Source organism: Coturnix japonica, chromosome 2, assembly GCF_001577835.2.
Source record: "Coturnix japonica isolate 7356 chromosome 2, Coturnix japonica 2.1, whole genome shotgun sequence".
In the NCBI taxonomy this organism is placed as follows: domain Eukaryota; kingdom Metazoa; phylum Chordata; class Aves; order Galliformes; family Phasianidae; genus Coturnix; species Coturnix japonica.
In genome coordinates, this window is record NC_029517.1 from 81405510 (window position 1) to 81693867 (window position 288358).

Consider the following 288358-nt stretch of genomic DNA (forward strand, 5'->3'; position numbering starts at 1 on the left):
TGTCAGAAAAAGTGTTTCAGTAAAATCTATTCACTTCTGTATAAACTCTTGAGTTGAGCTGGAGGTGAGCTTCAAGCCTCTAAACTGCACAGCAGAGTCTATATTGTTTTCATTCTACCCTACTGTACTCTGCTCTATGCCTTGTTTATAAAACACAAAGCTGAAAGTAGGCTGATTTTCAAGATTGACTTTTACTTTATTTTACCCCAATTGTATTCTATTATTTCTGTTTACCATGATTCCTGGAGTAGAAATTCACATTTTAAAGACAGATATGAACTTTAAATACCATACAAAAGCTGAGCTAAAAGTTCATGATTCAAAAGTCACCTTTGACTCACCTGTTACACAGTTATTAGGATGGAAAAGCCAAGTATTTATTGGCATTAACTTGCCTTCTCTATATATTCTTGGGAAGAGTGTAACCATGAGGTCATGGATGTCAGTACATTCAAATTTCTGTGGAGGAGATGTGTCAGTAATAAACTGAAGTTTATTGCTCCTTGCTGACATTTAGAAGGAAGCGAACATCTGTCCCTATTCATCTGAGACACTGCTATTCCATCTCAGAATTTGTGCTGCATTGTTTTCCCCCGTTTTCTCTTCCAGTTCTTAAATTGCTCCCAAACAGCCTTTAGAACATAGACATTCAAAAACAGGGAATTAATTTTGAAATGATAGTTTCAAAAATTCTTTAGTTTTAAAAAAACTATTCTAAATACTCTACTTCAAAATTAAAACAGTTCCTTGTTTCACTTTACTTGATTTGTGACAATTGCTCTATGGGATCCTTCCTAATATAGGCTGCCAAAGTGACTTGTAAATACACGACTGTGCTTTATCTAAAACAGAGAGGATCAATACCTGGTTTCTCTTGAAGTAATCAGAGTACTTTGATGAGCACTTGTAACAGAGCACAACAGAGCAAACACTGCAGACTCAGGGGAGTGCAGCAGGCACCCAGGCCATAGGCAGTGCACCTACAGGAGTCATTTCAGTGGACCCTTCAAGCAGCTGCTTAAGATGGGTACCTGACAGATGTGAAGTAACAGAGGAAGATTAGAAAACGATAAGTTCTGCAAAATCAACTTTGTGTCCTTGTGCAGGAAATACAAGCTAGAAAATATACCTCAGTCATATGGAAAACACTGAGGTTACCCATGTTAAAGGAGATAGCAGTGGAAAGAAGTCACTTGGAAAGCAAGACTGCTGCAGCAGCAGCTGCGTACTGCTGGTAGAGCAACCAAAGGGCTGCAGGCTGCTTTGCACGAGGTCAGTTCAGGGCACAGATGCTGGGAAGAAGAACAGAACCCCAGGGGACCTTGGACAGTGCATCTTCTCTTTGGGCAAAGAGAGAAAACTGGCACATAGGAGCACATTAACCAAGAGAGAAAGAATGAGCCTCAGAAAGAGCTCTGGTGTCAGCTGCAGCCTGGCCTTGTCTTGCTGTCACCCCTGGCTTATGCTCGAGAGAAGCAAAATCCAATTTGCTCGCATTGCTGAAGAGCCTGGAGGTAGCCGCAAGTACAAATCTGTGAGAAAAAATAATAGCTATTGTGCAGATATAGTGTCACCAAACATGTAAACTATGTGAATCTGATTGCTCTTGGAATACTGAAAACTTGTTATATGGATACCTATGTAAGCAGAGCATTATGGCTTCCAATAAAAAGGCACAACTATTCTTCTATGGCTATGCAAGGGCCTTGTGCAGTTGCAGCAGGTAAGAACAGGCTTGACTCTACAGCCAAAATCTGCTAGAGTCTTCACTGTTTCTTTTACAGCAGACTGTGATCATATAAACTGTAAGGCAGGAACAGAAAGCCTTAAGGCAGAGTCAATGGTCTTCATTAAAATTATTATTACAATTACAAACAGATTCTGAATGCTTTATAAGACATGTTTCCTGCCAAAGGCATCCTAGTTTGTATCAGGAATAGTGCAGCCAGAAGGAGCAGGGAGGTGATCATCCCTATGTACTCAGCACTGCTGAGGCCACCCCTCAGTACTGTGTTCAGTTTTGGGCCCCTCACTGCAAGAGAGACATTGAGGCCCTGGAGTGTGTCCAGAGAAGGACAGTGACATTGTAAAGGGTCTGGAGCACAAGTCTTATGAGGAGTGGTTGAGAGCACTGTGATTGTTCAGTCTGGAGAAGAGAAGGCTGAGGGGAGACTGTATCTCTCTCTACAAAGACCTGTAAGGAGACTGTCATGAAATGGGAGTCAGCCCCTGGGTAACAGCAATAAGATGAGAGGGAGTGGCCTTAAGTTGCACCACAGAAGGCTCACATTGGATATTTGGAAAGCTTCTTACAAAAAGCAGTGATGCAGTGGCACAGGCTGTGTAGGGAGGTGGGGGTCACTGTCCCTCCAGGTGTTCAGGAACCGTGTGGATGTGGCACTGAGGGATGTGAACAGTGGGCATGGTGGGGATGGGTTGGTGATCTGACTGGATGATCTTAGAGGTCTTTTCAACCTTAGTGATTCTATGATTCCAGTTAATTAAAATTAATTTCAGTTGTGAAGATATTTAGAAGGTTGGTTTTTGTGGTTTTTTTTTTTTTTCAGAGGATATTTTGCTGCTTATCACCTCACTGCATTTATGACTTCATCTGTGTTGGAATTTAAGAAAAAGACATTGAAATATAGAGTTCATTATGAAAAAGTAAAAACAGAAAAGTACACGGTTGCCTTAGATCTTAACTAAAGCTCTCGCAGATGCCAGGTGTCAGGCTGCTGTTGGCAAATTTCATCATTTCCTTCTTCCAGTTCTCATCATTGTTCTGATAGAAGAGAAACTGTTTTTATTTTCAGGTAATTAGTGAGACTTTTTATTGCAGTAGATGGAGGCAGCTTACACTTGATTTTGTTTGAGCCAGACATTTCTTCTTTATTGATTCTAGTAACTACTCAAGTTGGTGCTTATTGATTCAGGCATAGCTGTACGGCATTTTAGTTTGTTCTGGGACGGGAATTTGCTTAGATTATTAGACTGATTCTGTTTTTCATTGTTCTGAGGTAGGGATGTTATTACTCAGAGTTTATTTGAAGTTCTCTGTAAATCTTGCCAAGGTTGTCTTCCTTTTCATTGTCTCACAAAGCTTGCTGGGTGCAATAGGAGCAGTATGAAAGAGAGTTCGGCTGGAAGATTTCCTGCCATTCAGAGGGCACATAGAAATAAGAACAAAACAGATCCAAGTTATGTATCACTAATCTTCAGTACTTCAGACAAGTACCTATCTTTTTATGCTTAGAAACCCCACTGATGGAAACTCCACCACCTTTTGCAGAAACTGTTTTAGTACTCAGCCATTATTTCCAGTCAGAAAGCTGATTGCTATCATCTCACATTTCCAGTGGTGCGATATGTGTGCTCTGTTCTGCAATGTGAACATGGAAAACAGTTTTTTCTCCTCTTGAATTCACTTTTGAGTATCTGAAGACTCATAGTTCATGTCAGAGTTCAGAGGCAGAGGTGTCCACCTGACAGAGGGATCCGAGGAAAGGAGACAGATCCAAAGCACAAAGACAGCCTGTGCTTGTCTTTCTGGAAGGTAAACTGCAACACCTTTATAGCAGGAAGGCACTTGGATAAAAACAGGTCATTTTTATGAAATTCAGAGGATCATATAAGCTATCCTGAAGAAGCTCTGAAATTAGATACAAGGGAAGAGTGTGGGTTCTTTCTGTAGGTGTCCCACTGCTCCTTTCACTCCTGTGTCACTGGCCCCAATGTGGAACAAGGGAAGCTGTGGCCTTTCCTCTGACATTATTTTTTACATAGTACACTGTGCACCTGTGAAAACCAGCACACAACCCAGGCAGTTTCAAGCCTAGCATTTGTTGAGCATATGCAGCAAAGAAGGTTGCAGGAGTCAGTGTGAGTAAAAAAAAACAACACTCTTTTCCTGTTACAGAGTATATGTGTCTGTTAAACCAATCTAATGCATCTTTCTCCATACTGGATAAATTGTGCAATATTTTGAAAGCCCAGTAGAATCATAGAATCACCAATGTCGGAAAAGACTTAAAGATCATCCAGTCCATCCATTCAGTACTATGAAAAGATTTTATTAACAGCAGTAGCACTCTTCCATGAAAATCTGAGTCCCTCTTATCTCAGATACTCCTGAAGAAAATTATTCCAGTGCTGTCTCATGAGGTAAGTTGTGTCCAGGTATGCTTTAATAGATCACACTGTCAGGTCCATGGATTGTATAATATGTGTAACTTCTGTGAATCCCTTTATACGTGTACAGCAAGAGTTAACTGTTAGATTCTAAGATTGAAATCTGCCATTAATCAGAAAGATTTCAGGTAGATTTGTGTTCTACTTGAATCAGATGTTACATATAGTCTTCTGCAACAGAGTCAGAAGCTTGACCTCATCACCAAACAGTTTAGTCTTATTTCTGTTCATCTGCAAAGGTGATGCAGACTGAATAGACGTTGTAATGCTTGTGATCCACCAACTTTGTCTGCCTTCTGGAAAACGCCATGTACTTTCTTGTACTCTGATTTAGTGAACAGTGTGGCCAATAGAAAACTAAATAATACTGACATTTGAAAATTAAAATGCTTTTTTTTTTTTTCTTTTCCCTTTTCCTTGTGTTTTTAGAAGTGAATTTTCATGATGTCTGTCAAGGAAAGATTTTAAAAAAAATCATTTTAAAATCCAGCCCCAAATTCTTTTATGTTCATTTGCAGTATATCAGACATCAAGTGAAAATCCCCATCCACACTCCAGGTAAATGGCATTGTCAGATGAGAGTGAGTATGGCAGTCCCAGTGTACCAGAGAATTTTGCCTGAATACTCACAGATACTAAAAGTTACTTAGTGGAAATAGTAACTTCAGTTGTTCAATTTGGATCATTAAGAAAGATATGATGGGATATATATTATACAATTAACCAGTAGTAGTTCTCGTTTTCCAGATCCCAAAAGAATTCGATGAAAAGGAAAGAAAACGACAACTAAAAAGCAGATTTTTAGAATGTTTTAGTACAGAAAATAAAGGACTATGATCTAGATGAAAGAATAGTAGGCTACATACAGCCTCAAGCTCTAATAAATTTATTGTGTCTTAATTATTATTAAGGAAAAAAAAAAACAAACCCTAATGAGTTAGCAGTATGTACTTTGTGGTTTTGGTGAGGATATGGCTGAAGCTATGTTTTTCTTAGGTAACCACCAGAGGGAGCCTGGTGAATCTGTACCGAGAAAAAACGAAACCTGAGTAGAAAACATGTAGAAAAAAAGAAAAAAAAAGTTAATTAATTTTTCTCTTTTATTTTTATTTTTGCTTTCCTCCTATACTTGAAAGGAGCTTAAAAGCAGGAGGGGGACTGAAATTTTATATGAGTAGATAGTGATAGAATAAGGTGGAATGGCTTTAAACTAAAAGAAGGGAGATTTAGATTGGATATTAGGAGGAAATTCTTTACTCAGAGGGTGGTGAGGCGCTGCCGCAGCTGCCCAGAGAAACTGTGGTGCCCCATCCCTGGAGGCACTCAAGGCCAGGTTGGATGGGGCCTTGGGCAGCTGAGTTGCTGGAGGGCAGCCCTGCCCATGGCCAAGCTGTCCTGTTACTCTGTGATTCTATGATTTTCCTGTACAAGAAGCTTAAGAATTTTCTGCACAAGCTGATGTTTCCACTGATTCTTGCAATAAATTCTGAATGTTTGACCAGTGACCTGAGTGAAATTCTGCAAAATGGCAATGAATATCAAATGATGCACCTTCTTTTATTTAAACCACAAACATAGACTTTTCTTTGATCGATGGTGCATTGCATAAACAGTAGCTAAAGTGCTTCCTCTTAAATACTGGTGACTCATAAGGGCTATCCTTAATTTAATATAGACAGCAAATGAAAGGACTTCATTCTGAAAACTCAAACATGTTTTCTTTGTTTGGTTCTGGTAATACCTCTCATAACAGAATGAAACTATAACTAGTGAAACTAAGGTAACATAAGCACATTAATAGTTTTCTGGTTTACCGGATGTCCAGTGTCTGTGTCAACTAATGTACAGAATGAAATAGCAGCCAGAAGTTTTACTTCAGTCCTGTTTAATAATTTCAGCAGTTATCTAAATTGCAGAATAAAAAATTGAGTCAGTAAATTTTTGACAGCTTTGTTGTCACTACTTTGAAGAGAAGGTTTGAAATACAAAAAGATCTGAAGTAATCTGAACACCAGTATCACTTTGTGGTGGAACTGTATCTGTGCTAACACAGATGAAGAGCAACAGGTGAGGAAACAGTGCTGTAGGAAAACAGTCTAGGAGTCACAGTGGTTAGTGTGCCAGACCATGAAAAACCAATGTGATATAATTATGGAAAAGCAAATAGATATTGGAATGAATGAATAAATCTATCTTTTGAAAATCTTTGCTAAAATAAGTTACTTTGTGCTTTATGAACTAATGAAAATACAGTGATAGAAAAGTTCATTACTGAAAGACTTCTAGCTTATAAGTGTCTTCTTCAAATACACATATAAGGAAAATGAGAATTCTTCCACCTACTTACTGCATTGGCACTAATTACAGAATTTATATGGAATACTATGTCCGTCTGGAGTACTGCATCCAGCCCTGGGGCCCCCAACACAACAAAGACATGGAATTCTTAGAATAGCTCCTTCAAAGGGCCACTAAGATGATCAGAGGACTGGAGCGCCTCTCCTATGAAGAAAGCTTGAAGGAACTGGGCTTGTTTAGTTTGGGAAAGGCTCAGAGGAGACCTCATTGTGGCCTTCCTGTACTTGAAGGGAGGGGATAAACAGGAGAAGGAGCAGTTGTCAACATGGGTGGATAGTGATAGGACAAGGGGGAATGGTTACAAACTAAGAGAGGAGAGGTTTAGGTTAGATATTAGAACAAAGTCTTTCACACAGAGAGTGGTGACGCACTGGAACAGGTTGCCCAAGGAGGTTGTGGATGCCCCATCCCTGGAGAAATTCAAGGCCAGACTGGATGCAGCTCTAGGCAGTCTGGTCTGGTGACTGGCGACCCTGCACACCAGGGGGGGTGAAACTCGATGATCTTTGTGGTCCTTTTCAACCCAGGCAATTCTATGCTTCATTCCATGATTCTATGAATTCATACAAAAAAAAAAAGTTTGCTTCAATCCCTTAGGATAGCAGTCAATATAGCATGAGTTAATATTTTAATTGCATATGAGTTCGTTATATAAAATGAGTATTTAAGATAATTACTATAGAAATTTGAATACAATCCTACTTAACATCAGGTGAAGTACTACTTTAATTGTGGTTGTAACCAAGCCAGTGAAAATATCCCAGAAGTTTCAATGATTTATGAGTGTATGTGCCAACATTTTGACACCAACTCAATAGATGGATTTTGTAAAACTCATAATGATTGCATGGTACAAGGAATATGAATGTGGTTTATCAAAACTTCCTCTCAGAGCTGAACATTGATTTTTATTCAATACCACATTTTCAGTTCCCAACACCAGACTGAATGTTTATACCTTGTCCAATGAAAAGCACAGTAAAGGTACAACATTCCGTTCCATGTGCAATTGTTTCCCTCAAGCAGTCTCTCCGAGTGGCAGTATGTATGGAATGAACAGTAATGCATTGAACCAACCCTTCAATACTGCAGAAAAGAAATAGAACGTCAGTTTGTGAAACCTTATGTTCTCTGCATTATGGTATAGTCTCTCTGATTCAGAAATTGTTCCACGATGTGACAAAATCCATGAGATAAGAAGTGAATAAAAGTTTCTCTATGGTTAGATCTCCTTCACTGTTGGTAAGAAATAGGGGAAAATAGTAAGAATTCTCTTTTTTTGTCTTATACGTTGTAAGTCACAAAAGAAAACTGTTATGCCTGGAAAAAGGCTTAAAGCTGAAAGACTGACTCTGAGTGATGTAGACTCAGTTCTTCCCACGGCAGTATTTTTTTGTGCAATACTGAAAAACTGATCAGAATCTGTGTTTTTCTCCCTTGCCATTAGTAAATTCCCAGTTAGTTCTTCAGATGCTCATATACACTGCTCACCTCAGAGTATATGAGACAGACAAGTACTGCTCAGGGACAAATACCCCATGTAGGAAATGGTCAATATAATTTTTTTTTCTTCTAGACCCAATGGCAACAGGTAAAATGAACTGCATTTCAGTTCCCTGCTTGTGTTGTTGCGTTATTGCTTCTCTCCAAACCAGCATGTATCTTCATTTCCCACAAAGTGAAAAGGAACTGATTAATAACAAGAACAGTAGCCCTGTGCTCCAATCTGAAATTACAGTATCATTCAAACATGCAGCTGTTTGATCTTTCTAAGCAATTCCTCTTTTGATCAATTCTAAAAACTCTTCTGGGTTTTATTTGTTCTAAAAAGGCAACATCTTCCAATTGTTAAATTCCTACCATTTTGACAAGTGTCTGTGATCAAGCAATATCTAATTACTCCTCATGCATAAAAGTAATGCAAATATTCAATTGCTACTCGGATAGTCATGAAGCAAATGCCAAAATGTGTAGAAAGTTATATAGATTCTACAGATAGGAGCATCGTGGGACATCTCACTGATTTCAATAGAACCAACAGAATAGCTAATTGTGTGCTAAAATGTTATAGAAATGCCAAATCCTTGGAAGATATTTTGATACAGTATTCACAGGTGTAAAGCTACATAGCCATGCAAGAAGGTTTTAATTTTCTTTTGTCCTTATTTGTCCATCTAACTTACCAGAAATAGCATGGTATGTAAAAAAAAAATAAAATCCCTTCAATCAGAACACTTTTATCACTAACAACAGTCAAACCTCAGGAAGTAGAGCTCTTGCCCACTCAGGAAGAATCATAAAAGAGCACTTGTTGCCTCTTATGATTGGAATAGCAAAAGCATTATGGCCCACTTCACAGATGAAGACTGGGCTGAGTTCAGTTCTTACAGAAGTGAGCATTTGTCTGTACTGCATTTAATGTTACAACCTGCCAGAAACAAAAGTGATAATAAGAATAATAAAAAATAATAGAATATAGAAGCAGGAGGGATCATATGGCATTTCAATGACTGCAACTGTGCACTCAATGTCTTTCAACACAGGGAAACTTAAGGGTCACTTGAAATATTTACTGCAGTACGAATTCCATCAATCAGGCAGTCTTGTAATAAAAATTAAAATCCTCCATCATAGACATGAACTGTCAGTAGAATTATTTTCATTTAAATTTAACTTACAGACCAAAATGTATCTAGAATACACCAGTAAGGAATGAAATTGGCTCCCAAATCCAGTGTCATGGAAAACAAGCAGAATTACATTTAATGGAACAACCTTCAATTCAGCAGTTGCCTTCGACATGTTTCGTAAAATCTACACAGGAGGTATTGCCTAAATAAATAAACCCTCAGTACAGCAAAAGAGAAAATTAATTTGATTCTGCAGTACTGAAGTCAAAGGGAGTATTTTCCAATAAGGTGCTTGGAAAGTGAATCAAGTGTCAAACTGTTGTCATTTGGTTTATCACAGTTTCCGTATTTTCTGCAAATGAAGTCAAAATTATACTAGACAAGGCTGATGTTTTGCAGGGCTGTTTAAGCTGATATATATTTGTAGTGACTGATCCTAATACTGCCATCCTTTATGATCAAACTCAGGACATACTGATTAAGAAAGACCTAGTGTAATGAGATGTCATTTCATCAGAAATCTCTAATTTTAGGGTAATATTCCTGAAAGTATCTGTCTCTATAGGGCTTGGTTTCAAAAGTGACGTGAAATTTAGGGAAAAAGAACCAAGAAGTCTAAAAGGATAAGAGAAGCTGCTTAAAAATATTGATCCGATAATGATGCTAAATACTTTGGTGCAAGAAAAGGGTATATGAGCAAATAGAATTAAAATCTGTAACAGCAGCAGATAAAGTCAGACTGCAAATTGGAATGCTAAAGGCTTAAGTAGCTCTAACAGCAGGCATAGCAACCTCTGTATTTTGGGTTCTTCACATTAAAAACCATCATGATCAAGATCAGGAAGACATAGATCTCTTTCTATTTGAAGAACCCACCTGTTTCCACATCAGTAACAGGCTGAGATATACTAGCTGTCCATTGGAATCTAAACTATGTACACTGTGCCTATGCACTGTGTACGTAGCTGTTCATGCCAAAGAGTGAGCACCAGCTCTAGACCACAGGTCAGTTCACCAAACATCTGTTATTTCAAGAGCAGCACCTTTATGCTTACATTCGCCTTTCACATTGTGTACCTCATTGAGTCTGTAGACATGTAAAGCACAGAAGTACATAGAATACTGGACATACAATATTGTAGTTGATGCAAAACTTGACAGTATCTCACATATTTTTAGGCAGGGCTGTGAACCTCCATATCTAATACTAGAACATGCTGTCCAGGGCCCCATCCAACCAGGCCTTGTACACCTCCAGGGGCATGTGGACACATCCTCTCTGGGCAGCCTGTTCCATCACCTCACCACTCTTGGTAAAGAATTTCCCTCTGATATCCAACATAAGGTTGGGGCCAGTACAAAAATATTTCAAGCATAAAATGTCATTGCTTGATTAATTATTGTTTATCAGTCTAGAGAAGGTCTGATATCTTCACATAAATTCAATAGCAACCACTGAAATACTGTTAAGTGTATTTCTGAAGCTCTAGCCATTGCCTTCTTTCCATGCTGGCCATAGTGTTGAACTCTATTTCTCTTTGAGATATGTTATTTGTTAAGTTTCCCTCTCACACACCAAAAAAGAAATACTTTCAGTGTGCTAGACATCGAACTCATTAGCTTGAGCAGAATTATCAATACAGATAACACAAAGTGTCAAAATATCTGCAAAACAAGATCCATATTTATTTCAAAGTCTAGTGTGTAGTCTATGTAGTCTAGTGAATAACAACTAGGAACTAAGCAATTGGAAGGGTGCTCCAGTGAGTTTCACTGAAATAGGAAACTTGTTAAAGAATTGTGTCCAAAGAAAAATCCCTGCAGCAGATCAGTGTCATAAGTCCAAATACCTTTGGGTAAGCTTACTCTCCCTACATCTACAGTCCCAAACCTGCCACAGATATGAGCCTGCATAAATTAGGCACTGGAGACTTATTCACAGCAATTCTTGCCTAAGTTCTTACCAAGGGCAGTAGTGAAGGATGTGAAAATCACTTAAATTAAAGCTTTCTGCAAAGAAACCCGGGGGTTCACTTAGAGCATGGCTGCATTATAGATTTAATTTAAGGCTACTGATCTGTTGATTTGTAAATGACCTGCTGGTTTTGACAGACAGGTTCCCATTGTACCGTGCTAAGTGGCACCACAACATAGCTACCATCCAGTTCTTCCCCGAAGGCAGGATAAAAACCATGGAGCAGTAGTCAGTCTGGTGCACAGGTGAAGCGATTTGTTTAGTCTGAGCCTCAGTTTATTGCCTTAGGTTAAACAGAGGTACATTTTGTACTAAGTAGAATACCTGCAGCAGTTTTTGTTTCTGAGAATAAGTATGAAGTCATTAGCCTTGGCCTGTGTGTCCTTCCAGAATGGATCTGCTTGAGGTAATGTGTGTGACACTCAGGATCTGCCCCTGTATCTCCTTCACTGACAGTAATGAAGAATAGTAAAAGTTTGAAAAACAAAGAAACATTTGCACCAATAGTTTGTAACTTGCATTCTTATTCAGCTGCTGAAGCTATTATTTGGTATGTGAAAAATTATTAGTTATCTTCTCTCATTCTTGTCTTCCAGAACAAAAGCATGTTCATAAGGCTAATCTTGGAGATTTAGTGTTGTTTAGTAGAAAATTCGTAAGAAAAACAGATTTGAGCAGTGCTTGCCTGAGCAAGCCTATTAATCATTCCTGCTGAAAGATTCCCCGCTTAAGATTCTGTATTAAAGAAATATATCTCAGTGGGAAATAATGAATTTGAGCTTCTTGCATTGTTAGATTCACTTAATGAGTTATTAAAAGTCAGGGCTGGTCGTATCAAACTTTATTAATTGCAGAAAATAGGTATGTAGTGATAAACCCAGACACTACTTACTGTAAATTCATAATGGCTTACAACAAGCTTTGTTCTTCACAGAAAATTAATAATTAGCAGCAGCTGTGAGTCTTTTTATTTTAAAATGCCAAATAGTTTCCTTCTTCATATGCGTAATACAATTGCTGTAAAGATGATTCTCTGAGAAACAATGAGCAGAAATGGAAGTGATTGAAATTATTATATTTGTCAGTTATCTGAAGTAATTCAAGTCTGGAAAGTACCTCCAGGTCAAATGCACTGCGGGCAATCACTGCAGAAAGATAACGTATGTTCCTCTTTCAGTATCAAGGAGCAGCAGCAACTTCATCATTATTAGTGAAGTATGGCTTCTTCAAAAATATCCATTTTATTCATTTCCTTTCCCCAGAGCCCTGGTTCTTAGCAAATGTTGACTGAAAGCAACAACAACAACCAATACTTTCACTGAACTAAGGATCTAAATACAACGCACAAAGTCTGTTCTTTGGTTCTATACCTAAACTTTGAAATGTCAGGTTTTATGTAGTTAATTTTCTTATTAGCATCTTAGGAATGTAGAGCTCTGTGTGTGTGTAAGTGCAGTCACGTGCTTAGGCTGCAGTCCAGGAAATAGAAATGTATCAGATCACATTAATCAAAATGACAGAAAAATGTTAATACATTTAAGACTCTAGGCAGTAAAGAAACAAAACAAAACAAGCAAACAAACAAAAAACAACCAATGCGTGTAAAAATAAACTTTCAAAAATAAATCAGAGGCATCAACAACTACAGAGGTTTGGCTGCTTTGCCAAGACTCACACCCAGAATTCAATCTCTGAGTACAAATTTTAGTCAGTGGCCATTTTACCTCACAGCTACAAATCTTATGTAATTTTCCTACTAATTAATCAAGTAACTTTGCATTTTTGTGGCTTTTGTTTTAGGAATTCAAGAAACACTGAACCAAAATTTGAGAAGGTGAGGCATACAGTCTGGTATTTGCAAGTTTATGTTATTATCACAATTCCTGATATCAAGTTGGCTGTCATTTAATAATCTGAATACCAATAATGGACTTCTATATCTAGAGAAAAGCTTAATCAGCAGCATAAGATTCCATTCTTTGTGTACATAACATCATTGCACGCTGCAACAATTCTTACAGGTAAAATGGGTTAGAAAAGCAAATATTTTCAAGACACATTTAAAGGAGCTTCTCATTAATTTATACTAATGAGGATATTCTGATAAATATGTTTATATGTTCAAGGCTACATTCTGTCACTCATTCAGTTCATTTTACGTAGTAAGTTAGTTCAACTTGAGGCCACTCCTTTCATCCTATGACTTAGATAAGTTTAAGTGGTCACTCTACTAAATACCAGGGGAAAGTAGACTACAGCAAATGATGGCATGTACCATACTGAGAAGTTAAAACGTAGTTAAAATAAATTAAACATCATGTATGTGAAAGATGATATGCAAGTTGTAATGACAGTGTGTTACATCAGGAGATTCCAGTCTACTTTCCTGCTCTGTGTGTTTATCTCATGCAATGTGATGTCTGAAAATTAAAATAGTCATCTTTGATATGAGCCATTTTAATGATTTGCCAACTGAATTTATATCTGGAGGGTAACTACCAGGTAGCAAAATGAAATAATGATTCATTGTTATAACTACAAGAACTGTCCTAAGACACCAATATTTATACTATTATATTTGTCTTTTCAGATTTTCATTCAGTCATACTAAAACTATACTAAAATATGTGAAAGATATTAAGAAATCTCTAGTAACATTGTTGGAGCACCTCAAAACCAGGTAAAACTTCCTCCCAGAGAATCTGATATTTTAACTGATAAAAACACTTTTGGTTTATATATAACATTTTCATTTTCATTTTCTAATGGATACTAGATTACATTCAGTTACAGTCTCCTGAGTTTCAAGTGCATATACTGATGTTTGCTTTATTCACTTTGGCTACACTGGACCATATCCCTCAGAAGACCCATGTGTGACCTGGGTTGCCCTTCTCAGAGGAGAATCTCTTAGCAAAGATAGCTCAAGAACAGCTGGGGGAATGTTCATTCTGGATGATGTGCAATTGTGCAGGACTCGGGAGTCTTTCTGGTAAAAAAGAGACAGACTTTAGACTCTCTCTCTTCTGAGACTCTGTCTTCAGACCCTGCATAGATCTGTTAGTAATGCTATACTAAGCTGAGCCCTAGGCATAGAGTCCTAGCATTGAAAACAGTTGATATCAGCTGGATTCTTATCAGAAATAAGCAAATGAAACCATTTATTTCTGACAGTGTGTCCATGAGGAAGCTTTTTACATTAAAAAGTTAAAAAAAAAAAAAAAGTAGGTCTCACATGGAGAGCTCCATTGATGCAAGAAGAATTTCAGGCAAGGCAGTGGCACAGGCTGTGCAGGGGGATGGTAGAGTCACCATCCCTGGAGGTGTTAAAGAAACACTGATAGTTGAACTATATGATTTTTGTGGTCTTTTCCAACCTTAATTATTCCGTAACTCTATGATTCCAAGGCCTTTCTCTGTTTTCTGTGTTTTTGATCTCAGGATGAATGTTCTGTTGGTGATAAAATGACTACCCACAAAAGTAAGTATGAATCTTGTTCCAAAGTTTCAAACATGTTGTATTTGAAAGAAGCTTTACAATTAAATTTCATTTTTACCTCTGAATTGTTCTAATAAATTCAATAAATCTAATAAATGTTTTTCTCCAGGAAAAAATATAAATTTACCTAAATGGTCTTCCCTGTTTTGCTTTTTTCCTTTTGAACTTGAATCTGACTCTAATTGTAAATTGTGCAGATGGTCAGGCACTGGAATGGGCTGCCCAGAGATGTGGTGAAGTCACCGACCCTGCAGGTGTTCAAGAAATTTTAGACGCTGTACTGAAGGACATGGTTTAGTGAGAACTATTGGTAATAGGTGGGTGCTTGGACTGGATGATCTTGCAGGTCTTTTCCAAACTTGCTGATTCTATAGTTCTGTGGTTCTATAAGTTGCTGGTACTTCCTTGGTAAGAGAAACTTCAGGTAGTCTTTGTTTTATTGTCAGAAGTACAAACCTGCAATTTTAGTGTAGATATAACTTCATAACTTCAAGTTCTGTTTTATCCTGGATTACTTCATGTATCTCCTTTTTTAACAGTTTTAGCAATTTTATTCTGAAGATGCACTGCATAGCTTAGCATAGCAATACTTCGTGTATCTTCGTGTACGAGGCATAATCATAATTTTTTTGATGTTAAAAATAAAAAGGATAATCTATAAAACAAAGGAAATATTTATAATTTATTGGAGCTACTTATTTTTTAAAGAGAAGTTCTCCTGTGATTTCCTCAAGCAGAAAGTAAAATTAAGACTGCTTCCATCTGTCCCAACCTCCATCTCGCAGAACTGAAAGCTGTTGAAAAGTCTGCACGTCTCCCTTGATTACAATTGCTGGCAGTAGAATGAAAACACTTCATTAAGTAGTATTAAGTATTTTGAATTTTGTTTCAGCAGAATATTTCAGTGTGTGTAAACACTGCCCTGTGTATTCCCGACACTGCATTTAGTGTGATAAGAGCTGACCCTGAGTGATCACTACCTGAGGGCTGAGAGTGCTCAGTAGCAATCTGCAGAAGTCACTGACTTTCCTGCTACCTTCCATCACCTTTCAGTGATCTTTCACCTACCTGAGTGAAAAGTTGGACCACAGCTGGTATTTTGATGACATTCTTCCTCACTGCATGGCTTTCTCTTTCCATAAATAAATTGCCTCTGGGTTTTTTGTTTGTTTTTGACAGTATTTTTAATGAATATGAAGTGGCAGTTATGGCAGCAAAATACCAATTTCATCTTGTTCTCATCTTCACAATTATTTTACTCACTCTGTCTTGTTTATTGACTCACAATAATTGCATTATTAATATGCTTACGCTGTTCTCTTGTACTGCTTAGTAGGTAAACTTCTCTCTTCAAACAAGGTTAATCTTAAAATCAACATATTCCCCTCAGACTGAGAAAGAGGAATTACTTATTTGAAATTCAAGTACAAGATGCATTCTAACCCAGCTAGTCTTTTATGGTAGCTTCATAAAAGTGTGCTACTAGGGAGTCAATTCCTCAGAGAAGCTGCAGGAGCAGGACATGTTCTCAGCTTTCTCCCCAGTTGCAAGGCAACTTATTTGTTCTGCTGATTTTTTTTATTTAAACTCAACTATGGTAATGTATGCAGAGGTTGTGGGTTGGTTTATGTTTGTTTGTTGGTGGTTTTGGTTTTTACTATTATTTATTTATTTTGAGGTGGGTTGTGGAGGGAGAGCTTATAGAATCACAGTATCATAGAATAGGGTTGGAAAAGACCACTAAGAGCTTCAAATACAACTGTCAACCCAACCCCGCCACGCCCACTAACCATATTACTTCATGCCACATTCACATGGTTCTTGAACATCTCCTGGGATGCTGATTCTACCACCTCCCTGAGAAAACAGAGTTATAGGGTTCAGTTGCAGTGTTCAGTCTGCTGTATTTAAAAAGATCACTGTGAGCCCTCTCCCTAACCTCCACTCCCAGTGGAAAAGACACGGTGTGGCAGAAGGGCCACCACTTTAACTACCTGTTAAGCTATTGCTATTGAAGATGCACTCATTATTTTAGATGTTTTCTCATCTGGGTAATATAAGACACCATAAATGACTCTTTTTGCCTGTAATTTTCAAGTTTTGACACTTCATACAACGATTCATTTTCTGGAATGTCTTTGTGGATCTCATATATTTATTTTGTCTAGGAGGATGAGAGTTAAAAATACATACATAGCTGATGTCTCTTCTTACCACAGTTTTTTAGAATTCTTCTAGTGAAGAGACACGATAAAGGCTTTTTTTTTTTTTTTTTTTTTTTAATTCATAGGAGATAAGGTCACAATCTTTATAGTTACCTGAACAAAAAAAGTATTGCTAGTGAATTTCTTCTTTATTAATTATGCATGCAATCTAAATCTCCACGGTGTTATGAAAAGCTTTTGTATGATTCAGTTTAGAAAGGACACTGGAACAACTCTCATCCTCTATTCTGACTGAAAAATGTGTTTGATAAAATATACAGACCCAATTTATTTTGAGATGTATCTGGCCTAATATTCTAACAACTCCCAGTGGTGTTCTATTGTTATACACAGGAGCAGAACAAAGATATTTTTCTGTATTTGACAGTGCAGCATTTAGTCTCTCTGGGTCTTGGGACAGTAAAAGTAAAAAGAAACTATTTTTAAAGTTAGCATAAATTCTTACCCATAAAATTGGATTTGGGACCTTTCGTTAACTGATAGTGCAAACATTTGTCATATGTGGAGAGAAGTTATCTCCCACATAACTAGTGAAAGGACAAGAAGTAATAACCGTATGCTGCACAATGGGAAGTTCTGATTAGATGTTAGGAAAAAGTTTCCAGAAAGAGCAGTGAGGCGAAGGCCCAGGCTGCCCAGGGAGGTAGTGGAGTCATTATCACGGAGGCATTCAAGGAATGTGACACTGAGGGACAAAGTTTAATGTTACGGGGCAGTGGTTGGACTAAATGGTCTTAGTGGCTCTTTCCAACCTGAACGATTCTATGATTTTAAGTGCAAAGGAGAAATATGCTAAAAAGTAGACTAGAAATGGTGTCTCTTCATAGGCAGACATAGCCTAGCTTCTAGAGACAGAGGTGCAGATGTTATCAATTTTCCTGGTGAATATTTCTAAAAGCTGAGGTATTCCTAGCAGGGAGTAGAGAACTGGGAAAATCCTATCAGGAACAGTAATGATTTTCTCTTATAAGGCATGAGAATTGAATGTCCTGGATGAAAGAGACAGAGTCTTTCCTCATTTTGAAATGAGCTTGTTTGCTGGAGTTTAGGGAAATAATTAATTACTGACAATATTTAACTGGCAGAATTACTCCAAAGGAGCTTAGTTCAAGCTGCAATTGTCACATTTAGAAACTTGTACTGTTGTATGTCCTGCTTTTGAATTATTCATTCATCAAGCCTTAGAAACAAAAGTTTTAATGAGGCAGATAAGTATACAATTGTAAGGTGAAAATAATACAAAGATGGTAATAATACAAGAAGGATGGTGATAAATATCTAAAAGATTATCTATAGGAAAACCTCACCAGTATAGAAGCCTTCAGTCTGGCTGAAAAACACTGAGGCAATCTCCACAGAGGAGCAACCTCAAAGAGATGCTGTATTAGTGGTGGTCAGCCCTTAAATGAAACCTAGAACAGGTGGAGTCAGGCTCCACCCCTTCTAGGAGCACAGCTGAATTATCCTCATATGTGTTCCCACAGCTGATCCAGCACTTGCCTCAGCTGATTAATCAGAGGTTCAGGCTGTGATTACCAGTTTCCCATATAACAATGTATGTTTTTCCCCATATATACTGACAAAAATAAGTTATTAGCATTGAAGAACCTAATTTTTTCAAATTTTATGAACATTTATCATGAAATGTCCACCTCCTTTTCTATTTACTCTTCAGCCATTAATTTTGAATGTATCTTGTTACAAATGTATTTTTCTGCAATTTGATCCATTTGGGGTTAACTCTAGTTTACATCCCAAAATGCCCAGTCATATGCCTGCTTTATTTTCTCTTGAAATACATCTGTCTCAAATGTCTTGCTGCAGGTCAGTAGGAACAGTTATGAACCTGACTGATGGATAAGTAGGTTCCTTGTATATCTGAAGATACTGCCTAAGGTAGCCTGTTTCTAAAAGACTTTGTAATGAAAGTACCATGCTGTACTTCCTCCTGCTGTTTCTTCTATGTCACTTTGAATCTCAAGTCACATTCCATCTATGTGAGATTCTTCAAACATCCTTTGACTGTGTCAAGACAGCTGTTTCTTTCCAGAAAAGTATTTATGTTGTGTTTCAGCTGTAAACAGTTTGCTGTGTCGCTGTCAAAGATGGATGAGATCTCCACTGCTTGCTTTCTTCTACCCACAGCCATATTTCAGGGGTTGGTGAAATATAAATGAAGATAAAAAAGTAATTACACAGAAAAGTTGCAAGTTTGTAGAAGAGTTAGTGATGCCACAGACAAAACCAATTAGTGCTTCTTAGCAAATCACTGTATTCAAATTGCTTGGAAGAAAGTTTGAGGTAGAAACTGTGGAAATTCATTCTACAAATCAATTCTATGAAATTTATTAAAGCATTATACATTTTCCAGCCAACAATTTTGTTTTTATTTCTGTAAAATGAAAATGAAATATGTAAGAATTATGCCATTCACTGCTTTGAGACTACGTGATTACCAGTGTTGGGTAGATTGTGCTGTGCAGTGCTTTTGGAAAATGCCGATGGAAAAATAGATAATGCAACCTCCTGCATAACTATCCATGAGAGGACCTTTGGCACAACCCATGCCTTCGTGGTTTGCTGATGACTGCCCTTGCAGATGTGTGGGTATCACAGCCAGCACTCTACCAGTTGTCCTTAATGCACTGAAGGTAGGGACAAATGAATAGTACTTTCAGAGACACAAGAAAGATTGAAAGAATTGCTCAAGGTCTCTCACTCTTGTACCAAAACTTATCCATGGACTCATTGCTACTTAATGCCAGTTTACCCGATTCTGAATATTTTTTTCCCTTCTCTGTATTCTCCATCTTTAGTCCAAGACTGCAAAGTAATCTCTAAATGATATCCCTGATACATTTTTCATCACTTCTTGTGGTGCGTTCCACCAACTGCAGACCACATCATCAAGAAAATAATGCCCCAGCATGTTTAACAGAGTTCATATAGCAGCTATTTCTCTGGGAGCATTGGCTGCAGTTTGCCTATAATGGTTGTAATTTTTTAATAGCAAAACTATTTGAGAAAACTTTACAATATGTAATTAAAATTTTCACTTGATTGCAGCAACATGTGAGTTGAAGAGTGCTTGTGATGCAAAGCATGCAGTGATTACACTGTCGTCTACAAATAACTCAAGAAAATAAATTAACTTTAGTAGAGGAAACGGCTTTACAAGGAAAAGCACTGTTCTCTTTCAAAACTGGAATAATCTCATAATTTACAACCCTTATTATAATCTCATTTATATCTTGGAATGTATACAATAACTTGATTTGTCACCACAGTCTTTTCCATCTTTGTCTTGTTTTTCCTTAGTTCATTGAATATAACATTTGGAAACAGCCAGGGGGTTTGTTCAAAGCCTGATGTATGCACTCGTTCAAAGTGCCTGTAACAAAGTGCCATGGTGTCCCTATAGGTATTACAGCAAAATAAATAGCTTCAGAGACAAGGACATCCAAGAATATATATTAGGGGACATTTAAAGAAAATGCCATGAAAAGTAGGAAAATAAAATGGAAACCATTCTTCTCATTGACAGCTTTTAAAAGAAATGTTCTAATATAAATGTTTTCACACAAACAGACTACAAATGTTTTTTGTGTTCATACATTTGTCCGCTTTTGAGTGGAATGTATCTTTCCTTTAAGAACAATATTTTTTACTTTAAGAAGAGTAACTAATGATAGAAATGTACTCTTAGAATTAAAGCATCAGCTGGTGCATTGGCTACAGAATCATAAGCTGGTCACATGCTATGTATCAGCTAGGGACTTCAAAACTCCTGTGCCACTTGTACCTAATTATTCTGCTTTCTCAGGTGAAATCACATGGATAGCTCAAGTTTGTTGAATAAAATAATAAAAAACATCATTTTTTTCCTTTTCCTTTCAAAGAAGAATAATATTGTTAAAGGAATATTGTGGAGTCTAAATGGCCTTCATATATAGCATTCGTATACAGACATTCATTAATATATCCTTTTTCTTCCTTTTTTTCTTTGTTTCATTTCTTTTTTTCAAAGGATTGTTGGTATTAAAAGTAGTCAAAACAGAACCTTTATTTCATGAATGGTTTTCACAGTCTCAATTCCTCTGTAGACAGAAACAAAGCCAAAAATATTTTTCTTGCAGAAAGCATAACATACTCTCAGCTCCATAGTTTAGCTAAAATTAATGAATTAAATTTTAAAAATTAACCTTACACTTACAGCATACTGCCCTTATTAAAGTATTTTATACTATTCCATATTACTTACTGCTACTTCAAACAACTTCATAAAATTTATATCATGTTCTGTGGTTCTATGACGCCATAAGTTAATGTAAAAATGAAATGAAATCTGTTTTGATACAATTTCTCAAGTTTTCCAAAGCAAATACACTTTCATTTGATGAAGTTCTGTTTGTAATTTTTTTGTTGTTATTTGTGGGAGTTTTTGCCCCTACTGCTATTACATTTTGTGGAAAAAGACCCAAATTAAATGCAACCAAGAATTTCTTTAAGACACCCTGGTGACCAGTGTGATGACTGTGCATAATCTTCAGTGGAGACTGAAGATCTGGCCGGGGCTCTCACAACTCCTGCTTGGGTGAGTGTGTGGTGTAGCTCTTCATATACAGAGCACAGCAGGGTCCTGGAAGTCTGATTGATGCAGACACTTACCCCTCTTACTAGCCAAGTGCACAGTAAGAGCTATCATTTATAATGGCAAACTTTACTTTTTCCTCCTGGGCATCTTTTTCTAAAGAGTATTTCTATTTGTCTTCTGTTTATCTGGCACCATGATGCAAAGAATACCAAAGGTTGCTATTGGAGTTTAACCCATTTCCAAGCAAAGATGCCAACAGTTTTCCATCATACTGAGCTTTGTTTGAAGGAAACCAATTGTATTCACACTTTCTGTAAGCACAAAGATTAATATCTATTTTGAGAGTATGTCATCATAATGAACAATATGTTCTCTGTTTAATGTGTCTCTACTGCCTGGAACAGAAGATAAAACACAAAGTGGAGGGGAAACTCTATTAAAAGTAACATGATGATAGCCCACATAATTTTATTCAGGTTCTCATATATGTCATGTTTTACAAAAATCATTTAAGGTATAAGGAGGATTATTTTGCCTTTGTTTAAAATAAGCTATAACATTAGAGAGTAAGGCTTTTATATGGCTCCACAGCGTCATAGAAGGAAGGTTGTTCAAGCCCCAGGACTGTGTCACATGATGAAGGAAGCTTCCGTAATGGTCTCTTCCAACTGAAAAGATTCCCTGATTCTGTGGTAATGATTATCTCTCCACAGCTCCCTGATGGGAGCTCAGGGAAGCAGAAGGAGGTGCCAGGCTCTTCTCCCTGGTCACCAATGGCAGGATGCACAAAGCTGCACCATTAGAGGTTCAGACTGGACATGAGGTAAAAGTTATTCTCTTCCACTAGAGTATTTGATGTAAATATCATTTTCAGCCTCTCTGAAGAAGAGTTATAAATTTCTTTCTATACCAATTACACTTAGGAAGGTAAAGAAATAAGTAAAGGCTGATGCCTGCATCCAGTTCCCATATGCTTTGTAATTACATACAGACATCCTTACAAGCTTTATCACCATCATTCACAGTGCACAAGAGCAAAAGGCAGGAAGCTTTCTGTTGGCTATGATATAATGAAGAAATGAAACCAAATGTTAGGGAGACAATCCAATTTCCACATCACAGCAGTACAGATCAGCCAATACACTTACTTGTCTAGCAACTACAAGGAACAATGAGAAGTACTCCAGATGGGGCCTCACAGGAGCTGAGTAGAGGGGGACAATCACCTCCCACTCCCTGCTGGCCACCCCTTTTTTAATGCAGCCCAGAACACAGTTGGCCTTCTGGACTGCAAGCCCACACTGCTGGATCATGTCCAGCTTCTCATCCACCAAAATCCCAGAGGAAAGGTAACAGGTCCAGCATTCCTACATGTATATTTTCAGTGGATTGTGGTCATTACTGTTAGAAGAATAATGGTTGATTTTAACTAGCTTATATGGTGTCCTTCTGTAAGTGGGAGACTGGAATTCAGCAAGCTGACTTCTTAATAGCCAATTGCAGAATGAAAGAAAAAGAAGGATAGAATGAAACACCTCAACATGCGATGAATATAAGCTATCCTCCATTTTTTAATTTTTCTGAAGATTAAAAAAATGTGCCTAGAGGCCAGGATTTGCCTGATTTCCTGTTGACTTTCTATAGATGGGCACTTTACTCTTCTTGTCCTACTCTCTCCCTCAACTGTCTGCCTCTTAGCCATTAGGACATACCAAGAGAGGCAATGTCACAGATACATAACATGCTTATGTGCTGACCTAGTATTAGCATCTTTTACCAAAACTGTCAGGCATCATAAGAGGCTAGTTTTTTACAAATAGTATGCACTATTGCTAATAAGCAGTTATTCTCCATTCAAGTATCTGTCTCAAGCACAGAAATTTGGAGGAGAGAATTCTCAGCCCAGATGGTTCAGCTACTTCTGAGAAGAAGAAAATGCATGCCACATATCCAAATTAAAAATAAATCTGATCACCCTTTCAGAATGGTGCCATATTTATATCCGTTCAGGAGATGCAAGGAAGATCTTTGGCTGCTACAAAGCTTTCTGAACTTTACTGACTTCCCACGGGAACCAGTATAAGCAAAAGATAGGAGAGACTTACACTAAGCATAAAAATATTCTCATTTCTCACCAGAAGAGTTTACCTGAATCCATTCTGCATGTACATTTGGTGCATGGCACGAAGGGTCTTTTCTGGCTGTGGAATTCACTTGTTTCATCTGCTTGCAATAGAAATAAATAATAAAATAAAATGTGGATCAGCCTACTTCCCCTGGGTTGATGGAAAAGTTCTTGGTCTCTTGGTTTACATTTCTACTATGCAATATTATTTTGTACTGTAAAGCTAGTAACTTGATGTTAGTATGAGACTCTCCCTGTGTACAGGAAGGAAGGCAGCATGACATCTCTTCACTAACACTGTCCCTAACAAAGTATGAATGAGTCCAAAGTGTTCAAAAAGTATTCTGTTAACAAAGAGGAGTTAGTAAATGAAGCAATTAATGAAGTTTTAAAGGTTTCATATGCTTCGTTATCTGAAATTGTATCCTCTTCATAGACTGACACTGGAAGAATCTAAATAGAGCAAATCAGCAGGAATTTTGGATGTCTGCTTAGTTTAATTCTCTTTCTGCTTCCTGAGTATCCAGAGAGTAATCATGAAGAAGCCTTGGTAAATCCTCTTTTCGCTGCGTGGCTGTACATCATGAGTGACTGCTCTTACACCCTCACAGCACGTATTATTTTATTACCTAGCTGAGTGGATTTTGCTATTAGAGATGCAAGAAAACACTTATCCGCACTGGTAAAGCTGAGAGACAGAAGGAACATTTTTAGTTGATTCAGTTACTTAGAGAAAACTACAATACAGCCATAGCCTTCAGATGGTATTCAGTTACCAGACTCATCTGTGCCTCTCAAACAGAAGGTGCAAAAATAGTGGCTTAACAAATCAGGATGATTTATCAGGGCAAATGTGGAAGTTATAGTTGAAATGCATAAATACAGTGCAGACAGCTTATGTACGTACAGAGACTTGGTTGCCTATCTCACACTCACACAGAAGGCACCCATGTTGCAACAAGGGCTAGTCAGGAAGAGACACACCTTTGGACAAGTGGTATCCCTTTTAAAATGTAAATATTATGCAGTACAGTCTTTAGATCTGCATAATGTCACTAGAACCATTTGCAGATCTTCACTTTCCCCTAATCTTATTACTTTCCAGACAGCCATAAACTGATGCTTCAAAATGCAACACACTTAACCACAGCCAAAAAGGTTTCCACCCACCAAATAAAATTCTTCTGCTGTAGAAACGGTCCTGTGACAACAGCAAGAATAACCTAGAGTTTGTGGCCTTGTCATAAAGAGTGGAGAGAAGTCACTCACAGTTCTTGTTAACTTTTGAAAGTTTCACTTCTCTACTGTGACCTTTTAGATACCAGCATGTTTTTTCCCCCTTAAATCATCAGTGGTTGTATCACTTGACTGCAACCTCTACAGCATTATTATTCCCTCTGTAGACAATTAAAAAGCCAGATCACAAGGGAAAGATATCCACACCTCTACTGTAATAAGTCTCTACCACTTTTAAATCAGTTGCTTGGCTTTAGATGCTGGACAGGTAAGATTTCATCCTGACATTTTAGAATATTCGAGCTTGCAGTGTTTTAGTAAATGCAAAGTAGTTGCAAATGTGCTGGGATGGCCTGCTGAAATATCCATAGATGCAATGATGGCTGTTGAGTGTAACTTTTTGCAAACCACATTGTTTCTGGAAATTTAAATAAGAACAGATTCTGTTTTTAGATTAATTCGGTTCATTTAACCATTATAATTTTATTAAGTGCATATTGGTTTAATTGAAACTAGGAAGAAAATGTTGTTATATTAAATGTTTACTCATTGAAATAAAGCTTTTAGAAGCACTTATAGATAGGATTTAACTGGTTTTACTGGTAGAATTTATGCTGGAGGCTGAATCTTACACAGAGGTAAAAACAAGTAAAAACAATAGCTCTTCCAGCATTAATCTTGAAAAGTCTTTTTTAAGTCAATTGTCTTTAAGTCAATTGATACAGAGACAGATGTGCATTTAGGTGTGAATCTCCATCCAAAACAAGAAAATAATTAGACTAAAACTTCAAAATTATTCAACAAAAGCCTTTAAAAGTAGGCATGTTGAACATTTTTAGCAAATTAAAGGAAAACTGAATTAGAATAAAACTGCTGTGTGATGAAAGCCAGTTTTAGTGACAGTAGTTCAAATACGCTGAAGCCTGGTAGCACAGCAGCAGCCGCCATCCTGTGTAGTATAAAGAAATGCTTGTTCTGTTACTTTAGTGATAGGGCTGGAGGGAATGGCCTTTAGCTGGTTCAGGTTGGATAACAGGAAGAATTTTCTCTTCATAAGTGTGGTGATGCAGTGGCACAGGCTACACAGGGAGGTGGGGGAATTACTGTCCCTGGAGGTGTTCAGAACTGTGTGGATGTGTCACTGACAAATGTAGTCAGTGGGTGTGGTGGGGGTTGGCTGATGGTTGAGCTAGATGGTCTTAGAGGTCTTTTCCAACCTGAATGATTCAGTGATTTCAGTCCTTATAAAACATGGGAACTGCTCATTCAACATTCCCTTGTGTCTAAAATCAGTGCTGTTTAGGCCACTCGTTTTCAAAGTTCCAGGGAAAAGAGCTTTTTCCTCACATAAAAGCAAAGAGGATTTCAGAACACTAAGGTTTTTGTCTTACATCTTGTAAATGAAGGATCTTTATCTACATTCAGCAAGTAACAAATATGGGAAGCAAAACTATCTCCTTATTCCTTTGATTGTCTCTTTAAACCAATGGATCAGTGAGGATATACTTTTCCAGTCAGAAGTAGCTGCTAAAACTTCAGAACATAAGATAAAAATATGAGATAGATAGATAAAAACAGTAAAAATGTCATCCAATTCTGTGTATTCTATGATTCTCTGATATGTTCCTTTTCTTCCAATTCAAATGAAGTTTATCTATCTTCTATGGTTGTAGTGGGAGAAGAAAGTGTTGATTCATTTGAAATACAATTATGAAATATACCAGGCCTGGATGCTTGATTACATCCAATCTTATTCTGTATATTCAGAAATAAATCATGGGTAGGCAGGTCTTCTGCCTAATTCCAGAAGATGTCAGGTGCAAATAATAAATGTGAGATAGTACAGTGCTGCTTGTAAAATGTGAATGTACTGCTCTGAGGTAACATCGTTTGACCTCCATGTTAGATAACTATTCAACAATTTTTGACAGAAGTAAAAATTCAGACTGTGAGCAAAAAGGCCTTTGCTTCTTCACTTGTATGCGAAAGCGAATTGTATTTGTCTGATTTCATATTGTTTTATAATTAAAAATCCTGAAAATTTTGCAAATTTTGTGCTATAGACTGATTGCATCATTAATACAACTCAAACTGTAACTGCCATATGGTTTGTAAAAACCGTTTTGTAGCCACTGTCCCACATGTGCATGACTGCAATTGCAGTAATCTCATCTCCCATTTCAGTACTATAAACAGCTTTGTGGAATAGGACACTTTTTTTTTTCCATAATCACACATCAGTGCAAACTGCAATTCTTACTCAGAACATCTGAGAGCCCACCAACACACAGGCAAAGTAGTTACAGTGCGGGTCACAGTTTCATCCCACATCAGAGCTGAAAGTTTTTATCTAAATTTAATACAGGTCACAGTGTAAGAGGAGGCAGTCCTTTCCCAAACTGTGCAGCTGAACAGCGATGTCTACACCTTGCATACTAATAGAGCTTAATTTTATGCTTCTTTGCTATCAAAACCCCTGAGTGGATGACATTCTTGCATCTGTTGCTGGAATCTCTCTGGTTACCTTATTCCTTATCTTGTTGACAGATCCTTCTGACACAACCTCAGATCTTTGTAAATGTCAAATCCCCCAAAACAAATTGTTATGAGGATAGAATCAAGCTTTTAAAGAACTTCTTAGCAGAAGAACTTTTTGCTTAAACCAGGCATGTCCAACCCAGGGGCCACGTGGCCCAGCACAGTCCATCCTGTTGCCACCCCCTGCCTCATGCCACTATGGCACTGTCTCTGCCTCACTGAGCATCTATTGCACAGCAACAACCAAACATCGGTGTGCTATTAATGCTGTCTGGGCTGAAACCAGGACACAGGGAGGGCAGCGCTGTGCCCTGCTGACTCAAGTGATGGCAAGTAATTGCATGCATTTTGATACACTGACTAAACACTGTTCTGTGTACAGTGACAAATAGGCAGCCTTGCTTTCTGATTTGATAAAGGAATGTGACAAGAACTTCCAAGACTGCTGAAAAAAATCATCAGTATTTTTCTTTAGTGGAGATTCTATTCTCCTCTGATATAAATAAATAGCCTGCACATTTTCAAATGGAACATATAGAGTTACAAGCAGATATTTAACTCAAAATTCTGATTTTTACCAGACTTTTATAGACTTATCTTACCAGAGAAATATAACCCTCATTTCACAACCACACTTTATTCGTGTCATCACTTTTGGCAGTACTCAAATTTGTGAACAATTGTTTTCAAGGGTGAAGCACAGGAAGAACAAAATGGCATCAAAAATCTCTGAATAATACTCTGAGAACTCACTGAGTATTGCAACCACTTCCACTGAACCAGGGTGATACATTACTTACATGAAAACAAGATGAGCTATCCTCCTAATTCTATGTTTTATGGCTTTATTTTTAAAAATGTTTTTATAAAAACATAAAGAATAAAATATTTTTTAAACTTATATATATTAAAAATATCATATATTTTCCATGCAGCCCAAGACAGTTCCTTTGCACTGAATGTGGCCCAGGCAGGCTAACAGGCTAGACACTTAAGGCGTAAATGTAAGTGGTGCACAAAAAACTTGATTAAATCTTAATGCAGTAAAACCAAGTGTGAAAATAAGTTGCATGTGCGTATCACCAAGCTTATAAAATCTCCATTAGAAAAATGAAAAAAGCAATTTTAAGTTCATCCTCTTTTCCGCTGTGGTAGCACACATGTAAATTAGAACTGTCATTGAAATACCAAAATGGAAATGGAAAAGCACTGCCACTTGTCCTCTTAAGTCTATCTACAAGAGTTATTATAGTTTCTCATTTTTAGAAATGCACAACATTCAAATTGCCATCTCACTTTCCTTATTTTTGTAACAGGTTTTTATCAGAGACTTGAGATAGACCAGATGTGCTGAGAGTGAAATAGGGAAAATATAGAGGTTTCTTGTTAATGTTCATAAATAAAGCTGAGAAAGGTTCTAGGAGGGTAGCCTTCAATCCTGTTCTCTCAGAATAATACCATACTGCAGAAAGCATTGTGCTTTTCTGTGGGGTGACAGAAGAAGCAGTAGCAACCTCTGTTTGTGCAAGAAATTGTTACCTCTGGCCATGCGAAAATCTTGTAGTTATCACTGTCAGTCCTGCAATCTTGCCTGCTTTTCTTGTGGGCATACAGTGTGCTGGTTACGTGGGATGATAGTTTATATAACCACACTATATTTGTTCAGGGAAGCGTAGTCTCACTAAGTGAGACTGTGAAACCCTATGGGCTAAATTGAATCCTTCTGTTCTCAGCTCCGTAAGTACAAGCTAATACAAGGAGACCTGTGCTTTATACATTCAAAATGTGACACTGGAGACGTAGACATTTCAGACTGTGTATCTAAATTAATAAAAATTTATGTATTTAAATTCTGGCTGTATGCTTCATGCTGTGAAAAATAATTACAGATTCGTATCTGTCCTTGTATCATATAAGAGTTTGAGAAGCATCCTTTACAAGCGTGCTGCATTTACAAGCAGTATTAATATTCATGAGAAGATAAACAATTCTGGTTTTAGAACAGCGTAGGTTAGATATGATAAATAAGACATAGTAGGCATTACCTGCACACTGAATGGTTAAAACCAGCCAAAATACTGAATAGCTTTCTATTTCTAGAACACTGGCCAGTCTATTTGCTGATGAAAGCATGGGTTCTAATGAAAGATACCACTGTTATGTACTTTGAGAGTGGTAGTCCTCATTCTTATATTCCTTAATTTGATACTGACTTAACAACTTTCTGATCTTTGGGTAGATCTGATCTTTGGGTAGAATCTTTTGGAGATTTTGCAAGCATCAAGGAATCCTGAAGTTCTTGTAACATGGTAAACGACAATTAAGATAGTGATCACATTTCCTTACTTGGCAGTCTTAAAATAAAGACTTCTTTCTTATCATCTAATAATACTTTAGAAGAATTCTAGCTTTCACCACATAGTATGTTCTCAAAGGTGCAATGATTTCACTAATGAGAGCAAAAAGAGAATAAGGAGGAAAAAATACTTTGGGGAAAAAAAAGACACACTGTACTCACATTTAGAAGAATGGCTTTTATTGTTAAACTGCTAAATTTGTGTCAAATTCAGTACTAAAGTATTGCACGAACTGCTGGACAATTAATTACATATCTGAAATAAAAATCAAATGCAGTATTTAAGGTAAAATCAGTAGAAGGCATGAAAAAAATGTATTACAAACGCTATTTGTAATAACAAGATCCAACATGTTCCAGCTTGCATTCAGAAATGACTGCATGTATTGTTCTCAGGGCTGAACTGTTATCTGAATTCTGACACAGATCTGTAATATTTATTTCAAAATAGCTCACACCCTAAGAATTCAGTAGCGTCTTCTTTCTTCAGTTTTGTCAAGTTTCCAAGCCATTTCCTACTGTAAATTTCAATACTGCACTTCCCCTTTCAGATGTGACAACAATAGCTGCTGTGAGCTACACATAGATCAAAACCAAGAAGTTTGTGATTGACAACCTGGTAACGTTGTAAACGCTTGTCATCAGTCTGTAGACAAAGCCCCTCAATTCTGTGTTGTAATAGTTCATAAAAGCAGATTCATTCAATGCAAAGAGAAAAGGAAAAAGCTGTAGAGTTGCATGAATATTCAGTTACTAGAAACTGATTAAAGCTAATAAATAATTACTTATCTTTATATAAATTTGTGTCATATTTTAAAGGTCATCATCTAACATGTAATTAAACTGTCCTGTAAGACTAATGTGCAGCAGATTTCCATGTTTTGCACAGTTTGTAGCTGAATGCATGCCATCTGCATGGCAGTGGCAAGCTGCCATGGAGATGTCAGATTCCCTGGTCTTAAAATGGCATGACGAGGACGGCACATGTGCATCAGTGCAAAATTGAGAGAATTCAGGAAGAACAGAGTTCAGTAATCATTTTACAGAACACTAGTTTTCTTTGTTTTACAAAAGGACAGAGTTGATAAGAGAAAGGGTTAAACCTTAAGAGAAAGGTGTCAGTGGGTGTTGGCTGGAAGGCCAAGCCCAGATAAGGCACACTAGCAGTAGATGGCAGAGATGCTTATTTAGGGTGGTGGCACAGAGTGGTAGGAGAACAGAGATGCATAGCAAGGCAGAAGCTACAGCTGCTAATGGAACATAGCTGCCTGGGAGAGCACCTACTGCCGCCCTGAGGTGCAACTCAGACGCAAAACAATTGTTAAAGATTATTGTAGCAAAACGGTTTTGTCTTTTAGGGCATTAGCGGTGACCTGTTTTCTCTGATTAGCCTTCATAAATCAGGCCTAAACTAGCTGTTGGATAAAAGACTGATGTTTGTCTGGATTCTTCTGCCCAGAAGCTTCTCCTTTTTGCTGCTTTTCTGTTAGTTTCCTGCTTTGGGTGAATGAGTGACATTATGGATAATGAATGTGCTTACTGAAACTTCTGTTAGCCATTAAGTCATAATAAACATTCGTCCTCTGTGTCGGTGGAAGAAGCTGGTTTTCATTATGGGATCAGAAGGAAAGATCAATGTATTAATTACTGTATTAGAAAACGACAGCCAGGATCTCTGGATCTGTTTTCAGGCTGTACTATAGCTGTTGTATCTTACACAATTGTTTTTCAAGATATAGTCAGAATTTGTTCCATTATAAGACTGTTCACACTCCCAATTTGAATTAATTTCTATTAAGTTCCACACTAATAGCTGATATTCATCCTTAGAAATGCTGACATATTCATCACTGTAGATCACTGCCATGACTCCTGTAACGTCAGTGCAAAATCAAAAGTGAAAGTGAGATGGAATTATTTTCTGTATTCTTGTAGTAGGATTTACCAAAACACTGAAAAATGGAAATATTCCATTTATAGTGACTGCCTTTGTTAAGGAAAGTCTTGTCATCTTTATTTTGTGGCCCCCTACACTTGATGCATACACTGATGAAGAAATTTCACAGCTCTTGGCTCTTGGACTACAGTATTTGCCTTCTTATTACTAATCTTTAAAGCATTAAAAACTCATATGCATGAGCATGCATGCTTCTTGAACTGTGAAGCTTTCTCAGAGAAAATCCTTGTGCATACCACTGACTTCTTTCTGTTTGCTTGTTGGTATCATTTCTTTCTTTCCTTTCTATTTCCCTTCTAGTTCATAAGATCCTTCGGGCATAGTCATTATAATTTTTCATGCATTCACTTTGTTCTTTTTCTCTAGAATGTATTTGGTTCTCTTTAAATGTATTTTGAATGGTAATCTCAAGACAAGGATTCTTTATCGGCTTTACCTGTAGTTTTAAACTGCTGGTAAAATACTCATTTAACTGCTTTTAAGACTGCTTCCCTACAGGATTTTTCTTCACCTTGGAGAGTAACTTCTTAGGTTCTGAAATCATTGACAGTTTTTCACTGCTGTCCAGATGCTGCTAAAACTCAGTCTCATATTCAATGGTTCTCATTAGAAACTAAATCATTTCTTTTATCCATTAATTTAAATGTTCTTTGGCAAGAGCTGCTTATTCCACAGTCATTAATATTCTACTCTCATATTGCTCATCTCTGAGTGACTGCAACTAGCACTAAGTATTCCAAGAGGCGTGTAATTAATGAGAACCAGAAGTGTGTTTGGTTAACTAAAAAAACATTAGAGAATGAATTAAATGTCCTCTGCTGAGTAATATTATTTTATCTAAGGAAAGGAAAGCTGATGTACCTGGATGTTGTTCATTTAATTATATGCATTCAAAAGGGATTTTGCTTTTCTTATTAGTGGCAGGAAGTGCAGAACATTTTGTGCTATAGTGTCTCACTTGGGATCTTTCCTTCACCTGCTGTCTATTACAGTTAGAGTTTTCTCTCTCCATCCTTCTCCTTCAATATTTCTGTGTATCTGAAGCAAACGGGGTGTAAAAAAATGGCAAGGAAGAAACCTAGAGGTCTAAATTGTTGTGGATACATTTCAGATGAGGAAAACTGAGTTTCAAACTGACCTATTTTCTGTATTTAAATTGAGCTGAGTCTTAGAAAATGCATCCCCTTCCTTCCATTCAGCAATAGCAGCTCAAGTCATCCTGAAAGTTCTTCAGTAGACTATTTATTTCCTCCCTGCTGGTTTCCAGGCATCTTAGGGGTCAAGATCATCAGGGGCTCCCCATAGCGTCCACCAAGACAGGGCCTAGCGGGCAGAGGCCATCTCACTGCTGCAGCCAGGGCACAGAGACAGCCCCAACATCAGACATTGGGCATCTCACTGAGAAAGGGTCAAGGCTGGGTCTGGATGTGGGCCTGTAGTAGGGCCTGGCTGTGTGAATCTGGAGCCCAGCCCTATGGTGGCCTTGCTGGGGCAGGGTCTGGTTTCCCCAGAACTGATATAGGGGTCTGGGCTATGAGGGAACCCTGGGAATGGACAAAGACAACCAGGGCTGCTCATGCCTCGTGACACTGCAGTTAGAAAAAAATTGATGTTTTCAGCTTCTTTCCCACAAAGAGAAAAATACTATGTGTATAAACATGACCAGGAAACTACTTAAATTACTGAAGATATTCAACTACAAATAACCTCACTGAGGAAATGGGTGTACACACTTCCATGCAAAAGTTGCAGTGTGTTAACATTAAGGCATGTAGCGGAATGGTACCATCTCTTTCCTCATTGCAGAAGAGCCCATTGAGGTGAAAGCACTCATGGCTGCTTCCAGTGCTTGGTTGCACACCAGTTGCCCTATAATATAGGTTACAACAGAAAAGACGCTGTAGTCTGAGTGAGCATTCTTCATCTCTTCCTCTTTCATATTCCATCATATGCATTCCTGCATTGCTTTTAGTTCAATTAACAAGTTAATTCAATGGATTTCCAATATTTTACTGTTAGCTGTGATCCTAAATGTGGAGAAGGCTGAACCAAACTTAGTGTACAGCTCTGCTGCTATGAAACAAAAAACAAGAAACTGTTTCCTTCTGTTTTGCCTATCATTCAAAAATGGGGAAATCTCCATATTTAACTGTCACTTAGACTTCGTATTTATCTATATTCCCCATTCTGTATTTATCACCATTCATGGGGATTAAAACTACACAGGATAGTTTTTTAGACTTAAATAATTAGAATTAATAAGACATCAGAGCAGATCCTGAATCCTGGTGCAATCACCACATGCTTCAAAATTACTTGCTGATAAAACTTCAGACTGTAGAATCTCAGAGTGCCATTTTTTTCCCCTGAATCTTACCCAGAAAGGCTGGATATAGCTTTGTCAACCTGCCACAGTTATATACCACTGGACACAGTAATAGTAGTAAGTTGACCAAAGAAACGAAAAAGAATAAATGGATTGTACATATTCACCCACTTATTATTAGCCTGCAATCCGTTTATTTTTTCCTGTTGATCTCTTTTGAAGTCTAGAACAAGGTATTTTGCACCAGATAGCAAACAGTATATGTTTTATGTTGAATGAAAATAAACTCCTTTTTACTCTCTTCTCTATTTCTCTCCCCTCCTCCTACTTCCCCTCTACTCTCCTACCTTCCCTTTCTTCTCCCCTTCTCTTCTTTCCCTTTGCTTTCCTTAAGAAAAATGAAAATTGTAATATATCTTGTCTGTCATTTATTTTTACCTTTCAGTCACACTCTTGTTAAAACAGTATTAGACACTGAAGACAAAAAATCTGTAACATCTTCTAATAACTGTTCTCAATTAGGATACTAGAGCTCTTCATATAATAAGCATTCTGAAATGAAATACTTCATATTTTCCAGTTCAGAAATGGGAAAGAATGAACTTAGCCATTCTATTATTGATGTCAGCTCTCTAACTTGGACTCCTTCATCCTCATAAACAAGCAAGCCACGCACCAAAACACAGTTGCTTGGTTTTGACTGCTTTATTCTGAAATGTATCTATTCTCTGCTCCCATTGCGTAACACCCAAAATTTGGCTGGGAATGTTTTTTTAAACCATGTTGGATTTCATTATCTTTGTTCATACAAAGTACTTAACAATATGTGTCTTATTCTAAGTGCTACATAGGGATTTCTACCTAAGAATTGGGTCCATCAAACAGTTTCAGTTGGCATACGGGAAATCTAGCAATTGTCTGGATTAATTTTTCTGTATTTGTGAAAAGCCACTCATGTTCCCTGCCCACATGGGTCCGTGCATATTTTTCATTACCTCTTAGCTACTGTGTGCTATGGTATCTTCCTCCTGATTTGAGCCCTCAGCCAGTAGTTAAGTATTATGTAGCTCGTGATGCTTTCTCTTTGCCACTGACCATGTGCTTCAGGGAAAATTTGCTTATAAAGAGTCATCTGATTCATTATTTTTTCCATTTATAAGTTCATTTCTGCACAGAATGCTACAGTTTTTCATGATCTGGGGATAATATCAGCAAGCTCAAGGGAAAAAATGAAAAAAGGAGAAGTAGTTTAATAAAACAGAAAAGATGAGCATGGGTTGATTCATTGTTATAATTTTGCCCCCAAATGTATTTTGCGTAACACTTTGATTTGTGTAATTTGGTTGAACTTAACTGCAAATTTCAGATGTGTGCCCAAACTACTTCAAAAATACATGTGACGTGTTAGTTTTAGTGAGTTGTGAGTTAGCCACAGTGGCAGAAAATTTCCAGTTGTCTCTTAACTTGTCTTGTTCACTGGCTATTTTTCATCTTGCACAACAGTTATTACTGTGGTTTTTTACTCTGCCATTATAACAGGCAAATATAATCTTGTCAACTTCTTGCAAGCAACAGTAATCTAAAAATATAATAACTGACACATACTTGGTGACTAAACACTATCTTAATGATTATTTCATTTTTACAAATGATAGAGAATACAGAAGGAAAAGTTTCTTGCTGCACATACAGCTTTGTTAGCAAAGAGGTTGCAGCCTATTTATATTTAGCTAGTAGACAGTGCTTTCCTTGAGTAAAATTTCTTTTACTTTTATGCATATTTTTGAACAAGGTGCATTGTAAAGAGTAAAATCAAAACCATGCTGGAAAGATGTAATCCAGAATTTCATTTCAAAAGTGAAAGTGGTAGATTTTCTCTGAAATAAAGCTAGCAATGTTGAAAAACTGCATAGGATGCATAGGATGGGAAAATGGTGGTTTTGAGATGGAGCTGAAGTAATAGTTGATACCAGGATGGTGATGATGCTGTCTTCTAAACAATCATTGGGGTTTTCTTTGGCATGAGTTATCTACCTGAATCACAATACCTGGAAGAATTAAGCTCCTTAGAGTGTAAGTGGCTTAATGCAAATTTTAATTTCCTATTGTTGCTGCTGTGTAATCCAATGTATATGCATGAGCCTTCCCACTAATGAAAAATGTTTTGGTCAGTGGCTAGGTTTGGTAATTGCCTCTGTGCTAGGGCTCTGACAAGGCCTAGAGAGTCCACTCTTTTATTACATGAAAGATCTTACATCTAATATATTCATTATCTCAAAAGTGAGTGATTTTATGAGCATTTCCCTTCAGTGTCCTAGACTACTTGAGGTACTTATCCCAAACACTTGTGATGGAAAGCCTCAACCAGAGACTTCTTCATAAGATCTCAATATAAAAATGGAGAAATACAGGGAAAAACAATTGTTGCCATTTCATTTTGTGATTGCTGACAAAAAACACTGCCAACAGTTACACAACTCTATTGCTAACTTTTTGTCTTGTTCTGAAAAGAGAACAAAATTTACTCTGGACTTGGGAGAGGGTAAAGAGTTTCATAATCCGTAAAATGTTTTGTGCATCAGAACAGCCGATGGGCATGTCAGGTGCTAATAGTTTTGCATGAACTCTGTGATGGGCATCATACTGCTTTCTTTCTGAATGTCTTTTTTGGAGCAAAAATTGACTGAGGAAGTGCTAGCAATAAAGCAAGTGTCTGCCTGCTATTTGATTGCTTTCCTTGTAGTTGAATCATCAAAAGAACCCTGTTCTTAGTTTCTGTAATGGAAAAACTATTTTGAAAAAGAATAATAGAAAAAAAAAAAAGCTATCCTTCTGAAAGCTTTAAATAATTCTAAAATAAATTATTTTCTAAACCAAAACATTCCTTCATTCTCTTGAGTCTCCCAAATCATCTGCATTTATTGCTCAGTTACAGCATATTTATCTTCTTTTAAAGGCGGGAGAAGTAAAGGATAGCATTTGGTCTTTTTCACTGACAGGACTGCTTTTAGAGGAGCAGAAGGTAAATTACACTTTTCTTATATAAAAAAAAAAACAACTCCAGAATATGTCAAATGACAAGAAAGTCTTTCATCACTTGCCCCAGGAAAGTGTAAGATAGACTATTTTTATCTCTTTTCAGACTAGTTCAATCTGAAGCCTGCCATCATAGCTGAAAAGTTAATTTTCAGTTTCAGTGGAAGCTGGACGTCGAATTGGGCCTTAGAAGCTGAGGACTTAACTCACAGATAGCCTTGAAGTGGAATGACTGCAACAGTTTCTGCAGAAAAAGGCAGGTGGCAGTGCTATATTAGGTAGTTTTCTAATCGTGTAGACAGGCAGACAATCTCCTAGACCTATTAGTTCAACACCTCTTGAACAGATCATGCACTTATGAGAGACTCTTGATAAGACAGATCCGTGCACAAAAGCAATTTCACCTATCCTCACACCTCATAAAGTGAAGAAAAATTGCAATTAATGGCACTGTTTTCAATGGGAGTGTTTGTGGGATAAGTACTCCTCACCACATTAAGAAGTTGAAAGATCCAACCGTAAAGTTGTTTTTTTTTCCAAGTGCAGGCATGAAATAAAGGTGCACTGTGTCAGTAATTCTCACTAGTACTGGATAAAGTAGAAGTACTTATTTTCTTTTTGATCTAAAATTTAATGTGTGGAGGGAGAGAGAGAGAGAGATTGACCACACAGAAATAATTTTCTTCCCAGTGTAGTACTTTGTGAAATTAGAAAGTGTTATTCTGTTAATGGTGAAAGGCTTCATTAATAGACAGTGCTGAGTGAGAGACATGTACAGTGTATATAAGTGTTTGTTTGTGCTTGATATACTTCATTTTAAGCTAGTATTTCACTTAAACAGCAGCCTTCTGACAGAGGTTACTACAAAAATCCTTAATAAAAAGTTTTCCAGTTCATAGCTACTACCATCATCTTGAATCAGATCCCTGACAGCAGGCTGGATGCTGTACATGAAAGAAAATTCAGTTCCTCTCCCTGAAGAGCTTAATGACTGACTTAGCTCCCATCAAAACCAATGAAGATTTGCTCATTAACTTAAGAGAACAGGCCTGATTACATCGGTCCCAGTTCTGACTTCAAGATCACAGTCACATATTGCTTTGAGTAGGCAGTTTCAGTGAATCTAAGCCCAAGATGACATTCAGCAAGCTTCTTTGCAAGTGGAATACCTACTAAAAGCACTTTTTTCTCCACTCAAAAAGATGCTTTCAAATGAAAAGAGTAGAATGGTTTTGGTGCCATGCACTGCATATAGCACATGCAGAGCAAGATACAAGATGAGGTAGAAAAGATTCTGCTCAGCTTGTTCAGCCATCAGGAGCAACAGGCCTGATCCTGAAAGGGGTCCTTTAATTTTTTGCAGTTCAGTTTCAATGGAACAAAACCAGAAATTTATCCTAGAAATCTATTGCTGCTTATGTTCATTGATTTATTTAAAGGCGTGCGTATGATTTTCTAACAAGTGATTTAGGTAAATTCTCTCCCTTTCTGTAGGAAAAACAAAAACTTAGGGCCATAAACTAAATATGTTTGCTCACTGTTAAAACATTGGTAGTTTTTTGTTATTTTTTTTTTCTTTCCATCTGTCTGAAAAGTAAATCGTATTGGAGCCCTTTGTTTGTGCCAAACCAGCAGGAGGTAGGCATTTTCATTAAACATGTAGGAGCACAGAATTCTTCAAAGATTTTCATGAACTACAATCCCACAGCACGTGAAACTGATGCAGTCAAAAGAAAGTAATAAAAATAATCTCTAATAAAAGTGTGCTAGCTGTAATAGCGTTTCTTAATGTCAGGATGAACCCAAGGTAGCTTTGTATTAAATGCTTTTTCCAACATGAAAGTAAAAGCTGGTTATTACTACAAAGACTTTATTAGACAAGACAGCAGATGGACACAAGCAGATGGGAAGGAGTATAAAGAGACAGGTCACAAATACTGTCCATCAGCTTGCCTGGCAGTTGTCTCAGTACACCAAGAGCTTAACTATAGTCGTGCTTTGGGTGGGTGTGATTATTTAGGTGGGTGTGATTATTTAGGGCATGACTGGGTATTTTTGGGGGTCTGTTTTATCTTTTTTTAATTTTTTTGTTTGTTTTAAATGTAAGCATTATTGCAGCTGAAGGTATTAAAGCAACTTGAAGCAGGATAATGAAATAACTCTGTAGATACTGACAGGGAAAATGAAGGGCACAGATAATCCCACAGTGTCATTGCTACTTTCCTCTCTAAGGATTTGTGTCACTTTTATACACTCAATAAGCAAATAAATGACTTCAAATCATCCTGTTTCCTATTATACTCCTTCCTTAATTGTGGTATCAGAGAACTTTAATTGCATGAAACTTTGGTGGAGGTGGTGGGATGTGTGTCACCTATAAACCCAAATGTTTTAATGCCAAGAAGCATCCCATCTAAGGGTCTTGTAGCATTAAATACATGCCTGATTTAACGTGGATTGATAGGTTACTACTGCCAGCAAAATCATACTTTCCCATAATAATCTTTCTACAGTAGAACACTTTAACATTCTTTTTTTTTTTTTTTTTTTTTTTTTTTTTTTGTAATATGCCCTTTCTGCAAACATCAGTTTCTGATAATGTGAGATGCTGACATTTGATGCAATAATTATGCACCAGCTTCATTACTAATAAAAAAAGAAAAACAAAAAAACAACTATCTTCTGCTGTTCTGGATAGGTTGGTAGCTCCGGTACATGCTAATTTATGATAATACCTTCACAGAAGTTCACTTTGAACGAAGTCTAAAACTGAACAGTAAATCATAGCTATTTCCAAGTGTACTGAATAAAGTGTATTTTTGCTTGCTTACCTTAAAACAACTATTTCAAAATTCTTTTAGCTGACTCTTCTTATTTCATGAAATAATTTGAATCTTGATATTGTGTATGTATATACAGTTCTGAGTACTTTCTGATTTTATTCAGGTTTTCACAAAGTTGATAAAAAATTGTAGGAGAGGAATACTGCCTAACTTCACACTTTTACCAAAACTGAAATATAATGCAACATTAAACAATGGTTTATGAAATGTGAAGGAAATACTACACAAACTAGTAGTCGATACATATGGTATTAACTCATTAAGGATGACTCAAACAGAGCTCTTTTCAGAAAAAGATTTCCTTGGCCTAAGGCTGAACTGCAGAGAAGGGTGGTCTGAAAAAAAAGCTCTTACACGGATATTTTCACAGGGATAGTTTTAGCCATTGGCAGTTGTCCAGCTGAGGTTCATTTTTCCAATGATTTACATCTATCACTGTATAATTACAACCGTTAGCTATAAATATTGGCCTCTGGGTTTTATTGATTCAGAAAGACTTGGCTGAATAATCTGGGTTGAAGCTTTAAGATTTGACTGCATTTATGGAATTGTAAAATATGTCATTGTTTATTTACATATTCACGGCAGTTCTAAGCTCCGTGACTCGTTGAATTTGGCCATTCCCTAATGGAGGCGCTGATGCCACTTTAAAATAAGCTATCACAATGATAACTTGATCAGTTTGATTGCCATTTTTTATGTTTCTTCTTAGAAATTCAATGTTGCACAGACAAGTAACTCAGAAATATTCCTGTTTTCCATTCTAAATGGTTATTTTTCCCTTGAAATGTCAAGTTTCCAGTTTATATCATCTGTCTTGGTGATGAACAGATCTCAGTCTTTCTAAAGCTGTGTAAGCTGTACAACAATGGAGTAAACTTTGCAGTTTCTTCATTTGAGAAAAAGGGCATTCTTCCAAAACACTGAACACTGCATGCTTCATCACACTAACCAAAGACAGCACACAGTCACCGATTTATGAATTATTTAAAGCTTGTTCTGCCTCTTCAACACTGTTGTTACCCATCTCTTTATGGGCAATCCTTGCCTGTAATTAGCATGCTAACATCCTACTGTCTTAAGTTTCATTTCCATACAAAACCCAACATCCTTACTTCATCTATAAGCAGAAGTGGAACAGAGGTACCATATCTATACACAGTCTTTTTCTTCCAGTGTTTAGCCTTTCCCTAATATTGATTTCCAGATTTACAAAAACAAACCTTCAAATATCATTTCTATTCAGAAAAATAATAATAAAAATGGCAAGAAAGATTATGTTCTGCTTATCAGTTCTCTCAACCAGCATTACTACAACTCCTCCTCTAGACTTCTATATGACATTTAACAAAAAGATTTCTTCCCAATATATAGTATTTAATCCTATGCCAGCTTTTTGGAACACTATATGCTGTCTCAATAAGTAAGTAACATCAGTTGTGGTCTGGTGCCATTCTTACCTCAATAAGCACTATTACTCCTGATTTGTCCTCATAGGGATATTCTAAGCTACCATTGTCACATACTGAAATACAGCTCAAAAAAGAGTTACAAAACTGATTTGAGGTCTCAAATGTACTTTTTACTGTGAAAGATACAGAGGTCAGTCTACTTGAAGGTTAGGAAGAGATCTGATCTTAACTTCCAGAGAAGGGCAGCAAATCTGTGAAGGGCCTGAAGCACAAGTCTTATGGGGAACAATTGAGGGAGCTGGTATTGTTCAGTCTGGAGAAGAGGAGGTTCAGGGGAGACTTAAATTGATCTCTACAATCACCTGAGAGGAGGTTGTATTGAGGTAGAGTCAGCCTCTCATGAACAGAGATACTGTTAAAAATTGTGATACTGACACCTTTAAAGATACTACTGACATCTGTGCTTTCTGGACCTGCTGGTGATGCAACACCCTATAAGGGTGTCATATCCTCCTTTCTTAAAAGCAGGTGGAAATGGCTTCCTTTTCTTGTTCACCCTGATTGTGAAGATGTAGACTTTGAGGGAGGGAACATAGCACACTGCCGAAGCCAACTAAAGTCAGTAGCAGAACAAAGTTAGGCACACTTCATTAACATGTATTATTTAACAAGTGCAGTTGACAGAATTCCTTATTTACATTGTGCTAGCTGCTTAATCTGTTCAGACTGAAAGAAGAGATAAGAGTAGTTAACACTTGCAACATATGAAAAAGGAAAGTAGTTCCCTGTGAAGAAAAAGAAGGCAGTGCAAGCAGATATGTGTCCTGTAATCATGCATTTAGCATGGGTTTATACTGAAAACTGCTTTCTGTTTTGAAATCCCTCTAGATGATGCACTAGAAAATTAGGAAAATGGAATGCTTTTCCATCTTGCGAAACTGAAGCCCAGCTGCAACTTGTCATTGTTTTTGTACTACGAGAAGAGACAGTAGAAACTGAAAGGCCTCAGCTCAACTATTAGAATTTTTTGCTGTTTTTTCCTATGCTGATTCAGCAGCAGCTGTATTCAGGCATTCTGGAGTACATTTTATTTCTGAGACTGGTTGACTTCCTCCCGTTGGAAATGCTCTGAATAGCAATAAAGCAGCACTTTGTAGATGTCTGCCCACACAGTGACTACAGCCTTTTCTCTCTTTAGCAGTAGGAGAAAGCGTAATGATGGCTATCATGTTTCAGATTTATAGAGTATGTATTACTTAGCATGAAACCAATCTGAGCACACGTTACATTTTTTCTGGAAATAATTATATTCCATCTGCATTCTGTGTTTAAGATTCCAAATGCACTGAATTCAGAAACTGGGTGATCCAAAATCACACAAAGCACACATAAGTATTGTGGATTTTCGGTTCCAGAATCACACAGTTTGCAGAAAAAAAGGTATATTGTCATTCTATACCATATACTTGAATGTATCTTCCATCTCCCTTATAAAAACTAATTAGCAGATTTCAAATGCCAGAATCTTACAGTTACCTGAAAAATCCTTTGAAAGTCATTACATTGCGGGCACCAGGCAATTGCTGGTAATTACTTTAAATACATTTTTATATTCTACATCCAATTACTCTCATGGGAATCTTTCACCTGGGGAGTTGCAAATCTTCTTTTTTTAAACTGAGCAAAACACATTCTTCCCTTTTTTATTTCTTTCCATTAGGAAAAGGGTGAAGGACTCCCAGTTGGACATCCTTGCATATAGCATTTCCAAATTCAGTGAGATGAGAGGCTTTCAGAAGGCTTGCTTTCAGAAAAAAATGCTTCTCTCTCTGAATGGCTTCCATCAGACTTGCGTTACAAATGAACAGGCACTTCAGCACACTGCAGCTTGATCTGTAAGAATGGATCATGGAAGAGGACGCATCCGCTTGCTCGTCTAGAAATACGTATGCTGAAATAGAGGAAGCATTCTGTGGGCTCTCACAGAGAAGTTCCAGTTCTGAAGAACAAGCTATATAAAAGCAAAGGTATAAGAAGTGGGAAAGGAAAATGAGCAGCATGTCAATGGAGGCAGAGTACTGTATACATCCTCTAAAAGTCAGCATTCTGCTTTTAGTACATGTGGTTTCAGAAAAACAGGATACACATCAATAATACAGATGTACGTGTGTGCGTGCTTACAAGTACTTAGTGAGAACACAGGCACATTAATTTGTAGAAGAGAAGAGGAATTTACACACAGGCTTGCTTTCTATTCATTTGTTTGCAAATTAACTGCACACATCAGGCATATATTCTCTGAATTATGTGCCGGCGAACAACAGAAACATGGTAACATGCTTTATAGCACTTGAACACATCAGGTATTTCTGACTGACTTTTCCAGTAGCTGGAATGTTTGTGCTAGAACAAACAAAAGAGTAAAAATGGCTTTTATCATATAAACAGAGTTTGTTAGACCAAGACTGCAGCAGCGTATGCAATCTGTTTGAAATATCCTGTCAGATGATCAGTTTTACGGAAAATGGGATTATCAGAGGCAACAATTAGATGAAGACAAAGAACTACAATATATAGAAAATGATTTTGAAAGTCTGCCTTGCTTCCAAAGCTGTCTGATATGCAGCCTTTTGATCCTTTTCAGAAAACAAACTATTGGTGATGTCATAAAAATAAAGTTCATCTCTTGAAAAACACTTCGTAACTTGAAGATAAAATATTTAGGTAAACATTTCTGAACAAAAACTCATGTATGATCATTATTAGGTTATTTCTGCTCTACAGTGCAATACCATAGATCTGCAAATAACTGTATTTCTGTGAATGATTACTTTTTTTTTTTTTTTAATTTTTCTTCTCATTCAGGCAATGATATAACATGTTATTTACAAGGACTGTCAGTATCTATTACATTATCGTCTGTTCACTGCTGTCTTCATCCACTAGGGAATCAAAATTTATCAGGAGGAAGATTTTCATTCCAATGCATATGGAAGGCCACCTGCCTTATCCATGAGCAGTAAAAAACTATGAGTTTTGACAAGAGTTCTGAAGAGGGATTATCTACTTGCGCATCCACTGCAGGACATTTCATCGATTCTCAAAATTAGCTTAGAAAATAAAAAGGAATCTTTTTTTAGACTCACTGGCTTCAGAAACTTTGGCTTTTCCATTGGCCCTTCCATGGGTATTTGTTAAAGAAGGACATATTCTGATTTTTTTTTCTGCCTATTTGATACAGATCTTTTATTGTTTGGCCACCACAGCCTACAGAAATTCTTAGCAACCAAGTCCAATTTTGGGATTTGTTAATGACTAAATCATAGTTCCCAGTCCGTGATAGAACTCTGCTTCTGAATATAATAGTGTCCTGTTTGAGATTACTCAAGTAAGCAGTTACAGAGCTGACATTCTAATACTGAAATTTGCTTGCAAAAATCTCATTCTCATTCTGCTTATAGAAGTATTTTTAGATGACCCAGGTTGGAAGGGACCTCAAGGATCATGTAGTTCCAAAATTAGTTTTTAGCATTGTGTTACTATTTTCAAATTATCAAATACAAAGCAGATTTATGAAATACTGAGACCTTGTAGGTCTTTATAACTAATATTCAATTATAAGACTTAAATGAAAGAGTTACCATCCAGAGTTCACTGAAGGTTCATTCATGAAAAATTTTACATGAGATCATAATTGGATCTAGATTATGTTTCCTTCATACTTAACGTTCGGTGTGGAGAATCTTGCATTGGCAGTCAGCATTGTCTCACTGATGGCTGGTTCCTCTTTACAGCATTTTACCATTTGCTATTTTCAGTTTTTGAATAGCCATTCTTCATCTTAATTAAATAACATTCTATTAATTTTAATTAAATCATTCTTTGATTTTATCCAATAGTGATCTGGTTACCCATTATCAGGCTTTCATACTTGAACTATAGTTTCCCTGCAAAGTCTAATATGTTGGACAACCAGGTCAATTGTTCCACACTGATAGTAATAAATGGCCAGTTCTAGTACAAAAACATAAATAAACATTATGCAAATTCTGCTTTCATTCCATTCCCTCTTCTTAATTTGCAGAAAGGAAACTTGACTCAAGCAGTTTTTACCAGACCAATCTCTATGGGATTTCACTAACAAAAAGATTAATTTCCCTGTCTCGCTAATCTTTACAACTTTCATTTTTCCAGGTAGAGCTCTCATCAGCGGCTGAGGAAAGAACGGAGGTGAAATAGTATGGGGGAATATCTTAAAAAAAAAAAAAAAAAAAAAAAAAAAAAAAAAGTGATATTTCTCTCTTCTTCATTCAATAGGAAGTAAACAGAATTTCTTCTGTTGATGGTACCGGCTTTGTGGGCCTGCCTGGACATATATAGGTATTGCTGCTGAATATACATACATACATGCTTCCTTCATGAACTTTTCAGGAGCTGGCACTTGTTAGTAGCAAAATCATAAGGGAAAGAACAGGATGTCTAAATTTGTAGCTACAAATGCTGCCCAATTACTCTAGTGTTCTTGCAGAAGTTTAACCTTGATGAGTACGTATACATTTACCTATATCCCACAAATTCCAAGAGAAACAAAGGAATCTGCAATCTGAAAAGTGCTGCGGTATTCAATATACTAAGAGAGCTGGTACAAGCATTCCATATCACAGCTGTAAAAAGGCAAGGACTTAAAAAAACCACAGATTTCCACATGCAATATGATAACCCACCACATTCTGCAACTGTGGCCCTCCACCCACCTTTAGGCCTCAATTAAGTAAATGTGTGTAAGTGTGTGTAGGCTCTTTGCTATTACTTTATAATTTGTTGTCTTATGGTACTGTCAAATGAGAGTTTGGACTTAATTTTACATTCCAGTTTTATATAACTAAGGGCAGAGGTGTTTATCTGAGGACTGAAATTCAGCGTTGCCTTTCAAAGTTGGTAATTGTTTGTTTAAAATTGTGCCAAACGTGAAGAGTTATTCTTGAAAACTATGCATAAATCCTAATTATTCAACTCCTTTAACATGCTCCTCAAATTTCCATGACAAGAAACTGGTATTTTTCACAAGTGAAGGACTGTGGGGAAAGAGAGCAGCTCAAAGTAGTGTTGCCTGTCCTTCAAATATGAAATTTCCGGACTTTTGAGCATGCGTACTGCTGATATTCCACCTATTCCTTTCTTCTGCAATCCTTCCTTACACCTGTGATTATATCTTTTAATCTCATATCTCAATGTTTTAAGAGTTTAGCAGTCAGTATGGTAGCCTACATATTTATAGTAATAAAGGCTCAGTTCCCTCCATACGGTGAAAATATTTATCCAAATGACTGCTCATCTGTAAGAGCCTACAGTTTATAAAGTGGCCAAAAATATTGTCTAAAACCTCCTCCATCTTCATAGATGAGCAGCAAGCCAAAAAAAGATTTACATACTGAGGAATTAGTGGGTAGTTGACATAATAACTCTCCATCTGCCAAGGCTTAAACATGATGCACTTGACAGGTGCAACAGATAAATAGAGAAAGCACAATAAACCTCACAAAGACTTGATGAAAATAAATAAATAAATAAATAAATAATATAGGGAAACCCTATATGTAAATTTACTTCCTATTTCTGCAGAAGAAATCTGTAATATGAAAAAAATATATGTATTTAACACTTGCACAGGACAGAAACAAACACAACTTGTCCAAGACTCTCATCGATGTGAACTTCCCTTCCAAATTCAGATGAAATTAAAAGGGCAGTTCCTCTTTCTTCTGGGATACTGAGCACCATGAGGGTTCGTGCTTTCAGACTTCTCCCCACAGAGGTAGCCTAATTTTGACTGTGACACCAAGCCTTGGGCCAGGTGGGTGAGTGAGGGGCGGTGAGGCCTGGTGAGACAGAAAGTTATGCCAACAGCCTCTGCCTGACCAGGCACAGCACAGGGTTACATTTGCTGGCACAGGACTTTGACTTTTCTCCATGAGGCCAGCTGCCACGAGTGACGGGCACCCAACGCTGCCAGACCGCAGAAAGCAGCAAGCGGGCAGGCGGCCGCTTTTTGCCTCCCTATAGCCTGAGGCAGGAGCTCCCACACCCCAGGGGGAGGTCGGAGCTCTAGGGGCAAGTCCGTGCCTCCCGATCTCGCTCCCTTTCCCCGAGTTGAGCAGCAGGACGCCCCGTCTTCCTGCTGGGCTGAACGGGCGCTTGAGCCCCGGCTCCTCCCGGCGGAGCGGGGCACGGCTGTTCCCCCTCCCGCTGCCTCTTCCTGGTCGGAGACTGCCGTGCGCGGCGGGGAGCGGCGCTGCAGCCACCGGGACGCACCTCCGGCACAGGTAGCGGGGCCACGGCCGGAGCACCGCGCTGCTCGAAGGAAGGAGGGAGGGCACGGGGTAAGGAGGCGGCGAGACAGCGACCCGCAGGCACGACCCCGGAGCGCCGGCAGCGAGCGGGAGGAGCTGATTCGGACGGAGGAAAGGAGACGCGCGCAGCGGAGCGGAGCGCGGATCACCTCTCTCGGCCGCCAACCTCATCCCTGCCACCAGGAGAGAGGGGCTGCCTGCCCTCTCGCCCGCACCCCGGCTGCCGCCGCCCCCGGCGGATGCAGCGCGCAGCCCCTGGAGCGCCTGAAGCCAGAAGGAGACGCCGGTGCGTTGCCGTTTACTGCTTCGTTTGGGTTTATTATTGCTTTTCCTTCCGGCGGGGAGTTGCGGGAGGTGGTGCGTTGCGGGGAGCGGAGCGAGCGGCTCCCCCGGGGCGGAGTGAGCAGCGTTGTGATTTGCTCTTCATCACGAGCCGGAGCCCCTCGGAGCACAAGTGTTGCGGGCGGCGCCGCGGGACACGCGGGGTGTAGCTCAGCGCAGGTGGTTCCGACACAGCAGGTGGCTCCGGGCTGCCCACGGGACAGGTACGCGGGGCTGGCCGTCGGGCAGGACGCGGGGCTGCTCCCCAGGCGGGTACCGTGCATTACACAACCACCCGAAAAGGGGGGACGCGTCCCGGCCGGCAGCTGGAGGCCCTCGCTCGGCCCCGTGGGCTTCCGGTTTCACATCGCGGCCGTGCCCAGAGTTTTGCAGCTTAACAGCGAACTTCTGCTTTTTCACGTTAACCCCTGAGAGGCGAGATGCGCGGCAGGCGCCGGCGGTGGGCTGAGGAGCGGGGCAGGCGCTGGCCGTGGGGCTGCTGCTTATATCTCTCTCCCTTCTGTCCCGGTGTCTTTTAAATGATCATTTATATATATGTATTTAAGCTGCCGTACCCTCGGTGTGCTGGGGCCGAGCGATTTCTAGGTAGGGTTAGGCAGTGTTTACAGTAAGTGTTATCAGCTTGTTTGTGGTGCTACCGGCTGCTGGGTTACCAGACTGCGGTTTCGGGGTGTTTTTTTGCCTTTTAGTGTGTTCGTGGGGACTTGTGGAAAATCGCTCCGTGGTTTATCCTGGAAGGAATGTAAACGCTTGTCTTTGTAGTTTGGAATAGGTTATTCGTGGCCGTATTTCTTACCAGCATCACATTGATCCCTCAGAGCACCTAGGGCTGCATTCGGAATGCAGCTGGTTTTTGTAAAAGAACGAGGAGGCAGTGAAAGGGTTCTGATGAAATTACAACACCTGAAAACGCTCGGAGCATTCTTGTTGAGGAACCGAAATTTTCCCCCTTCTTGTTTGGGCCAGAACTGGGTCTCAGGTGGGTGGGACTAACAATGTGTATATCACACTTTTTGTTGTGTCTGGTAGTTGTTCTCAAAATGCTGATGTTGCAAAGTATAAGGCCTTGTCTGTAAAATCATAGAATGATTCAGGTTGGAAAAGACCTCTAAGATCATCCAGTCCAACCATCAGCCACCCCCACCATGCCCTCTGACCACATCCTTCAGTGCCACATCCACACGGTGCTTTAACACCTCCAGGGACGGTAATTCCACCACCTCCCTGGGCAGCTTCTGGCACTGCCTCACCGCCCTTTCTGAGAAGAGATTTTTCCTAGTACCCAACCTTACTTGATAAACTCCCCTGGCACAACTGGAGCCTTGCTAGTTCCCAGTCAGGTAGACTTAAACTGTAAATTGTGAGGTGATTGTATCTAAACTGTTGGCTGGAGGGATGACAAAGTGCTCGCTGTCATTCAAGGTAAATAATAACAGAGCAGGAGAGCTGTCTTAAGGTTTGCGTTAATGATTTGTTGATTACTGCTGGCAGCTGAACAGGAAACAGACTTTGATGGTCTTGGAGCAGTCGATTGTGACTATCAAAGCTCTCAAGCACTGTGGTTTTTTTTTACATTGGCTCTGCCTATATGCATTGTGAATTATTAAAAACGCCCCAGCAGGATATACCACAGCCTCTTCTGGAGCAGGCAAAAGCAGATGCCAGATGAAGGCTCACAGGGATCTCTAACCAGGCATGTGTGGTTCAGAGAGTCCCTCAGGTGAGGAGATATTGTTTTTGTGTTGGACAAACCTTTGTCTTTCTGTGGTAGGCTTGAACCTATTTAAGCTTCTAGTAAGACAAAAGGAAGGTACCTGAGGAAGTAAGCAGTGTTACAAATGTTATTTATTAACCTGTCGTTGTACAACATCTAGATTTCTGGTAAGCAGAGGCCTTCCGTCGTCTTGGAAGACAAGCCTGTCAGAAGTACGATACCAAGATATCCTTCTCATACTGAGAAGAATAGTGTCTGCTTTCCAGGCATGGCAGCAACCAGGGCTTATCACTGATCACCTCACAAATTAATAGCAGAACTAGGACATGCTTCCACTGCTTTCCAGCTTCCACTGCTTTCCAGCTCTGAGAGTTTGAGAAGATGAGTGTTAGAGGTACATTTGATTAGAAATGAGCTTACATAGAATAGTAGTGGTAGGATCAGGCAGAAGAGCAGCTTGGCCTTGGGGAATGCCAGTGAGCTCTGTGAGCATTGCTGGGAGAAGCACAGAATGTGGAAAATTGATGCTCGAGTCTCAGTATTGCTGCATATGCACAAATTTCCCATTTGTTCTTTTTTTTGTGTTGTTTTTATTCAGTACTCCATATAAATTATTCATAAGGTTGAAATAGCCACCTCAGTTATTTATTCCATCAAATAGAACATATCATTATAGTTTAGGCTCTAATTTTTCTGCTACATGATTGTTATGACTAAAGAAACACTTTCATTATAAACTGTTGAGAGAATACAGATTAAACTGAAACCCACATCTTGTACTTACTTGCAGCATAAATAGCAAAAGTTGTAAATGTTCAAATGGTACACTGCCCATTTTCTGTTAACTTCTTCCCTGCCAGAAAGCAGTGATGTGAAGTAGATGGTTGCTTGTATATCAGAACACTGAGCAATTTGATTCCAGTTTTTACTTACCAGAACTAAATTGAGTTAGTCTTGATGAATACAAGCAGTTTAAGTATTCAGCAAAACATACTTAGAATTTATGTGGGAGAAACCTAGTGTTCCTTGCCATAGGCACTGACAGTCTGTGTTTGGCAAGGGAGGAGTCTAGAACGTTTGCAATTCAAGACTCCGATCCTGCATAGAGGTTTAAAGTGTAAAGTCTATCACAGATTAAAGGGTAGCACAGTTTAACTGGTGAGGTGCCCAGATGCGTAGTGATGTTACCTACGCACTGCTGGCAGCAGTAGGGCAAGAATGTCTAGATGCAGTTTTGATGCAGCCAGTTGATACCACTGTATGAAACAAGAGTTTCCATCCTTTCTTTAAAGTAATCTGATGAAGGCAGCAAGTGTAAAAGCTGATTTGGTACTCTAGAATTGGTAGGTGCTGCCAAAAAAACCCAACAAAACAAAAATCCAGTGGGACACTGTCATTTTTGAAGAAGACTGGATTTATTTATTTATTTATTTATTTTAAATATATAAAGTAGAGGTAACAACCAGTGGAAGAAGGATCAGAAAAATGATATGTTCTCTGAGTGCTTCACTGCTCAAATATTGGGAGTTTCAGACAGATAACACTGGAATCTGGTACTGTATTTATTACTTCTATTAATAGCCATTTTCGGGGGCACTCAGCCTTCTGCATAAACTGTTTAATTTGGTTCTAATTAGATACTGAGTGTAAAATAAACAAGTTAGTCTCTGAGAGACTAATTCAGTTGCTCCTGATGCCCGAGGCAGTCACTGGCTTCAGTGGAGATTACATTATAACTGTATTACCGTACCCTTTGGTCATGGTTCTGGGTCTTCTTGCGCTAATTGCTCCACAGGAAGATTGTTCCTTCCCTGAGGATCAAGCAAATGCTGCATTTGAACTAAGTAAGCCCAATATAGGGATCCTTATCAGGCAGTAAATTAAAATGGCAGAATAGAAATCTAGTTCTCCAGGGATTTCGCCCACCCAAGAATTTAGACAAAATGTTCTTAGTTATGCTAAGCACTGTAGGATTAGCTGTGGTAGAAGGGGATTGCACGAAACTTTACTGACATCCCTCCCCCAGTGAGGCAACAATAGTGTCTGATCTTCCATACTTAGTGACTCTAAATAAAGGGTCTGTCACACTGTTTTAGTTGTTTGTTTGTTTGTTCTTTAACTTAGTTATCTCATACACATCATTCCTTTTTTCTGTTTATTTTTCTAGTTATTTTCACATATTAGAACACACAGAACAATTTCTCTGTCCAACTGTCTAATCACCATTCAAATACCAAGCATAATCCCTGTTGAGCCCATGTGTGGGCTTTTGCGTAGTGAACAATTCTCATGTCTGTTACATAGATAATGCATAGCAATTTCATTAGCTTTTCTGAAGAACAAATTGTGCTCATGTTTTCTTGCTCTCCCAGCTGTTTTCAGGGTTGTGTTCTGTTTGTTCTTTTTTTCACTTGAATTCCAGAAAACGGCAGTGACGCTCATCTTCACTAACTACACCCCATCTTCTTTGAGGGGTTTGCAGTTGATTGTAATGAGTTTAACTTTCCTTTAGGAATCAGTATAAAACCTTCTGCTGTTTGCTTTAAAAGATTCGTTTTCTATTGAGAACAATTATTTGTGGCTAAAGTATATCTAAGTAACTTATGTGCAAGCAGTTCCAGACCGTAATATTTGGATTTAAACATTCTGTGTTTCTCACTTTTAGAAAATAAAGAATAAGATGTATGCTTCTTGAAATGCTCATTTATAAATAATAAGATAAATTTTTGGTTAATAAAGTGGATACATTTTTTTTGAGTCTTCTTGCATCAGTTGAAGTGAGATCCCAGCTCTGCTGCTTGGAATAGCTATAAATCTTGGACAAGTCCCAGGAAAGCCCACACAAAGGGCAAGTGAGAGAAAAACAAGAAATAATGTGGAAATTTCCAGCTATTTTTTTTTTCTTCTGTTTTGAAATGATTTTGAAATAACTCCGTAGTGAAGTTAGTTTTCTATGTCTTTATTTCACCATTGATTTTTTTTCCCCCCTCTAAATTGTAGTGTAGTCTTCCAAAGGGGAGAAGTGAGTAAAGTAATAGATCTGAAAAGGCTGCTCAAATCAGTCTTTCCCTCTCTGAAGTACACTAGGTCTGCACTGAAGGAGCAGTAGTGGTTCTTCTGTTTTCTCAACTGTCTCCAATCATTGTATCTGCTGTAATAAGTTTGCTTTGTGCATTGGAAAGAAAGACTTATTCTTTTAAAGTTTGTTCCAACATTTGCAAAAATTCTTAGTGTATTATTTTAATTCTTAATATGTCATTTCTTAAACATTTTGCGGAAGCGTAAACATCTGGAAGCGTCGAACTTCAATCTTTTCTGCTACAGATTGGAAATATTAACAGCTGAGAGAATTTAGCATCAAGCTATTGTTTTGAAAGTGAGAGGGAAAACAAAGCACATATACAGCAACAGATATTCCTAAAATTGATTTGGGGTTGTAGTATATATGTAATATCTTTACCTAGTGCATTATCTTCAGCTTCTGCTTAGTGTTGAAATCTTTGGGTCACGTGTGAAGATGTTTTTGTTCTTAGTCTTCTTGTTTAGAAGTCAAAATTCAGGTAGCGTAATGCAGCTGGACTTTATATATATATAAATATATATATATATATATATATATATATATATATATATATAGCTGTCTTTGGAATTCAGTAACTTGAAAAAAAAAAGTCTTGGCAGTGGGAAAGATCAGTATTAATAGACACACATAAAGCTCTTATGTTCTTTTAAGTTCTGCCTACGTATTGTTTGTAGTCTTTCTACTTGGTCTTAATGGTTCCTTTTAATCCTTTCTGGAAGTATTTCTTCAAGAATAAAGGATGGGGAACGTTGACAAAAATACAAATATGTTCTTGGCACTTGGCTACATTTCTCAGTTTGTTTTCTTGATCATAGTTCTATGGATAGAGACAAGATCATGAAAAATGATGCTTATTTGCAGCAGACTATGTTAGATTAAGGAATTGGGTATTGCAACAGCAGCCCACCAGCTTACTTGAAAATATGTGCGTTCCAAAGATTTAAAAAGCCCTGAAAAACATGTGTTACATAGTGGATGGTAACCAGACGACTTTTTTCAGTTCTAAATTGGACCATGAAATTTGGGGCTTTTTCAGATTAGAAGGCATTGCTTTATATCCAGAGGTCTTTCGGAGGACACTGTGTAGTTGCTCCTGTTGTTTAGGGATCTACTGTCAGCTCTTTCTGGAAACATTGTTGCCCATGTGCAGTCTGGCGGTAGGAAGCAGCATGGAGGTAAGTTCGTCTTGGGACATAAAATGTTTTACTGGTAAAAGCATTGCAGTAAAATCATAGTTTCCAGTGTAACAACTTCAGTCTGAAGTTGTCCTGTGCCTTCTCCTGAGTATTTTCATGCATAGTTTTCTTTGCTAGATAAGATTTCCTGCACTGATGTAAGGTGGAGTCTTATTTCCATCTTCCTATGATATTTTGAAGTAATTTATGTTCATACTGCTATCACCATGACCATCTGTAGGAAAGTTGACATCCATAACAGCAATTGCTCTTACCTAGCCAGATTCAGATTATTAAATATTGTCTTGGCCTATATTGGCACCTGATATTCCAGACACATCACTGAAGTATAGATTTAGATTGGCTAATACTGATTTAGTAGTAGAGGTGATCTTTGTCCTCAGATTGTCTTCATCACCCATCTATCAATATCACCTTCATCTTGTCTGCTACAACTGACCAATGCCATTCATTCCTCAGCCTTCACATAGCCTGGGTTAGTGTCATGCAGTCTGTATAAATGTATATTTTTTTAATGCTGCAATTATGTAGATCCCAGTGACAGCCACTGTTGTACTCCAGCCTCAAAATCTGCACGTGAAGATGAGTGTCATCCATATACCTCTAACTCATTTACATTTTCTTCTGACTAGTATATTTAGAGTTTTGGTTGGCTTTCCATGGCACCCACTCCCAGAAAGTGCTCCTGGAGTTTGTGACAAATTCCCTGCGTGACCTAGACTTAGCCAATCTAAGAAGAGACTCATCAGCTTCTGGGATCACAGTTAAGTCCACAGCATGAAAGGCAGTCCAAAAGATGCTGAATTATTTGGAAGAAGTCTTTTGAATATTATAGGTACATGAAACACTCTACAAATGAGATAAAATGGTAATATTGAAAATGGGCAGAATTTCTTCAAATTTCTGAAGTCAGCATTGGTGTGAACTGTCCTTCTATTTTTCTGAAAGCAAAAAGAAAACAGTGATGTTTTATTTGTGATTATTTCCTGGCTTGCAATATTTGTTGGAGTAGTTAGAACAGACTTGGAGGGGAACACAGTTATCATTTACTTTGGCTCTTGTTGTGCCTTTTACTCTTGGACTCTCTCCCCGATGGTAGGAATTAAGTGTATCAAGGGTCTTCTCAGTAGACAAAGTGTGTAATCTGTAAAAAACTTTAACTCTCTGGCCTGGTTTTTGTCATCTTTTTCTTGTGCTATTACTTTGCCTTGACTTGTTTCTGGAGAAGAGGTAAGTATAAGATTCTACATGGCTTTCATAGTCTGAATCAGCACTATTTACCTGGAGGGCAAGCAATAATTTGGCTTTGTTTTGTTCTTCAGAAAATCTTTCTTGTCCAATTGAAAAAAGCCTGTAATAGGATCACGTGGGAACATTGTTGTATTTACTGGTTTTTTGTTGTTGTTGTTGTTGTTTTTGTTTTTTTTTTTTTTTCTTTTTTTTTTTTTTAAGGGTATTTTAATAGGTGCTTTTCAACTGAATGCAGTATTGTTGATATAGAAAAGTTTGTCTAAAATCTTGGCTGACTGCTAGAGTGGATGTGTGGATTGTGAAATGTTCTTTTCTTCTTGTCTTGTGGTTAAAAAAAACCCAATAACTTTATATGTGGAAATATTATAACTCTATTTATTTTTTTTTTTAATTCTAACTACTGAATGCAACAACCTTCTTTAGTATGGTGAGAAATCAGGTTCTAAATAAAGGCTGTAGCCACGAGTAATAATTCTGTGTACCCCTGGAAAGCATGCAGAGAGTTGAGAAATACTCTTCATTACTTGTAATTGGCCTTTTATTGTTAGCAGCTTGTAAATTTCATCTCTTTGTGAGTAATATTTTGTCCTACTAATAAGCTTTAGTAAGAGGGCTGATGTGCGCCTCTCGCAAATAGCATACAGCAAAATGCAGCAACAACAGAAGTATGCTCCTTGCCTTAATGCAGTTACCTGGTGCCATGCTGAGTATCAGCATATTCAGAGTTCTTAACTGCGTTTTTCACTGTGCCATAAAGGACTTTTGTAGCTGCCTTGAAGCATACACTTTACCTATAGTCTCTTCCTCATAATTAGCTTTTGATTTCGGCTTTTCTTTTATTTTTTCCTTTTTTTTTCCTTTTATAACTACAGAGCTGCCGAATGAGTTGTTGGGTTAATTGTGACTGAAGCTGTTCAGTTTTCCTGTCACAGTGAACCTAGGAGCATTACAGAGGTTTTGAAGGACGTATTCCAGTTAAATGAATACATGAATGGGCAGTTTTTGTGATTTGTGTAAGTGGATAAAACTCAGAACAGTGAACGTTTTTGAATTACACTGCTTGTATGTGGATTGTTTGTGCTGTTTCTATTGTGGATGCTTGAAGTTTCTCTGTCTACTTGGATGTGTTGTGCTTAAATGTGCATGCTGTGTATAGAATGTTTACATAATTCTAGCATTGGTTCATAGGACAGTTCAGTTTAGAAGAGACCTCATGCTAGCTTGGGCATGGAAAACTCCAAGGACAGAGATTCCACTGTGTTTCAGGGCCATCTCTTCCAATGCTTGATCATTCTCACAGTGACTTTTTTTCCCCCTCATTTCATCTGATAAATACATAGTAAATATCTACCTGTCTATAGCTTACACTGTCCTCCATCTATGCACCTCAGTGAAAATCTGGGCTCTACCTTCTCAATAATCTACTCCTGGATATTAGAAAGTTGTTATTAAGTGCTTCAAAACCTTCTCCAAGCTGAAAAATCCCAGTGGCTTCAGTCTTTCCTCTTAGGGCATATCCTTATGGTTTTTCACTGACCTTGCTTCAGTTGGCTGATGCCTCACATTGGGCCTTTGGAAGCAGACACACTGCTCCAGGTACAAGAGTAGTGGATGCTGTGTGAAGCCCCCATTGCTGCCAGGTGGGCTGCTCACTCATGTCCCACCTCTGTCTTCCAGGATTCCTAGATCCTTTTTGACAGAGCTGCTCAGCAGCAAGTCAGTTTTCAGCCAGTGCTTTCAAGAGGTTTCTGTCAGCCCCTTGCTCAAGCCTAAGCCATTCTGAAAGGCAGTCCTGTCCTTCAGTGGCACACCAAAGTACATGTTTTCTGCATACCTGTTAAGGATGTGTTATTTATCTTCTGCTGGGTTGCTGCTAAATGTATTAAAAGATGGGTGAGAGTGCCCTACCCGTTTGTAACCAGATTATGGGTAGAATGTGAACCATCATTGAGTACTAGTTCAGCCTAATGATAGAGACGGTATTTTTTTTAACACCTAGTCATCAGTCCATCTAGACTGCAATCTAGATCAGCTTAGATACTAAGATGCTGAGACAGATGGTGTTGGCAGTCTTGCTGAAAGCAAGCTCTCGTACACAAATCCTGTGATTTAATCATAGAGAGAAATTATAGTAGTCAGGCATGATATAATTTTGCTAGATCTATGCTCACTATTCCGAGTCACTCACTTCTTCTTAGGCCTAGAAATGGCATTTAGGTGGGCTTACGTCTAGACATAACACAGGGAGAACCTGAGAGACTAACTACCAGTGAAAATGTTCTGGTCTGTGATGCTTTCTTTCCCAGTGACCCTTCAGAACTGGTAACCTGTGCACAATCCGTTTCCTGCACTCCTTTTCTGGATGCCCGGTTGTTGTCCAGCTGTAGGTACTGAGTCACAGGATGGGCACCTGAATCTTGGGAAAGTGGTGATGAATCCACTGGGACTTCATGTGGCCTGGGGAAACACGCTTGTTAGGAACAGGATGTTGCTGCTAGAGTAGTTCTTATTGCTTGTGTGTGCAAGAAAGGGGGGTGGCAGCCAGAGTGACGGTATAATAATTTTATTAGTTTGAACTCTTATAGTCAGAGGGCTTTGACTTGGACTCTCTTTGGTATTGGTTTAATTTCATAATCTTACCATTAGGCTGATAATAACAAGAAACACATATGCATATGTCAATGAGAGCACCTGTGGAAGTCCTTATTTGTGTTCGAATTGGCATTTAAAGTTTCACCAGTCCTGGTGATTTTTTTTTTCTTCTACTCACCACTTTGATATTCTCTTACTACTCATATATTGTTGGATGGTCTTTGGAAAACAGCAACCAATCTCACATGTATAAAGACTTTATTTGAGTCTAGTAGGAAATGAACAAATTTATCCTGATGGTTTGGTACTCCATAAGTTCACAATAACTTACTGGGGAACTCAGTATTCTTCAGATCTTATCATTGGCACCACGTGAACCGTTCTGGCCTTTGCGCTGGTGAACAGTGGTTACTCTGTGTAGTAACCACTTGGACTCACCATGTATCAAAATAGTTTCATCATATGATGATGGTTGCCTCTAGTTTTGTGCTGTGTGGAGTTAAGCGCTATGTTTTGTATATTCATTTTTATTAACTGTGTTATCATTTAGGATCTGAAAAACCTCTTGGGAGTAAGGTTATAAATGTGCTTAATGAAACTGTTTCTGCAGAGCCAGCAGCTGAACTGAATGTAACAGTAGTTATGTTTTATAATTAGAAATGTTGTAGTAACAATACTATCAGCAATAAATTCATCAGAAATACAGCTTTCCTAATATGCTTTGAATGGCATGTATAATTATCTCAATTTTAATGCTTCTAACAGTGCTTAGTTTCAGTAAGACTTTAATACTTTAGAAAAAAAAACCATAGCAGATTGCAAGTAATCTCAAGTATTTAAACTCTATTTTAAATGTTTTCAAAAATCTCAGTGTAATAATTTATTATATTATACAATGAAGATTTGTAAACTGAAAACGTGTATATGGGAGGGAAAAAAAAAAGGCAGACGCTAAGTAGTACCTGAGGAGTTGATTTTAGAAATTTGTGCATTTATGGAACTTATGCTTTAGGAATTTGTTTATTGGACTTCAATAGTTTGTGAAGTGAAAAATCACATTTTTCTGTCCTGCTTAGTAAATGAATAAAGGATTAACATGTAGATAAAACCTTGGTGCAGTATTACATTTGAAGATGGCCAAACGATTAAAGGTATTTCACAATCAGCCAATTCTCTACTTTAACCTGGGAAGAATAAACAGAGCTTTGGCAAGAGAGCAATTAAGTAATTACATAATCACACATGCATTACAGCAAAGACTACTGGTGCACATAAGCATGAAAGCTGGTTTTGCAGTGTATTCCTGGTGCAAAATTACATTGTAGTCTTCTGTGGGTTTACTTGCATGAGATCAGAACACTCAGCTGAGTACTGCCAAATGATTTAATGGTAAGTCTGATCTCATGTATCTCACTGATGTACTGCATATATGCAAGAAAGCATTATGACAGTATTTGTTTTCACACTGGTTTTAAATGCATAACAGAGAGCTTATTCTGTATATGTCTTTTTGTGGTATTGAATCATCTTGTGACAATTTCTTTTATTGATTGAGAGAGGCACTTGAGCATCTTGGCTCAATTCCAGTGTATAATTGCATTCTGTATATAAAATTTTCTCTTGTAGTGTCAGTTGAGTCAGTTGGCTGTCATTTATTCTTTTAGACACTTTAGGTATTCTCAATGTTTTAAAGATTTCTGCAGTTCAGAGAATCATAGAATGGCTTGGATTGGAAGGGACCTCAAGGATCATCCTGTTCTAAGCCCTCTCCCACAGACAAGGCTTCCAGCCACTAGGTCAAGTGCTAGTCCAGATTGCCCAGGGTCTCATCCAACCTGGCCTTATTCTTAATTGTTTATTGCTGGGAACCCTCTGCTTGAAAGATATTTGAACAGATTTTTATCTTTATTGTAACTGAAATTGCCACTAATTTTTACAGGGATGATCTATGGTCTGACACAGAAACCTAAATTTAAATAGTCTAATATCACCCAAGTTCCTGTAAGCTATCATTAAGTAAAATTAAAAAATACACTCACATTGTCATACTTCAGCCTCTGTTGTAAAGGATAAGACTCTTGCAGTACCGTGCATACAAACTAAGGTCAGGCATGCATGGTGGGAGGGGAAGCACGGTGAAGCTCTCTCAGTTGTGCAGAATGGTGTGTCCTCAGCACAGGGAGAGCAAACACTGAGCAAGCTGCTGGCATGGCAGGAGTGTTAGGACTTTAAATGAGTAAGATAATAATTGATACCAAAATGACTGGGTGCCCTTGTTTCTGCTGAGGTGTGAGTGTGTGATATTGTTCTTCTGCCAGGCCACATGCATCCCAGTGCTACTTAGTGTAAAGTGGCTGCCTCCATCATTAGCTGCCTGTACTTCATTGCCCTGTGGCACCTGAGAGAATGTGCATGAAATGATCTGCAGCACTCCTCCACTGCAGCAGATAGCACTATAGTTCTTATGGACTATTCATATGAATTAGCTGGCAAAGTAGGGGGAAGCTCACATCCGTTACTAACTGAATTTGAGGGTGAATTAAAGTGAACTCTGATGCCTCCGAACAGAGGAAATGTTCGCGTGTGGCTTTGTTTAAAAACAAACACACAATTTCTATCATAACTGGTTTCTGTTTGCTTTCTACTTTGCAGTCTTTGTATGTTTTTCATGTTAAGCAGAGCTGTTAGTGTATGTTTTCAAACACCCTTAGCAGATGCTAAGAAGCCTGTGGTTTGGGAGTGGGGCAGTGCTGTGGTTTGGGTTTTTTTTCTGTTTGAGTGAATATGGCATGCTTCAAGGTAAAAAGTGGGGAAACATTTTTTCTTTCTTTGCTATATCATAGCAATATTTTGGTTTTGATGTTGGCATTAAATTTTGCAGGTGTTTAAACATCACACTTAGAACGGATTTATTAATAAACACTTCCACATAGCAATGTATTAAGCTCATTGGATGTACCAAAAGAAGATTGTTACAACTGTAACATTAACATTATAATGACAGGTTTGACCATCCGGAATTATTCTAAGTTTTAGAATAGCACATGTTAAATATTTGGGACCGTGGCTGGACAGTGCTGGCATAAAAAAGGGACTGGTTCTGTTCAGGAGGGAAAGCTCCAGCTGCAACATTCTCGTTAACCATAAGCACTGATTTAGAATTGCCAAATTTCCGGTTGAAGAAGAAGAAAGTTACAAAACAGCTAAACCTCGGTGTAATGTTGCTTGCAAACTGACCTCTTACGGATTTCAATGAGAGCCGTTTTAAGCAAGAAGCTATGTTTGATAAAAGACCCATTGTTTTCACTGATAAATAATTCATGAAGTGACAGGGCTTCTTGATTCAAATATCATATGGTTTGTACTTAAGAAAGTAACTTGAATTATTGACTTCCCTTTAAGCGTTACAAGCTGTTGTTTCTTGAGAGTGCTGTAGGTGAACTAAGGTCTGATAGGAGCGGGTTAGGGAGAGTTACTGTTTGAGGTAGGAAAGAAGGAATATATCCCAATGAGCTCTTCGATATCTGTTTTCTGAAAGTCTTTCTTCAGTCTTCTACAAAGGCAGAGGCACCCTTATTAGTTGGATCAACTGTATGATGTTGCAAGCTTGTGATGGCTGTTGTTGGAGGCTTTGTGAGGGTCAGCTGTCAGAAGGTGAACAGATTCAGTCAGAAGCTGATGCTGGCCCTCCCCTGCCCTGTCATGCCCCTTGTGTGCTGTCAAGAGATGGACATCCTCAGGCAGAAGGATACCCTGTATCTGCTCAGTCTGCTTTCTGGCTATGCCAGGACCCTGACATTCACGCAGTCTCTGAAATAGTGATCACACTCTTGTCTTTGTTCTGGAAGGCAGTAAGGTTTTCTGTTCTCCCCTGGTTCTTCCTGACCTTTGCTCTCTTCCTGTTTAGAAGCACTCTGACATTCATCTTAGGTTTATACCTGGACAGAATATATTTTCTTTTCTTCCAACACTGTCTTTTAACCTTGCTTTTCTTAAATTTGACATGTCATGGGTTTTTGTCTTATCCCTGTATAATAAGCTCCAATTGCTTTCATCATCCTGGCATCTCTTCTAGTAAGAAATTCACACTGCTACATGGGGCTGAGCAGCTGTGCACCTTGCATTCAGCTGCAGTTGTGCATGTGGGTTGTGTGGTGACATCAGTTCTTCCCTGCCTTAACTGGGAATATCCCCTCATGACTCAATGTAGGTCTTTTTTTTTTTCCCTGTGAGATCACGTTGGTGACTCACGGTTGTCCTGTGATCACCTCATAGACTGATCTTTCCACTTGGTACCTTCTAAAATGATGGCTGGTTTCCCACATCCTGTGTGAGTATGCTAATCACAAGCTCATAATTTAATGCTGGAGCCGTTTATAAAGGCAGGCCGGGGATGGTACTGTGGTTGCTGTTCTGCCTTGTGATAAGCCTGAGCCTAATGGTTAGCACAATGCACACTAAGAAAGTCTACTGAAATAAGACTGTGTGTGGCAGAATACCTTGTTGTATTTTGATGGGGTCTCAGTGCAAAATGCTGTGATGCTGCTTCACCATGTCATCGTGGCTGTCAGAACTTGAAGTACTCAAGGAGCTTTTAAAACAGGAGAGGAGACATTGGTTGTGATTGCAGTCCCTGAATGATGCAGTAGCTGAAAAGGGCCTCATGAATTACAGCTCTGGATTTAAGTTTCTAATGTGTGCTGAGCTGTAAATCATTTTTCTTGCTGTCTTTCCTCTCTGTGTTCTATATCTATGATATGGTGGAAAGTTTTGCCTTCTCATGTGTTTTTTGCCCTTAAGTTGCCAGACCTTTAGGGAAGGAATGTTCATTCTGTCCGTCTTTTTGTGCAGTTTGGCATCATAAGACTCGGTTTCATAGCTGTGAACCCTGTCATAAGCTTAATGATTATAATTGAAACATTTTCTTCATTATTCTAGAAATATTCAGTTAACAATAAAAATAGAATACTTTATGTCTGCATATCTTACAACACATCTTGTTCAAGGATGATGTGATATTGTGATGGGTGCTGTGAATACCTTTTAAGAGTACTTAGCTTTTAATCGTATAGAGGATTTGAGGTTGCATTTTGGTAATCATCTTTGAAAATGAATACACTGCTGCTTATTTTATTAAAACATGAATTTCTTACTCTGTTATTTTGGCACACTGCAAGATTTACTTATTTATTGTAGCCTGAATAAAATATGTATTTTGTGTAAATGCTGAACTGAGTCATAGAATCATAAAAGTTGAAGAAAGTAGTGTTTGGCCTGGCACATTTCTTTGTCTTGCTTTTAAGATGAAGCAGTCTGATTTCCTTTTTAATGAATGAAGGGGAAACAATTGTCTTGTGTGTGTTTTGTATATTGCTGTGTTTACGTAGAATTATATTTTCCTGGATCTATTTTTCTCTTCAGTATTAATTCAGTAATTGTTATTTCTATACTCTTTGTACATAGCCTGTACAAGAGCTGAGAGTACTACATTTAGTACATGAAATTTAAGATTGAAATGAAGCATCTGAGTGTGATGCAAAACAAAATTCTTAAAGCATATTTGTTGAGGTACACATACAGTACTGCTATCAGGGTAATGTACAGGCCTAAGCATTTTCTCATGCAGATTTCAGTGACAGGCTTGCTGCTGTTACTCATAAATAATTTGAAGTTCCAGGTGCAACAACTCACAGCTGAGTGACTGTAACCTGCTGAGCCTCTGACCTCAAGTGAATAAAGGCCAAAGTACCCAGCGTAAAATTCCATTTGGAAAGGAGACAAATCTGTTTATTTCTCAGGTATATCATTGTCCTTAGCAGAAGGTCTTTTTGCTTTTTCAGTTCAGAGGAGAAAGCAAGCCACTGTATCACTGGCAGACAAAATCCAAAACTGAAGTCAGCCTCGACCAGGCTCTGAGCAACCTGATCTAGCTGTAGATCATGGAACAGTTTGGGTTGAAAGATGTCCCTGTTCATTGCAGGGGAGTTGGACTAGGTGACCTTTAAAGGTCCATTCTAACTCAAATGATTCCATGATTCTATGAGAATCTCCAAACAGTGTCATAGTATCTGTGTTGCCACAAGTAGAAAAATTGCTTCTCTGTAGCCCTGTAAGCCACTTTGCTCCTGGAATTAGTTTATTGCTTTAGAGGCAGAGCAGTTTGCAGTTACCTGCTGAAGCTTTGTGAGTGTCACTTGCAGCTTGTAAGTGGCTTTGTGCTGGACAGTCTCATTTGTGTGTGTGTTAATGAACTGTGGATGATAGTGACCTGTTGGGAGGCTGTCACAAGATCCTTAAATCTTAAGCACAGATTAAAAAGTTGGGGTCTAAATTTCCATGAAATTACTTCAAATTAAATAAAAAATAATTACTTTCAAAGCATAGTTTCATGTGTGAATGCTCAAGCAGTCAGGCTAGGAAAAGAGAAGACAACAAGAAGAGAGAAACTTAAGACATAAACAGTGAGGAACCTAAGTGTATTTGTTAAGGATGCATGCTTTCATGTCTGGAAAACCACACTCAGTTTTGTGCCTCCTTGGCAGTATGTTTATGGGAAGGCGTTGCAGCAGTAGGCTGAGCCAAGAGGGAGTCAACTAGGAGTAGGGTGAAAAGTCAGAGCCTTTCGTAATGTCTATATTTATGCCAAATGTAATAGAGGAGCATTTACAGGAAACCCAACTCTAGGTCGGGGATGTTTACAGTATGGAGAGAGATTATATATGAAGACAGAACAGAGAAAGGTGGGGCAGAGTCTTTCTTTTTTTTTTTCTTTTTTTTTTCTTTTTTTTTTCTGTTGTTATTTAAATGAGAAAGAGTGGTTCATTGTTTTCTGACAGTAATGTTAACGGTGTCTGGAGAGGATGAATCATCTTCTTGTCCTGTCAGTCACTTGAATATGAGAAGATAAGAACCAGCGTGTAGTGCCTTGGTGCCTTTGATCCGTGAGCATTCAGAGCTGCAGGTGTGCATTTTGACATCAGTCTCTGTGGTGTGTTAATGCAACACTGATCATCAAAGTGGCTGTGTTGCTGGGGAGCCTTGGTGACCTGACTTGCTTATAAAGAAAAAATATACCACTCACCGTTGGGAAAGGACTTCTTGTTTTTCTAAGTAAACACGCAGAAAAATGTGAGTCTTCAAATGTATCTTGGTTTGATTTTCATGGTATCTCTATTTTTATGTGCAAACAGGTGCTAGATCTTCTCTAGTTGCAGAGTACTGTAAGCTCAAAACTTGAACGTCTCCAAGTAACAAATAACAATTCTTGCTGTATGACTTCTTGATTGCTCCTTGCTTTTTCTATCAGTGTTACTAGGAAGATCATCACAGTGGCCTGAAATTATTGAGTGAAACTGAATTCCGTTTTTCTTGTTTTCCTGGCTACCTTTATGTTATGTTTCTTTGCTCACTAATTTCTCTCGCTTTGAATTCTTCAGCATTTAGAACAGGTGTGTCCTTTAGTTGCTGATTCACTGAGGCCAAGAGGTTAAGTCCACTGCTGCTGAAGTATGCTCTTGAGGGGAACATCTTGAGTGATGTATACCGCTAAGGGACTGCAGAAGTACAGGCAGTGAAATGTGCTTATTGTCTGTACTGTGTACAGAATGAGTGAGATTATGGCGTCTGTTCTTTCTTACACTCTCTATTTTACTGTGCTGTTTTGTGCTTTGTTTGTTTGTTTGTTTGTTTTTTCTCTCATTATTTATTAAGCTCAGTGATTCTGAGCGTTCTCAGAGGGCTGTAACAAGTTCATACTTGCTCCTCAGTTTTGTATGTCATGCATACCTAACAGATCCTGCAGCATGGGGCAAAATGTTAGGTTTTCTTTGTTGTTATTGTTTCATTTTTCAGTGAGCTACCCAAGGGGATGAAAAGTGAAGATGTAGTGGTGAAGCCAATATGTAACAAATGAAATGAGGTTGTTAGCGTTAATGAATGAAATATGAATAGGTGTATCAGTCCTAATTGCATGGCGGAGCTACGTTTCCTTTTTTGTATCAGACTCAAGGAATGTGTATATTATGCATATATGTGGTCCTCTCTGTTCTCTTGGCTGGCACTAGCTGAAGAAAGGAAGAGAAATGAGAGGAAATAAGTAAACATAACAAATGAAAGGCAAGATTATTTTCTTATAGGATAGAGAGAAAATTGTTATCAAAGCAGTCACAAAAGGTAAAATAATAAAAAGAAATATACATACATTTCAATTATTTTGGTGTGTTTTGTGATGGTATACAAAGTGTATGTAAACTCCTGAGATACTGTGTGAGCATGGGGGAGCACTTTCTTAGATCAGCAGTGTTTCAGAACTCAACCCATCTCTTAGAGAGCTGCTGTTTTAATTCTAAGGTTCTCACCAAGGAGCACATGTTTATCTATAAGTATGAAAATTCCTGTAATGTTTTGATAGGCCCAGAAGGCCAGGATTCTGCTATGCAAGGTTCTGTATGAACATAGTTTAAAATGCACACGTTGGTATTTGCTGCTGGTAACTTCTCTGATCTGTGTATTATGAATGCCACTAAAATCTTGGGCTTGATCATTCACGATGGATAAATGTATGTAGAATAATGTGCATTTCCCTCAGGAAGGGTTCCTCACAGACATTACCATGGCGGAAGTCAAAAGTGAAACAAGGTTTGGTCTAGCAGGGATTGCACACTTTCATGTTTAATGAAAAATTAAATAATGATGACGCTTGAAAGGGATATGAAGCACTATGTTTCATAAAGTAATTTAACACTTGAATTTCAAGAGGGTGGAAATTCTAGGAAGCAGTTTGTCCCTGAGGTGAATTACTTTTATGACGGGGTTGCTGGCATCTGTCTCTGGCTGTGACTGCTGATGCAATTAGCTACAGGTCGGTCACCTGAGACTGCCAGTGGTTTTCTTTCTTGGTACATCCTAGATCCTAGTCCTAAATTACCGCACTGAGGGAATATTGAAGAAGCAGTTTAGGTTTGCCTAGTATCTCAATCTATTTCGAGACAAGGGCTGAAGGGCTTCTTTCTAAAGACGTATGTCACACTGAGAGCCTTAAAACTGCTGCAGCATTTCCAGCAAGCTGCTTGGCAGTGCTGGGCAGTACATCAGCTGCATACACGGGCCTGACACTGGAAAACAAATGTTTTGCATGTCACTTCTGCCTGAGTTCATAACCAAGTGTCTGCATTAGAGGGCTAACAAAATGAGGCAGAATTCACTCACTACTTCAAGGTAATTGAACTGTTTTATTTTGTCTAATATGATTTGGATGTAGTAGGAAAAAAAAAAAGAAAGGAATATTCATTAACTTAGCAAGAAGTTTGAAGTAGATTTCTGATATAGTTTTATATTCCCTGATGACTCTTCCCATATGCAAGTAAGCACTTGGGAAACGTATCTAGCAGTGCAGCTCTGCACCATTACTCACCAACATCAGTCTGCGGTGAATACGTATTCCTCGACAAGGTAGTGCAAGGTAATAATTATGATTGGGTACTTGTAAATATGTAAGTACTTGCATACCTCCATTATTCTAAGTAGTTCTGTTGAGTCATACTTAAGTGTGTGGGAAGAGGTAGGACTGAACCCTTACTTTACATAACTAAGTTACTCTTCAAAGATAATATTTAACAATCCATTTTCAGCGTCCTGTGATTTGCATTAGGTAGTATATGTGTTTCAAAAATAAATCACCATTAATATTCAATAGAGCTGCAGTTGTATTGAATAAGCATTGGCTTATACCCTTGTGTAATTCCTGAATTGGTATCACTTTTCAGTTGTTATGATCAGCTAGCTCCCGTGCTGAAGTGTATTGATCTTATTTAGAGTATGGAAAGGTGATGGTGAGAAAGACTCCTTTAGAGTCTGACAATTAGAAGGAGTGGACTTTTCTCAGTCTCCTGTCAGTGTGTGAGTGTACGCAGCCAAAACAGCATAACCTGCAAAAATCTGGTACCAGTGTGTTTCTTGGTGTATTCAGAAAGTTTCAAGGAACACATTTCTGACTTTCAGCGAAAATTCTGAATCACAATTTAAACCTCTCTATAGGACACTGCATGTGTCTGGAAAGATGATTAGAACCCTCTTTTTTTAAACTAAAAACATTTATTTCGCAAATAGCAAGGAGGGGTTTCTCCCTTTGGGTGAGGTAGTGACATTTCTGGTGTTGGTAGCTGGAATACAGCTTCCTATTGTGGAGAAAGCAGAAAGGAAGGCTTGGCCATCAGGTTACCTGCTAGCCTGGCTCCCTGAGGTAGGTGACTTGATGGGAAAAAGCAGTTGAGTTGATTTCCTCAGGAGGAACCCCTGGGCTCTTTCCTAGACTTACTGGAAGTGGCCTGGATAGCTGGGGTAATTCCTGCATCAGTCCGTATCAGTTTGGCCAATGCTGGGTTTTGGCAACAGAGCCAATCCAGCTAGTTCCTGGACTGGGTAGATCTGTGGCACTTTGCAGTGCCTCTCCTCAGCTTCCTGGGCAGTTGCTGCTGCACTCAGATCCCTTCCAGTCTGCACTGGTGGAGTCTCCTTGTGCTCTGTGACTTATGGTCATGTGCCAAATCTTTCATCTCACAGGAATTATGAAACTCAACGGGTTTCACCAGGAGGGTGGGAGGGTTCATGCCACTGTGGTCATGAGCTTGATCTTGTGCTCAGGCCTATTTTGGAAACTCACTGTAATGTCTGATTCATGTTTGATTCAATGAGGATTCCTGCATTTTTATAATAGTTCTGTTTTCACGTTGTTTTGGGAGCTTCGTGACTGTTCCTGTGATGGTTTATCAGTGCTAAAGCATGTAAGGACTCCTTTGCAAACAAGGCTGTGGATGCATTAATGCTTGTTAATAACTGCTGCTTTGCTGTGTGCAGATCTGCTTAGTCTGTCAACCTGACTGTTATGAAAGTGACTAAAAGAAAATACAAATCTTTTACCACCTCAGATTCTTTGAATACTTGGCTGCAAGTTCCTACAAGGATTGCACAGTGAGTAATCCCATTGAAGTCAGTGACTCAACTCATTGCATAAAGATCAGCACACACAGAAACTGTGCAGCGGGGCTTCCTCGGAACAGCAAGAATCAAATAATTGCTATTTGTCTTAACGGCAGCCTGCGCTTGCATTCTGAAGTGAAAATGACCTGTGTTCTCAGGTTTTAATCAAGTAAGCTAGACTTCTGCTCAAGTGTAAAATGAAAAATCAGGTTTTCCTGTCACTGTAAATTATTCTGATGTTTCCCAGCTTGTGTCTACGGGTGCAGTCCTCTGATCATTGCAGATCTGTGTTGTGTTCCCTCAAAATTCACATTTTTGCTACCTAAGCAGGTATCTACAGAACAATTTGCACTGCACATTTCCACTTCATATTCACATCAGAGTGAATTTTTTTAGTCTTTTTCCCTGAAGGATTAATTACAGATTTCTCCATTTATTAGGTAGCGTGAAGAATTCTTTTACTTTTAAGGCATTTTTTCCGAACAGGCTGTTGGCTTTTGTCTCCTTGGCTAGGAATTAGCTTTATCCTTACATAAGGAATTTGAATCAGTTCCTGTAGAGAAACCTGATGCTGAGAAAAGAGATAGGTGTACATTCAGTTCCTACTCCTGAAGACTGAATAGCATTTTGTGTTTCCTTTTCTCCAAGCCTATTTTTTGGTTTTGCATTTAATTCCCTTTAGTGTGCAATATTTAGCATCTTTCTGAAGGATTTATTCAGACTGGAATTGGGAGTGCACTGGCAAACAGCTTGCCTTTGGTGTTTCACTTCATATGCTTGTCACTTTGCTGTTTTTTCCACCTTGTTTACTTTGTTTGTGCAGACACTTGAGAATAAACTTTTCTTATCATTTGCAGGTTGTGGTAGCATGAAATTTTTGTTATTCTTTCCACTGGCCAGCAAATTATTTTAAACATTTATCTGATTTAGGTTTACACCGTGGTATATCAGTGGTTCATCAGTGTGGTTCAACAGTGCCTGGTGTCATTTTTTACCTTGGCAGCTTGGGACTGGGGCTCTGCTGTTGTCTGTTTCTTCTGAAATCAGAGAACGTTTTGAATTGAAAGGGGCATTAGATATCTCATTCAGTTCCCAACCACCCCCTTAGAGGCCTTACCAGGGCCTCATCCAGTTTGGCCTTGAACACCTCCGGAGATGGGGCATCCACAGCTTCTCTGGGCAACCTGTGCCAACACCTAACCAATCTCTCTGTGATCCTTCCCCCTGAATTCTAACCTAAATCTCTCCTCTTTCAGTTTAAAGCCATTCCCCCCTGCCCCATCACTATCATCTCATATAAAAAGCCAGCCCCCCTTCTGCTTATAAGCTCTCTTTAAGTACTGTAAGACCACACTGAGGTCTTCCTAGAGCCTTCCAGTCTCCAGAGGAAGTATAAAGAGTGTATGGCATTCTGTTTATTGCGTAGTAATAAATATTATGACTAGTGCCATTAAGCTGAACTGCATAAGTGAAAGTTCATTATTCTGAGGGGGAAATGCTTGTTTGAAACTTCTTTTGCATGTTGTTTTAAGTTTCAGTGCTTAAATGATACCTTGCACTGCATTAAACTGTCTGAAGGAAGCAGCTGTGCAAGATACTCTAAATAAACACATGCCTCTATGGGAAGAAATATGTAGTGTAACCACAGGTGTTAAACTAAAAGCTGAAATTCAAGTGTTGTGGTTTAACCTGCATAAGCCGTGTTAGAGCTGAGATACAACGTGGTGAGCCAGAAAATTTGAAGAGGGGCTGCCATTACTTTATGTTCTTACCATGAGAGTCAATACTATAAAGAACATATCCATTCCTACCTCTACAGCAAATTGTTAGCAGTTCAGTATGGTGGTTTTTTGTGGTGTTGTTGTTGGCAATTGCTGCTTATGTAATGGCGAATGTGAATTGTAAAGAAATTACCTGATCTCTTATGAAGATTTTCAGTTAGAGATCAATTGATAACAGCTTGGCTTCTGCCTAAATGCTAGTAGTCCTGGCTTATGTGTGAATCAAATGCTTCCTTTTTCCTCCTTTGTGTCTTTTTAGAACAGGGAAAGCTTCCTATTATTGCTGTTTATTTTATGAGAGCTGTTTTTTTTTTTTTTTTATCAGATGAAAAAATGGATTTGTATTTCATCATGATTCAAAAATCTGTTTTGTTTTTATTCTGTTTCAGAATTTGAAGTTCTGGTGATCCACCATGGGGAACCATGTAGGAAAACGAGAGCATAGCACTGACAAGTCAGCTAAGGTAAGAGCAGAAAAAAGAAGCAAGACCACCTCAGAAATGTAGAATTGTAGAACCACAGAATCACTGAAGTTGAAAAGGACCTTCAAAGGTCACTTAAGTCTATCTAACTGCGCTGCAATAAACAGGGGTACCTACAGCTGCAGCAGGTTGCTCAGTGCCTAATTCAGCCTGATCTTGAGTGCCTCCAGGGGATGGGCATCCACCACCTCTCTGGGCAACCTGTGCCAGGGCTTCAGTATGTTATGATTTATGCTATGAAATGAAGATTTCATACGTTAATGTGTTTACCAGATCACTTTCACCATTACAGTTTTGTTACTGTCATTGTAAATAATGACTACGTTTTTTAAAGAGGGTCCTATGAAATATAGCCAAACCAGGTTTTGCTACAGAGGATTTAATGAGAGATGCCATGTTTTTATTTGCTTCAGATCCATAGCTTATAAAGCACTTCTCAATGAATGTGGTGGAAATGGATATATTCAGCCTTAGAAGCAGGAAATTGCAGAAATTTTTAAAGAATGAATGAGGTGATTAATGTTTTGCTCGTTGACAGCTTTCCATTCTGGGAGCCATTTGCTTTAACCATGAGAAGGAAACTGTATAGAAACATGTAAAATAAGGGAATTCTAATGGAAAAGGGTTGTCAGTCATACAAAAGTATGTACAGCTTTAAAAATCTCCACCAGTAGAATGATGGGGATCATCAGAATGTTCATTAAAGTTAGCATTTGCTTTCTAGGTCTCTGCTGGCACTGTGTATTTTACGTGTTGTGTGGTATTCTGTTTGTCTTGTGATATCTTATTTGTTTTTCTGCATTGTGCAGGAGGAGAACATGTCTTAAAAAAAGATGCATTAAAAAGTTGCTTCTTGTTCCTAGCTATTGCTAAATTTTCTTCACCCGTTCCCACCCAAAAATAACAGTTCATACTCTGTGTGTAAAGTAATTGCTCTTTGCATTGGACAGATGATGTAAACAGATAGATCTGCAGGTATTTCTCATTGCTGTGGTACAGATAAGCAGCTATGCCTAAATGGTGTATGCAGACTAGAATTCATAGACCTGCTAGTTCTCTGACATCTTTTACATAAGCACACTGGAGGGATTACAGCAGGAAGAGAGGACAACTGGTGACATACGTTTATGTTTCATATTTATACAGTATTTTACAAAATGGTTTCGGTTTCAGTACAAATATTATGACTCCCAAGTTGTGCTCTTCTTCTTAATGTTTTTTGTCACTTCCCCTCTAGAAAATAGCCTTGTGCAGTTCCAGCAATGTCACATGGACCTAACATATGTATTTAACCAAATATTTTGATTCTTTCTAACCAAGTTTGCAGGTGTGGCAGGTATGCATCCTAGTTCATGGCACACAGCTGCTCATCACACTTTATGTGCCTCTGCTTGGCTCTTTGAGCACAAAAGTCAGAAAACTCTGGCAAGGCACTTTTTACACTTTGAGGTCGTATTTCTTACACATCTTCTTTTTCCTTATGAGGCCATGGAGAGTAGTTGATCATGGATAGCTGAAATGAAAATTACATTTATTTACCAGAAATGTTTTGAATGGAAACTTAATTCTGTCATTTTGTGTAGATTAATTCTGTAGATTCTGCCCATCTCTCATCCTTTCAGAGTTCAAAAATAAAACAGCCCTCTAAAAATTAAAATGGGTAATGCCTGATCAAGATCTCCCTTTACTCAGGGAAGACAGCAATAATGTTGCAAGACATGATAAAACCATATATTTTAAATCAGTAAATACATGGCTGAGCTGCTACTATGTATTCTATGTAGCCAGTCAATTTTGATTCAGTTTGTAAAGGCAATAGTATAGTTCCTACCAACAATAACAACTGTTAGTACCATACTTTTTCTTTTTTTGTTTTTTGTTTTTGTTTTTTTCCTTTTAAGCTGAAGTCTCTCTTTCATCTTTGTTCAATACAGCTGTAAATTAGAACTGTTTTCCCACCAGTCTTGTGGTATCACATGGGAGGCAATTGCTGGAGGCTTGTAGAGGCCGCAGTGGAAACACTGATCTGCCTCTCTCTGCTCCTAGCAGCAGAAGAACTTCAATGCAGAAGGCTAACAGCTCATGAAAGCCATTGTAAAATTCATTGCTTGTAACTTTAGGCTGTTTTCATGTCCCAAAATGTAGTGCCAAAGAGTATCATCTTAGGCAGCTGATTTGAATCCATGATAATGAGATTTGCTGCACAAATGCTTTTCTGGTTCCTCAACAGCTAGTCCAGTTCGCTACATGGCTATTTAATGTATAGTGACATTAAAGACATTGCTACTAAACTGTAACTCTTGGTTGTACATTACATGTCCTACAGCACAGCAATTGCTGTGGTTTTGTTGTCCTGCTGTTGTTTGCTTGAGTTGGCATCAAGCTTTGTTTTACTTTCAGTAAATGTAGGCATTTGATGACAGAAAGTGGAAAATCAGAAGGCAGTTATTTCATCAAATGAAACTCTGATGTTCTCAAATAGGGAAATCTGCAAAACATGACAAGATGGCTTCCCCTGCTGTGATTATCTTTTCAAAGTACTGTTACCCACTTGAATTATAAAAATGCCAGGCTATCAGGATACATCCATATCCTGAAGAGAAATGTGAAATTAATTGAATGCTTTGAAAATAGGTATATTTTATCTAAATAACAAGAAAAAATACCTTTTATTCAAATCAATAATAATTCACTTTATTTCAGTCAGATTTTTGCTTTGTATTTCACAGACCTGCATTTTTTTATATTTTAAGTATTGCATTAGAACAGTTCTCTGCCACTGCTTATTTTGTCTTTTTCACTTAGAGAATTCTGTTAAGCTCATATATGACCATCCTTAAATATCTGAACCTTTTTGGTACCCATCAGAACTGACTCTTACCTTCAGTGCTGATTGTTTAGGCCCATGGGAAGAAGTTTTTTGGTCACTGTCAACAACAGGTACCCTAATGAGAAAGATGACAGAGCATGATTTCTCTGTACTGTGTGTCACATAGTACAGTGGACAGCTGGAAAGTAAGCTTGTTAGGATGTAGTGCTCAGGGATATGATTTAGCAGAGGGTTGTTAGAGTTAAGGCACTATGGTTAGGCTGTGGTTGGGCTTGATGATCTTTGAGGTCTTTTCCAACCTGGGTAATTCTGTGATTCTATGAAGGACTAAAAGATACTGCCCTGCCATGTAAATAGATTGCTCAAGATTGTGTACACCTGGAACATTACTGGAAATGCTGGATCATTTACCTGTTCCATGTCCCTGAAGTTCTGTGAATAACACTGAGGAACCAAAACCAGTTGCTGTCTGTGATGTCCAGCCCTGGGGAACTTTGGGAAAATTAGCTGCAGTATACTGATTTTTCACAGACTGAAACTGAAAATAGATGTAGTGATGATAATGCGCTCAGCCTACAGCTAATACTTTGTTCAACCCACATAAGCTATCTGCTAACAGTGGCCAAGTCTTTCTGTGTAGCAAGTATAGACTACCATGTTACTTTGATTCTGTACTCTGTTTTGAAGAGATCCATTTGATAATTGTAACAACTAACTAGTTCTCAGTGTTTAAGTCAAACTCAGCACAAGGAGTCCAAGCTAAATTGTTACATTTATGTAGAGCATGTATCTGTAAATCATATTGTTTCTACTCTGATTCTGAACAGATTCTGCCTCCTCTTCCTACTGCTGCTTGTCTTGCTAACATTCAGAGATCTTGTACCCTCTGCAGCCTTACTCCTCGTAACGTTGACATAAAGTTTTCTGTCTCTCTCATAAGAGACAAGTGAGGTTCTAAATCAGGCTGGCTCAGAACAGTATATGTTTCACCTCATAGACACTGTACAGTCAGCAAACAAAAAGGTTTTCACACTGAGCTACACTTATGCCTTACCTCAGATTGCTAAGAATGTTTGAAGACCTACACTATACATCTGTGTATATACTTGTGTTTTGGTTTGGTTTTTGTTGGGTTGTTGTTATTGTTGTTGGATTTTTTCTTAAGTATTTGCTTTGTTTTTTACACCAGGTGCTTCCTCTTGGTACGCATGATAAAGTACCAGGAAAGAAGAAGGGAAAAAAAAAAAAAAAAAAAAGCCGCAGATGAAGTAATCTGTTTTGTTAATTGAACTTGTTATTTTTATAAGATAAAGATTTATTTTTGAATACATGTGGCTGAAAGATACTTGATATACAGATTATGTAAGTGATGAAGCTTGGGATATGCTTTTCCTTTTTAAAGCGGAAATCATCTATTATATTGGATTATAATATGTTTAAATAAAATATTATTAGCATACAAAAAAGAAAGAAGAAAAAAATGCTTATTCCCTTTACATTTTCTTCTAACAAAGTTGTACAGGACTAATCTATTCTTATTTTCCTGATTTATTTATTACTTCTCTCAGTTTTACCTTTGTAAAACAAAGAGAACAGGAGCTCTAGAGGTATATTCCTCTTTGTAATTTGATGTATGGATTCAAATACTCCCTCCCAAGTCAATGTATTTCTGAAGGTAAAGGAAGAATAAAGTGAGAGTGAGAAAAGTAAGTGTTTTCACCAACCAGTTTTACAGGTTGCCTGTTGTAAAAATTCTCTTGAACCACCAGCATCTGGTCAAACCAGTGTCTGATATAAGGAAAGACTGCTTTAAGAAAAGGCAGTCCCCTTCTATGGAGTGAAGGACGGTTCTGTAAAGCTGGGTTAAGCAATACCAGTTCAATTTGACGGATGTCTGCTTTCTTCAGATTCTATCATCAACTGAGATTTGGCCCTGAGCAAATTCCTTTATGCTGGCTTTATCCTCCTGTTTCATTTCCTAACCTTCATACTCACTAACTAGACTGCTTGCTGGGATGGATGCTGTGCCATTCTGTATTAGTAGCAGTACTTTGAGACTTTGAGCGAGGCCTTCAGGCACTGATGTGCTTCAGACAGTGAGATGATATCACAGAGGTACAGAGAGGATGGTGCTGTTTGAGGCATCTGAGAATGCCAGGCTATGACATCTTTCATCAAACATTAACCTGAAGACGATCGCTCAGTAATGTTTTGATGCCCATTCAATGTTTAAACTGGCAAGTAGCTCTACTATAGAGGGAATTTAGGTGTTCAAATTGAAGTCATGTGTTTAAATACATATGTTGCTCCAAAAGTAATGCCTACTATGCGTTTCCATACAACACATACAAGAAGTACACTGTTTGATAGAGCAAATTCTCAGCCACAAAATACTGTTCTTCATCATAGTCACCACCATTAGCTATGTGTTTTTGGGAGCAACAAGCAAGAGTCTGTATGCCATACAGACATAGCAAATGTAAGTAAAGAACAAGTTCTGGTCAGTGCCACAGCAACTATTAAATGTATTGAAGGATTTGAATGAATTGTGACATTTGAAAAATTCCCCTAGATCTGCATTACAAAGAAATAGTGAGTAAATATGTTGGTATGGTTTATATCAAGTATACTGTAAGCATGTTTTTCTGTTGTGAGCACAACTGCTAAGTACTAATGTTTCTTGATTTAAGTCTGGAGCTGTTTGAACTTGCATGGGTGTAAAAGGAAGAGGTATTGTCACTGTGGTTTTGGCTGGGGAGGAGGAAGGGTCGTAGGCTTTATTCTCCAGCCCAGCCTACAGAACTGACTAGCAGAAGATGGAAGACCTTTTAAAAATCTTGTGTGTCATATGCCAAGCTGCTGTGGTATAGTTTCCTACAGTTTCCTTCATGTCTGTTTCTTGCTAACCTTGATACAGAACTACATAAATGTCTTGTCAGATGAGTGAAAGAATAGCACCACTTAAATTAGCAAGGAGCTGGAAGGACAGGGGTGCAATGCCCTCCTGTTCTTTGTGACCTCCCTGTGAGCTGGGCTGGCTGCTGAACTGGCTTCTGTGGTTAGAGTCAGCCCTTAATGCAGCCTGAGAAAGAAGGTGGTGTTCGTTGCTCTTGCAACTTCACACCAGAAAAAATGAAGATGAACTTGTTTTTAATCTTGAGAAAGCCTGAAGTGTGTTTATACTTTCAGGTGGTTTGTAGATCAGTGTGCTATTGTGTGGCAAAAAGTTTGATCACCTTTTCTGAAACTGGATGAGATAGGTCAAAGAAACAAATCAGCATTTCCAGTAGTTATATAAGATTATACATTATATGTGTATATATATATGTAGTGCAGTAATGTATTACCTTCAAATACAGTTATGTCTGTAACACTGTAACATCAGGTAGAGTGAGGAGCATTTTCCTGCTAGAGCAGAGTTGCTGAGCTTCATCAGTGGAGCCAAACCACAGCAGAATTTCCCATCTCTGTGACCGGCACATAGAGTCATAGAGTGGCTTGGGTTGAAAAGGACCACAATGACCATCTATTTTCAACCCCCCTGCTGTGTGCAGGGTTGCCCACCAGACCAGGCTGCCCAGAGCCACATATCTAACCTAAACCTCCCTCATCTCAGTTTAAAACCATTCCCCCTTGTCCTATCACTATTCACTCTCATAAACAATCATTAAATATCTTCCTTGTGGTGCTTTTTGAAGTATTAAACCCCACTAAAAGTGTTTTCTGAAATCTGTCTTCATCTTATTCCCCTAATGAAACTCTTCTCTGATGTTTCTGGACATCAGCTGGAAAGAAGCATGTTGGAGCCATGTTTATCTGGCTTCTGTGTTTCACCTGGGCTTGTATTTCTGATAGTGTAATTGACTGTGAAGTTGAGTCAGTGAAACTTGTCAGTAGATACAGTTTTACACCATGCATCAGTACAAAGTCAAAACAGAAGCACTGCTAAAATCTGATGCTAAATATTCTGCCATGAGAAAAGAGGAACTCTGCATTGCTAAGGGAGGTGCCTTTACTTGTAAAATCAGCAGAAATGGACATCAGAAGGAAGGGGATACAAGGTGTTTTTTACAAAGTGTCACTTTAACAGTGCCTTCTCTTTTCACTTCAGAAGCTGTAGATGAATGACAGAAAGCAATTTCTAATGCAATTGTGGTTGCTCATACACCGAATAAATATAACTTGTCTGCAGCTGCAGTTCAAAAACTTATTTTCCACTTTGAGTGAAGATCTCTTGGAATGTTTTTTGGTTTTAGATTACTTTCCTATGCCCTCAGCTCTAAGATGACAGAAATAGCTTAGTAGTATTTGTTGGAGGAAAAAGTATTGTGCAAGAGGAAATTGAAAAAGCACTAAGCAAAGTAATACGGCTTCGTTCTTGATTGGTGTGATAAGGTTAACTTGAAAAACAATCTGATCTTTCAGTGCAGCGTCCCGTGGATGTGGCCATAACAATTTTGCACGAACCAAAAGCCACATGGTACGTACCATTTACATTGGATAAGTAGGGGGACTGCTGAACACCTGTTTTGATCAAGACAGTAAAGGAAATTACGTGGCTTTTTTTTTCCCCCGCAGTACCACAGGGTGACATTCAGGCTGGTGTTACCAAACTCCCCTGTAAATAGAATCATAGAATATGTTGTGCTGAATATAGTGAGGTGTAGAAGCACTCAGCTTGCTTGTGAACTCCATGCAGCTCAAAAGATGCAGAAAAGAACCCAGAGCAAGAAACTGTACTAAGTCTATCACCAATGGGGCTTAAACAAGATACTTATTAGCAAAAAAAAAAGAAGAAGAAGAATGAAAAAAAAAATGACGCAATTTTTGGGTCCTAAGTAAATACCATTTTGTGTAAGAGCTTCATGGCTGGATTCACTGACTGGTAGTGCTGAGGTTTTTACATGAGTCATGGAAATCCCAACGTACTGGCAACGTCTTGGTTAGAAGATACCATCTGTGTCTGTTACTTTGAAATCTGAGAGATTTATGGTTTTGTGGTCATAACTGACTTACTAAATGTCTAGCACATTTTCCTAGTCCTTCACCTCCTTCTTCCTTCCTCTTCTCTCTTCTCCATCCTCATACTCCTGACACCCATTTTTTCTTTTAGCATGCTATTTCCTGCTAGCATCTCCATCACTGACACAGATTCATGTTTTGATTTCCTGTGTCATTAAAAATAGTAATTAATCATTAACAGAGCAGTAACACAGCTAGAAACAGTGGGGAAAAAAAAAAACAAACCAACAGCCAACAGACAGTCAGCCTTATTGGGAAGGTGGGAACACCATGGAAGGGAAAATTTGCACCTCTAGAATAATACCTGTACACTTGAAAAGTCATTTTCCAGCCAAAAAAACAGTGAATCTATTAATGTATTTTCGAATATATTTACTTTGCAGCCACTTGGGGATATAGGCAGCCTCTTCATTGCCATAGCTTGAAGAGGTGAGATGAGCAGGCTTACTCCAAGGGAGTTTTCTTTCTGTTCTGATCTTCCTCATGAACTACAGACTACATTCTCTCTTAATGTTGAGCCAGAGCTTTCTTCTGCAGAAGAAAGTTGCCTTATGGTTCACAGTGAGAAACCCTGTATAAATGCTTTCTTTTTCCTTTTTCTCATCCATCTGAAATCCCATTTGTTTTTATGAGACTTGGCAGATGAAGGATGGTGAATACGGAACTGAATCAGAACCTCAACTTAGGGACTATAAGGAATGAGGAATGTTAATATCTCATAAAACTTGTTTCAATATTTGCTACTGCTATGTTTGTTAAATATTTAGCAATATATTTAGTATCTTAAATATGTAATGATAGAATATATCAGTGTATCTTAGTATTCATTTAAAGGCTTCAGAGCTCACAATAGGTGAGGCTCACTATGTAAAATAACAGTTGTTTTGTTTTGTGTTTACTGCTATGCATAAAACTCAGCATGTTTAGGAGGATTGATGTTATTTCTGGAGCTTAGTCACATGGGATGAGATTCTAGGTCAAAAGCTGTGCATAATGAAGACTAAAACTCAGGGTTTTTTTATGCTGAAAGAAATAATTTGCCTTGTGCAGCAGGTAGGTTATTTGCTGGTAGGAAGAGACCCTCTTAGCTGTAGTGCTAAGCTACAGCTTCTTTCAAAAGCAAATATGCCATCAGAAAATGTATATAAATGTATTTTAGTTGACGTAGATCTGAATCAGAGTAATCTATTTTATTCAGATGTGATTTAAATGAAGCTACTTTGATTTCTAGGTACTGAAAACATGGAATTGTAACATTTAGCTTTAGGATTCTTGCAGATTCAATATTTTAAGAACATGTAATTCTTCATATTTCCTTCAGATAATTTCTTATGAATGAGGGTACTGGTAACTAGAGAAAACAGGTGAAATATTTATTTACAATTAAGCTTTAACACTTTTTCATCTTCTTTTAGCCTTAATGCATTTTGTTATACTGGCCTGCAGCCCTCCTGGAAGGAGAGGGAACATAACTCCATTCTGCAATTTCTTCAGTGCACTTCTCTGTCTGTTAAAACCTTCTTTTCTCCGGCATTTTTTCCTGTTACTTATTATTATTTCTTGATTATTCTATTATAATATGTTATATGGGCCTTACAAAGATAGATAAAATATCTTAAACTGAAAGTTTTACAGAGCTTGAGGGAAAGGACGCTAGAGGTCCCTACCAGTGGATGCCCTGAGAGTTTCAGGAGCTCTGTGCTCTAATGCCCTCCCAAGAGATTGTGTAGGCATCCTGGCAGTCATGTTCAACAGCAAGAGCTTGACCAGCCATGGAAACAAGTGCTATCACTGTCTTTGAGGAGGGATGCTCAGTTTTTTCAAGCATCAAATGCTACTCTGGGATTGTGCAGAGAGAGTAATAGTAGAATGCAGTTAATTTGTAATAATGCTGCAGCTCTTGAGTCACCAGATTGTGGCAGAATAATAGATTTGTGGTAACTTGGAAGCTTACAGTGCTTAAAACGTTCTTCAAAACAATTACATTTTGCGTAGTCGGTTACTTTACAATTCAGTCTTGCTGTATATTGTAACTAGAGACATTCTGAATATGGAGCCCACGAGGGAGATGGCTGCACCAGGAGCAGGGTTTGGCTTCAGTCCCAGCTTCTGAGCACTGGTCTCAGCAGTAGACAAGTTGTTCTGGTTTTGCCCTGATCAGCTTGCTTGAATCAATTATGTTACAGACTATGGGCTGATGGAGCAGGTGCGGAGCTGCTTTCTTCCGTGCAGAGAGCCAGATGGCCAGCTAATTGCCCCAATCACCCAATGAGACTTGGCCAAGTCTCCTGTGCAGATCTCAATTCAGCTGGTGTGCTGCCAAACTGGGTCTTAGGGCTTTAAGAAAATCATGTCTGCAGGAACATCTTGGAGTGTCTGGAGCTCACGTAGTCAGTCTTCAGTTGGGTTAATTTCAGATCTCGAAATGATTCCTAGCGGTTCCTAGCTGTTGGGTTTTATTGAGGTTTGACTGCAGCAGAAAAATTTCTAAGTAGCAACCCATGTTTCGAAGCACTGATTCTTCAGGATTTTGCCATGAGAATTTGTATTGAGTTACCTGTTACAGCAGAAAAATTGCATGGGGGAGAACCAGTGAGGACAATATTTGCTTTGGCTATGGTTTCTCGAATTCCTTTTGAGGATCTATTAAAAATCCTAAGGCTTTTAATTCTTTGGATGAAATAGGAAATGTTCGTTTGCTGTAGCTGAGAGAATACGTCAGACTTCTTGTAATGGGTTATAAGCTTGCTAACAGAAATGTAAGTGACAAGTATTTGCTTATCAGAATGCTTCTGCTGTATGTAATACTGAAATTATACGTGTAACCTCTCTGTGTGAATATATTTGTGAAATGCAATATGTGTAACTTAATCAAACGCTTGTAAGTCAAGACAATTTAAAAAAGAAAAAAACATTTTAGAAGGATGAAACTTTTGGGAGCTAGAGACAAGGGATTGGGCAAAGCAGACTAGTGGTGTGTTCTCCTGCAGTGATGTGGAACTGAATAAAAACGATTCCTAGATATTTCCAGCAGACTTTCTGAAAAGGCTGTCTGTTGATCCAAAGGGATTCTACAGTCTGGTAGCGGTAGTTTGGATGCTCTTGTCAGCAAATTCACAAGCAGACTGCATATGGCTCAAAGATATAAGTTAGTACAAAGTAGCTATTAATGTCTTTGGATTTAGAGTTGATGAATTTTTGTCTCTTTTTTTTTCTTTTTTTATTTTATTTTGCTTTTGGTAGCGTTTTGTTTTGACTGTGGATTTTATACTACCAGTCCTAGCTGGAAGATATATAGCCAGTAGATTATACTACCTCTAGGGGAGAAGGTCAAGAGCTTTGTGTAGACTCTGTTTGGCTTGTGTCTGAAATTTGCAATGCACAGTTGATGAGCAATACCGTAAAAATCTGCCTGAGGTCTACCTTCTTTGAAGTTGTCTGTGTCCCTATTTTGTGGTGACATACCAGAAAGGGTATGGCAGTGGAAGTACCTCTCTGCTTATGTACAGGTTTTCTCTCTCCCTTTAAATTCCCTACCCAGAGAAGCAGCTGAACATAGCCAGTGAGAGTGTTATTTACAGTTCCCTGCATGACTTTTTTGGTTCTGGCTCTCCTGTAGAATTGAGGCATAAATTTTAGCCTTCTCAACACACATGCAGTCATGTAAAATTCTATTTATGTGCTGGGAGTTACTAAGTAACAGTTGCTGAGGGAAATGCAGTCTTTTAACTTCATGACGTCTGTGCACTTGAAACAGCCAGCCAAATAGTGCATTAACATAGATTTTGCACATTAATGTAATGTGATTTGCTGTGGGCTATGTGCAAGCAAAACCTTTGGAAAAACCAGCAGCAATGTGGTTTGTAGAGCTGGAGTCTGTCTGCAGCCTGGTCTTATGAATAAGAAGTGAAACTCAGTTTTCCCCTTTTTCCTCCTTCTTTCTGTGAAACACAGTACTTGCAGATCCTGGTATACACGCATGTTTATATCTTTATTCGCCTGTAGATACAGCTATAAAGGTTTAATCTGTATGTTTTGCATTTGTATCTTTCTTCAAGTGTAGAAAGGTTGAATAGAAAGCAATTTAAAAGCATATTGTGACTCAGCCATAGGCTGGCTGTTGATAATACAAGGAGAAGTTTACCTTGAGCCATGTCTCCTCTAGTAACTGTGTTTACCTCTCATATTGCACAGGTGTTATCAGAGCTTTTGTTTTTTTTTCTCTGAATTTATTTTCAAGGAACTTTACTTCAAGAAGTCACGTGTCTAGGCTGGTAGATAAGCTGAATCTTATCTCCTGAATTTCAACTAAAGTGAGCAATCTTTGCATTAAACCAAGTCCAGTATAACTTATATTAGGGCTTGAGCTGGAGACCTTGGTATAATGATGAAAATGCCTTGATGGTCTGTCATTAATTCCTACAGCTTTTGAGTAATTTCTCTGCTATAAAGCTATTTCTTGTCCTTTTATGTGTACATAAATAATGATTACAGTGTAAAGATAACATGAGCTGTATGTTTTTCTAATTGTATGTTACGTAGAACTTCATTTCAGGGAAATTTTTTTATTAATTATATCTTTTGAATTGTAAGGGAGCTTTAAAGATCATCTAGTCTAATTCCCCTGCAGTGAACAGGGACACCTACACCTACAGCTCAGAGCCCTGTCCAGCCTGACCTTGGATGTCACCAGGGATGGGGCATCTACCACCTCTCTGGGCAACCTGTGCCTGTGCTTCAGTACCCTTATCATAAAAGCTTCTTCCTTTTGTCCAATCTAAATTTCCCCTCATTTAGTTTGAAACCATTTTCCCTTGTTATGTTGCTACAGACCCTGGTAAAAAGCCTGTCCCCTTCCTTATTATAGCCCCTAATAGATACTGAAAGGCTGCTCTCAGGCCTATGTCTCTCTTGTACTGAGGACACCACATCTGACCACAGTACTCCAGGTGAGACCTCACCAGCCCAGATTAGAAGGGCAGGATCACCTCCCTCCGCCTGCTGGCCACACTTCTTTTGATGTAGCCTAGGTTACGGTTGGCTTTCAGGGCTGTGAGGGTACATTGCCAGTTCATGTTCAGCTTGCCATCCACCAGTGCCTCCAGTTCTTTTTTGGCAGTGCTGTGCTCTATCCTTATATCCCCCAGCTTGTAGTGGGTGGATAGTGGGGGTTGCTATGACCCAAGTGCAAGACTCTGTACTTTATTGAACCTCATGAAGTTCACCTGGGCCCATCGCTCCAGTCTGTCTAGATCATATTGTTAGTGTACATAAAAGGTATGTAAGAGTAAATATAGGTAGCTATTGCCACAGTCCTTTTATGAAGTAATGTAAATATCAGTAGGGAAAAGTCATTAAACGAACACGGTTTTTTTCGTATCATTGTAGCTGAATGCAAGTATGGTATGTGCTAATCACTGGGAACTGTGTTATAGCTCAGGTATGACAGCATGTTGTCCCAGGTAAATAACATTTATCACTCCTGTGTGAATTGTATAGTAACTTGCAGACTTTGAAAAATGCACTTTACTTGTTCTCTCATGATAATTGATTGGTTTTTGGGTTTTTTTTGTTTTCCTTTCTATGGATGACTTCTCAAAAAAACTCAGCCAGACAAAAAATCACAACCAAATAAAGAAAACCCCTCGTATCATCATTGCTTTAGAAGCTCTGTACATTGATTGATTGATTTTTATTTTTTTTAATTTATTTTTTCTGTGTGCCTGACATAATAATACCCTTTTTGTTGTTTTTGATGTGTTATAATTCTTAAGTACTGTTTGCATTTTGTTTGTCTGTGATTGCGACAGTGCAACATCTCAGCTCTTTTGTAATCTCTCATCCAGTCTTCCCGTTTTGGTTTTGAGGCCACGAATCTTTCCCTCTGGGGAGAAATCAGCCCTGAGTTCTTGATTGCTCAGTCAGGCTGCTGCTTTTCAGTACCTCTGTGAGCAGCCATGACTGTTCAAATGGTTTTAAACTTGTTTGTTATCCACACACAGCTTTTCTCCTTGAGAGGCTGTCATCTCTGGTGACAATATTGGCTCCAAGCAAAGTATCTTTAAAATCTGTGAAAGTAGAAAAGCAGAACAAGGAAAACAGCTCTAAGTAGACATTTGTTCTTCCATTCCCATCTCTTTTTCACTATATGGGGACTGACATGGGTCTTTTCTTTCAAATTACCAAGTTAAGGAAAACGGGTTAAATTTTCTTGCTAAGGCTTCCTTACTTTGCCATGTACTTTGGGAACTGTTCTTCAGTTTCAAGCATCTGTAATACAGTAATTTACAGTCATGTAACTTAAACTGGTGCAAAACATAAACATGGCCTTCACGGCTACATTCTGGCCATCAGGCTCCCAGCTTGTACTGGTGAATGAGGTTTACGTTTACTGAACTTCATGAGAGTCTTGCTTGCCTGCTTCTGTACGTTATCAAGGTCTCTCTGAGTAGCAGTTCTAGCCTTCAGTATGCTGAAAGACTGCCTTGCCATTTTCATCATCTGGGTCTCTATTAAAGACACTGTGTGGTATTGGCTGTAGCACTGATCCCTGAGAGATACAGCTGCTGACTGTTGGCCAGTTGGAATTGGTGCTTTTGATTGCAGTCCTCTGAGCTCAGTGGTGCAACCAGTTATCCACCTCTGGCATTCCACCCACCTGAACTTTATCTTTCATTTGACTGTACGAGTAAAGCAGCAGACTGTGGGAGGCTGTGGTGCATACGATATGTCTGGGTCTGTGAAGGAATAAATGTTATCATGGGAGGCAGCCTAGTAGATCAGACCCTGTGTGCACATGGCATAACCAAATAGGCCATTGCACCCACCTTCTTTATTTTAAAGCTTTTGCTTTACCAGTGCACTGGTTCCCTTTCACTGCAGATGCAAGTGTTCTGCTGAGGATATAATGAATATAAATGACTGATAGAGTACAATAAAGCACTATGCTTAGGGCTCAATGGCAACACAAAAAAAGTGGAGATGAGTTGCTTTTTATATACACAGTCCTCTTTCTTTCAAGACAAATCCTTATAACGGAGAGAAGAGGCATAAAGCTTAATTTGTAGCTGGATTGTGATCTTTTACTTACTTGAAATATTTCTGCTGGAGAGATTAGACACTGGTTATAACTTCACAAAAGATCTGAAAAATAGGCACTGAAGAAGAAATGGAAGCTGAGAGAGCAAGTGTTTCTACCTAGAGCTTGAGACAGACCCAGACAGAGAATAGAAGTGCCTGCTGGTAATGCTGCTTTCTTCCCCCAGGGAGTCTGTGATTTGCACAGATGATCAGTAGAAATGCTGCAAGTGTAATACTTACTCAAAGCACAAACAAAATAGTAAACTTGTTCTTTTGTCATATAGCTCTTGAATTTCCACATGGAGTAGACTTATCTTTGTGCCCATCTAACTCCACCGTGATACTTTTCTTCTGAAGGTGCATGGAAATTTTAGTAGAACCAAATTAATGACTCTCTTTCCGATGAACTGAATCATCATCTTAAAATCTAGTTTCTGTTTGCTTTTTGGCTCACTAAGTGAAAAGGTGGCTGCTTGTAGGTGTGGCTGTATTACTGGTATTACCGTTTCTCCCATCTTATGTGAATGTGAGCCTTTCATTGTCATCACTTCTGGGATTTCTGTACCTTGGTAGTATATTGATGGACTTCTATTTTTACAGTCAGTTGGAAAATTCTGTTACTCAGTCCTTCTCAGGTATGATGTCTGTGTTTGACTCTACAGTACTGCCTCTGTGAACTGTTCTATTTTAGGGAAGGAGTTTATTTTAGCTTTTTGGTCTTTTTATAAAATGCTTATGAAGAATAGGATTGTGAGTAGCACAGTTGGTGTGTTTCTAATTCAGTGATTAGACTGTATGTTCATGCTTGTCAAGATGTATAGAAACAGCTTTTCAGAACACTTATATTATGGACCATGTATTAAATCTGCAGGCAAACCTCCCCTGTTTCCAGGTGAGTAGCAGTGTGTATTTGCTGATGAATCAAGTGTCACCTGTTACTGAAGAAGTACTAAGCGTGAAATTTGGCTGAGTCATTTCCTTGGGCTCTTCAAGCTTTGTTTCACCACTGGCTTGTTGGAGTAAGCAAGAGTATTTGAAGTGACTGTTACTGAGAGTTAGGAATGTGCTGAATGCTTGATATGAAGGGGAAAATGCAACATTTTACCTGTACTTGGTGCATAACAAATCACCAAGGTGTGGTAGAAACTAGCGACATGACTTTACTGAAGTTTGGATGAACATTAGTAAGATTATGCATGTAAGTATTCATATTTGTATATCTGGACTGTATTGGGGTGTAAGTGGGCTCCAGGGGAGGTCCTCAGTATCTGAAGGTAACAATGAAACTGATACAGCAGATTACTCAGTGGCCAGATGTCCAGAACTTACTGAGTTCTGGATCTCACACATACCCTGTAAGATGTCCAAAATGCTGGTGAGATCAGGTGCTCTGGCTCAGTTTAATGTATGCACTCATTAAAGACTATTGATATTGTTTCTGAATGAAACAATGCATCCTGTTAACTTGTGTCTTGCTTCTTGCTTTAGAGGACCTTTATACACAAACTGTGCAGCAAGTAATGAAATTGGCCTGTGCCCTTTCATTAATCTCTGTCATTCTTCTTGTTCTGTTTTCTTGCTGTTGCTAGAGTGGGTTCAGTGTAATTAAAATGTCAGTTTAAAAACTAATTGAAAAGATGCCTGAAAATAAGCGATTAAAATGTCACCTACTTGGGCACCTTTCTCTAAACATTTGTTTGTGGGTTGTTTTTTTTTTTTCCCCTATTAAATTTTGCCTCTGAGAATTCAGAGATGTTAAGTTCAGTTATTGGAGATGCAATTCGTTATTTCAGCTTGTTAACTTGGAGCACATATTACAGTGGCCCATTTTTCTTCCAATCATATTGGTGCAATTGTAACTGCACAGTTGTTTTTGTGACAGTGCCTGTGTTGCTTAGGAGCATGGAAGAAAGCATCGTTAGCTTATTTTGATTTCAGAAAGAAAAATCTTGGAATTAGAAGGAAAATCATTGGAAGAAGTTACCTGTTTTTACACAAATCATTTACGTAATGCCATTTATACTGAGGTGGTTGGCAAATTTTGCTATGAAGGCAATCCGCTTTGTGGAAAAAATGAGCAGGCTTTAATGGTGAGTACAGCAGAGCTGCTTGCTGTTGGCATCTCAGGACTTGTAATTCTCATGGTAAGTTGCTCATAAAGAAGCCATGACAGAAGGAAATACCAATTTCTCTGTTATGTCAGGCTTCCTGAGGAAAAAGGGATCTGTGTGTGTCCTACCTGGCAACTCTCTGAAGGCTCTGAAAGAACCTGTAGGACTCCCAAAGAATGAGCTTCCTTGCTTTCCTCTCTGAGAATAATAATAGTGCACCATGATCCTAGTACATATGAACACTGTGAAAGGGAAATGATCATAGCAGTAAAAGGGGCTGCCCCCTTTCCTACAGAGTTGAATTTGACCAAAGCAGTGGCTGGTGGCCACAAGTTTCTGTTTGTTTTAGAGCCATCTCATGGAGTTTCTTCAAGCAGTTGGGGTGGATTAAATTCTCCTGAGTTGTGTCACACTGTTTTAGTGTTAATGAGGTGTGCTGTTTTATTTATTGTATATTTTATGTTAGTCTATCAAGTTCTGTTCTGACAGTTTATGAATGATTGGCAGATAGGTTTAACTGATTTCTGAAACATTCTTCCCTTGGATTTTCCATTTTGTGGTTAATAAGATAACCAGGGAATGTGAAAATGAAATCCTTGTTTTGCTTCTCTTAAAGTGCCTTAGAAAAAGATGTAAATTGATTGTAATCAGCCTTCTAAAATTGCTTTGTTTTTTAACCACGTTCAGAAAGTTAGGAAAGTGTGTATTTCAGTGTTTGTTCATTGGTGATAGGACAATTTTTCCTGCTCATGGAGAAAATACTTTATATTTTCCTCTGTTATATTTAATTATCACTGACTGCTATGATTTAACATTTAGTCAACCTGAGACTTTCGGTGGCCTGCTGCTAGGAAGGCCTGCCAGGTTAGGGCCCTTCATGGAACTGAGGGTGATCCCTGGTCCCTGGGTGGTGCTGTAGCATTCTGAAAAGGTAGTTACTCCTGCCAAATAATGTTCACTGTCAAAATTCAACATTCAGTTTAAGTATTATGTTGCCTCCTGTTAATTGTTTCATACAAAAGTTGAAGTTGGTAGAAGCTGATAGACAAAGTCTCTTTCTTCAAATGGGAAATTTTGTGTTTTAAAACATAGTGATAGAGGAATGTGGTTGAGTCTGTATTCACTGGGTTTCTTTGAAGAAGTGAGAAACCTTTTATGCTACGAAGGAATAAAAACGTTCTACAGGAACCATTATTGATGAAACATTTTTTAAAAATTAATTAATTTATTTTTTAATTGAGTTGCAGCTTTCTGATTTAATTTGAAGGGGGAAGAGAACAGACAAACCAGACCGACTACCTGAAAACATTGCTCTCCTCCTTCTTCTTTGGCCTTGCCTGATCATGATCCAGTGTTGATTTAAGCTTCAGTTTTGGAGCCCTTACAAAGCCATATACTTTTGAAGTGAACAGACCATGTGTACATTTGTATAAGTTTCCTTAAGTAGGAGTTGAACTGTTTGCTACAGTTATACATCTACTTTGTGCCTTTATCAGTTTCCTTCTACTACAAAGCCTTCCCGTGGTGCCAGCTGTATTTCACTATGCATAAATGAAAAAACTATTTACACATGGAAATGGGCAATCGTGTCTTAATTGTTCTGTGATCACAACCCCCATAGAACACGACATTTGAAAATAATATCTTTTATCTGGTGTCTGCATTTATTTGCCCTGCTTGCAGGACCCATGTGGGAGCACTGTTAAATAACAGTCAGCTTCTTTCAGTATTTGCATTTGATGTATAGGACTATTTAAATCAAATAAGGGAAAGGAAGAACTTGCATCATTCAGTTATACAGTCCAGCCTTTTCTATTTTAGCAGGATGGATGGGGCCACAGGAAAGCCTCATGGTCTTTACTTGGTGCCTTATTTGTGGCAGAGACGGGATTGTCAAGTGATGTAAAGCACTGAGATTGCTCTTGCTTCCGAGTCATTGTATTAGGAAAAAATCACATAGCACATACCTCAAGGTATACATTGTCCTATGTATTTTTTACCCTGATGTACTAGTGCATCATAAAATGATTTAAAATTACAGTGCATTAAGAATAATGTATTACATGAATACAATGAATTAAAATTCCCCTAGTGAAATGACAGCCTGACTGAAATCTGGTCTGGTGCTGGGGAGCTGAGCAGAACTCAGCTGTTGTCAGGAGCAGCTTTTCTTCTGTGTGTGTCTAGTCGGCTCAGCTATGCTTCAGCTCTTTGTAGCTCACAATTGCATGTGTTCTGTTTTGCTTTTGGAAGCCCGCGGAGTTAACAATTTACACTGACAAGCTAAACCTTCCATATTTCCTCATAACAATGGTAATGCTGGTTTCATAGTCGAAATGTCAGTTGCGTAGCCTTGTTGTTTGTTTGCTTTTTGTCAAAAATGCCTGTCCGCTGTCAGTTGAAGGGCTGCAAAAGTAAGAAGGTTTTCACAGCTGAAGGCCAGGAAAGAGGTTTGTTACTAAGGACATGGCAGACTGATCTATTTCTGTTAGTCTTGTAACCTTCTTAGGCTTGACATTTCTACGCTGCATATGTCAAGGATGCTCCATGGGAACTTACATTTCTAGACAGGTTTTGTTCTTTTGAGTACTTTAAGTCCATGTAATACATTTCCCCAACAAAGAGGAAGAAAATTTGATTTAGCTGATTTGATTTTCAATGCCTTTGCTGCTCGATGCTGCTGTTCAGAGATGCACACACAAGTGCTGTGCAGCGATCCTTGCAGCAATGCCTTGAAGTGAGTTTGTACCACTGTGGAATGCTGTGCTGTGCAATGCTCTGCACGGTGAGCTGCCATCTGCTTTACCTTGCTTCTCTCTTCCTATGGATAAAAGAGGCAAACCTTCCAGAGCCAGGCCTCTTTGTAGACCTTGACTATGGAGTAAGAACTGAGGATCTCAAATAGCTTGTGCGGTGATAAGTGTTATGCAAGACTACTACCAAACTCAAACCCACGATACAAGAAGTTTGGTGTACAAGGCTGAAAGCTAATTTTTGTCTGAAAAACAAAATACTCTTAATACTTTGGCCCTGACTAGTGAATTTAGTTTGCACTTTTCTGATGGACACGGCTTTGCTTATTTTTCTTCAAGTATTGTGCCTTGTTCTGTCACTAGTTGCTAGTTTTTGCATCTCTGTTCTACTTTTAGCATGCATAGTGTTCAGACACTTAAGTGTCTTTTGTCTTCTGATGTATCAGGTATTTGTAATCATTTTAAAAATATTTATATATATATGAAGTTGAAGTATGATATATATATGATATATATATATATGAAGTTGAAGATGGTTTCACTAGCAGGAGGAAATAGAGTTGTTTTTGTGCACTTTTTCTTTATTATTGCTCTTCAGAAAGACCTCTTGTGGTGGCATTTGAAAATTACTAGGCCTCTGTATTTCAGTGCTGCCCTGGTTCAATGTACTTATGAAAGAAAGATTCTGAGAGATTTCAGATTGTAGCATTAACACTGCATTTCTAACTTAAATCATATTGTTGTATTGAAAAAAGAGGGAGTGAAATATTTGTGTTTCTTCATCATGGGGGTAAAAGTAATGCTTGAAGGAGCTAAAATTAGCAAAGATAATGTCTGCATAGATTAAAGGGGATGAGTGGCCTGGGAAAACAACAGTGTTGATGACTGTTACTGTTCTTCAGACTACCTTGGAAATCTGCTTAAACACCTTTGGTGAAAGAGATTTGCTTTTGTGCTCGGAGTCCAGAGTTCCACCTTATCTCATCAAGGGTTGTTACAGCTCCTATGATTCATTAGATTAAATGTCCATGAGATATTGTTCACTGTGGCACTTGAAGAAGAATGCTTGGGTTTGGAGTGAGGAACATACGTTCTTTAATTACATTAGTGTCAGGTCAAGTGCTCTGGAGGTTATCAAAAGCCAGTGTATTTCCAAGAACAATATTGGAGCCTTATAGTGATCTTCACAGCTTAGTATTGGCTGTGCTAGTGGGCTTATTGTACAACTGATGTGCCTTGCCATGTCTGATAAGGGTGAGATTGGGAGGGGAAATAGCGATTCACTCTTCTGTCTGTACTTGTCCTCATTGCCTATGATTCACATTCAGGTTTCCTGTGTATGGTTTCAGCATTAGTGTTGCATAGAGCGAAAGACATGTGACAGGATTCTTGCTTCACATTGAAAATATTGATCTGAAGCATATTTTTATGTCTTGTCTTAACTTGTTTTTCCTCTGCCCCATTGGATACAAGAGTCTGTTTGCTATTGCAGAGAGGCTACTAAGATGATGTAGGACTTTGAAGGGAACATGTATGAGGAACAGCTTAGGTCCCTCTGTTGGCTCAGCCCAGAGGGAACTGCATGGAGCTGTGCCAGGGGAAGGGCAGCTGGGGGTGAGGGACAGAGTCTGCACCAGAGGTCGGTGGGCATGGAACAGGCTGCACAGGGCACTGGGCACAGCACTGAGCTGCTGGAGTTCCAGGAGCGTTTGGACATCATTCTCAGACATAGGGCTTGAATTTTGGGTGTTCCTGGGTGCAGCCAAGTGTTGGACTCTGATCCTTGTGTCCCTTCTGACTGGGGATATTCCATGATTTTCGCATCTTCTTTCCAAATGCAACTATCCTGTGTCAGTGGATTGAACACAGGAAATGTAAGCAGTTATTGTCTCCCTCTGGCAAGTCTAAACCTCCCTTTTCAGCATTAAAGAATACATTATGTACTATAAAGGCAAATTAGCAGCATATCATGGATCTGTAAATTGTCTTTATCTCTTGTATTCTGTTTCATGCTGGAAAGATTTATGTCAGTTAGAAAATGTAAGAACTCTGGAAAAGGATCCTTTTCTCAAAATGAAGCAGAATTGCACTGGAAGCAAAATGTTTTGTATATTAACCGAGTTCGTGAAAACTTGTCTGTAAACAAAAGTAGTTTTCAAATGTCCTTCACAAATAGAAGCACAAAGCAAATTATTGTGGAAATGGTAATGGGGAATTTAGTGAGTCTTTGAGTTGGAATTTAGTAGTAGTTATTGCAACAGCTTGGTATCTAGTTTTAAAATGGACTGGATGCATCCCTTCAAAGTATTTGAGGCATCTAAGCCCTTTTTCAAAAGGCATTTGTCTGCCTGGAGGGTTAGTGATGGGATCTTTCTGTTTGAAACTTTTGAAGTTCTCCAGCTGGGGACAAGAGCAGCCTTAGTACTGTATTGCTAAAGCTGAGATTTCAGAGAAACAGAAAGTTGTCCTTGGAGTACTTTATCCATCTCTGTCACTTTTTCATCTCAGATGATATTTTGACAGGCGGGAACGTAAAAATGTGCTGTATAGAAGTCATTGAATAGAGGATATTTCAAGTATTGCATTTCAGAAATGGGAGGTAAAGGATCTGTAGAAATGAAAATTGAATTGACAGCATGAGGTCTACTAGAGAACTGGAGATCATGGTTGTGATTAGCCAGCTGTTTGAAAAAGTTCTTTATTTATTTGAAAATTATTGGGAAAAATATGGCATTTTAATTGCTGGTGGGGAATGAAGAAGGATCTGATGTAAAAGTTCCCTGGAGCATTTTCAAGAACTCAGAGCTCTGGAGATAATGTGAGCCCAAGTTCAGTCTGGCATAACTGTGTTGTACATGCTGGCAGTAGCCTTGCTTGAGGAAGTGTGTGTGAGTTTCTGAATTAACGGAATGGATTATGACTCTTTACGGTTAAGAGGAATTAATGGCTGACTTCGGGAAGGTCCTTGAATACATTATTAATCCATGTATAGAAGATCTGTGGCCACTTGGAGAAAGACAGGTGGTATGCCATGAATTCTTGCTGTGCAGGGTTGTCCACAGTATGTTCGGTTGTGTGGTACTGATGGAGTCCTTGAAAAGGAAATAATATGAAAATTTTCTTACTCATTCTGATGAGACTTACATGGTAGTACTGTTGTTAGTACTTAATCTGGGGATGCAGAACATGATGACAAAGTAGCAAGGAAAATTATCCCTGTTAAGAGGGACTGGAGCCCTGCAACTCCTACCTATTTCAGCCATATTCTTTATTTAGAAAAATGTTTGTGCATTTCAGACTTACTAATGATGATAATGCTTCTCTATCATGTTATCATGTTAACATGTTAAGCTGCAATGTATCTATGATTTAAAGATTTACTTTTCTTCTCCTCCTGGAACTCTGGAAGGTTGCTGAGAAGAGGCAACATATATGATGTCCTAAGGGTATACTGTAACCTGGCCAACATGCACCCATAATGTAAATATTAAATGGAATGCAGCCTTACGCTATAGAAATAAGATGAACATCACTGCAGAAGTGGAATATCAAGAATGGTTTTCTGAGTTCTTCAGTTGAGCCTGGAGTCGCATGATTTACTGCTATGGTTACAGATTACGTTATTAAGATTATTATTGCCTGCAGCGATTTATACTTTTTCTGTTCTTCCAAAATGGAGGCTTATTGGCAGTTAAATCAGTTTTCATCTGCTTGAAATTTTTGTCTGTCATTGAGGTGGTGTCAGTTGTTTGTATTAAAATATTTTTGTAAATCTAGCGTAGAGGAGGAATCACATGTTTTACCATGTCAAGTGCAGGAAAGGTAACCTACTGTGGGCAGTAGCAAGTGGTGAAAAGATGTAAATGGACAGACGGTTATGATGCCAAAGCAATTGTTTGTGTATACACAGTTTGTGGTGGTTTGTTGTTGTTGTTTTTTATCCCAGCGGTTATTGCTTTTGATGTCAGTGTTGTACTGAAAATAAAGGAAACTTAGGTCTATTCTAATTTCTGCAGTTGAGATGGAGCTAACACACTGTCTGGTTTTAAGAGACAGGAATGGGAACGTGAGCACAAACCATATAAATAGTATAAAGCTCTACTTTGAATAGGATTGTTTTTATTATTTTCTCTTTTGGATATAACACTAATCCTTCTTAAATACTTGTTTGGTTTCTGATGAGAAGTTTTGATATATCTCTGTGTTTTTCCTTTGCAAAATGAAGTTGTGAAGTAAAAGCTGTATGGTTGAAGTAAAAGAGGCAAGACCTTCCTAACTAATATGCAAAAATGGCAAGCTAGCTTAAAAGTTGGCTTGAGTACTCAGGAGTACAGTTCTTCATTTCTGAGTCCTGTCTTGAGGAAAAAAGTTGCTTTGGTAAATGTAATATGCTTTATTGTACTTTCTAACCTGATCTGTTACTTCATGGATCCATTCATTGTAACTCTTCATTTCTTAATATTTCCCATTCAGGTAAAGATCCCTTAAATACACATTGATAGCAGCAAAATAATAATAATTTTAAAAATGCCTTTTTGCACTAATGCGTGCATACATAGCCAGAATGTGATTTTGTTGTTGGTATTAGTTGATGGCAAATATTTTGATAGCTACAATTTATTTCTATATTTACCTATCAAAATTCTTAAATGTTATGTAACATGGAGACTGCAGTGTTCACTCGCTCACTACTATAATGCAATGCAACAGCTGTGATGGAAAGCAGATAAACTGAGTCACAAAGAAATAGTGGTCTGCTGCAGTGGAAAACTGGACCAATAGGTCCTCTAGTTTCTCTTCTGATATCAGAGTAGCTGCAGGGTTGGGGACATCTTTGTCAGTTCCCTGAGGTGCAACACATGCAAAGTGCTGGTCTCATCTCAGCACCTGAATTCCAGTTTGAAGCAAATTTTTGATATATTTGTAGTGATACTCTGGGGAGAGAGATAGAGAACTGATATGAACTTATATTTAAATATGGAATCGTATAATCATAGAATTGCTCAGGTTGGAGAAGACCTTAAAGATTATCAAGTCCAACCTCACCAATCCATACTACCATAACTCTAACAACCCTTTACTAAATCATGTCCCTGAGCACCACATCCAAACGGTTTTAAACACATCCAGGAATGGTGACTCAGCCACTTCCCTGGGGAGCCTGTTCTGTAAAGTTTTTTCCTGATATCCAGTCTAAACTTCCCCTGGCACAACTTGAGGCCATTTTGCCTTGTTCTGTCACCAGTGAGAAGAGACCAACCGTGCTCTCACTGCAATCACCTTTTGGGTATTTGAAGAGAGCAATAATGTTTCCCCTTAACTTCCTCTTCCCCAGACTAAACAGCCCCAGTTCCTTCAGTTGCTCCTCATAGGGCATATTCTTCAAGCCTTTCACAAGCTTTGTTGCCCTTCTTTGGACCTTCTCCAGCACCTCAGTGTCCTTTCTGTATTGAGGTGCCCAGAACTGAACACAGTACTTGAGGTGGGGCCTCACCAATGCTTAGTACAGGGGCAATATGACTTCCCTAGTCCTGCTCACCACACCATTCCTGATACAAGCCAGGATGCCATTGGCCTTCTTGGCCACCTGGGTACACTGCTGGCTCATAATCAGCTAACTGTCCATCAGTACACCAAGGTTCCTTTCCAAGGTTCCTTTCTCTCAGGCAGCTTTCCAGCCACTCCTTTCCAAGCCTATAGGGTTGCCTGGGATTGTTGTGACCAAAATGCAGGACTTGACAGTTGGCCCTCATGAAACTCATACAGTTTACCCTGGCCCATCGATCCAGTCTATCCAAATCCCCCTGTAGTGCCTTTCTACCCTCCAGCAGATCAACACTCCCTCCCAATTTAGTGTTGTCTGCAAACTTACTGAAGGCGAACTCAATCCCCTCATCAAGATCACTGATAAAGATATACAGATATATAGTTATAGGATGTAAGGTTATGTAGGTCCAAATCTGATATAACCAATAGTTATATAAAATAATCTTATTTTGCTAGTCTGTCCTGAAAGTGCATTGAGTGCTCAACCTGAAAGTCAGACCTAGATAGAATTACAATGCTTGGTACAAAGGAGCTTTATTTTATAAACCACCACTAGCACTTTGTAACTGTAGGTAATGAATCCAGCCTGGCACAGCTCAAGCATTGTAAAGGAATAAGTTTTGAATTGTTCTGTCAATTGGTTGGAGAGGCTGAGACACCTGAAATTTTTTAGGATACTGGAAGAAAGATCTAAACAGATGGGTATATTTTGCCTCTTAAAAATCTGTTTTTTAGTAGAAATTGTCTTTAGAATATCTGGATCATTAATCATTCTTTTGCAGTGATTTTTTATGTGTCATATTTGATTATAAAATAGTAGCTATACCAGTAATAATGACATTTTAATTTCAGTGCAAATAATAAAGCAAAATAAGTCTTTTTAAGGCTATTTTTTTTAGGGTTAGCATTTTGTTTAAGGAGCTATGCCAAAGAGATTTACATCCCGCCATGTCTTGTCATGTTTTAGACTTATATTCTGAGGCAACTTTACTGTTGACATCTTGGAGGTGACATCTGTCAATGCCAGCAATGCAGCTTATCCAGGAAACCTGAGCTACCATGTAGTTTTCACTGTGATTTAACTCAACCCAAAATATCTCAGGACTTCATATTTCTGACTTAGCTGAGAATGCCAAAAACATGTTTTTAGAGGAATGGATGTTAACATCTCCCTAGAAAGTACATAGTATGACAAATTTGTAGTCACTGTCTACTGAGTACTTTTTGCAGCATGTTCATGACCCAGGCATTTCCCATGAAGAACAAGAACATGGGAAATAGCAACTCTTCTCCTTCTGCTTTACAATACACTTAGATGTGATGGAATACACTTGAAATTGAGCTGATAAGTATTGTCTTTGCACAACCTAGAGCAATAGTTCTGATGAGGATTTCAGTTGCTTGCTTCATCTTCATCATGTTCAGTTTGATACCTTAAGTGAGTGCAGAACACTTCTTCTGCAGATGATTTTTCCTCTGAAACTGTTTTCCTCCTATCCTTTTCTTTTTCTTTTCCCCCTAGCTCTGTTCTGCTCTGCTGTGACACCAGTAAGCTTTTTAGGTCTCGCTTTTATTATATTTATTTATTTATTTATTTCCCAACAGATTGCTGTATTTCTTCAGTATTTCTTGAGTTTTTATGCCCTAAATTTGACTGCTGTCTTTGTGTGGGGAGGTTGACAGACTCAGTCAAAGTGTTTTCTTCTCTCTTCTGTGCAGTTTTTAACGAGGGAAGATAAGAAGCTGCATACAGGTTGAAAGTGTGCTTAAGTTCTGAGGCAGTAACTAGTATTTTTCATGGACTATATAGCAGCAGTTCCAAAATGTAAGTCAGAATTTGTAAATTCTATAAAGGCAATTTATTCGAAACCTCAGAAAAAGTCTTATAAATGAGCATGTTCTTGAAAAGAGCAGTACCTGTCATTTCAAAAGCATAGGCATACCACATTTCTTTTTCTTTTACAGCTTATATTTAACTCCTTCTAGCAATATTTAATATTGCATCAGTCAATTCATATCCTTCACTCAAGTGCTGACCAGTTTATGAGCTGCACTGCTGCAAGCGTATACTCTTCTTCTGAGTACCCAAGTCAAACATGCTGAAAACATGAATCACTTCTTTTGTTTTTAGAGTTTTGTGTAGTAGCAATATAACTTTAGAACTCAGTGTTCCATGAGTTAGGTCTTTTCTTTTGCAGCTTTCAGTCTTTTTTAATTCGGAGTTGAAATGCTTTGAGTTCTGGCAGCTCAAATTCTGAAACTGTTGGTTTATCTTTGGTCTCAGGTTAACACTATGTATTTAATTGGCAAATTTGTTTCAGAACTAATTAGGTGCTTGTGCTTCAGATGGTCATTTAGTTGATTAAAGACTTAAGAATGGCTGCTACCAAGCAGTAGAACCTCTTCTTAGCTGGCTGACATTTCCTCTATCAGGAGAAATATTTGTGCCCTGTGTTCTTGGTTCAGTATGTCAACAATGGGAAATGTCAATAGAAAGAAAGTGAAATATCAGAGGGAAAGGTGGAAACTTGAAAGTCTGTCATAGTTTTTCAAGATCTCACTTTTGTTCTGCCTAATTTAGATGTCTTCCATAGTCCTATAGAGGGTGGTCATTTGGACAAAATAAGAGGGTGAATTGTAAACTGCTGCTTTATACTCATTGCTGCTAGCTGAGATTCAGTGTGTGAGATAGAAGGCTGACCTTACTGCTTTATGAGTGTGAAGCTGTTTTTACAGAAATTTCTATCTCTGACAAATTTATTAAAATAATCTCTAGCAGAATTCTTAAAAAGTCCACAAATCAAATGTTTGATAAGGAACTGGATCTGCTAAATTCTTACTATGTAGAACTGTTCTGAAGAGTTTAAAATGTCATTTCTACCGCGCCCCTCTCCTCCCAGTCAACTTAAAATAAGATGGATATGAAAGCTGCATTTGATCTTATTTTGCTTACATTTTTACAAAAGCTAGGTCTTCAGTGATGGCTAGGCACACATGAAAACTGATTTCAATGAGAATTTTGCCAGTGGCATTAGAGCTCCACTTAAATTCTCTTTCCAGTGCATTTGGTGAATAGACAGGTGAAGCAAACATAGTAAATGTCTGAGCAAGGTGTCAAAGATGCACAGCTTTCTTTTGCATATATGCATATATTTATCTCCCAGACACGCATATGCACATCCAAGTTATATGCTGTACACTGACAATGCTTTTGTTAGCATCCCAGCTAAATGAAGTATGAGATGGGAGGAGCAATATGCTTATCAAATGTGATGGTTTGACTTTAAGTTGAAGTGCAAGGAAATAACTAATGAAGATACTACTATGTAATTGATTTTTTTTCTCTACTGTTTCATTATTGAGTCTTAAGAAACAATGACTGTAAAGCAGAGGGAAAAAAAAAAAGGTAAATGAAAGTTCTATTTAAAACACTCAACAACCTCCCCACCCCCCAAGAGTTTTTCCTCAAAAACACATACACATAAAATTATGAAGATGGCAAAACCCTTCATGTTATTGCTTCTGTGTTCATTTAAGAATGTGATTCTTGCATAATTAATACATTTGAAGAATGTTTCTGGTTAGTGACCTTAAAAGAGGACTTGATCTGAAGGAGTGGTTTGTTTTACAGAATGCTGAAACCAAGGTGGAAGAAGCAGCTAAGGAGAGTCCGAAAGCAGCAAGACTAACACAGCAGTCTTCAGAGGACAATGAAGTATTTGGTGAGTTACTCAGACCATTGGAAAATATTACTTGATCAGTTAGTTTTGTATGTATACTGTTGTGTAGGGCTTTTTTTTTCTTTCTTCTTCTTTTCCGAGTAACAACAAAAATGACTTGTCATCTACTGACTGTTAGTAAATAGCATCCAGGTATGGGCAGTACAGCTCCAAAAAGAAATGGAAAGGCTGAGGAAAAGACAAGAAAAAAATGGGAGATCAACGGTCTGGAACATATATCTGAAGAAAGATTAGTATTTGGTTACTGTAGAGAAGAAAGATTGAATGCAAGTGTTTAAATTAAAGACAGTATACAGTGAGAGGGAAAGTCAGTTTTTCTCTGTCCACGATGGATAGAACAAACTGTGATTTCTTCAAATTGTGGGCAGACTCAAATGGGGTTGGGTAGGGGAATCCTAAAACAAATACTGAAACATTGGCGTGTATCATCTTAGCAGATAGAGATTCATCATCATGGGCATTCAAAAGCAGGTTAGATAAGTTATTGTGTAAACTGATACAATATAGTTCCACTTGTGGCAGAATTGGATAGACTAACTACCTGATGACCTATGAGGTCATTAGGTTTTAGATGAGCTCCTCTTGTTGGCTTTCTGTGACTAATTCCACACATCCCACCCCCCATAGGTTTTGCTGATAGCTTTCATACCAAATAAGAAAAGGCCAGATATAGTTTTATTCTGCATTAAGATTGGGAAAACTGGGAGCAAACCTTTGTTTTTCTGACTTTATACTGATTTTATGCTAATAGAACTCCACAGGAAGAAAGCAATAGCCTGAAGTTCCTATAAAGGCTAAAGGTTTCTCAGTAAATGTATGTAATGTTTAGTTCCGTCATGTTTTGGCATGGAAACTACAACTGTAAAAATCATGTGGATTTTATTAGGGCTGACTAACTTAACATTTTGGATGATTCAACTACTTATGAACACGGTAAGGAAATATTCTCCCTCTTTCGAGGTGCAGAAGGAATGGAGCACCAATAACTAAATCTTTCTTACTATGAGTGGAAACAATGCATATCCATTTAGACAGGTTTTGGCTAAAGTCTGCTTTCCTGTATGAGTTAATGCAATGTGATTAACATGTGAGCCTGAATTCCCTGTATGAATGCTTCCAGCACTGATCAGATATTGCTGGAGGCTGAAGAATCCACAAGTGGACGTAAGAAGTAGGTTTACGCTTCATTAATTTTGTGGTGAGATTATTACCTCATTTCCTCTATATCTGCTCCATCAGCCGTTTGCAGTAGATCCGGTTCTACTGGTTATGGAGCCCCACGGCACTGTATTATGCATGTCCCAAACTATGTCCTTTCTCAATGTGAATCTCTGCAGTGCTCTTCCTGTGAGAAAGATGGAGACAGTAAGGAGGGAGACAACAGCCAACTTCTTTCTACCAGCAAAAACTCATGCTTTTACAGTGCCTCTGGGACCGGCATTAGCCCCAAATTACTGTATCAAACTAAACTAGCACTTGATTGTACAGACCTGTCCCATGTGGAGATGGTGAACTTAAAAACAAACAAACAAAACCCACAAAACAAAACAACAGGAATTAAAATAGTGGAGTTCACTGTTGGTGGACTTAAATTCATACTACAATGATTTTACAGTGATGCACACCCTTGCTATAAATTATTTTGCTAATTTAAAAAATGGGCATGCAGTCAGCTTCCTAAATGCTCCTTAAAGGTAATGATTTATTAACAAATTGCTGAACATTTCCATGTTCCAAATCTGTAAACTGAACTGCTTATCTAAGATAAGCAAGAAATCAACCTTTGCTAGCTAGCTTGGCATCACGAGGAGGAAAACTTCTTTCCAAATCCAAAAAGAAGTCATCATCTTTTATCAACCCTTTTACCACTTTACAAATGGAAGTCTAGTTTGTTTGCTTTCTAAATTAGATGAAAGCTGTTACGAAGGAAGAGGCAATATGGACCAAATAGCCTGTAAACTGTTAAGTGAAGAATTCAAAGTAGGCTGAAGGTGCAAAGTGTGAAGCTCTCTGAGAGTCAGGGAAGAAATGTGTTCAGATACAAGTTTCACGTGTCTGAGAATGGCACTATTGTATGTAACTGCCTTATCCTGCAGTTCTGGGCAATTTTTTTTAAGAGATTCATATCCATCTCGTAGAGGGTAAATGACTACAAGCTTCAGACAGCTTTCCCTAGGCAAGGTATTTGTTGTTTTATAGTCTTCTCCCTCTGTCCTGATGCATTTCAAGCCATCCTTCATTTCTTCTTTCTCTGTGGTGAAGTTAATTATAATGAGTGTCAAATGTGCACCAGTGGCAGGTTAATTTAGAGCACTTCTAGTCAAAGAGCTGAAGCTATTCCTAGGAATTTTAAATAGCCTCCAGTCTTTTTGACAGACTTCAGCACAGGGTATTTGTGTTTGTTTGTTTGTTTTTGTCTATGGATCACTGTCTTCTGTGCTTGCTTTATTTATTTGAAACAAAAATCACTATCTGTGGCTTTTTCCAGGACACTGCCATCTCCTACAGAAAAAGAGGAATCAGTGCATTTAATTCCTACCTGAAACAGCCCCCTTGGGAAAGAGGATGCTCATGCCTTGATTACTGTTGTACTTCTTCCTCTCTGTGCTTTTCTGTTCTGTGCATGAGCTCAAAGGTTTCAGAAGAACCTGGACCCCCTGGGGTCCCTGTGGCTGTCCCTCTGTTCTTAGCCACCCGGGGGCAGCAACTGCCAGTTCCCTGCAGCTAATGCCTGGACAGCCACAGCAAAGCAGGCAGCAACCTTACTCCATTCTTATTTCCCCTCTTTCTAGGGTTAATATTGTCTTGGACCAGTGGAAAATGTGATCTATCAGAAGAGAACCTTTGTATGGCAGGCAGTACAGAAGGTGTGCAGTTCCTAGAGGTTGTTATTATGGAGTTGTTGTCAGGGAAGAATTTGCTTCTAGAGAAAGTGTGGTTTCTGCACTGCTTATTGTTTGAGTGTGGCACAGTGTTATTGATTGAAAATTCTGTGGTAATAAAGAACCAGGTGTGGATATCTCTTTCATGTCTACTAGAGCTGGTAGTGCTCTCTGTAAATACAAGTAAAGATCGATCTACTACCGTGAAAGAGCCTCTTGGGAAATGAACATGAACATCTTTGTTTTCTTCTTCTTCATGAGCTGGATCCAGGAATTATTATTTTGGAAGGTATTTTTTGTTTGCTTTGAGTTTTTCCTTTGTTTTCATTTAATATTAGTTTTTATACTGAGATATAGCTGGTGTGTCCTCAGCAACAATAGAGGCTCGCTGTACGAGATGCTTTACTAAAAAAAGAAGAGCGTCAGAAATGGGCTGTGTTTCAGAGAGCTAATTCTCAGAGGTGATGAGCTTTTAACACAGAGTAAAGAAATGGAGCCTAAGGGTAAGGATATGGAAGAGAAAGGGAATTGAGTCTGTATGGTAGTCCTATGTGTAACTATCAAATTCTGAATTAACAGGAGTTAGTTTTGTTTGTGCATTGAAAGGATTTGCTTGTGACACCAAACAGGGTTCTGTTGTCTGTTCTAACACTGAATATTCATCTGTGTTGTGAATCTATAATGTTGTGCTGCTCCAAACTTCTGTTGAACTTGCATGTAGTCAACATGATCACTGCTGCAACTAATATGTAGTCAGAAAAGGATCTTTAATGACTCAGTATAGGAGAGAGAAGGGAAATGGCTGGGTAGAGCACTGTGCATTTAAAGATATGGATCAGGAGTCACTGTGCTGGCTTTGCTTCCAAAAGCAATTATAAAATTATGTGTGGATAATTCAGAAGTTTGTTCAATCCATTGCTGCTACTGTGAGGCAAAAGCAGGGGACCGGACTGCCTGTTGCTGGCTAGGAGGACTGGACCTACATTTGTACAGTCCTCTGAGTTGGAGAAGGACAACTGCAGACTTCTATAGATACTTCTTTTCTATTGGGATGAACAAGCATAAAATTACGTGTAAGAGAAAGTTCTCCATGCAGGAACTGTGGTATTTTGACAGCAAGTTCTCCTTTCTGGTAGCAATGAAGAGTTAATGTAATAACTAGCATTTTAACAGTTTTTTAACAAAAACAAAAAGGTAAAATTAACTTTTTCCTAACAATGCCTGAATTGTGTTTTTTTCCCCCTTTCCCTGAAGCAGGAGGTAAGCTCTGCTGTGAATTTGTCAAAGCAACACTGAGCAGAGCATTGTCTGTTGTTCTGCCATTTTTAGCTGCAGCTCTGGGTTAGGTTCCAAGGTCACTTTTGTATGTGGAGCTCAGGGAAATAGCTCAAAACTGTGCAGTCAGCACAATTCCACAGCAACCCTGACTGACCCTGGTTCATTACTTATGCTGACACCCGCTTCTGTGTCCTACACGTTGAACTCCTGTGGGTATTTGTATAACCCTTCACAGGTTGAGGAACTTCTGTCTCCACTGGGTTGCCATCTATAATGTTTTGACAGATGTAGGCAATACTGCTGTTGGCCTTAATGTTGTACGAGGGTTACCACAGTTACTGCTGTCCCATCATGTCCACATCTGGAACGTATTTTGGGTTTTTTTGGATGCTGATATTGAAGGCAAGGTTCTGTTTTTGGGTTGGGTTTTCTTTCTTTTTCTTATGTTCCCATTCTGTTTGGGATGTAATAACAATAAATAAAGCATATTCCCTGAAAACAGTAGGCAATGTTCATCTCTTACAAGTGGCTGTACAGAATATACTTGGGAGGTGGGCATATATATGATCATGTGCAAAACCTGTATGGATTTCACATGTGCTTCTAGAATTTGTTTTTGCTTTTAGAATCTCATTTAAAAGGAGAAGGGGCAGAATTCAAAAGGAGGAGCTTGAAAGAATTTAGCAGCTCCTGACTACACGATCCCTTTCTCAGGAGGTTATGTGACAATGAGAGGAACTTGCTAAAAGCTGTGTGTCACTGTAGTTCTGTGACCTTCTTACAAGGGAGTTTCTCTCATTGTAAACACCATTGACTGTGGGATGCAGAATATGACTTTAATGAAAAACAATGGCAAGCAGACATGAAAAAATCAATCCTGTGATGCAGCAGATTGTTCTAGAATTGATGTTTTAACCATAGTGCAGTTATTCCCTCTGGCACGAGAGGGAAATGGGTGAATTCAGCCTTTCATAGTTTTTCATTATAAGCTTAAGCAACAGTTCTGTTACTCCAGCTGTCTATATATTTCCACTTCCCTTCACCATCTTTTCCCCGTTCCCAATTGCTCGCAAGTCTTGGCCTGCCTGCTTCTGGAGAACAGTTCTTTATCAAAATGGCACCAGAAAGACTGGAATAATTTCCTGAACTGGAAAAAAAATAAAAAAAATAAAAAAAATAGAGAGATTTACATTTTAACAAAAAAATTGTCATTTTTTTTTTCTGTGTAGTGGTAAGTAGCTGATGAGCACTGCTTGCATCTTTTCCTTTGGTTTGTTTGTTTGTTTGTTTGCCTACCTAAAGCTTTTATTATTATTATTATTATTCAGGGAAAGGGTTGAAATTCCGTTCTTGCAAGGTCTTGTGTGTCATAACACTTCTTGCTAGCTGGGCATAGGGAACCTCGCCCTGTGCAGTGTTAGAGAACTGTTGGGGTGGAAAGAGACCCAGAGGATTTCAGATCCAGCAGGTGGTTGACCTTCTAGTTGTTATTTTAGGATTTGAAGCTTTTTTATAAAGTACAAAGATTTGCATTTTGATGCTATTTCTGTAGTTAGTTTGGTTATGGCTCGTTAGGTGACTACTCATCTTTATGGATTTTGTAACAATATTCAAGTTTTATTTCTGGCAACCATTTGATGCATCAAACAGCACTGGTAGCTCCTGGGTATCTAACTAGTTAATATGCAAGCACAATTACCACACTGCTCTACGGTAGCATCTAGACCTGTGAGATTGCCTGTAATGTGGCTTTGATGTTTACCACACAATTAGTGCACATGCTGTAGGGCTTTTTAACAAATATGATCCCAGATGGTTTTTTTTTTCCAATCTGTACCATACACAATGTGCATGTCTAAAAGAGGCCTGTTTTTTTTCTCCCTATTATGGGGACTGATTTTGTTACTGGATTTGTTAACATAGGCAAGGACCAGAGCCAAGTGATGCCTTCTGCACTTTCAGTAGTGCTGGCCCGATGGTGTGCGCTCACTGTAGTTTATCAACACAGTAACAGTACAATAAATGATTCATGATTCATGATTTTAATGGTTGCTATACAGTGGGCAGGATCCGCTGAAATTTTTCCCCCTGTTTATTCAGTGAGTCTGTATAAGAGATGGGGGGAAGCACAATAGGCGTTCAACATCCTATTGTTATCCCCAGCACACATTGTGGCTGATTGTAAAAGTTAGGATGGGGAAGGGTTGCCCAGTGTCACATGGTGCTGTGTGGTGATTGAGGCCTTTTGCTAATTAGCTAACCATGAACAGAAGTTATTCCTTTCCAAGTGCATTTTGCTGCCTTTGTCCTGATAGCAGGCTGCAGCCCAAGGGAGTTTTCTGTTTGCACAGAAGAAACAGAATCCTTAGTGTTTTCCATTACTGGCCCTTATGTAGCAATCAGTTTGGGTAAGGCAGGATTTGAGCTGCAAATGAATTACAAGTGCTTCTGAAAGATCTTTATTTTGGAGAAAGTAGCTGGGATGTTGCTGTTGTCCCATTTCCAGTTTGCTGAACTGAATAAATGCTCAGTCCTGGTTTGAGTGAAATAAGCCATAGAATAATAAGCCATAGAACCCTCTGTGGGCCAACTGCTCCACTGTCTTCTTAGCTGAAACAGATGTTGGCATTAAAGTTTAATTACTCTGTGACTCACTTTTGATGTCATGGCTAGAAGAAAACCATAGTGAATTTTGGTACCATTTATTTTGAGAATGTATGCCTAGAAGCATCAACTGGGATACATATATATATTTAAAGAAAGTAATACAGATATAAATATATGTATGCCACTTATTGTAAAAACAAACAAACATTCTTCCTCATATCCAGTCTAAATCTTCACTCTTTCGGTTGAAACCATTTCTCTGTGTCCTATTAGAACAGACCCTGCTTTTCTATACAGATCTTCTTTCCTTTAGCTTCCCTTTAGGTAGAGCTGTGTTCTCAAAAGCATCAAACTCTGTTTGTAATGAACCAAGATGTGAAAGCATTATAGGGCAAGCTGAGCAGCAGTAAACTCACTAGGAGCAGGCTATGCCAGAGGAGAAGACAGCAGGTTATAAAAACCCCATGCAAGTTGTGCTCTTGTGATCCCGACAACATAATTTTACTTCCGCGCTGAGTTAATCTACATAATGCTTCAGTTTGTGTATAACAAATGTATGACATTTCTAACTGTGTCCGCAGGACTGAAAATGATTCTGATGGTGGTGTGGAAAGTGGAGAGGGGAAAGTGCTGACAGGGAGGTACACAGCAGAAAGTCACATCTGAGGTGTCTGGTTTTGGTGAGGAAAATAGAAGTGAAAAGGACCAGTGTACGCTGGTGTGCACCCCCTGGTACTTGCACAGAAACATCCTGGTGGTGACAAGACTGCAGTTGCTCACAAGCAGAGAACAGCCACGATAATGCTGCTCTTTATTTCCAGAGCTGTTCAGAGCAGGCTCACTCTCTAGAGCCTCCCATATAAAAAGCCAATAAAAAACCTGGCTTTCTGTAGACCTTCTAATATTTTTACTTAATTAGAAGAAACCATTTTTCTGCCAGTTAGAAGGTATCTCCATCCAACAGGAACTTTAAATTAGTCTGAGTGGTTTAGTAGCCTGCAGTAGTTTGGGTGGGTTTTTTTTGTTTATTTGACACTTCGACTTCCTATGTGACACTACATATATGTTCTGAAAATTTACTTGTATTTTAGCATATTTGGCCGAATTTCCGGATATAACTTCTCTTATCTGTTTCAAAATACTAAGATATGAAAGCAAACCTGTTTTGGTATTCAGGCTGAAAATTCCCTGAAACAAAAACCATCAGGGTCCACCCGAAAATTAAAGTTTCTCTCTTATTTCTTCACTAAAGTAGCTCCTTCTATGAAGGGTGCAGGGCTGGGCAGCATTGTTGTGGACTGCGCAGCCTACAAAGCAGATGAGGTTTAACAGAACAAGTGTAGAGTCTTGCACCTAGGGAAGAAATAATTGCATGCATCAATACAGGCTGGGGGATGACCTGCTGGAGAGGAGCTCCGCAGAGAGGGACCTAGGTCTCCTGGTGGACAACAGGTTGGCCATGAGCCATGGGATTTTGACATTTCCTTCCTTTCGTCACAACTGTCTTCCCTATTGCTGAAGTATCATAATCCAAGAGTGGACTTACTATAGGACTTATTTGGTTATTACATGTGCTGCAGAAGCACCTAGCTAAGGAGTAGGACTTCATTTTTCCTCTCAGTGAATAAACAGAAGGGGAAGAATATGAGGGAGGCTGTCTGCAGCCATCACAGCTTCTGTTTCCTAGAGCAAGTTCCTCCTTTGCCAGTCCAACTACTTTTGCACCAAGGAGATTGCTGCTCACTAGCTGCAGTATGAGAATCAACTTGCTGCAGTTTTTGCAGGGGATCTGCAGACTGTTCTGCTTGGGAAAACTCAGTAGCAGAATCCCAGCAGTGTAATTATTCTCATTACAGGGGTGCTTGAGAAGCACCCTCTGTACATGCTATTTCTTCCTGGACACATTTACCGCTGCACTGTTATCCCTGTGCCAGTACAGTTCTGCCAGTCTTTTTTCCTGAAGGCAAACATTTAAATGATTTCTCTTTCCTGTTCATCTAATCAACAAACTTTTAAAATTGATTTGTAATTATTCTTTCAATTGCAAATAATTATAAGGGTTGAAAAATGCCTTACTAGTTTCATTTTTCCCACCCATGTGGTTTTCTTTTTTATTTTTTTTAACATATGTGTTTATTACAAATGTCTCCTGCAGTGAAAATACATGTTCCTTTCTAATAAATGTTCTGGCATTCCTTATGAAAGTGCTCTTCTAGGCTCTACATAAGGTCCATGTGCCTATTATGTGATTTCTGAATGTTCTTGCTAGTTTTTTTTTGGTTTTTTTTTTTGAGATTCCATGAAAAAGGAATTAAGGAAAGCATACAGAGCTTGTCCCCTCATAAAAATGTGAGCACGTTGAAATTAGCATGTTGTTAAAAATCACACGCTGCTTTGACTAATCAGCATGACTGCCAACCTCTTTGTAATAAATCACTGTTGACATATACAGATATCTAATTTTTATGATCAGTTCCCCTTGTTTTTAAGTGTATCTTAATCATGTGCTTTAACAGCAGCGAAGTGTGGGAAAAGGCTCGTGTTGTCATTTGTACACAGGCTGCATGAAAGCTACTTGGACTATAAAAATGAAACGTTTTCTCCACCACCTATATTAGTTTGCTTATACTGATGTAGTTGGGTTGTACAACTTCAAGGTAAAGACTTAAATATTTTAAGGGCCAGATTCGCCATTCTGTTATTTAAAAAAGAATTAAAAAATAATTATTTTAATTTAACAGTCTTTGCTGAGGAAGTACAGCAAAATTTGATCCTCGTGATAGTTTTATTGTTTAGAATTGGCTTTATAAATGAAGGATTGGAAGGTGTTTTCATATGGAGGGTCTCTAACAGAATTTTGGACTTGTCCTGAAATGTGCGATTTTGTTTGAAGTAGAAGAAAAAAATCTGCCAAAAAAATAAGGACTTTTTCATGCAAGTGAAATCTTTGTCTCTCTCAGATATAAAGTAAAAACTGTCAGTTCTGTGTTGATTTTAGTATGTGGTAGCACTGATTGGAGATCTTTCCTATACGCTACTTGTGCTGAAGTGACACGAATCAGAGGAGTTGTTTGTTTGTTGTTGTTGTTGTTGTTGTTTGTTTGTTTTTTGTTTTTTAAGTAGTACATATACAAATAAGTGGCCAAATGCTTTTTGAAGTTACTGGTGAATAGCAGTATTTTTAATGGAACAATTCAGAAATCATTACAGTCCGTCATTACAATCCATCACTAGGCGTGACTTGCAGAAGAGACTAACGTGAAATACGTTACGGAGAACTCACTTGTACACACACACCTTCTAAGGTACCCAGTGGTCTGCGAATACAACTGTCGTCAGAAAATGCAGAATATGGATTCCAGGCCAACAAGAAGCCTTTCCTTAAGCCATTCTGCCAGCAGTTCTACCTCAGCAGTTATGTTTGATAGCTGGCATATCTCAGATGATCTCAACTCCAAGGGGAACATGAGAATAGAGGCATTCTCTGAGTGCATGAGTGCTTAGAATAACACTAAGCTTAGTGATCAAATGAACAATCCCTTTGAGCTTTCGAGATAGTACCCCCTCTCACAGGGCGTTGGAAAGCATTTCTTTAACAATTATGCAGCAACAAAGCACAATGGGATTGCTGGTTGCTATAATTTCTTTCAGAGAAGAAAAGTCGTAGTTTGTATATTACCTTCTCAAATTGAGCTAGTTTGGCAGTCAGGGAATACAACTTTGTCTGCTGTCGCATCCCTACTATTAGCGGAATAGGCTGCAGCATAGATGTTTAAAATTTTTAACATTCTAAGGTAGAATTTTTACAAATGCATTGCCTTCCTGCTCCTTGTTGCTTCCAATCAGTTTTTTTTCCTGCCTGCTTTGCGTTCAGGAGTTTAAAAATCCTTCAGGTGTAAACAGAATCTGTACTACTAGCAGTGCATTTCTTATGCTCTCAGACACTTCTTCAACACATTGTTCTTCCTGTTTGCTGTGACTTATTCCCAGTGTGTGACTGTGGTATTTTATCACTGTAGTCCCTTCTAACATCTCCAGTATTTTCCCTGTACTTCCTCCCTATATTTTCCTCTTACCCACTGCTCCATTTCTCTCTGTCAGATATGCTTTTGCAGCTTTTTTTTTTTCTTCTCATTACTTTCTTCATTTCTTGCATTGTGATTTATATATTTTTTTTAACTTCCAAAGATCAGATCTACCACATATGCTTTGTAGCAACTCCTCTTCCCAACAGCCACCCCAAGTCTCTATACTTAGGGTCAATTTTAAAGTTAGTTAAACATTAACATATATACATACATATATATATATGTCTAAAAAGGCAAAAGCCCTTCTTTACCTGTAAAAAGTTGATAGAATATATCTCACCTGTGAGATCTTGCAAGCCATATGCCAGCAAATGTTCTGTGCTTGGTCGGGTGAATTGCTGTCGAGATGACTTGGGTTAACAGCACTGCTCAGTGCTCCTGTGACATTCTGCTGAGAGAACAAATTCTGTTCAAGACTCGAGTCTAATTCTGGAATGAAACACCCTTTAAAATATTCTGTGAAGAAATCCCAACAAATTGTATTCTTTTCTGATAGAAGCCTGCATAATCTGTCAGTTGTTCATCAGATTTTGAGCCTAAGATGTACAGAATGAGAACACAAACAAGCATACTTTCCAATTTTAAAAGTAAAGACTAAGTAAAACTGTAGGAAAGTTCTGCTACAAGTTGTTCATACCTCCCACTACTTCAGGTATTGCTGTACTACAAATAAATCCAAATCTCGAGTGAAATTGAAATCTAATCTGCTGCCTTTAATCTGCTTGTCAGACAGGGTGCTCTTATTTGTAATTGCTTGGGAGTCAGAGTTGTTTCAGTAAAACTATGCCAGTGGGGACAAAAGATATTTTGCTGTATTTGATGAAGTATTTGCATTCTGAAGTGCATTTCAGAAACCGCAAACTGCTTGTACATCACAGTGCACAGATCTTAACCTGTTGTGACTGAGCCACTGTAACTGCGACTAATAGACAGTTAGGTATTTAGAACTTATGATTACCCACAGAACTTTTATTAAATGGTTTTAGCAAGACATGCCATGCCTGAGAAGCAGAAAATTAGAGCAGTTCTAGCTTGCCATCTGTCTCCTTAGTATGTAATAGACCATTTATTTGGCTCTTGACAGTGAGCACTGGGTGATGGGGAGTAAAGAGAGGTGAACTGGATTAACAGAGGCCTTCAAGTGAATGTGGGTATCCCTTATGTTTGTAAGTTTAATTTCTTCCTTTTCTTTTCATCTCTTCCTGCTCATTAGATTGCTGCTGCCAGCTTACCATCCTCAGAGCAGAAAGAATCTCACTTTACTTTCATGTTCATGCTATTTATTCACGCTTTCGGGTTATGTTCACATTTTAGGGAACGGAATGAATTTCAGTCTCAAGAGAGATCTGAAGTTTGTCCTCATTATGTGTTCTTCTTGTTGCTAATTTGAGAAAAGCTTTTACTCTGTTAGTAGTTTAAAAGTATCTTGTTTGTCTTCGGTCCTTGTGTTCCTACTGGTCCAGAAAGATCCACTCTTAGCTGTTGTCTGTGTTTGAACAGTGCTATGTCCTGCTCTGCTTCAGGACCCCACTGTGCAATTTAACCCAGCCAAATCAGGCTGATGTATGTATGCCTGCAGCTTCTTTGGTCGGAAATCAAGCTCTGTGTAGATAGAGATAGTTGTAGCCTGCACCCTGATGAGGTGGTTGATTTATCAAGAACTTGGTTCCACTGTACAGAGTTTAAAATTTTCTTCTTCAAAAAGTAATTGCTGCAATTTCCCCATGTTGTTTTATTTGCATTCCAATGAAAACAGAAGTCTAGGTTTTATTAAAGCAGCATCTTGCATAGTTTAGTAATAAAGGACACTGATGGTTGGCTATGAGCCATTTGCTAGAAGGAAATGAATTTGTTGGATTTTGCATTGTTGGAGTGCAGAGCCTGGAAATCGGTGCATATCAATTTGATGCTTGATTTGATGTTCTTTATATTGTCTTATGTTCTCATAGGTTGTTTGTTCGGTTTTCCATCAGCTCTTTCCATTGCAGGCCTATGCAGAGGTGCCTTGGATGCTGAGTTATCAGTTCTTGACTTGGAAACATCTTAGAGGCAGCAAAGAACGTTTTGTTGCTGGGTTTAGCAGTCACATGCTGTAAAGCCTGCCACAAGCTGTGCCTTATGCTCCTTGCTGAGTGAAGACACACGTTTTTTTTGTCCCAGTGTTATTTTCTCCTGTTAAAGCAGAACACCTCAAATAATGAGTCTTTAGGTGGCAACAAAATGCTTTATAACCGTTACCCCAAGGGAGAAATCTGTGCTGGTTTTATTCTCGTGGAGGGCAGTTAGCTCAGCCAGGGCTTTATTATCTTGCTTCAGATTTGAAATTTAAATAGCACAGATGAAAATGCATGATAAATCGACAGCATACAACCCTGTCTGTTCAAGTATGAGACTGGTACAGGATAGGAAAAAAACAGCAGATTCAAAATCGTTAAGCAAGCGATTTCTGTGTTGTGGGTGGATCTTCTGAAATAGCCAAAGGAAATTTGTTTTTTAATGTTCTTGAAGTATCTGAAAAAAAACAACCACCTTAAACCGTATGTGTTGTAAACAGTGAAGGACACTAAGCAGGGAGATGAGCTGTACAGAAATATCCTAAAGCACTTCTACATTCACAGCTCAGTCAGAAAGAATACAATTGAAAGTGGAAGGGAAGAACTACAAAACTCTGGATCTTGCAGGTGTTGGTAATGAGTACTGTGCCAGTAGCCTCAGAGCTTAAAGGAGCAGTATAACTGTTGGCATTTGAAAGGTAGTATAAGGCTTTTTTTGGAAGGGCTGAAGTTAAAAATAACTATTTAACCTGAAGGGTGAAATATGGACAGTACTAACATTTTCAGTATGACTGTACTAGTGCCTCTAGCTATGTGGTGTTTTGTGTAACAGTGCTAGGAACAGCCAAGCAAGTGGCTAAAGCACCTGTACTCCTAGCAGCAGCAGACCATAAGTTCCAATTTCACTTGGCTAAGTGCAAATCTGTAGCTCTGCCACTACTGCTTTGTTTTTTTTCTGAACATGTTGTAGTCTCATTGGAAGGGCTGGTTAAGTTAGCAAGGGTAGACAAAGGCAGAACTCAATAGCTATTACTTTACAACCAGCTCTTGTACACAATCAACTCCAAAGAGCCTATTTTCAGAGTAGGGTGATTAGACGTTTGGCTTGTTTGCTTTTAACTGCCATTAGACTTTGCTGCCAAAACAACGTGGGATACTAGTGGCATAGATGAAAGTTTGCTTGCTAACAGTTATCAATATTTGCTTTGAGAAGCACAAGTCGTCTCCAAGCAGAGAGGTATTTTAAGGCAACAACCACACAGTTTTTAGAAAAAAAATGCTTAATTCCATTTTTGGAGGCCTTCTACTTTTAAATTGCTTCGGGTGAATGTACTGCACTGCATGCTGAAATAAGAGGCAGAGTTGCATGGCGCTAGGAGAGAGGGAAAACAAAAGACTGGTGCTGTTGTGGAAGATGCATTTCTGATTGTAGGTAAATGGGGCATCTCCTCCTTCTGCAGCTGGAGCTTGGTGTGAAATTCACAGCATGTGTTTCTCACACTGTCTGTGACCATGGGTGGAAAGCTCTGAGTACTTGGCTCAGTTCTGCCTGGTTGCTTGTTCCTAAGAGACACAATGCCAGAGTGTTCCCTTCCAAAGTGGGTTAGGAAAGTTGGCTGATCAAGCACATAACTGATCCTGGAATCTAAAGATTTATTTCTGCACTTGAAAATCCTGTCTCAGTGAGTGATTTATTTTATATATGCACCATTAAAAAACAAAGAAGCATTTTTCTCTTCTGTTGAAGCAGAGGAATAACCAGATGCAAAGGATTCCTCTAGTCTGTGGTATCCCAATGATGTTTTATTTGAGTCTGCCGGCTGCCTTCTCCTAATGTTCATGTGCATGCAGCCCCTTCCTTCTCCACTTCAGCATGCATGTCCTTCTTTCCATGTCACAGAAACCCCAGTGATCAGGCTGGTGGCACAACTTAAGAGCTTGTCTCCTGCTCCATGAAATATCAGCATAGCTATGTCATCTGAATATATCAAATACAAGCGAACAGGATACACTGTTTTTCCACAGCGAGATCATTGAGGATCTGGATAAGGCTGTTTCTAATTATTTTTGAGATATGCAACAGTGACTAGCCTCAAGCAGTTAACAGTTTGTGTGGTGGATGCATCAGAGGCAAAGCTTGGAAAATACTATGGGTGGTTCCCAGGCATGGATCCACTCTGTTCTGAAGCTTGGTACTGAGTGATTCCTGTCAGGTGGGTGAAGTGCATCATCATAGGCACATGTGTGCTTGGTCAGAGATAGGAAAGATTCACTTCTTTTTTGTTGTCGTTGTTTTTTAAGACTTTATGGATCATGTAATGCAAACAGTCTCTCTGTAGAGGAGGGAAAAACATTGCTGTAGCTGTTTCTGTGGTATCACTGGCATCACTGGCATCTCTCCAGTCAGCATTCAAGTGCAATGGTTCTCATTTTTTCAAAAGCAGAGCATCTTGCTCTTTTTCAGCTGGTGTTATAAAACATGAAAAGGCAGACTCTTCAAAAAATCTCCTTTTTTTCCCCAATCATTGGCACTTCAACTGTTTTTTGAATCATTCTCTGGCTAACATTCAAGACATATTTAAGCTAGCTAACTAAATGCTCTGCTGCTGGTATTCCTGAGTATTAATGCTCATGTTTTGTTACTGTTAGTAAAGCTTCATTGGCAGGAGGTAACCTGGCACATTCACTGATCAGGGCCATGCTGTACTGGAGCACATCCACCCTTGCTGACAGTTATGCATTTGCTTAAAGTCTGTCTGCTAAGGGAATTGCCTTTATGCAGGCAGTAAGTAGGCTAACAATTACTAATTACATTGAATCTGTGTATGTGTGCATGCACACATTAATGGTGATGAGATTCCTAGGTGCAAAATTGAATAGTTCTGTTGCTCACAGTGTCTCAGTTGTCTCTCTGTCTATAGTGTCAGTGCTGTACAGATGTGCCTTTTTTATTCTTGGTGGAATAGTTCAGATTTGTGGTCGTATTTATCTCCAATTTTGTTAAAGTGCCTGTGAAAAGGGGTGATGTCTCAGGTCCTTCCACTAGCATAAGCAGCTTGTAATGACTTGGGTACGATTGAAAATAATCTTTAAGTAAACTAGCAGATCTATATTGCAGCACAAGCACAACAGTGGCTAAGGGTTAAGCTGTCTTTCTTCTGGCTGGTGGGAGTGGAGGTGATGCTTAGCACTCAGCCTGCCCCTTACTGCTGCAAAGGGCAGCACAACAAGTTCATAATGAGATGTGGGCTTCTATTCCATTTCACTTTTATTGCATTCAGGAAGTTTGAAGCCTTTTATGAAGTGCGGCAAACATGTCACTGAAGAGAAAAAGCTGTAACCAGCATGACATCAACTTGTAATCATCTTGTCAAACCATAACAAATCACAAAGCAGGTTTATATTGGAATAAATGCCAAGATAACATACAAGTCACGTTATTCTGCATCTTCTCATTTTCTATATGCAGCACAACACACTGTTTGTACCGTTAGTAGAAGTGCAGGATAATTTGACAATTACTGATTTCAGCCAAGTTGGTGTCAGCCACCTGCAAAGAATATAGGCCTTAATTTTATTCCTTTTAGACACAAAGGCAATATTTTCCTTGTCAGAATAGGAAATTCTGAGTTCAGAAGTGGAGAGGATGTTCTTCTGTTCCAAATATTTGGTCTCTCCTGATTTCTTTGTTGCTTGATGGGCCTGTTGTTCTTAATGTCATAAAAAGAGTTGTCAGGAGGAGGTGTGGATAGGGAGGAGGGAATGTCTTTCATTAGGTTCTCTCAGTTATGCTTTCTGAAAGGCAAGGAGTAAGAAATCTGGGCTTTTGCAATTGCAAGTTTTTGCTCTAATTCTGAATTACTTACATTTTGAATGAAGAAAACATCTTGGCTTGTTAACTGCTATGTGACTGCTGTCTTTTCTTGCTTTCATTTCTCAGGCAATGCTATTTCTAGTGGGCTTCATTGTTGCTACTGGAAGGAATATCTGTAAGGTTCAACTGCCTCTGCCAAGGGCCTCATTTTATTTACATAGTTAAGTAATTCATCTACTGAAGGCAGTTCTGCATAAATCCAAATTGCAGTTTGAAACAAGGTGAAACCCTCTATTATTCTTGCGCTTATCAGTTTGGATACTGATGAGTTTTCTTTCAGTAGCATTTGAAAGACAAAGATAATAAAGGAGTACTCCAAAACCTCTGTATTCACTTCTCTTGTTTCCAGACTGAGAGAGAAGCAGGAGTGGCTTGGCCAAGGTGAGTACTGGGACCCAGGGTAGTAGCAGGGCAGCTTAGCTTTGCCGCTACAAACAGAGCAGAGCAGGACCAGGGCTGATGTCAAGGTTGGACACCATCCAGTGGCCACCAGGCAGGTCTCACCTTAGTGAGGTGTGAGGCACAGATGTTGCTGTAGTGCAACTGAGTGTGTCACAAAACCATGACATGAGGCCAGGCAGCCCTCTAGGGTTCTGAGCTATTTCCCAGCAGTCTGAACCCAGACAACAATCACCCTGTAGCACAGCTGGTCTCAAGCACTGGCAGATAAACTCCATGTGTGAGGGAATGGGGCTGCAGAGCCTGCTGTGGTGCCCCATCCCTGGAGGCGTTCAGTGCCAGGTTGGATGGAGCCCTGGGCAGCTGAGCTGCTGGGGAGCCCTGCCCATGGCATGGGGTGGAGCTGGGTGGGCTTTGAGAGCCCTTCCAGCCCAAACCATTCTGTGTTTCTGTGATTCACTACAGTTGATTACCTCCTAAAACTGAGAATTGAACCAAATCAAAGGGACTTTATAAATAGATTGTGTCATTTATGTATTTCCAAAGGACACATAGAGATAGGATGAAGATTGTGAATAGGAGAGACTTCTTATTTTGCCAGACAGCCACAACTTGTGGGTACAAAAAAAGTCCCTGAAGCATTTACCTGGAAAATAGATGACCTTTTCTTTTCAGAGATAACACAGCTATTTTCTGTCTATGGAACATTTTATATCATTCATGAGTTGTCTGCACAGCTTCCTATGAGGCAGAAAAACGAAAACAACCTGCTGAGAAGATTGAGGCAGAGTTTTTGTCTTTTAGTTCCAGAAAAGCACGGTGACTTGCAGACAGGCACTCAGGTGTGTTTATCATCCCATGGGTACAAGCAGGTTATTGCTCAGAACTACTGACTGCTCAGTGGTTTGCAGGTAGGCATGGGTCAGCTGGTGGCCGTGAATGCCTGGTCAGTGCAGAACCAAGCCTCCTCCCTGCATCAGCACTGCACTGAGGTCTGTGCAAGGACCTGTGCTAGTCTGGGGCACAAGCAGAGCAAAAGGGGGGGCAGCTTGAATCTGCAGTTAGGGTAATCAGGGATGTGCTTTTTTGTGTATATGCACTGCCTTCTTATCTTCCTCCTGGTGGGACCAAGTGAATTGTTCTGTAAGTCGTTCCTGAAGGGGTGGTTTTCATCTTTATCAATCATCAATCCAAATTTACACTTGGAAAAATGCATTCATAACATTTCTTGCCTGTTTCAATATTTCAGATGCTTGGCTTTCTCACACCATCCTTTTGGTCCTTAGAACCGATACAGCTTTTTGTAAAGTGTTTTATTCAGCACACAAGAAGTGACTTTATTTTGCTATTTGAGTGCGTAGAAAGTTTGTGCATTCTTTTTTTTTTTCTTCTTCTTCTTCTTTTTTTTTTTTTTTTTTTTTTTTTTTCTTTTTCTTTTTCTTTTTGCTTAATAGCAGTAACTCCCACGAACTGGTACAAAGCTCAGTACTGTGCAAGCAGTTTTTCACTCTTAGAATGCTGCTACTGAAAAGCAGATATTGTGCAAAGTACCATCGATCACTGCTGCGGTTTTATACAGTTTGTCACCATTGTTCTTCGTATAGCATTGAGTCACATTTAGGGCTATGGTACAGCTCACAAGTGTTCAGCAGGGAAAAAAGTGCTTGTTTTTCAGTTTTGTTTCATTGTTTTTAATTAAAAAGAAAAAAAAAAGCCCTTGTTATATATGATCTAGTGTTAGTGATTTGTTACTGTATAGAAAATAAGTCTAATGCAGCCTTCCTGCCAAGATAACATGTTTAATATTAATATATTTAGAAGTGTATGATGATGTTTGTAACAATGGACTAGGATGGAGTCTCTGAAGAGCCCAAGTAGCTGAGGTTAGATACTGAAATATTAAAGAAGAAATCTAAAATGCTGTTCCACCAGATGGTTAGCTCGGGGCAAAAATGAACTTTTGCTGTGTCTCCAGATTTACTGGACTTCTCACTTTAACTGTGGGATTTCCTGATTGTTTTCTGGAATATTTTTTTCTGGCTGAGAGCGCACTGTATCTAAGGACTCTTAGATAAAATCCAACTGAAAGCTAAGTGTGTATCTTTAGATAAGAAACGAGTGGTGTAGATTTAGGTGTTTTATATTGAAGCTCTTATTCTAACAGCACCGCAGAGTTGATGGATATCTAAAGTGTGCGTTAAGTGTGCTGTTAAGCATTTAACAGTGGAGGTTAGGAAAGGTAACATCTTAAGCTTTTGACTCATTGTTTTTGAAGTATGTATTTTCTTCCCATGTTAGCTATTGACAGCTCTGACTGCTATTGAGCAGGTGGGTTTTGCAACCTGATGAGGTTTCAGAGGTGAATTTGCTGGTGAAATTAGTGAATTTGATCCAGAAGTCTACTAAAGCCTCCAGCAGTATGGCAAGGGAATGCAATTCTTCACTCAGAGGGCTGTGAAGTGTTGGCACAGCTGCCCAGAGAAGCTGTGGTGCCCCATCCCTGGAGGCGCACAAGGCCAGGTTGAATGTGGCCCTGGGCAGCTGAGCTGGTGGGGGGCAGCCCTGCCCATGGCACGGGGTGGGACTGGGTGGGCTTTGAGGGCCCTTCCAGCTCAAACCGTTCTGTGATTTGTATCTGTCTGTAAAGGTCTGGGTTCATCCTTCTCTTTAACTTGTTAGTCATCAAAAGAAATTCTCATCATTTTCTTTCTGATATTTTTATTTCAAATATCTTAGTTGGATCTCTCTGCTGATATTTTAGATTTTCTGTGGAGTAATTTCCCCGTGCCAATTCAGTCAGTGCAGACTGTTTTAGTTCTTTGTCCTTATTGCTTCATTTGCTGGAACTTCCTGCTTGGTTTCAAGCATTCCTTATTGTAGCTGCAGTTGAGGCTGTTATGAAGAAGATATTGCCTGCTGTAAACCCTGTGATAAATTCCAGAGATTTCCTTCTTGAGTCTTTTTGACAGACAAAAGGAGACATTTTAATCAGATCAGATATCAATTCTTTAGACGCATGAGTTTGCTTCTGAAAAATATTTCATTGGACACCAAATTTTGTTACCAAGGAAATCTTAATTTTTTATAGTAAATTAAAAATGCTGGGAAGGCTCTGAGTAATTTATCACTGCTATATGGTCCGAAGTGCTTCTTTTCTCTTGTATGGATTGTCTTAGAATGTTTTCATAGCCTCTACTTATTTATCCTGCAGCAATTCCTAGATCTGTGCTGATGTTGTTCATCATGCAGCCACCAAACAAAGCTGTTTTGAAAAGCAAGGCAGAGCATGGTGGCAAAAATCTGTTCCCTTCTTTTACGTCAGGATGCAGAGTCCCCAGGAGCTGAGTTCCTTGCAGCAGAGAACTTTTTAACCTGTAAGACTAGCCTCACACAGCCTTGAGATCCTATGCATCAGTAGCATCATTGTCGCTAATGTGCTTTGGTGTGGTGAATTTTGGCATGCAACTTCAGATACAGCAGGGCAAACTTGTCCTCTTAGTAAGCTAGCGTTTGGGCCTATTTTCTTTAGCTCAGAGTGATAGTTTCAATAGCGAACCTCTGGAAGACTCATAACATGAATAAAAACTTAAATAAGATGTACAGAGAAAATGCCAAGCAGCCAAAATAACAAATCTGAAAGGCTGAAAGGATATATTGTCTAAGTACTTACTGTACTTTTTGAAACGAGCAGTTAGCTGCTGATGTTCAAAGCAGAATGACCATTTTTCCTCATTTTAGCAGTAGTTGGGATTTGACTGCGCTGGTGATAAAAATGTTTCAAATATTTATTCAAAGAGTTTGGCCTGGTATGACTCCATAGTTTATTGCATTTGCGGGAATAATGATGCAGTCAAAGTCTATAAAGCTCTAATGAAGAAAGCAGAAGATGGCTGACTAAGCATGCGATGGGGAACTTTTTCATGTTTCATTTATATCCCTTCAGAAGTGGTACCTAATGAAGTGAGTGGAATACCGGAGAAGCTTATTTTTTTATTTGATCATTGTTTCAGTTTTGAGTTCTGCAGGTGCCAAACTGTCTTGTTAACTTAAAAAGGCATCGGCTCCTTCCCCAGGGAATATGTAAGATGCTTGAAAGATATTACCCATAAAAATTGGGTATTTTCCTTCCTTAGTCTTCACCACATGTAATATGGTGTAATGGTTTACACTTTGGTAGCTCCCCACTACTGCTTTTTCCATCTCATGCTCACCTGAAATGATCAGACAGGCAGCTGCAGGGAACAAAGTAGAGAAGCAGAGCAGCAGGCTGTGAAGAACAGCGGTGTTTCCTTGCTGAGAGAGCTGGACAGAGAAATAAGAGAAAGCAGGACTGCAGTTGTGCACAGGGGTGTGGGACATTAGGGATGGCAAAGCAGCTGTGTTGAATTTTATACTAACTGATTATTCAGAGCTGGAGACATGGTTCACTTTTTCCCAGGCCCAAATATGTTTGCTTTTGCAGAAGAGAGTTTTGAGGACAAGAGCATTTGAAGGGACTTGTTCCAGTCTGCCCTGCCAAGGATCATTGCTTCTCAGCTAAGATGTCAGTGAAAGGCCAGGAGGTGAGGAAGGTCGGGGAAGGGAAGAGAAGCACATTTTAATTGAGGTTAGAGGTGGAGGAACCTTTTGATTTGTAGTGAAGGTCTTTTTGGGAAGCCTGAGGTGGAATGAAAATGTAAAGCTAGCTTGTTCAGAGAAAAGACCGCTCAGCAAGCCATAATGCTCCTTATGCAGCAACTTGTTTCCAGGTTTTGAGCCTGATACCAGCTCTGCCATCTCCCTGACCACCTTCAAAGCCCTCTCCACCAGCTGATAACTCAGGCTGACAGTTCTCATCCACAAGGTAATCTGAGATGCCACTGGTGGAGGAGCCCTGTTTGCTCAGTGCCATGTGAGCCATGAGTTCACATGCTGGGAGGAACAAAAGCGTTCAGGCTGCTGTTGGTGACTGGCCCTGTATACTATGGGCTCTTGACTGGTCAAAGCCCTTGGCCATGGGCCTTGGGCATCCCCTGTGGGTAGGCTCTCGAGATAACATTACCAAAGGTGAATTTATGATTAATGCTATGGGTCTAGAGTAAGCATACCAAAGGCTGTCGTAGTCCCCAGCACTGCTTTCAGTATCTTAGCCATTCAAGGACCTGTTCTTACTGTCCATAGCAAAGGCAGAGCTAGTGTTCCAGATGACTGTGTGCTGTTTCCATGTTGGACAGGGATTGTCTGTCATTGTCAGCATCTTAAGGAATCACTTAGGTTGGAAAAGACCTTCGAGATCATGAAGTCCAACCATCTTGAACTGGAAGTATAGTTCATGACCTGCTTCTGTTTCCCCAGAGGGTAACATTGGAGGCCTGAGCTTCTTTTCCTGCCACAGGCAGAGTGAGAGGATGTGGGTCTTCTGGGCCTCTGCCTCCCAGGGATTCATGCTTTGACACAGCTGGTCCAATGCAATTATGCAGCTGTAAGAAACACCTGCAGTCTTTTCCTCCTCTATTCTTTTACTACAGGTGAAAATTAATTCCAAAGTGAAGATAATGCTGGACTAATACATTATCTGACAGCTGTGCAATTGTTCTGACCATTGAGAACTGCAGTTCACATAACTTTAAATGTCTCTCTGGACCCTTTTTGGTTTTAGAAGGTGCTGAGTAATTCTTTAATCAACTCAATTGGAGAGAATGTAAAACAGTCTAAAGGCTTATTTCTATCCTGTTAATTCAAATATGTTTAGAAACGTTAGCAAATAGTGTACTGGATAGCAGGTATTACTCTAAATGTCCTGTATGGCGCTGTTCTGTATCTTATAAAAATTTTCTTCTGAAATCTATTAACTCCTCTCCCTGCAAATCCTATAATGATGGTAACTCTGAGTAGGTAGTTTTCCTGTGGTCACGATCAAAGCATGTTTCTTAAACCATACTTGGTTAGTCTGTTTACAAACATATTTTATTTTGCAAGGTATGCTTCATAAATATAATTTGTCTCACGTATACTTAACCCTGATTTAAAAAACAAACAAACAAAAAAACACCCAGTAACCCAGTAATGTTTCAGATAACCAACTGCTGTTTCGAAGCATCATGATTTTTAACAGCATATATTCTACAGCTGGCTTTGCATGTCTCTTATCATGCTCTGAGCCTTTTGAACGAGGCTAGCACGGTCACTGCCCCGAGCTCACAGTGAAAGAACTCTAATACTGTGTATTCAGTTGTACTAACAGGAATAGGTTGTTTCTCAGGAAAAAGAAAAAGAAACAAGAACACCAAAAAAACCTGTGGCTGATGTGGAAAATACAAACCATAGCGTGAGCTGTTGTGCAATCTGATTGAAATGCTAGTCATTTTGCAGGAGTGGTATGTACAGGTTTTGCAACATAACTGTTGTTCATACTCAAGGTGGCTGTAACAAAGATAAATAAGCAGTCCTTCATTTAACACCGGTCGGTTGTACAAACTGTGAGGATATAGCAAGGGGCTGGAACTAGATGATCTAAAAAGTCCCTTTCAACCCAAGCCATTCTATGATAACAAATGCTGATGGATCAGACAGGTGATTTTATTTTTCCTCTGAGTACACAAAATGGTTTGTTACAAATGACGCCCCAGCTCATTTCACTGTGGGGCGATGGTCTTTTGTAAGCTACTTAAGATTAAACCAAACCTGTATGTTCTAGTAATAACAAAGGGACATTTTTCTTCAAAACCGGTGGGTGGATAAAATTCTTTTAAGTTTTATTTTCTTTTTTCTTCTTGTAAAAATAAACCTTCTGCGGGTTGTATGGAGAGCTGCCACATGCTTCTCATAGATTCCAAATTTCTGCCATAGCAAGTCCCACTGGTTTCAACCACAGGCTTTTTTGTTTTCTGTACTCTCCTTTGTAACCCTCAGCAAAGGGAGGCAATGCCAGATTTGCTGGAAAACAAGAGCGAGAGGCTGCAAGCCAGGCCTACACTGCTGCATTCCTCTACAATGGTAGGCCACCATGTGGGCTTCGCTCCGACTCCTCATTGTGAGCCAAGGGCAGAGAGAACCAGTGGGGTGAAAACAGGCAGAGAGCAGGGCTCTTGGGCATTAATTGCAGTCCTGATCAAAAGATGACTTTCCCATGGGGTATATTTTTAACCTTTTGGAATGCTTTATTATTTTTTTCTTGTGAAATTTGTTCATTTCAGCGTGCTCATAAGCATACCACACCTTCTTGCAGCCAGGAGGCAAATGACAAGGTCTGGAACAGTTCTCTTTTTGTTACGTGTGCTCCCACACTGTTAGCTTTCTTCACCTAACAGCACTGAATGTAAAGGCAGTACGTGGCTGAATAGAAGATCTTTCTGCAAGACCTCAGAAGAAGGGATTAAATGGTAATTTCATACAACAATGCATCACTGCTTTGAAGAAATATATAGACTGTAATATATAAAACAACTATAACAGGGGAAGAGGAGGAAATGCAGTTCATTGCAGCCACAGATAACAGTTTCCTCCCTGCCCCCTGCTAACTTCTTGTGTGTTGAGTCTGGAGGTAGTGCATGACTTTTAGAGTAATTTTGAGAAGAAAGGCCTGTTGTATTTCTGGTTTTAAGCTTCAGCATCATCAGTAATGAGAGAAGACATAGTTGCTATGCAACTACTGCTACCACCGTTTGAAAAACATAGCAGGCTGTCTTTCTGTGATCCATTTCCTTTGACATGTCCATAATGAACAAAGCTATTTCAGCTGCTGCCACAACTCATTTTGCTGCTTTAATTGAGTGTCTGTGTGATGAAGTGCTAAATTTCTTTAGTAAGAGGATACTTGAAGATATAAACAACACAAGGTGTACAACTTTGAAGATGGTATGGTGTTTGTTTTCCTCCATCAAGTCTAAAACCTGGCTCCCAGAGCAGCCTCTTACTGCAGGTAACAGGGCATCAACACATTTCTGCCCACAGCAACCACATGTGCTTCCTGTTAATAGCCAGGCTCTGGGCACTGACTACAACATAGAGTTATTGCTGCACAGACTACAAGTGTGTTTTTCTCTCTGACATGCAGATGTCAGGAGTTAAATGTCCATTGGGGTAAAGCTTGAAGATAGACAAGATTTTTCCACAAGTGGGTTTCCTGTGATGGTATATCCAAAATCTCTGACACAGCATTGCTAGTTTTTACTCAGGGATGCTGTAGAACTTAGGTGCCTTCACTGGAATGATAATGCTGAACCTCAGCTGTAATGGATGCATGGTGTATTTTTATTTGTTGCATAGAACCAGTTCTCTTAAACCATAAAGTTGTCAGCAGGAGCTGTAGAAATTACGTACTGTTTGTTTAATCACAAAGTAAGACTTATTCATTATGATTAGTGTCGCCATTCCATTATGAATGCCACTTTCTTACATGTTTTCATCTGGCCATTTGTTCTACCTTGGTTTTCCCTTATTAGTTGAAAAAAATCAATGTAGTTACCCTACCACATGGGATACCACAGCAACAATACAACACAGCACTAGTTTCACCTGCTTACTATGGAGATCTCTTCTACTCCATGTTCATCATCTAATTTTAAAGCCCAGGGCCCCTGAAGTGAAAGAGGGAAGCTTAGGAAAGCAGGTAAGGCAAGTGGTCCTTGCTGTTAAACAACACAATTTACTACTTGTGTTGCTTGTAATTTTATATCATGTCTCCATATAAGCATGGCTTTGAATTGGTTGCTGCCAGCTAAGTGTCTTTATTTTAAGCAGATTCAGTGCAATCCTTGCAAACTGCTGCTGCTTGCATGAACATTGCAGTGATGAGGCCCAGTACTCAAAATCTGAAAGTCCTTTGTTGTGCCCCAAGCAGCAAAATGTCAAACTGGAAATTAATATTAGCAGACCAGGAGCAGCAAAATGAGATCCAGCTGCATACAGACAGTCTGTTTTTACAGGATATTGGAGGCTTTTGTTTCCCCCCTGGTCAGTCCTGTATTTTTAAAGGAACTGACACAAAATTGGGCAATACTACTTACTTACAAGGAGTTGTGTGCATGTAACCAGTCTTCTGTTATCAGTAACTCTCTGGATAAATCGCTTCACAGACAGACTTTTCCAACTCTGTTGAATGAGCTCTGGGAATTGTGTTTCATACAGCTGAGAGAAGGCCTGAAAAATGGTGCAGCTCATATTTGCAGTTAGACCTGCTTTCCCTTTGGCAATGAAGGGTCTATTTAGTGGTAAGTCATTGCAGTTTTTTTTCTGTGAGGAAAATTGTGCCCCATTATACCATTACTCAACTGCTGTGTATGAGAGGGGTAGATAGAGGTGCACTCTGCTAACCAGCAGAATGGAAATGCCTTATATTCTTGTCTGGTAGGAGTGTTATGCTCTGTAATGTCTAATGTATGCAGTAAGGGAAGAGTCAAAGGAGTGCCTTTTGTGCTTAGTAGTTGGTTTCTTGTTTTTGTGGAGCTTTCATTTATAGTTTGACAAGCTCACAGGGAAAGTAATTTCCTACGTAGAGAAATATTCATCTTATGCTATGAAGTTGTATTGAAGCTACAGAGAACATTAATCTCTGGGTGGACTGTTTCCCACAGAAGCAATAAGACTTGGTAAGGAGGGGAGGAGGAGAGCGGCCTGTAATGGAAGTGGTCTCTTAGCTAACCACAGTAGTTGAACTCCTGTGAATTTGTTATGATGGCATTTCTCTGTATTGGTTTTGCTAGTGTAGCAAATGGGGAAACTGTTTGTAGAAAGGCTTAATGCAACAGTAGATCTGTTCTGGTTTTGTTTGGAGCTATGACCAACTGTTTTTCAAACTAGCGTACTGTGTGCAGTCTATTCCAGACAGAAATATTTGTTCAGAATTGACTTTCAACAATTTGACAAGCATCAGACAAACCTAGTAATTAGCTCTTGAAGTAAAATGTCTGATGGCATGCTGCCTTCTAACACAGATCCTTTAAGTTAGGCTGGGAGCCATTTTTTGGTCTGCAGTATCTCAGCACTGAGAAACTGAGGAGAAATCAAGGAGAGAAATCAAGCTTTGCTTCTTCAGGTAATTTGATCAGATAACTTCCTTCTTCAGCCACATTTAACAGGTTCAACAGTGTTCACCACACTTGCCTTTCATACTTTGAGACTGCTGAGCCATGTAGTTGAATTCTGTTTCTGAGGAAATTAAATGTTGAATTGGCCTGGTTTTGTTTCATAGAATCATAGAACCATTAAGGTTGGAAAAGACCACTAGGATCATCTAGTCCAACCATCTACCTCCCAGCAACATGGCCGACTAAACCGTGTCCGTAAATGCAACATCTACCCTTTCCATGGAACATCTCCAGGGAAGGTAACTCCACCACCTCCCTGAGCAGCCTGTTCCAGTGCTGAGAAGAAATTCTTCCTAATATCCAACCTGAACCTCCCCTGGCACAACTTGAAGCCATTCCCTCTAGTCCTACCGCTAGTATTTTGCTTTGTATAAAACAGGTTCTGACAGTAGCAATTGTTCAGACAGGGCTGAGAGGTCCCAGCTAACTTGAGGCTTATTCAGGGATGTCGTTTTGATTGTCAAGAGATGTGATGAATCACTGTTGCCAAGTTGAGCTTCAAGGCACAGTGGTTTTGAGCATAGTGAGGTGTGGCCTGACTCCTATTAAAGACAATGGAGGTTAGTTTTAATATTGGTTCACTGAAAGTCCCCTCAGAGTTTCCATTCATTTAATTTCATTAACTGGCTGTTTAGATTTTTCTGGTTCATCTATATTGCTTCATTTTGGAAACAGATGGCTTGTCCACTCAGACCAACAGCGTACAATTTAATAGTCTTCCAGTTATGCTTATGGAAATGCAATGTGCTGTATTTACTCTTAAAATTAACCTAATTTGCAAGACTTTTTTGGGGGGTAAAAATAATACCTGCAACCCTCTTCTTCCCTGACAGCTTTCTCTTGTACAAATGATGTGTCATAGGAAGGCTATTCTTGCTTATTTGAAGTCTTATACAGCCTTGTCAAAGCAGAACTTCATATTGCAGGAAGAAACAAACAAAAAACACATCAGCATAACTTGCCCTGTCTTTATGATGGGCCTTAGTAGAAGTCTAAATACTTGTTTCTAACCAGACCTATGCACAAACGTTTGCATGTTCCATTATTTCTGGGTCTCTTAAAGGTGGCTGCTCTCTCAAAATTCGCTTGAAGACTTCACTTAGTTAGCTCAAATATTGTTATTTATGTATTTTTACACCTTAAAGAACACTTGAGCATGAAGAAAATTTAGAAGAAAACTTACTTAAATGTATGCTTTCATTACTGAAATAGAACATACAGAAAGATTTATGCTTCACAGCTCACAGAAGCAACTTTTATTGCACAAATGCCCTTCTTTGTTGCTTACCAATGCACGTATTCAGTGACACAAAGCACAACTGTTGTAAAAAATATTAGTATGCAGATGCTCTGGTGTCTTGTTAATGCATTTAATTAAATACAATAGCTCTTTTGTTTATTTTTCTTTTTCTGTCCTTGAATGGATTTGTATTATGGTATAGAATCCGGGGTTATGGTTGCTATTTAAAATGTTTTGCAATTTCAGAAAGTGTCACGTACTGGTGATGCTATTTTATCTTTCATTTGATTAAGGAAAAACAGTTGAGGTTTAGTAACTGGTAAGGAATCCAAAAGCATCTTCTCAGGAGAACTAAAATCACAACGGTGCCAGCAAATATCTTCCTCTTCTCTTCTGATGAGGTCTTAAGTTACAATTAGCAGTGGTTAAACAAGTATAATCCTGAGAAATACTTTCAAGTGTTTTAACCAAAGGAAAGTCTAAGATTCCCTAATGTAGTCTGGGTAGTTTTCAAAGGCACACATTGGAATTGCACAAAATATTTTCATATGAGAAGCTGTGTTAGAACTGCAGCAGGCTGATAACAACAAATTGTCACTTGGTAAGTACTAGGTATGTAGTTGGAGAAATCATAATTTCTGTCTTGTGCTTTTACCCTTTAATTTACTTCAGAAATGCTCTCAGCCTGAGGAGAGGTTTCTTCAGTGCCCTGTGGGTGGGAAAAGTGGCATAAAATGACTTCATCAAGTCCAAAATTGCTTTGAAGTACTGGAGCCCTGGCTATTTAGGAAATGTAACAGTATTTGCCGGATTCTGTTCCTCACATGGCATCAAAGGCCAGAGCAAAGGGAGATTTAATGAGGTAATCAGGAAACCCTAAAAGTAACACGTGACTAACTAGAACTTCTGTCTGAAATTTCAAGCTTTATTAACTCCAAAAAACTTGATATTTGTGACATGGGGGGTGTGTGTGAGAAGTGTTTGCTCTGAGACTGATTCTCAAGCAGTAATCTACCAACAGGTTTGGTTTGGTTTTGTATTCCTGGGAAGGCATATTAGATGCAGTATGTATCTACATGTTTTAGTCTACAACAGAGGAAGACAAACAAAAAACTCAGTTTTCTATCAACATAGAGCATGTGTTAAGTGCTATGTGTGCTGTAACGGATTTATTTTGCAGATAATCCAGTGTGTGCATCAGAACCCAACTGTAGAGAAGGCAGCAAATATTGGCACAGGTCAAGGAGATCTGTCTTGGAGCTTCTCTTGGAAAAATGCTCACTGGGTTCTGTGAATCCTTTTTAATCACTTCTCACAAATACTAAATGCAATTGGGATAGCTTTGCTCATGGCCTTCAGCATCAGATAGTCTGGGAAATGTAGGGAGAACAACTGTCCTGGGAGGCAAAGCAGAGGTTGCAGTTTTTTTTTTTTACTTGTTTGAAGAGATGATAATTAAGTAGTAAATAAATCTCTCACACCTCATTTTGCTTTTGTTCATGAATTTAATGGAATTGCTTCACTGTCAAAGTGAGAAATTCAAAGCGGGGGCAGAACTTCAGCTGGAGAAGGTTGGACAGTGCAGAGGGGGAGCATGCACTGGGAAGTGATCAGTCCTGCTATGTCACTTGAACTACTTTCCCCTGTTTAGGAGACAAAAAAACATGCTGTAGAGTTCCAGTCTTCAGTGGAAAGTACTGGAAATCTGCCTGTCCAGACGTTGTAGCTAAAAGCCTCAGGGTCACTAAGCTTTCCACATAAGCCAATTGAAGTCAGTTATGCTTCTAACAAATTAATCTATTTACAAATACTTGTAATTTAAAACAAAAACAAACAAAAAACAAAAACCACAAAAACCACCTAGAACTACTGCAAATTTCGTGTGAGAACATCACTGCAGTTTCAGTTCCAAGATAGCTTAATGTTCTTGCAGGCTGCTAGAGAACATAGTTGCGTCGCAACAGCACATATTACGGGTTTTGTATGAAATGGCCATCTCAAGGCAGTGGAAAGAAAGCAGCATTGTTCCCGGGCTGTTTTTCACAGGCCTGTATTCATATCTCATCCTTGTTGTTTGCAGGAGAGGCAGATGTGAACCAGAACAATGGGACCTCCACGAAGAGCCCAGCGGTGACAGACTCCAAAGGCACAGCGGATCCGAAGAATGCCTGGCCCCAGTCCCACCCAGCTGACACGGCCGGTCGCCCCCACTTGATCCGCCTCTTTTCCCGAGATGCCCCGGGGAGAGAAGACAACACCTTCAAAGATCGGCCCTCGGAGTCAGACGAGCTACAGACCATCCAAGAGGACAGTGCAGCAGCTTCAGAGAATTCGGATTTGATGGCTTCACAAAAACGCTCCTCTTTCCGGCACGGATCAAAAATGGCATCGGCAAGCACTATAGACCATGCTCGACATGGATCTCCAAGGCACAGAGACTCGGGTCTACTTGACTCGCTGGGCAGATTCTTTGGAGGTGACAGACACGTTCCCCGGCGGGGCTTTGGCAAGGTGAGCTCTGAGGAATAGAGAACTGCACAGCTCCAGGAAAAAAAAATAATATACAATTAAAGAGATAAGGGTGGGACTGAGAAGAAGGTGTAACTGCTAGAATGCAAGAGTTGACTTAGCCAGCAAGACTGTACTTGCAGTTGTGTAACTTAATGCTTGGCTTTGATCTGAAAATAACAAAAAAACAAAAACAAAACCAACATAAATCTGAGAAATGCAAGGAGCTGTTTCTGGGTTGTGACGAGGTGTATTAGAAATCCAGGTGGCTCTAGAAACATTACCAAGCAGAATTTTGATGAGCATTTTATATGGCGTGCTGTGTGTATTTGTATGCTGTGCTGTTTAGGGAGAGACCTGAGCCTGCTTTTGTGTTGTTTTTAAATATATGTGAAACTGAGCTGGATGAAAGCACTAAATGCAAAGTGATGGCTCTATGGTTGGGCAATAACTGTGGGACAGACTTAGAAATATATGATGGAAAAAGAACGACGGCCCGATTCTCAGCCTGTTTGCACAAGGGCACATTTTAAGGTCAAGTTGGTAGCATTGCTGAAGGGACAGGCTGACAGGTGTGCAAAAAATGTCCAGCTAAGACTTATATTCTAAGCACTTAATATCAAAAATTGTGTAATAAAATCATGCACTAATTCTGAATTGAAAATCAAGGTATAGATGAAAGGAATACCATATTGTTCCCTCTCCTAGTATTCATCATCATCCTCTGTTAGATACTATACATTGTTCACTGTTCTTGGAGAGCCAAAACTCATCATTTACATAGCAAAGGGTACAATGAAAATAAGCAGTCTTCTGTTCGTGTGTTTACACACTACAAAACCATTTGAGCTGCTCCCCAAACCCTCATTTTAGCTAAATGTATTGTTTGGTACAGTTGCTTGAATTGTATATGTTACAAACAGCAGTACTCCTACTTGCTAGCAAGCCACAAATTTTTCAATAACCTTTGACAACCTGTGCTATTTGCTCCCCCACGATGCTTGCTGGGGTGGGTCACTACACACAGCTTTCCCAGACCAGCTGGATCATGACATCATTACATTAGGGCACGGTGTTTTAATGGAGATTTGTGATCATGTGACACCTGCAGGCTGTCAGCGCACTGTTCAGCTCTGCACTTGGAAGCACATCTTATACTTGTGCTTCCCTAAAGAGCTGGTGCACTGTGTAGACCAGTGGATGAAAAATGCTGTAGAACCTCAGGATCAGAGCTACAGCAGCTTCTTAATGTTGGCACTAGGACTAAGCAAGCTGGGTATTCTGGTCTGAAGCCAGTCAGGCTTATGACAATAACGCTTATGGCAAAGATTCATCTAGTAAAGATGGAGATGTTCATATGACTGTCACTAGAACATGCAACAAGTGGTTGCTGTGATTAATTCTTACTTTTCTAAACTGCAGGTATCACAAATTGTTCCCATCAATGCTATGTTCTGCAACCTCACTGGCTAGCTCAACTCTTGCTCTTTTATCCATATATTGCATTACTCAATGACAAATCATTTATGAAATGCTCTTAATGCCAAGAAAACATTACCAAAAACTTAGGCTATACAGAGGTGTGTGTACGCCCTTGCTTAGCAATAAAACCAACCAACCAACCCGCTTTTTCGTAGCGATGACTAAAACATGGCTGCAAGTTGTACAGTGTTCTGTATTGTATCCTTTTGGGTAAACATGATCGCTGTGGTTCTCTGCAGATCCCTACATAATCCATCATGTGAGAGGACAGAGTGCCATCTGTCTTATCTCTGTTGCTGTTCAGTGAATTTAATTTGAGGCACTTAATGTCTGCACAACCGGTACAGAATTGTGGTTAACGCTATTTGCTTAGTAGAAGGAATTCCTTTAAAAAAAGAAAAGACTACATTTAATGTTTGGAGTCCTGCCTTACATATTTCATCTGGAAGCACAGAGCGGCTTTGTCATCTTGGCAAAAGCCAGTCACATCAGCACTGACTTCAGTGTCAAAGCATCTTTATCCCTGTTTATCACAATGATAATATTGATACATGAAAACATATCTTGGGAATCTATTCCATAGGAGAGTTTCAGTGCTGAAGATGTTGAACAAGTGCCACAAACAGTTCTGTTGTTTATTCAATTATTATTTATTTAGGCTTTGTATCAATGGCTTTTGGTTTCTTGTATCAAGGAAGGCTTGTGGTGTCATTTATTTATACGTGTGTATACAGAGGACATCGAGGTGGCAAAATAATCTTATTTGTACTGAAAACCTGAATAGCTGTAATTTGCTAGATTCTGTAGAGTGTCAGAGCAGTGAAACACACCTGAGATGTTCAAAGAAGAGCTGAACAAGAACGACGTCTTCTGGCAGTTTTTCAAACTCTGCTAAGGAAATGGGGCTTTGCTAAATAAGATAGATAGATACTACCCCAAAAAAGCACCTTAAAATAGAGAAGTTCCTGTAGTGTTCATGTGTTTGCAGTCAAGTTTTGAAACTTTTTAAAGGCAGTTATGCATCTGCCTTCCTTGTGCCCATCCTTCTTCACAAGAGCTGTGCCCAGTGGGAGCACGTATCTCAACTGCCCACACCAGCAAGCACTGGAATGCAAAGACAACACTCACTCTTTGTACTAATTTAGGGCTGACATTCAAGCAAAACACAGTATAAATTCTTTGTGGAGGCATTTTCAGCTTTCAGCCATAGCTGGAAGGCACATAAATGAATAATACTCACTATTGTGTAAGGAAAGGTGGGGTAGGAATAAAGAAGCAACTGTTGCGTGGCCTCCTTTTCTCTCTTGGAGCAGATTTCTCCTTTATCATGGAATTCTGAAGTTAAATTAAGAGCCTGTGGGTGTCCCATGGGAGTAAATAAAAACAGAAGCACTGGAATGTACAGAAATACTTTCTCCTCTATAGGGCCGCAGTGCATTTGCTGTTGTTTTCTCCACCCCTGCCCCATCTAGATTTTGATAAGAAACCTCAGTCAAAAGCACAGCTTGAATTTCAGACTTACAGAACTTGATTAAAGTGGAATATTCCAAGCACAGCTACTGTTACCCACAGCCTAATTTTAGTCATGTTACAGAAGATGTTAAAAAAGGTGATAAAAAGAACCTGCGGTGCAGACATTTCCAGAAGCACACAACACAGCAGTGTAACTATAAATTACCTTCTTTCTAATCTTTATGGAATATTTATCTAAACATCTGTGAAGTGTATGAGCAACTTTTATGTTACAGTGATCAAACCTCTCCCTGCCTCATAGGTCTTAGCCTGTATTCAGCTTCAATATGTGCTAAGTGCTCTTTTGTTTCTTTATGGGAACACCTGTGACTAAATCAGTTGGTTAAGCTTTCGTAATTCTTTTCTTTATGATTTTTTTGGACTGTGAAACAAAAACTTTGGTCCCGATTTAACATTATGTATTAACAAACTAAACTTTAAACTACACTTGTGACAAATGCAGCAGAGCAAAACATGGCGAGTGGTGGTGAATGAGAGACTTGGAGTGAGAAAAATGGATTGAGTCGTCTTTCATATTTTGCTTCAGTTTTCTGTGGAACCTTGTGAAGTTCTCCTGTGGCCTGTATGAAGCCTTGCACCTACCCACTCAGTGTGTTTGGGTACAAAGGGTATGGAAGGTGGACATGGATTTCCTACCCTAGGGCTAGGAGGTAGCTGGAGTTCTGCGCTCCTCAGGGAGAGCAGAAGCAGGGATAATTTTAATGGGGATCTGAAGAAAAGACTGCAGATAAAGATGCGGATGCATAAGGCCTCAAAGAACAACATGGGCCTACATGATTGTCAGAGTACCCATTGATCTTTTCTCTCAGCACATGAACTCAATCTAATCTTTTGCGCAAGCTTTGATGTACCCTATGGCACCGTGAGAATGCTCAAAAGTAGTTGCAGCAATGCTAGTTTGCCTCATCCACGATGTGCTGTCAGTCAATACTGTGATCTTTTACTTCCAAGTCTTGGTTTTCAGGGAGTGGCATTGCTCACCAGACTCTGGCTTTGTAAACCCGCCGCGCAAGCAACGTGCGTGTAAATATTTCGGATATAGCTTGTGGTGATTGACTGTAACTACTTGATTTTAAGCTTTTGCTTTCTATGTGCTTTGTTTATGTACTCATTAAACTGTTTTCATGACAAAACTGGCGTACTAATGATTTAATTTATTTTAAATACTTTTAATATATTAACAGAAACCACAGCAAACCACTTCATAGTACAAGAGGGCATACAAAGTAAACAAAAGTAACTAAATGTGTGGGAAGTTTATTTGACAAAGGAATAAAGCTTACCTTTTAGATGGAGATGATAGGTTTTCATTAACCAAGGCTGCTCCATCCAGTGTTCACACATCCACGTGGGGTGAACCGAATCCAGCTTCTTGTTTTCACAGCACATAATAAGGGGTGATGCAGCACCTAACAATGAATTAGCATCAGAATTCCCAGTTTCACCAATGTTCGTTTGGTCTGTAAGGCCTCCAAGCACTTGAGATTTGTCTGCCTAAAAAAACCCAAGTAACCTCTACATAAGAAGCAAGTATTAACAGGTAAGTACTGCATATCACCTGACAAGTGGAAGGCTCAGGAGTCAACATCGCACAAGACACAGTTTAACATCTCCATTTAACACACATAACCCATATCTGTTATACATGCTTAACATTTAACACATGATTTCATGCACTGGAGCTAATTCTCTCTTGCATTTTAAGGAAATTACTGCTTGAAACAATCACTCCTATGAATTTGGAAGTCAAATTAGTTCGAATGAGATACTTAAAAGAGTGAGCAGTAATTCTTGGTAAAATGTTGGTTTTGTATTGTGTCCTGGCTGCAGGAATGGGGCAAAGCAGCAGCCACAGATTTCAATGAGAATTTGAAGGGGAAATCACCATTGGATGGGCAAGATCAGTCTGTGCACTTAACTGCTTTTAGAATATTTTATCCACTCGGATACGAGTCAGTCAACCAAAGCGTTGTAAAAATCACTGTTTCTGGTCATTCTACAGCAAAAGACTTCCCCTTTTTATGGCGTTTTTAACAGTATGTTCCACCTCAGTTTCTGCTGACTTGCTCCTGGAGACCTCAACCCACCAGCTCACATAGTACTCTGTTTAAAAGGGAGATAACAGTGCTCCCCAGAAACCCAACAATGCCTTATTTGGGTTTAAACAGGTGGGAAAGGCAGGGAGGGAACCCAGAGCTCACACACAGGTCCAATGAACATGTTCAAAGTTTAGCATAGTGCTTTGCTCTACCCATTGTTACATCTTTCTCACTATTTCTGCTTTCTCTGCTGGAACAAAGCCAACTCATTTGTAAATAAATCGCCTTATATTTAAATCCATTCCATTTTTTTTCTTCTATCTATATTATATTCTATCTCAGTTCCTCACAAACCATGAGTTATCCTTAGCACTTTTGCCATCTTGGAGTGCCCAAATCAGTGAAGTTTTGAACTTTATAGCTCTTTTGAACTAAGTAAATGCTCCCTAATAGAAAACTGAGAAAAAAAGTTAGTTAATAGTCTGTTGTGCTGACTTTATTTTGTACCACTGCCATCACTTGTTATTAGCAGCAGTTGGTGGTTTTCATTTCATGTACTGATGTAAAATACCTGATGGAGCTCCTGAGATGCTGTCAGGGTAGACACGCGCATTTACCCATTGCACAATAAAGTGACCAGGTTTCATTCGAGCTACACGAAGTCCCTCACCACTGCCTTAAGATGCTGTTATTGGATCTCACCCATCTTTCATTCCTAACACACTTACCTTTTCATTTCTGATATTTCATACAATTAACACGCCTTGAGGGAAACCTCAGGGTCTCGGGGCTACTTTTTCTCCCTCCTCATTTTATAGCAAATGTATCATTGGCACTTCCACCTCAGATAGTATTTGTTTCAAAGAAATACGTTGCTAACTATGCCACATTTGATTATTGTGTAATAGTTTTCTCTCTTTGCTGTTATATTCTTCCCCTAAATTATGCAGCCATCAGCAATAATACATGCAAACAACCTGCACATGAGTTCAGCAGCTGTTTTTTTTTTAACCCATTATAGGCAGAAAAAAAACAGAACATGACTGATGTCTTCAAATAAGAGCAGGATAAAGCAGTGTAAGGTTTGAGGGATGGGCATTGTGCTGTTGTTAGCAGTTTGAGAGAGGAAGTGTTTCATGAAATGAAACCAGCACCACTTTTACCTCTGCTCAGGGCTGTAATCTTCTTCTTCACCATTTTTCTGGTCAACAGTTACATGGTGATAGCATACCCTTGGTGTTTACATAGTTCAGTTATCCAAATCATTATCATCTTTTATCGCATTTGCTTCTTGATTATATGCAAATATTAGGCATTGGGCCTCCTCAATCAAAAGGTTCCTCCTTTTTCTGTTCACCACCTATTTCAAAGCTAAAGAGTGCAATCCTGAGCTCAAGATGCACCACGAGAGGTTGAGGTTGGGTATTAGGAAACACTTCTTGTAAAGAGCGCTGATGCAGTGGCACAGGCTGCCCAGGGAGGTGGAGTTCACTGTCTATGGAGGTGTTCAGGATCCATGTGGACGTGGCACTGAGGGATGTGGTCAGTGGGCAATATTGGTGGTTGGTGAAAAGTTGGGCTTGATGATCTTAGGGGTCTTTTCCAACCTTAATGATTCTGTAATTCCACATAGGACTGGAAGCCACAATCTCCAAGACTCTCCATCTTTCTTCCTATCCATCTGCTCTGTTTCTTCCAGAAACTCATTTTGGTTCTGTCTTAATTTCTATGAGAAATTTACGGTACCCTGTCAAGGATACGTGGCTCATCCTTTCTGAAGTGATTAGAAAAGTTCACTAAGTTAGATGATAAACGTTTATAAAACACTTATAAATGTCTCCTTTGGACCAGCAGGGGGAGAATGGGTTGGCTTTTCCCTCATTTATTGCAACAAGTCAGTAAATTGTGGACAACCTGGAAGAAACACCATCAGCTCTGCAGAGGAAACCCTGAGGCAAACACTATGTACAAAACAATTCTGAATTCTGAAATGAAGCAAATTCCATATCCAAACATTTGTCAGCCTTGCCATGACTGCTCTGCTCAAACTACACATTTGCTCTTGTGTAAAAGAAAAGAAGTGTATGTAACCACTGAAAGGACAAGTCTCTATTCCCACATGGAAGTCTGTTTTGAAACCCTTAATGTTTAATAGACATTTTTATTCTACCTGCACTGCTGCAAATTTCTTAATGGGGTTAAGCATCACTTCCCACAGTGGGACAATTCAGTTTTATACAGCAATCTGAATGTACTTTTTATATCTCTAGCTTTTTTAAATGCGTTGATTTTTTATGATCCGTGCACAGTGACTTCTGTGAAGGTAACCCACTGAAAACCAAGAAACCTACTGAACCCATGAAAAACATCCATTGCCTTTTACACTTACTCATGTCAAAAATACGTACAAGGTTTGATTTCAAATCAGCTATTTTCCAGTTTCATATGCATCTTGATTTTGCCAGGCAACAAAGCTACACATTAATCATAGCGATAGGAGTCTGAAAAGCTGTAAATTCAGTATTCCAGAGCTAAAATACTGTAATGTCACTGTTGTCTCTAAGACGTATCATCTACTGCTTGGGAATTAGAAGCTGTTTGCCCTTTACTTGTGCAGTCTCTATTTGTAAGTGATCTCAATGGGAACAAGAGGCTTTAGAACTTATAAGAGTAGAAAGACTCATTGCTTACACCAAGCAAAAGCAGAGAGACACTTCAAGGGATCTTAGTGTCACTAAGTGCTGCTACTGCTCAACCACTGTTTTACACTCACCATCATATCTGAAGGCAAAATCAAGTGGGACACTTAGAGTACTTAATTGCAATTGCTTTAAATGAAAGTGAATCTAATCTCCCAAATCTCACTGTTCTCGTTAGATGAACGTATCACAAAACAGGTTTATCAAACTCAGCATCCAAACACTTGAAGCAAAAAGCCTCTATTCCATTTACCAAAAACCCTAAGACCTTTCCCTCTCACCTGCCTGGAATGGCTGCCCAGGGAGGTGGTGCAGTCACTGTTCATGGCAGTGTTCAAGAGGTGTCTGGATAAGGAGCTACGAGATACAGTTTAGTGGCTTGTGGTAGCAAAGGTAATGGGAGGATGATTGGACTGAATGATCTTGTAGGTCCTTTCCAACCTTGTGATTCTATGATTTCTGCAGTCAGAGCGTGGGCAGTAACACCACTCAGCAATTACAAAGTGCCACAGACCAGGAGAACTGGTCAGACCTACTGTGTCAGAAAAGTAAGGGATATTCACCACAGTCAGAGATGTAATATTCTTGAAGAAAAAGCCAAAGTGGAACACGTGCTGAACTGCATGTAGATTCTTGTGACTGTGTGAGAGAGATGGCAACTGGCACACAACACCCTAACAGCTCTGTCAAGGTTTTCAATACAGACTATGCTGGTAGATTTGAATAACTTGATGTGAAAATGCCTGGAGTGGAACAAGGAATGAAATGTCCTTGTACAGATACTGTTAAAATACCCGATGCTTTTCTTTGCTCTATATTAAAAGCTTCTGTAGTGTCTTAGTGGCCTACTCACATAATACATTGGCACAACCCCACTTCCCAGTATACTACAAGGAAGAGCCACAAAGCACTCCCATATTGAATCAGCCCCAAATACAGAATAATCTGGGGTATTTGACAGACATACACATGTTCATACTTACACTAATAATCCTTAAACTTAATTTTACAATGGATTTGCAAACTTTGTCATCGGATCTCCCACACACAGCCTAGGCAAATACCCAGCACTGGCCAATATTGGATATTAACATTATTTAGATTGAGGGATCTTACCCCTCTGGCTTTATTTATTTATTTTAGGCACATGTATAGCCAAGCTGGCTTAGCTGTCAAGCACAAAGTTAACAAGGAGTGGTGGAAAGATGGGCATTCCTCTCTGTCCTGACTGGTTTCTGCCAACTGATGTTTGCTGCAAACCATCCCACTGTCCCCAGAAGTTGCACAGGTGCATAGGAACCTCTGTTTCAGTATTCGTACCCAGAACCCAAGAGGCCTAAATCCTTTTCTACAGGCAAGATGGGGCAGACTGTCTATCATGGTCTGTGGTGACAGAACAAGGGGCAATGGTTTTAAGTTCAAGGAGGGAAGATTTAGGTCAGATATAAGGAAAAAGCCTTTTACACTGAGGGTGGTGAGGCACAGGTCGCCCAGTGATGTGGTTGTTGCTCCATCCCTGGAGACTTCCAAGGTGAGGCTGTATCAGGCCCTGGGCAGCCTGATCTAGCTGTGGTGTCCCTGTTTTGTTACAGGAGAGTTGGACTAGACGGCCTTCCGAGGTCCCTCCTAACTCTAAGGATTCTACAATACTAAATTCAAGACTCTCCTTTGCAATTGTGTTTCATAATCTGTAGCAAAGTTTCCTTTCCATTGACAACACTCTAAAAGCTGAAATGCAGAAAAACCCTGCAATTACGTGAACATGCTCAAATTTAACTTTTAACACCTATCAATATCAATTGTTGCTCTTCTGAGGGAAATGATTTTTGTAGTTCGTGGATGTGGCAACCTCAGGAAAACATAAATCACTGAGCTTTTCCTGCTCCCCTTTAGGACTCCAGAAATTGAAAGGACACACTACAGGTGGAAGAGAGAGTCCAACAGTTTACACATAAAAGGGAAACATGCAGTTTAGATTTAGAATTTAGATTCAGCACACAGATAAAACTTCTGATCATATAAAGGAAAAGCCCATGATTTGTAACAGTGGGTAACTTTGTCTTAAATTCAGACAAAACCATCCCTGTCCTTAAAAACAGATTCGGATTTGCTACAGCTGATTCACTATAAAGGGGACCCAAGCAAAGACTACTCCAAAACTTGGCAACACAGACCCAAGAAAGTTTGCAGTCAACTACATGGTAACATTTTTCAATGAGCTAAATTATTAGTGCCTAATAATGGACCAGGATGCTAAAATAAACTCAGACTCCACTACTCCACCACACTCATAAAACCGAATTATTCCCACCTTTTTGTGCCTGGTGGCAACCCGTCGACCACTGCAGAACAGCAAAATACATCTGCTCACAATGTATTCCGTTGGGCTTCATGTAGATTGACAGCAAGCTGTTGGTAAGACATTGTGATCTGCAACACTGCTGAAGAAATGTAACATAACACAGATCAGGGTGTTTGTGATAAACACAGATCTGTTCTCTTTAGATATAGACTTAAAAGGCAACATGGAGGTGGTAACTTGTTCTGATCACGTTGATGCCTTACTGGCACTCCTCATTGCAACACTGCTCACAAGCCAGGAGTCCCACCGCAACAACGTGACCAAGTCCTTCTGTAGCAAGCTGATCTTCTATGTGACAAAAATTAATTGTATTCTAAGTAACTGCTCATACTGTTCCAGAGTCACACATTCATTCTGTTTGGAAGAGCTTATTTTCTCTCAACACAGATCTCTATTTCTGTTTAGGGGCCAATGAGATCTGTATCACCCACGTGGCACTTACAAGAGATGCCACTGTTATTTTCATTCTCTCCTGCCTTCCCTGTTGCGCACAGCTGGGATCCATTGTGCTGAGAGTGAAGCATTATACCTTGACACTGGCAATGATGGACAGACGTTTGTCATTTGGGTCAACTCACAGGGACCGATTAGCTTTTTAAACTTAGTCCTGCTGCATCCATTGAGAAATAGATACAACCCATTCCCGCTCTCCCATGGAGGATGATCCAGCTTAAGTTTTCTCAGGTTTTATCTCTAAAATTACATCCTGTGTTCCAACTTTGAAGGAAGTAAAATTGTAAAGTTTCTGGATTCTAATTGTCCCAGGTTCAGTCCCACGCTGGGCTGTAACGTTACAAACACAAGCACCATTATATAAATACACATGCACAACATATGTATGCGTTTGGTACAATAGCGCATTGGCCATTGTATAAAAAATTGTTCCTTTGCAGCACTGATAACTTTCAGACTCACTCCCCACAGATTTCCAAGGCACTCCCCTCTCCTTTCCCTCACACAAAGGGAGCCTTTCCCAACAGCTGCTGTTCTCCTTCCTCCCTGCTGACCGGACTCTGCTGTTGTTGCAGGATATACATGCAGCCAGGGCCAGCCATGTAGGCTCCATCCCCCAGAGGTCTCAGCACGGCCGGCCTGGTGATGACAACCCTGTAGTCCACTTCTTCAAGAACATTGTAAGTTCCACTTCTCATTCTTCTCCACATTCTTATCATTCCTTCAGATCCACCTATAATCAAATATCCCACAGTCATTACCCTTTACTAATGAATTCTTCTACACCTTTGAGCTCATCATGCAATTCAATGTAATTTCACCTGGAAACAAGAACAGTGCCGAAATGTTACACCCAAGTGGGTGAACCCTCAATTAGCACAGTCACGTTTCAAGAGCAGTTGTTGTAATTATGCAGCTTCACCATTTACAAGGTTTATGCTGCTGTCTTTGGCAACCAGCGTCTTTCTTTAGAAAGAGATTTAAAAATGTTCACATGACAGCAAAGAGAAGAACAAAATTAACAACTAATACATAAGGACTAATAACTCCTGGAGACATTCAGAGTTTCCTGGAGACACTCAAGGTCAGGCTGGATGGGGCTCTGAGAAGCTGTTGGAGCTGTAGGCATTCCTGCTTCTTGCAGGGGAGTTGGACTAAGTGACCCTAGAGGGTCTCTTCCAACTCAAAGCATTCTATGATTCCCTGAATTTACTTGATAATTATCTCAATTTATTGTTGCTTTGGCTTTATAATTTTTTTTTGTTGGTTTTTAGGTCTCACCCCGTACTCCTCCTCCAATGCAAGCAAAGGTAAGAGCAGTCCAGGGCTCAGGCAGTGCCCATGGGTCTTCGGGGTCATTTATACCACTTCAACCACCAGTCCATTTGTTATCTTTAATCATGATAAATATAAATCAGGAGTTGCCTTTAGGAATATCCCAAGCCAGGGATTAAGACAAAAAAGCCATGGCTCCTCTCCTTGTGCATTTCCTGATTTGTTGCATGACACCTAGATTAAAGCCAAATGTTGAGGTCCTTATATATTAGTTTTTTTGTTGTGGGTGTTTCATACATTATACTAATAATAGGTACAACTGTCAGCCAAGCCTCAACCTCCAGGAACTGTTCTCATGTTGATAAGCTGACATGGTTCCCACAGCCCATGATTGATGAACCACGGCAAGTGATGGAAGCTCTTGTGATTCTGACTGAGAACTTTGCCTTTTTCATTTTATGGAATGACTGATGCTTCATTATCTGGCCAGTTTCTCGTTGTTTTTCACTGCATTCTCAACAACTTCTGATCCAATGTTCTGTAGTGACCGTTGTGTTATTGTTTCTGTTTCTTCCACGTGCAGGGAAGAGGACTGTCCCTCACCAGATTTAGCTGGGTAGGTGATGAATGTGCTTTCGGAAACAGCCATTTTTTTTACTAGGCCAAAGCATACCTTGCTCCACTGCCTCAAGCTGCTGCAGCAACACAATAATTTTGTTTCATCTCGGTTTTGCTATTTTGCTTTTCCTGTTCTACTTTCCTCCCTCCTCCCACAGCACTTTAAGATGGTAATCGAGACGCACGCTCTTATCCAGCACACTGACAGCCTCGCAACAAATATTTCTTCTGCTTCAGCATGAAGGGAACAAAATCCTCTGCATGACAAAGCTGACTTCCTTTAAACGTCCTGGGAGACTCACTGCTGCGGGTTTCTTCTCCTGGGAAAGACAAGGATGGGAGGGCAGGTGGTGTCCAGGCAGGGATCTGTCCCCATTAAGCCCTACAGAACTAACACCACCACTAATTCAAGTATTTGGTCTCACCTTTCCTCACCACCTCTTCCAGTGTGAAGAGATCAGCCCAAGTTAGGCAAGTTCCTCCTTTAGTTATCACAGCTGATTAAATCCTACTTCTCTGCCGCAGGTTTGGTTCTGTAACAAGAAGAACGCATACATGTTAAGCTAAAAAAAAAATATTACAGCCTTCAAGCTGTTATACGTTTCTTTCACTGCCAACAGAACACCAATTTACTTCATGCATAATCACCTCAGAACTTGTAAATTGAATTTGTTTTTTTTATTTAAGTTTTGTCATGCAGGTTAACGCTCTGAGCATCCGCTTTTGATTATTAGTTCTTCTTTTACAGATTGCTTCCCTCAGGCACCAGCACACCAAGAAAACCACCTAATGCTTGCCTTTACCCTGGCTTTTTACTTAAAAGACTATTTTATTGCAACTTCCTCTAAGATTCTCCATGTTTCAGCGATGACAAAGAAAGATTACCACGTGAACATGAAATTAATGTCAATATGCTGATCTGAAATGTACACCAAACTCTTTCTATGCAGGGTGGTGAAGGACACAAGCCGGGATACGGAAGTGGAAAATTCTATGAGCACAAATCTGCTCACAAGGGACATAAGGGATCCTATCACGAGGGCCAGGGCACTCTTTCCAAAATCTTTAAACTGGTAAAGTACAATTCAAGTTAATGTAAGTTCAAACAGCTGAGCCCAGAGAAAAGCTGAGTGCAGCCCAACCTCTCTAGGAGATGCCATGTTTGGAACAACCACGTTTCCACAAAGCTTTGGAAGGAAGTAGGCATTCTCAAAGATGTTGGTCTTATAAAATCACCTGATAAATAGATAAACCATTTGACAAGAAGTTAGGCTTCAGGTAAATGGTTTCTTTAGTTTGCTTATGACAAAAAAGAAAACAAAAACAAGGCAACTGAAAATGCAGAATACTTCAGTTTTATGCTTGGAATCTTTAGAAATAGAAGAGAAACACTTCAATTATCCTGAAACGTACGCTTACAAATCATTCCCTATTCAAGTATTTCAGAAGAGCTCCAGTCCACTGCTTGCTTTAAGAATCAAAACAACTAATAGTTGAGCCTGGCTCTCACCTATGTAAATCTCCAAAAGAAAGTTTCACACTGTATCAGTCTCTGCCTGGTGCAAGTCCAGAGCATTTCAGCAGAACATAGCCCAGGCTTCTTTAACCTTCTAATCAAGGCTGAGAGCTACATTCTTTTTAGATGCACAAGAAAACATGGCACTTGTATAAGGAAGGCCTCAAAAAGAACAAGCATGTACAACTAACTCACAGAATTGTAGAATGACAAGGTTGGGAAGGACCTACAAGATCATCTAGTCCATTACAGCTGATACCACAAACCACTAAACCATATCTCAGAGCTCCTCATCCAGACACCTCTTGAACACTGCCAGGGACAGTGACTGCACCACCTCCCTGGGCAGCCATTCCAGTGCCTGACCACTCTCTGAGAAAAAATATTCTTCCTTACATCTAGTCTAAACCTCCTCTGGTACAACTTGCAACCATTTCCTCAGGTTCTGTTTGTTGCCTGGGAGAAGAGGCCAAGTCCCTCCTCATCACAACCTCCCTTTAGGAAGGGATGAGGTCTCCCCTGAGTCTCCTCTTCTTCATGCTAAACAATCCCAGCTCCCTCAGCTGCTCCTCTTAAGACTTGTGCTCCAGACCCCTCACAAGTTTAGTTGCCCTTCTCTGGACACGTTCCAGGGCTTCTATGTCTTTCTTGTAGTGAGGAGCCCAAAACTGAACACAATACATGCCTAGCTACATATGAGAATTTAATGAGAATGAATTAATTCTATGTGAAAGTATATAAGAAGCAATTGGTTCATGTTAAAATTCAAATAAGAACTTAATTATAATGAATACCAGAGTCATTTTCATTAGATATTTAAGGTTTTGTATTGGACTGATACATGTAGCCCTATGCACACAGTACCTTATTGCTAATTAACTCCATTCTTCCTTCCCCAGGGTGGCTCTGGCTCCCGGCCTGGATCGCGGTCTGGCTCACCAGTTGCGAGGCGCTGAAGCTCTACGATGCCATTCAAGGACCATGCACTCTGCTTCATAATCTAACTGCCTTAAAATTAATAACAACTGCAAGAATTACCTAGTTAGATGCAGTCCATTACTTAGTGCCAATTAGGGTCTGCATGCAGTAGATGATACAAACTTCTATTGGCAATCCCTGACCAACAGTTGAATGAAAAGAACACACAAAGTAGCTTTACTAGCTGTTCCCCCTATTTTATGTAGAGTAACGACACGTCTGACTTTACTCATTCTCCTCCAGGGTGCCCTAACTGTATTCTGGACTTCATTCTTTCTCCCAAGCATCTAATATGAGCTCCAGCCTTCTGGTTTCATTTTAATGAACGTCAGAATTGCAAATAAAGAGTTAACGTCTTGAATACTGAGCACTGCCGTTAATAAGCTTTCAAAATGCTGCTGTAAAGACAAACACAAAATCCACCATGTGCAGAAGTTGTAAGGACTGTTTATCCAAATTCTTTTTATTTTGTTTTATTTTGATTTGGGACTTTGGTTTGGCTTCTGTTTCATTTTAATCTTCCTTCTCTCACTCACAGAATAATTTATTTTCATAACAGGATTAGGCAGTCACAGAAAGGTTCACCAAACATTGCGAGTTCAAGGCATGTGAAACGTGGGAGGGGGCAGATGTTGCAGAATCAATACGATGCAGAGCAATGGCAATAAGGAAACGCTTTCCGCACCACAATTTGCTCACCGCATCCAAACCATTAGAATTAAGAGTAGATGAGGGAGAGAAAGAGGATTTCAAATTTGAGTTAGACTAATGCTAAGAAACAAGGGATAATTCCCAGCGACGAAACACCAGATCGCACACGTGACCACTGGACGTCACTGTTGCTCCACACACTCTGCTGCAACAGCATAAACTTTGCAGTAAAGTAACTAAAAATACAAGTGAATAAGTCTAATTTCAGAAAGAGAGCCCTTCAGTACTGGTCTCAGATAGTCCTGCACATCTCGCGAGGGAACTTCAAACCTTGCTCTTCGTATTGCAGCAGCCTTATATTTGGTTGGCTCTTCCTTTGCCCAAATAACACCTGGATGCCTTTTAAGGGCAGTGCACCAAAGCAAACTTATAGTAAACTACTGTGAATGTTTAACTGTTGTACTGTAGTTGCCTCATAGAAATGAGTTATAACAGAGTTAGATTTAGATATTAATTGTTCACAGATAACTAAAATGAGTGTGTGGCAATGGTATTTCCAACCACACGTAGAGAAATACAAGGCTCTTCTGAATTGCACTGTTTTATTACTTAAACTCACCCTTCCTTCAAGCTCTTCTCTAAGCATCTGATTAATTACTTTCTTTTTTAGTTTTAGCCCGTGTCGTAGACTGAGGTTAATGCTTCCCAAGTTGAAACCGCATCTATGTGTCCAGTAGAAGTTACCTATACACGTGTGTTAATTCACGTCTAAATCTATCGTAGGTTTATATTCAGCGTCCATTAATACAAAGCAAGGGAAGATGGAGAATAGAAATAGAGACTAAGGAAAACAAAAATACCAAAATTATTAAGTATATACACGTATTACATCTTCTGTTACCTGCGTTGTTTGCTATGTGTATTTTTCTATTGTAGCTTCATCCAGATTTATACTCGGCAACATAATAGTGGATTTAATTTGAAAACATACTGTTCTTATAGGAACAAAGCTTTTACAATTTATCAAAATAAATAATCGATGTGTAATAAAACCGATCCAGGTTTTGTCTTTTGTAACATAGGCTGTGTACAAAAAACGTTCCTTTTTTTTTTTTTTCCTCCTGCTGTTCATTCACAGTGCTGAAGATACTGGAAAATGCCTCAGCTGCATGTTCACAGGCTTCTTGTGACATTGATGGTACCTGAGCATGGCCCACAAGGCTGATGCCATGACACAGGCACTCCTATGCCTTCTTCCCTTACTCAAAACACCATCTAATTCTTCAAAGTCCTTGGATAAGAATTGTGCTTCCTAAACAAATGCATCAAACTCAATGTTTTTTAAAGCATTACTAATGCATTTGTTCCAGTGTCTGAATCCACACTGAATGTCTGCAGATACACTGCTTGGAACACTTCCAATTCAATCTCACTGAGTAGCTTCAATGATGAAAATTTCTGCATGAGGATACTTGAGAATGGATTCCTGAAGCTCACTAACAAGGGTGGTGGGGAGGGAAGCAAATAAAATACGATGTTAAAAAACAGGTTTTAGAAAGACTATTCACTCTAACCGATATGAGTGCAAGCACTAAAAGAGAAGCAGACTGCATTGAGGAGAAGTGTCAGGGGACTACAGAGCTCATATTGTCTGCTTATCACTTGCAGGATTTGGAACATATGCTCACTACTTCTAATCAAGACAAAACACTTGAGAAGTGACTGTTTTAAAACTGCATCCCTTTACACATGACATAACCTGCTTTTAGTACATATTCTCTTAATGTCAGTCACCACCACTCGTTACTTGCTGGCAAAGCAATCACAGCCAGAGCCGGATGAATATCCTGTCCCCCCCAAGCAGTCAGCAATCACACTGCCATTAGGAAGTATGGAACTGCATTTGGATGTAATCAGCTGTAAATCATCTTCTGCCATCATTTATGCAACAAACCATCTCCGATCAACTTTCCTGTGCATTTACAAACTATTCTCTGAAAGTGTAACACAATGGTTTTATACACGTTATATATCATACAGCCCATCAGAACTGATTCAGTATTACTCAGCTTCTCATTCTATGTAATTAAGCATAAAAAGCATGCTATGCATGGGGTTCAGCATGCCTTCAGAGAACAACCGTAAAAGATATCCTTCTTGTATAGCTGAAATACTATTGCTGTCTGGAAGGAAAGGCACTGCTGGGAGATCTTCACATGCACTCTTTAAATAAAACAGAGGTGTGCTTCTGTTAAACTGTTTTCAGTTTCCTAGAATCCAAGATGAAATTAAAAAAAATACACAAAACAGGATTTGGAAAAGAGTAATATTATTTAACATGTTTTTGAATTAAATATTCCACATAACAAAAGTGTTATTTTCATGTCAACAACTATATTACTTATATACATATGCCAAAAGTGATAACAAAAGAACTAAGAGGTGACCTATCGAAAAAACAGCAATTTCTTGCTTCAGCAACCTGAAATAACTAGTGTGTATCATAGACAAAGTATAGACAATATTTACAAAAGAGAGCATTTGGGATCTGAGAGCAAACATCTTTCAGAAAGTAAATTAAAATTCAGCTCTGTATTATAGTACAATGAAACCACCAGTGATCTAGGAGTACTTGCAGCAAACCGAAAAGATGAACTTCCTGCAACCAGGATTAGTATTTACAAAATATACTGATCAGCCACACAGAGGCTCATATAACTTTAAATATACATATATATATATTTATACACACAAGCACACATATATATCTATATATATATATGTAACATATAAATAAAATTCAAAGGAACAAGGAAAAAAAGAAAAGAGCTTGTCTTTGGAATGTCTAAAAGATGACCATGTCTTTACTCCAGTGTTTCTTTGCTATGAATAGATTTAAGTGGTACCTTTCAAAGCCCTGCTTAGTCACCTAGGTAGTTTTGATGAAATGATGACTTAAACAACAAATAAAAGTAACATATTTCCAAAACCCACAAAGAAAACAGTGAGCAATTTACAGATTTGAAGTAACTGTTTACAGCACTGGGGAATTCTGTATAATATACGTGACCTAGCGTGCATCTCGCTTTCTGACTGCTAACACAAAACCGTATGTTGACTTCCCAAATTTAGCATATGGCTGTGCCTTCCACAGACACTGGGATATGTACCTGCTAATCCGATACAGCAAACATAAAAGAGGCCTTCCTCGTAACCCTTCCTGGTTTGAACTCTCTTTAAATAATTACCGCTGAGTTTAAAGCCTCAAGCACTTTTATGTAAAAACAACCACCTGCCTCTGTGGTTGGAATGGAAATGAACACGCTCCCTCTCAAGAGCTTAACTCAAGAAAAGCCATACATTCAATGGCAATTTATTTCAACATTCTGAAAAACGCACTAACTTTAAACAAAAATACAGCCTTTTCCTGTGCCTTGTAAAAAGAAAATAATTACTTTTTACTGCATGCATCTACTTGTAACATTTTGTTTCCAAAATCAATTATTTCTTTAAATAGGTAAAAAAAAAACAAAAGAAAAAAAAAACAAAAAAAAAACCCTAAAACTAACAGCTTCATGGTTTTCTCATGAAGTTGTTCTTCCCCTCCTTTAAAAATTCTACTCTAGAATGAAGTTCCAGTTCATTTTTCAAATAGATATACTGGCTGTGAATTAGAAGATGAAACTGTATACAGTATTACCTGAGTTCATTCATTCACAGACAACTTAGCACAGATTAAGTGATGATTTCACAATATTTTTCTACAAGCTTAAAAAAAAATCCAAGACATTGATTCCTTTAGGTAATTTTTGCAAATAATTAAAAATCCTATAATATATTATTGTATTGTTAATACTTCCAATGCTTGAAGCTTCAACTGTAAAATCCATCTTTTTCCTTCTCTGAAAACTTTAGAGGAATTCAAGTTCCAAACAAAAAAGTCAGCTTTCAGATATCGAGGTGTCATCGAAAAACACTGCCTATATTTTGCCATTCATTTGACGATTCTTGTACCACTTCTTCTAAATTCAGAGCACGACTAAAATCTTCCCCTTCTTGTTCTTGATTGCTAGCAGGTTCTTGGACAGGACCTACCAAAGCACAAGGGAAAAAAAGGAGTATGATTGGATGGGTAATGTAAGAAAAATGGAATTGCTGAGAATTATTACTTGTGAATAAAAGAATTACAGTTGGAAAACAATGATGCAACAACTTCATAAAGAGGCATCATACAAATACCTCGGATTCTATAGACACTATTTAAAAAAAAGAAACCTTTTGGGAAAAGCTACCCACAAAACCAAATATAATCAATTGTTCCCCTATAGTAGGTTTTGAACTTTCTATTTTAGCAGTATAGGGCTGCACCACAACCACAGAACCATAAGCAGTAACCCGTGTGTTTCCAAGTGTTATTTGGGTCATGTTCAACTATTAGCTCACTAAACATTTTCTGATTTCCTAGAAACTGTGCAACTTCCTGTATTTGCCACCGCTATCATTGTGCTACATACCAGTGTAACCATGAGCCCGTTTCATATGAAGTTTCATATTGCTCTTCTGTGTAAATCCCATTGCACAGTAATCGCATTTATAAGGCCTTTCCCCCGTGTGCTTTTTCATGTGAACTTGAAGAGCACTCTTCTGGTTAAAAGCCTTTTCACACAGCGTACACTGAAATGGCCGTTCCCCTAAAAGAGAAAAATGTAATTAATGTTCATTTAAACATATACTTAGTTCCAAATTCAATAAAATAATTAAGATGACCTAGAAATGGACACAAACAAAATTTGTTTCCTTACATCTCCCTTAAATAGTGCTATGACTCCAAATAATCAGCAACACATCCTAAATGAAATATCAGAATATTGATATGAATCCTAATCCTATAATCTAAATTACATCAAAGCAAATAATAAAGATTTTTAAAAATCAGTTTATATGACTTTTCTGCACTCAAGAGAGTTTTACAACATTTACGAATAACAGAGATAAAACAAGCTGATGTTCTTTTGTTACCCCTGTGCTCATCTCTTTACAGGTATTACAGCTTCTCAGGCTAAATCCAACTTCGCAGGCAATCAACCAAAGAATATTCAATGCTAGTAAATCATTAAGTAAACTTAAAAGTATTAACTAATTAGAGCTGCTACAGGTCAAACAGTAACAGAAAGAGTGTTTCCAACAGTAAGCACCAAACAGCACCAACAGTAGAGTAGGAGAAAGGTTTCTGAGCACAAAGCTCCCTTTCATTTTACATCGCTTGAAATAAATGTATTTCTACTTTGAATTTCGAGGGAAAAATAGGTGACACTTGCAAAATATTGTTTCCATTCACCTGTCTACTAAAGCAACTCACAGATGTGGTCCATAAGGAAGATTTTGTGAAGACTATTCTGATAAATCCGTTCAAGAACATGATCATTACACAGTGTTTTCAACAAGGCTGCCAACAATGTCTGCATGCAAAGGATTGTTTCAAGGAAAACGCTCAAGAAATTGAGTTTCACAGCATTACAAACCTCCAGTGCAATGCAAAATTATGGTCAAAGCCACACTCACTTCAAGATTAGAAGGAACTGACTACTTTAAAACCCAAGTTCCTCCCTTCACTCAAAGTTCAGCTTTTGCAGGAAAGATCCTGATGTTTCTTTCTGCCTGTACAGCATGCAGCCTGCGATCACTTTTTCTCTTAAGATTACAGCATAGATGAGAAAAGGGGCTTTTGATCTAGAAACATGAACTGCAGCACAAAAGTGTTCTTTATTTTTGTTAAGAATGGTTTCGCTTGTTTGAGTTAAAAATGTTTCTTCCAATACATTCAATTTTCTATTCTAAAATAAGCAGCCATTTTGGTGTTGCGTAAGTGATCACGCCATATGGCTTCTTCTACCAGAGGTGGAATCATTCACTTCCTTCTACAGTGTTTATTCAAACTGCTCTTCACTGATAAGACCTGAATCTATAAGATAATTAAAGGATGCAAAGAAAAGAGACTCAAGCTGTGTAGGGGAGATTTCAATAGGATATTAGGAAGAATTTGTTCACAGAAGGGGTTGTTAGGCACTGGGGAAAGCTGCCTAGGAAGAAGCAGAGCTTCCATCCCTGCTAAAGAATGTAGTTTAGTGATAGGACTCAGAAGACCAAGTTCATGTATGAACTTGATGATCTTCAAGGTCTTTTCCAACTCAGTTGATTCTATGATTTTACTCAGAGAAGAAAATGTGCTCTTGTTTGGGCCATGAATTCAGTAGGTACTGTGTATTACTAATTATTATAAGTGTTTAATCAAGACAGGAATCTCAGTTTCTCACAGACCAGAAACATTCCTTTAGGAAAGTCAGTTAGTTTAGGCTTAACCTTAGCTGCTCTTACATGTAATAGTCTTTCCTATCAATCTAAAGACTTCTTTGCAGGACACTTTCACTTGCTTGGTCTTCAGAGATTTTTAGAACAGCCTCTTTTGAAGGAATGACTATCATGTTTCAGCAGCAGGTGAACCCACAACTTCAAACAACAGAGAATATAATTCAGCAAGGACTTATCAGCTTGCAGGCACTCCCAGCATCTGCGTGCTCATACGCAAGAAACCCAAAAATATCTGAAGATTTACGAAGTAAATTACAAATGATTCCAAAATAGAAATAATTTCTTCTATGATGGTGCAGATTTATTAGAAACAGATGTATAAAGGGGCTCTGGTCTCTTCACAGCCTTCCTGAAGTGCTATTATATTTTATAATGGACAGCATGAGCCAAAGCAGGAAGGAAACTGTCTTGTTCCCTGCTATCCAACTATCTGTGGGACTCTCACAGCACTGCCTTTTATAAACATCTGAATTATTTAAACCAGTTAAACAGAAAGCAAGCTATTATGGAATTCTGAAGGCTGTTAATCATCATTGATTGCAACTTCTGCCTTTCTCTTCCTGCCTTCAATATAATGAGAATGTTCCTTTCTATCACAGTAACCATAAAGAAGCTGTACTCCCTTTCTTCAGTTTTACTCTCAAAAAGAACAGTCATCACTCACAACAACTTAAATTCTCTTTGAGTAAGGTATGGAGGAATGAAAGCAGACTGCCTGTTAGATTAGAATTCACAAGATCAGCAGAAACCTCTAAAACATGAGAACAGCTGTACCGTATCAGCTTACCCATTACTCCCTTTCAGGACTTAATGCTCATCTAACAGGAGCTGTTTCGCTCTAAGTGGATGACTCAGCCCACTAATATTAAAGTCTATCCTATTACACCTGCACTGAAAAACGTACTCCTCAACTGACATAAGGAGGACACCCTTGTTCTTCATCTCCTTTTTACACCCCTATCTATCCATGCCTTTCCACTATACAACCTCTGAAGCTTCTCTCAGGATTCACAAATATCAAAATTTCCTTAGCAAAAATATTTGAAACATAAATTAACTATGTTCATGAATCCTCTTTTTCCATCCTCCTATCTTTGTCTGCTAGAGTTCTCAGCAGAGAAGCAACAGAATGAGATGTGCAAAAAGAGAAACTAATGAAAACATAGCAAGTGTGTAATGGCATAATCAGGTAATCTAAATAATACTGGCAATGGTCCCTACGCATCAACAATTTACCAGAAGTCACATAAAGAATTTAAAGATTCTTTTCAGCACTCAAGGAACATACTCAGTCGCCTCAACATTTGGGGCAGCATGTTAGAATGCACACAGATGTATGAAGGGGAATTTTAAACAGGGAGAGAAATGCAGGGATCATGTGCTGATTAAAAACAGGAATAAAGAGCTCCACGTGGATCACTTGGTGTAGAGAGGGAAGAAGGAAGCAAGGAAAGATGGACATATGGGCAGACAGGGGAAGCAACAGGAGGAGATAGTGAGATTGAGAGAATGTGATTAAGTGCAGCTCAAAGTCACTTCACATGTGTGAAGACAGTTTGCAGCTGGTGCAAAACTGAGAAGAACAAAGGTGTATAAATGGAAGTCCAGCATGATACAGAGACATCTGGCAGTGAGTTCTGCAGAAAAGCCAAAGCAGTTCAAATGGATCTGAATAAGACACTTATTTGTTGAAGTCAGAGAAAAGAAAATTCTAATATTTTGAGATATATGAGAGCATACATAGCTGAATATACAGGCAAGCCTATTCTTCAGATACCATACATCACAAGATGGAATTTGTGGTTACAAAGTGAAGATCCAACAAAAAGGTGAAACTCAGATTATACCTCATGAGACAAGCAAGTGATGCCAACCAAGGAAAAATGACAAGGTTAACAAGAGAGCTTCAAAGAAGAGATGAGAGATTTTGCTTTAAATCCACAAACAGTAGCCAAAAGCTACATAAGACAGTGATATCACAAAAAGAGAAAGCTCTGGCTGACTCACTGAAGGAAACAGTGATTGTGTTTCAGGAGTCCTCCTATGCTAGCATCACATGCATTTAACATCACTGAACACAATAAAACATTTGCACATTCTATTATAGTCTTGAAGATAGCCAGTGTTTTTAAACAATGCCCTAAAACATCCTTTTACTAATGTATTTCAATGACAAAATTTTCAACATAAGCTCATGCATTCATGTCACTGCTGTAGTACAGCAAGTACTGATATGTAGAGATTCTCAGCCTCACTGCTAAGCATAGGTTTAAACAGAACATCATTCTACTTGAGATTTCAAGTTTGCTCTTATTTTAACCTTCTTCTATTTTTTTTCTTTTCTTTGTTATTTAAATGCAGTTACCTGCATCCAAGAGCAAACGCACCAAAATATAACAGTCACATACGCATGAGAAAATGTTATGAGATGAAGATCATTTCTGATGTCACACCTGTGTGAATGCGACAGTGTCTCTCCAGCTGACTTGGTTTCGCAAAAGCTTTTTCACAGGTATCACACTTAAACACCCGAGGCTTCTGGGAACTCAGTGAAGGTCCAGCCTGATGGGTTTGCATGTGCTCCTACGGCAGCATAGACAAAGATGACACCTTAGAACCATTTCAAACATCTTTAGTATATAGCATAGAAATATATTCACATTTTGAAGATAAAAGCAGATGATCTTAGTCATCAACAGAAAAAGATGGAAGCCTGCATCTTTTTTTTTTTTTCCCCTAAATGAGATACATTTTTGTATATCATCTCTTTGTAGGACTGAGGCATCAGCAGCCTTACATTTCTGAAAGCCTCTGTCAAGAACTATTTATTTTGCATACATTAGTACCCTCACAAATTACCTTGATTTATATTGATTTTGCTTCACATTTTACAACTACAAAAGTCTATCTGGAAAACAAGATAAGTAACAACACATATAAGAGAAAAGAATAAACATATTTTTTCTGACACCAATGCTTATGTGATGGGTACCCACATTCTTCTTTTTGTAGGCAACACATGCATTAAAATATTCCCCACTCTCCATGAAAGAGTTATCACAGCGTATGTTGTCATTTAAATTCCCCCCTCTCACACATGTACTTCACACACAGGAACAGGCAGGGAAAGTAAAGGGCTAACAGGCATCTTTCAGTAACATGGCAACAATTCCAAAACAGAAGAACAAGTTCACAATCCTCCGTTATTACCAAATACCTTGAGATGCGTTGCCCGCTTAAAGGCTTTATTGCAGACATGACAAACATGTATTCTTTCCTTGCCATGAACCTCCTTACTGTGATGCATCAACATGGTGGCCGAAGAAAAGGTCTGACTACATTCAAAACACTGGTGCACACGACCTTCTTTTTCTGCTTGATTGCTTTTAGTCACATTAGGAGAAACCTCTGTCACCTATAACGATTTAGAAAACACAGTCAAATAATTACTTAAGTTCACTCACAGCAGACTGGGTGGTTGTTCTGAATGTTGCTTTGATGTGACCAGTTTTTGGAGAACGCTTGCAAGCACCTTATCAACAAAAAGGAAATACAAGTTGTCTGTAAACATAAACATGTATTTCACTGCTCTTAAGAATGACCAAATTTTAAGGAAACTAAACATTAACTATGCTCAAATTCATTTATGTTGTAAAAACCCAATGTGTTTGAGTACATAAATATTTTCTTACACTCAGTTTTATATTCCTGAGATCTGAGATGATTCTCACCAAACAAAATTCAAAGCCAAAAAAGTGTCAGATAGGAAAAAAAAAAAAAAAAAAAAGAGAAAGCATCTCTGATATTTACAAAGGAGAATGTTTATGTTTTTCCATATGGTTAATTTATTCATCAGGGATTCAATTATTTAAAGTAGACAGTTTTGAGCTACTAACACATTCTCAGATTAACTGAAATAACAATGAAAAACTGAGAGGGTCTGGGCATGGTTTTACTGTGTTCACTTTCCCCAAATAAGATAACACAAGACTTGTTCAACTTTACAGAACTTTTTTCTTTAAAAAGAATATATGAGAATACAGAAAAGAAACTAAGTGCTTTCCTAAGTAACTTATTCAGGAAGAACTAAACCTGAGAATGTTCTGAGAGCACTGCAGAACATTATCCATCATAGCAGGCAGGAATAGTAACAAAATTAGTAATAATGCAATATCAAACCAACTGAAAGAAGGGATTATAAAAAACCTTTTATCTCACACACTTATTTATACATTTTCCAACTGGTTGGAAACTCAAGAATTCGCTGAAATGTGTACTGGTCAATTAACAATCACCAGAAAAGAAAGTAATCTTAATTAGTGCTACATCTGGACTGCTACTATATGGCTACACAGGTACTGTCACAGCTTGCAGGTGACGATCCATTCCAGTAAGCCTTATAAGATGCTACCTTTATGAAAGCAGATATAGACTGAATTAAATTAGATTTAGAAGACAGGGACAATACAATCAAGTAAAATTTTAGATCATCCATTTTCACAGAGAATATGAACCCTGCAAAATTGTTCAGAATTCGCAATCAGCCACATGCAAATATTAAAAGAATGTGCATAAGATGTTCATAGAATATCTCAAGTTGGAGGGGATGTTTTGTGATTATGCATTCCAAAATTCCTAGAGCAGGCTCATGGCCATGTCCAGACAGGTTCTAAACATGGTTGAGTATGGAGACTCCTCAGCCTCTCTTGAGAGCCTGTCCAGGGTTCAACCACCTTCAATCACAGCAAAACAAGGGTTACTGCTTTTTATTCTTTCACTAGGCACCACTGAAATCTGTCTGGCTCTGTCTGTCTTACTCCCTCGCATCAGACACTGTGCACACTGTTAAGAACAACCTCACCGCTACCAAGCACCGTGATGGCTTTTATCAGGCTGAACAATCCCTGTACTCTGTCATCCTATGACAGACACATACACAATCATCTCTGTGGCCCTTCACTCTCTTCCATATGTTCATGTCCTTCTTTTACTGGTGTACTCATGACAGGACAAAGCACTCCAGATCATGGCCTTTCACTAGGGCTAAATAAAGGGGAAGGATCATCTCCTTTTGCCCTACCGGCAATCACAGAATCATAGAATGGCCTGGGTTGCAAAAGGACCACAATCATCATCGAGTTTCAACTGCCCTACTGTGTGCAAGAGCACCAACCACCAGACCAGAGCCACATCCAGCCTGGTCTCAAATACCCTCAGGGATGGGGCATCCACAACCTCCTTGGGCAACCTGTTCCAGTGTGATACCACCCTCTGTGCAACAAACTTCCTCCTCATATCTAACCTAAACCTCCCTTGTCTCAGGACAAGAGGAAATGGTTTTAAACTATCACTATCCACCCATTTAAACAGACATTCCCCCACCTGCTTATATGCTCCCATCAAATGCTGGAAGGCGACAATGAGGTCTCCCTGGAACCTTCTCCTTTCCAAGCTAAACAAGCCCAGCTCCCTCAAGCTTTCTTCATAGGAGAGGTGCTCCTGCCCTCTGATCATCTTAGTGGCCCTCCTCTGGACCTGCTCCAAGAGCTCTGCATCTTTCTTGTGCTGGGGCCCCCAGACCTGGATGCAGTACTCCAGATGGGGCCTTACAAGAGCTGAGTAGAGGGGAACAATCACCACCCTCCTCCTCCCTCCTCCTCTTAAATAAATCCAAGGATGCTGTTGGCACTAAAAGAGCACACTGCAAACTCAAGGTTAACTACTTGTTCACTAGTACCCCTTCCCCCCCATCTTCCCCCCACTGGTCCTGCTCTAAGCTGCTTTCCAGCACGTACCAGTGCAAAAGTTTATTTTCCTCCAGGGACTGAACTCTGCATTTCCCTAAGTGGAATTTCACGAGGCTCCTGTTGGCCCAGTTCTCCAGCCTACTGATTTTCTTCTGAATAGTAGCACTATCCAGTCTATCAAAAACTCCTCAGAGTTCTTCTATAACCGGCAAATCAGTTGAGCTCTCTGTTCTGTTGTGCAGGTCATTCAACCCTGAGCTTTGCCACTAGCAACTGGCCTTGGCACTGACTCTGTTACAAAGGTAACAGCACTTGAGTGCAGCAGTTAAGTCTGTTTTTTATTTGTTTCCTCCTCTCTGGTGCCTGAACTCTGTTATATATAGTCTTAGACCGTTGTGAGAGAGGTTAGTTTTACCCTACTGATGATGTGTTGATGCACTAGTAATTCTGGAACCAAGGGTGTTCCTGACATTCATATTCCCAATCAGTTCTTCCTTGTAATTCCACTACAGTCTTGTTATTCTGTCCTAAAAAGCCATCATCCCATCAAAGCTGTGCTTCATTTGTGTGATTCCGTGATTCCCATCAAATTGCAGACTGTATGTATACCTCCAGTTTAAATCAAAATTTAAACACAATCTGGCTGACTAGGAAGTCACAATGAACCTCTTCCCAATGGTCTTACTTGGGAATGACATCAGCCTTCCTACCTCAGTATACCAAGGAATTATTCTAATATTTTTACTAATAACATTCTTTACCCACAAGAGATACAGAAATATATTGTATCTACCTGATACGTTATTTCATCAGAGTTTGAAGTTGCTGAATGGGGTGTATGGCTCACCAATATGACTTGCTGTGAGCCTGACCCACTTTGGCTAGCGATACTGGAATCTGCGAGTATAGCAGGGAACTGCTGACCCTGTCAAAGAGGGGAGGGAAAAAAAAAAAAAAAAAGAAAAAAAAGGAAGAGTAACTACATTTAAACAACTAATTGCAGTCACATGAGTTATTTTTATACCTCAAAACTAGTTATTTTTTTTCTTGAAAAAGACCATGACAACTTATTTGAACAACTGCTATAAGCTTTCTCTTTTCTCCTCCCATTTTAAATATACCAAAGTAAGCGCAAGAACAACTAGAAGTCTGTAAAGGCAGAACTGCTAATTTTTCCCAGTCCTGCATTAATTGCTGCATATTTCAGCCTGCCTTTGTCTTTTGCCTCTTCAAATGATGCTTTCCATAATGCTATATTTTGCTTTTCTGTGTGGTCCTCCCACAATTTTTTTCTTCTTTTTTGAATCCATTAATCAAACATGCTTTCAAAACACATGGAAGTCGAAATATAAAATAACAAACTAAGCTTCAGAGTTTTAAAAATCATGCTTTTTCTATTTCTACATTACCATTAAAGATTTCTACATGTCCCAAGTAAATGTATGTTATGTACTACAGGCCCATTTATCAAGATACATGTAACAAAATGTGACTGTGCAGCATCTGATTTTTCACTTGGCTTAGTATTAAGAATAGTGTCTGTCTTATTAATAAACATCAACACTGCTAAATTTACATTGTTTAAATTATTACAAATTCTGAAATGAAACTGTATGTTGCTCCTTTACTCTGCAATGTCAAAAATCCTCAACAATTCACAAGAATCACGCAAGATGCCTTCCCGCAACCTTTTCTTGACTTTGGCTTTTGATGACACTACAAAAATTTTATGTTATAATAAAAATGAAATTAATACTGAAGCTGCTTGGGAGATGATAGTCAGGTGGCATTATTCTTGGGTAACTTCTTCTAACTCTTAGCTCTTTAATTATAGAACATTTTGCATTGGAATGGGCCTTCTGGTTTCAACCCACCTTCCATGGGCAAGAACACATTCCACTAGATCAAAGCCCCTCCTACCTGGCTTTGAATTTCTCCAGGCACCCACAGCTTCTCTGGGCAGGCTCAGTGCCTCATCACCCTCTGAGCGAAGAATTTGCCCCTAACGTCTAATCTAAATATTTCTTATTTAACTTTAAAACTATTTCCCCTTGTCCTCTCACTATTAGGCCATGTAAAAAGTCAGTCTCCATCTTTTTCATAAGCTCCCTTTAAGCACTGAAAGGGCAGAGTACAATTCTCCCCAAACCCTTCTCTTCTCCAGGCTTAACATCCCCAACTCTCAGCCTCTCTTGATAGTAGAGGTGCTCCAGCTCTCTAATCATCTCCATGGCCCTAACCTGGATCCATTTCCAGACAGTACAATTAATTTAAACATTTTCACGTTGCTGTGAAAAGACCTGCCCCAATTACTCTTCAGTTTGTATGTTCACAAGCACGCACAAGGTAAAAGAATGCTCTTATTTAGGTCTCCAGGATGCAGGACCTCAAGGAAGGTACTACACTACAGTCTTCATAACGTGTCCTGTTATTAAAGATTAACTATTCTTCCTCAGATAAATTTAAAATTGTTTTTCAGTTCTCTTCAATACAGCTTCTTGTTCTGATTATATTGTCCTATCTTTTAATGAGCGGGAATAAAAAAAAAACAAAAACAGCTTTTGCTAGTTTGCCAACCAGAACAAACAATTCATTAAGAATGACAAAACAGTCTCACTCACAACAATAAAGAACAAGGATACAGCCAAAGTTTAACAGGGAGGGAAAAAAAATAAAGCAAACAGACAATTATCTTTTTCATTATTTATCCTGCACGTACCTTACCTTAGGTAGATTTGCTATTAACTTTTCTGAAAGCATTTTTACTTTAAGATTTATGCCAGTCCTTGAGAAAATAACATCTACCAGTTTTACAATTAGGTAACAACTAATCCAAGAGTACCCACAAATATTCTTTATTCATCCCCCTTTTTATTTAAAGAGAAAAACAAACAAAAAAGTTACAATTGGAAGATGTTAAGTTCCTTGTATTTTAGCAGGTCTTGACAGCTTTTGCCTTCTAAAGAATTAGTTACAGCCCCAACATATAAAACCAGTTTATCACAAAAAATTGATCTCAAAAGTATTTTCTAAGAGAAATACTTAATTCCAGCCCTCTAAGACAACAATGTTAGTTTATCTGTCAGTTCAGAAAAACACTTCTTACCTGTGATGTGATATTAAGCGTAACCGCATCAAGACCACCTGACAACATTCCCTGAGTATCAGCAAGAGTCAAAGTGACACTACCATCTCCTCCAACTGCTGATGAAGACATGACCAAATTCTGGGCAGAAACTGTAGACTGAGATATGGGTGTTGTTGAAGGGAGGTTTGTTCCACTTGTTGTATTAAGTTCTGGAATATATGCAAAAAAACAAACTATGTACAGAATATCCTAGGCTTAAGCATTTCCTTCTTGTTCTGTGGAGTGGATAATTTAAATTGGTACAGCAATTTTAAAGTAGTGAGAAAACATCTAAATCTTGTTACTTAATTGTAATGAGCAAGATTGTATTATTCCTGCTAAACAATTTTTAACAAATTTATTTTTTGTTAGAAGATCACTGGAAACATACCTGGAGCATTTAGTGAAGTGCCCTGAGAAAGAAGGTGGTCGTTGCTTATAGTTAATGTTGCACCTGTACTCTGATTGTTGATGGTTGGTGCTGTCAGCCTTAAGCTACTATTCAGATCGCTGCTTCCAGAATTATGTTGAATAAGATCTTGACCTAAACAGAAATTAGTCCTATTACAGCCAGAAATATCTCCATATTATTCTACTATTGTACTTAGCTTTCTTTTTTTTTTTTTTAAGTGATCATAAATTAAAAGCAGAAGATAAAATCAAAACAAGATTCATTTCCTGACATGCACATTTTTACACAAAACTTCAACATGTTCTTAATACAGATTTAGAAGGCAATACACAGAAATGCCTGTACTTCTTAATGTATAGACAAATATTGATTGATCTTAAATTCAAGGCATGAACTTCATGAAACTATACAAGGTAGCAAACTAAAGGCTAATAGTTAAAATACAGGATCTATTTAAGAAATGTAATTAAACAAAAGTATAATTAAAGGAAGTGGACAGCTAATCACATTGTATGATTAGCTAAAATCAGTTTCTTAAAGGCAGTAGAGATAGTTAGTCTAAATATGTTTAAAGACATCTAGAGTACTAACTACTTACTATAGAGACCAAACAGAACACATCCAAGAATGGTCAGAACATCTACTGGAATATGTACTGGAACAAGTATGTAAGTAAATTTAGATTAAACAAACTCAACCTCAATGCCTACCTTGAGCTGCTTGCTCCTATCCAACCCAGTATTACCTAGGAGTTGCACTAAGCCAAATGAGGCACAGCAAGGAAATAAGAACTGGTTACACACACTTTCCCCCTGAGAAATATCTGTTGAAATAAGACTATGAATAAAACAGGGAACTGATCTAACATTTGTACTCACTGCAATTGCATTTGCTTTTTCAAAGGTAGATTCAAAGGTAGATACCTTTAAAAGCTAATGAATAAAAGAAAAATCCCCAGGAATGTAGCTGACAGCAAAAATATGCTCAAATACTGTACCAGCCAGTCTATGAAACAGAGATGTGGTACCACAAAAAAATCATTAGCAATACCAACCAGATATTGTAAGAGTGATTTCTTGAGGACTTCCTGATGAGCTTGCAGTAGTAGAACCTGTAGCATGAGCTAGAACTTGGCTCAGACTGGAATTATTTATGGTCAATGTTATCTCATGTTGTCCATTTGAAGATGACACCATACCCTGGGAAGTCATGACTTGGGAGATGTCCTGTGTACCTAAATATAAAAAGGTAGAACAAAAAATTCTACGAATATCCTTTCTTTACAATATATACTTTGCACAACTACAATCAATAATTATTTTTTGAACGACTATAAAAGACTTCACCAAGGTAAGATGCTAGAACTTATAATCTACAGGAGAAATTGTTTCCACAGTCTAATTTATTCCTCTACAACTTAAAATTTTCAGAATAAAGCTTTTAGGTTCCTAAAATATTCTTCTATTCTGTAGCCTACACTATGAAAACTTTGTATTTGAAAGTGATAACAGTTGTAGAATTCAACAAATATGCTGTTGCAAGAAGGGTATACCTAAATGAAGCATTAACTTCATTTATAACTAAATGAAGTGTTAAAAAATAAGTGTAATAAAATCAATGCTAAGGAATTCAAAAGCATAAGACTAGTAGCACTACTTACCACTAGCACTGGTTGTCAGCACAGACTCTTGCTCAGACAGGGATCCAATTGTCATGCTAGCTGAAGATGTTACTGTAGGCTGCAAAGACAGACCTGATATAGGCTGAATAACCACATTAGCTGGCACTGTATTTTCTGTTGTTTGGAGGGAAGGATTCTGCGGAGCCATATTGGGATCTCCAGTTAGCTGCTGAGCAAGTATATTACTCTGCTGTAAGGTTTGCTGAAGAATGCTTGGATCAATCTGAAAAACAAGTTCTCAATCTGATCAATCCAACTTAATAAATCTAGGTTACATGAATATTTATAACCAATCCAGAATTCAAAAAAGTGAAATTAGAATCGACATTTTCCAGTGTATTATTTCTGCTTGCAAGACTTATTGCTTCCTAGTCATTATAAGTGAAAAGGCAAGGAGCAGAAGGGAAAAACACTATCAGAAATGACCTGTTTTTCAGCCTCTATGGGTCATAAAAGTCCCAGTTCACCAGAAAACCTGTTTTCAATATTTAAACATACACTGTTCCCTTTTAGGGATGAGTGTTTGGGAATTAAAACGAAACTACAATACAGTTTATTTCATTTTTGGCTATAATATTTTTAAGAAGAGAGACTTCAAATAAACCAGTGCAACTTAGAAGATGGTCTTCCCTTGACCTAGGAGTTGGACACGGACGTCATCATAAGTCTTTTCCAGCCTCAAAACAAGTATCTGAAACTGATCAAACCCAACCAATTTCCATCAAAACTGTTCTTTCATGTCATTTGGAATTTTCAAGTTTAATTATCTCACCTTCTTTGACATAAAGTATTTCTATTGTTCATTTTACAAGTTCAAATGGCATTTGAATTGTGAATCTAAATATTTAAAAGTAGACAAAGAAGGCAGGTGTCACAGTAAGGAAAATTCTCAGTAATCATTTGAGTTATTCTGATTGAGAACGAGGGTGACTGGGAGGGAAGATACTGCCTAAAATGTTTTTTTTAAAGTGAAAAGACAAAATACCATCAGAAGAAAAAGAAATATCTGGATTTTAAAGAAATCTGACAAAATCCCAGAGAGTTAAAAATTTGAAGAGAAAAAATATAAAGTAAAAATCCCACCACGCATCTAAGTTTTAATGAGGTACAACTGAAACAGCATGGAACTGTCAGATGCTTCACTCAAAAGCACTACTCCAGAAGTACATATACTCATTAAACTTCCTTCAGTCTTCAAACTGACTCTTTAAAATCAAGGAACTTAAAGCAACCTACCTGTAATGTGATGTTGTTAATACTAGCAGCATCTATTCCAGAGATTTGAACATTTTGTCCAACCAGATTAGCAGCAAGTTGTAACTGTATTCCTTCAAGAGTGGCCAAGCTACCATCTGTCAAGGACACAGTTAAGTCACCTCCAGCTACCAAAGAAAACAGTTGTATTATGTTTTTCTTTATCATTACTGACCACCTCTTTTAGCTTGCTTATTTTTATAAATAAAATCAATACAGAAGCTACACATACACAGTGTCCCAGCTGGCTAGTTGGAAATGTTAGAAGTTCCATGTAATTTAGGGATAGTTATTATTTAAACAGTAGCTGGCATCTTCCAAAACAAGAACCACTCCAGAGCAACTATGAAAATGAATCTGGAGAAATTTGCTTTAAGTGTTCTTAAGTGTATGCCACCCCTAAAAACAAGCAACAACTGAACACACAAGGTGTTTGCATCCTGACTCCTAATACGCATGAGAATTGTTACCATATTTATGCATAGCACATAAATATTGTATAAGGGATCTATGGACATCCTACATATACATATGGGTGGATTAACATTTGAGAACTGAAATCTTAACAACTTAGAAAGCTAATGTTAAGAACTGAAAAGACTACCTCTAAAAAAGCTCCCAAAAGATGAAAAGATCTCCTTGTGTTTGACATGAAGATTCTAAAAACACCTTTATTATTATCAAACAGCTTCCTTTGGCGGATGTCCCAAAATCATCCTTCTTTGTGTATAAGAAATCCTTTAGCATAGAAACATATATGCAAGAAATATCTACTCAGGGCAAAATGTGAATCACAAGCCTCGATTTCAGAAGTTTCCTGCCTCTTCCTAGGATTTCTGAGCATACTATAAATGAAATCCAAGCCAACATTTTAGACATAAGGAAAAACATTTTCTCTCAGAGAGTGGTCAGGCACTGGAATGGCTGCCCAGGGAGGTGGTGGAGTTGCCGCCCCTGGCAGTGTTCAAGAGGCGTCTGAATGAAGAGCTACGAGATATGGTTTTAGTGGTTTGCTATAGCTACGGTAATGCGAGGACAGTTGGACTAGATGATCTTGTAGTTCCTTTCCAACCTTGTGATTCTATGATTCTATAATTCTATGATTAGGTAGTTTCAGAGTAATGTATCACTCCCGTATTTAACTCTAGTAATTTGAGCTCATCTTGTGATTTACTCTAAACAGTTATCTAAATCCAGCCAAATGAGTTTGGAAGATACTGGTAAATGTTGTTTGAATAGTTTGATTTGTAATAAATGTGGTATTAAAAATTGTTTTGCTTCTCTCCTTTTTAGAAAAAATGCAAGAATATTACCAAAAAGAATATAAGTAGTTTACCTACTTATTATGAGCATTTTTTTCCTTTCTACAGTCCAACATCACGGCAGACCTGAAGAGAACCTTCCAGGTTAACTGTGACTACCGTAACATTTTCACTTTCATTCTCAAATAAATAAATTTCTATTTATGTCATCACTGTGTATCAAGTTATCAACTCAACACAATGCTTACCTGTTTGGAAGTAGTGTTAGGTATGAGTTTCTCAACTCTTAACAGAAAACAAGGTTCAATACTTGATTTAAATACCACCACCAAAAAGTCATCCATTTTTACCTGACACAGAAGCAGGCAAGATAGCCTGGCCCACAAGTCCTTGCTGAAGTAAATTCTGATCGAACTGACTTGTCAAGACAGAGTTATTCATGATGAATACATTAGGATCTGTTGAAGATGAATTAAGAAGACTGACTGGCTGCAGTCCCTCAGCTGAAGTACGGGCAACCGGCTTCCTAACCTTCTTTGTTTCTGGTTTATAGTGACATTGTATGTGGGTTTTTCTACGCCCAGAAGTACGAAACCGTAAATCACAGTGTGGACATTTAAATGGCTTTGCTCCTGTATGTAGACGCATGTGGACTTTTAGACTTCCTTTAGTAGAAAAAGAATTACTGCACACATGGCAACTAAAGAGCTTCTGACCTGGAGAATAAAAAGTAAAACAGATCAATGAAAATAACTTTAAAATTCAACAGCCCTGTACAAACAGTATAAGAAAATATTGATTCTAAGCTATTTTGAAAAGAATTTGAAATAACTAGCCATTTACTTTATAACTTTGGCTGTTTTTCAAATGAACCAGTAACCTAAATTAAGTCTTTCTTTACTTCCTCTTTATTTCTGAAACTTAGTTTATTTTTCATTCAGAATCACCTTGATGCCTCTTATCTTCATTAACACCTCTCAAATTCCTCACTAACCAAGTAGTTTCAAAAAAACCCTCAATTTGAAAAAAAACACAAAAATCCTACTTTCTGGTCAGAACTGCACTACTATTATTTGGTGATATTTGTTATTAACAGCTGATAAGATCACAATAAGAAGCAGTGCATGCAGTTTCTCCTATCGAGTTCTATGTCTCACTTATGCAGAAGAATTTCCCACCACATTCCTGAATTTCAGTTCAACCTATTTCAGATTATAGATTCATGTTACAAAATCCTAACACTTATGTCACCTTTTGCCTAACAAAAACACAATCTCTGGCAATGCTGAAGATCAGCAGAAACAGCCTAAGAATAACATAAACCAATGTAGTTCACGAAGACAAAAGGGGCACGGATTGCAAGCACTGGCATCTCCCACGTTAAGAGAGCCATGGAAAAAAACATCATGCAGTCTCTCCCACTAAAACCAAAACAAACTTGGGAAAAAAAAGGGCAGGGTGAAAGGGAGGACAAGGGGACAATGAATGAATTAACAACATCAAAACAGTTAAACTGGCATTTGGATAATGCCCTTAATAATATGCTTTAACTTCTGTTTAGCCCTGAAACAGTCAGACAGTTGGACTTCACCTTCGTAAGTCCCTTCAAAGTGAACTACTTTATTCTAAAGAGCGGTAAATAAACTTCAGATGTTGATCTGAATTCCTGTTTAAACAGGAGATTAAAAATTCAAATTAAGACCTGATGTGTTTTTTGTAAAAAAAAAAAAATTAAAAAATACCAAAATTCTGGAGACTAAAAAGAAGGATGGATGGACTGGAATGTTGAACTTCTATGAACAGGGACCTAAGGGTCAAAACAGAAACTTAAGACTATAACAAATTGGCATGAAAAGACACATGCGAATGCCAAGTGCTAAAGTAGCATGAAATTGTAATTAAGTGTACTTTACTGCATCTACAAGACTATGTCATATTGCTTGCTACCCAATTAAACTGTTAAAAGGAACCATTACATACACAGGAAATTAGTAGGCAATGAAGCAGAAGTATAATAACATGTGTTATGCCACTACGCTATATATGCTAAATCAAAATGAGATGCTGGAAGTAAATATTTACCCAAAGAACCAAATCTCACATCCTTTAACCCTATGTAAGACCTGGTTTTATGTATTACAATGAAGGGTCTCTGTACAGTAACCACAGTACAAAGGCAAAGAGCATCCATTAGAAAGCACCTTCCCTGGAAGCATTCAAAGCCAGGCTGGATAAGACCTGACCTAAAGCTTATAGCAGTGGGGTTGGAATTGGATGATCTTAAGGTCCCTTCCAACCCAAACCATTCTAATAACATTAACTGAAAGAAAGCATAATTGAAGTGGCTGCTCAAATAAATCTAAAACAATCATCTCAAATCTTAGGTTTTTGCAAACAATGTGGCGTTTTTAAAGACCACCACAAACTCAAACTTCTACAATTGCAAAAAATTGTATAATTTTTATTTATAATTAACTCTACCCTCTTGCTCAGGAAAACCACTTTGCACTGAGATATTATCACTGATTTAAAATTAAATTACAATAGATACATACATATATTTTCCATGATCAAAGATGCATACTAAGGCTCATCCTAAGCCTACTTAGTATAGGCCACTGAAACAATATTATGGTATTTGGATAAGTACCATTAACTCAATGATGCTGTAGGCACCAAATGTCACCTAGCAATGGCACTCGTCATATATTTCATTATGATGTGGGGAAAATAATTCCTTCCAAAACCTTTAAGCTAAAACAGCCATGATAGTAAGCAGCTTCTCAGCAAAGATACTCAAAATCATACTGACCTGTATGTGTTTTAACATGACAATCCAGAGTGGATTTTACAGTGAAACTCTTCCCACATTCGTCACACTTATACGGCTTCTCTCCAGTATGGATGCGAACATGCCTAATAATTCCAAAATACACATATAAGTGAATTTCTGTCTTTACGTCAGGTTCTAGGAATATCTTCGATATTATTAACTTTAGAAATCTTCAGCAATTAATATGAGCATTACAGTAAGGAAGACTATTCACACTTGAGACGATTTGTCAAAATGAAAGAGAATTTTTTGTTTTTATATTCAAGTCCTATTGTAAGAAAAAATAATTTATTCTAAAACCATAAAAAAGGTTTTGATAGTGCAGGAAACCAGAAATATGAAAAGGCTGTTCTACTCAGATACAGAGCACGCAACAATTTGATACGTATTTTTAAACTATTCTGAAAAAGATAAGTTTACATAAGCCTGAGTCAGGCCTTAGCTTAGGCACTAAAAGTTAAAAATGGTCTTTTACTACCAAGTGTCTTTTGAAGAATTTAGAACATTGAAAAAGGTACGGAAGTTTTCCATTTCTTACCTGACTAAATCACTGGGCTTTTTAAAGCTTTTGGGGCAGTAACTACAACAGTTGGCATATTTAGGCTCTGCTTCCAATTCTGCCTGCTTATCTTTGATCTCACTAATTCTGTCTTTCTCTGCAGCAGACTGAACAAGAACTTTTTCCGAGACAGTAGCACTTTCTCGAGGCCTAATTTTTGCCAGTTCTGCTGTTTCTTCTTCAGTAAAAGTTATGACGCCAGGACGAGATTTTCTCGAAGCTCGTTCAGAATTTTCATCATCATCTTCAACGCATGCAACTACAAAAATATACATATATACACACGTACGTATGTTTAGTTTAATCTGTCATTTGAAATTACAAAAACAAAATGTTTATTATTAAATATATTTATACATTATTAAACACAAGGGCACTTTGCATTCTGTGATTCCACTTAATCCTTCTTTAGGAGATCTAACAAGTTATATTTCTTTTAAATAGCACTAGATTTATTACTCTTATTATTACAACAATACAGGTATCCGTTATTTAGAACAAAAGATTCCTACTTTAGTGGCACAAAAAGTTGTTATGTAACATACAATACTTCGAATACACTGGATAGACTCCTGGCAGATTGACTTCTTCATACAACTTAGACAAAAAAACACTTCTAGTAGCCTTGGACATTAGATGATACCCATGCATTAAATTTATAGAATTACTGTTACAGCATTCATGTAATCTACTGAAACATCTGTACTTGTTAAGCAGTAAGGACTATAAAAGTAAAAATGAAATTACCTCCCCCTCCTGTTTCTGTAGCTGCTGCTACAGCTGAGGAGACTGTTTGATGCTTTTTCATATGCTTTTTGCAGTGAACAGTTGTTCGAAAGCTTTCATCACAGAATGGGCACTTGTAAGGCTTCATGCTCATGTGAGTTGCCATGTGCCTTGTAAGGCTGCCATTAGTTGTGAAGGATGTACTGCAAATGCTACAGCTGAATGCTTTAACTCCTTAAAGTAACAGAAACAAATAAGTAACATGCAGTTGTTCCACTTACTTACACAAGTTTGGGTATAGAAAATACTCTGACTTAAAGAAATGTAGAGCTGGCATACTCTGTTACCTGTATGAGTCTTTTCATGTGACTTAAGAACTCCTGAGGAAACAAAGCCACGGCCACATAGTTGGCATTTATAAGGCTTCTCACCAGTATGCGATCGTACATGTTGTTTCAAATGGCTGGATTTCTTAAAGCCCTTGTTGCAATATTCACATCTATTAAAACAAAATTATTAGTTGCATACAGTTAGTAGCCATAAGACATCCAGGAAATTCTATGGCTGAACCTAAAAGTAAAGCATAACAAACCTATATGAACGCCTGCTTTGATCTTCACTGTCCTCAAGAAAATGAGGCCTTTGGGTATGCAATTCAAGCTCTTCTTGTGATGACTGATCTTGTATCAAGCGAGTAGTCTAGAAATCAAAGCCTCAAGTAAATTTCAACAAAATACTACTATAAAGCCACGCAAGTAGGCAATGAAAAATTATAGCATTTAAAGAAGAAAACATAATGAAGCCAGAGATCTATTCTTTCTCAAAATCATGACAAGAAATTGAGTGTGATACAATACCTTAACTCTTTCACAGTGAGAAGAAGAAAAATGTGCATCTACTGAATCAGAACAAACTGTCGAGGTGCACTCGCACCTCCTTTACAAGTCTACAAAAAGAAGTCTCATATCTTCCTAAATTTTACTGTGTTTGAAGGATTAAATTTAATTCTAAAGTAGACTTATTAAGCAGTAGAAGACCCACACTGAGCAGCAAAATACCCACTAGTACTGACAATCTTCAGTAGTTTCTGGGGAAGTTTTTCCTCTGAGAAACAACTACAGAAAAATCTTCCAGAACATGTTGTAATGTTTGAAGAGAAATTCACAGACCAAATTTCAGATCCTAAAATCCACCTCACTTCCTTGACTGGATTTCATCTTTTACAAAAAAGCATAAAAGGGCTTTAATTCACGCAGTTCAGTATAGCAAAGACAGTCCCCATTACTAGAGATGTTCTTCATGCTATCTGCTGTTAATATAATAAAATGCGCAATTTAAACTGTGGAGCTTTTTTAAGCAACTGAACTGCTTTACAAATTTAACCAGATGAGAACCATGAAAGAACAACATACTATATGACCTCAATGACTTATATAATCATAATGTTGCTTTTATTACTTGATCATACCTTTAATAATTTAAAAATTAGTAAATAACAGAATGCAATAATGCAAGATATTATTTTATAATGCTAAGTCACATGAGAAGACTCATAGGGGTTCCTTAGCTCCATGTTCACAATTTTACTTTATAACATTATATCCTTTTATAGGTCTTGAGCAAAGTGTACAATCCTTAAGGAAACAAGAACCAATTACATCACCTCCCTTTTTCCCAGCTGTTGAACAAAAGCAACCTAGGAAAGAGATTGTGAAACTTTCCTGATTTCTTAGTCAATGTAATCATTTATAAGGAACTTAGAAGAAAATCCTCACTGAACTCAACACAGTGGATTATACCATCTAGCAGTACTTACTACATTAATAGCATCTGTATTAGGAACTTGAAGAAGGGATGGTGGATGGTAACTTGTTGAAAGAGCCTGAGATTCAAGTGTGCTTGAATCCTGCAGCTGCTGTACAGCTGGAAACTGAGTCTGTTGATTGTAGCTCTCATTAACTGCAAACCCTGCCAGAAACATAAAATCACAAAACCAGAAAATACATTGAATTGAACTCTGAATAATACCACATTTCTTGAAGACTACCTTCAAAATAGATAAAATAGTATTACCACACAGTAATACTCAATTTTATTTTCTTCACTGCTGAGTGGCAAAATACACAACTGTTTTTGGCATAATTGTGTAATTGGGTTACTTACCATTAGCTGGAATTCTATTGGACAATCTCCTCCACAGAAAAACACTGTTTGAAGTTTCTTCAGAGTGCCACAATTACCTTAGAGCCATTGAAATTTTGAATTTCTTGTACGTAAGCATGCATGTGTCAAACAGGTTGACCCATCTCCCTTTATCCACGTTGGTACCACGCTCCCTTAACTACACTGGAAGCCGATCACAAGGATGCAAAGCTCAGTGGGGAGGATGGCGGGTGAGTGGAGGAGATGACCCAATAGGAGAACTCCAGTTTCTGATAAAGTAACCCCACTGTCTCCTACTTTGGATCTCCTCCACGTACTCCCACTCTTTAGATAATAGTAAAGTATGGCCTGTCAAAGGCAAACTGCAAAGTAAAAATAAACATTTTCATTCGCATTTCCAGTAAAAAGATCTGACATTTATTTAGTTTTGTTCTTCTAGAACATCAGATCTTAATTACCTCATTTTCTAAATGAATGAATGGATCGTATAACTGATTCAAAGCCAGGAAAATATATTTCAGATTGCAATTTTTTTAATACTAATAGACGTACTCTTTTGTCAGCCCTTCCAAGCTCTAATATATATAAATAAACAAGTAAATGTTACGTAGGGAAAAAAAAAAAAAAAAAAGAGAAACCACAAGTAGTTATAATTTATAATGGTAGTAATTTTATTATTTCTGTGCAGTTTGCCTTCAATGGACAAAAAAGGTAAAGATTATGAAAACAGGGTAGAAACAAACCCATATCAGATCATCACAGCATCAGAGGCCAAAAAGCAGTGCTTAGAGAATGTTTTGAATTACAGAAAATCAAACACTGGGATGTGTTAAGCAGAAGTTGCCCCAAAAGATACTTTTCACAGCAAAAGAACACTATTATCTATATAGAAAAGTAATCTACTTATGTGCTACTGCTTATACCATAGAATGAAAAGTCACAAATGTAAACCAATCTTGAAAGCACCATTAGTTAGGTAGTAATTTAGAACAGAAACCTAATGCTGCATCTCTTGTATTAGATTCTCTCTTTCAACTACCAAGATTATAGGAAATAAAACTATTCTACAGACTAAATCTTGTAGCTAATCTATTTAGTGAAATGACAAACTAGGAGTAGTATGAAGAACAGCCATGAAAAAGCTTTATGGTCATTAGAGGGTCACTAACTGCTGTTTTCAAACAAAATATTAGAAGCACTGTTATCGGAAACGCAGTATTCTTGCTAAGCTTGCTAAGAATACACACACTCAAAAAAGGCCTCAAGAAACAGAGGGAAAGAGATTCCACTTTCATGCCCTTCAATCCATGGACATAACTATCAAACATAGAAACAAACAACAGCCTGAAAATATATGTATATTTTAATCACTAATTTTTAGTAAAAAGAAGTAAAAAAGCTCTTTTCCCATTACCCATTTCATTTTACAGTATTTTAATATTTTACTGTCATTTTCCATTCCAATTTTTTTTTTTCTCCTTACAGAAATCAAAAGAAAATTCCAAAGTGCTTAGAAAACAAAGTTGTGAATTTGGAGTTATTCTGGGACAAACTGAAGAAAGAAATACTACTGTGGAAAGTAGTTCAGGGATAAATAGAAAGCAAATGTATAACAGAAATATATACACATCATGATGTTGCTTAGCACCTAGGCTGAAGGTCAATGTCCACTCAGAATTTGAAAGGATCTGACAACTCTGAAAATGCAAACAATTGCCAGCATCACACTATTTTCACAGAACAATTTAAGGAAGTCTGAGGAGACAGAAGTACAACTCAGAGCCTTTAATTTCTGCTCTTATTTTCCATCATTACCTATCATTTCCCTGAAACTTTTGCCTAACCTTTCTTTGCCAAGCAAAGAACAGAAAACAACTTAGGCTTTATAATATAAAGGGAGTCTCTTACGACAGGTTTCTAAACATGGAAGGACCTTTTACGTTCACTGTAAGTAATCACAATATTCACCACCTCTTGGCTTTGTAACATCATCCAACCTACTCTCTTTTATACTGATAGAAGTAAATGAAAATATAGAATATTGTGTAAGTCAGGTCACAAGCAGAGAGGAGAACCCGGTATCAAACTGTATAATGAATTATTGAAAATACACTATCTTGGTTTGTACTGACAACTCAAAGTCTTTGTTGTCCAAACTGACAGATCATTCAAATTCTGACACTACAAATGCATCTACATGCACTTGCTGCTCCTTGTGAAGATCAGTGACCAGCAATCAGATGTTCTGCAAGTTTGTTTCTTAGGCAACTTTTAGAACCAACAGAACAGTATTCACTGGAATCCATGTGTAAACAGTCATTTGAAGAGCAGGAATACAAGGCCTATGACTGAAAATCAACTTCTTAAGAAAGAAGAACAGCAGTCTTGTGGCAAGGGCATATTCAATGGGCTACAGAATAATAGTATTTGAAATTCCCATAGTATATCAAAAACACTCTACCTGTTACCACTAATTTAATTATTAACACTGAACCATGTTTCCAGAGAGATTTCAAAGGAAAAGAGGGTGACATAATCTATATGAAAACATGTTTGGTGACAGATGATGTTCAAGAACCCAAAGACATGCCTGATAAAAAGATTCATTCGGTTGTTCTGACCTCACTAAGAATGAGGATACCTGAATATTTAATATTAGAAAGAACACAGCAGTGCTTTTACTGTCTTTAAAACTAGCTAAAATGAATACCAGATGAATAACAGAAACACACTCAAAATATATGCACTTCTCAACAAGTCCGAACATGTCAAAAAGAAACCATCTCAACAAACTAGAAATTCTGTAGAAATACTGCAAACAAACCTAAAGGAAAGAACACGTTCTGACAGGTCTGCACAGACCTACACGTCAGCCATCTGTATGAAATACATGTATTCCCCTTTTCTTTAAAAGTAATAGAACAATAAAAATAAAACCTACTGAATTATTTTCTAGGAACACTGATGTCGTTCTATAAATACTGAGCCAAAAGCTTTTAACAAGAATACAGCCTAAAAATGCCAAGAAAATAATACAAAAAAAATGTCTTGAACTTGAATGTTCTGTCTAGCTGATAGGAAAAAGAAAGTAGGAGCATGAAGCACAGATGCAGACATAGGGAGAGGGTCGACCAATTTAACGCATGCATCCGCGCAAATGCTTACCTACCTGAAATTCAAAAATTTTGTAGGGCTCCAGGATCTTCAAGGAAACTTCAAAGAGTTGAGAATCTGTGGATGAGATTCCAAGTAGAACAGGAAACATCTTATACAAATGAGCATTAGAAAAAAACAACAACCATGTTATGATCTTCCCGTACCAATTTTATAATGCGCTGATGATCAGCCTATATTTCGGATGAAAAAATCGTTTTGTAGGACCTAGAAATACTGTCCTTCCCTGAAAAAAGCAATAAGTATTCAACACTTAAAGGAGAAGATAAACACACTAAAAATTAAGTCTAACTAAAACTGCAAAACAAGGTTTAAACAATGTTGGATTTTTTTTTAATTCAAAATAGGTGTACAAATCCAAAAGAAAAAAGCCACCACCGCACTGAAAGTAACACTGAGGATGAAAGTTTTATCATTTATTCTGTAGTCTCTTATTGCTCACTGAGATCACTGTAAAAGGTAATTAATATTAATCTATAGGGTTTTAATAGGATCTGTTCCAGTCCTGCTTAATAAAGGCAGAGTGTAATCTATTTTCTGAGCACATAAAGTAGCACAAACTAGAGATTAAAATCTGCAACAAACTGCCCTATTTCTTCACAGTTCCACGCAACTTAGCAATAGAATTTTATAAAAGGCTCCATACAATTAAACAGTGAATGACATGAAGAATAGAAGAGTTTAATCATCAGGGATATCAACTGCTGATTACCAGTTACGTAAAGTCCTTTGCTGGAGTCAGAAACAAACAAAACTCTGTGGATGTAGCACATCATAACCCCCCAAACAAAAAAAATGGTATCTTCATATAAATCACCAACCCAAGAGAGCCAACAGCCAAAAGCAAAGAAACACAGTAATTTCTTCATTCTCTGCAAACTACATAAGCATTCCTCACACACACTTCTGAGTATGTTAGAGCTAAAACAAAGAAGTTTGCAAGTGTTTATGATCTCTTCATTTGTCATGCATGTAGCTTTATAAAAATACAAAAGAAATTGCTGTCCTAAGGTGAAACTTATTTTTTACATGATCATATATTTCACATTTTATCTATAATGAATCTCAGCAGAAATTTAGTCAAATATTAGACTGTTTCTGATCTTCTCAGGTTCTGAACAAGTACAGCTAGAGCTTTCACAGTGATTACAAACAGAATCAGGGAAGGAATATAAAATGCCTGATTATAAACTTCATAATTTTATGACTAAATATCAGCTTATAAAACGAGAAGCTAATTACATTTAAGTATTCACAAATATTCTACCACGTATAGCTTCAAAATAGTAATTAAAAAAAGTTTGTGCGAGTTTTCTTATATTGCAGTTACTTCAATTGTGAATACTCAGTTTTGAAATGCCTTACGATAGCTATGCTGCAAATCCAAATTTATAAAGAATACTTTCAAAAGCTTCATAAAATTCTTACTTATTACTAACCTTGTGATAAGCCCTGTTGATCAAATGACTGCTGTGTTATAGATTGCTGCTCAAATTGAGTGATGTTTTCCTGTAAAGCATGCTGGGATGTCACAAATCTATCTGGAATGTGGAAGAGAAGGGAATTGGAGGGAAAACAAAAATAGGAAAAAAAAAAAAGAAAAAAAAAAGATGTAACTAACAGTATAATTCAGCTGCTCCTAACAAGTTATATTTTATAGTGATCCAAATTTTTCCTTTACTAAAACAAAAAGAAAAAACAACAAAAAAACCAGCTGAACACATATTTGAACCATTGATTATTGCAGGCTGTAGTAATTACTAACCAATTACACAATGAAAAACACCAAATAGAAAAATGAGATAAGCACAAGTTTTGTGCCCGTATTTTTTTCTTTTCTATATATTTTGTACTTTTACTTGATACAGATAAATAGTGCAAAGTTTAATATATACAACCTTTTTAACAGCATACCTATTATAATATTGCATATTATATCAAGTAGTGAGCTTTTATTCCCTTTACTGCTCTGGTTAGTTTCATACACTCACCTTCATCTTGCTCTAAAGGCTGATCAGCCAATTGTTGTTCAAGCGCTGTTTCCTCTGTGCCTCCTACTGGCTGCTGGTCTAACTCTAAAATTGCTTGCTGATCTGTTGCAACAGCTTCTGACTGCTGCAACTCATCACTTTCAATCTCTACTTGCATCTGTGCAGAAACATGAATGCCCTGTTGATCTACTGTAGAATCATCTATTGATGAAGACTGCTGATGTTGCTGAAGTTGCTGTGCAAGTTCATACCTGCAATTAAGGGCAAGAAAGTCTTTTAATAGCTTAGACACTAACTATTTCTGTCAGAATTTTTATTAAACACAACAATCTACTTCAGAGTTAGTTGAGCATCTGCTACCCATAAGTACACTTCTTGATTATTAGCATTTACTGAGTAGAGCTGTCTTTCAAAGTACTGTTAAGGAAGAACTGCCAAAATATGTTGAAGGATACATACAAAAACTGTAAACGTACCTATGAGTCTTCATATGTTTTTTACAGTTTAAGGAGGTTTTGAATGTTTTTTGACAATACGGACACATATACGGCCGAAGGTCATTATGGATCCCCATGTGCCGCCTGAGACTACCACCAGTAGTGAAGGCCCCGTTGCATATAAGACACTTAAAAGCTTTCAGTCCAGTATGTGTTCTAATATGCGCTTTCAGAACTCCCGCTGACACAAAACCTCTTCCACACTGAGAGCACTTAAAGGGCTTTTCACCAGTATGCGACCTTTTTAAGAGAAAGTAGAAGTCAATTTGTTTGATTCAAAGAGATAAGAAGACATTAAATATAAAAAAAAAAAAAAAAAAAAAAGTAAAAGAAAGACACTAAGGCAACTGCTGCATGGATGGAAGCAGCCTGAGTCAAAAAAGTCTGGATATTAAAGCTTTAATAATTTATATATGCCCTACATACTATCAATTGCAGAACTAGAAGTAGCTCTTTCTCACCAGACTTGACTGAATTAAAAAAAAAAATGTGTTGAAATGAATACATTATTTGGATTAAGATATTACAATTCACACGATTCGCTCATTTCAACTAAAAATGTGTCCACAGAAGTTCAGAATAAAACATTCTTTCCTTAAATCATAGTAATCTTCACCTCCACGCCCCCTTGCTCACTATTTTCTTTAGTTATTCATAGATTATAGAACAGGAAGCAGCACTTGATAACCTGACTAAATGTCAAAGACCATGGACTATAAAACTTTGTCATGGCTTGGAGCAATCTGATCCAACTTTGAAGCATGCCATTCTTTATAACACAGTATTGGATTAGTTACCACCACCGGTTCCCCTTCAACTGTTATTTTTCTATGACTTTGTGATTTTTATGGTTGTAACAAACACCCACTTATACAGAATATCAAGCAACAAAATGACCCCCAAAAGTATGCTCAATTGCACTATAAATCTAAATTGTTAGATTGCTGATTTCCTCCCCAAATAACATCAGCTACATGCAAAGCAGATTATTTGGAGTATGCTATTAAGAATTATTACAAGAATTTGCATGTAATGCCTGCAATTTTCTAGAAATCATTCAGTAAAAAAAAAAAAAAAAAAAAAAAAGGACTTCAAGAATTAATGAGCTGCACAGCAAACACAACCATGTGTACTGCCAGGATTACATACAGACACAAGTTATTCCAATATTCTCCTTCAGCACTACCAGAAAAATCACTTATCACTGGTTCATTCCTTAAAAGCCAATAAGAACAGGAACACCCTCTTCAGGCTTCTCTCTTTCAGAACACACTGTAAAACGTCATGATTTTCATTAAGAATTTGTTCACACGTTTACTTTCTCCTTTGTATTTGTTTTACCTGATATGTTGTTTAAGATGACAAGATTTTTTATAGGCTCGATGGCAATAAAAACATTTATACGGTCTGTCCGCATCATTCACAAAATTATTGTTAAAATAATTTTGGAAGAACTGGCTATTCCTTGGAATTGGTTGGATAAGACCTGCACATAAAAATACACAAAAAGGAACAAATAATTGTTAAAGATATTTGCAGTTATCTAGAAACGTAGCATTTGAAAAATAACAAACAGCAGCTAGACTTTTGGTAAGCTAGCATATGGTAGAAATAGCACATTTTCATCACCTATTTAAATGGTCTGCATGAATCTATTTAGCATTACACATACTGTATCATGTATGCTATCTTAGCGATAATTTGTATATAGGTCAACCTCATTATACTGAGCCTCGGGAATATCCAACACACTGATTTTCAAGAAAGTCAACAGTTAAGAATTCACTGCTGAGCAGATGTTTCACATTTAGTTAAGAAACAAATATATATCTTGCCAAATATTTTATAGGCATTTGTTCTATTACAGTTTGCCATGACATATATATATATAACTTGTTATGTGCTGTACTCTGAAGTCACTTGAAAGTGTAGTTCTGGAAAACCAGTTAAGAGTTTCTCCTACTAAACAACCAACCACCGATACAAGAGTATTCTGTCTCTGTATATCTCTATATTCTGTATATCGCTGCAACAGGAGAGCAGAGATCAGCGCCTGCCAATTTGCTTCTGTAGTAAGGAAGTTGTAGTCTGACATAAGATCTCCCTTCTACCTCCTCTTCTCTAGGCTGAGCCAACCATGTGACCTCAGCTGCTCCTCATACCTTTTGCTCTCCAGACTCTTCACTATTATCGTAACACTCTCTTGGACACTCTCTAGAGGTTTTATGTTCCTTTTATATTGTGACACCCAAACCTGCACTCAGTGCTCAAGGTGAGACTGCACTAAAAATCTCAGACAAATTGTACATCACCTTTTCTATACCAAGGATCTAGAAACAGTTAAAGTACTTCAACTTACGTACTGTAAAGATTAATATACTTCTTATCAGTAAGGCTTATACAATTCCTACAGAAATAAAAAAGATTTTGTAATTCTGAAAGGACAGAAGAGGTGTAATGTAAGCAAACTATGAAATACAGCATTTAGTTGAAGACTGATTTCTGATTATCTACTTCAATGTACAACCTTTTCACTAAGGCGTAGCTGTGTTTGCTTTATTAAACTGTGGCCTCTATCCGAACTTTATGTTTACAAAAAAGCACAGGTTTACAGACTCTTTACCTAAATCAGTGATGAGTATTGGCTCTTGCAAAGGGATATCTGGTACAGGAACACTTGTCTTTCCTACTCGAACTTTCGCAGGTTTACGTTGATGTCGCATTTTTCTTAGTTCACTATGTTTAAAGTGTGAAGCAATATGAGTTTTCCTGTGACCAGATGTTCGAAACTTCTTGTCACAGTGAGGACAAGCAAAAGGCCTGACACCTACAAGAGATTTAAAAAATTTAGTTTCAAAATTTTATTTCCACCTTCCTAGAAACGCAGTTTGGGAATATAGATTCTCTTTTCTCTATTTTCTGTTTTGGTTTCCATCTGGGAGTTCACTGTTAAATATGTTTTCAGAAGATCGATGAAATGTAATCAAAAGTAAATATAAAACTGCCAAGCTACCAACTAGTTCTAACGCTTCAAGCAAGCTTATTATCAAGGAAAAAAGAAGTGACAGCAGTTTTCAAAGGTTGCCAGAAGCTATCAAAGAATTGCTTTGGTCAAATATCCTTCCAAAACAATCCGCTGAAAAATGTGAGAAAAAACAATCAGCAAACACAAAGGCAAATAAACATTATAGGACAAAGCACTTGAATAGTGATGTAATAGTTTAAAGAAATTCTGTATCAGTCTCTGACAATGTCAACAGTGTTAGATGGTGTAAGCATATCAACGACATTTTTTAAAGAAAGACTTTTTCACTACAAAATCCAGTAGCATTTTGAACAGAATATTCAGATCTGGGCACTTGCTCTACTTGGAAAACATACTGGAGAACTTGGGAAGGTACACAAACAGGCAAAACTGATGCATTCAACTTCTGCCCAAGAAGTCTTGAATTTACAAGGCTAGAAAACATGACTGGGTACACCATGAAGAAAATCATAAGAGAAAAAAAAATGCATAAGAACATGCTGTTCCTCATAATACAATAATTAAGAAATTTCAAATGAAACTACTGGCCAGAATATTTAAAGCAACAGGAAGTCAGCACAGAGGGCAAGGTGAACCTTTAACCTGACTTGACAATCCTAACGTGATTGACAGATAAAAATCAGCAAATGCCCATCTCTGAGAGGTAGCCTGATAGTTATATGATGAAGCTCCACAAGCACTAAACTACCTATTTTTCAAACCAAAAAGTGCTTTGAATGATCAAATAAGTTTGATTTCTTGAATCAAACTTTAACAGACAAAAGACAAGTTTACTAGCTTAAAGTTAAAAAAAAATAAAATATTAAGATGTTCCGAAGATGGATTTAACATCAATATTTCATGGGTTAAAGGCATCAGACTAAGAACATCCTAAATGCCAAATATACGTAACCAATGAATGAAACAGGAAAACTTTTGCTACAAACTCTGAACTCATACAAGGTTTTTAAAGTATTTAAGTTGGTGAAACTACCACACATCTTATGGCAGAAGACAAAATAGAAAGTAAAAAAATGGTCATGAGGTATATAGTGAATTTACTGAAGGCAGCAGAGAAAAGAATATGCAGAGTAAGACAACTGACTAAGCAAAATCAAAATCCAAGTTCTATGACTTGATTATATATTCCACAGAATCTAATACAATATCGGCCTTAAAAGAAGAGCTGATTCATCAGAAAACTGAACACTAGAAAGCTAGAGAAAAAAATCAAGTTCGTCATACATCACTAGAAGTGATTTCTATAGTAGATATCAATGATACAATGGACACATCTGTAATTAAGCAATTAAAATTGTGTATCTTCTCTTTGGTCTCACTCACATTATAGAAAACACAAATGCAACTTTGAGACCTTACCTGTATGCAGACGTATATGAACTTTTAAACTCCCTGAGGTGGAAAAGCATTTCATACAAAATTGGCACTTGAAAGCTTTAATGCCAGTATGTGTTTTTATGTGTGCTGTGAGAGTACTCTTAACAGCAAACGCACGAAAACACTGGGGACACTTGAATGGCTTCTCATGGGTATGAATGCGAATGTGACGCACTAAATCACTTGGTTTTTTAAATTCTTTAGAGCAGTACGGACAAACATGCCACCTTATTCCATTTTCTTCACGTATGGAACCTGGAAAAAAAAAACCAAAAACATTTGTGATTGAATGATTTTAACTGTTTCTTGTTTCTAAATTCCGCTGCACTGTCACTATCATACTCAGTAGTCAGAAAGAACATGAAAACATTTTGCAGATGCTACTAAAAAAACCACTCTGTAGGACAATTCACTTCTTTGTCAGATACGTTCAATAACAATGAGCTGGAACGAGAGAATCAAAATCCAAGAAACTCCTGTTGAAATTGAAACATTTTTACACTACTGAAAATGAAGGGCAGAATAAGAAAAACAAAGCTAAAAAATGCAATTTCACAGAATAGGAAGAAACAGTTAACAGGCCACTTTGAATGTAAGCGTAATGCAATCCAACATACCACTCAACTTAGAAATACCACATCTAACACAAACTTATCTAGCATTAAATATAACTCCAGAATCATAGCCACACCTAACAACTAGATAGGATATTTTATATGGATCTTCTTGATATTCAGTAAAGCTGTGAATCCCTCACAGTTCTCATCTGCCAGTACAATGTTCTGCTTTAACTCTATTTTTAATTCAGCTGATGAGTATATTTATTGAACAATAGGGAAAAAGGTACAGAAGATTTGCATTTTATAGTTTTATGTCTTCTATTTTCAGTCCTATTCCAAGAACTTTCAGATGATTTAATAGTACAACTTCACTTATTGCTACTGTAAACTAACGAAATCTATAAATGACGTTACTCACAACTTACAGAAACACTGTATTTTAGATAAAAGTAGATGATCCACAATATGTTTTGAGAAATCCCTTTATGAAGTCATCAACATCCCCAGAAATACTGCAGTCCTTACTGCACAATAAGTAGCAAACAGTAGCAACATTACCAGGTAAAAATGGCGATTTTTTCTTAATAACCTTTTTTTCTTTTTTATCCAGTTTATCTGTACTCTCTTGTTCCTTATCTTGTTCTGCATTATTAGAGTCAGCCTGATGATTTGAGAGAGTCTGGACATCTGTGGTTTGATCCTGGGTCCCAGGAGTCTTAGCTTGGCCACAGTCAGTAGAATGTGCAGAGACAGGAATTGAAGACAGTCCGCTGTTCTCTAAAGCTTGCTAGATGAGGGAAAATAAAATCTTCAGACTTGGAAAGAAGCATTGTCCATCTGCACCAACTTTTCTCAAATGACTATTCAGAAGATACAATGCAAATACAATTAAAGGACTCACCTTTCAAAAATGTGCTAGAAGTCTCTATGGATTCAAGCATTTGCCAGGAATATATAGCTATGGTCTTATACCCACTATGTAAGATAACAGTGTCCCATTAGCATTCAAATTTGAAGTCCATCAGATTGGAGAGAAGTCATAATTAGTATAATGAAAATAGAAAACAGCTATAAGGAAAAAGGAAGTCAGCTATGGAGTCACCTTCCCTAGAAGTGTTCAAGAAATATTTAGATGAGGGACATGGTTTAATGGGAAATATTGGTGACAGGTGGACAGCTGGACTGGATGATCTTACAGGTCTTTTCCAACCTTGGTGATTCCATGATGCTATATATCAAAATAAGATCCGAAAAAGCTCAAAAGCCTCTGTCAACAAATCATGGATAACTATCTCACTGAAGCAAGAGCAGCACACCCATTTTATGTACATCCAAAGGAATAGAGAGAGAACACCTTGATGGATGCTACTGTGTTTGAGAAGATCCTGGATCAGAGACCTCAAGAATTCATTTCAACAGGATAGTACAAATACTTAATCACTTGGAACAAACCATTTTCCTTTTATTTTGTACAATATGTTTATTATACTGAATGTCCATAACATATGTAAATAACCATAACATTACTTTTTCTCTTCTTTTCAATATAGCTATCAAGACTACGGATATAATTTTGTCTGGTAATTTGTTGCACCTACACACATTTTCCACATAATAGAGACTTGGTACAGATAACAGTGAACCTGAACAGAGCAACATCAGGTCATCCAAAAGAGAAATGCAAGTGGTGTTTATCAGGCTAGATAAAAATAGATTAAATGTTTTCAGGATATCAGCAATGCTAAAGGTGAATACACTCTGCCTGTTCCACCCTGTTTGCATCTTTATGCAATAGAGGCTGCAAAACAAAAAAGACATAGTTGAACTACTGCCCTACAGCTCTTCCACTACACAGTATTTCCTGCTGCTAACATCAAGGTCATATGATGGTACTTTCATATCATGGTACCATCATATGATGGTACAAGGCCATTGTGGTACTCAGGGATATGATTTAGTGTAGGGTTTTTAGAGTTAAGGTACTCTGGTTAGGCTGCGGTTGGACTTGATGATCTTCAAGGTCTTTTCCAACCTGGTTAATTCTATGATTCTATGATGGGTTAAACAAAACACAACCTAGGAAGGAATTTGCACAGACAGTAAAGATTTAAATAGCCCATATTAACTTTTGGAATCATTACCAATAAATATGTGACAAGCTCCTTCAAGGCAACAGAGAAAGAAAAAGGAACCACAACATCCACATACCGGTCTGTGCACAGCTTCCTTCTGTCACGTAATAAATATCTGCAACCTTCCTTTTCAATATTATATAAAGCCATATCTTGGCACGTTCCATTCCTACTCATTAGATCTTTACAGGTCTTTCTTAACCATTTCTTAACTACTTAAAACTGCTGAAGGAATGCTACCCTTGAAAATACTAAAGCCAAATTTCACTGAAATAAAAACAATGAGTAAAATCATTGAAATGTAAAGCTGTTATCATACACAGCTCTTACCTGCAAAATATCTCTGTTGAGTCCCACAGCAATATTGAGTTGTTGACCAGGTTGTTGAGGCTGGTTATTTTCTACAGCACCTGGTTCTGATAACTCAAGGAGCTGCTGGATTACATCAGTTACAGCCTGTTGTCCCTGATTAGAAGTAGCTGAAGACACCTGGTTTTCTGTCTGCTGGAGAAGCGGAGACCGGAAATGTGTGGCCTGAAACACACAGTAGTACATTTTTAAAGGAAGATGAAAATATACATGAACAGTAACTGTTGGGCTCCTTATCAACATGTATAATCAAGGAAGAAGCTGAAATTTATCTATGTAAATAACAGCTGAACTACTGAACTGTTATACCGAAACACTTCAGACCAATCAAACTTCAGCTTTCAACCTTCTATATCTCTTAGCTTTTAAGTGGATCTGTTCATAATTTGAAAGTTAAAATACACACAGAGCTCTATCAAAATAATAAAAAAAATTTAGTCTTGAAATCAAATGAATTCAGCTCTGATTAGATCACTGTATCTTAAGCCACCTTAGTAACAAACAGTAGAAAAGAGACAGAAGAAATCAGTATTTCCTTTAAAAATCCTGTTTCCTCTCATTTACATTTCTCTTTCCAATAAGAAATAGACTGCAAGAGTCTACTGTTATTGAAACAACTGCTTTTAACCGTTTAACTGCAAAAAAATGTATTCACATGTCAACAGGTGCTGTAATTCCGTTTCTCTATAACACACCAGATATCCACCTCTAACATTCACTTCCCCACCTGCAAAATAATCACTTCCACTTTGTACCTGTAATGTCTTGAGTATGCCATTAAGTATTATTAATGTTTTTGCACAAGAGAATATAAAGCACACCCCTATCTCATTACTCTTGCATGCACACAAGAGAACTGCACTTGCTATTCTATTGTTTTTACCATTAGTCTTTTTCATCTCAGTAGTGAGAGGAATGATAAGATGAAGTCTTTTCATATTCCAATTTAGCAAAAGCCCAATCAACATTTCAGTATCTATTTTACAAAAATAAAATACATCGTGTGACATTTTCACTGAAACAACACTGAACCAAAGCATGTAACAACTCCTCATAGAAAACACTTTTCTCCCCAAAGAGGAGGGAGAAGCTCTTTAACACAGTGGGAAGAAGAGACTAAAAGATCTATAAAATCTGCCAGGGTTCTAACAAGAGAAATAAAAGTGTTAAAATAAGGAACTGCTTGACATCGTCTTGAAAATTACAGCATTACATATCTTTAGCCAGTTTGTCCACAATTATACAGCACTTCAGTCTCATTAAGGTAATCCTTTCTGAAAAACAATATGCACACAAAGTTTGTTATCAATCCTATTAAGTTAGCTTCTTTGTTATGAAGAGTTTCAGTGGTCTACTTCTCGGTCTTCCTCAGAATACTTGAATGGCTGAGTACCAAGATGTACAAAGTGTCATATTATTACTTTGCAATTTCACCTTTCTTCATTTAGAATAATGAACCTTGTGATCACACTTCGGCTGTCCGACCTGCTGTGTAAGACAGAGCACACTGCTCCAAATCAACTAGTTCCCTAAGGAGATGAACTCTAAGAAAAACTATTGTAATTTCCATAATCAAATCCTTCACGGTGGCAGCTTTTTCCATTGCTTTCAAACTTCGGGAAGTTACCCCAACAGTACATCATCCAGACTAAATTCCATACATTCAGTCTTAATTTGTCTAGCTTAGGTCCTCAAATTCTTTTTCTTCCTCTTTTAATAAAAAGGTTATAGATTTTTCCCTATTCCGCAAAACAGAAAATTAAGTGATTATTAAATATTTCATCCTAATGGGCAAGTAGATAAAACTCCTTTAATCTTACTGATAAAAAGCACATCATGCAAAACTTTGGCAATTCTGATTGGTCTCTTGTATCTTTGAATACAGTTCACATAAAGCAGACACTATAAGCAGACATGATAAAAGAATTGTCAGAATGGAATAGAGACTGCAGATAAATTTTTCACTTTGCCTTAAGCAAAGACTTTCCACAGTCTTTTCAGGCAAGGAAAACTTCAATTTTAGCTGACATATTATTTATGACCTACTTGATCCCTATTTTAATGGGATTTTATGTCCTTTGAATATGGCCTTCTACAGAGTGTGATTTTACTCTTGTACTCATAACACATATTGCTTGTTCGTACCCTAACTCACCAAGTAACCCACATCATTCTGTATCATTGATTTCTCCTCTTTATACACTACCTCAACTTTTATATCATACTGATCAATGATGATTTCATATTTTCTTCCAGGTTTCTGATAAAATACTAACTTGTTTAGTGAAAACTGTTAAATCCTGAGAGACCTGATCAGAAACACAGTGGTGACCCCCTACAAATCCTATTAAAAATTATCAGAAAGTTTTCATCACTTATGGCACATAGTATTAAATATGATGTACCATTCCATTTGAAAGTGCAAAGCATTTTTGCTTTTCAGTACAAGAAGGAAACTCATTAAGGGCGCAAAAAGAAAACTAGCTCTACTTACAAAGCAAAAAAAAAAGAGATGCTACATACCAGAAAAGCACTTATATATATTTTTAAAGCCATGTATGGATACATCATACCATGGAAGAATCACAGCATACATTCTAGGTCAACAAATCAACAGGATCTGTACGTAAAACAAGCAAGCTGTGTATCTGACAGCATGGAAAGAACAGATTTTACATTGAGGGACATTAAAGGAGAACATTTGAAAACAGAGCAAAATTGCTGTTGATTCACCTTAGTTTAAAGGTTAATAGTTTTAGCTGGTGTCATATGCTCCTTTTCCTCAAAATTCCTATAAATGTTACAATCTATCATTACTTTTACAAAAAATAGAAGCTGCCCTAGTAAGGGAAAGGGAATTCAAGGTTCTTCTCCGCTGAACAAGAGTCAGGCTTTTCTCCCTGGTTTACTAGAACTAGTACACATAACTCGAAACTGATTCTGCAAAATTGCATAAAAACCACGTGGTGGCCTAGCAGCTACTAAGTGATACCCTTGCAAAGATTCAGGCTTGAAGAACCTAAGGCTAAGACTGAAATTGGAGCCAGCACTCTTACTTGCTAGGCAAAAACATCAGGCAGTTCTTGGAGGAGGGAGCAGTAAGATTCATTGCTGCCAACTAGTACCTATCAGTGGGATACAAAACAGCACTTGACACCATTCTGAAGAACTAAAGTACTTTGATAAGAATTATGAGCTTTAAACTGTGTAATATATGTGAGAATACAATCCACATAAGACCTGTTCAATTCTTAAATAACCAGCTGCATTGATCAGTAAGTCTGCATTCATCTATTAGCTGATGAACCTATCACAGAGGACAATTGAAAATCTTTTATTCACCAAGAAGTTTACAAAGTCTGCAAAAGTTCTGCCTGCTTTTAGTCTTGACACAGAAATACAACAAAAACTCCATACTTACATTCTTCCACTTATTATCAACAGGTTGCAAAAGATTAGCAGGAGATGTTATTAAAGGCTGGGTGACAGACTCCTACAAATAAAAAGTATTGTAAGACTTTTAACACCAGAAGAAAAAAAAACAACAAAAACAGCTGAAGTATCAGTTTCACAATTTATTTTCCCCACAGTATGGGCTAGGGACAGAAAAAAAACATGGGAAAAATACAATTGCACATAGAATCACCAGTATTGCTTCATAGTTAGTGTACATTAAATGAGCCCAAATTACAGAAACTGGTATCAGTTTCACCTGAGCTACAAGTACTGATGCTGCAGAAGACAATATAAGCCTTACAGTAAGCATATTTTACAAGATGTACCCAAATATGAGAACAATATGGTGATATTTGGTGATCAATTCAAGTGACTTTAATTTTTGGAACCAATATTCTAAGGACAATCATGGCCCATCCTCACAACCACATCAAGGGATCGCAGAGATGTACCACAGCTTTCAGAACAGGACAAATACAATGGAGATCAGTTGCTAGAAAAGCTCTGCAAGTTGTGACCAGAATGAGGAAGGCTGTTCTTATATGAGAACACAATTGCTACCATCTTTCTACAGCAATAAAAAAAAAATCCATCACTAAACCCCCATAACTTCAGATACTAAACTAAATACAAGGAGTGTAACACTCTTGCAAGATGCAATACATCAGCCAATTTTGTTCTACTTGTTAAGCTTACTGGCATCTCTTTTAAGATGAATACTTTTTCTTCTATTTTGCTTATGCTTTTGTATAGGGATATATATAGATATATACATGACTTTTCATTGCCTTCAGGCAAGCAAATATGGATACACAAGACAAAAATAATGGTAACACACTTCTGTAATATCAATATGCAATTCAAAAGCAAAATAATCTATCAAGCTAAACAAAGCAAGAAAATCACAGCTGGCCAGGGAGAGGAAACATTTGGTAGTATGAAGGAATCCTTTTCTACTCTGCTTTTAAATTTATTGTGAGTGCAGAGATCTACAAAAAGATGCAGAGATGAGATGTACTTGCAAGTAAATAGGACAGGCTTTTTTTTAATTAACCTGAAGAAACAAATAACTTCTGCCATACAAAAAAAAAAAAAAAAAAAAAGGCTTTATGAAATTTAAAGCAAAAAAAAATAAATTAAAATAGTTCTCCAAACAATACTGCTAAACATTGTATTGTCAACAAGATACAGTTGCACAATAAAGCTGAGACTTATCTATAATCTTATTCTCTAAACTCTATCGCATTTTCAAATTGAACTTCAGAGCGCAGAAGTTCGAAATAAGAAACAGAGTGGAAGAAAGGCACAAAAGTGAATCCACTGACTTAGAAAAAAAATAGTCAAATGACAGCAGAAGTGTTTTCTGGATTTTAGCTTTTTTTTATATTCCAACAAGGAAAGAAAAACATCCACTTTCTCTGAAAAAAAAAAAAAAAAAGAACTGTAACCGTGTGAAGAATTACTGGTTAAAACACAGACCTACTTAAATGCTTAAGGGGATTTTTGTGATGTATCAAGTGAAGCTTACCGCTGTAACATGAGATACATCTGTTGAAGAGCTTGCAGAATTCTGTGGACCACCCATGTGCATCTTGCTGATATGCGTATTTAAACTACCCAAGCTTTTGAAGACACAGCTACATTCTGTACAGTTGTACGTAGGGCCATTCTTCACCTTTAGGAAAAGAAAAAAGTTTAAGAACATTTTCCCTGAATCTAATATTTTTAATCATTATTTACCCAACTAACAAGCATACACTGCCATTATAAAAGACAAAATATTTTATTTCTCCAATTTACTGATATTCTGTTATAGAATCAATTTGGTATCTCCCTGCTACTAAGCTAACTGTAATCTGCCTGCATTACTCACCACCTATTACTACTTCTTAATGTTTACAAACACCAGAGAGGAAAACAAATATCATCTGGCATATGAGACTTCCGCTCTTTCCTTACTATTTGCTACTATTACACACCTGGAAACAAAAGCAAAATGCAACTCTATCAAATAAGATGAACTTGAAAATGTAACAACATATAAAATACAATCTAAGGTTAGGGAAAACAAAAGGGAAAAATACAAGCAATTAATCTTCTGTTTATTTTTTTAATTTATTTATTTTTTTAAACTTTTATAAAAGCATCTGATAAATTTTCAAGAATAAAACCTGTTTCCAGGTTGTAGTAAAAAGAAGATAAGATACATATGCCCAAATGGCCATGAGGACTACATGGAAAAGAAGTTGCAACGTACAGCTGGAACTAAGAATGTGATCAGCAACAACTTGGTTGGGATCTCCAGAGAATGGTGTTGAAGGGACACATGAGGTCATTAAGGCAATTAAATCTGAAGTTTCTAACCATCCTCTCTTCTCACTCCTCCTCAGTCTGACACATAGCAGTAAAATATAGTACAGTATTTTCAATATTATAAGACAACAAAGTCTTCAAATGTAAATACGGTGTGTGGCTTGTTATGCAATACAGAACTCCAGATTTTCTGATACTAAGCTTTAACAGGTAACTGTTAAACAGGTAACTTCAGGAAGAGATACCCAACTATTAAAATACAGCTAAGACCAAACAGTGATACAGATAAGTGGGAATCAACCTGCTTCATTTCTTGAAGAAATACAGTGACAGCGAGAAAGAAAAATAAAGCCAATTTAAAAAGAAACAGCCAACAATCCAAAGCAGTAACTACAATGCAGGCTCAGCATCATGCAACACTACATGGGATGTGGTGCAGATGCAGCATTTATGACATAACGGAGACAAAAGTGAAGAATATACTTGACTGGATCCCCAACAACTCTGTAATAGTAAAGAAATCCATGCAAATTATGAAATGAATACTCGTGCAGTTCTTTCACACAGCAACAGCTATCAAATACAGAGTTCTCAATAATGGAGCCTAGCCACAAAGACCCATGTGAAGTGTAAAAATATGATTTAAAATAAATAAGCTTAATACAAAATACTAAGACATTATATGAAGGACTGTAGCCTAAAAATAAGAAACTATCACACTAAAAGACCCTTAGTAAATAGTTCAATAAATACTATCTATCACCAATGAAAATTTGAAAATGTGAATGTACGGAGTCATATAGAGCTTGTAGAAAGAAATTAAAGATGATATTCTACATGCAGCAAAAAGAAAAACAGCTGCCTCTACCTATGTATACCTCCAAAATCAAAGCTAGGTCTCTTTTTATGAGTACTGCCATCTACGAAACACTGAAATCAGAAAGATAATGATTACTGAAAAAGGATGCTCAGTCAACACTGCTCAGAAGACCACATTACAATATTACTCTTCAAAGACAAATATCAGCTGAGCTTTACATTAGAGTTAGCAGGTTGCTGTTGGGCTTGAAATTACTCAGCATTTCCTACTTCGCTGTTTATGGCTCACTTTGATCTGATTCTAGCCCTCAATCTCCTGAAACTGCCACAAAAGCCATTTTTAGCTAATAAAAAAGACCACAATCATGTTTTCATTTTTGAATCTACTGAAAAAGCAACAGTAAATGAAGGCTTTGCTACTTATTCTAAGTATCTGTTTATGCAGATTAACTTATTTTAAGAAAGCTTAATTTGCAGGTAAAACCAACAAACTAATAACTATACCAAAACAGAAAATCTACATTGGCTACAGAAAGCACCAGTACACACAGGAATAGCAAACAGGACATTTTAAATACTGAAAACGAAAGGTTAAACACCAATAAGCAGTATATTAGCACTGACCACTTTATGAATAAGTGTATTTACCTCTGAATGAACTCTCTGTATGTGTGATTGAAGATTGCCTTTCTGAGAAAAGGCAGCAGGACAAAAGGCACAAGCATGGGGTTTTTCACCAGTGTGCTTGATCATATGGGTCTGCAACGCCCCCTTCTGGTTAAAGGCTTTTCCACATTCACTACATTTAAACGGTCTTTCACCTAAAGGAAAAAAAAAAAAAAAAGCTTAAGAGAACTTCAACATGCAATAGGAGCTTCCTGTACGTATATTGAAATTCTATCAGCTAAAATGAAGTACTGCATACAGATACAGGCATGTACATAACTACAGATTTATAACAGAAACACAATATTAGGTGATATTTTTGAGAAGATTGTTCAGAACAGCTTCCCTTAGTTCAGAAAGCTGCTATGCAAAGGCACAGGAAGAAGAAAAATGTAAAAAGGAAAGAAGCCTGGCCTTAAATATTCTTACAGAATCACTGGGAAAGATGTATAGCCTCCACCCTCAATGAGTATTAACAGCTATTCAATTCGTTGCAACCATGTATCCCCCAAAAGTGAAGTCAAATGTTGTTATTAATCAAGATACTGAATAGCCTTGAACATTCTCTTTCAATAGTTCATATTAGTACTGAAAAGGAGAAAAAAAAATCCTAGATAATGATTTTTTTTTGAGAATCTGTTGCAATTCCCTGCTGTTAAGTGTTTTCAATGTTGTGGAAATAACTTTAAGTATGTACACTGATAGAAGATAAAAAAAAAAAAAAAAAGATAAAAAAAAAAAAAAAAAAAAAAAAAAACCTCCCCAGAAATCTTAAATGATGGAATGTAGCGGAACCCCATTAACAATACAAAGCAGTTATAACCTGCCATTAAGCACAAAATGCAGTACTTTGCAAGCTTGCATCCCAACTGACTCCTGGAAAACTCAACTGTAAATTCAGCATTATTTTTCCATTTTAATGAAACAGTTTAACAGTGATAACTCCAAGACACTGAAAAAAAAAGTCTTACTTTGCTTTTGCATACTTCTATTGCAAAATCACTACAGACATGCTACATCTGACTAAAGGATGTAATAGCATGTGATAAATATTAGACACAAATAAATTATGTAAATGAATATTTTACACTACAATGCAATTATGATACCAGCATACGCACTGAAATAGCACCACAGGCATGTTCTTCTCAAACTTAAAAGAATACGTACTCTAAACTCTTACAAATATTTTGTAGTACCCCAAGTAACTGGACACCAGACAGAACTGTCTGTGAATATATAGTAATAATATACTTCCAACTGAACTAGTATTTCCTAGCTGCTTGAAACTTAGAATGACCCACAGTCACACGCAGATGTGGATCTATTTTCTGTCTCTGGTTTGCGTTCTCCAAAAGAACTACAAATGCACTTCAAGCTTCACAGAAGCTTGACTTAAAGCTTCACAGAAGTGTCATCAGCCAATGGTAGTTTTGCCTCTTCAGTTCTGGTTAGAATAGGTGTAGTAACGTATCTACACAGACTCTAAAACAGTAAAACTATTTTTCAATGACACTTGTGAATATTCTTTTGATGTAACCTTTAAAGCAGGTACAAGAGTGACCTCCTGTGTCACTGTATCATGACTAACAGCTATAAAACTTGAAAAGATTCCTATAAAGTGTAACACAATGGAATTCTATAGGAATTTCTATTCCTCTATTGGTCAGCAGTCTTTTCCACGTACAGTGACTCGTGAGATGACTGTCTGGAACACATGGCTAATGCAAAGAACATTATGCACTTACCTAATTTACTACTTTTAATAGCAAAAAAAATTGGACAAACAGCGATTTATTCACAAGACGGACAACAAATTTTACATCACTGGAGAACCTTCCGTGAAGGTCTGGGTGAAAGCCAAACTCATACTATATCGTGTGGCTGCTTAGAACTAATACCACAGCTCCATGTACATGTCCTCCCAGTCTCTTGCATTATTTTCTACTGCACACTTTTAGTTATTAGTATTGTTTAAGGGTTAAATAAATAAATATATTTATTACAGTAATTTAGCAAAAAACCCTACTATTCATTCCACAAAAGTAAAATGTCACCTTCTTTTTTTCAATCATCAAAACCCCTCCTAAGCTCACTTTGGACATCCTGAACACGGCAGTTACATTAAGTTCAGAAAACATACGGCAGTAACAGTATTATTCACTCTCATAAGTTTCCACTGTTTTGTGATGGTAACTTTCAGAATCTGTTTGTAATTTAAAATCTTAATTAGAATAGTAGACTAGCCTTGATCTGGAAACTCAAATTTTATGGCCCACTAAACTAAGTACCAAAACTGGTATTCTGTAAAAAAACAAACAAACAAAAACATGAGAACTATGAAGTACTTAATTATTTCATAATAACAAGCCAAACAGATCCATAGTGCTCTGCATCCCAACAGAGAGAAAAGTATTCAGCATCTGGCAGGTTAATGAAACTTTGTAAAACTAATCATTTCTACAGACTTACCTGTGTGTATTCTAACATGTCGAGTTAACTGACTTGGTTTCTGGAACGTCTTTCCACAGTGAGGACAGGAATAGGTGAACCCACTTCTGTCAATATTTCTGTTATAAGATCTGGTATTTGATACCCTGTCATTAGATAACAAACAACATTAAATAACAGTAAATAAATACAAGCAAACCCTTCACATTAAAGTATTCATTTGAAGGAGCATTTTACAGCATAATTTTTTTTAACAAATTTGAAAATTGATGACAATATATAGTATCAGCCATATCAGTGAAAATAAAATCTTTAATAATAATGAATGACTGATAGAAAGTACATGGAGTACTTTCCTAGGCCTACCTAGATAACACAAATAATTTTACAGTTATTTCAGCAATAAAATTGATAGATCTTACAGGTTCTCTAGAGAATTTCATTGTAAATTCAGCTAGAATGACTTCACAGCTATGCTTTCTGTGGGAACTTCCAACACTGCAAACTAATTCCCTTAACTACATACCAGTGTCTTATGAACCACAGCACAAACACAGTTGCTTAAGTTTAACAAGAACAGGTTAAGGATTTAATATCCCAAGTATCCATCATGATCTCAGTCACAGTAACAGATACATAGATATGTAATTGATCTCTGTACAAATCAAACTGATCAGCAACGTAGAAAAAGAACAACTGATTTTACCTAGGGGGGAAAAAAGTCAAAAACCTCAGGTGACCTTAAAGACCATTACAACAACTCAATGGAAACAAGAAGGCAGTAAGCAAAACAATGGGACATCTACAGCATTCCTCAATTTCTGTGAAAATTTACATCTATATGGTAACTAAGCTTGGCAGTTCTGCTTGAAGGTAACCAAAATTACTGGGTTTTCTTGAAAAGCAGAGAAATAAGAATTAGCTAATATGGGTTAGATGTACAAAAACATATAAGCACCTTGAAGCACAAGCTGGTAAAGCAACATGAAAAACAGCAGGGAAGTAACATTCTGCGCAGGAGGAAATCTACGCTCCTCTAATGATGCATTTTTCTACTCAGAAAATACAATGTCAATTTCAGAGGCAATACATTTTTTCTAGTTACTTGAAATTTTACCTGCTTTTTAAAATTACTTTTTTTTTTTTTTTTTTTTTAAATATACTTGCTGAACGAGTTTGGGTGAAATTGTTACTAATACACATTAACTGTACCTACTACAATTTACTGAAGTATCCAGAGTAAAATCTGCAGAGACCTGAAGAGCAGCAGAGACTGTACACCTTCACCACTAGAGGTGTTCAAGGCAAGGTTAGATGGGACCCTGGGCAGCCTGGTCTAGTATTAAATGTGGAGGTTGGCAGCCCTGCCTGCAGCAGGGGGGTGGAGCTTCATGATCCATGAGATCCCTTCTAACCCAAGCCATGACTTTATGAGAAGGATAGATTTTAGAAACCATCCTTCCTTCCATCTCAGGATGACAGATGTACACCAGCCTGACATACACTTCAAGGAGAAATTACATCTGTTCAAACTACAGCTGCAGTATTTTAATAAGGAAATACAACACACACCTCTAACTTGGATACAGCTGAAGGGATAATTCTTCAAGTCCAAGTCATCTTTTAAAATATTTCAGCATTTACAGGTGTATTGATAATTTTAAATTATTACTTTGTAATAGTTCCTATTCAAATATTTCAGAGACAGAACAGATACCTCTAAGAAAGGGAAACTACATTCTACTTTCTGGAAAGAAAAGAATCAAATTATGTGGCTCCTGCAACTGGCTCCCATATTCAAGTTGCTTTGAAACTGCTGGTAAAAGGACAGTAAATAACTGTTGTAGTCAATAATTCCTTGAACACAAATGCAACGTTTCCACATCTGAATTGATAAATAAAGCAGATCTCATAAAAGGAGGCTCTAAATTTAAAAATACATATATGCACAAACCTGTATACTTAACCTGTATACATACAGAAGTAGGCTTAGCATGGGCCCCCAAATAGAAAAGAAGCCTCCACAAATAATCACCTAGTTTAGCAAGGATTTACAAACCAATGCCATTTCAGAACAGCATACCAAAGAAAGGAAACAACCAGCATGGGTCATGGCACTTTACTGACTGGCAATGCTACTCCTGTCTTCCTAGCTGTCACCTTCAAAGTCACAGTTTTTTAACAAAATGAGAAGATGTTACTGTCACCTTATTTTATAGTGAGTTTTCATATGTTCCTTCAGCTGTGAGGAAGTTTCAAATTCCTTTTTACAAGACTTGCAGCTGTGGACCCTACTGCCTGCCAATTCTTGACGATGTTCTTCCATGTGTATGGACAGCTGACTCTGTAATGTAAATTCATCTCCGCACTCTGAACAGATAAGATTCTGAAACAGATAAAGGAGACTGATTTTTTAAAAGACTCACAAATACAAGTTCTGCTCAAGTAGGTACATGTGTATTTTTAAGGACTTTGGCAGCTAGAAGCAAATACAAATACACAGGTGAAAAGTTTCAGCCATGTAATATAAATCATGAACCACTGTGTGCTTATGGTAATACTTCTACAAAACTCTACCTGAACTTATCTGTGCATGAGTTTGTAAGTAACAGCAGCAAGCAGTTCAGTACTGTTATGTTATCTCTACTCTCTGTTTCTTTGGTCATATCTTTCAAGATATACACCATAACTTACCTCAATGCTAGAAATCTACATACATACTCCATTGTTAATTTAACTTCTTATACTGCTCATCTTGAAAAACTGCTTAATGGCAACCAGGACCATGTTCTATAAACTTGAACTATACCCCATAGTTCGAATTCCAGTTCTCTAAGGACAAGGCCACATGCACAATCACTGGGGAAGTCGCTCTTGCATTTCTCTAAATTATTTACTATGTTCATCTCTGTTTTAGGACAGAATTGTGTTGTGTTACAAGCACGTACTCATTAGCAACTAAAAAGCATTGATATTTTTCTATGCTCGATTTTTAAGCTGCAGATTAATTAATTTCTTTTCTGTTTTTACTTGGGAGGCATCACAATCTAGTCTTCTGACATCTGCACCAAATACGAAAATCCGAGTAGACAATCCGTAGAAATAAGTAACAGAAATCACTCTTCAGCATCTCGCTGTTCAATTTTCTTATTCTTATGCTTCTAGCAATAAAAAAAATCAAGTTCCCTCAATAAATTGAACTGTTTAGTGTTATAAACACATTAACACTCCAAACTGCAAAAGTGGAACACTTGTTTCTATCTGATATGTTTATTTCTGCTACTACTATTAAAACAGCTTCCCCACTGAACATGCTGCGGTTCTTGTAAATGACACCATTCAGTCAGTCTTCCAATCTAAAATATATAGCTGGGAGAATAAATACAGTGACCACACATTCACCTTTTTAAAGCTTAAATGATGAGATACACTGCATTACCTCTTCTTTCTCATGCAGCATTATATGAGCTTTCAGGCTGGCCACTCTGGAGAATTTCTTGTTGCACACAGGACACGTAGGATCTTCGCCATTGTGAGTACATTTATGAAGTGTCAAGTTGAATTCAACATTAAATGACATCGAACATTGGTCACATCGGTGAGGCTGTTTGTTAAAAACCCGAAAATAAAGGAAAATTCAATCATCCCAAAAGTTATATGTAATACAAATGACACATAACTAAAACTCATAATTTAAAAAAAAACCTTAACACCCCCAGACACAGCAGTAATAACATATAATAGCAGCAGTTTACAGTATTTCCTCTTCTTCAGGTTTCACAATTGGAAATGCTAGTACTTTGTGTTCCATAGCATTTAGGAAAAGAAAGCCTAGGAATTAAAAAAAGCGGAGACTCAAAATTGAGACTCTCTGAGGAGAATGAAGTTAGCAGGAGAACAGAACAAGAAAGAGACAGATAAGTTAGTTTTTCTGCTTTAAAACTGAGATACGGAATTATCCTTGAACTCAATTAATTACTCAACCAGAGAAGCAAAGAGCTTAGCTTATGCTAGGATTCAGTGTTCTTCAGTTGCAATCCACACAACCATTCTTAGGTAGAAAAGCTCTCTTGCAAGCATGGAATATAATAGTTTTAACAACATGAACTTCCAGTTTTTATGGATGAGTTTTGTAACATGGAAACTTGGATTACAGAATCACAGAATTGTAGGGGTTGGAAGGGACCTCTAGAGATCATTGAGTCCAACCCCCCTGCCAAAGCAGGCTCCCTACACCATGTCACACAGGAAGGCGTCCAGGCTGGTCTTGAATATCTCCAGAGAAGGAGACTCCATCACCTCCCTGGGCAGCCTGTTCCAGTGCTCCGTCACCCTCACTGTAAAGAAGTTCTTCTGCACATTTGTGCAGAACTTCCTATGCTGTATTTGATTTTAAGAAGTGTTTGGACAACACCCTCAGAAATACGATTTGGATTTTGAGCGGTCCTGTGGGGAACAACAAGTTGGACTCGATGATCACTGTGAGTGCCTTCTAACTCAAGATATTCAATGATTCTGTGATTACATAAATAGCTCGTTATATACTAATTAACATCCCTAAGTTAAAAGTTTCCTAAGAATTCATTTACAACTGCAACTACCTTAAACAGTATAAGAATTTTTCCAATCCCATGTTGAGTTTATTGAAAACAGATACAAGAGTCTAGCTGGGTCCAGATAATCAATATAATCATTTCATTTTTATTGCTAATGTAGAGTCAGTTTGCAACAATTAAAAGATCCTGTGTTTTCTTATCTACGTATTTCATAAAGAAAACAGCTAAAAATAAAAATTACTGAACTGAAAACAATAATTGGCAACAAAGGAATTTCTAATCTCAAAGGAAACGTGCCAAGTAAAAGGAACAGCTTCATAAAACTCCCAAATTTCTAAGACATAATAACTAGTGATGTAACAACAACACTTGAAAATGATTACTTTACTTATCAAGATGCACTAATATTTCTTAAGTTTACATTTGTAATTCATAAAAATCATACCTTGTCATTTTGCTCATGATCCCTCATATGGCGCTGGAACTGGGTTTCTTTTGGGAAAGACAGCAAGCAGATCTCACACTTAGGGAAGCTGGGTATTTGGTAGGGAAAATTACCGTTCTCTATATTCGGTGTCAGCACACCATCTACAAAACAAGCATGGAATCATTTTGTATGGAACCCCATTCCATTTACTTATAAGGTATTGTAAAAACAAGCGTTCTTTAAAGAAGAAACCACTATAATTCCTGGAAGTTTTTGACAAGACAGTAACTGCACTGGAGCTGGAAGATCTCAGGCTTAAAGGACATTGCTATTTCCATTCACACTAGACCACAGGAATACATCCATCCCTGTAAATGCCAGTTCTTGAGGACATGGTCACCTCTTTCCTTGTAATCATAAACTGTTTCCTTCTGTGCTTCATAAATCCCTTTAATTTTGCAACACAATGAAATGCTGACAAGTGTACTGGGTATAAGATTAAAATCACTGACAGACACTGACACTTCAAACAATATTATATCATCTGTTTCAAATGCAACAACAATCAGCAGCTCTGTCCACCTGTGTTTCTGCACCCCTAACATCCAACCTAAATCTTCCCTCTTTCAACTTAAAACCATTTCCCCGTGTCCTGCTATTGTCAGCCCTTTCAAAGAGTTTACTCCCCTCCTGGAAGTAAGTTCCCTTCAGGTATTGAAAGGCTGCAATGAGGCCACCCCGCAACCTTCTCTTCTCTAGGCTGAACAAACCCAACTCCCTCAGCCTGTCCTCACAGGGGAGGTGCTCCAGCCCCCTCATCATCTTCGTGGCCCTCCTCTGGACCCTTTCCAAAATCTCCATGTCTTTTCCCTCTTTCAGATCATTTTAAGCATCTTTTGTCTCTAATATTTCTGGCAGTGTAAAATCTTCATTGTTTACTGTTGTAAAAACCAACACTAATGTTTCAAAATAGCCAAGAAAGATGCAATAAATTGCAAGTCATCTGAATTCAACCAAGAAAATGGTTTTAATAATAGATCCAGTCCAAAAACATACAGTTTTCTTGTTCTGAATGCCCAGCATAATACAGCTTTTGATACGTAGGTTGAAGGCTTCAATATTCTCTCAGAGTGAAGAAATCAGTTCTATTCATGTTTTCCTTTTATCTCAAATATTTAACAAAAATAAACAACAACCAAATTGAAAACTGATTTTATTATCTAGACTTTCAAGGCATGATTAAAATTTTAAACTGCCAACACCTCCCTCCCTGTTTGTAAGAATAAGGCATAGGAAGTAGCAACACAACTAGGAATTTACAGCATCCTGTTTACATTTCCTCTAAGAGGCAAATTCATAGCAAACTTCTGCTCAGTACTATCCCCGGCTCTGAGCCTTCTATCATGCAACATATCATTTACATGGAGGAAAAAAATAAGAAAAATAGCACCTTGTGCCCTGACCACCTTTTCTTTCCACTGAAATCCTCAGAAACAACTTTAGAAAGCTCATAGTTAAGGAAGATCTTCGTAACGTTTCAGAATAAGATGCATCAGTGAGAAATCACAGCTGAAAACCGCAGCCTGGGAACTTAGGTTTCTCACTGCTGGGCTATCCAACTCACCCAATTAACTCTCACTTTGCAGAGTTGCTTTTCACCTCTTTCTGTTCAGAGACATAATAACGTAAGTACCACAAAACTTGAACATGCGTATGTCTACCACATCCCTTAAAGAACTCCCTCTGGTAAATTCACAGTATATGCAGACAGTAATACTGGCATGACATGAAAAATAAATACATAAAAAAAAGAATGAAAGTTAGAAAGAAAAGGAGACGTGAAAAGAAAATTTACTCCAACACTTGGACAACATGGAGCAGAAAGTTTCCTTCCATGGAAAAGAGAGTAATCGTTCAACCCAATGAAAATCTGACCTCTCCCTTAATTGAGAGCTGAAAAAATTCACCACGAACCCGAGATTATCATCTTTGAACATTCACTCTTGAGATCAAACAGAGCAGACAACACACTAAAAAAGTGCTGCAGCAACTGAGCTAGCATGAGTCTAACTTTCACACAACCAAAGTACCAATTTCCCTGCAATCTGAGTCAAAGAAAGCAACATTTTCATTCCCCTGTGCAACTAGTAACTAGATCCCAAGTCAGTTGCTTTCCAGGTCAATGATATTTATATGCTGTTTTTATTAAAGCGTGTATCATATCTGCATGAAGCACAACAATAATTAGTCTACAGGCTGCACATCTTCTTTAAGAACTCAAGAAAGACTTCAGTGGAACTGTATATTAATTAAAAACTGAATGTCTTGCAGCAGAATTTCATAGGAAAGAATAGAGAAACAGCCTAAACTCCGGCAAATCAGCAGCTTAGCACATCACAGCCCACACAGAAGTGCCAAGAATTTCTCAAGAGCGAGCACTAACCCAGAGCTGCCTGGAAGCCTTTCCACCTCCCTAGAGGCCCTCATGCTCCCAGGAGAGAAGGCACGCACTTAGAAAATCCACTACATTACATGAGTAATATCTTAAGTGTTTCTCTTTCAAAGGAAACCTTTGTAGCTCTTTGCAAAGCCAAATTTTACAATCTTATGATTATATATTTCATAGTGCCTCGAAGAGCAATAGGAAGAAGCCTGGGGAATCAGGACTGGGTCTGAGACTCAGTGACTGGACTGAACAATACAGTGAAAACAGGCAGCTTGGCAGAGGGCTCCTACTGCAGAAATGCATCAGCAGGACTTAGGGATAAGACGCAGCAAACAAATTTAGGATAGATTCCAGAAATCTCCACTACTGAAGATGAGCTTAACGTGAGTTAAGGAAGCTGGGGCTGTTTAGTCTGGGAAAAAGGAGGCTGAGGGGAGACCTTATCACCCTCTTCCAGTACCTGAAAGGTTCTTACAGTGAGAGTGGGGCAGGTCTCTTCTCACTAGTGACAAGTGACAGGACGAGGGGAAATGGCCTCAAGTTGCACCAGGGCAAGTTTAGGTTGGATATTAGGAAGAACTTCTTCACAGAAAGGGTAGTTAAGTACTGGAATAGGCTCCCCAGGGAGGTGGTTGAATCGCCATCCCTGGATGTGTTTAAGAGCCGTTTGGATGTGGTGCTCAGGGATATGATTTAGCGGAGGGTCCTTAGAGTTAGGGTACTATGGTTAGGCTGCGGTTGGACTTGATGATCTTTGAGGCCTTTTCCAACCTGGGTAATTCTATGATTGCTCTAAGTAGTTACAGGCAGCATAAGCAGAAAGACAGTCTCATTTAGACTTAAAAGAACTTTGAAGCCTCAATTGTTTCACTTCTATCCAAAGATAGGACTGAGATCTAATGCAGATTAGAATTAGAACACACTCATTTTTTTCTTAGCACTCTATGTGCAATAGCTTAAGGGAAAGATGAAAGTATTATAATATTTTTTCCTCTTATATTGCCACTAAAATCCAGTTTGTTCTCTATAACCAGCCAAACACAGGGTATTTCTAAGAGCCACATAGCTCCTTTCTATTAAAGACACAGGTCGTGACATTTTATCTCATTCTTCTAGAAATAATGGAAGTATTCAAAACAATATCACCACAGAAACCCAGAAATTTGAAAACAGCAAGGACAAAATGTTACATATTTCAAGTCAGAAAGATACAAACAGAGAAGACATTGTCAATAAAAGAAGTAACAAGTGAGATAGACCATAACTTTTCCAGCAGGCAACATAGACTCCAGGTGTGGTTTAGGGATGCTGACATTTAGATATGAAAATGAAGCAACAGCTTGACAACTTTTTGTGCAAAGAATAAATAACAAGATAAAGACGGTATTCACACTGCTATCTCATTCTCACAGCAAGTCAAAGTATTAACCTGCATTACCATATTTCTGGGAAATCCTCAATAAAACCCAGGTGTGTTATCATCATTACTTAATTCAAAGCACCAAGACTTTTAAATGTATCATGGGCCATGAAACAAGCCCAAAGCTAAAAACTACTGAACCAAAGTCTGTAGCTTCAAAGACCCCAAAACTGACAATGTTAATTCAGCAAGTCAGCAATAGCATAGAAACAGAGTTCCCTGCTTACTAAAGGGGAAAAGAAACCACACACAAATACTGATGCAGATGATAAAGCATCTGATTGTCACAATTAGCAGCTCTATCATAAATACTCAATATGGTGCCTAAGCTCCCAGAAAAATGTAAATATTGGGTACACAGATAAAGCCATCTGTTTGATCTACTCTGTCCAGATGACAACACAATTCTGCTGCACGTTAACAAAAAGGCAAGAACGTTATTCAGCTCAACAAAGAACTAAGTTTGATTTCTTTAAATAGATTACAGAGAATAGGTTAACTCACTAAGGATATTAATGTTGCTCTCAGGTATGCATTCTTCAACATATGATAAACCTTACCTAGCAAGACTGAAGTTCAAACCACTGTCATTGATTAACATTAAATTTATGAAAACAGTGCAAAAGCATTAGTGCATGAATACCATTTAAATGTTTCTCCCGTGATAACATAAACCAACTACATCATGACCTGAGACAGACAGTCACCTGTCATTACAATTAAACTGAACAGGTAGCACCGAGCTCATTATGCAGTACCAAACTAAGACTTGTCCTAAAGGAGAGCTACAGGAAAATAAGGGACTCTTCAGCAGGGTCTGTGGTGACAGAACAAGGGGAAATTGTTTCAAGTTCAAAGAGGGTAGATTTAGGTCAGATATAAGGAAAAAGTCTTTTACAGTGAGGGTGATGAGGCAATGGAACAGGTTGCCCAATGGTGTAGTTGATGCCTGATCCCTGGAGACTTTCAAGGCAAGGCTGAACCAGGCCCTGATCCAGCTCTGGTGTCCCTGCTCATTGCAGGGGAGTTGGACTAGATGGCCTTCTGAGGTCCCTTCCAAGTCTAAGGATTCTTCTGTGATTCTATTTGAGCACCATGAATGCTACAGCCTTCAACGCTTTGTCCCTCGTGGAGCATCAGCCTTGAAGTTTCGGCTAAGCTCAGCTGCAGATCTCTGTGATTCTGCCTTCAGAACAATCAGCTTCAGGATGTGAGTCAGCAGGTAGGTGCCCTCTGCCCTAAGTCACTGATACAACCTCAGCATGGATGGAGGAAAACAGAATTAGAGCACTCCTGAACATTTCTTCCATACGTAAGCAGCACTGTGCCTCATGGCAGAATGCAGTTCTCTGTGCAAGGCACAGATGGGCTCATTCAGCTGTAAACACAGCACAGCCCTATTACGTCTCTAATAGCCTGCCAGCATCAGGCTGAGAGGACAATTCCACACAACACAGCCCATGGAATTCGTCGATGAAAATCTGCCACTGCAGTTACCTGGCAGCTGGCAAGACTAGGGATGAAAGGGTCCAACCCTGTTAAAGGCTATTACCTAATTTATGAATTAAAAAGAAAGTGGTAGAATAAGAGACCAAAAGAGGGATAGCAATGTTGATGCTTCCTCACACCAAACCAGAAATCACGATAATGAATAATGATACATGAGTCATTAAAACATTTTGCTTAGCTCTGCAATCATGAAAGAATCGGACTTGTGTAAACTTAACTCAGCACTTTCTTCAGTAAGAACAGCAAACAGTAATTCCTCACAACTTCTGATGGGAGGAGTGGGGAGAAGGCTCAACTCTCAGCCTGTGCACTAGAATTACCCAGGTTGGAAAAGACCTTGAAGATCAAGTCCAACCACAGCCTAACCAGAACCCTAACTCTAAAAACCCTACATTAAATCATATCCTCAAGCACCACATCCAAACAGCTCTTAAACACAGCCAGGGATGGCGATTCAACCACCTCCCTGGGGAGCCTATTCCAGTACCTAACTACCCTTTCTGTGAAGAAGTTCTTCCTAATATCCAACCTAAACTTGCCCTGGCGCAACTTGAGGCCATTTCCCCTCGTCCTCGACCAACACAGAGACTAATAAGGACCTACTTTGTATTTTACAAGGCAGTTTTCATTATTTTTAGTCAACATTCAATCCAGAATTTAAGCACTACCAGTACAGACATTCAGCTCCCAGAAGAACACTGAGAAGGATGTTCAGATGCCAGCTGTCCCAACTGTTTGTCAGCACAGAGCAGCCACGTTTCTTTCTGGAGCACCCAAGTCTCCCTGAGTTTCATGGCCACGAAAATTGACATTCCCTTCACCAAACTTGATACTTTCATTAGATGTTCATGTAAATATTGTCACATTTATTGCTTAATATTCTAAAATAGAAATGACATTTTTTGGACAGCTGCATATTTGACACCAAACTAGAGCTTTTCAGAGGTTTGCTTTGACATGATTCGGACTTTGACCTTTACCTATGCCCAGGCACTACAATGTCAATAGAAACTTAAGAAGGGACCAAGTAATTTGTTAGGTGACCTTCCCTCTCCCTGAGGGGAAGCGTAACCCAATCAGAGCAGAAAAACTCAAAAAGAAAAGCCTGACAGGTCTGAAATATCAGTCTAATACTGCATAGGAATGAATGAGGTATGAAGGTGTGAGTGCAATTGCAACAGGGAACAAAATCACGAGCACCTCCAACCAGCAGAAAGATGCAGAGAAGGACAGACGAGGACCAAAGTTAACACACAGGCAGAACTTCCACACAGGTCATTTAACTGCTTTGATTACTGGGAAAAAGGCACAGATTCATTACAAACATAGCGAGGAACTAAAGAACACCACAGAATCACACAGAATGACCCGGGTTGGAAGGGACCTCAAGGATCATGCAGTTCCAACCCCCCTGCCTGGCAGGGCCACCAAACATACACATTTACTAGATCAGGTTGCCCAGGGCCCCGTCCAACCTGGTCTTGAACACCTCCAAGGACGGGGCATCCACAACCTCCCTGGGCAGCCTGTTCCAGGGCCTAACCACTCTCCTAGTCACCAGGGCAACCTAAGTCTATCTTCTTCCAGCAAAAACCCAACACACCCCTCATTCATAAGCTTAGATTTGGTGCTTGTTGTAGAACACTGAGATGACAGAACAAAATGATCACAACTAAAGCCAAAAGATTCTTTTTCTTACCACAAGATTTCGAGTAGATGGTCCTCAGGTATGTTTTAAGAAGAAATTGCCTATATCCATCAAAAATTGTAAGACTTAGCTCACATGACAGCAGCAGTACCACAACCCCTTTCTTCTTGCCTGCACAACATCATTCACCTATCTATAATAACACCCATCAGTCAGAAGGCAATACACAAAATCCTAGTCCACAACTACCGAAGAAACCAACTTGAGTCTTTACTGAATTGATATTTACTGGCCAGGTCAAGCTGCATTTCTTTTCAACCATACAACACTGGAAAGTAAAGCACGAAACTGAACTGTCCCAAATTCAATATATTCACACTTTAACTCATGCTAGAGAACTGACAGGTAGTAAATAAAACGCAGCCAGCTCTGTATAGGCAGGTTTTAAGCTATACAGACTTCCTTACATTTCCCAACTGCGTGTATGTGCCACCCTTCACGTGTGGACTTTGTTAAACCTTATGCCCTGCAAAGGCACAAAATATTTAGTATGGAACTCAGTCTAAACCTGCACAAAAGTAGCTGTGCTGAACACGCACATAGAATTAGCTCCCACTCAACTGGAACCCTGAGGGACTCACAACCAGTTTTCCAAGTCTGCTCGACTGTACCTGAGTGGGACAAGGAGCCGAATGTCCTGGGAACATTGTTTCTCTCTATTCAAGCTGTCTTGTTTAGCCAGTTTCTTCATTCAAGCCTTTTTTTTTTTTTCCAGCCAAACATAAAGGCAGAAAAGCATACTATGGTTGACAACATTGACGTTGCTGGTCCTTACAGACTGCTGAGGTCTCCAGAACTCGGAATATTTCCTTATGTGGGGCAGAGTCCTTAGAACTGCAGACTGCGCATTTCTGAATCCCTGTGTGAGCCCTAGACCCTGTAATTCTGAACTGGCATCTGCAAACAACCCCATGAAATAATAAGTTCGCAAGTTTCTTCTGTACGTTTTTAAAAGATTAAAAATACAAGATATGACTGGACTAGACATCAATCTGGCAACCCCTTATAAACACACATCTTAATATCGGAGAGGTCTAACATCAGAGCCCAATTACGAGCAAAGTAAGTACAGCCACAAATCACAGGATGACCAGAACTGGAAGGGACGTCAAGGATCATGAAGCTCCAACCCCCGTGCCTGGCAGGGCCACCAAACATACACATTTACTAGATCAGGTTGCCCAGGGCCCCGTCCAACCTGGTCTTGAACACCTCCAAGGACGGTACCAGCACAAAGTGCTGGTTCTAGACGGGTTGCCTCAGACTCAACCTTCCCTGTGCCATCACAGCAGGAGCTCACATGCACACAGTTCAAAGTGTACTCTCACAAAGTGTTATTAAAAAATTAAGCTGCTATTCTAGTTAAAATGACTTAAAAAAAATAATAAATCTCAGCTTCTAAGACTCATAGAAGCCAAACCTCTTTGAGTCCCTTATGTTCCTATGCTTGTTGTGCTAACAAAACATAAAGGAAAATCTTCTGATAGGAACCTGGGGACTGTTTGGTTTCTGCACAGGGGAAAATATTTTATCCAGTTGGTCATGTAGCAGTGCAGTTTTAGTCGGTTTTTCTTTGCCTGCCGGCACATTTCAGTCCCACTTTAGAAAGGATTCCAGGCAGAAGTCTTACCTACACATCCCTCTTGAAGAGCCACAGCTAATCAGCATGCGCTCACAGAACCCGACATTTTAAATACACGCTGCAAACATTAATTAGCCGACTCCTCATAACTGAGATAACATGGCATGTGAATGACGGTTTATGATTTTTTCCCCATCCTAACTGAAAAAAAAAAAGCCATAGCTTCACAGCTACATGCTTGTGCAGGACCAGAAGACACTGCAGAGAGCTTCTAACTGCCAGCACCGTGTGGGTCCGATCCACAGAGCAGGGATGGGCCCCATAACACGGGCAGGATGCGCCACACAAAGGCCCCACCGAATCACAGAATGAACACAAGTTGGATGGGACCTCAAGGATCATGCAGTTCCAACCCCCCGCCCGCAGGCGCTACCAAACATACACCTTACTAGATCAGGTTGCCCAGGGCCCCGTCCAACCTGTCTTGAACACCTCCAAGGACGGGCATCCACAAACCTCCCTGGCAGCCGTTCCAGGGCCTCCCATTCTCCTAGTGAAGAACTTCCCCAACAGTCCAACCTAAATCTTCCCTCTTTCAACTTAAAACCATTTCCCCGAATCCCAGCATTCAGCCCTGAGGTAATGTCAGAAACCCGAGCCCACCACACCGAGACTGTCCCGGTGTTGTAAGGCAAGAAAACAAGCAAGAAACGACAGAAAGCGCGAGACAAACTCATACTTGGTTGGGAACACAGCAGTTCTGTTTTAATACATAAGCTCACGAATAAGAATTTTAAAGCCTCCAAAAAGAAAAAATAAAAATAAAAAGCCTCCTTCCAGCAACGAGAAGGACGGGAAGCCACAGCAGCCCTCCCTCAGCTGTCCCCACACGCTCCAAGCACCGAAGGCAATGCCAGGCCCGCACCCAGGCCCTGCCTCCCGCCCGGCTTCGGGCCACGGCTCCACCGCCTCCGTATCATTCCGCAGGGCCGCGCTGCCTCCTTCCCCTCCCCTCTCTCCCATACAGCCGCACAATAGACCCGGCCTTCCCCCCCCTCGCCATATCCGGGGACTATATGCGCAGCCCGCGGAGGTTTCCCCTACTCCTCGCCGCTCTCGGCCGCGCCCCGCTCTACCCACCCGCGCCATTTACCTGCGCCCGGCCGCGGCCGTTGCCGCTGTCCCCGCTGGCGCTGGGGAGGCCGCCCCCTCGGCATGGCGGCCCCTCCTCCCCCCCCCCCCCCCCAGCGCACACACACACACACACACACACGGAGCCAGGCACAGCGTCGGTTGGCGGAAGGAGGATTAGGGGGCGGGGAAGAGAAGAACGGACCCGACCGCGGGGACTCGGCGCCCTGGGAGCACACGAGGCGGGCGGGCAGCGCAGGCGCACACAGGGAGAGGCTGGAGTGTGCGGCGCTGGGAATGGAGACAGGGCCAGGAGCGCACTCACGGCGAGGCCGAGCGGCGCAGGCGCGATGCGGGAGGGGAACGGGAGAGGGCTGAGCATGCGCAGGGAGTAAGGCTTGCTGGGAGGGGGCGCATGCGTAGAGGTGGGCCTGTATAGTGTGTCCTGGCATTAGAATGACAGAATTATCAAGGTTGGAAAAGACCTAGATCATCATCTAGTCCAACATTAATACTTCCCAGCTAAATCATATTCATCAAACACAACATCCAAACGTTTATGAACACTCCCATGGTCGGTGACTCCACCACCTCCCTGGGCAGTGCATTGCAATGCCTGACAACCTTTCCAATATTACTTCCTAATGTCCGCCATTGAATCTCCCCTGGCGCAGCTTAAAACCATTCCCTCTAGTTCTGTCATCGATTACACGAGAGAAGAGGCCAACCCCCAGCTCACTACAACCTCCCTTCAGGAAGTTATAGAGAGCAATATAGAGAGGAGGTGCTTCACCGATATCTCCTTCTAGCACTTGGTGGCCTTCACTACTTCCAATGGAACTGCTGCATTCCCTGTTAGAACTCACAAAGCCTCCATTTTTAAATTGATGGTTTTTTTGTACCATAATAAACTCAAAAGTTTTCAATGCTTTTGCAGATTGACTACATTGAGCTTTTCTCATGAGCTGAACAGCTTGGCCTGTTTCAAGTTCTAAGGCATTCCTTCTGCACCTTTATAAGTACCCAAGATAGGTGTGTTTTCACTCAGAGGGCAGTGAGGTGTTGGCACAGCTGCCCATAGGAGCTTTGGTGCCCCATCCTTGTAGGCACTCCAGGCCAGGTTGGATGGGGCCCTGGGCAGCTGAGCTAGTGGGGGACAACCCTGCCCATGGCACGGGGTGGGGATGGGTGGGCTTTGAGGGCCCTTCCAAACCATTCTGTGATTTCTGTATAAGGGGAACTGCTATAAGGATGCTGCTTGCAGTGATAAAACTGTATTTTTAAGGCTACGCAGTCTTCATCACTTCCTGCTTTTATATCACTTTCAGTATTTCTCTGGAAATAAAATTAAATACGTACCAGTGATAATAATAACAAAGCACTGTATTCAGTTTTCTCTGCAGAAGATGCATAGATAGGGAAAACGAGGATTACAACTGCTGTGACTCTTGCCTGGAGCTTCTTGAAGCTGTCTGCTTGCCAGGAGCCCAGCTGCACGCAGAAAAAAAGGCAAAGAGCAGCAGTGGCCTCTGGTGGTGGTAGGCTTGTTCTGTCCTGAACGTTGTTAGGGTTGTTGGTCGTTTCAGCGGTTAAATGCAGCTTACAGTTCCATTGGGTAAGGAAGCATCTGTTCACAAGATTTCAGTTAGAAAGATTTCAATTGTGCAGCACCTCCTGTCTGGACTGATATTAGCAAAGATTCTATGTCATTTCTCAAGTCCAATGCAAAAGGAAACCTCCGTTTCTATATTGTTTTCTCAGTGTTATTGTTCCCAGCATGTCTTTCAGTCTTCAGCAGTAGTACATACAATCATGGTTAATTTTGTACCACAAAAGTCTGTGTATCCCAAATTTATGTGGTATGTCAGTGCATATCAATGTTCAGCATCACTTTCATTCCTTACAAAATTAGCTTTGCTTAAGAGCTGAAGAGATGTCAAATTTTGCTTCAGACCTTCAAGGAGCCCCTGGTGTTGGAAGAGAAAAGTAACACTTTTATGAAGAATATATGGAACAGATGTCAAAGAGCACATAAAAATAACTTTTTATTAATAAGGAAGTGCTAACTCAGATGTCTAAAATACTCTCTTTGAATTTACAGCCATTTTCAGTCTACCAAAGCTATTTAATCTGCGTGACTTACATTCTTTGCCTGTACGATTGACATATTTTCCAGCTGCGCTTGCAGCTCCTGGAAGAGAGGCACTTAATGCACAGCTAAAACTGTTGCTCTGCATGTTGAGTGAATGTGTTTGAAGAAATGCTGGTATTTCAATGTATTTTTAAAATGTTGCATTCTGTAAAGAATAAAATAACCTACAGCAGTTTCTCTTTAAAGTCTGTTGTGTTATTCTGGAGGTGCTGCACAAAACTTTTCAGGTTTTGGGTGTTTCCTTGTGTTACAAGCCAGTGCCTTTTCAGGTGAGAGCCTTGCAGACCATTAGTCACGCTCTGCTTTCCATGCAAAGGAAACACGGGTCTGTTCCCCAGAGGGAATCTGTAATGTAATACAGGGAGAGTGCTAGTCAGATGGTTGGCCTTTAACTCCTTCCATCGTGAATTTTATCTGCTGTTGCTAATTTCTAGAAGGAAAGCAGCCAGTATCAGACCTAAAATTACACACACATACACAAAGTTTTGCTTGCTTTTTGACTACAGATAAAGAACACAAAAGCTAAAAAATGCATGAGGTTGACACAAGACCTCAGAACAAACTGAATTCTATGTTTTACCAAATTTTAAGGCAAACGTGAAATCTGGTGAAACATCTCTGTAATGCTATTTATGAAGTAGAGTGCCATTTAATGTGACAGTAGTCAGATCCTCTGTCGTTGTAACTTGCTATCTCTGGTTGCATATGCACTTGAACGTTTGGACTAAAATTTGCATGCTGCATAACTTCACTTTGGATTTGGATAATTTGAATAGATCATTTGTATTTGTCAGATCATGTTTCAGCTGTTCTTTCTTAGAGGAGATGGAAATTTACTGGCTGCATTAGGAAGCTATAGTACTTACCAGTGACACCAAGTTTTCTCCCTGGCACAAATTTTAAGTTAGCATGAGTCCATTCATCTCTCCAGGAAAATTTCAATCAAATGTACCCTTTGGAAAGTGTTTTGATGTGGTCTATACAGATTTCTTTTTCTTTTTAAAGAACTGAGTTATGTAACAAATGTCTGCCCATATATTCCAAACAGCGGCAGCAGCAGCAGCACAGTGAGTTAGCTGTAGGTTGGTGAATCCCTCCACAGTTTGTTCAAAATCATTGTGTTTATGTAAGTATAACACCTTTGGAGTTCTTTTTATTTGCTTCCTTACTTTTGAATTCTCTTTTCCTTACCCCTTGTACTGCTGAATGCCTGTGAACTTGGAGAGTACTAACAAATGTGGATTTGTATCATAGTTCAACTTCAGGGATTAGTATATGAAAAAAATAAGTCACAAGATTCACAACAATCTCAGAGACAAAAATACTAATTGCCAGAGGTGACAGAAGTAAAGTCCAGCATAATATCTTACATACCCAGGATAGTCAGGCCTCCACACAGAGGTTTTTTGGTAGCTGTACCAGCACCTTTACCTATTGTGGACATAAAGCAGTGGATGCAGTTAGGACTTTATACCTGTTACCAAAATGAAATAAGCTACGTTAAGAAGACAAATGTTATGCTTATAGGACGTAGTCTGATCTAGCACTTGCAGTAATGTGGAAATGTCAGTAAAAACAGCAGTCTTCTTTCATACTGATAAAATAGCAAAAAGAAATAGAAAGACCTGGTGTGTATTTGGCCTGTAGGTAACTGCTGAAATTATGCATTGCAAGAACTGCAGTATAAATTTAGTATGAGGAATTTCACTAAAGAAACAGTTTTCCAATAGTAATATATTAATTCCCAAAGAAAGATTAATGTTTTCAGCTTCGCTGAGATGCTCTGTTCATTTATCAAAGACAGGGGCCTCCTACTCTTTCTTGGTTTGCTTTTGTTTGGATAACAGACTTGGGTTTCCAGCCCTGGCAACTTGCTTCTGAAAGCGCTCTTCTAGTGGAAAATACTTTGATAAAAAATTAATACTCGGTAAACATCTAATGTTCATACTTATTAAAAAAATAATGATGATTGAAGAGGTAACTGAAAATACTTCATCCACTTGAATAATATCCATGAAATTCTCATTCTTGGCTACAAAGCTGCATGCACAGTTCAGTACTTTGAGAGAAAATAAATTAGAATACTGAGATACGCTGCATGGCAGTACTGAGATGGTAGAACTGCACAACAGCTGAAATCTTAGTGTATTCTGTGACTGAGATCCAGCAGCCTCTTAATGTGTACAGCTAAACTTAGACATGCTTATTTTTTGACTTTCATCTGCTATTGATTAACCCTAACCAACTGTCTAAAAGAAAAAAGAATTCCTTACCAATGCTGGAGATATAATCAACAGCTATGTATCCCTACAGAAAAAGTTATCTGTTGGGTCCTACACTGAGTTTTTAAGGCTTGGTTCTCCTTTGAAACTGACCAAGGACATCACAGTTCACTTGGCCAGCTTTCCTAAATGTTCAAGGATTCGTGACTAGAGATGTGCCGTTTCTGTTGCATTTGTTTCTTCCGTCTTGTGGTGCAAGTTCTCCACTGGCTGTTGGTGTAATGTGCCTGGGAGACATTCCAGTCCTTCAAAGATAACATCCTAATCTTTCAGCAGCTTTGCTGCAGAGATGCCAAAGTATATTGTCTATACCAGGTAGTGCAGAATTTGGGTTCTGTTTTGCTTTTGAATAAGCTTCAAGTTACTTACCAGAAGTTTACTGTATTAAGTTTCACACTTTTTTTGGTGACATTAGTTTGTGTTATCTGTACTAGCAGAAATTCCAGCCTCTAAGCTTTTTCTTTACATTTTCTTTGTGTGTGGAATTATTATTGTTCTGTAATTACATGATCATCGTGGGTTTTGTTCATGCATTGTGTAATTTAAATCTTTTTGTCACTGCAATTTTGCTTTCTATGTTCAAGTAATAATAGAGGAGTCTTCATAACCTACTAGGTTCACTGATGCTTTACTGTGCATTTGGCATTTAATTTCCTGTTTCTATGCTGCCTTGTCGTGATGTCTTATGATAGGCTGAAGTTGATGTTTTCTATTTTATGTTGCCTTTTGTTTTTATCTCCTCCTCTTTCTTCTTTCTTTCTTTCTTTTTTAATAGAAGACTTGTGTTTGGACACATTATTGAACTCTGTTTTGTATCCAGATGCTGTGTATGTAGACAGCAGAAGCTTGACAAGTCAAGTGCATGGGAATTGTCCAGAAACGTTTTCAGTGAAAACAACCTTCCAGACTTGGCAGCACTACTTGTAGGAGTTGCTCTGTAATAGAAATTTAGGATAAACATTTTAATCCCAGCAAATTAGAAAATGAATTTTTCCAGCTTCAGTGAGCAAGGGGGGAGATCATAGCTGCAGCATGCAAACAGTGCTTATTCATAATTTATGTAGACAGGCTGCTAAGGGATTCTTAGTTTCGCGGCTATATATTTTTCTTACTTGTTGATGACAGTGTCACACTATCACGTATAGTATTTATTAATATAAATGAACCCCCAGTGAGGAAAAAAACACAAAAAGGAAGTATGTTTGTGCTTGCAGGGGAGGGTAAAATTAGGAAAATAAGCAGTAATATTTCCTTAAAAAGCAGAAATGTGTTGTGTTTATTACAAAAATCTGATAGTAGTATTTCTGTTTTAAACCTAAGCCTGACATCTTGTAAGTCAGTATATTTAGCTGAATGTTGGCATTCATAGTCTAGTAATTTTCAAAACTTGTGATTACCAACAATATATGGGACTTAATTATTTTGCATTTTTGTAGTGTTAATTCATGTGCAGGTGCACTGTGGTTTACAGAGTACTAGGGATGTAGTAAATGTACACTCTGGAGTCATTTGATGGCTGTTTTCACTCAGAAATTCCCTCCCTACCCCTCTGTCATTGATTTTTCCTCTCCCTACAGCTTGTCACCCTTGGTTTTGCTGACCTCTTTGTGGGAAGGAGGAGGCCGCAATTGAGATATAGTACCAACCTGATTTTAAAGCATTTCTGTTGTGCTTTTTGCAAACATAAAAATACTGGTGCCAAACACAAACATCATCTCCTCAGCCATATGTTACAGCTGCAAAACTCAGGGAGTCAGGTTTATCAAGCCTTGGGAATCTGCCTCAGTACAGTGAGGCTGTGTGAGAGGGTTGGACCTCTTCTAAGGAAAGCAGGCTTTGGGCACTTAAATCACAAAAAAAAAAAAAAAAAAAAACCAAAAAAAAAACCAAACACATGAATGAGCTTTTAAGCTAAAAAGTAGTGAGAAAGCCAATAGGTGCAGGAGAAGATAGTTTGAAATGAAACCTTACAGAGTTATGGGATTTCTGATACATCAGCCAGAAAGAAACCAGCCACAGAGAAAGTGGAGGTGTACTGTCAGTTAATGAAGAGAGCATGGCAGGTACAAGTTCTTGAAATGTAAGATCCTGCATGAGGAAGTGAGTCTTGCCCTAAATGAAAGAAGTGACAATGTATACATATGGGAAGCTTGACTGGAGAAAGATAATCCACGGAAGACTGAAATCATAGAACAACAACAGAACAATTCGAAGAGGATGAAAGAGTAATTAAGTCTTCTTGGTGCTGATATAGTATTATATACATTACAAAAAATCATAATTATGCTAAGAAACTCACCACTTTAGCAAGCAAAGTGAATTCACTTATGAATTCACACACGTTGAAACTTGAATCCAAAATTTTAAAGACATACTGTTGGATTTATATAACCCAGTCCAACAAGGAAAACTCAGCACCATCTCATAAAAAGGAAGATCCTTGTATGGTTAGATGGTTGGAAGACAGAAATAAATGGTTTGTATTCACAGTGGATGGCAATGACAGATGAGGTTCCTTAAGATCAGTGTTAGGACCTTTGCTGTTCAACATATTCATAAATGACTGGAAAGCATATTAGCAATGAGGTAATCAAGTTTGATTATGTAATTTATTCAGGGTAGTAAAATTTAGTGACTGAGCAATAAATGACAGCTGAAATTTCGTGCAGGTAATTGAACAGTGATGTTCATAACGGGAAGAAATCCTAATTTCACTTACATGAGCTCTGAGCTGACTAGAGTGAGCGCTAGGAGTTATGATATATAGTCATACAGAAACATCACTCAGTGCTCAGTAGTGACTGAAAGAGTAAATCAAATGTTAGGAATCATTAGGAGAATAATGAACAGAAGAGAAAATGTCACTGCCATTATGTAAATCTGTGATTTTACCACATCTGTAATATGTTGTACAGTTCTGGCCTAGTCCTCCCTTACCATCTTAAACAATACAAGGGTCTGGAGAAAGTTTGGGAAGGGCAAGAGGGATGGTCAGAGATATAGAGTAACTTCTATATGAGAAATAAGTGAGCTACAACTATTTAGGCTGAGAGGAGATTATTTTAATGATAACATAGAATCTACAGAAAAATGATCCAGGAGGAAACTAACTTATTAATGAGAACAAATAATGAGAAAAAAAGAGATTCAAATAAAGAGTCAAAGGGTAAAACAACAGAAATCGGAAACTACAGATACTGAGATGCTCAGAAGAATACCTTTTAATAGCACTCATTGTTCCATTGGGGATTGGATAGTAGGTAGAATTTCTTTACAGAAAGGATGGTTAGGCATTGGAACCAGCTGCCCAGGGAGGTGGCGTTGTAACCATCCCTGGAGGTATTTAAGAGGTGTGAGGACACGGTGCTAAGGGACATGGTTTATCAGTGGACTTGTAGTGTTAGGTGGATGGCTAGACTTGATCTTGGCAGTCTTTTCCAACCTAAGTGATTCCATGATTCAAAGCATTCAAAGACTTGGTAAATCCCAGCAGTTCTGTACACAGAGACATAGCTAGACCTATGACCACAACCGACCTCCTGACACTAGACTGAATTGTTATTATTTTTTAATAGTTACATTATTTTTATGCTCTTTCTTACCTGCGTGATAGCATTTTTTGTTGTTGTTGTTGTTTGCTTGTTTTTCTGTCATAATTCTTTTTCTTCTCTTAACTATTTTGTTGAAAAGCAAATGATAATCACATAGCTTTTTAATTGTTTCAGAATCCAACCCCACATTAAGCTTTTGGATCCCCTTCTGGCACCTTGAACTAAACCCATGAAAGAGTTGCTACTAATGAATGACTTAATCTCACTAATTATAGGTATAGGAATTTGAAGACTATATCAGCCTGAAAATATATCAATCAACATCATAACAAGTATTTAATATCCTTCCTTATTTAAATAAGGAAAATAAATCAATTATTCATCTATTTTCCATCTTAACAGTGGGACAGAAGCAACAAGATTATAGCTGCTGGCCTAATGTGAATCATTAGTGGGTAAATCACCTTGGCTGTGGTTAAAATCACTGCAGGTGTTCTACTTAACGAAGTGTTAGTTAGGTGGCAGATGACCATAAAACATTGGAGTTGTGTGAGTTGTCAGTACAAGAGAAGAAAAGTGTGAGTGCCAAGCTGTGTTTCATCAAAGGCAGATACTGAGGATTGCCCTTTGCTGATGCTAATTGCAGTCTTTGCTACATTCAGCAGCTGCTGAGCTGGACCAAAATGTAGTTGCTAAGGTATAAGAAGAATGGTCCCTATGTTAGTAGTAAGTCACATTCATTTACATCTGTTTTCTAAATGCTGTAGACAGCAGAGACAAATGTAAATTGTGAATTTTCAAAAGCAAATGCAGAGTTAAAACCCAACCTTCCCAATTACAAATTCAGTGAGAAGGATTTTTTTTCCTGCATAACGTGAACTGAGTAATATCATTTTAATGAGAAGAATAAATGATTTTGTAATAGCATGTATCTGGATGGAGGGTCTAGTTATGTAGTGAACTGCATGGAAATCCAATGCTGACTTTTCCCAGGGAAGGTGAGAACAGCTGCATGCTGATATTTCAGGAGAATTGACTGCTGGGGCTCTTAGTCATCAGCACAGAACTTCATCCTTATTTTATTAATGTATGTATGTATTTGTTCCTTTTTCAGTGCCCACAAGCATTGTCTGCCTTGCCAAGCTTGTATTTCCTTCTTCAGTGTCACGTTCCCCACTGCTACACATTGTTCTACCTGCTTGGTCCACTAATGCATTCCCCAACTATCTTTTTTTCACTCCTGGCAATTAATCAGGAATAAATGCAAGTGGAATCTTTAAAGAAGAAAACTACAAAACTGAAATACCCAACTACTTATATCAGAGAGCATTACCTGATTTTTCTGAGGCTCGTAGCCTGGCCAACTATGGATGCTTTTCTATGGACTCCCATCAAGGATAATCCTGTTAGCTCTCAAGTTCTTGTTCCAAGAGGTGTAAGTAACTGATATTTTATTTACATGAAGCAAATGAAAGACAGTCCAGACAAAGTAAATAGCTGTTACCTCACTGGGTCATTCTTTGAAAGCACAAAAACATTTTATCTGAAAACCTAACTCTCATATTTTTTTTCTTTGAAATAAATCTCAAAATGACATAAATCCCATGAAAAAGTCAACCTACTGTGTTGGCAATGAGATTGAAACTGTTTTTATAATGGGAAAAGTTAGGCAGTCTTAACATCAGGTGTCAGTGTGAACTCCGCCTGTATAATAAAGGGCAAAAACAATCTGATTCACGTCTTTTAGTGCTCTCACGTGGTATCCTGTAGTGTATGTTAAAAAGCTGCTTTGTCATTAGAAAGTACATTCCAAATATCATCTCGGATCTCAAATCTACCAAATAGTTACAGTATCATAATCATGCTTTTTTCTGTCTCGTCAGCAATTTTCACCACCAGCAGCATCCTAATGATTTCTTTGAAATCAAACCTCTGAAAGCAGCAACCATACATGCAAATGTCCAATATTATATTTGCCTTGTAGAAGACTGTGCTAAATAAATGAGGTTGATTGAAAAGGCAGTCTAAACTCTGAAAAGAGAAACAAAGCAATATAATTTTAAAGAGATTTGTAGAGCTGTGTTGTAAATGGAAAAAAATCTAGTATAGAAAGGCACTGAAGCATATAGTAATAAAAACCAATTGTCTGCAGACCTGGCTGAACAAGTTATAAGAAGTTAATGAAATGAATTAAATGAGAAACACCTGGTAACTAGTAAAATAGGTTGGTCTTGTTTTGTTTTCCATAGAGAAAGGAATGAACACACAATTTTATCTTGAAATCCATTTAGGTATTCCCCCTTCCTGCTTTTAGGAGGGGATATCTTCAACCACCTGTTTCTGTGCTGCATACAAAAAGCTATTTTCTGTTATTGCCAAACTTTGGAGTTCCTATCTGTGTTTATTCTCAGGTATACGTACTCCAGCCATGATATTTACGCTGCATTTTTCTGAGAAGAGAGATTATTTTTATCCACGTGGTGGCTTAAAAATCTGCTGAGGGTAATCACAGATCAGGCAGCTGCAGGTTTTATTCTGTACTAGACCAGATATGAAATAAAAATCTTAGTCAAACCAGAAGACATATGGAAGATAATTATTCCTTTAAAAGTTCTGTTGTACCTATATGCATGAATATATATAGCCACAGAGGGAGAAGGCCGGCAGGCAGCCAGGCTTTCCCAGCTGAGAATTCCCCTGGCACTGGGAAACTCAGCTGGCACCCTGCCTGCTGTTGGCTCCTGTCCCGTTCTGCTCCTGTGCTGCAGAGCTGTGAGCACCTTGCCCCAAGCTATATGCTCAGCTGGTGTACATAAAGCTTTCAGGATGTAGGGCAGGGCATATCTGTCCTGAGAGTCAATGATCCAGAACTGCCTCCCTCTTTCTGCCCCATCTGCACTGCCAAATACATTTAATCTCTCCGGTTGCGTGTTTTGTGTGGCTCCCACAGTGTATGGCCTGAGTGACTCCAAAATATGAGTGTTACTTTTCCAATCTCTGCAAGGTAGAAAAGTTCTGCTACACCCCATGCTATCCCTTGGGAAATAAGGCAGTGTTTTGTTTGTAATGTCTTTGAAATCCGTGTTTGAATACAAAGATCCAAATGGCTCAAATAGAGTCTGTATGGCCTGGAGGAGCAGGAGCTCAGGTGCCAGCCAGTCCGGCTCTCAGCCCCAGATTCCCTTTTTGGAGAGGCGCACAGTTCTTCCCAGGCAAGAATCATAGTGAGAGTCAATGTGCAGACAGGGTAAGCATCCATAATTTCATCATAGGGTAACTAAATTTTGTGAGACTGGGTCTCAAGCATGGAATCCAAAACAGAATAGAGATACTAGACAGAGTTAGGATAATTGTCCCAAAGAATTATTCACTTAACATTATTGAAAAAGTACTGGAAATACAGGTTTGTCTGAAAACTCATTCTAAGAAGGACTTACAGAATTATTGCAAGACTTCAAGGTAAAAATCTGGAGCTTGGAGTCTGGAGACAGGTGGCATTGGAGCTTCCATTTTGTCTCCCTTCAGTTGCAAATGCTCTTAAAGTCTGCATGCCTCTAAGGCTGCCTTAAAAGTGGACTACTGTGCGGTCTCCTTTGGGGTATTGCCTTATTGCAGCCTTACCTCCAGAGAGGCATGTTAAATGCATTTTGTTGGATGAAATTTAGATTAGAAGAAATTAATTACTCAGAGGGCGGTGAGGTGATGGCACAGCTGCCCAGAGAAGCTGTGGTGACTTATCCCTGGAAGCGCTTAAGTCCAGGTTGGATGGGGCCCTGGGAAGCCTGAGCTGCCCACAATAGGAGGTTGGGCTGGCTGGGCTTTAATGTCCCTTCTAACACAAACTATTCTGTAGTTCAATGAATGTGGTCTTGTGACTTACAGGACAGTGCTGGAAGTGGTGGGTAGTCATTTCTAGTGACTTAAAAAATGGGATAGTGATGTATGCTGCCTTGAAACATAACGCTAGACATTCTGCATGGGGTTAATCAAGATACAGAATAAAAACCTGCTACATCTTATACTGCCTTCTGGTTTTAGTTGAACTGTGCAGCCTGTGTTGCAGTGGGATTAAAGAAAGGGGAATGCAGTCTGCTAAAAGAATGCAGAAAGCTCTATCTTTATGAATTTGACTGTCAAGAATGATTCCAGCTGACTGAATCATTTGGTATTTATCCTCCTGAAGCCTACTGCTCTGGTGGGGAAGGGGCATGACTGTCTCTGCTAGCAAATTAAGCAGTTCCCAGGCATGGAGGCCAACTGGCACTGGCTGCCTCACTGGTGGAGCGGTAAACAAACACAGCCTCCAGAGGAGGGTGCCTGAATGCAAATCTTCTGGCAGTAATGGGCTGTGGGATGTTCTAACACCTAGCTCATGCCTGGGGACTTCTTGGGAGACAGCTTGCTGGTACAGACCAGAAGCATGCTGGCAACTGCGCTCCAAGTCCCAGAGCAGCTGAATTCCTGCTCTTGGTAACACTCAATCACAGTCTGATTCCATGAGATAAAGCCTGAGATTGACCAACTTACCCCACTAGCTAGTGCAAAAATGAGTACTCTTTACAGTAAGGGTGACAGAGCACTGGGACAAGTTGCCTTTCTTCTGCAGAGATATTCCAGATCTGTCTGGATGCCTACCTGTGTGACATATTATAGGCAGTGAGCTTTAGCACGGGGTTGGATTCAGCGATCTCTCAAGGTCCCTTCCTAGCCCTGCAGTTCTGTAATAATGGTTATGTTTGGTGAGGAACCATTAAAAATGTTTCAAGTACTTATTTTAGTGAAGCTCTTAACTCTTGACAGATACAGATTTATAGTTTGGTCCTGGATTTCTGGTATTTCTATATTTATCTTGTTAGCACAGCCAACCTTTTAATGAGTCACAGAGACTTGTAAAACATCCTGAAGAAGTCTACTCATTTTAGGATTAATTTTGAGACCTTGTGGGGAAATTTAGGAGCAGATGACTAAATATTCAGTATTCGATGTCATTCTTAACATGCAGAAGCTCTCTTCGGTGTTTAATCTCTCCAGCAGCTATTAATATCTGTTACCATACTTATTTAGAAGTTGATACAACTGTAAAGCTATCTTTAGAGGTCCTTAATTTGGGGCACTGGATAGCATATTATTTGTAGCTGTCATTGATACCTGTTGATAAAAATAGTTGCTGATCTGGTTATATGTATTAATTTGTTAATGGTCACACAGTACAGATTGATAATTCCTACTTCCTACTGCTCACTAAATTCATTTGTTGCACCCTCTGTTCGATTAGCTAAAAAGGAATGGATAATCCACCATAACCTTTAAAATCTATTTGTAAGCACCTAGAACATGAAAAATAACTGAACTGTTCTTACCTTTTGCTTATTATCTTTCTGATTTTGATGCCACCGTAACTGTAAATCTTGTCCTTACTCTGGCCAAGAGAGGAAGAGGTTTTGTTGTTGTTTTTTTTTTTACCCTCGTCAAGTACCATTTTCTTTTCCAAAAGAAAATTTACTTGGCTTAAAAATAAATAAAATAAAATAAAATAAAATAAAATAAAATAAAATAAAATAAAATAAAATAAAATAAAATAAAATAAAGAAATTCAACTATAACCTCAATAAAATGGTTCTTTTTTTTTTCTCCAAGTTATTCCTTCATTCAAATATCTTTATCTTTGGATTATTCTTTACTTACAGAACTAATTTAAATCCCTCTGAGGCCAGAAAAGGTCAGATAAAAACTTCTGTCAAAGCCCTAATAACCTTCATGATTTGCTTTGTACTTTTTTCTTTTCAGATCATTATGTTAAAGTGAGAGGTCCTAAGAGGACCACTCTGAGGAGCCTCTGGACACTCTGTTGTAGGATATTATCTTACCTTTTGTGACTGAATGATGTCTACATATTTCAAAGACTAACATTTACAGAAAAGTAGTCCATAAAATTATTCTGAGGCAGTAACATGAAGTCACAATGGAAAGAAATGGCTGCTTTTATTGCAACATATTCTTTACAGGCCTTTTGGTACCCAACTATTGGGACAGGTATGGAGCAATAGATGAGGCGGTATCACAGTTTGTATAGTGTTTCATCTACTAACAAACAAGAACAGCGGACTAAATAGGAATTAATACAAGCATTGAAAGATCCAAAGAAAGTGATCTAATAAAAGCAAAACTAAAGAAACAAGCAATAAAATACATTTATATTCTTCAGCTATACTGCATCCTACCATCAACTGAAACTCTGCTTTGCGCTTCCTCATTCTGTTTCAGCATTACTACTAACAGACACCCTATTCTAGTGCTATTCCAAAATGTTGGAAGGCTATCAATGTAAACATAGAGCAACTGTTGGGTCATGGTATGAAGTAATGATTGAGCACCGGATGAAGGAGTGTACGTGGCCCAGGGAGCACAGGCATATTTTTTGCACCTGTGTTCCCCACCTGACCAGAAGGGGATGACCCGCAGTGGAGCCACCACAGGCTCATATAAGGAACAGCCACTAAAGGGAGAAGCATTTTTAGATTTATGCTGCTTCTGAAGAAGGAATGCTGTGAGAGTTCCTTCATCAGCTTGGGTGAGTTCAACTCTTCTCTCTGTATGTGACTATTAGCCTACCTGCAGATTCTTTACATGGTGTGGTGTTGTCAATAACCTGTCAGAAGTGGTTTTGGTTCTTTGTCAGCAGAATATAAATATAGTGACAAAAGATATATTATTACACAGTAAATAGGAATAATGGTTAGAGGACTCTATTTTTAGATGCTTCATCTCTGTATTACCACTGAACCACCTCTTCCAGAACTGAAAGTCCAGAAATCCTCAATTCAGATAACTTCAACTAACATTAAAACTTACAGCATGCTCTCTCAATTTCCCATCTAATTTCAAAGCAGATAGGAGGCTTCAATGGCTGGTGGTAGGTGATTTGGTTCAAGTCTGTGTCACCTGTGCTTTGTTGCAGTTTGTAGTTTACAGTCTCCTCCAGAGGAGCTAAGTAAAGAAGACAGCATGTAGCTGAAACATCCTGCTTTTAATTGCAACTAATGGACAATTAACTGCTGAGATTTAACAATGGAAGTAGTGGATGTTGGGGAAAGTACAGTGACTATAAAATGAAAGAAATAAAGAATATTAAAACTGTTTTTTAAGTAGAGAGTGAGTTGAAGCAGGTACAGTTTTCTTTTTACATTTTAGGAAATTTGATCTGAATTGATCTTTTACTCACAGAACTAATTTAAACACCATATGTCTTTAAATGGTTAGAAACTTAATAGTCTTCATAAGTTACTGTACATTTTCATGTTCACATAAATTGTTGTTGACCCAATATGACACGTCCAAAAAAAACCCTCCATGATCTATTATTAAAAACAGACAAGGGATAGAAAAATAGTGACTTTAATGCAAGAAAATCTGACTGAAAATAGAACAGATGTGAAAGGCACTCAACGCAGAAGCAATAGGATATATTTTCTAATCTTGAATTGATACCTGATGGAAATTACCTACTGATGAAGTGTTGCCAGACAGAAGAAAAGATCTAAGGATTAGCACTGCAGCTGGAGGATTGGTGAGAGTGATATGAAAATACAGGGCAAAGGAAGGGAGAGAGGAGGCTGTGTAGGCAACTTGAAATTTACAGACACCTAATAAATGAGATGATGTGGAGAAGAGATGCTTGTATGAGTTGGATGACCCAAAGCACTTATGTCACGAGATCAGAATGGAGGAAGAGATCACCAGTGGATGAAGAGCACAGCTGAAAAAAAAAAAAAAAAAAAGGTTTAAATTATTAAAGAGCACTAGCAAAAACAAAAACAAAACCAACAAACAAAAATCACCCAAAAAATCAACCCAAAACAGGTAGAAATAGAAGATTTGTTTCTGGGGAGAAAGGGAGTTAGGTTTCTTTAGAAAGCAGTTGTCTGTAGCCTGGTTAAAGCAGGGACAAGTTTGAAGGTACATTAGGTTGCTCAGGACCTTGTCCAGTTGAGTTTTTAATAACATCAGTGATGGAGATTTCAGAACTTGCATGTGCAGTTGACTTCAGTGTATGTCTGTTCCCTCAGTGAAAGCATCTTTTCTCAGATTGGGACCAATTTTCTGTTGTTGTGACTCAGGATTATTGCTTCCTACTTCTTCACTGTGTACCAAGAAACTGTCCCCATCACCCTACAGACACGAGAATAAAACAATTAGCCCCCCCATTAGATTTCCCTTTTCCAGGTTGAAGAAATATGGGTCCATCACCTCCTTGAATGTGATGTTCCCCTGCTTTGTGGTTATCTTGGTGGCCCTCCACCATGCTCGTTGTATTGTATCCATATTCTTCTGTTACTGTGTGGACCGAAACTGAACATATGCACAAGATGAGTCTTATATTTACAAAATAAAGGAGAAAAATCATTTAATGTGACTTGCTGGCTATGCTATTCCTAGTACAGTGCAGGATGCAGTTAGCCTTAATCGCCACAAGGATACAGAGAAGTCTCTTCAGTCCTTTGAGAGGAAAAGGCTGTGGTATATGAAAGCAATAAAATCAAACTGATTCTAAGGGCTGCTTTTCAGAGGAGAGTTTTGGATATGTGTGCTCAGTCACAGTCATTGAACAGTTTTTCAAGCAGAGAATTTCACTGCCAGTGACCTCCCCTTAACTGCAGTCCTGACTCAGCTTAGAACAGATCTAATATAATAAAAGCTTTAAACCTTTGTTGTGTGTTAGTTTAAAAAGTAGCATAGCTGTACATAAACTATTTCACATAATGGAAGCAGCCTGACTATGACAATATGCAGCACAAGATTAGTTTGCTTACGAACTTCAACCTGATGTTTAGAAATTGCACAGCAGAAGAGCAGCGACATGGAGATTCTTGTTGATTTCCATACTTGGCAAAAGTACAGAGGAAGAAGAAAGTTAGAAAAATAAAGAGACCGTGGTGGGAAGAAAAACTAAAATTAAATCAGAACAACTTCATTCAATACCCTTACATTTGATTTTCAGTAGATTTGAAGTATATAGTTTGGTAATTGCATGGGGAGTTAGAAAATAAAACACAGATTGAGGTTAAACAAATAAATGTTTCAGAAAATGAGTTCTTTACTCTCTGATCTCCTAGGCCTTCTCTGTACTCCCTTCAGACTTAAAGCAATAGTCCCAAATGCTGCTCAGCTGCAATTCCAATAAAATCCTTGTGAGTGCTGCTTTGAGATGACAGAGGTAGTAGAGCCTCTGCAGTACCTTTATTCAGGTATTCTGTTTTCCCTTTGCCTGTTGGTCTGAATGTGATCAATACATTTCCAACTACAAGTACCCAACTCAGAGGAAAGTCTTCAAGCGCAGCAGTTTTCATTTTTAGCCTCTTACATTTCATTAGATAACTCCATAAAGTCATATGTTTAAATGATATTTCTAGTCCTGTCTTGCACTGTTGATGCTTCCAAAGTATATGAAATCAACATATTTTATGCTGCTTTTGCCATAATTGTTAAAATAGTAACTAATGCTGATTGGAAGTGCAGGCCCCTGAAAGATTCTATCCCAAATATACATATATATATATTTAAAATGATACTGTGCTGTTTGAGTAGGAGAAGTCTAGATTTACTGTAACATTAAATACACTTGAAACTGAAGCTTTTTGGCACTACATCGGTTTCTGTTGTTACATAAATAAAAAATATGTAAACATAACCCTGCTTTCTTGACACTGAGTGTTCTGTATCTTAATAGGAGAAGAATAATTTCTGTGTAGTTTTCATTTTGAATTAACTAGCACGTTGTCTTTTTGCAGCTCAAAAAAAATTGAGTTTCTGACGTAGAGACCGTGGTACCAAAAAGGTATGAATTGAGCAGTTGTTAGTTTAAAAATGCCAAGGCAACATTTGGGGTGAATATCTGTAGCAGTTTGGCCCTGGCTGTTAGCCAACCACCCACCCAGCTGCTTGCTTCCTGCCCAGAAAGAGATCATTTACCAGTACTGTTGTGGGCAAAACAGATTCAGCTTAGAGAATTTAATTTAAAAAGTTTAGTTACTGATTTGGGTATCAGGAAGGAAACAAAGGAGGCAGGCATTTAAAGACTTGGGGAAAACACCTTTCTCCTCCCTTTCCCAGGCTCAGCTTCCTGCCAGACACCTCTCCTCCCCACTTATGATCACCACTCCCCTTGTTATCACAGCTGGTTACGCTCAGTTCCATTGGTGATGCAGGAGGTTGGGGTCAGGATGTGGTGATGTCTTTTTTGCCATGCCTTCCTTTTAACTGTTTTCTTCTACTGCTTCTTGTTTCCTCAATTCTGGAGTGGGTTATTTGTGGGGTGGCAGATCTTAGGGTTACCTGCTCTGGCATGGTTGTACCATGGGCCACAGTTCTTCCAGAGGTGTTACTAGGCCCAACATGGAATACCTCTCACTCCTCTGGCCTCGGTATTCCTTCCTTTTGGTATTTATTGCCATTTCTAAATACATTCTCTCAGGGAAACCAGAAACTCCTCTGACTGAGTCTCCAACCCCAATGGGTTAAGATGCGTCTTGTGGTGAAGCTGGCTGGAAACAGCATGAGGTAACCCTTGGTCTTTTCTCGTAAAGTCCACCCTTGCAACTCACCCACTATCAAAAACTTGTCATCTCTCCCCTATACAACATTAAAACATGGCTTAAGGACATGACAAACCACTGTGGGCATCCTAAATCCAAACAGTCTCACCTTTAGGATATCCATTAAAGAATGATGCAGCACTCAGCATGGTGGAGATTTCAAACAACACAGCCAACCACAGAGCAGCCCCATGAGATAGCAATAATTTAACCAGCCTGTCTAAACTATGCCAGGAACCAGTGGGTAGGAGCTGACACTAGGGGCAGATAGTGTGAGCACATAGCTGTCCTTGTTTTCTCTGTAAAGAGCGTGAGTGCTTTTCCACATCTAGGAAATATTAGAAAGAGTTGCAATGAAGCATATTCTTTGTTTAGAAATCACAGCCTGCCTGTCTCTCCAGAAATTTTGCTCCCAAATAACCCTATGTGTCTTGCTCTCATAGGTATGCCCTTGAAATTTCTTGCTTTATTCTGGGTTTCTGCTCTTCTCATATACATTGATAATCAGTTTCTCAACACCCAAGAGACTTCCTCTCTCTCTCTCATCTTCTTAAATTGCAACCTATTTAGTTAGTTACTTAGTTACCATTCCCCAAAGAGGCTCTTGCTTGCTCCTTCTGGTTAGTCTGTTCAAGAGCTAGTTTCTGCCCCCTTTTAATTTTACTTGTCTATACTGCGGAGAAAACAGCTATTATCAGCATCCAAAGTACAAAAATTCTGCTTTTTTTTCCTCATAAATGAACAGTGTGAGTCGTTGTTCATTGTCCTCACACTTACACTGGAGTAGCTGTTAGCCCTTATCTAAGTGTTGGAGCAGAATGAGAAGGATAGAGCACCCATTCTTTTCACATGTATCTTGATGCTATCACACTAACGTACTGTGCTGCACATTAAGCATGCCAGCTGCTGAGCTTTCATTATCAGTTCTAACAATAATTGAGTATTTAGCTGGGAGGATGAGGGAGTTAAACACAAGGGACTGGATAAACTTAAGGATAGGTCCATTGTGATTTTAAGTAAAGACTGACACAAGATGTGCTTAACCAGTAGCTTTCTGGAGGAGGAACAATATTCTTCATAACATTTTTACTGTACCTGATCTGTTTTTATCTGGGACATATTCAATTCTGTCTTCTCAGTGTGTGTCTTTTACTTCAAGTAAGAGTGAACTAGTCTATCATGCTTTAATTGTTAGGACAACTACCCATAAATGTATTGCATTCGCAAATGTTCATATGGAGATTACCTCACAGGTGGTGACACGTGGCAACTTAACTCTCTGTAGTAGTTTTGCATGTCAAAGTGTTATGACTTTAAAATGGTATTTTGTTATACTTTAATTCTCTACATTGAGCAGACAGTATATTCATTGCTTGAAACCACTGGTGAGCCAGACTTACAATGACTGTATCTTGAGATTTTGACTTATGAGTGTTTGTAATGAGTCCCTTTGGTTCAGTGTTTCTTTTTCACTAAAACATTTAATTTCTATCAGCACCCTGTAAGTGTGATACACAAAGTTACTCATCAAAGTAAGTTCAAGCTTTGAAACCATAAGAAACTAAATTTTATGCTGCCGAGTATAAATACTTGTCATAAAAATTCCAGGCAGAAGATACTCTACTGATGCTATCATGCCACAGAAATTGTTATTTTATAGCTGATCAAAGCACTACCCTTATCTAAGAAGTTTCTGATTATACAGAAAATTGACAGACTCTCACTCCCAAAATCCTGTTCTACTGTCTAGTTATTACTGCCATAAATAAAACCTTTGGTAAACAATCTGATATTAATAGTACTTTATGGTTACATCAAGTACAGGAATCAACGTCAGAATCTTGGCTTTATTTCTTCCTTTAAATCCCATGCCTCTCTTTTACAAAGAATGAAATGTAGATCAAAACTAAAATTATACCTTGACGTCCATTTATTCAGGAAGAATGACTGACCATTAGCGGTGACGTTTATGGTATCAGATAGTAAACTTTTGCCTTTTGATATAGGTCATGTTTACAATTAAAATAATACTAATGGAAAGAACCAAGAAGAAAGCAAAAAAATAAACTACAAATTGAGCAGAAAGGTAAAAGGTTACTTCAGCAGGATAAAGTTTAATGCAATTATAAGGGAACACATAATCAATAGCAATGAAACATATGGTTTTATTAAAAATAAAATATGAAGTATAGAGAGGGACCACAGATGAATCTAGGTGTATTAAAATGAAAATAGAAATGTACTAGTAAAATATGGTAGTAGTGGAGAGCCTAAATATAGCTCCTCTTAACTGGGGAAAAAGAGGTAGTCTTGTTTAAAACGGAAAACACTTTGGTGAGTGCACAGAAAGATGAATTAATCATAGAAAGGTTTGGGTTGGAAGGGACCTAATATTAGAAATATATTAATTTTACTGTCTTAAAGAATAATGATCCTAGCATATACACATGAAGCATTTCAAGCAAGTTGGTAGAGACACTAGGAGAGTACTCAAGGTGAATGTCACAAGATTATGCATTGTGTCCCTCATGTTGCCACTCAGCAGTCAGACACTCCAGTAGGTTTCTGTACACTTTGTTGATGGAGCCAGAAGAGTGAGGTCCTACAGACTGCTCTGCATCTGAAGGAATGGAGCTGTCATTTTCTTCTACAATGTGCAAAGAATTTTAGAGAGTCAGAACCATCACTGCATTCAGACATCTGTGGAGAGTGAGCATGAGATTACCACGGTTGGCAAATTTACTTTAAGAACTCCTGGGAACTTGTTATGTTGTCCAGGAATAAAATGGTGTGAATAACATATTTAAGATACAAAATGAAACACGTTAGGGCCTTCTTCAAGCAACCTGGTAACCTGAAATGCATGAGATAGTGAGTAGATGTAGATTGGATATAGCCAATGAGCTAAAATAATGCCCATAAATGCTGTGCATGTACATTTACTTACTAAGTTGCATTCAACAACTAAAACTGTCCAAACTGAGTAAAATAAAGGTAAACCATAAGTGGCCTAAGGCAATCCTCTTTCTTTCATCTGCTTTAGGAATGTCCCATTAGAGGAGATGATGGAGACTGTAGGAAGAGTTAGAGCTAAAACCATCTGTGCCCCCTAAAACTTTACATTACTTGCATCTATTCAAATAAAGCCTCACTGCGAGAATAAATACCTCATTATTTTGTTACCACTCATCCTAGTGGATGAAAACTATATCAAAGATAAAATTAAACACTAAACACATTGTGGTGAAGCACTGGAACAGGTTGCCCAAAGAGGCTGTGGATGCTCCATCCCTGGGGGCATTCAAGGCCAGGCTGGATGTGTTGCCTTAGTGGTAGTCAGCCCTTAAATGAGGTCTAGAGGAGGTGGAGTCAAGCTCCACCCCTTCTGGGAGCACAGCTCAATTACTCTCACCTGTGCTCCCATGGCTGACCTGACACTTGCCTCGGCTGATTAATCAGAGGTTCAGGCTGTGATTACCAATTTCCTATACAACATCAGATAACCAACATAACTTTTTTTAAGAGACTGGAACTGTATCAGAGCAGAGCTGAGTCCTCAGTTACCTGAGGACTTGGTAGATAATTTGTGGGAAGAACAAAATATTATTTCCTCTGTTCATGAAGCTCATAGTAACTATACAGACAGATAGGAATCCACAAGTACTAAATGGATAGCCACCATTCCAGCTTGTACAAATGAATATTTAATAACTTGTTTATATATTTTGCATATCACTGCTGAATAACACTTCATGTTTTTCTTCTAAATCAAATAACCATAAGAATGTAAATATATATTTTTCTTGTCATCCAGATAGATAACATGTACGTCACATGGATATCTAGATCCCATTATGTTGCAATGAAATTTGAAGACAATCAAAAGCTGCTGTTTTCTTATTTTGGGGTTTATTTTACTTGTTCATTCTTTTCAGTTTCTTTATTTCTAGCTTTGTTAATGCTCATATAATGTCTTTAGTACTTCCTTATACACACGTTTCAGTAAACATTATGGACCTTAGTCCAAGTTTTGGTTCCCTTTTACTGTTCTAAACAATTGACATCAAACTGAAATGCAAAAAAGGCTTTAGTAATGTTTTCCATGTAGGAGAAATAACTTTGCATTTGTCATTTTATGTATAAAAACAATTACTGTATATCTCTCACCCATACACAGCACCATGCATTTGGATTTTGGCAAGTAGAGTTACGCCACCTGAGCTGGCTAATGCTTTGTCCAACTCCAAGCAGTACTCACACTGTAATGTTTATTATTATCCACTAGACACATCCCCTCCCCCACACGCTACTTTAATCCTTTTTTAAGACCAGTTTTCTGGAGTCCATCTGGCATTTTCAGACACCTCTCACAACTGTGCTTTGCTGTCACATTACTGGGGTATGCTGTAGCCTGCATGAAGTTCTGCTTCATAACAGAAACTCGGTGGCAACATAAGTGCTTTTTATTCCTACCCCTCTGTATGTTATCTATAACCTGATTTCAAACATGTTAATGCTATATCAAGACTTCCAAATACTACTTTTATTTATCCACTCAAAGCTTTTTTTCAGTCCTAGCTTTATTGGCTACAGACGTTTATAAATTACAACCCCCAGGCAAAGTTCTCTAATGCTTCATTTAAGAAACATTAGTTACTCTGATCTGTGGAAATTAACTAAGATATACTGTTGTCTTTTTAATTGTATTACAATTTCTTTATATCCAATTTAAGTATCAAAGACTGAAACACTAGTGGCATTTGTAAAGCATTTGAAGATAAAATAAGAAACAAATCATTAAAAATGAGATTCAGTTTACATCATTTTAAGACTGATCTATCCAGCTCCATAAAAGAAGGACAGGATAAAGGACAAAACAGTACAGTTTTCCTATGTGAAAACTGGCCAACAGACAATATCTAGAGCTGTGCTTTTCCAGGCAATAAATAGAGTTGTAAAAAGCAATGTAACTCTTCTGAATTTCTGACTTTAGCTAATAGTTCCACCAGGGATTATTTCCTCTAGGGAGCTCAAGTCCCAAAGCTGCCAGAGAACAGAATGATTATCTTTTATCTACATGACTTATTAAGAGAAAGATATATAGAGAGACTTAGATTTCAGCAGTGGCACAGGTTGGCCAGAGAGGTGGTGGATGCCCCATCCCTGGAGATACTCAAGGTCAGGCTGGATGGGGCTCTGAGCAACCTGGTGCAGCTGTAGGTGTCCCTGTTCATTGCAGGGATGTTCAACTGGATGACCTTTAAAGGTCTCTTCAAACTATTCCATGATTCTATTTCATGATTCTATTATTTAGTTTCCTCTTGTCTGAAGGAACTTGAAGTTGTACAGAATAACATGCCCCAAAGCTTCCTGATGCATGCAGTCTGGGGAGACACTACCTTTGATTTCTCCATCTCCATATAAATAGTCAAACATTCCCTAATAGAAGTTGTCTGACTCATAGGTGGCTCTCCTCAGCATCATACCACAGGCTACTTGAACTCATGTCTTCCTCCATCTGTTTTTACTGCTTCAGTTTCAGTAAAATACTTAAATGCCCACTGATACAAGAACCTGCAGCCTGAAGCCATTGATGCTAAACTCAGTCCTATATTCTAGAAGGAAGTCCTATGCTAATAACGGAATCACAGTCAATAGTACTGTTTATAGTGAAGAATATAATTTCAACCACAGTATCTGTGGTATCCAAAGTGAGTTCAGTTGTTATTTGGTAAATGCTATTGTGGAAACCTCTTCTGTAAATTAATGATATAGAATATAAAATTTGAAATTAATTATTGGCATCTTCTCTAGCCCAGGGAATGTAGCATTTGAAACTGTTCATCAAATTTACAAATTTTCTGTGAGATGCAGGGTGTAATGCTATAATGTGATGGAAAGTACAGCAATAATAGTAGAACATCACAATCCTAGGCTACAGCCTCCAGTAGGCAAGGATCTTCAGCAAGAGACACCTTCAACTCCACTGCCAACCTCTAAATGAGGTCTTAGACGGGGTGGATCCTGGCTCCACCCCTTCCACTCACTCATCTGCATTGCATGCACCTGAGGTCCCCTGGGTTGGTCCTGCCTTCCCACCAGGTGCTCAGTCATTGGTTCTGGCCATGACTACTACGCAGGGCAAAGCAAATATTTCAGCACTCTATTTACATACATAGAAAGACAGTACCCGAGGGCAATTTGTTTCAGTATTCAAGAAATACTTTGATTCTGTGGGAAGCTGAACCACAATTCTGAGACTTTCAGCTGACTTTTTGTATGAAAATAAATAAATGGCAAGTCAGTTATTTAACTCACGTAACTTTCACATTGAAAAATCATACAGAATTTTACTTTCCAGGAGTAACAACAGAGGGCAGAAAGGTAATTTCATTGGACAGCTCTGTTCTGCAACAAAGCATCACTCAGATAACATTAAATTTTCCACAGCCTCTTTCTCTAGTAGAGAAAAAGATTAGACTGATGCCACGCCAAATCCAGAAATACCTACCACAGTCAGAAATGTGTCTCACCGTCTTTCTGCTCATGATTACTTCGTTCTCATCTGAGACAGATGAATCAGGTCTATCAATCACTACCACGAATGTTTCAGAATAATACCAGCTGAGTTTCCTTGCTGAGTTTCATGGCACCCAGGTAACTGCACTGAACAGAATGCGGGGCTCTCACAAATTGTTTCACTGCATCAGCTGAAGAGCCAACAATTTCCAGCTGGACAGTCATTCAAATATGGGGGTAGAGGAATAAGAGTAGATACTGTGGTTATTTCTACAGCCTTTTCTGTGTTTCCTTCCCGTGTTCATTTTATAGCTTAAGGGATCTTAAAGGTTTACAATGACAGAGAGAAAGAAAAATACAATTTTCTGGTCATACCTAATTACTGTTTGGCATAATACTCTCCAAAGGGTTTTCCTGGATGTTTACACATCTTTAACCTTCAGCATGCCTAAATTATTCTGTAATACCTTTGACTTCGTAGCAATTAGCATTCCAGCATTTTTAGTTCAAAAGAATTATTTTTATACAAGGTTTTAATAACTGTAGCAATATATTGCAGTAAAATGATAATTATACAGTGCACAGCATCTATTTTGCTATGTTTGCTTCCTTACTTTCATTGAATTACTGACATTTTCCTTGTTTCACCCCTTTTGAAGTGCCCTTTTCTAGTGTTCAACTTTGAAAGCCAGAACAATTGGGTTTTTTTGGTCTTTTTTCCCCCCCACTTATGGTTTTTACCTGCAAGAAATAAAATCCAGTGAAATCAAAATGATCTGAAGCAAAAATCAAAAGCAACTGAATTTATAGACCTATTTTCCCACATTACTTCAGATGTTATCTGTTATGTTCATACCACAAATAAGCTGGAGGAAAACACTTGGAGTGTCACACAGGTCAATAAACATCTGGCTTATGAAGTGTTGCCCTGCTGCCTGTATTATGTTGATAAAATTACTTCAGTCAGGAGAAAGAAATATAAAGTACAAAGTACAAGTGGTAAATTTTCCCATCTTGACATATGGAAGATTTGCATGTTTAATTTACATTGGCATCAATTTCATTTTATCAAAATGAAATTCTACCAAAAAATCTGAAAGAAAAAGAAACATGAGGGGGGCATGTTTAGGGAGTGCACCTCCATCTCAGCGTGGGCATAGATAGGCCTGTGATTCCTCAGTATATTGAGATGTGACAATTAATGTGCACTTCATCTTTCGACCAGGAAAACATATAAAGGCACTGTTGGTTTTTTGTTCGTGGCGGTGGTTTTCTTTTCTTTTCTTCCTTTTTTCTTTTTATCTACAACAAAAACAATTTTGATGTGCTCTAAATACAGATCAGTGGTGGAACCCTGCAGCTATATGTGTTCCCGTAGTCATGTTCTTCTCTGAATTCTTCTTTTTTATCTCTCACACTTTGCAAATATTTGAAATTCCTGGAGGAAACAGTCTTTACCTGCACCCAGTAACACAGCCGCTGAAAGAATATTTAATGAGAAAGTACTGCGTTGTCTGTGTTATCTGAAACAGCATGCTTAGCTTTCTTTAATTCACGTGGCAGATAACTGCTTTTATGATAAGTCAGTTCTCTTATTTTTACAGTTGTTCTTTGCATGGCTTTTATGTCCTCTTATGATGTTACTAAACACTTTGCCTGAATGAAGACTGCGCTGTGTGCTGGAGCTTTGGAATCTTTCTGCGTGAAAATAAACAAACAAATAAAAGGTTGGAGATAGAGGTTTTTTCTTTGTTTTAAGATGGAAAATTCTTTCTGGCTTCAAATCAGAGCTTCGGGGATTACCTATCCAAGAAAACTGAATCTATGGTAAAGAAAGAGGTTTCTTATGTCTCCCTTGGCTAGGAGTGGTGATCACATATTTGAACGGTGTGCTGCCTAGAATCCAGGAGAACAGACATTACTTTATGAACTCCAGTTACTGTTCAACTGAAGTGCCGTGATATTGCCCAATATGCTTAGGTGGGAAACTTTTGTCCAGAGGATGGACAATGGAAATCAGTAGACGTGATAAAAACAAAAAGGATATTCCTGTGTTAACAAAAGTAATCATGTGGCAGTCACAAAATTAATCACAAAGCTAACTCTACTTCTTTTTTTTTCTGTGTATCGTTAGAGTATAATCATTTTTCAAATAACTTTAATAAAGAACATAGGATGAATATTTCTAAACATTTGTAGCATAATTTGGTACTTTTGCTATAGGTAATGAAATATGGTAATGAAATAATGAAATCGAGGTGTTATGGTCTGTGATCAACTCTTGCATTGTCCCAAACAGAAAATGCCTCTGAGCTTTTTTTGGGCAATTAGGCAATAGGTATTTACCACGAGAAGGAATAATGTCCTGAAGAAGACCTCATCTGGTGTTTGTTCAGCAGGTTAGTTTCCAGTGTAGCCAGTTCCTGTCTATCTGACCTCTTCTCATCCTACATTCCAAATAAGCCACCTCATCCATACTTATCTGGCTTCTTTCTCGGTTTTCACACAATCAGACACACTCGTAAAACTATCCTAAAGATCTTTTCCCCATCCTCCAACTATTTCACATAGATGTGGCGGTCTGTGAGAATTTCATCACTGTTTGCCATGCTGGATTTTCTCTATATTACTTCACATACTTCCTAGGATATTCTTCTCTTTAAGTGTTCTTATGGAATGGCACAGGTGTGTGCTATATGCCAACTCTCCCCCACACATGTACCAAAAACCACAACATTGCTGGCCCACAGATGAGCCTGGATATCTGGGGCCTTCTGGAACGAACTGAAGTCACCTTTCTGACTCTTTTGATGCAGAGCTGCTCCTGCCTTAATGCATTCCAATAACTGTTTTGTAAAGAATGGGCAGCACAAACAGAAACATGAAGCAGGACATGTGAAGACCCTATCATCCTGTCTAATGTTACTACCCATTACCCACATCAGACTCATTTTTTACAATTGCTATGAGGATCAGAAGACCTTAGAGATATATCTAGATTTATATCTTGCACAGTGGTTGAATTTTGTGCTATAAAAATTTAAAATTAAAACATCAAGATATATAACAATGCCATGCGAGACTCATAAATCTGCCCATAAGCACTCAAATAAATGACCCAGTTTTGTGATAATTAGGCACCTGCAGCTTCCAATCAAGTTCAATAGAAGAGATGTAGCCAGGAACAGGCAGGAACCTCAAGGTAGAAAATAATAAAGAAAATCAAATTTCTACCAATACCATATCAATCCTAATCATATGCAGAGAAAAAAAAAAAAAAAAAAAAAAAAAGAAGAAGAAGAAAAAAAAAAAAGAAAAAAGAAAGAAAATAAGATGTAGAAAATGTACACTTGATGTGGATTTTGCTAATTAAGGAGCTCACTGCCCATCTGTCCACTAGTTGGCAGGCATAGCAATGGAATCAGCTATGCTGTGAATGCATCCCTAGCTGCTGTTGAATCTGCTAAGAAGTCCTAGTAACTGCCTGCCAGCACAGCACTGTGCTCACGCACAAGCATTAGGATCGTTCAAACCTGCATGGGAGTTTTCCAGTGGCGCATAAAGCATTTCATTGGAAGAGAGTTAAACACTAGGGATACCGAGCTTAAGTGCAAAACCATTTTCAGCACTGTCTTAAAAACAACAAAAACGCACTAAGAATCACAACCTGAAATACACAGCATGGAGATTTTTCCTTCCTTTCTAGTTCTTGTTCGTGAGAATTATGCAATTGTACAAGTGCCTGCAGCAGATGCTCAGAATGTTCTCACTTGTCTGATGGATTAAATGGGTCACTTCAAATTTAGACACTATAGGATATTCTTTATTGGATCAAGTTCATCATAGCATATTCATTCCTGTTTTGATAGTGGCTAGTCTTCAGTGTCACCAGGGACTGAACTGACTGTAATGTAGATGTATATACTTTATTTTTCAGATACTATTATTGCACATCAGCAATTTTGTTTGGTTTAAGAGACGATGTGGGTTGTTTTTAGTGTTTCATTTTGCTCTGCATCTCCTTTCTAACATTAATTTCTAACATTTCTCTACAACATTAATTTTGGAGCAAACATCATTCAGTCAGCAAATAAAGAAATGAATCACTTTGTTCCCATTTCACATAAACCTTTAAGTACATCTATATACAATTTCATTTTCTATCATCTTTATGTATCACCTGATATATTAACATGCTTTCCTAGCCCTCTCTTACTCTTTCACTGTTCTGTAGCTGCTGGAGAGACTTTTGTTGGAGCTTTTTTTTTTGTACTGAAGCAAAACCCTGTCAACAGAGCGCAAAAGCTTGTTTAATGGCCTCTAGCTGGCTGCAGATGCCTACATTTCTGAATAGTACTCAACATCAGAAAACTGAATGTACCGTTAATTAAAGCTTTCTTTTCAAATGATGCCAAAATAGGATATTTGCTAGAAAGGCTGCACTTTTCCTCCAACATGAAGGAAGATGAAAGACATCCACTCTGCGATTTAATTTGCATTCTCTGAAGTGACTCTGTGAAATGTCCTTTGGTAGTAGAGAAAGTACTTGTTGCTGAAAACCTAAAACAAAGTACTGCTTGTCACTTTTTGTACAGAGTGAGTCTTGCACATAAAAAACTGGTGGTGGTGTAAAAGGGGAGATATAAGGTCACACACTTACCGGTTAGCACATCCTAGAAGGCTTTTGTTTTTTTCCCAACCACATTAAATTATCCACACCAAATAGCTACTTTAAGGTTGTTATGCATTGATATGTTAATATTTATATTTGTCATGTGAAATACTTGTAGACAGTATTGAACAGAACTAAAGAGACCGAACTGATTTTTCCATAGTAAAAGAATGCTTTTTTGAGTTTTACAGCATTGAACTAAGTTTTACACTATCTTATTCTGTATTCCTAATAGTGCATTCAAGTTCTTGCTACATTTTGGCTTCTTACTAACAAATATACATATATTTCAATAAGAAAAGTAGAAGAATATTTAAATAAAGTATAAATGATCTGTAAATTGTGTAGGCATTTCTTATTAGAGACAGCGGACATACACTTTGGGTTACACAACTGGCATCCAGGTTGTGAGGCAAGTATCCTGGTTTTGGCTCTCCCAATTGAGAAACAAGCTGATAGGTGCCTACACCCCAACTTCCAGGCTACATAAGTTGCTTTTCTGGACAGACCTGAAAGTAGAACAGGAAATGTGGTTTCAAGCTATGCAGAGTTCAGAAGTGACTGCAGCATGAACTTGGAGCTGCCATCTGGGGAGACCACACCAGGTATGTACAACACTTAGGGCTCTAAGATCAGTTCAGGCAAGAAGAAACAGACTGCTGTGCTCCTCTTGGAAAACCCCTTTCAACTCCCCTGCAGTTCAGAAATAAAGGTAAATACCTCTATGCCAAGTAAAGAAAGATGCACTGACTGGGATTTTGGCAATACTCTCTCCAGCCTTAAGCTCTACCTGCTGGCTCCTGCCTGCCTGCATGAGGAGAATACGTAAAGAGTTGGTGGGACCTGCTCCTCTCCTCACACTGCAGTGTGGAAAGTGCTGCGGACCATATGGATCCCTGACACCCTTCTGATCTCATTAGGTTATTGCATATTAGCACTTCTAGGATACGAGGGGAGTACTTTTCTGCCCAGTACTCTGACATAAATCTTATTTTAAGTCCTGCTGTTCTTGTTCAAGGACTTTTATATCCAGTAGGAGAATTCCGCTGCTAAACTTTAAAATCCTTAAGAAAAGTAGTAAATAAATGTGTTTCTGGGAGTACTCAAATTAATGAAGCTAGATTCATGAAAAGTTGTACAATCACATCTTCATGGATTTAACAGACTCTAATCTTATCCCATGACTGATATATTCATAATGGGCCTCCCCTGTTTCTGGATTTTTTAATGCTTAAAGTGAATCGAGCTGATGCCCAGTTTTTCCTGTGCTGGAGCCCACTGATGGGCCACCAAGATGGTTGAGGTCTGGAGCACATGACATAGTGGGAAAGACTGGTTCAGCCATAAGAAGAGAAGAGAGAGTGGGGATCACATTCTCTCTCTTCAACCAGATCATGGGAGAGTATGGCAAAAGCAGAGTTCTCTCAGTGGTGCACAGTAATGGGACAAGAAAATGCAAGTATTAGTTATGAAACTCTTCTTTCCAGAGGATCTCAATTCTTTTTAGAGTAGAAAGAGCAGAACAAATCAGTCTCTGTTAGCATGGGGAATGCTGCATTGGTTTCATCTGGTGGAAGTTTGATACCCTATCCATCCTAAATATAGAAGGAACAAACCAAAAACCATATTTTGGGAGAGAAGCATTTAACCCTCACCTTTCCCTGGTACCTCTTCTTTCCTCTTTTCTCCATCCTTGCAAACTGCTAGAAAGAAAAAATTGAAGCAGCCTCCAGTGGTTGCATATGTGCACACACACACACACACACACACACATATATATATATGAAATCTATGCATATATGCATATTTTTTTATATATGTGGTGCAGGCATAAGTATCCAAAGCATGTGTGCTGAGCCTGTAGCATGGATCTAGCTCATCTGTGCCTACTGCAGCTCCTTATGTATGTACATTTACTCTTTGCACAAGGATGCAAAGGGTGAAGCTAGTAACTGATCAAACTCCTGATACAGTTAGGTACTAGTAATTGCTCTACCTTGAGCTGTTGGTAGCACTCAGTAAGACACTTCTCTTCCTGCCAGCAGTTGCGAGGTGGTTGGTAAGGATGTGGGATAACCATCCTTTGGCTGGTTCAGCGCCTTTAACATTGCTTTTGCTCCTTTGTTGGCACAGTTTCTGAACCAATGGCCTGGCTCCAAATCCTCCTTAGGCTGCTAACCCGTATGAAGCATATCGCAAACAGAAATATTTATGTAGTGTCTTCCAGCATTGCTCAAGGTAACTCAGATTACCATAAGAAGGCAACTATTGTTGCTCATTTTTACAGTGTTTCTATGCCTGTGCTAGGTGACAGCCCTCCCCCTGTTTTGGCAGTCTGCATGATTTTCATGCTCAAATGACAGCCTCATATCCATTATATATATCCATAATATAAGGATAGCAGTATTTATGCAACATTTCTGGTAGTAGGTGGGAGTTGCATTTTTTATCTGGCTCCGTGTCTGCCTCTGGGTTTGGTAATATCAGGTCACCAGTCTCTACAGTGAGACTTAATGAAACTCTTAAATATGGCTGAATTTGCTGTGTGCTCTGATTAACAGAAATCAGGGAGTAAGGAAGGAAAGTAAAGTATTTAGTCACAGGTGACTACATTTACTGGAAAATTTTTAGTTTTATTTTTGTTAATAAGAGAATTTTGTTGCTGTGAAACTGACAGACTCACCCTTTAAGGGGCTTCCTTGCTACACCAGAATTGCTAGGAAACTTGCTACTTGGTCACTATTCAACACTTCACCACAGTGTCCTTCAGCTCCAGATGCAGCTGGTTAAAAGGTCACTGACTGGGTGTATACAAAGATGAAATCCCAGAGTGCAAGTGTGGGAACTGAGGAGCTAATGAGTGAATGTCACATCCAAAACACATCTTCATGTTTCCAAAGGCTGAACAGTAGTCTTATGTAGAAATTCCTTTGAATAATTGTAACAGTTTCACTCACAAATATAGAATCACAGAATGGTTTGGGTTGCAAGAAACCTTTAAGATCCCGTAGTTCCAACCCCCCTGCTGTAGGCAGGGACACTTCCCTCTAGACCAAGTTTCTCAGAGCCCCATCCACCCTGGCCTTGAATAGCATCCACAGCCTCACTGGGAAACCTGTTCCCAGAGAGGAATACAGGATGAGGAATACAACCCTGCACTCTTTCTCTAATCCAAGAAGGAGTTTATAGTTCTGGAAATCCCAGTTGTTGTAGCTAAACTGTCTTCCTACAGCAGCATTGCATGGTTAGAAAAAAACCTTGGCTAACACTACTGTACAGTGTGGGCTACTCTGATTTTGTTATTCAATAAAAAGTGAAAAATAACATTCTGATTTATTCTGAAGAGCTTTAAAATGTGAAGGTAAAATAATAAAAATTATTATTTGGAGTTTTGCATAATGCCAGGTTGTTACATGACTAAGGCACGCTACAATGACACAAACCATTAAGATAATTCAGTTTTCTGCTTTACTTAAGGATTCACTCATACATACTATGATTCATAAACACATATGACAGGTACAATAGGCAATAAAGGAAATATGCTGCCTGCCAGCTTTAGGATAAATTCACTAGTAAATAAGCATGATATAAGAAAACATATAACCTATGAAGACAAATTCTTCTCCACTTACCTCTCACTGTGCTTGAAAACTTTATCCTTCAACTACTGTTCTTTTCTGAATCAAACAAAACAAAACAGAACGTAACAACAAAAATGAATGGAAAAAACAAAACAAACCTCAAACCTAAAACCACTATCGTAGAGCAAAAGCTATTGGTTAAAAACTTAAAATGGAAGTGCAGAGTAGGTCAGCTTTAGCCAACTGACTTGACTTCTAAGGTCAGGAAAGGCGTCAGTCATACTTTTTCTTCCTTTGCTTGGGAAATTATTACACAGTAATGTCTTAGGGCTGTGTGTTTTCTAGCATTGCCAAGACAAGTCATTTCTGTATGCACTGTGAGCAGCATTCCTTTTCTATCATATGACTACAAAATGGACATAATGAATTGCAGTTAGCAGCACTGACTCACTCTGTAGTTTACGCCAACACTTAATGTCATTTATGCTTAATAAAACTGTAGGGTTCTGCTTTACCACCCACTTTTTGTTATTTATCTTGAAACCTACCATACCACAAGAAAAAAAAAATAATATGTCAGCTTGATGTAAAGTGCTTATTTTATATTCTCCATTCAGACTTCTTTGATGAATTGACAAGATCCCTAAGAGGTTTGCTGAAAAGTCATGCAAAAGTGCATATATTTGAATGACTATGGCATGCTTTTCAGAGAAATATTCTGTTTTTCTGACTACCTAGTCTGTTTGTTTGATGCAAAATTCATTTAGAAATCACGGATTCACCCAAGCTGAAATCTCCCACCATACCGCTCTAGTTCAGATCAGAAAACTGACCCACTTCTGCCCTCCTCAATTGAGGCCCACCTTGAAATTTCATGCACTAGCTGCCATACTGCCACTGAATGACTGCTGCAAGGAGAATCTGTTAAATATTGCAGGTACAAATCTTATGAAAAAAATATAAAATAAACCATGTTTCCCAGCGACGTTGTAAGCCCAAACATAGCAGCAACATGGCAGCTAATGAGAAACATCAAGCTCTGAGATGTGTGGGAAGAAACCAAATGTCACATCCTATGCTACGTGGTGCTTTGCCCTGCACACTTGTTTAGAAGGATTCAGCAATTTGCTCAGCTGCCATTTTGAGCCATAAGCAGCTGGAATTTCAACTCTCTTCCAACTTTAAAAGCAACGAGGAAATAATGGAACCATAGAACAGACTGAGTTGGAAGGGACCTGTAAGGGTCATCTAGTCCAACTCCCTTGCAATGAACAGGGACAACTACAGATACACCAGGTTGCTCAGGGCCCCATCCAGCCTGATCTTGAGTGTCTCCAAGGATCAGATGTGTGCGAGGATCACACAGCTCACAAAATGAGTTTGTTGGGATTCTGAGGGCTTTCTTCATGCCATATACCACCACAACTGACCATGCATAGGAGCCCCTGTGCTAAAATCCTGAAATTTGTATCAGAGCATACAATCCTCATGCTCAATCCTCAATCCTACTGAGCTGGAAACTGGAAATCTAGTGAAATTAGAGGTGCTGGTCTCTATTTTGGGTTTTGTTGCAGAAAAAGTGAGTAGAACTGTACAAAAAACTGGACTCTGTGCTCAGTTCCTGAAGTCTCCTGCCACAACTACTATTGGAAAAACCTGAAATCTGTTCTTTGCTCTCTCCCAGGTAGAACAGAATTTAAAAAAAAACAAACTTCCAGGAATAAATCTTGTCTCTTATTGATTTAGCAATATCAGAAAATTCTCAGTGTTACGTGCAAGGGGAATTGTAGCAGTTTTCACTGTAGCAACGGAACAATTGAAAAAGGCAATTCCAGTAAGGCATTATTCTGCTAAAAACACTTTAATTGCAGATTAACTATGTCTAAGCTGCACTGCATTATATTTCTTCATCCTCTTCTGGACAAAAAAATCGACATATTTCAGTAATACTGTTATTCTAGTAAAGTGAGCAGCCTAGCTTCTCTGTGTAGTGTCTGTTGATCAGCAACTCCAGTACTCAGATGTGTGACCTCCTTGCTCGGGGAAGCCTTTCATGGACAGGGTGCGTTGTGAATACAGATGTGACACTGAGTGGCTGAGTCATACATTTGTGGCTGGGTTTACCTCAGTAATACTCTTTTTTATTTTCTTTTATTTTTTCCCTTTCAATAAAAAACCTGAGAAACTGTAAACTTTAAGATTTTAAACATAGGATCTTTCATTGCTGGATTTTAAGATACACAGAAGATTCTGCCTATAAATATGCTTGTAACAGAATACTCCCACAAGAAAGAGGACAACGTTGCTGTAAATCCTTCTATGTTTAACACACTCATTTCAGACTCTATTATGAAATCTATCAGAAGAAAAAGAAGACACAAAACTGTGTAGTTTCATTGTGCAGACACAATAAAAAATTATATCTGCTCTCTGTGCATAAAAGCATATTTTCAGATGAAAAGAAATCTATCTTACTCTTTTTATTTGCTAAGAGAGGAAGAATGGTGTTCTGATTAGGACAAAGTAATAGAAATCAGGAAAGATTCTTATGGTTCTAACAAACACTTCTATACATTCTTAAGTAGACCAATGACCATTTATGTGCTTCAAGCCTTTTGGAAAAAAAAAAATATTATGAATAAATAAATAGCCTGTGTTTTAGAGAAAGCATATTTTGATCCCTAGTAAAAATACTGTAAAAGTATGACGCGTTGTCTGTTTAGAAAAAATATGTTTAAAGAACATCAGAAAGGAGGAAAAGATTTTGAGGGGAGCTTTCGAATCTTTGTAGGAACTTTCTATTTGTTCCTGGCTTAATGTGAGTAATAAATCCGACACTAAAAACAAAGCAAAGTGTTGAAGTAGGAAGCAATGACGCACAGTTTCCTTTCCCCCTCCGACTCTAATAATATGCATTGCTGACAGGTATCTTTGGGTTTGGAGACAGAAGTTATCCAGTATTTCTAGTACTGTTCTAGGAGCATACTACATGTTGAGTGCCTCAAAGGCATCAGTACCCTTTTCCATGCCCACAATAAACAGCAGTGTGTGCAGACCATCTTTGAATGTTTTTTTTGTGTTAATAAGGGCAGAGACAAGACCAGAAAGAAGTCCTGGAGCTGGTTTGTAAGGAGCTGCCTTTGATGGCCGAGGAAGGAGTCAGATGCCTCAGGCAGTGAAAGCTGCTGTATATGTGAGGTGTGAGCTGTCTGGAAGAGATCTGAATCCCACAACTTTGATTCACGTTGTCTACTATGTAGGATACTCCAACTTAATGGCATTTGAGTTAACCATTTCATTCTTGGCCTTAGGCTTCATGCCCTGAGTATTGCCATGAATATATTTAAATGACCATTGTCCTCTTCCCAGCTATCACAGAAGGCAGAAGGCTTACACATTTGCTCTTTATACACAGCCAGATTTGTTTTAGTTCTTTCATTTCTTCATTTTATTCAGACTTGTTCAGCTTCAGTGAAAAGTTCAAGTTGGATATCAGGAAAAGGTTCCTCATCAGATGATGAATGGGCCCTGGAACAGACTCCCCAGGGCAATGGTCATGGTCCCATACTACCAGAGCTCAAGGACTATTTGGACACTGCTCTCATGTTCTGATTTTTATGTGGTCCTGCATGGAGCCAGGAGTTGAACTCAGTGATCCTTACAAGTCTCCTCCAACCTCTTTGGGATATTCTACAATTCTCGATTCTGTGAATTTTGTTAGTTCTCCATGTGAATCTTCACTTGCATTCAGCTCACTGCCCTGAGAGCCAAGCGTGAGATGGCACTGAGCATAAAGAAAGCTGCCTGCAAAGAAGTCACCATACCGGAAGAAAGCACTTGAAATCACGACACAAAATTACATCCCCGTGGGTTGATGATCTGGATACATTCATAAGAGAGGAAAGGTAAAATCTCTCCAGGATTACACAGGTGAGTAACTACTTACCAGTGTGAGCAGAAGTGTCACATCTGGCTAAAATAATAGTGATTTTTTTTGTACTCCTATTTTTGGCTCTAAGAAGAAAATAGACTCAAGACTGTTATTTCAAAGTAGAAAAAAAAAATCACTTTTTTTTTTTTCTTTTTTTTTTTTCTTGTTTGTGCGAATTGCTCTTTATATTATAGGGAGACATAATAATATATTCAGAAAAAGTGTTGTTGTGGCTACTGACTTCATATCTGAACTACAGAATGAATGGTGACAAATTTCCAAGTGATCTGGCCTAGTTTTTGTATTGATCTGTAATTGGGATCATCTCTGGGACTGATAGCTCCGTTAGATCAAGCTCTCTTTTTGCCTAGTCTGTGACTGCTGGTGTTGCCCAAAGCTCTTCCTGTATTCTTTATGTGCATGTTAATCCTGCCTTATATTCTCAACTAGTTGTTTTCACTCCTCATTACACTGTGGTTTCACACACCTAGTAAACAAAGGGGCAAAGAAATAGGCAGAGCTGAAAACCATGCTATGTTCTTTCTAGTCAGGTTAGTTTAATTTATGTTATCACAGACTTAAAATGCATCTAACTGATTCTCATTTGCCACCATAGGGTTAGCAGAGTATAAAGTTGCAGTATGAGCAACCTTAATGTATTCACAAATAATTTGAGCCAGTTGATGCTACTGAATATCTCCTACATATTTATACACTGTCTGAAATGATAGATATCACTATTTACATTATTCAGTACTCAAAACATCCGTGTACCTGGAATGTACAGTGTTGTTCTACTGCAAAATGGGAAGTTCTTCTGTCTCAGGGCTGATCAGAAATTAATAAGTTATGGTAACATTTTCCGCATAACAGAGGCCAGTAATTTACCTCCAGAGCATCTACTATCTGCTTGAGTTAGCATTGGTTTTCCAGGAAGACCTAGTTATGACTTTAGCTCTCCTTACTCAAGTCATGCTAGCAATTAATTAACCTCACTAGTCATAATTTGTGCTGCATTTCTTCTAAGCATTTGTTTAATGTCTGTTTGTAGGCACTGCAGCTCATGCCTCTTGTTTATTCAAGGCTTTTTTATTTTGTGTTTGTTGTTTATGTTATGTGGGCTTTTCTCTTTTTTTTGTGCTAAATTAGAAACTACCTCCAATCAGAAATTCCTTTACAGCATAGGAGCTGCTAAATCACATGTAATACATCTTGCAACCTTCCTAATGCTATTTGCTAGAAAAGTATGAAGAATTGAGAGTTGTTTTTTTTCTATGCAAACTGAAGGCAAAGCAGACAGAGATGGGTTGTGCAGGGCTGCCCTTAGCTGCAGTAATGGGGATGTGCTGTCCAGAAGGTCCCTGTAGATGCTACTCATCAAATATTTGAGGTTGCCTCTGGCTCAGACACGTAAGTTTTGCAGCAAAACCCAAGACAGAAAGATCTGGGGCATATTTAAGTATCTCCACAGTCTGGGTGAGACTTCCACATCTCACCTACTATATATCTGCTCTGTTTATGTATAAATGGAAATTGGTCAATTTGATTTGTGTGAAGAGAAATGTTTTGTAGTTGTGGTAGCAGTGTACAACCCAAGGCTTATTTGAGGGCAATGTTTAGGAAAGCAGGCCTCCTTTTCCTCTGGGTAAGGAGGAGAGCTGTAATAGTCTAAAATTACTGGGGATAAAGCATTTTCTTTCAGCTACCCAGAGCCTAATTTTGCCTAGAAGACAAAGCACCCTATATTGCAGGTAAATTCCATAGTTTGGCTATCATACATTTTTCCTACACATTGTGTAACTCAAGCATAGTTTTCAAAGGAAAAAAGCCTTATAATATAGATCTCTAGGTGAGTTATGTGGAATTCTTTAAGCTAAATTGCCCTTTAGGTAATTCTGACAATAGGGAAGAACATACTTAACTATTTACAGAATTTGGGTCCATGCTTAGAGGGTAATAAGTGCAGTATAATTAAAGAGCTAGTAAGCCACATTGTGCAATAGCTGAAGAGTTCGGACAATAAGGTAGAGATATCCCTGGCCCCATTTATAACCACTGACAAACATTCTGTGTCAGGTATACATCTGAAAACTAATGGCCACATTTTGTTATTAGTTGTACAGCTGCAATTTCATAGACTTTGGTTGGGTTGTTTATAAGTGTTTCTTCTCAATATGTTCTTTGCTGCACCCCTCTGCACAATATTAATGTTTCCTTTTCAAGTCAAATGAAACATTTCTCCGCTAACAAGACTTTTTCCCCCTTGAGAAATGAATTTCATAATGAAGAAAGAAGATAATCCTCTGAGGATGTTTTTTTCTTTTATTTTCTTTCTTTTCTTTTTTCTTTTTTTTCCTTCCTTAGTCTGAGAAAACCAATTCAATAATAAAGAACTGTGGGAACATAAGGATGTTCAAAACATAATTTGATACTTTTATTGCATATTTAGAGTTGCAAATGACCACCGATGAGTCATCCATGTGTTGATATTGCGGCAAATTTGATTCCTTCTTTCTGCAGCTCTCTCTGATAAGAAGACATCTGCTTTTCCTCGCCGCTCTGACATTTTGTCTTGAATACATCCATTCAGAGCAGACATTTACAGTATCACATCACTGTAATAGTCGCTGGGAATTCAAACAAATGTCCCTGCTTTTCCAAAAGGCTGGATTTAGTAAAGACCTACAAGATGAGTCACAATTAACTGCTCATTTTAGCTCTTTGACTTCTGTGGGCTAAATCTGATGTACGGTGTACAGATGAAATTTTCTTAACTTCTTTCTATTTATGGATACACAAAAACACACATTTCTGAACACTTTAGGAACGAAATCAGAGGACTGTAAAAACTTCAGACAGAGAGATGAGGATGTAGTGGGAAAAGTAAGCCTAAATGGAAGTGTAGTAAGGTAGATGAAGTAAGCTTTCTGTAGGTGAAGTAAGCCTCCTGGAGCGAGTCCAGTGAAGTGCTACTATGCTGGTGAGGGGTCTGGAGCACAGACCTCATGGGGAGCAGCTGAGTGAGCTGGGACTGTTCTGTCTGGAGAAGAGGAGGCTCAGGGGAGATGTTATTGCTCTCCACAACTTCCTGAAGGGAGGTTGTTGTGAGCTGGGGGTCAGCCTCTTCTTTCATGTAACTAGAGATGGGACTAGAGGGAATGGCCTCAAGCTGCACCAGGGGACATTCAATCAGGACATTAAGAAATCCTACTTTTCTGAGAGTGGTCAGGCACTGCCCAGGGAGTTACCAACCCTGCAGGTGTGCAAGAAATGTTTAGATGTTGTGTTGAGAGACATGCTTTAGTGGGAAGTATTGGTAATAGGTGGGTGGTTGGACTGGATGAACTTATAGGTCTTTTCAAAACTTGGTGATTCTATGATTCTATGAGATGTAGTGAAAGAACAACAACCCTCAGAAAGTAATACATCAGGGAGAATATCTCTCATCACAGAGGTGACATCTCCTGGGAAAATATGTCTAGGAGATAAAGAGGCTTAAGGAAGAGATTAACAGCTAGCCCAGAATGAATAGTAAAATAATTAGTCACAATATATACTGGAGTGGAAAAAGACAGGAATCTGCATTTACTCCAAATCATTGAAATGGATGAGATAAATTAAATATATATATATTTATATACAAACTAGGAGAAGAGGCCTTGTAGGAAAAGTGTAGGGGCTTTTAAGACACTCAGCTACTAGCCTTTCTAGTGAATTGAAATAGGAAAAGACTCTTTCTATTACCATGATTTTATTATCATTTCACTCAAATAATGACTACAAGTATTTATGTTTGGTTGAATGGTCTGGCCTTGAATCATACAGCTTACAATATAGTGAATGTGAAAAGACAACTTTTCCTCTATTCAAAAATGAATATGTGATTAATTGGTTGTCCTCCACCCTATGCTATGTTGTTTCTGATAATCAGTAGCAGTGATGCCCTATTATTCTTTCTATTATGCCAAAAGCATTTTAAGGAAAGCACTACCTACAGTAAGAAACAGATTGCACTGGGCTACCATCAGTACGATTCTGAGCAGTAGCAACATCTGTCACAGCTTTTTACTGTTGCGACATCCAAATCTCCACTTGAAGCTCACTGAAAGCACTTTGAGAAGGGAAATATAAAATAAAAAATCTCATCCTGACCAAAAATGTCTCCAAATGGTATTTTGGGCACAGAGCTCAAGATGAGTGGGAAGCCATCTCCTTTGCTACAAATAAAAACAGCTATTCTGCTTCCGCTGAAGTCACAGCCTTCATCATAGAAAATGGGAAGAGAGAAATCCACTGTAATGTTTGTCATTGCATTTCCCCACGTTTCTTTTTCCTTAGAGACACACCTTGTTGAACTTTCTTTGCTTTTACAAGTTGAGGTTTTAAAAGTGCATATGTTTTCTTTCATCTTTTTTTTTTTCCCCCCTCATAAATGGTAATAGGAACAGTAGGGTTGCTGAGATATATGCAGGATAAAAACAAAAACTCTGACTCAAGATGTTCTTTATTACCTTGCCTAAATGATTGTGTTGCCTATGATTATAGCACATCAAAACACTTATACTGGAAAACAAAAGTCATTGTGTACATTCAAACTCTGGTCAAATATTGAACATGATGTCACAGGTATTATCTTTTCTTCCATTTCCTTATCCATTGTGGTTCATATCCAACAGAGATTGCCAAACATACACGGTATCTCTAGAACTTCTCAAGTGCTGTGGTAAGATAACGGGAGTGATACCCTCGGTCAGGTATGCCATCTTGAAAACCTGCAAAAAGACTTATCTTTCTAGTGTGTCTAGGAGAACCTATTACCTGATCATCTAAAAGTCTTCAATTAGTTTAACGTCTCATGGCCTCTGTGAAATAGAAAGCTGCTGTAATTTCCATTTTGCATATCTGTGAAGTGATTATCACAAAGAATAAGACCAAGATTATTAAAGACAAGTCCTTCTGAATCCAGAGCTCCCACCCCAACAGCAAACCCAGGTATGATTCAGAATAGCCAAATTATTGAATCTCTAGTCTGTCCTTCTGTGTCTGATTGTGACAGGAAAATGCAGACTGGAGGAGTCTGTTAGGCTAAATAAAGAAATAAATAAATACTACTACTACTAATAATAATAATAATGATCCATAGAAAATGTTCCCATCCTTCTGGGAAATGTTATGGATTGGGTTTCCTTTTTCACCGCTGAAACTAGATTCATCTAACAATTCCCAGTGAGCTCCTCTTCTACAGTATGTCATCTCTGTAATTGCCAGACAGCAGGAATTGGCACCTGCTCAATAAGCCACATTCTTCTGAAATCACCTTGGCTTAGCCCACTTGTTTTTTTTTTCATTAACAAACCTCAGAAGATTATGTTCTGAAAGTTCTCTGTTTAGATTCAGTAGCAACCTCATACTAAAGCAGTAGTTAAAAAGGGTGCAGAAGAGGAGAATAAATCAGCATTGGTGTCAGTTTGTTTTATTTCAATAATGGTCACCATGGAAACAAAGTCACTGACCTGTTTCTTTTCATACATATAAGTAAACACTGGGGTTTCCAATTTTCATACAAACCAATTTTGGTACCAACAATTTACCTCACAGAATGCCTATAATGTATTGTCATCCTATTGGAACCTCTTCTTTTCTTCTTCTTCTTTATTTTTTTTTTCCCCCTAGAGGTCTGTTTTTATTTATTTTTAGCAACTTTTCCTCACCAGGAATATGATGAAAATTCAGTACTGCCACTGTGATACCATACTACTTTGATTTTCTCTGTAACTCCCCTTTCTCATAGCCACGGTGACTGTAAACCAGCAATCTAATAGCAGTACATCTAGAAGTGCCTCAACAGCCACTTCTGACTCATCAAATTAATTTCAGATGACTTCATTCTGCATCTTTTAAAAATATTGGTCAGGGCTACTGTGCATGAAGAGCGTTTTACTAATGACAAGCGAGCTGTGATTAAGTTGACGCGTTCAAAGGCCTTTTCTCATACCTCCCCAACATAGCACTCTTAAAACAATTCATTACCGCCAACATGGCTTTGCGTCATGCATTACTTGCTTCCAGTATTTGCATTATACACATTGATTCTAAGCAAAATCATATGGAAAAAAAAATAGAAATAAAAATCATGTACTTATATAAGCAAGAGATACAGCTGTAGGAGTCATAAAGCCACAGAGAACCAGCTGATACCCAAACTGCGTGTGAACATATAAGCACAACACACGTAATGGAGCTTGGAGGGAATGCTGCAAAAAGTACCAGGTTGGAGTGCCAGTTCTCCTTTTAAAACTGAGCACACAGAAACACCCTATCTCCTTAAGCTTTGACAATGAATGCTGTGTGTGAAATGTACTGTGGCCTTAGGGAAAACCACCCACATCTATGGGAAGAGAAACAAATCATATATGAAAATGTTCAAAAGCTGAAGAGTATCATACTCGCTATGTTATGACCTCTGAGACTGTGTGCTGTGCTCATCTGCTCTCAGGAACAGGTAAGCAACCTTGCCTATCAGTTGCAAATTCTGAGCCAAATGCACTGCTAGAGTAACTCCAGTGAAGTAATACACATATTTTACTCTCTTTAAGCAATGTGAAACCATATAATAACATTGAATTTAATGGTAGTACTCCAAAACTAAAAAAAAACTATTAACTATGAATAGAATTATCTGACTGAATCAAGCTGTTTAGAAGGAACTCAGAGATGTACCAGAGAGAAAGTTCCTTTTTTACATTTGTTCCATGACTGGCCTGACTGCTCTGTCTCTCACAGGCATTTCAGGTTTAAGTTAATGGCTCTTGAAAATACTTGCTTTGAGTCAAGTATCTCATCCACACCACAGCTCATAGCAGTCAATATACGCATTTTAACTGACTGGGGAACTGGTGTTGTGTAGGTCACTGTATACAGAGGCTTTCTGGCTTTGTATTTGATTGTTGGATGCTGGTTGTTGTTTTTTTTCCAGAAAGGATTTTGCCTAAGCTTTGGCTGTTATTATTCCTCAATCTGCTAGGCAAATGTAGTTACAATTTCCTGACTCCCATTGCCCAAATTTACTTAAACTGCCTCATAAACAGAATTTAGACATGCTCCAGCTCGTGCTTGTGATAGATTAAACTTTTCCTCTACTATACTTCCAAAATCTCTGTTCCAGCTGAGGGCACTGACCTTACAAATAAATAAAACATGTTTTGTTTCCACGCTCTGTATCTATTGCAATGGCCTGTAATCTTTCAAACTTTCCTTCCCTCCCCCTCCTTCCCTTCGGGTCTGCTTCAGTTTCCCACTGACACCAATCCACAGGCTTCCTCATTGGGTAACATTTGGCAAGTCTCGCTGCTGCTGTCCAGTAAAGGCAGATCTCTGTAATGACGTCTGCTGGGTTTTACAACAGCAGCACGGGGAGCCTGAACTCAGCAGTGAACAGCTTGTGGGATTAAACAGGAAGAGGAAAAATAAGAAAGAAAACCCACCACCATCAAGTGCTTCGGTCTGAATAAATTCCATGATTTTTGCCATCTCAGATCACTGGGATATAAAGTCAGGTTGCTTTCTTCTCACTCTCTACCTTTAAATCTTTCAGTTTCCATCCAGAGCTGCTGTCATCGTGATTTTATTATGAACTTTAAAGCGTTTTTAAAGGTTACGTGATATTTGTATGTTTCAGTTGGTGGGGGATACCGTGTGGGAGAATTTACGTGGTGACATCAACAATGGTGACTCCCCAGGGTGGAGCAGAGCTCACAGGCAGTGTTCTTGCTGCATTCTCTCCCTGCCCAGAGTAAAACCCATTGAAGACACAGATGATAAAACAGTGCCATTTTACCTTGTGTCATTTGTTAATATACTTAGGACTACCTTTCTTTATTTCAGTAACATCAGTTAATACGTGCTATACTGGAATTATGTTGTCTACTGTTAGTCTCCAACTGATGGGACCTGTGGTGATATTTGCATAAAAAAAACTTTCTAAAGTAAAACTGCACCCAAAAGTGCTTTGTATTCCAGGAGGCTGCTGGAAAACCTGAAGTTTTCTGTGTTCTGCCACGGGAGAAAAGAGATTAGCCAAATTTTAACTGAGTTTGCTTTCAGAAAGGGCTTTGTTTTATTTCTCCAAGTGGCAATTGGAAATGGGAAGTTAAAGCGCACTAAACTAAGACAGGATAACATAAAAAAGCCTTTCTTTAATCACCATGTTACGTTTGATATATCAACCACCCATATGAACACAGAATCTAAATTCTAAAGGCTTAGGATTCTGAATATAGACATTGTTAAGAGATGTAATTTCAGAGAGTGAAAGAAACGTCCAGGTCAGAGACTTGAATGTACTTAGCAATAACTTCTCTTTAGAAATATACTCTCCCTCTGGTTTTGGCCATCCTCCAAAGTTCCACTTCTGAGACATCCCAAACAATGGAGACATTATAACAAGAACCCACGGAGCAGTGTCCTGCATCGTGCTGATGGTTTATAAAAGAGTGGTTTGTCTCAGCTAACTATTCCACGTATATAAAATTAATGGTCTCCAAAGGCAAGTAAATGCTTACTGCACAGAGCGAGCACGTTGCAGAAATCCACTTAGATGGTACTAACTTTCCATTAATTTTCTCTGCACCTTGCCAAAATAAGCAGGCAGCCAGTAGGATATTCCTGTGTACGCTCAGGCTTTGAAAGTGGTGATTCCTGCAGGCACAGTCCTCACACCATACTTAAAGGGCTTACATGATAATGATCAGATATTCAAAACTTGGAGGAACACACAGTTGCTAATTCTACCAGGAAGATAGACTGGCAGCCTCTGGGCAAGTTATGTACCTAACTGTGGTCTGTCAGCCATAGGCCTGGGTATTCACACATCTTGGTGTAGGCCTGGATATACAGGTCTTTGAACTGATTCACATATTTTGACTTGATTAGAGATTTTTCCACTGGATTGATGGAGCATTCCTGAATTTTTTAGTTCTGAATCAGACAAATGCTTCCTACTCTCTTGTTCCCTGAAAATCTAAGCGGTGATGATGTGAGTGCCATATGACTGAATCATAGAATCAATTGAGTTAGAAGGGACCCTTTAGGGTCACCTAGTCCAACTCCCCTACAATGAGCAGGAACACCTACAGCTATATCAGGTTGCTCAGAGCCCTGTCTTGCCTGACCTTGAATGTCTGAGATACCTCTAGGACAGCAGGTATGCCAAAGATATGTGAGTGTTCTGTGGGCTACATGGCTGACATTTTTGCAGAGGTTCCTGCATGAAATGTGAGAGGTTGTGTTGTTGCTGTCACTGGATGAGGCTTTGATGCCTCACCTGCCTCACCACTTTGGTGGGGGTGCAGTCATCTCCAGCTTGGAACATGTCATTACTCAATCAGATAGACATGAACTGAAGACTGCTGTCTGCACAGTTGATCCCCCTGAGGAGAGGACTGCTTGTGACACACTGTTTGCAACTGGCTTCCTCCTGCTTCTCCCCAGCCTTCCCCTCTGCCTCCCCACGCCTCTGAGGGCAGTGAAACAGCAGCCAGAAACATTCACAGATTTCAGGAAGTGGGAGATGGAGACAAACTACAAAGGGAAATTCCTACGAGGCTGGGAATTTGGCAGTGAAGACTGGAGTATCCTGCTTTGGCTTCAGGGAATTAAGAGGTGATCTCTGCTGAAGTTAGGATGCTTGTGCTCTCAGACTTTCCCCTGTCAGCATGGGTGCCTGGCAAAGCTCTACTTCTGCATCATTGATGATTTCTCTCTTCTCATCTTTAGGTTTAATCTGAGAAGAAAGTTTCCCGAGCATTTGCTTCCATTAGCAGAGGATATTTACACAAGGATGCATGTGCAGTCCTAAATCAACCAGAAGACATAATGTGCCTGTGGCAGTAGATTACCAAACGAGAGTGGTTTCTCAGCCATAACTTTTATCAAACACAATTCACCACTGAAATTTGGTGTCTTAGGAAGCTGCTGGGATGACCAATGACATCTGTTTATAAATTACATCACGTTACATTTGATTGAAAGACTGTTTGCTTTCTTTGCAATGCCATTATATGAAATCAGCAAGTGGGTGGCATTATCAGAACATTTTGTTGAAAAAGTTCCCATTTCAGTTCTTATTTAAAGAACTTCTTCAAAGAATTCCTCAGGTCTGAGGAAGAAAAAGAAGGTGATAAGAAAGGAATTGAAATGACTAAACCTAATGTATACCAGATCAAAGCAAACCAAATGTGCACAGAATGTGTCATCACTAATTGTTTGAAAGTAGATATTGTTCTACCGTTACAAAACCAAAATATTTTTAGAATTTGAGCAGATGTATTTAAAAGATGTAATAAAAATAGATGTAATGTATAAGATGTGATAGAAAAATACTGTATGCACGAATTCAGGTTTTTGGACATTATTTCAGGGACCTATCCACGTGAGATAACCACCTTCTTTTAAGGGCCAGTTCAAAGGCAAAGGATTCACTCATCTATACATCTATTAATTCAAAGTGCAAAAATTTGTTTACGTGTATCAATGCATTTTATTCCCTCTCATGTCTTCCTGACAAGGGAGAGCTTAATGATGTGATAGCAAATGAAAAACCTAAAGTTAATAAGAAGAGTCTGAGGTTTGACACATGCAAGTTGCAGCTTATGAGTTGAGCAAAGCATATCTTATTGCTTATGCTAAAGAATCCTATGCTGTTTTATGAAGAAAATCTCTGATGTTTTTCCTCTGACTTGCACTTGTCCAAAAAGGACAAAACAGGTCTATCATAGCAATGCTGTGGGCTACCCTTGTGTTAAAAGATAATGGCAGCGTGTGCTAAGTTCTGCCACTATTTTGCAATTGATTACTATCAGGTTTTGACAAATCTTGTCAAGCTATTTATCAGGCATCCAAATTTAACCGTATACAAAATGATGACATTTTCAGCGTGATTTGAGTTTTTCTGGCTTAAAATGTGAACACTTCAACAGATTTAGAAATGGAGGGTAAACCTTGCAACGCTGACCTTATTCTGATAGTTGTGTAAATATCCTGCGAGAAGAATAACTTAAAGGGGCTTTCCATACAAGGGGCCTGCAGTTTCTACAGCTCCCAGGAGATGGCACACATCCTTTGGAAAAAAAATGTCTGCTCGCTTCCTAAAGGGTCAGCAAGGTGTAAGAGGAAGAGACTTCAGCACACCACCACTCAGCCCCGCGATTTCCACTTGAAAATTGAAAGTCAGTTGGCAAACCCCTTGGGATTTTGGAGAGATGGAATGGGGATTGCCATCTGCAGAAGAGAATTTGCATGAATAGCTCAGCAGGAGGAGGGTGAAGAATCCCCACCCAGCAACTGCATTTTCTTTGTGGCATAATATATGTAAGACTATAATACAATGCCCTCCTACTTTCATCTTTCTATATTGCCACTCATCAGCATTACAAAGAATGTCGCTATTAAAAGAACTGCCTCTTGGCACCCAAAAGCCACAGCACTGTATTTTCTACAACAAAAAACGCAAGCCTCTATTATTTGTTTTGCTACATTTGCAGCAGACTCCCCATTAAGCTTGCTTCTCACAGCTCCCTGATCTCATTCCCTGTTGGATCTAGATCAGACATACCAGAGGTCAGGCTGACTTTCAAACCTTCTTGTGGGCTGGCAGGCATAGAGAAGTGTAACAGTAATAAGGATTAAAAAGTTCTCAGATGGGCCTACCAGTGTGGAAAGCCCCTCCCTTCCCTGGCCTTGACCACCCTCTGAAGCACTTGGCACAAACACCGGAGCCAGAGCTATGAAGGGAGCACATATTAATTGCTGGTTACTTGGGGCAATGGGGAACTATACTGGAGCTCCTATAAATACACCCTGAGGGACTCTGGAACGGTTTTCAATAGGCTTGCAGCTCCTATTAATGGAAGAGAGTTGCCACCACAATGGCTGTAGGAACCCAAATCCCATCTATCTGTGGTCACCTCCTACCAAGACTTAAGAAGTTGCAGTAGAGAAAGCAGAGCATCACTGTGTTAGTCACTAAAGAAACACAGCCACAACTAAAAAGCAGAAATGCTTAAAAACCGTTGTGCCTCAGTGCTGCAGCAAACAGCATCTTCACTGGACCTTGCAGGCAAGGGATTTGCCTGAGTACAGGATGGGCCAGGCCTGATTTCATCATGGCCCCAGCATGAGGTTCCTCACCTGTGTTTTCTTCACCAGAGCAGCACAACTGGGCTGGGCACTCCTGGTTCATCGGGTCCAGACTAAGGTCACAGAGCCATTCTTATGATCACTTTGTAAAAGCCCCCAGAGAACATGCTGAACTCCAGATCTTCTCTGTTTGTTTCTGCTTTCATTCATGGAGATGGACTTACAGGTAAAGCCTCCTTGGCTCAGAAGAAGGCTTCCTCTGGATTTCCACTAAAATTCCCCACCTCTTTGGTACAACAGAGATGGGGTAGGTTTCAGACTGCAGGGCACAGAGGACTGAGAGAAGTCTCTACCAGTTCCACTAAAGTAAAAGTAAGCAAAACAGCTGGTAGCAGGTAGGGAATGTATGTTTGAAGTTCCCGGGGGATGTTTGAAATGCACTTATCTTGATTTTAGCTGATAGATTTAAAAGAGGTCCCTGCATTTGCCATAGATGGCTATTTGCTTATTCTACCAGATAAATATAAGTCATTTCTCTTCAAGAAATGAAAGGTTAAATTTGGATGCCATCCACAGGAAATGAGAGCGTGAGGGTGAGTGTATATTTTGAAATACGGATGTTACAATTCCCATTCCAGCTTGCAAAACAAACTCCAGGCCCGTCCCACGTCACTTTAATGATTTATAAGCCCATCTTTAAAAATCACTTATTCTGTTCCTTGCTATGAATCTGGTACAGACAAGGCTCAGCTGCCTGCTTGTTTCTCATGTTGCAAAGATTATTGCTTTTACCATGGCCAGACTGTGGCTGCCCAGGAGCAGGTGTGCGAGGAGGGGAGGTGGGGAAGCATGGAGCCCTCACCTCCTTGGGCAGCTCTTCAATAAGCAGCAGTCGTAGTCATGCTTACTCAATATGACACTGGTGGCACTTACACAGGTCAAATGGGGTGAATGCCTGTCCCACCAATGCTGCCCACTGGGCTGGGCTTTCACTGCATCTTGAGGTGTGTTAGTGAGTAGCAGCTGCTCAAAGCACCAGAACACACTAAGAAAATGAGAATACTCCTGGGACTTTCTGTTAATCTTCCTTCACTCACAAGAAGAGAAATCCTGCTTTTCAGTTCATATGAGAGGGCTGAGTCTTTCAAAAATGTTCACATAGCCTAGCCCATTTTGCTTAGGCTCCGAGTACCTGGATTTCAAATACCCAGCACTGCACAGGGCATGCCTGGTCTCTGCTGCTCAGAAAATGCTATTATTTGTGAAGCATCAGAACCAGTAGGCATTGGAAAATGCATCTTGGTTACTGAGAGCAGGAGCAAATTTAAATACAGACATGCACAGTCAGAAGCATGAGGGGAAGAAAAAAGTGAAAATGAGATCAAGGACATACAGACATGGAATTAGTGAAGTACCAATTAGTGATTTAAAATTTTCTCTGAAGAATACCAAGTGGAATGAACCAGAGAAAGGTGTTTCTCAGCTTTTTAGGACTAAAATAGATTTATGATTTATTTGACCTATGCAAAATCTATACCACACTTGGTAAATTATCAGGCTTCAAAAGTAAACTTATCTGCCAGGATGCAGTCTTTTTGCTTATCCTGTGAGATTCACTGTTCTTTAGAGCTGAAATATATGAAGGCAGATCTTTAGTTGGTTATGATAAGTGTCTTATCTCTGATGTCACTGAAGCTGTGACATATTGTCACAATTTTTGAATATCTGACCTGAAGGGGCAGAAAAACCTTCAGGAAGAACAGCACCAAAACTTGCTTCTAACTACAGGAACTGTAGCAGGTTTTTGAAGGACTGGGAAATATTCAAGGCGGTACGTCTACAAAAGAGTGAGTACATTTGCAAAGACAGAATAGACTTCCCCCCACAGTCACCCCAACCTAACACCCTTCTCATTGAAATGGATGTATAAGTGCCATGACTTGTCCCAATCTCTCTTTTTCTTTTTTTTTTTAAGGAAGAAGTTGCTTGGTTTTGATGTAGAACACTGATCTTCCCCTTTAAATTCTGTGTGGAGTCACATTACAGAGAATTAAAAACTTTCAGTGTCTTTGGAAAGGGCCTCAGTGCCTCTCAGGATTGAATTGACAATGATTAACATCATCATTTCAATGACTGCCACTTTACTCATCTCACGGATACCCTAAAGGTTTTGTTCCATCCCGTAACTGCAGCTGAACACTAAAAATGCTTTCCACTATAGAAGCAGCTATCTGAAGATCGTTTTCATTTCTCCTTTTCACGTGCAACTGCTCACTTCTTTCTCAGCGTCATGTTAAAAATGTTCATAAAAGCAGAAGTGAAAGCAGTTGCAAAAACAAAGAAAGCCGTTTCAATTTGTTTAAAAATGAGACTCTTAGAGTTAACTCTGGCTGTGGTAAACAGCAGCAGCCAACCTCAGGAGCAGAGAGGTGACTAAGAAGATGCACTTCTCTGTGTCACCAGGAGAGTAAAACTGGCTACTCCTCTTAGTGAACATCTGCCACAGGTAGGGGTGGCCTGATGGAAAACCACTTCTGTTATTCAACTGTTAAGGACAAAATGGGGAAAAGTTACAATTCTGTTCTTGAACAGTCCCTGTACCATACCATTTCCTTGAGAATTATTTTCTATTTCTATCACCATCTAAATGTTTTGATTTCCAAGGCTGTGTTTTCCCATGAGGGGTATCTTCAAGAGATCCGGTGCCTGAACTGAGTGGGATGAGATGATAAAATGTAAGAAACTGGAACTTGAGAAGTTTGAAACTCAGCTGTGAAAATGTTTATTGGATAAATGTTTACTCTGCTACATACTCATATTTATTTTTCTTTTGAACCTTTGAGTCTCCTTACTGCTTCAGTGAGACAATTAATTCTCTTTGGAAAACATGACATGGTTAATTAAACAGGTGAGAGAAACTAGTTTCTCAACTGTCTGGAGGTTCAAAGATCCAATTGCAATTTACAGAGAATATATTACGGTTGTCAACATCATGTGAATCCCAGCTTGTCTGAGAATGATAAACACGAGGATATTGTAGAAGACGCCATTTAGAAACCTGAGATCTTACTCAGTGAATCCAGCCCTCTGCTGTGCTGGGTGGCTGCAGCACACTCTTCACTTTCTCTGTACTGATCGTGCTTCATCCTAAAAACATGTAAAGATTTTTCCCTTTCTTTGTCTACTCCGAAATCATGCTATACTCATGGATAAGAACCAGATTCTGAATGCTGTGATCATTTTGTCGGCATTTGTTCTTGTACACAAATCACTTCAGTGGCACCAATAGGGGCTTGGAGGCATGCTGAAGGAGAGGCAACAAACCCAAGCCATCATCAGCATGGCTTGGGAAAACAGAACATTGGCAATGTTGGGACTGTTTCATACAGAAGATACACATAGAAAGAGTTGCAGAAATTGCAGTTATGGCTGTATAAATAAGTCCAACCACTCTGAGGAAGAGACTGCCACCTTGCACCAAGGATTACATGGCCTTGACCAGCTGGCTTCTTGCTGCTCCCATAATCTGAACACAGGTTATTAACAGTTTTGGATGCCATGGAGCAGTTAACTACAGAATATTCTATCAGTTGTACTAAGGAAGTTAGTGCATTGGTTTTGTTTACTGCAGGAGAGACTTAAGCATGACAAAAAGGTAAGGATCTGGGTAGAGAAGGAGCATGGGAAGGCTCTGGCACTGACCTCTCTGCATCAGACAGTAAGATGTGCTCTCTTTTGCCTCTCATCAGTGTCTGCAGACTTTCTTTCATGGCTTTGCACACATATCAGGCGACTATGTATAAATTCTTCAAATTTGATCACTGTTCTAATGGATGTTTCATTTCTCTGGTTTTAAAGTTTTATCTGTAGATGAGCACTACTGTTTGGCCAACTGTTATGTTTTTTTAAGGCTGCTTAAGTCTCAGTTATCTGTGGAATGCTCCTATATTCCTTCGGGCAGTCAGCACATAACTCACAATTATCTAATTTTGGGGGGAAAATATTTCTCAGATCACTTTTATTCAACTTTTACATAGCTGTTAAGTATTATCAGACATAGATACTCACTTCAACCCCACCACATCTGCAATTGTGGTTGAAAGTAAGAGGTTCTCTCTATAGCAGCCAGTGCATGTTCATTTTTTCTTCCTTTTTTTTTGTCTTAAAATACCAAAAGCCAGATTTGTCTCTCAGGTCAACAGCAGTTTTGTTTTTCTGATTGATTTTTGTTTTTTCTTGAGAGTGGACAAAGTCTTGCTGCTTTTCCGCTACACGTGTTTCAAGACCAATCTGATTTTAACAACTTTCTAAACAAAGATTGGCTGATTCACCTCTTGATTAGAAATTATTACTGGATCTTCAGGAAGGGATATGCTTCAAATGAATCTGGACAGAATTAATGTTGATGAGATGTTTACTGCAGTAGAGTCTTCCTACGAAGCCCTTAGAACTAATTCCAAATGCTTACACGACTCTTAATTGGATAATTCCTGCCTGTTAAATTTCTTCCAGCTTTATCCTGCAAGGCAATGTGTGTCAAGATTTTGGAGTCACTTGCATATCTACATATCCTTATTTTTTCATCTGTGTGTGTAAACAGCTATTTGCCCATGCAAAAGGGATCCTTAGATGTGCAAATAACTGATCTTCTGCATAAACATTTTTGCACAGAGATCTGCTTAAAAGAACAGCTACATGAAATATCGGCATCTGAAATAAAATGAAATGAAATACAATTAAATACAGATCCGTAAACATAAATGATTACATAGACAAAAAGAGTGCCTTTGACTCCAGAATTGGGGGTTTATTTTGTATCATCCCTTATGTTGATTGTATTTCTTTGTATGCACACAACTATCTCACTAATACAGTAGTTTTAACAGTGAACCTAATAAATTTACCAACAAAAACTCTAAGCATGTGCTTAACTTTATTGGAACTTGAAACCATGGCAAGGTTTAGCACAAGTTTCAGCAGTTTTCTGAATTGGACCCACATTTAGACCCAACAGTCTATGTTTTTCCAAACTTCCTGATTCCTGCTCTGCAAGAGAACTGAAAGTCAATGGAAAGAGTCTACCAAGAGTGCAGCTCTTAAGTGTTTTCAGGAATGTTTTGTAGCCACATTTCTTTTGTAGTGCAAGCTAATCTGAGTAAGGGCTGAGAAATTCAAACACACGTCGTGCACTGTGTCTGCTGTTTCTGTAGTTGAGGAAATGATCATCCTGTTGATCTGCAGATTACTTAGCAATTCTGCAAAACTGAAGTCTGTGACATTTACCTCTCCAGGAAAATTTATGCATTGGCCTTTGAATGCTATTCAGCAACACAAATGCTTATGTTTAATTTAACTTACCAACTTTTTAACCAGAAATCATATTATTTGAGAATAATCAACTGCATCTATCCTCATTTCGGACCGGGATAGATAGATATTGTATAACAGTACTGCACCAGATTAGTTATTGTTTTGTTAATAGCCTTGTCAGCAAACTCCTTGGGCCTAGCCCTGCGAGTAAGCCGTGTCTCTCTGGTGCTGACGTGTCAGAAGGGGACGTGCACTCCTTGACAGATAGTTATTCCTGCAGGTTATTACTGCACAAAACAACTGTTGGCTTCCAGCAGTCTTTTGGGAAATGTAGAATGTCTGTTGCACGGGGGGGAGCCCCTGTCTATGCTTCCCATTTCCCATTCCTGCTGCTATCAGTATGAGATAATGCTTGGAAATCTGAGGCTTTGGGCCTGGAAACTGGAACTTATCAGGTGATGGCCCTACTGGACCAGGCAGGGCTGAGGATTCTTTTGTAAACTTGGAAGGAACCAAGAAACACACATTGGGCTTGAAATTATGTGATGGTGACTTCATCAGCACTTGAAATTAGAGGTCAAGTCTCATTCACAGTGTTCTGTGTGAAAACCAAAATGATTCTGGTTAGAAATCGTTCGACTTTCTATTTACATGACAATTTTTTTTCTATTTTTAGACCACATTTTTCTCCCCTTTTGTTTCCCCACAACTTGTTGCTGATTTGTAGTGACTGCTTCTTCATACTATAAAGATTTCATTATTTGTACTGTGGGTACAGTTTTTATCCGCATGTGACTGATATGTATAGTGGGATCAGGCTTTAAAAGTATAACCTTTCATAAGACTTCAATTTTGATCATTTTTACATGTTTCTATTTCATTTAAGTTTTTTTCCCAATTTAGCAAAGCAAGTGCATAACTTACTGTGATAAATGTTTTAATTCCTCGCATACTTTCAAAAACCCCAAGTACCCCTTAGTGAAAATCAACTATGAAGATAAACCCTGCTCAATTTTGCCAGGGTCTTGGGATCAAGCANATTGTATGACTGCAAGCAGATGAAATCATGTGACGGGCTTTATTGCTGGTGAAATCTGTTTCCACTTGCTGCCACTAATTTGACAATAGATTGCATCATGTGGTTGCAGCAACTGAGAAGGCTAGCAACCATTTTAAACTGCTTTCCTTAAAGGGGAACACACTGTCAAGAAGAGTGGAACAGAGAGACTTTCAGTGTTATGAACATATTTTAAATCTTAGATAGATACAGTAATTCCTATTGCATTATATTAAATTCAGTGTAAGCCAACTATGCAGAGAGAAACTAAGCATTAGCCAAAAATTGTTTGCCAAGGGATTGTTCTTAGTGGACAAAAACAGCTAGGACATTTGTTAAAGTAATTTAACTAGGATTGCAATTACTACTTAAGTATTGTATGGGAAATGTACAACATTTTCAAAGCAGAAAAATAAATAATAATGAACTCTTAGCTTAAAAATGCAATTCTCTCCATGTTCTCTTCTCGTAAAGATAAATCTACATTTCAAAGGAATACTTTCTTACATATGGAAATGCTTATTTTCTAGCTACTGAAGATCTGCCAGGAAATATTAGAGAATATCATGTTAGGAGTTTTAGAAGGCAAATTGCTTCTGTATACTCTGTACCTAGCAGACAGCTTTATGGTGCTCTTTACCTGTCTGTCATAACATCATCAGTTTTTCCAAAGCACCTGAAGCCTTTGCAAGTTAAGAATTATAGCAGCATACCTTTGCATGATGTATGTATTTAGCAGTGCTAAGCTGATAAGCAAGTAAATACAAAATACAAATTTATGTGCTTTAAACCCAATTATTAAATGTTCCTTGATGGAGGAAAAAAACAACTTTGACATGAAATAGTTGTGTCAGCAAAGATGGATTTTAAAGAGCACTTATCAAAGCTCATATAACATGGCTATGCACCTTTAAAAATGAGTTTCAGCCGTATTTTATTGTCTTAATTTATATCACAGGAAAACAGGGTGGGCCACCTTAGCTTTGGAAGATTTGGCTTCTTAGATATAAGCACTGACTTCAGAGCATCTCAGCAGAATTCTCAGGGTGTCACAGTGAGCAGAAACATACATGTTGTTAACCTCATGGGAAGATTTGTATGCATTTCTGAAAACAGTTAATTTTCTTTTTCAGGGCAGGGAAGCTAAAGCTAATGCTGAGGTCTGGGGCAGAATTTCATGTTTGTTTGTTTGTTTGTTTTTCTGTCAAGTTCTTTGCACCCCCAAAAGCCTTCCTCCTGTATTTATTTGCTTTTTCTTTTAGAGGGAAATAAGTGCATTTGTGGCCTAAACTCTTCTGGTATTCTGACAGGAAAAAAAAAAGTCTTTGAAACTCAGAGTAATTTGCAAAGCTATTTTGGAGGTAAGAATTGAGTTCTCTCTCTGTTTCCTACTGAGATGAGTTTTAATGGATTGAGCAAGAGCCGTAGAAGTGTCCCATGGTTGTATCTTTGAGGAAGTTTTTATCATGACTGTTTACGACTTATTCTCTCTCCCCCCCTTTTTAACAAATAATGGGAAAAAAATTGTATCCCTTCATTTGTTTGTTTTTAATTCCCAGTAAAAATATTTCAACTTGCATTTGATTGACTCCAATTACAGATTCAAGATCAGTTTTATTTATTTGGTCAGCATAATGCAAATCAATTGCTTCTGTTGGTTATTGCTAAATGTTTGCAAAGGAAAGAAAACAACCACTCTTCTCAGCAGTGCTGTCTGCAAGCAAGGTGTTTGCTAACATGTGGCGCTAGGGAAACTCATTGCAAAGGTACTGGAGAGAACCAGAAGGCAGAAATGGCTGAAGACTTTTTAGGGGAGAAGAAAACTGAGTTCAAAAATTAAATACATATATATATATGTAAGTGTGTGTATTTAATGTATGTAGTGTGTGTGTGTGTGTGTGTGGAGTGATGCAGTTGATACATTGGAGGGAAAGGATGACACCCAGATGGACCCAGATTGAGAGCAACTCTGCAGAGAAACATGGGGGATACTGGTGGATGAAAAATAGTACATGAGTCAACAGTATCCTTGGCTGCATCAAGAGGGATGGCCAGCAGGATGTCATTGTCCCCCTCTGTGTGTTCCCACAGCACTACCAGTTTTGATACCAGAGATTAGTACATGTGTAGTTCCAAGTGATGCCAGCCAGTATTAACTGTGCTTAGCTCAGTGTTCAACCAGTGGATTGAAATTGTAAATTTCATTCTGGTAAAAGGTGTGTGAATAACTGGAGAACCAAATGATATGCTTTCCTTGTATACTGTCTTCAATGGACTACTTAGGAAACAGAGATTCACCAGGCTGAATAGCACTGCTGATCAAGAGATGACTGTGACCTGGTTTTATTACTGGTAAGCTAATCTCAAAAGGGTCAGAAGATCTTTTCAGTTCACAGAAGGATCAAGGTACCTATATGCTTATGCAATCTTTGGTCAATTCTGTAAGCCAACAGAACTACTCGTGATTTTGTAGAAGGATTTCTAGGATGAAGAACTAATACTTTCCCCTGTTCTTAAGCTGAAAATAAATGAATACCGTCCCAAGTTTGTGAAGTAACTCCAGGATGGAGTGCTCTGGGGGCGTTGGAAAGAAGTTTGAAAGAAAGGTAATTATGTCTTCAAATCACTAGAAAAGTTCTTGAAATAAACTTTTTAGAGATTCTTTTAAAGTGCAAAATTGGTTCCATTTATTCCCTCACTTTTCTTTCACGATGAACACGGCCAAATGCATCTCATGCCTGCTTTTTCTTAGTTTTTCATATTTTTTTTTTTAGGTCTTTCTACTCAACAGTTCTTATGAGATATTGTGATTCAGCACTAATAGTGCAGTAGTTCAACGATGTGGCTATAGTTTGAAAGTGTCAGTTTGAATTTCTACTGACCTGTAGTCTTACTTATATATACTTATATAGTCTTGCTGACTGCATCTTGTTTTTTTCAGTTGCTAACAAAGCAGTTGTGCTTACTTGGGTTTGTACATTTTGTTTTTGGGGGGCATATGAGTTATCAAACATGTCAGGTACGTACTTCCCTCTTCCACCAACGCTGTCATGGGTCAGTCACTGGGAAGTGCTGCATGGCACCGCAAGGAGTCTTTCTTCCTAATGTTTGAATAACTTAGGAGAATCTTTAGGTTTTTTTCTTTTTCTCTTCACCTTGTTAGCACATGCACAGAAGTGGCGCTGGTGAATCATCAGAGGGATTTTGCTACTACTTAGGCTAATTAATCTGGGAAGCTGAATGACCGATGCTTCCATAATAGTTATTGAAAACCACAAAAAGATATTTCATCCTAGTCAGTGTACATGGATATTAAGATGCTGTTGCAATGGTGACTGTGGTTTTAAGGACTTAGCCTACCTTTTCCTTTCTCTGATTACTGTTTTGCATGGACAGTAGTAGAAAATAATTTAGCTATTCTCTGTGCAAAAAACTGCATTGGTCAGACAATAAAGGATGGTGAAAATGTCTTAATATACAGTAAGATGTTGGTGGGCACAAAACCTTAACACTGTGACTACTAATTGTTTACCCAAGTGGTTAGGAGTATATATAAAGCAGAGAAATTCCATTATGTGGAGGCTGAAGGGTATAGGAAATTTAAGCATAAAAGCACTTATCAAAATCTCTGCAAATCCCCTATGACTAATGGTGATGAGAAGAGCTTATGTTAACCATTTGCCCCTGCTGGACAGAAGGTTGCTTTGTGAATGTGCAGTATGGGACCAATAAGAACTGTTATGAACTTTTAACAATCTTAATGAGGAGCTATGTATTCGTGAGGGTGCTGGCTATTTGCTGCTTCTTGTTCATTTTATCTCTTACCTATAAATTTAAGGGAAAAACATCTCATTTGATTACCAAAAGGAATCTCTTTTGTTCAACAAAGAAGAGAAATAAAACAAGTGACAAGACTCTGGTTGTTTTTATTTGCATTGGAGATCATTGCAGAGGTACTCATGGTACTCCTTACCATTCACTAGTGACATAAGAAAAGTACAGTGATACAGCTTATTTTCAGTATAAAGTGTGAGATTCCAGAATGTGGAAGTTTCCTTTGGAAACTCATATTGATAGTATTTTGAAGGAGTTCATCTTGGTATTGGAGAAGCTGGGTAATACCTAAGCTCACATACTGATGTTCAAATTCACTTTATCTGCTTTTCTATCCCTAAAAGCCCTCAATATTCCACAAATTCTCTTGTAAACCCTGAATATCATGGGCCTTGAACAGCAGCACTGAATTCATTTGCAGTGATAGTTCCACTCTCTTGCTTTTGCTTTCAAGTTTGTTTTGACATTTTCCAATGTATTTTTTCTAAATGTTCGAGTATTGGTTAGTGTATTTTTAATTTACTAGTTCAGGCAACGACTCGAGGTCAAGCTGTTTTGCATGGACCATTACTCTGAACTCACAAAGTTGGAAAAAAAGCATTTTTAACTTTCACTGGGGCTTTCAAAGGCAAAACTAATAGTGGCTTTAGTCCCAAGCCTCCAAGCTGAGAAGTAGGACTAGAGAAATCCAGCAAAAGCAACTGTCTAACTGTGGGATTATTCATGAAAAACTTCTTGTCCAAGGACAGATAGTGTCTCATGAGGAGTGCCTATACAAGCATGCTAGCAGCGGGTCTATGCTGTGCAGGGCTTGTGTTGCTGGAAGAACTGGTCCGACCTGACTGACTGAAGTTGAGGATTTTATCATCTGACTTCAAAATTAAGTGTGGTTGCATGCAGAGACTATAAAATCTTGTAGTATAAACACAACAATTCTGTGTCTGTAAAATCTGTATCTGTAAAATAGTGATATTTATGTATCATGAAGGTTATTACGCTGAAAGACATGATTTGTTCAGAGAGCACTGTAATTGGTCCGGAGAAGTGCCAGTAAACAGAGGTTTACTTTTAAAAACACTTTTCTACTGAGAAGTAATAGCTGCTTAGTTTAGACTTTCCAGCAGCTCTCAACAGCTGGCATTGCTTCATTTATAGTAGGCATGACTTCCTTCTCTTAAGACACAAAGGACTCATCATATTACACTGCAAAAAGAGGATGAACAGATTATTACTATAATTATTTTTGAGATTGTAGTTGGCAGCCCTGTTCACAGCAGAGGGTTGGGACTACGTGATCTTTAAGCTCCCTTCCAACCAAACCCATTCTATGACTCTGTGATTGCAGGAAGGGAAAATCTAAAAATTTAAAGATAGTATAGATCTTCCTCTTTTTATTTACAGGTTGCCTGCACAAAGCCTTCTTCCAATCAATGGAAATGAAGCAGTAAAATAGCTGTAAATCTGGTCACATTTTATAGAATGTAAACAAAGTGTATTACGACCTGAAAGATAAGGAAAACCATCAAGTCATCTTCCTACTCCTACTCCTCAGCTGCTTTGAACCATGCCCTGCTTCAAGAATTAGAGATGACAGGAATGGCCACCCCACTTATGAGGGATATGCAACCCATAACATAGAGGACATAGAGTACTGGAACCATTTGCTCTTTTGCCTCAGCATAAGCCCCTTCCTACCAGCGCTGTGGGCTGTTGCAACAGGAGCATCTACATCAGGCATAAAGCTGGCAGGAAAGCTAAGCATTTAAATACTTCTGCGAAATACATATATGCAAATGATCTGCTGTTTCTTGTTTTTCCTCTATCTGGCAGAATTGTCCCAGCTGGGATTTTCCTCTGCAGCACCTGTACCCCATTTGGGCAGCACAGAGGAGCCTTGTCTGGTCATATTATTTTGTCTATGAAATGTCATGGTTAACTATAAATAACTGTGAAGACAATGGCATGTCTGCATATCATGAAGGCTATTAACCAGCAAAAAGTGGGATTTCTTAATGTCAAAAAAACCACTGTCAGGAATCAAGCTGTGTTTTTGTTATGTTTACTTGAACTTTCCTTAATGTTTCAACTCATCAGTGGGTTCTTTTGATGAACAATAAATTAATCACCATGTTACAAAAAAAATAATGCCATGAGAATCCCACAGAAAGCAGAAATCTTTCCTTGCAGAATAGTTTTCCTCTGACTCATTCTAGCATTTTTTCCTAACGCATACCTGAAAGTCAACACTTCTCCATTACACACCTGAGAAGCATATATCTTCATATAAAGGTTGTCCCATTATTTGAAAATTAAGTGTGTATTAATTGCAAGTAGTGTCTGAGACTAGAAATAACTTAAGCACTGACGATTTACAAGAGGTTATCTCAACACCTATTTTTCTGTTACTAATAAAAAAGTCTTGTTGTTACCATAGAAACTGTCATATCTCTACCTACACTTCTCAATGAAACACACCAATATACTTGCTTGTTTCGTCTCTCCCCCCTCACTCCTTGCAGCCCACCCCATGCTTGAAGGTATTTCCAGATCCAGTTAGCAAATGGTGGAAGAAATGAAGCATCCTGATCCGACAGCTTATTGTCATCAAGCCTGAATATTTGTAATCAAAATAACAAAGGGTTCTCAGAGGGCAAAGTTGTTCTGAAGTTTATATAAAGGTCCCTATTTGGCCAGCTGCTTTGTGGCTGTCAAATCCCGTGGCACCCATGAAGCTGCTTTAGATTGGGATTAGTTTATCCTTGTGATGAACATTTCAGCAGAACAACTGGAAAGAAAGGAGGATTTTTCTTTATTATTATTTTTTTTTCCAGAAGTGTTGATTTGGAAGGAATTTATAGTTGCTATTAACATATGAGATCAATAATTCACATCACCACTTCTAAATATGATGCTTAATTGTCACATTAGTCAATTTGTCTTTATTTCATTTCTGATATTGTTTCTATCTTCATTAGAGCAAAATTCTCACATCACAACTGACAGAAGTGAGGAACGTAAATCAGATCCCTGCTATATTTTTATTAATTCTGTAGTTTTTCTTTTCTTGTCACTTGGATACCATGTTGAAGGAAGGGAAAATGCTTAGATTGTTGCTATGCAAATGTAAAAGAATACATTTACAGGGGAATCATCAGGTAAATAAATAAAGCATTAATCAGAATCTTATCCGAATCTTTTTTCTTTTTCTTTTTTTTTTTTTTTTTGGTTCTTACCTTTTAAAGTTCATGTAACCTCAGCCTCTACTGGCTATTCATGAACTAATTATTGTAGTCCCTGGATTATGTCTTGTAATACACTTGGTTGCTTATGCCAATTTAAGCAGTTTTGATGTGAGAAGAGGTACAGAATTCTTATATATATTTGAGGGCTTACTTCCTTGTATATTTAGTCAGTGAGACATGATTAAAGCTAGAGTTTATAGTCAGGACTCACTAAACTCCAAAGGTTCTAATAAGATCTAAATTTCAAGGCTAGCTAAAAATTTCATTACATCATAAAAACATTCACATCATACTTAGCTGAGCACTACAAATTGATTATTTTATTTATTAATATACATTAATATAAGCATATGAAGTTCATAAATATTTCTACCTGTTGATGTACAAATGGATTCCCTATTTTGGTATTAAACATATAGAAACTTGACTGCCAGAGAAGGAAAAACTATGGTATTCCTATTACAAAGTTTTGTGTTGGGAGTTTTGAGGAGAGAATTGGGGTGGAGATCTGAAAGGAATCTTTTTCATCTCAACTCTCAGTGATGGGGAAAAAGTGACCTCAATTTATCTGTCCAGAAGCCTTCAGGGATCTAGAATTAGATACACATTATAGACCCTTGCAGCTGGAAAAATGGGTTTATGTGATTTAACAAGGAAATTCAGTTGAGTTTGGTGGCTCCAGTAATTTTTTGTTCCTTGCCAAGTCTTGGAGTCCTTGAGAACTGCAGGAAGGGGAAGGATGCAAAATGATGGAGAGTACAGCTGCTTGAGATTGATGAGCTCAGATGTCAGGATTTTGTTTTCTCTAGGGATTTGGTTGGCACAAATAAATTATAGGCCAAATCCTTGATTCCTTATGTAACCAAAACTCCAAAGGAAGGCTCTGAAAGACTTTGAACTTAAGTAAAGGCTGTGAACAACCTGAGAGTCAAGGCCCAAATTAACAGGTCCCAGTTATTACTGCAGTTAGTGTTGCAGCACCTCACAGGGAGCACTGCCCTAGGATCTTCCTACAAATTGACTCCAGCTAGAGAGTGGAAAAGTTTATGTGCTTCAGAGTGCTCAAATTTTGCCTCTTTCTTGTATCAAGGACAGCTTGCAGCCTGCAGTTTTATACTTCTGTATGAGTAGCCTTGAAAATCTCAGTGTCTCCCACTTTCATGCACCTAAACTGGAGGACAGAGTCACAGGCTTTGGTACTGGAAACTATGGGCCAAAGGGAACAGAAAACTGGGTTTTAGGTCAGACAGTGTTTGAACTCACAACTCTCCCCACAAGGAATGTTCCATACCCATCCAGCTGCTGACAATAACAAGATGGAGCTAGTTTCCATGTCAGTGTAGCACAAGGAATGCAGGACTCCATGATCCAGAAAGACTAGACATAAATTCTGGAGTGTCCTGAGGAGAGAGGATCCTGACTCCTGGGCCTAGTTTATGATAATTAGCAAGAAAGTAAACAAATAGAAGCTGAGTGAATTGTTTTGCTTAATTTTAAATGGAAAAAGTGTGCTTGATTTCAGTCTTCTCAGAAATAAAATGGCATTTTGAGAAAGAAAATTCAAAGCATTCCTTTAAGAATCTGTTAAGACAAAATGTCTTTGACTTTTTCTTGCATTCCTTTTAGAATGTCCAATTATATGAGTGGTATGAGTCTGTAAGTATTTTGATGTCACTGAGTTTGTAGCATTTGCAGAAAAGCATTAATTAGAACTTTCTTGCTAAAGTTCTCCTGCAAGTGTATGCTTCAGAATTTGACCATGTAGCTGATATTTTGGGCTCCAAAACTTTCTCAAACTCAAACCTACGCCCAATGGAAACACTCAGGTTCCGCCTTATTTCATGCTTCAACCATGCAAAACCATTAAGTTTGCTATAGCATTTCAGCACAAAACCATAAATCACCCTGAGAATGCTTGAAGGGCTGCAGAATTAGTGACCCTATTCAGAGTTTTGAATTCATAACAAAGCAGCTAACCAAGTAGCTTTCATCCTAGACATTTTGTGCAGGTCTCTTTAGTGTTATAGACACTCTTTTACTGTCTGCGTGCATCTTCCAATGTTTAAGAGAAAAAGCTTTCAGAAAACAAACACCACAAATAGCACACGCTGTATGAAAGGGGCTGTTCATAATCTGTCAGGAGGCGATTAACTTACAACTATTCTCACATAGCAATCTCAGGCTTGTACTGTAATTTATGACATCTTCATATGAGAAAAGAGAAAAAATCTTGAAGATTTAAATAATAGTAATAATTTAAAAACAAACAAACAAACAAAACCAACCCAACAACTATTTTCACTTTCAGAAAGTGTGTTGAATGATTTAATATGAGAGAAAGACAAGCTCTCTGGAAACACCAACTCTGTTCCATCAGCTGTGTCATAATGCAGTCAGGAGAGAGTCGCTCAGTCTGCTGTGGTGGGACATATATTCCGAGCAGCTGAAGAGCTATTTCAGTATATTTGTCTCTGGGGATTGCATTTTTAGTACGTTAAAATGCGTTACTCTGAGTGTACATGCATTTCAAATATGAGTCACGTTTGTTTCAATACATGTATGGCATCTCCATGTAACATGAGCATTGGCAGACGGGCAAAACAAAATTCATTTCTGAACGAACATTTGTTTGGACATTGTTCAGACACCTTCAGAAATGGAGTATCCAAGTCTCCAAAATATTCTGCTCAATCCTGCAAGGAACAGATTAGAACTGTTAGCTGAATCTGTTCACAGTGAAAACATACAGCGTGGATGCCCAGTTGTAAAGAGAGAAAGCCCGATTCATTCCTTTCAAGCAGAGTTATGGAAGAAATCCATGTTGCCGTCCGTGTGTGGATAGCAACCATTCACATATCCCAGCCATCTTATGCTTTGACTGATGGGAAAAAAAAAAAAACCCACAACATTTTAAGCATGCTGTAACTCTGTGTTGTTGCAGTGCAGACAGGCCTCTGAATTTCATGCATGCAAATGTTCAGAGCTGCACACAGAAGACCCTGTTTGTGCAGCATCCCAATAGAACCGGGTGGAGAGAGATTCTTTCAGCCAAACAGTATTTGCCTTAACGAGGAAGAATTCATTCTCTCTTGGTGTTTAGTTTATTTTTTTTGTTTGTTTAACGCAAGGCAAATTGTTGTTAACAGATGCTGGCTGGCTGTAAGAAGGCGGCTTGAAAGTATGTTGGTAAATATTCCTGACAACAAACTTTTTAACATCGTCAAGAGAAGCCTTTAGTGCAGCCAAAACAGAATTGCTGTGGAATTCACTCTGTGTGCTCAGATGTGAGTTATCGTATGTTTCTTTAAAAGCAAAGGAACCACACAGTAAGAAAGCTAAGCAAACAGAACTGCAAGAATCTTCCACAGTGCGTTCGACTAAATAATGCACTTCTCTTGATAAGGTTCAATAGCAGAAAACCCTTGCCTAAGGTCTCATCATTGCTGTGTGTTTCACTCATTCAGTTTACTTGCACCAGATGAAATAAATAGATTAGCAATCCCTGTTAAACAACAGGTTCCTGTTAAGGAAGGCAGGATGAACCAGGTATATTTTGGAAGGAACATACCTGCCTTTGTGCTGTACTGGTACAGCTGTTGCTTACCTGTAGAATGGCATCATTTGTGATCAGCGCTTAACACTGCCAACAGTCAGTGTAAGATACCACAACCTTGATTTGTGTCTGCACACCTTCCTGATCTTGAGAATAGTCCCCTGGAAACTCAGAAAAGATAGGCAAGTCCATACAGTAAATGGTAGATTAAATGAGGTTTTGCAAAATGAAGAGAAACACTGATTTTCAGAGCAATTAACTTAATCCTAGAATCATAGAGACATAGAATGGCTTGGGTTGCAAAGGACTTCAAGGATCATCCAGCTCCAACCCCCTGCTGCAGGCATTACTAACAAGCATTACTAACGCTGAGTCTAGGCATTAGGGTATGCATTTCAGAGACATCAGGTAGCAGAGTACTGTATGCCTTCAATGTATTATCTCTGAGACACTTCCTAAACCCTATATTCCTAAATCCTTCCGGGTTTAAGGGAACAGACATTCCAAATTAATCACTGTACCTGTTAAACTGCAAGCGAATCCAACGTATCCAGCTCACCTACTCGATCCCAAATGTGTGCCATGGAGGGTGCCTGCATCTTTTCCAAATGCAGTTGAGTAATGTCAAGTTTGCGATAAAGGAGAACTGCTGTAGTGGACTTCAATGGAAAAAATAAAATAAAATAAAAATAAAAATAAAATAAAATAAAATAAAATAAAATAAAATAAAATAAAATAAAATAAAATAAAATAAAAAATCTGCATTTTTAGTGCTTTTGAGACATGGAATCAGTGTCTGTAGTACTGTGCAAAGGCTCTTTGATTAGTGGGGGGTAGAGGACGAGTGCGTGACGCTAAATGATTTCTCAAGAGGCTGATCGAAGGTAAAGGGAAGAAATAGTGCAGCATGATGAGCCCTTAACAAATGGATGAGGAGAGGTGAAATGCATTATGCCAGCGCTTTGCCACTGAGAGGGGTGAGTCTTCATTTTGTGCTTATTCTGCAATGTTAGTGGAAAAATATTTTCACTACAGGGGCAGTGAGCATATGTAATGCAAACATTTTGACAGTGAATGTAAACAGCTTTCCTGCATTTTAAACCATTAAATCAAGGACACAAATTTCCCTGGTTTGCAGATTGCAATCTCTGCTGACTATAGTGAAGATGGTGTTGCATCTGTTTTGTGTTTATAATTGCGTGTCATGTTGTGCCACTGTGACTGAATTTTAATAAACGTGGCTTTTTTAATCGTTGTGGACAGTAGGGTCTCACATATAGCTACAATGCTGAGAATCAATACCGTGTTCCATAGGAATGAGTTTAGAGAAATAAACAGTCGTTGGGATGACTTTAATATTGCTTTAGCTCGCTCGTGGGATGGTGAAGTCCAGCAGCCTGACTCCCCTTTGATTTGTGATTTTGTGCATTTCAATTTCAGCCCATTGGCTTAGGCTGTATATTCTTGGCTCCGTTTCTGAGCAGGCGCCTCCAGAGAGCCCTCACTGTAAGCCGGCCATAACGAGGTGCCTGCCGTTAGCAGTGTCGATAGCGCAGAGCTCCCGCTCTCCTCCATCCCTCCACCCTGTCCCCAAATAGTTCTGCTCAGCAAATGAAAACAAACACTGGGATGGCCCTGAGAGCACAGCAGTGGTGCCCCAAGGCAAGGAATCACCACAGACCCCTGAGGCTGGTGTGGAGGAGGAGAAGCCAGAAAACAGCACCAGAGCCAATGATTTGTGAAAGAGGTAATGTGACTCTCTTGGCTTAGAGGAAAAGTTTTCTTTTCTAATAAATTATTTCTCCCCCTGGTTAGTAAATCATTTCCCCTTCCTAATGCATTTAATTTGCTATTCCCTTTAATTATTGCTTGTCCAGGTGGATCTTAAAGGCTATAACTTTAAAAGAGTCTCTCTTAAACCTGGCAAAAAGCCACCTCAGCCACATCATTAACTGAAAGACAATCATGCTCTGCCTTGCCTTGTGAAAGTACAGGTAGAGATTGAGATGTTGCAGTAGGTGTTTTTCTGAAGATCTTGTATTAATAGGAAAGACTTCAGTGGTTTTTGTATCAGGCCCATCAGATCTTTCTTGAATGACATCACCATGTGTTAATGAGAGCTGGTGTCTCTTCCATAATGCAGTTTCAGGGAGATGTATGAGATGTCATTTTCTCAATCAGAGAATTGTCTTTGCATTGTCATTGCCTGCCTGTTGCTCTGCCCTGTTACAATACATTAGAGCATGCTCCCCAAACTCCTGCAGAAAGGAATGAACTGGGAACATAGTGTTGAGATGTGGCTTCAAAGCTGAGACCCCCTGAAGTCTCAGGATTACCTGATCCTGGATCTTGGAGTCTGTGCAACCATTTGGTGTTCTGAAATATGGTGGATCCATCCCTGAAGAGGCATCTCAAAGCCAGACCACCTCTGTGCCATGCCACTGGGTGAAATCAGTAAGGATGGAGTTGTCACACACACCTGATCAGAGTAGGGTTAATCTTTCCAGAGTTGGAGGGCTGCACTACATCTGCCCAACATGCCTAGCAAACCCTTACACTTCCTGAGTCTTCTATGATGGGAAAGATCTTGCTAGTCATTCACAGTACAAGAGAATAACTGTTTAAGCTTATGCTTTAGGTAGAAAAAGAAACATCATATCTTCCTTTTATTCAAATGCATTAGGACCCTCTACTTTTCTTGTATTTAGATGCATGGCTTCAAAAAGCCAGCCTTTTGGTTAACTCTTCTGTTAAAGATATGATTTTGTTCAGCTGTCCTTGCTAATTAGGATGTTCTCCAACTAGACAGTTAAGAAGCCTCACATAGATTTCTTTAGTCACTAGATTTAGTGATGCCTTCTGCCCCTCTTCTTTATTATTTCAAATTACTCATGTGAATGATATTGAAAACTGACTTAATGAAAAATTTGACTCCCGTGTTAAACAAAACTGTCTGAAAAATTAATAAGAGGAAGTGCAATTTTGCAAAATGGAAATGAAAGAGAAAAGCAATTCCTAAGCATGGCTAAGTTCAGTAGCACTGGTACCTCTATAGATACACAGACATATAGGTTCACTTACCACAGAATCATAGAATCATAGAATCATTTGAGTTGGAAGGAACCCTTAAAGGTCACTTAGCCCAACTCCCCTGCAATGAACAGGGACACCTACAGCTCCATCAGGTTGCTCATTGATAAAGAACCTGCTATCAAATGTTGTAAGTATGGCAGGATACTCCTGTCCATGGAATCTGTCTGTCTGCTGCATAAATGGTCCCTGTCACCACAGTATGAGCAAGTCACAAGATTTAATGAATTTAAATACTGGTATGAAGTAAATCCCTCATTTCTGTGTGGGAAACTAATCTGTACCATAAGGGGATTACCCTGCTTGTGGCTCTCAAGGCAGGAATGCCTGGTCTACCCACACAATGTAGCCTCTTAAAGCATCCCCATAGTCTGGTTGCACCCTCAGATCTCCCATTAATGCCATGGGCTCCCATCAGGACCCTCCCAGCACCTGCTTACATGGGGCCTCTGTTTCCCATGCATCCCACTTTCCCCCAGAAGGAAATGCTATGCCATTATTCACAAGGCCAAATAATAAAAGGGAAAAAGAAAGCGATTACACGGGTCAGGTTTGGGAGTATGCTCTCTCAGCCTCCTCTGTTGCTCCCTCCTTGGCTAATTGTTCTTCTATCTGGCAGCATTAACAGAGCAAGGCAGCAAGCATCTGGCATTACAGCCTTGGCTGTCCTGAAAGCAGAAACTCTGGCAGACCCTGTGAGTTCTTTTCATTTCCCTGGCAAATCATCTGGAGGCCTGGGCGCTCTGGACAAAGCTTACATGACCATTGTGACCCAGAGCATCCAGATCCTGCCCTCAGGGTGCTTTTCAGGGCCGTTCAGCCAGGATGAGATGCACAGCAACAAACAACATGATTTCAACCCCTGGGAGAACCACACCATTTCAATTATTTTCACCAAACTATCTCAGTTATCCACAAGGGCTGGGAAACAAGTTTGGGACCCCACAGACCAATGGGCCCTTCATGCTTCTGCACTCATGTGGAAGCCCTAAACACTGAGGAGACAGGAAGTGTCCCCTTGTCCATTAAACCACAATAACAACAAACAACTCATTTTCCTGCAGAAACATTTGAAGAAACCTCTCCAGATGTGCCCCAAAGGAGAGTTCAGGAGATGATCCTGTCCCTTTGCTTTGCACTGGTGAGGCCACAACTGGAGTACTGTGGCCAGATGAGGAGTCCTCAGTACAGGAGAGACATGGACCTATTGGAGCACATCCAGAGAATGACCACAAATATGATCCAAAGGATGGAACACCTTCTCCATGAGGACAGGCTGAGAGAGCTGGGACTGTTCAGCCTGAAGAAGAGAGGGCTCCAGGGAAACCTGAGAGCAGTCTTTCTGTATTTAAAGGGAGGCTGCAAGAAGGAAGCGGACAGATCCTTTAGCAGGGTCTGTTGTGATAGGACAAGGGAAAATGGTTTCAAATTAAATAGGGGGACATTTAGACTGGATATCAGGAAAAAAAATCCACAATTACAGTAGTGAGGCACTGGCATAGGTTGCCCAGAGAGGTGGTAGATGCTCCATCCCTGGCGACACTCTAGGTCAGGCTGGATGGGGCTCTGAGCAACCTGATGTAGCTTTAGATGCCCCTGTTCATTGCAGGGGAGTTGGACATTCAAAGGCCTCTTCCAACTCAAACTATTCTATGATTCCATGAAATGCTCCAATAAACAAAAATTGAATGGAGAGATAGTCAGGTAAAATAATATAGAAAAATCTATGACCAAGACCATTAGGTAAGTTCAAAGCACAGTTTGATTATGGCTTTGCTGTGGGCAGTCACCACGACTACCTTCCTGAGGTCAAAAATCCAAATGTTCAGCCTTTCTTGAGATCTGCCAACATCCAGCGCTCAGCTGCCAGTTTTATCCTTGCTTTGTACCTTTAAACTACACTTATACAAGAAAAAAGGGAAAAGTAAGAATAAAAGTCAGCCCGGGATTTTCCTGCTGTTAGGCTGCTGAGGGTTTTTAAAGCTCACAGTTTCCTTGAGGGGAAAGAGGTTAACGTGTCAGAATGTATCAGGCCTTCTGATGCAGGGCAGGGCTTGCTGGGTTCGCTTGATGGCTGTTTCAAGGTTTGTTTGCAAATTAAACCTCTTCTAACAAGAAATATCACGTTCATTAACCAGTAAACATCTGTTTAGAATATAACATTCTCCTTTGTTCCAAAAAGTGGCCTCACAAGAGAAGCTGTCTGTAATGCTGACGATTGTTAGCTGCAGAAAAAGTCTCTATTCTTGCAGTATTTAAAAAGAATTAATGTTTGCATAACAAATTACCGAAATTCAGACTGTGAATGCACACATCTACAGTATGTCCTCGAGGCACTAACCTTACCCAAGAACACAAAGTCCTTGTTATGATATGCAAACTAATGAATCAGCTGAAGGAAGCATTTATACTTTGACAGTGTTTTAACTTTCTCTGACTCAAATTAGCTGCAACTGAGGCTGTTGCTTGACGAGATTCTGTGAAGTTTTGAGCTAAAATTAATCTGGATGTTATCACAGAGAAAGTAATCTGATGGAAAAGGAATAATTGATCTGAAAGTATCCCTTTCACATTTTGATGTTCAGAGAAAACAAGTTGCAGATCGTAACTATTATTTTCTTCCCCGTGACACCTTGTGGCTGTACTTGTTTCAGGAGTTTTAGATATAAAACTAAACCAGGTTCAGGTAATACCAGCAACTGTGCGTAGATAGGCTGCAATCTTGCACAATGTGGATTTTATATATTATCACACAAACACTTAACAGAACTCCATGCCTAAAACCTTCCATTCCTATCTTGTTTATTAACATTTCTTCAAAGGATACAGTATTTATTGATATTGACCGTTCTGTCAGAACAAACTTTTAGGAGCCCTAGAAGTCAATTCACCAGTACTTTCAACTAACATTTATTAATTCATTGCATTGTGTGCAGTGCTTCATTGGCACTTTAAAATTCATCTTTACATTTCTGTTTTTTTTCCCTTTCATAAAATTTTCTTTAGACTTGCAACTTTAGAGATCCTTTTTTTCTTCTGCCTCGATGTCTGCTCCAGCATTTGTTTGGCTACAAGCAACTTATATTTATTTAATGATAGGATTACATCTTTGACATTGGTTTAACAAACCCAAAATTTTACTATCAGGTTTGACGAAGAAAGTGTGAAATAGGGGAGACCTCACTACAGTCTTTTGGTACTTGAAAGGAGCTTACAAGCTGGATGGAGACTGACTTTTTACACAGGCAGATAAAGATAGGAAAAGAGGATATGAATTTTAACTGAATGATGGGAAATTATGATTGAATATTAGGACGAAGTTCTTTACTGAGAGGATGGTGAGGCACTGGCACAGCTGCCCAGAGAAGCTGTGGTGCCCCATCCCTGGAGGCGCTCAAGGCCGGGTTGGATGGGGCCCTGGGCAGCTGAGCTGGTGGAGGACAGCCCTGCCCATGGCAGGGAGCTGGAAGTAGATGACCTTTGAGTTCCCTTCCAAGTCGAGCCATTTTGTGATTGCATCATTCTATGATAGTGACCTGAGAGCTTATCAATGTGCTGCAGTGATGCAGCCTGCTGAAATGGAAGGTGCCTGTTTGCATTACAGTATGAGCCCAAGGGGCTGGTACCCCTGTGTGGGAGGAGTTCCATGCCCTAGGTCCTTTGCATGTTTAATGCTCATGCAAAACACTTCTTTAACTGTCCTGGAGATACTATTCGCAAGAACAGTTTGTATTCTTCTGCAAAGATTACACAAACACTGCTGACAAGGACAGTGTCAGGATGGATTAGATGGCGTGTAAAGGCCAACCACGTAAATAAAGCTCCCCAGGAGTGGCATTAACTTGCCTAGTAATGCATTTTTTTATTTATTTTTTTTATTCATTAGCTTTCTTCATCTCTTGATTTTATAAATCAGTCTTTTTATTTGTTTACACTGGTTCCTACTCTTTATCTTTCTTTACCCTCCCTCTTGTTCCCTTTGCAGCATGCAGGTCAGTGCAGGTGGGAGGAATTAATGTTCTGCCTTGCTCACATGTGCTTTGCTTCTGCTCAGTACTTGAGTGTGTTGTGAAAAAGCCTAGGGAGAATGGATGATGAGCGCATTTGCATAAATTGATGTGCACACATATGTAACCCTACCTTTAAAAAAGTGCCCCTACCTATAACATTATTTTTCTGTAACGTAGGAAGGTTGCTCCAAAAGCAATGCCTCCTGTTTTATTATGTTTGCTCACAACGTTAGAGGCAGATGGTGGTGGTATGGCAGTAGAGGTTGAACCTTCCCACCAATATACCATTACATTTTGTTGCTGTGTGACAAATGGCAGCAGAGGGGCAATCTGACAAAATGGTGTCTGACGTGGAAGTGTGTATGGAGCAAAGACGTGGAATTGAATTCCTCTGTGTGGAAAAATTTGCACTCATTGACATTCTCAGACACTTGCTGAATGTTCATGGAGACCAAACATTGGATGTGAGCACAGTGAGGAGGTGGGAAGTGCGTTTCAGCAACAGTGGGTCACCTCCACTGGTACAGATGTTTATGAGCATGGCATGCAGGCTCTTATTCATCACTAGTGAAAATGCTAATGCTGGTGACTACATTGAAAACCAGTGTTTTATAGCTGAGAATTTGCTCTATCAAAGAGTGTTATTGTTCTTTCTGTATTTTTTGTAGTTTCCATGGAAATAAGTAGGAGGCATTACTTTTGGAGTGACCTATGTAGCATGGAATTTCTGCTGGGAATCAGGTATGACTATACTGTTAATCTATTCACTGATCATTTCTTTGCTAAAATAGTTCAGCTCATAAAACCACAGCTCAGATTTCTGCAGTGGAAGCAAACACTGTATGTGTATATATATATATATACAGTCTCTTTTCATCCATTATAAAGGTCTTTTTTTTTTTTTTCTGTGTTTTTCAAAGCTGATCTTTCTTAACTTGAAGACTTCACAAACACTGCAGCCGGATGGCTCTGTTGTTGCAGAGCTGAGATAACAACCCTCCCATTCTTTTCTTCTGTGCGTTGCTTCACACTGCTGTTTTGACTATGTAACTCTCCATGTGAGCACCAATGCCACCTCTGCTCCTCCATTTCTCACTTTGTCTAAATCACCCCATGCACGTAGGAGGCTCTCCTGGGCTGGCAGAGGTTGTCCTTGCTCCCACCACTCCAACATCACTGCTCCTGACATTGTTCATCCTCACTAGGGCTGGGCCTGGCTCCACAACTACTACACGCTCCCCTGCTGCTTTGATCTATGATGGCCTTCACAACTCTGAGCCATCTTTGCTCCTTACTTGTTTGTTTCTCCTTTTCTTTCATTTGTTTCTGAGTACCAGCCACACTGTGCTAGGTGTGCAACACAGGAGATTCAAGTCCCAGCCTCAGAGAATTTGATGTGCAAGATTATCCTCATCTCCAGCTCTTCTGTTAACTCTAAATAGTTGCATTCATCACCATCTTCCTCAACTCTGTTTCACTGTGTAACATACCTCATGGTTTCTGTGCATCTATTTGAAAGGGATTAAGCATGTGAAGAACAAAATGAATATCTCTCGTGCTAACAAAGTATATATTAAAGGATGGCATAAATATTCTGTTTTTCCTCACCCCACTAAGCTGTTCTGACTCTAACCAATACTTTCACTTTAGTTGCCTTACATTCATTCTTGAAGTGTATGTTTTAGCATCTGAATAAACAGTGTACCACAGAGGAGCTCAATGTCTACATTTCTGTGAGTACTTAGAACATCCTCAGATCCAGTCTTAGAGTTCTGAGTTTTTTGGTAAGGTTTTGATGCCAAGATAGGCATATCTGATCTAGTTGGAGGCAACTCTGGAGGTTGGAGGTTGTGGATACCCCATCCCTGACGGCACTCAAGGCCAGGCTGGATGTGGCTCTGGGCAGCCTGGTCTGGTGATTGGTGACCCTGCACACAGCAGGGGGGTTGAAACTAGATGATAATTGTGGTCCTTTTCAACCCAGGCTATTCTATGATTATAACAATTTTGAGATTAAAAGCAAACATAATTTGGCTCTGTTTTAAAATATTTTGCTTGGTTTTCTAATAATGCAGTCATTTAAGTTTTATCTTCAATTTTTTTTTTCATCACAACCTGGAGGGACAGCAAGTTGCTTTACTGTCAAATGAGAGCTTGACTGTGTCACATGAACTCAGGAGCTACGGCTTCTATTATAGTATTGTGCTTGTTTGCAGTACTTAAAGCTCTTCCAAAGAGTTAGTAACAAGCGACTTAACTTTGAAAATTTTAGCATCTGCGTCTGATTACATCTTTGTAGGACTTCTTCTTAAGGGTCTGGTCTTTGAAATAGCTCCATATTAACTAGAACCAGGATTCTTCTGAAACAGGGCTCTAGGTTTAATCCTTGATACACAAGGCAAGCCTTGTGTTTCACAAAAACAGCATTGCAGAAATATTATTATTATTTTTGCTTTATTCTCTAGTATCAGTGACACTGTAGTTGTGGCACACAGTTTCAGCTGCTAAATATGTGCAAATCAGCACAGACTAAAAGTTTGTCTCCTTTAGCACATGAAACGCCTTGGTGTGCAGTGTCATCTTCAGAGAAATAAATGGCTGCAACGCCTAAGCTGCTTTGCATTTACTTTGCATTAAGACATTACCTCATTCCTGATCATGTAAATTCAGTTGCTTCCTGAACAACTGAAGTAGTTTAGACGCTTTTGTTTTGCAAGGGATGTTTCCTTTAAAAGTAAAGCCCAAAGCAGTCTTTTAAGAAATCTCAAGGATCTGCTTCCCTCTCTTACAGCTATACTAGCTTTCCTCCCCTGGAACTCTCTGTCCTGCCAGGGCTTTATTGCAAAGGCTGCATAATGCAAGAAGTCAACCAATATTTTAATATAATCAATATGAATTGTCATCAATGGCTTTTATGAAGATGTATGTTTTACCAGTAATGCCAGCTTAGCTGCTCCTGTTTCCTCATCTGTATTGCTTGCTATCGCCCAGCAAAAAACAAACAAGCGAGGTGCTGCTGGCAGAATGATGATGCACCCATAACTTCAGAGCGTGCATCCATGTACATTGTACTACATTGGGTGGGTGGCTATTTAAGTAACCTGCCCCATTTTTTCCCAGTGGCTCTTGCTCCTCAGTTGCAATTTATCACTTTCTGATTTGTGCCAATAAAACTGTAGGGCTGTGCTATAAAGCAATGAAGGAAATGAGAGAGCTTAAGGTTTTGTGAGCCTAATTTTTAATGATGAGTTTACAGCACAGCTTCTCAGATCACTGCATCAATCCAATGGTGCGGGGGATGCAGCGTATGCAGAATATTATCCATTCACCATGCTCACAGCTGAAGAAGAGGTGTGCACCTCCTGATTCATTAGTGGTTGTCCTGTGCCTTTAAAGTGGGAAATGCATAAGGAATAAAAAAGCTCTGTTTCTTTAAAGCAGTTAGTTAAACTAGTCATATTTAGTATGTTAGGTAAAATAGTTACTGCTTTAAATTTCTGGTTGCACATTGAAGGCACTGCTTTTGTAGGAGATAGAAAAAATGCACTCAGGTGGCATCACCTGATATTGCTAATTTTTCAGAAGTGACAGGGAATTTTAGACGCAGAAGTGCCATTGTTTTCAATGGAGTTTAGACCTCCAAATCACATAGGTTCTGCTGAAAATGTTTATCAATAATGATTTTCTTTGGGAGAGTTAAAAATCCCACACGCCATGAGCAGTTGTATAAAGAGAATGCTTACTGTGCTGGATGCTTAGTCATAGGCTTTAGCATTAGGGCTCTTCCTGTGTCTGCGTGTGTGTGGCTTTACCACACATAAATTATCCAGTTTTCCTTTTTTCCTCTTAACTTGTGGAAAAATATACAGAAATTTCAAAGATGAGAGAATCATCTGAAAGGCAACCCCCTTCCTTTCATTCACGTTTTTGATTCAAACTGAGAGACAGCCCCAGAACCAGCCCCAGTAAAAGGGCTGCTTTATGCAAAGTCAAGGCGAAGCAAAGTAAAGCTATCGAGTTGTAAAAGCAGCGGAGCTGCACCTCCTTAGCATTCAAGCAACTATCTCTAGAAGGGAAGCAGATTATGCGGTATCATATTGCAAAAGGGCTGTTCAACCCTGTTGCACTTACTCAGAGCTCCATATTTACTTTTGTCACTGTATAGCAGCGATTGCATTATATCCTTCCTGCCAGGACACGGGAGAAACAGAAGGTTAAGTGTAAAAGGGGGGAGGGGAAAAGAGGGAGGGAGAGGGCAGCCGTAAAAAGGCTAAAAAGGGAGAAAAGAGCGGCTGAAGAGAAAAGAAAAAGTTCCTCACCGAGGCAGGAA

The 288358-nt window shown here is 38.6% G+C and overlaps 2 protein-coding genes and 1 long non-coding RNA gene across 4 annotated transcripts; 1 reads left to right on the forward strand and 2 right to left on the reverse strand.

Moving 5' to 3' along the window:
- Window positions 1-47773: 47773 nt before the first annotated feature.
- Window positions 47774-147807, forward strand: MBP (myelin basic protein). Of its 2 annotated transcripts, XM_015855126.2 has the most exons (9): window positions 47774-47934; window positions 70973-71047; window positions 100040-100130; window positions 130718-131148; window positions 142289-142393; window positions 142988-143023; window positions 143572-143604; window positions 144557-144679; window positions 146022-147807. In XM_015855126.2, exons 2-9 carry the CDS (start codon window positions 70997-70999, stop codon window positions 146076-146078), a joined length of 927 nt encoding a protein of 308 aa, XP_015710612.1. In that variant the 5' UTR covers window positions 47774-47934; window positions 70973-70996; the 3' UTR covers window positions 146079-147807. The 2 variants fall into 2 exon arrangements, with proteins under 2 accessions (XP_015710612.1, XP_032298502.1); XM_032442611.1 differs by lacking the exon at window positions 143572-143604.
- On the reverse strand, window positions 90382-100135 carry LOC116652937. Its single transcript, XR_004306169.1, has 3 exons — window positions 100038-100135; window positions 96002-96008; window positions 90382-90391 (listed from the first exon to the last, which is right to left on the reverse strand). It is a non-coding gene; the product is annotated as an uncharacterized LOC116652937 (long non-coding RNA).
- Window positions 147808-149063: 1256 nt separating the features above from the next.
- Window positions 149064-210966, reverse strand: ZNF236 (zinc finger protein 236). Its single transcript, XM_032442591.1, has 33 exons — window positions 210720-210966; window positions 200737-200879; window positions 199175-199339; window positions 197943-198121; window positions 195757-195881; window positions 193267-193439; window positions 191015-191161; window positions 189452-189523; window positions 185992-186195; window positions 184088-184316; window positions 182952-183224; window positions 181170-181373; window positions 179888-180032; window positions 178526-178786; window positions 178050-178300; window positions 177498-177599; window positions 172538-172689; window positions 171314-171420; window positions 171069-171220; window positions 170743-170955; window positions 169975-170254; window positions 169416-169519; window positions 166954-167319; window positions 165324-165469; window positions 164067-164310; window positions 163461-163640; window positions 162386-162538; window positions 161974-162164; window positions 159661-159792; window positions 156338-156535; window positions 155574-155703; window positions 151266-151442; window positions 149064-150842 (listed from the first exon to the last, which is right to left on the reverse strand). Exons 1-33 carry the CDS (start codon window positions 210964-210966, stop codon window positions 150715-150717), a joined length of 5973 nt encoding a protein of 1990 aa, XP_032298482.1. The 3' UTR covers window positions 149064-150714.
- Window positions 210967-288358: the final 77392 nt, after the last annotated feature.

What these genes read in the sequence shown, in the direction of transcription:
- MBP (XM_015855126.2), top strand. Translation starts at nt 70,997, where the DNA reads ATGGGGAACCATGTAGGAAAACGAGAGCATAGCACTGACAAGTCAGCT. An exon ending in CCCGGCGGGGCTTTGGCAAG is followed by an intron (nt 131,149 to 142,288) that starts GTGAGCTCTGAG and finishes CTGTTGTTGCAG; the next exon opens with GATATACATGCAGCCAGGGC. An exon ending in CTCCTCCAATGCAAGCAAAG is followed by an intron (nt 143,024 to 143,571) that starts GTAAGAGCAGTC and finishes TTCCACGTGCAG; the next exon opens with GGAAGAGGACTGTCCCTCAC.
- ZNF236 (XM_032442591.1), bottom strand. Translation starts at nt 210,966, where the DNA reads ATGCCAGGACACACTATACAGGCCCACCTCTACGCATGCGCCCCCTCC. An exon ending in ACATGTTAGAATACACACAG is followed by an intron (nt 193,440 to 195,756) that starts GTAAGTCTGTAG and finishes TTTTTCCTTTAG; the next exon opens with GTGAAAGACCGTTTAAATGT. An exon ending in CTTGCCTGCTTCTGTGTCAG is followed by an intron (nt 165,470 to 166,953) that starts GTAAAAATGGAT and finishes TTTCTTTGGTAG; the next exon opens with CTGGAGGTGACTTAACTGTG.